Genomic DNA, 249,830 nt, shown 5'->3' on the forward strand with positions numbered 1-249,830 from the left:
TCTACCTAATTTTGACCATGCTTATAGCACTATATACCTCATCAGTTAATTAATCAAGTACAATTCTTGTTTTTATTTTATGCAAAACCACTTAACTAGTACTTACTATGGCATCATGTTGCATCTGTGTATGTGTTTTCTAAGTGTTGGTATTAGTAGTGTAAATGAAATGAAGTGCTTGTACAATGTAAAGATGATATACAGATGCAAATTCATGAAAAAGAAGAAGATGAAATGTGAGGTAGTACAAAATAAGAATAAAAATGTTAACTGAGGTAACCACAATTCACATTAGAAGTTATTAGGAGCCAAAATCCATAGTCAATTCCATTGACTCTCAAAACTTTTTTTAATAATATTTATATTATTTTTACTGTATACAAAGATATGAAAATTGAAAAAAACATCTTAATACAGAGATAAAGATTGAGAAAAATATCTTATAAAAAATTAAAAATTTTAAGTATTTTGAGTGCAACATCCAGGATAATAGAAAGATTGAATATTATGTAAATTATTGGATACAAGTAGATTAGTCAAAATAGCAGAGTTCGTCTAGTTTTATATATGACAAAAAAAAATGCCTTTAAAACTTAAAGGTAAATTCTATCGCACTGCTATCGGCTATACTTTATGGTATAGAGGGTTGGACAGCCAAAATCGAGTACGAACATAAGTTAAGTGTGACAGAAATGAAGATGTTGAGATGAATGAGTAATCATATGGGATTGGATAGAATAAGGAATGAAAATATAAAAAAGAGAGTTGGAGTAGTAGAATCGCGTTTTAAGTGGTTTGGACATGTGAAAAGAACATCGACAGAGCACCCAATCATGAGGATGGATGAGATGGAAGATGGACTAACATCAGTATTAAATGAATGACAGCACCTTAAAATTTTTTCTGTGGTTACGTGGATAAACACGTAAACGCATTTAAAAGTCCAACCGTTCTTTCCTTTTCATTTGAATTATATTGGGATTAGATGTGAATGTAGAGTGTGTACATAGAGAATGAAAGCTTAGTTTTCTTATATCAAATTTCTCAATAGAATTTACAGCAATTATTAAGTATGTGTTTGGATTATAATTTATAAATGGGAGTTTGTACAAAATTAATTTTGTAAATTTGATTTTGATGAAAAGTAAATTTGTGTTAAAGATGATTTATGTTTGGTAATTTTTATATCAAAATAGATTATAGTAAAATAAATATTATTTGGATTATACTACTTAAAATCAATTTTAGATACAAAATTACTAAAATAGACATCAACTTAAATAATTTTTGTATATTATCTTATCATTTTAATTTAGATATTTAAATAGATCTTATTAATTAATTTTATAATAAAATTAATATTTATTTACTAAAATAAAAATAACATAAAATTGGAAAAATATATTTTTAATTAAAACTAAAAAAATATAAATTTTAGAGAGTACTAAAAATAATACAAAAATTAAATATTTATATTGGTAGTGATTGAAATAAATCAAAAAAAAATTATGATATTTTTTATATAGTATATTTTTAGTACTTTTAGTACTCTATTTTAGTATACTATAATTTTTTACTGTTATTATTATATACGATTAGTTTTTTTTAATTTATTTTACCTAATGAGATCAATAAATCATATTATAAAAAAATAATACACAAAAATAATAATTATAAAAGTGTATAATATCAAAAAAATAGTTAACAAAAAATAAAAATAATAAATAATAGAAAAAGAAAATTCATATAAACAGAAATAATAAGAATTTCATAAATAATACAATAACATGCATAAAGAATAAAGTTGATAAAAGATAAATAAAAGTTTAGTGTTAATGGCAAAAAACTCATTAGTACGTAAAAACTAAAAATATGCTTCTTTTCTTCTAACACGTTTGCCAAACACATTCTAAATCTTTAACTAATTTATACACACACAACTAACTATCTATTACATCTTGCATATTACCAACTACTGTAATTCCATTTCTGTCGTATTTTAAAAAATTAAAATTTAATTTTAGTCAAAGAATAAAAATAGAATAAAATAAAAAAATTGTAACAAAAATAACTTAGAACATTTTAAATATTAGAAATCAAACTATAATTTAACATAAATATTAAGAAATACAATAGTACTATTTTACTTAGTTAGTAATAAATCTAAAAAATTTTAATAATTGAGACAAAATATATATAATATGATAATAATTTATTTGTTATCATAAAATATGATTAATTTTTAAATCATCTCACTAATAAATTAAAAGACTAAAATAATTATTTAAAAAATAGTATATAATTTAGAATTTTGTTCTTCTAAATCTTATATTTTTTTTTAAAAAATTGAATAATTTTTTCATTATCAATATAATCACACTACAAGGAAACTAAAAAATAATGGCAGTTTTTTTGGAGAATTGCAAAAGTTTTAAACTACCGCAAAACGATATACTAGCGATTTTGATAGCATATAGATTCAATATTTTTTCAGAGTAAATGGTCAAATTTGTTTTCGAAAGATCATTTATTCTTTAAATTAGTTTTCAAATTTTTTTTAATCAAAGTCATCCTTCAAAGATTTTAAATTAGTTATTTTAGTCTTTCTATCACTTCCGTTGCTAACGACGTCAAAATTTATTGATGTGACACGTTAAGTGACACTACAACACACATATAGTAGTCCTAATTGGCGGTTAACATGATAAATTTATGAAATTAGATCAAATAAATTTCAAATTGAAGAATTTCAATGGCTCAAGTTCTCCTCTCAATTAGATTTTGATTTAATATAATTTCATAAACTTATCATACTAATAGTCAATTAAAATTATATGTGTGTGTTGTTGTAGTATCACTTAACGTGTCACATTAATAAATTTTGGCACCGTCAATAAAGAAAATGACAAAAGGACTAACGCGATTAATTTAAAATCTTTGATTGATGAAGTTGATTTAAAAAATCTTTCGAAAACTAATTTAGAGAACGAATAAACTGGGACGAATTTGATCATTTATCCATTTTTTTCAAGCCAAGTTTTACTAACATGGTAGAAAGTGACTTAGCGTATGACAAATGTTTCATAATCCCTCGTTGAACAAAATTGCACACATCCTTTCTTACCAAAAAGTTTGAAAAATGAAAAAGACTAGTAGACTTTTTAGTAAAACTTGTTACAATAGAAGACGTATCAGGTAAAGCACTTTAATGAGATTTACGGGTTGCACCGATTTAGTCCCTGCCTTATCAATTGCATTGTTTATGTTTTTAAATTTGTAAAAAATATACCAAATTAGTCCCACACCACATCTCCCGGCAATTTAACTGCTGCCGGGAGTGACATGGCACTGAGATGACAAATTTTGTCCAAAAGCTTCTTAGTTTTTTCCATATTTGCTACTAACTAGAAAATCGCTGAGCTCCAAATTTCAATAGAAAGAAATGAGAAGCGGTAGAGAAAATAGATGGCCTACCTTGATATAAGGGAGGTAAAGTGGCGTAGGAAAAAACAGTTACGTCGAAGTTTGGAAAGTCGATATTCACAGCCTTACCTGCTTGAATTTGGAGAGGTGCTGGTTCTTTGAGCTTGCCTTTCTCTTTCTAAAGAAGGAGGGTTTTGGTGACGAGGTTGCAGAACAAGTATACAAATTGGACAGAAGGATTGGCGGGATCGGGATATGCAACACGAGAAAATGAATGGAGGGGGATGAAGGAGTCAACAATGGCGATGACGGAGATGAGAAGATTGTGAGCTTCGCTGATGACGAAGGACTTGGAGTCGGTGTCGAGGATGAAGATGCAGTTGGGGCGCTGAGTGGGGCTGAAGACGAGCTTCTTGTTGCGAGAGTAGAACTTCTTGGGGCTGTAGCTATTGGTGAGGAAGCCGCTGGTGCGCCAGAGGGAGTTGGTGGTGGGGGAGTAGGAGCCGACACGGGTGGTCATAAGGTGGAAAATGTCGTCGAAGAGAGAGTTGGTGAAACGACGTCGTTTCAGGGAGGATTCATTTTAGCGCCAAAAGTGAAACGTCAGCGTGGGACTCATTTGCCATCTATGTCACTGCCGGTAGTAGGTAAATTAGCTAAAAATATAGTGAGGGACCAATTTGGTACATTTTTTACAAATTCGGGAATATAAACAGTGCAATTGGTAAGTCAATGACTAAATCAATGCAATCCGTGAATTTCAGAAACCACTTTGGGATTTAACACTACAAGATTTATATTTAATTGAGGGAGTTTTTTAGTAAAGGTTTTTAAAAACCTCCAAAATACACTTTATTTATGGCAATTTATAAAACTCCCCCTAATAGTTAATTTATAGAATTTAAACTTTAACCCCCCAAAAAAACCCCTTCTACAACGTCCTATTGAGTATTGACTATTGAGTTTTCAAAACTCATCGAGTATGAGAAAAGAGAAGAGAATGACGATCAACAAAACCCTAGGTTCTCTACCGTAGATGTAGCTGTCGTTTAAGTTGCCGGTCCACTGCCGTTGCAGTCGCCGGTTCTGCTACCGTTGTCGCCATAATTGTTGCAGGAACCTCATAAATCGAGCCACCTCCTCTATCAATATTGTGGTTTGAGATCTGGTTGCTCTGTAGTTACGGTTGCCATTGCAGTTTTCGCCGCCGTTGCCACCGCAATTTTTGCCATTGTTGTCGCTGTAGTTTCTGCGGTGGAAAGCTTCTGAATCGAGCCATTGTTTCAAATCTATTTTCTCCTTGGAGTTCCACTGGTATTGTTCTTCTTCTTCTCCATATTTTACTTGTCTCTATTTCTCTACTTTTTTGAAGTTCCAATTGAGTAACCAGCTTAAGGTAATCATTCAAATGTGTTAACTCGGTGGCTAATACCGTATTTGTTTCAACAATGAAGCAATTGCCATTTGGTTATTACGTTAACTGGAGTCATGATTATGGAATTTTACCATTGTGCGGCGTCCTGCAAATGAAATGGAATTGGAAATAGAAATGGATTGTCTGAATATGCTTGCATGCTTTTACTTGTTCATTCTTGTCACAATTTCATGTTTCATTGGGATATTCTGCATTTTTACATTTCTGCAAATTGTTTGAGATATTATGATTATAAGATATTATAATATATGCAGCATATGGTGAAGCACAAGGTTTACTTGCTGGATATTGTGGTATATTAGCAACTAATGCACGTATCTTTCCAATTTGCTTTGAAAAGTGGTTAGGACAAGAAAATGGTGGCATGCCTAAGTCTTTCAAGGATGAGTGTTTTGATATAATAATAAAGGTAAAATCCATTTTATTTAAAACTTCTATTAGTTCAAGTAATTATTTATTTATTTATTTATTTTTTCTTGTTTGAAGTCCCACTTCCATTTTATAAGCACAGAAAAGATTGCCTATAGGTATTGCATTCAAAGTATTGCAAAGAAGTGGGCAACATATAGGCAAAGATTATGGAATGAGTTTTATGATCCAACCATAAAAAGAAAAGCATTGGTGAACAATGTGCCTGATGATGTTCCAAGAGATCAATGGACTTGCTTTGTCAATTATCGACTAAAATCGTCTACAATTGTAAGACACTAAACAGTTCATTTAGTTATTGTTGTACTTTAATTTAAATAAAAACTATTAATTGAAGTTATTATATTTATTTTTAGGAGCTTTGCATGAAAAATAAGAAAAATCGAAGCAAGCAAACCATTCTTCACACTTGTGAATTTAAATCCAACTCTCGGAGGCAACATGAGATGGTATATATATACACACTTGGTACATGTGTGATTTTACTTGCATTATATATGTTAATTGTTTAACCCCTTATTCCTTCTTTGTTAGTACTTGGAAACGGGAAAGAAGCCTAATAGAAGAATGATGTACATTGAAACACATAAGAGAAAGGAGGGGTCTTTTGTAAATAACGAGACATTAACTATAGTGATAACTGTTTTGTAAACCTTTGCTATTTTATCTTATTTTATTTGTATGTGATCATGTGAAAATGGGATTTGAGTGTGATTGCTTGTGGATTGAGATATATTATGATTATAGGAAAGTGGTTTGTCGGTTCGCGTCTTAGTATTCTAATCTCCACCGAATTAAATTACAAATTGAAACCTTTTAAGGTTTATTATTAGACAATTTGGAGCTAACTGAGAAGAGCATACATGCGAAATAATTTGGAGAAAGAAAAGGTTAAGTGGTAATACACCAATATCAATTAAGGAGATTAAGTGGTACCTTTTATTATAACTCATCATGTATGTCATAGATCTTTGTCAATATGGCCAAGTTAGAGAAGGTATATTCACTGTCATGCTAGAAATTAATTAGTATTAAAAATGGAATGAAATATATGCAGAAGAAGAACACACTTAATGTATCATAATAATAAAGCTAGAGCTAGCCATTTCTAAAGCTAAGTGTTTGGAGACAATATGCATAACACAATTTAGTTCCATGTGAAATTATTTCTCTCTTTTCTATTAACCTATTGATGACTCTTTCTATTTCTTTAGATTCATCAGTACTTGTTATAGAAAGAGAGTGGTTCTGACTCTCTGCTAAACTTTAATTTTCTGCATGATAAATGGTTGTATACTTTTCTCTTTCTTTGCTTGTAGTGACCTTCAGTATTCCCAAGTTTCTGTTATTTATTTCTTTTAAATTGAATAGTTCGGTTTACTACTTTTAAATAGGAACAGATTGAGAAAAATATGACATAGTCAAATGCACAATTTGAGGTGTCCCTTAATGATGCTGTTGGTAAAGTTTTGGGGCCTGAACACTCTGGGAGAGTACGTTGCATGGGCATGGGAGCAGCACCTACAAATACCTTTAGGAATGTGAGAAGTCGGCTTAATGGGATGACCATCTCCACTAATTCAGCTGGATCTTCTTCGCCTACTACTGCCACAATTTTACAGAAAAAGATCAATAATTTGGAGTCCGACATACATATTTCATAGCAAAAGGTCACTAGTTTAGAGTCTAAGTTGCAGCAATCATTTGATATGATGAAAGCATACCTAATGATGAAGGAAGGAGGAATTTCCGAAGCGCTTGTTGGCTTCTTTTATGTCCGAGAGGTAACTTTATAGTAAATTCATTCGTTAAGAATATAAGTTTAGATGGAGTAATACTCATTAATATTGAACATAGGTTTAGATGCTTTTTAAAATTTTGTTGTTAGGTTTATATCGAATCATCTTGATGCTTAACTTTACTAAAATTACTAATAACATCTTATACTTACATATAGGCTAATGATGCTGAAAGCGAGCCTACTACCCCCTTTGATGCTAGGAGATCAGTTGGTGATAGCAATGGACATCCAATGACAAATATTTGAGACTTTTATGTAATTAGATGATGTTGACATATTAAAGTTGTTGTTTTATTTTACTTTTTAAAGAAAAACAGTAATGGTTTTGTAGAACAATATCATATGCAATTATGTTTGGAACTATTGACATTGAGAATTTTTTATATAGAGTTATGACTTATATTGAGAAATTGTGTTATAAAAGATTTAGTTTTTAAATTTTGATATTAAAAAATAAATTTTTAATTTGAGAGTATGTGATGAGATGAGATTAATGAATGATTTGAAATTAAAAATAAATAAATAATTATAGAATTTATGGAGGTTTGAAAATCTCACAAAATAGTTAATTTTTGTTAAATTAAAAAATCAATTTGTGGGGGTTTTAAACTGCCACAAAAGTGATTTAAAACTGTCACAAAAATCTAATATAAAACCTCCACTAAACACATACAAAACCCCCTACTGAATAGGTTGTGGAGGTTTTTAAAAAGTCCCACAAAAGACCTCGTGGCACCTCAAATTTTGGGGGTTTTAGAAACCCCCCCCCCCACAAACCATTTAGTGGGGGTTATAAACCTCCACAAATAGGAAAAAAAACTGCCACAAATAAACAAAAACCTTGTAGTGTAACTCGCCGAAGACACAATGGATTTAACCCTTTATCTACTATCTATCACATAGCCTAGCTATAACATGGTCAGACCAAACATGGGAACCGACCCTATTGAAGGTGTCACCATCACCCTTAACCTACAACCTAGCCCAAGTTTCAAAATAGATAGGTTCAATTTGGTTGGAAAAATTATCACAGATAAAGAGCTCAAATTCAAAACCATTAAGAATTCCATTCTGGGCATGTGGAGAAGCCCCAAAGAGGTCTCAATTTCGGAAGTGGGGAGAAACAAAATCCTAATAAGCTTCAAGGATAGTTGAGTGGGAAATAGGTTTCTCAATAATGGTCCCTGGAATGTTAGAGAAAATCTGCTAAACCTCCAAAGATAACTATAGGGAGAGACAATATTAGATGTTAGCCACGACTATATGGAGTTCTGGATTCAAGTACATAGACTTCCGATTGAGCACTTAAATGCTAAAACAACAAAAACCATTAGGAATCTCATCGGAATACCGGGAGAGGTAGAAAACCTAATAAAGGGTGGAATATTAGAGTGGAATTTTCTGCGCTTTCAGACTGCCATCAACATAACACAACCTCTTCAGACAGGGTTTTGGCTTAACTAAAACAATAAAGCCAAAACATGGATTAGTTTCAAATACGCAAGGATTCAGGATTGCTTCTGCCTTAATTGTGGTGTTATTGGGCATGAAAAGAAAAATTACAACAAGCCAATAGCCATGGCATGCTGGGATCCAACAAAACCAAGGTTCACCAAAGACCTAGCAACAGAGAGGGTCAGACCTTTGAATGCAAAAAAGGAGAAAGAGAAATGGGAACAACAATTCATGGAACGGGAAGAAGCGCGTGAACATCACGTGAGGGAGGATGAAGGTAGTCAAAGCTCAGAGAACAAAGCTAAGGACTAGCAGATACCAGATGTTTTGGAGATAGAAGTGTCATCGGAAAAAACAAGAGATCAAGATGTGATGGAGAGTGGCGGCAAAAAGAAAAAAGAAAGTAGAGAAGGTAAACCACTGCCACAAGAAAAGCAACCGGATGATCGAGAAGAGCGCCTTCTCAATCTCGTAGAAATAGCATTGGAAAACTTGAGGGCAGCAAAAGAAAAGGGCGTGGAAAATACAAAAGAAAGCAAGCAAAAGGAGAAAATGTTACAAGGTAAAGAAAAAGGATGCAGAGGCGAAAGGTATAGTTGGGTCATCCAATTGGGCCAATCCCAAAGGCTTGCACACAAATGAAGCCATGAAGATAGGGGAGCAAGCCCAACAAGAAATAAACAGCTTTCATGATTTGAATAATTTGGGCCAAATCAATTACCATCAAGTGGACTTCAAGCCTCTTCAGTAAACCACAAAGTAGGCCTCTATCAACAAAAGGATTCTCAAGGCCATTTACCTCAGGCTCTAGACCTCGAGTAATATCAACCAGGCCTATGGAGGCAATGATCAGAGACTGAAAAAAAGGAAAAATAACAAAAAGTAAAGTGGACTACAAGAGAGGAAGTAGAGAAGTGGATGAATGTCAGCAGGCACAAGGAGAGACAACCTTTTAGAAATGAAAAGGGAGAAATCTACTACTATGTGAAAATGGCATCAGATGAGGAGGATGAGGAATCAAAGGCAAGTAACCAATTTAATAGCAACATGAAGATTTGGGAAGAGGTCCTAAGCATAGGAATGCAACACAATCTGAAAATCAAAAGAAAAATAGATGGAACAGAAGCTATGAGATTGACTGAATCCAACTGAAAGGAGGATCAATAATCAAGGAACAGCAAAAGGAGCAAGAATGTAAACCAACAACAAGGACACAACACAACTAAGGCTGAGGAGGCGGGCCTAACCATGCCCTCCCCAGCCATGATCGTCTTAAGATGGAACTGCCGCGGAGTGGTGGCGGCCGCAACAGCTTCTGAGTTAAAAATCTGTGCTTGAAGCACAAGCCGACCATAGTATATCTAATGGAAACTAGGGCTAAGGAGGATAAAATTAGAAAAATTTCTAGAAAGCTCCAATTTAGAAATATTTTTTGTGTAGAACCTCGAGGCCTGTCCGGTGGTTTATGCCTTTTATGGAATGAAAAAGTTAATATTTCAGTTTATTCATGATGCTAAAATTTTATCATTGCTGATATTAAGAGTAACAATAATTCAGATTGGAAATGCTGCTTTACCTATGGAAACCCCGTATGCAAGCAAAGAAAAAGAACATGGCAAGCATTAGCCGAGTCAAAGGACTTGGTGGATGAGCCAAGTTGTTTCATTGGGGACTTCAACGACATCTTCAACCAAGATGAAAAGATTGGCAAACAACCAAAACCACCTATCCAAATAGAAGTGTTCAAAGCATTAGTGAACAAGAAGAATCTCATTAACATGGAGCTTAAATGAAGTAAATTCACATGGCTCAGCAATCCAAGAGATGGCTTTGTGACCAGAGAAAGAATCGATAGAGCCATGGTCAATTGGAAATGGAGGCAAATTTTCAATTCATGCCATGCTCATTGCCTTACCAGCTATTTCATCATACCACTGCCCCATTCTCCTTAATCTTAAACCAAGTCAGAAAGCCCCAAGGCTATTCAGATATGAAGCATATTGGGATGACAAAGAGGAATGCAAGCGGGTAATCAAGGAAGGATGGTCCGAGAAAGATAGCAACGGAGGCAGCTGGAACAGATTGATAAACAAAACAAAAAAATTGCATCAAAAAGCTGAAGGAATGGAACAGATCAAGTTTCAAAAGAGCTGACAAGGAGATAGCGAGATGACAACACAAGATTCAACAACTCCAAAATTCTCCCTCACTGTTACTCAACAAAACCAAATCAACGAGGCAAAGAAAAAAAATCAAAGAGCTTTGGAGTTAGGAAGAAAAGTTATGGGCGCAAAGGGCAAGAATCAAATGGCTTAAATGGGGGGAGATCGCAATACGAGCTTTTTTCATGCATCAACTAGACAGAGGAGGGATAGAAATCGCATTGACAAATTGAAAAATAACGAAGGCAATTGGGTTCAAAACCATGAAGACATCTTGAGATTGATTGAAGAGTACTATTCGAGATTATATACGTCAAAGAGTACCACAAACATAAATGAGTGCATCAAAGCTATCCCTTGTAAAGTGACCGAAGCAATGAATAATGATATTTTGAAAGAAGTCACTGAAGAGAAAATTAAACAGGCTGCCTTTAGCATAGATTGTACTAGAGCTCTTGGGCCCAACGGTCTTAGTGGTCAATTTTATCAAAAGCATTGGGGTACCATCAAAGAAGATATATGTGCGGTTGTTAAAATTTTTTTTGAAGAAGGCCACATTCCCAAAGAGATTAATGAGACTCAAGTTGTTCTTATTCTAAAAATTAGGCAGGCAAAAACCCTCAATCACCTGAGGCCCAAAAGCTGCTCCAATTACGTGTATAAAATTATATCAAAGGTGATGGTGGCTAGGCTTCGAGACATCATAAAAAAGATTGTACCTCCTATCCAGAGTGCGTTCATGAGTGGAAGATTGATCCAAGACAATATTGTCATTGTTCAAGAGGCTTTCCACAAGATTACCAGAACAGGAAAGCAAGCATCACAAGACCTAGCTATCAAGTTGAACATGAATAAAGCTTATGACAGGATGGAATAGAATTTTATGGAGGAAGTGCTCAGGGCTTTTGGATTCCATCAGAAGTGGGTAAAACTTATCATGGAGTGCATCAGGAGCGTGACATATAAGTTCAAAATAAATGGAACTCTTACCAAAGAGATTATGCCTCAGAGAGGGTTAAGACAGGGAGATCCTCTTTCACCATATCTCTTTATTATTGCATCAGAAGTGTTTTCAATTCTAATGGATAATGCACAAAACGAAAATCTTATTGCTGAGGTTAAATTAGCGCCTTCAGCACCAGTGATTACCCATTTGTTATTTATTGATGACTGTATTATTTTTTCAGGGGCAAAGGAAGAAGAAATATACCAACTTGTTCAAATTCTAAACTAGTACACCTCAGCATCTGGCCAAGTTATCAATTTAGAGAAATCCAGGATAATTTATGGTAATCATATTCCAATTCAAGTCAGAGTCAACATAGAGAAAATCCTTAACATTCCAGCTTGGGACAACCCGGGAAAATACTTAGGCTTACCAGCACAATGGGGTAGATCAAAGAGCAGATCACTAGACTGGATATTGAAAAAGGTGGGGGTGGAAGAAAATTCTGTTAAATCAAGCAGAAAAAGTGGTCCTCATTAAATCAGTCATTCAAGCAATTCCAGCATATGGCTTGAGTATCTTAAACTTTCCTAAGTCCTTTTGCAACAAGTTAAGCGTAAAAGTGGCAAATTTTGGTGGAAGAATTAAGGAAAAGAACGGGATATCCATTGGAAGGCTTGGACAAAGCTCTGCGCAAGCAAAAAAGAAGGAGGACTAGGATTTAAGGAGTTTCACCACCAAAACATTTCCTATCTAGCAAAGCAAGCTTGGAGAATCATCAAACATCCAAACGTTGTATGGGTACAGATACTTAAAGCTATATATTTTTCAGATTGCAACTTTTGGGATGTCAAAAAAATCGAGAAGGATCTTGGATTTGGAACAGTATATTACATGGGGAGGAAGCTTTTAAAGAACAAAGCAAAATGGATCATAGGTCAAGGAAGGACCATCAGAGTATGGCAGGACAACTAGATATATGGCATCAACCACCCACTAAATAAGGATAGGAATGAAGACTAAAGAGTGGAGAAGCTGATCCTACCATCAAGGGAGTGGGACAAACCTAAGATCGAAAAAATTTTTCCCCCGGTCATCGCTGAAAAGATCATCCGAACACTAATCATCAGAATAGTGGAGTAGGGCGAACTGATTTGGCCGTATAGACAAGATGGAAACTACATAGTCAAAATCGGGTATCACATCGCAAAGAAAGAAGAAGAGGAAAAAGGTGTAACGAACAACCCCTCAACAAGCTCCTCACTAGAAGATATTTGGATAGGATCGGAATATGGAACATGAAAACTCCCCAAAAGATCAAGATGTTTATATGGAAAGCTACTCACAATATTTTGCCGGTTAAAGCCAATTTAATAAAAAGAAGATAACTAATTGTAATTTATGTCCTATTTGTTTGTAGGAGGAAGAGACAAATGAGCATGCATTACTACTATGCGACTGGACAAAAACTGTATGGTTTGGCTCACAAATACAGTGCACACCAAACAAATAGAATGTCAAATCAATAAGAGTTTCGTTACAAGAGATGCTTAGAAAATGCAATCAAGGAAACAAATCAGAAGCAATCCAAAATTGGAGTAAAATCGACATCATATTGTGGCAATTTGGAAAGCGAAGAACGAGAAAGTCTATCAAAACTCAGAACCAAATCCAGAGTCAACCATCAACTATGCTAGAGTACTTGAACTTAACTATCTCAATTCAGCAAAAGAGAGCAACAATGAAATCAAAGAATAAATCAGGAAAAGTTCAGTACCTGTCAGAGAGCACCTCCTTCCAAATGGCTCAAATTAAACATGGATGCAACCTTCCTCAACAAATCAAATTCTGGAGCAATAACAATCGTCATAAGGGATTGTAATGGATCACTTAGGGAATGACCATAGCTGAGATCCATACAAACTGTAGTCTCATTGCAGAAGCAATTGCAATTAGAGAAGCGGTCATTCTAGCAGAAAATCTCAATATTGAAAATGCAATAATTGAATCAAACTGCCTCCAGTTAGTTCAAATTCTCAAATCAGGAAAAATTTGTGGGAAGTGGATCCAATTATTCAATACATAAAAACAATCCAGAAGAGACTCTCGAACTGTGGATTTACCTGAATTCCTTGAGAGGAGAATGAGCTGGCTCGCAATCTCGTCATCCTAAAGTCAAAGAACCAACTTGTCAGCAATTGGCCAACATACCCACCCAGCTAGATTGCACAAATCATCAGAAAGAAAAAATTGGGCATACCTCTTCATCTCCACAAGTAGCGACTGTGGTTCTAACGATAGCCATAACTGCAACCTTCGCCGGCGGTAGCTCTATATGCATCTCTCTCTTCATTCGGTCTGCCATCACCAACAAAGGAAGTTTTCGGCTTCAAACTCGCAATGTCACTTAGTCCGGTGTAGCAGCGCTTCCTTTCATAATCGGGTCTGGCCACTATGTAGAACGCCTTCCAAGATCTCTCTCTCAATTTCAAATCTCCATCAAATCTTCATCACCCATGTGTAATATTGTTAATGGGATTTAATTCAAATGGCGTTACAGAGGAGGGAACACGCTTTGGGGGAGTCAAACTAGGTAGTGATAGGAATTGTATTAGTGTCGGGGTTCGGTCTCGGTTCGGGTAGTTTTTTTTGGCCCGAACCACGTCAAAAAAAAAAGATGTTGAAAAAGTATAAAGAATAACATTTTTTTCAACAACTTAAATAATATGTTAAAAAAGAAAAGTTAATTTTAATTTTAAAATTTAAATTTTGAATTAATTATATATAATCCTTGTTTCGAATTTATCTTTCAACAACTACAAACCCTTTCCCACATCCACACCGAGCCCCATCCCTACTCCCTACAACCTCCCGCCGTCTCTCGTGAACCACCGGAAGCATTCCGGTTTCCTCGTGCATCCACAACCACCACACACATCTGTGTTTCGTCACGCCTCCTCAACCGCTGCACACTGCCCAATCTCGTTGCGCCTCCATCCCACCCGTCGTAGTAGGCAGCCCAACCTCGTCGTGCCTCCATCGCGCCGCTACAAACAGCCCAGCTTCGTCCTCCATCACGCCGCGGTGACCACCACACGCAGTCCAACCTCGTCACACGTGATGCATTTCCTGGTGTTGTCACAACTGTGATGGTAACGTTTTTGTGCTGCAACAATAGCTTTGCAATGTCCATCATAGGGATCATGGGGCCTTGCGCCATTAATGGAAACATGACAAAGTGAAGCTGAAGGGGTTCTTCCAAAGCCATGATTGTTGATTTGCTTATTGGTGCCAATGAATAAAAGTCGTTGCAAGCAGCCCATCTTCGTCCTCCATCGCGCATGCAAATGTTTATCTTTCATGCTAATGAGATGTTTGTTTTTAATGCGAATGAGATGTTTGTTCTTAATACGGAACGACTCACCTGCACATGGGATTGGTGACAATGGGGGACCGCGGTGCTTAGGAGCTTTCTCGCCCGGTGAGGCAGACTACGTGCTGGGGTAGGTCCGTAGGTGACAGTAGGCTAGCTGCGGTGGAAAGGGAGTTTGGGTTAGAAGGGGGTGTAATTAGGTCAAAGCTAAATTAGGTAAAATTTGTCCTGTAAAAATAGAGTAAATGGTCAAATTAGTCATTGAAAAATCACTTGTTCTTCAAATTGGTCTTTAAAAGATTATTTTAATCAAATTCGCCATTTAAAAAATTTAAAATTAGTCATGTTAGTCTTTCTGTCACTTTGTTTGTTGATAGTGTCAAAATTTGCTAATGTCACATATTAAGTGGCACTCCAACACATACATATGAGTCTTGATTGACTATTAACATAATAATTTTATGAAATTAATTTAAATTAAAACCTAATTGGAGACGAACTTGAGGCATTAGAGTCCCTTAATTTGGGATTGATTTTATCTAATTTTATAAACTAATCATGTTAATAGTTAATTAAGACTTCTAGGTGTGTGTTGGGGTGTCACTTAACGTGTCACATTAACAAATTTTGACACCATCAATAAACAAAGTGACGAAATGACTAACATGACTAATTTAAAATCTTTAAAGGATGAATTTGATTAAAAAAATTTTAGGGACCAATTTAAAAAACGAGTGATTTTTCAGAGACTAATTTAACTATTTACTCTATAAAAATAGGTTCATATCAACAAAATTGGCTAAATATTAAAATATTACTAACACTACAAAAAAATTAGTTAAAATAACAATCTTTTTAATAATTATGATGGTTTGAACTGCGATTAGTACTAAAAACAATACCTCCAAAAAAACGCCATTATCCCGCCGTTTTGATTATTACGCCAATTTTTAAAAAACTGCCCTAATTACGTAAAAATCACAAAACAAGTGACATATAGAACTTCATTTAACACAAAAAAAGCAAGATACAGAAAGAATTAAGAAAAATTAAAGAAGTAGGTAGAAAGAATGTTCCAGGAGAAATCACGGTAAACCTCATAGGATCTATAGAAAGCTATAAAGCCTCAAAGCAAAAGTAGAACAAGGCCCTATATTGTAAATAGTAGAAAATGCAGAGAAAAGACTTAACGCATAGAATAAGAAATCAAAAGAATATTAACACAGAGAAATTAACAAATCATAAATCAAAAGAAGATGAGGATGAAAATTTCGTATAAAACCCCAGAAGTGCGAATGAAGATGGAGAAGATGAGGAGACTAGTAGTAGCGAGGTGATGAGCGGCGGCAATGAACCCTTAAATGTACAGCAGCAAGGAGAACCTAATCGAAGAAGAGCGCTCTACGGAAGGGAGCGACAACGACATTGTGTATGGTGGTGGGAGATGAACGACAACAACAAAAAATTAGGGTTCTCCTTCACGTCTCTCTCTCTTAGCTTGCTCTTTCTAACTCGCAACACACTCACTCATATTTAAGTTTTTTTAAAATAAAGATAATGATAGTGGTGGTTTTAACCCGCTACAATAAAAAAAAAATCCCATAATATCCATGTTATTTTAACTAATTTTTTTATATCGTAAAGTCTATTGTGTCTTTTTTTTTAAAAAATATCTAACAAATTTTGAGTAAATTTTATTCATGTTTGAATAATTTTATCAATTAAAATTAATTTTTTATTGATATAATATTAAATTTTTTTTATAAATTTATTAATATTTTAAATATTTGTAGATATAAATAATAGTTATTCAATGTTATTAAAAGAATTCGGTAGTCTATAGTTTGATTGGGACAATATCTATTACTAAAGTCAGAATTCAGAAACACAAATTTAGATCTCATGAGGTGATAAAAGTTGCAATGAAATTATTTATATAGTAAATCATATTCTTTCTTTTTTTGTTGTTATTTTATAAACTTTTTCGCTTAATTAGTTAAATTTTATGAAAAATAAAATAAAATTAGCCATCGAAGCTTGCGTATAAATTTCAATCAGCTGAATTAAACTGGTGATTAAATGAAGATGAAAATTTAGGTGCAGTTAATTTTACGTGAAGTTGATAGCTGATGAGAGCCGTTGGATAAAAATTTAGTCAAATCAATTAAATCATCTGACAATTCTCAGGTATCAACTTTACGTGAAATCGACTGCACCTGAGTTTCCACCTTAAATGAATGATCAGATGTCATGGGACAATATGTTTATATAATTAAAGAAAATGATGGGATTGATAAATTTCATTCTATTGATATATGGTTTTTAGTTGGGTTAAGTACAATTTTGGTTTTTGAAGTAGGGACTGCAAATTTTTATTGTTCCCAATTTTGTTTCGCTTATAAAATCGTTCTTAAGGTTAGGTTTAACTTAATTTTAAAATCATTATTTTTACCAAAATTTTAATTTTTATTACCAAATTATTCCTAATTAAAAGAATATATATATAAAACAGAAAATCGATTAAAGGAAAAGGGGAAAGGAAATCAAACTGGAGGGGTTTTAGGAAACAAGAGGGGGAAAAGAAGGAAAAGAGAATTCTTCGCCGCTGCTTTTCGCCGCTTGTCGTTCTTCCTAGTCATTATATCCACCTAGCAACTCAGTGACTCAGTAAGTGAGACCGGCGATTCAATCACCATCCCTTACATATAGCCGATTAGAACCAGAAACCTGAGATCTTCAAGCTCAACAATGGCACCATGGACGTCAAAGTTACCAAAACCTCGAACGCAACATATCTCCCTCTTCGTTCCCGGAAAAGATGGTTTTTCCTCTCTCCCTTTGTCCTTCTTAATTCCTCTAATCTTCATGAATTAAACTAATTTGATGTTGCATGCATTTTTTCTCATAAATTATCAAAGATAGAAATTGAGTTGTGTTATTTTTTGTGTGAAAAGGGGAGTTGTCTGACGTTGTTCTTGGCCTCGATTTCGTGGAATCATATCAGGTGAAAATTAAGCAAATCCTCATTTTTGTTTTTCAGTAGATCATGATTTGAATCGCAATTGCTAGTTTAGTTATGCATTTGATTGGATTGGTTTTTTATCTAGCTAATTGATGTGCATTGTGTTTTACTTTTTCAAGTTTCTATCTATGAAGTTTGTGAAGAATATTTACAAATTTGATTAATTAATATTATTAATATTAATAAACGGTTACTAACCGTTTAGTACTATTTGGTTAAAGGGATTCAACTTTTTAAGGATTGTGTATGTTCAAAACATTGTGTCTATTGGCTAAAGGGACACAACTCTTTAATAATTGTGTATGTTTAAAATATTATATCTATTGGCAATAGAAAAGACACAACCATTTGTATACATAACTAATCATAATTGCTACATGCAATATATATAAATAAGTCCTTGTCCACTATTTCAAATATACAAGTACTAAGCGTACATTTTAATCAACTATTAAGAAATTTTCTTCGTCCAAGAAAGTTGAGAATTTCTTACTATTGATAATTAAGAAATTCTTAGGTTTCATTGTATCATGGGAGAATATTGTCATCAACCCTATAGCAACCAAGTGTGGGGACAAATATCTCTCTAAAGAAAGCGATCTAATCGTGCCTTGAAACCACTACATAAATATAAGATTTTGTCACATTCTCATACTAATATACACAACAATTTTAGAGAGATATTTCTTGAAGATGGCACAAGATCAAAACACTACGTTCAAGGTCATGAATCAAGAGTTTGTTAAATTAGATCGTTTTGATGGAACAAACTTCAACCGTTGGAAAGACAATATGATGTTTCTTCTTTCAGTTCTCAATCTTGCATATGTGATTGACCCAAAGACTACAACAATTGCCGATACCGCTGAAAATTCCACACCAGAAGAGAAAGAAAAGATTGTTCAATTGAAAAAGAAACATGATGAAGATACTTTTGCATGTCGAGGTCATATTCTCAATACTTTATCCGACCGACTCTATGATCTCTACATGTCATTTCAATCACCACTAGAGATTTGGAAATCTTTGGAAGAAAAGTACAATACCGAACGACAAGGAACATATAAGCTTATTATGATGAAATATTTTGAATTTATTATGAGTGATACTATGCATGTCATGGATCAAATTCATGAATTACAAATCCTTGTAAATAGACTTCGTGATCTACAAGTGGTGATCCCTGAATCATTACAAGTTGGAGCAATTATTTCAAATTGCCTTCATCTTGGAATGGTTATAGGAAGAAACTTTTACATCTTGGTGAGCACTTCACAATTGAGAAATTACTAAGGCATATACGTATAGAGGAGGAAACTAAAAAACGTGATGCTGTGTATCTTTCTCAAAGTTCTAAAGTGAATCATATTGGTGAAAACAACACCAATAAAAATAAAAGAAAGTTCTCTAAAGATTCAAAGCAAGGTAAGAAGAGACAAAGAGAGTGTTATCATTGTCACAAGAAAGGACACTATATCAAAGAATGTAGACTTCTGAAAAAGGAAGCACCAAAAACTAACTTAGTGGAAGAGAAGGATCTAATTGCTATGGTTGTAGAAAAAGTACAAAAACATGCATATTAGCATGGTTACAGAAGTTAACATAGTAACACAAGGAAAATCACTTGAATGGTGGTTAGATTCATGGGCTACTGTTCATGTTTGCAATGATTGCAACCAATTCAAAACATATGAAGAAGTGAACAATAGAGAAGTCTTAATGGGCAATGACAACTCAGCCAAAGTTTGTGGTCAAGGAACTGTGGAATTGAATTTTACATTTGGAAAGAAATTAAGTTTAATAAATGTACTTCATGTTCCATATTTGAGAAAAAATTTAGTTTCTGTTAGTCTCTTGTGTAAGAAAGAATTCTAAGTTGTAATGGAATCTGATAAAGTGATCTTGCTTAAAAATGATGTATTCGTAGGAAAAGGATATTGTACTAAAGGCATGTTTAAACTTAGTATTAATAAAGTGAATATTTCATTGTATGTTGTTGATTCTTGTGATTTATGGCATAGTAGATTAGCACACTTAAATTACAAATCAATTGAATATATGCAAAAGAATAACTATATTGATCTTAGTAACAAGGATTTTAATAAGAAATGTGATATTTGCATACAATCCAAAATTACTAAGAAACCTTTTCCTAAAGTTGAAAGAAATACACATTTATTGGAGTTGATTCATAGTGATATTTGTGAATTAAATGGCAATATTACTAGAGGAGGAAAAAGATATTTTATAATTTTTATTGATGATTATTCTAGATTTACTTATGTGTATTTGCTTAGAAATAAAGATGAAGCTTTTAAAATGTTTAAGAAATATAAAATGGAAGCAGAAAATATGCATAATAAGAAAATAAAAGTTCTTCATAGTGATTGAGGTGGAGAATATTTTTCTAATGAATTTGATCACTTTTGTGAATTACATGGTATTGTGCATGAATCTTCTGCTCCATATACTCCGCAACAAAATGGTTTGGCGAAAAGGAAAAACCGTACCTTAGTGGATATGGTTAATTCAATATTACTAAATACAAAATTGCCTTACAATTTGTGGGGTGAAGCATTATTGACATCATGTCATTTCTATAATAGCTAGGATACCATCAAGATATAGAAAGGTTTCTCTTTATGAAATTTGGAAAGAAAAGAAACCTAATTTAAATTATCATAAAGTGTGGGGGTGTTTAGCCTTTTATCGAGTTCATGATCAAAAGAGAACCAAATTGGGGCCAAGAGCCATAAAAGGCACTTTTATAGGATATGCTCAAAATTCTAAACCATATAAAATATTAGACTTAGTGTCTAATGTAGTTGTTGAATCAAGAGAAGTAGAATTTATTGAAAATAAATTTATCAATGATTCAACTTCTAATTCAGAGTATCCCCAAAATGATGCTAATATTTCACAAGAAATAAATAATCAAAATAATAAACATCTAAGCGACAAAAAAAGTTGATTGAACCAAGGAAGAGAAAAGAAAAGGACTTGGGTCCAGATTTTATTTCTTCTCAGGCTATCACCTTTTTGGTAGAAGGAACTAGGAATTCTGTAACAAAAAAAATTCCTATTGTTATGAACATAGAGGGTGATCCTCAAACATTCAAATAGGCTATGGCTTCAAGGGATTCTGCTTTTTGGAAAAAAGCAATAAATAATGAAATGGACTCAATATTATCTAACAATACTTGGGTCTTGGTTGATTTGCCTCCAGGATCAAAGCCTATAGGATGTAAGTGGGTATTTAGAAGAAAGTATAATACTGATGGTTCATTACAAACCTTTAAAGAAAGGTTAGTGGCCAAGGGGTTTAGACAACAAGAAGGTCTAGACTATTTTGATACCTACTGATGAGCGGATAATTTATACGCTTTTTGGCATTGTTTTTAGTATGTTTTTAATAGTTTTAGTTGAGTTTTTATTATATTTTTATTAGTTTTTAGTTAAAATTCACTTTTCTGGACTTTACTATGAGTTTGTGTGTTTTTCTGTGATTTCAGGTATTTTCTGGCTGAAATTGAGGGATCTGAGCAAAAATCTGATTCAGAGACTGAAAAGGACTGCAGATGCTGTTGGATTCTGACCTCCCTGCACTCGAAGTGGATTTTCTGGAGCTAAAGAAGCCCAATTGGCGCGCTCTCAATGGCGTTGGAAAGTAGACATCCTGGGCTTTCCAGCAATATATGATAGTCCATACTTTGCCCAAGATTTGATGGCCCAAACCGTCGTTCAAAGTCACCTCAAGAAATTCCAGCGTTAAACGCCGGAACTGGCACCTAATTGGGAGTTAAACGCCCAAACTGGCATAAAAGCTGGCGTTTAACTCCAAGAAGAGTCTCTACACGAAAATGCTTCATTACTCAGCCCAAGCACACACCAAGTGGGCCCGGAAGTGGATTTTTTATGTCATTTACTCATCTCTGTACACCCTAGGCTACTAGTTTCCTATAAATAGGACCTTTTACTATTGTATTTTCATCTTTTGATCATGTTTTGATGATTGAACCCTCATTGGGAGGCTGGCCTCACGGCCATGCCTAGACCTTGTTCTTATGTATTTTCAACGGTGGAGTTTCTACACACCATAGATTAAGGTGTGGAGCTCTGCTGTACCTCGAGTATTAATGCAATTACTATTGTTCTTCTATTCAATTCCGCTTGCTCTTTGTCCAAGATATCACTTGTTCTTCAACTTGATGAAGGTGATGATTGACACTCATCATCATTCTCACTCATGAACAAAGTGACTGACAACCACTCTTGTTCTACAAGCATACGAGGCTCTAGTGTTTATCTCTTGGATTCTTTAATCGAAATCTTTGTGGTATAGGCGAGAACTGATGGCGGCATTCAAGAGAATCCGGAAGGTCTAACCTTATCTGTGGTATTCTGAGTAGGATTCAATGATTGAATGACTGTGACGTGCTTCAAACTCCTGAGGGCGGGGCGTTAGTGACAGACGCAAAAGAATCACTGGATTCTATTCCGGCCTGATTGAGAACCGACAGATGGATAGCCGTGCCGTGACAGGGTGCGTTGAACATTTCCAATGAGAGGATGGGAGGTAGCCACTGACAACGGTGAAACCCTTGCATAAGCTTGCCATGGAAAGGAGTAAGAAGGATTGGATGAAGACAGTAGGAAAGCAGAGAGACGGAAGGGAAGGCATCTTCATACGCTTATCTGAAGTTCCTACCAATGAATTACATAAGTACCTCTATCTTTATCTTTATGCTTTATTCGTATATCACTATACCCATTTGAGTCTGCCTGACTAAGATTTACAAGGTGACCATAGCTTGCTTCATACCAACAATCTCCGTGGGATCGACCCTTACTCGCGTAAGGTTTATTACTTGGACGACCCAGTGCACTTGCTGGTTAGTTGTGCAAAGTTGTGTAGTGAATCACAATTTCGCGCACCAAGTTTTTGGCGCCGTTGCCGGGGATTGTTTTGTGTATGGACAACTGACGGTTCATCTTGTTGCTTAGATTAGGTATTATTTTTCTTCAGAGTTCTTAAGAATGAATTCTAGTGTTTCAAGGTGATGTTCTTATCATCACCAAAGCTGATTGATCATCATCAATTTAGCTCTTGAATGCAATGTCTTGCTGAAGCTTAGCTAGCTATGTCTAATTCCTTTAGACTAAAGCTTTAGACTAACATTGCATGATTCCTGGAATTCTCATTAAGAATTTTGATACCTTTATTTTCCTTTTCACTTAATTTTTGAAAAAGCACAAAAAAATTTATAAAATCATAAAATCCAAAAATATTTCTTGTTTAAGTCTAGTGTCTCATTTTAAGTTTGGTGTCAATTGCATGTTTCTGTTCTTCTTGCATTTTTCGAATTTATGCATGTGTCTTAATTAATCTTCAAGTTGTTCTTGATGATTTTCTTGTTTTGATCTTTGAATTCTATTGACTTGAGTGTTTTGTTGTTTCTCATATGCATTCTCATTTTGTTAGTGTCAGTAGTATACAAACTGCTAAGTTTGGTGTCTTGCATGCATTGTTATTTGATTTTATTTGCATTTTGATTATTCCTCATTATTAAAAATCCAAAAATATTTTTAATTTGTGTTTTTTCAAGTCAATAACACAGAGAATTGAAGATTCAGAACATACTGCAGAGAAATTATACAGAAAAAGCTGGGCATTCAAAAATGCCCAGTGAAGAAGACAAACTGCGTTTAAACGCCAGCCAGGGTGCCTGGCTGGGCGTTTAACGCCCAAAAGGGTAGTAGTTTGGGCGTTAAACGCCAGAATGTGCACCATTCTGGGCGTTTAACGCCAGGATGGCACAAGGGGGAAGATTTTGTTTTTCAAATCAAATTTTTTTCAAATTTTCAAAGTTTTTCAAAATCAAATCTTTTTCAAATCAAATCTTTTCAATCAAATGTTTTCAAAATCAATTTCTTTCCTTTTTCAAAGATACTTGCTAACAATTAATGATTTGATTGAACATTTTAAGTAGGTTGCCTTTTCTGTTGAGAGAGGTTTTAATGTTTGAATCATATCTTTTCTTGTTAGGCAAGTCATTAATCTTTAAAATCATATCTTTTAAAATTGTTTTCAAATCAAATCTTTTTTTTAAAATATTTTTCAAATCATATCTTCTCAATCACATCTTTTTAAAAGCATAACTTTTCAATCATATCTTTTTAATCACATCTTTTTCAAAATAGTTTTCAATCATATCTTTTTAACTTCTAATTTCAAAATCTTTTTCAAAAATCACTTGATTTCTTTTCCACTCTTATTTTCGAAAATCAATTAAGTGTTTTTCAAAATGTTTTCAAAATCTTTTACTTAATTTTCGAAAATTACTTCCCTTCTTCTCACATCCTTCTATTTATGGACTAACACTATTCCTTCATGTAAAAATTCGAACTCCCTCTTCTTGGACAAGTTCGAATTTTCTACTTCTGTCTTCTACCTTTCTTTTCCTCTGACACCTCAAGGAATCTCTATACTGTGACATAGAGGATTCCACATTTTCTTGTTCTCTTCTCTTTCATATGAGCAGGAACAAAGACAAAGGCATTCTTGTTGAAGCTGACCCTGAACCTGAAAGGACCTTGAAGCGAAAGCTAAGAGAAGCTAAGGCACAACTCTCTGTAGAGGACCTGACTGAATTCTTCAAAGAAGAAGAAGACATGGCAGCCGAAAACAACAACAATGCCAACAATGCAAGGAAGGTGCTGGGTGACTTTACTGCACCTACTCCCGACTTCTATGGGAGAAGCATCTCTATCCCTGTCATTGGAGCAAACAACTTTGAGCTTAAGCCTCAATTAGTTTCTCTAATGCAACAGAATTGCAAGTTCCATGGACTTCCAATGGAAGATCCTCATCAGTTTTTAGCTGAATTCTTGCAAATCTGTGACACAGTCAAGACTAATGGGGTTGACCCTGAGGTCTATAGACTGATGCTATTCCCTTTTGCTGTAAGAGACAGAGCTAGAATATGGTTGGACTCACAACCTAAAGAAAGCCTGGATTCTTGGGAAAAGCTAGTCAATGCCTTCTTGGCAAAGTTCTTTCCACCTCAAAAATGGAGTAAGCTTAGAGTGGAAGTCCAAACCTTCAGACAGAAGGATGGAGAATCCCTCTATGAAGATTGGGAAAGATACAAACAATTAATCAGAAAGTGTCCCTCAGACATGCTTTCTGAATGGAGCATCATAGGTATTTTCTATGATGGTCTCTCTGAACTATCCAAGATGTCTTTGGATAGCTCGGCTGGAGGATCTCTTCATCTGAAGAAGACGCCTGCAGAGGCTCAAGAGCTCATTGAAATGGTTGCAAATAACCAATTCATGTACACTTCTGAAAGGAATCCTGTGAACAATGGGACTAGTCAGAAGAAAGGAGTTCTTGAGATTGATACTCTGAATGCCATACTGGCTCAGAATAAGATATTGACTCAACAAGTCAATTTGATTACTCAAAGTCTGTCTGGAAAGCAAAATGCACCAAGCAGTACTAAGGATGCTTCCTCTGAAGAAGAAGCTTATGATCCTGAGAACCCTTCAATGGAAGAGGTGAATTACCTAGGAGACTCCTATGGAAACACCTATAATTCTTCATGGAGAAATCACCCAAATTTCTCATGGAAGAATCAAGAGAAACCTCAACAAGGTTTCAACAACAATAATGGTGGAAGAAACAGGTTTAGCAATGGCAAGCCTTTTCCATCATCTTCTCAGCAACAGACAGAGAATTCTAAGCAGAATACCTCTGACTTAGCAACCATGGTCTCTGATCTAATCAAAACCACTCAAAGTTTCATGACTGAAACAAGGTCCTCCATTAGGAATTTGGAGGCACAAGTGGGACAGCTGAGCAAGAAAGTTACTGAACTCCCTTCTAGTACTCTCCCAAGCAACACAGAAGAAAATCCAAAAGGAGAGTGCAAAGCCATCAACATGGCCGAATTCTGGGAGGAAGAAGAGGCAGTGAACGCCACTGAGGAAGACCTCACTGGACGTCCACTGGCCTCCATTGAGTTCCCCAATGAGGAATCATGGGAATCTGAGGCTCAAAATGAGACCATAGAGATTCCACTGGACTTACTTTTGCCTTTCATGAGCTCTGATGAGTATTCCTCCTCTGAAGAGGATGAGTATGTCACTGAAGAGCAAGTTGCTAAATACCTTGGAGCAATCATGAAGCTAAATGACAAGTTATCTGGAAATGAGACTTGGGAGGATGAACCTCCTTTGCTCACCAAAGAACTGGATGACTTGTCTAGGCAGAAATTACCTCAAAAGAGACAAGATCCTGGGAAGTTTTCAATACCTTGCACCATAGGCACCATGACCTTCAAGAAGGCCCTGTGTGACTTAGGGTCAAGTGTAAACCTCATGCCTCTCTCTGTAATGGAGAAGCTAGGGATCTTTGAGATGCAAGCTGCAAGAATCTCACTAGAGATGGCAGACAACTCAAGAAAACAAGCTCATGGACTTGTAGAGAATGTTTTGGTAAAAGTTGAAGACCATTACATCCCTACTGATCTCATAGTCCTAGAGACTGGGAAGTGCATGGATGAATCCATCATCCTTGGCAGACCCTTCCTAGCCACAGCAAAGGCTGTGATTGATGTTGATGGAGGTGAACTGATCATTCAAGTGAATGAAAAATCCTATGTGTTTAAGACTCAAGGATATCTCTCTGTCACCATGGAGAAGAAGCATGAAGAGCTTCTCTCAAATCAGAGACAAACAGAGCCCCTACAGTCAAACTCTAAGTTTGGTGTTGGGAGGCCACAACCAAACTCTAAGTTTGGTGTTGAACCCCCACATTCAAACTCTAAGTTTGGTGTTGGGAGGTTCCAACATTGCTCTGAGTATCTGTGAGGCTCCATGAGAGCTCTCTGTCAAGCTACTGACATTAAAGAAGCGCTTGTTGGGAGGCAACCCAATGATTATATTTTATATATTTTCCTTTGTTATTTTATGTTTTTTTTGTAGGATGATGATCATAAGAAGTCACAAAATCAATTGAAAAAGCAAAAACAGAATGAAAAACAGGAAGAAAAACAACACACCCTGGAGGAAGAACTCACTGGCGTTTAAACGCCAGTGAGGGTAGCAGTTGGGCGTTTAACGCCCAGTCTGGCACCATTCTGGGCGTTTAACGCCAGAAAGGGGCACCAGACTGGCGTTAAACGCCAGGAAGGGGCAAGAACCTGGCGTTAAACGCCAGAAATGGGCACCAGCCCGGCGTTTAACGCCAGAAATGGCTCAAAACGTGATTTTTGATGCCATTTGGTGCAGGGATGACTTTTCCTTGACACCTCAGGATCTGTGAACCCCACAGGATCCCCACCAACCCACCACACTCTCTCTTCTTCTTCACCCATTCACCAATCACCTCAATACCTCTTCCCCATAAACCCTTCTTCACTCCTTCATTTTCACACCACCTAAACACCACTTCTTCCCCTAATGGCCGAAACACAAAGCCATTCCCTTCTTCCTCATTTCTTCTTCTTCTACTCTCTTCTTTCTTCTTTTGCTCGAGGACGAGCAAACCTTTTAAAGTTTGGTGTGGTAAAAGCATTGCTTTTTGTTCTTCCATAACCATTTATGGCATCCAAAGCCGGTTCAACTGAGAAGGCATGACCTCAAGCCCATCACTAAGAAAAGGATGGAGCAAACAAGAGACCCCTCTCATCAAGAGATCCCTGAGATACCTCAAGGGATGCACTTTCCTCCACAAGACTATTGGGAGCAAATTAACACCTCCCTAGGAGAGTTGAGTTCCAACATGGGACAACTAAAGGTGGAGCATCAAGAACACTCCATCATCATTAGAGAAGATCAAAGAATCATGAGAGAGGAGCAACAAAGACAAGGAAGAGACATTGAGGAGCTCAAGCACTCCATAGGATCTTCAACAGGAAGAACAAGCCGCCATCACTAAGGTGGACCCGTTCTTTAATCTCCTTGTTCTTTATTTTTCTGTTTTTCGAAAATTATGCTTTATGCTTATCCATGTTTGTATCTTATGATCATTAGTGTCTTAGTGTCTATGCCTTAAAGTTATGAATGTCCTATGAAATCCATCACCTTTCTTAAAAGAAAACTGTTTTTATTACAAAAGAACAAGAAGTACAGGATTTCGAATTCATCTTTAAAACTAGCTTAATTAGTTTGATGTGGTGACAATACTTTTTGTTTTCTGAATGTATGCTTGAACAGTGCATATGTCTTTTGAATTTGTGGTTCATGAATGTTAAAATTGTTGGCTCTTGAAAGAATGATGGAAAAGGAGACATGTTACTGAGGATCTGAAAAATCATAAAAATGGTTCTTGAAGCAAGAAAAAGCAGTGAATACAAAAAAAAAGGAAGAAGAAGGAGAAAAACGAAAAAAAAAGGGAGAAAGAGAAAAAGAAAGAAAAAAGAAAGAAATAAAGTTGTGATCCAAGGCAAAAAGAGTGTGCTTAAGAACCCTGGACACCTCTAATTGGGGACTTTAGCAAAGCTGAGTCACAATCTGAAAAGGTTCACCCAATTATGTGTCTGTGGCATGTATGTATCCGGTGGTAATACTGGAAGACAGAGTGCTTTGGGCCACGGCCAAGACTCAATAAGTAGCTGTGTTCAAGAATCATCATACTTAACTAGGTGAATCAATAACATTATCTGGATTCTGAGTTCCTAAAGAAGCCAATCATTCTGAATTTCAAAGGATAAAGTGAGATGCCAAAACTGTTTGGAGGCAAAAAGCTACTAGTCCCGCTCATCTAATTTGGAGCTAAGTTTCATTGATAATTTGGAGTCTATAGTATATTCTCTTCTTTTTATCTTATTTGATTTTCAGTTGCTTGGGGACAAGCAACAATTTAAGTTTGGTGTTGTGATGAGCGGATAATTTATACGCTTTTTGGCATTGTTTTTAGTATGTTTTTAATAGTTTTAGTTGAGTTTTTATTATATTTTTATTAGTTTTTAGTTAAAATTCACTTTTCTGGACTTTACTATGAGTTTGTGTGTTTTTCTGTGATTTCAGATATTTTCTGGCTGAAATTGAGGGATCTGAGCAAAAATCTGATTCAGAGACTGAAAAGGACTGCAGATGCTGTTGGATTCTGACCTCCCTGCACTCGAAGTGGATTTTCTGGAGCTACAGAAGCCCAATTGGTGCGCTCTCAACGGCGTTGGAAAGTAGACATCCTGGGCTTTCCAGCAATATATGATAGTCCATACTTTGCCCAAGATTTGATGGCCCAAACCGGCGTTCAAAGTCACCTCAAGAAATTCCAGCGTTAAACGCCGGAACTGGCACCTAATTGGGAGTTAAACGCCCAAACTGGCATAAAAGCTGGCGTTTAACTCCAAGAAGAGTCTCTACACGAAAATTCTTCATTACTCAGCCCAAGCACACACCAAGTGGGCCCGGAAGTGGATTTTTTATGTCATTTACTCATCTCTGTACACCCTAGGCTACTAGTTTCCTATAAATAGGACCTTTTACTATTGTATTTTCATCTTTTGATCATGTTTTGATGATTGAACCCTCATTGGGAGGCTGGCCTCACGGCCATGCCTAGACCTTGTTCTTATGTATTTTCAACGGTGGAGTTTCTACACACCATAGATTAAGGTGTGGAGCTCTGCTGTACCTCGAGTATTAATGCAATTACTATTGTTCTTCTATTCAATTCCGCTTGCTCTTTGTCCAAGATATCACTTGTTCTTCAACTTGATGAAGGTGATGATTGACACTCATCATCATTCTCACTCATGAACAAAGTGACTGACAACCACTCTTGTTCTACAAGCATACGAGGCTCTAGTGTTTATCTCTTGGATTCTTTAATCGGAATCTTCGTGGTATAGGCGAGAACTGATGGCAGCATTCAAGAGAATCCGGAAGGTCTAACCTTGTCTGTGGTATTCTGAGTAGGATTCAATGATTGAATGACTGTGACGTGCTTCAAACTCCTGAGGGCGGGGCGTTAGTGACAGACGCAAAAGAATCACTGGATTCTATTCCGGCCTGATTGAGAACCGACAGATGGATAGCCGTGCCGTGACAGGGTGCGTTGAACATTTCCAATGAGAGGATGGGAGGTAGCCACTGACAACGGTGAAACCCTTGCATAAGCTTGCCATGGAAAGGAGTAAGAAGGATTGGATGAAGACAGTAGGAAAGCAGAGAGACGGAAGGGAAGGCATCTTCATACGCTTATCTGAAGTTCCTACCAATGAATTACATAAGTACCTCTATCTTTATCTTTATGCTTTATTCGTATATCACTATACCCATTTGAGTCTGCCTGACTAAGATTTACAAGGTGACCATAGCTTGCTTCATACCAACAATCTCCGTGGGATCGACCCTTACTCGCGTAAGGTTTATTACTTGGACGACCCAGTGCACTTGCTGGTTAGTTGTGCAAAGTTGTGTAGTGAATCACAATTTCGCGCACCACCTACGCACCTGTGGCAAGAATGACTTCTATTAGGGCTCTTATAGCATTAGCATCCATACATAAGTTTTGTATACATCAAATGGATGTTAAAACGGCTTTTCTAAATGGAGATCTTAATGAAAAAATTTATATGGAGCAACCGGAAGGCTATGTGCTACCCAGAAATGAAAAGAAAATTTTCAAATTAATTAAGTCTTTGTATGGGATAAAACAAGCGCCTAAACAATGGCATGAGAAGTTTGATTCAGTGATGTTATCAAATGCCTTTTCATATAATAGTGCGGATAAATGTATTTACTCAAAATTTACTAAAGATTATGGAGTAATCATTTGTTTATATGTTGATGATATGTTAATCATCGGAACAAATTTAGAAGGAATTCGTATAATGAAGGAGTATCTAACTTCTAAATTCAAGATAAAGGATTTGAATGAAGTTGATACAATATTAGGCATAAAGGTGCATAAGAATGAAGTTGGCTTTACTTTAAGTCAATCTCATTATATCAAAAAGGTATTGGAAAAGTTTGATTATCTCACAATTAAAGAATCAAATACGCTATATGATCCTAATCTTAAATTAGAAGGAAACATGGGAAGACCTATAGCACAATTAGAATATGCTAGTGCTATAGGAAGTTTAATGTATGCAGTGCATTGTACTAGACCTGATATAGCATTTGCTGTGTGCAAATTATCAAGGTTTACAGGAAAGCCTAGCAATCAACATTGAAAAACTATAACAAGTGTTCTTGGTTATCTCAAGAAAATCATAAACTTAGGATTACATTATAGTGATTATCCCGCAGTTTTAGAAGGTTATTCTGAGGCAAGTTGGATTACAAATCTTAGTGACAATAAACCCACTTTAAGATGGATTTTCACCATAGGTGGTGGAGTAATAAGTTGGGCCTCAAAGAAACAAACATGTATTACACATTCTACTATGGAGGCTGAGTTTTTAGCTTTATCAGCCGCAGATAAAGAAGCGAAATGGTTAAAAAATTTGTTATATAATATAAGATCTAAAGAAAATTTAGCAGACCCTTTGACTAAAGGTTTGTCAAAGGATAAAATTAAAGAAATTACTGCTAAAATAGGATTAAAACCTATTATTGCTAAATGATGGGAACCCGACCTTATTCTAGTAGACCACTAGTTTCAAGGTTTAATGGGTAATAACAAGTTATTTAGCAATTGGAGTACTAAGGTATAGAATTTAGTGCTATTTACAATAAATTAGGAGGGTGATGAGTTTAAACTCTTAATGGAATGATAATATTATCTATCAAAAGATTCCACCTATATGAATATAAGAGTGGTGCCGCTCTAATCGAGAATTTTAAAGGTTTTATTCTCGTAAATATTCATGAAACCAGGATGAGCACAAGGCCATACAAGTGCTTAAAATTATAAACTCTTGAACTTGGAGGGTATAAGTAATGTGTGTGATTTTTGGTACTAGCATATAGAGTATAGGTTTAATCGATTAGACACCTATTACTTCGTTAGAACTTTAAAATTTACACTAAAAGAATGTTTAATCTTAGTGACACATTCTTTATGCATATACTTGTATGACATTTAAATTTTATAAATAGTGGGGGATTAAAGGGTATTTAAAAATTTGATTAATTAATATTATTAATATTATTGATATTATTATTAATATTATTATTAATATTAATAAACGGTTACTAACCGTTTAGTACCATTTGGTTGAAAAGACACAACCTTTTAAGGATTGTGTATGTTCAAAACATTGTGTCTATTGGCTAAAGGAACACAACTCTTTAAGAATTGTGTATATTCAAAACATTGTATCTATTGACAATAGAAAAGACACAACCATTTGTATATGTAACTAATCATAATTGCTACGTGCAATATGTATAAATAAGTCATTGTCCACTATTTCAGAAATACAAGTACTAAGTGTACATTTTAATCCACTATTAAGAAATTTTCTTTGTTCAAGACAGTTGAGAATTTCTTACTATTGCTAATTAAGAAAATTCTTAGGTTTCATTGTATCATGGGAGAATATTGTCATCAACCTTATAGCAACTAAGTGTAGGGACAAATATCTCTCTAAAGAAAGCGATCTAATCGTGCCTTGAAACCACTACACAAATATAAGATTTTGTCATCTTCTCATACTAATATACCCAACCATTTGAAACAACAATATCATGTGTATCTAAAAAGAAGAAGAAATGATGCTTTTGCTTTTGTTTCTGTGGTCCTTTTATTGTTTTTGTTTTGGTTGATGCTTCTGTTTCTGATTCTGTTTCTTTTATTTATTTTGCTTTTGATTTTTTTTATGTTTATTACATTGTTTTATTATTGTTGTTGCCCATGCTTTGACAAAAAAGAAGAAAAAAAGAAGAGATGATGTTCTTATGGAGAAGAGAAAGGGAAAAGAGAAGAAGAAGAGGAAGGGTATTTTAATCCGAAAGATAATTTTAAAATCAAGCTAAATTTTAAGAATGAATTCGAATGTAAAAAAAGTTAAAAACGAAAAAAAATTTCAGCCTCTATTTTACGAACAAAAATTGTACTTAATCCTTTTTAGTTACACCAAATTGAGTAGAAATATTAAATGATTATTAAAATTTATTATTTTTTATTATTATTTAGTTATTAATATTTAAAAATATAAATTAAAATATATTATTAAATTATTATATTAAAAATTAAATTAATAATTAAAAATAATAATAAATAATAATTCTGATAATTTTATAATATTTTACATATAGCATACGACATGTGATACAATGAACATAGATCAGGTTACTTTAAATATGGGCAGCATTATTGTAATGAATTTATATGGTCTGAGCCTCACTAGCATATACACCCCCATCATCGTATTTTTCTTCCACGTAGAAGAAGACATATTTGTGCTAAATAGGGTATATTAGGATGGGTATTAGGGGGGCGAAAACAGGCTAGGTAGATCAGGTTTTGTTTTTAGTAATTTGGTATAGATTTTTTTTAAAGTATTAAACCTGATCTGTTATTTAGTTTAATTTGGTCTGAAATCTTTTAAAAAGTTTGCTATTATTTTTATAAAAATAAAAATATTATTTAAAAGATATTTTTAGAAAACATATTTATATGTAAAATGTCATATTTAATATTTATAAAAAATTTTAAACTTTAAAATATTTAAAATATACAAAACTATTTATAATTAAATATAATAAATTTAAAATATCTCATAATTTTGTTAATAATAAAAAAATTATTTATATATGTAATTATGTATTAAAAGGTCCTGACAGGCCAATAAGATTAATTAATGTGCTTGGACCTGGCTTATTAACATAATAAGACTTTTATAAGAGCTTGAATCTGTGTCTATTTTATAACAGGCTAATCCAGGTCAGGCCAAACATAGGCCAGGCTGCAGGTCCCTGGCAGGCCGCCTAGCCTTTTTTCACCCCTAATGACTACTCGCCTACTCCTATATATAAAAATAATTATGATATACATATATATTTTTGTTGTAAAATAAATAAATAAATATAAAATAAAAAATATAAATAAAAATTTTTAGTGTTAATATTTATTAATATACATAACAGTGCATATATAAAGAGAGAAAGAGAGAAGTATTTTATATTAGTATTGTTGTTGTGTAAAATGTCAGAGGTCTTATTCCTATTTATATACGTACTAAACTCATATTTTTAAACTTCATTAATTTGATCTATTTAAAAATTTGAACCTTTCTTCTTCTTGAGAAATTGAGCTGTCCAAATTATTAATGGACATTCATATCACAACACTCTCCTTTAAATGTCTATTTAAGATTATGTATTATTAAAATTTTATTAAAGAAAAACCTAATAAAAAATATTTTAGTGAATAAAAAATATTACAATATTCTTTGTAATAAGGACTGCCTCATTAAAATTTTGTCAAGAAAAATTCAATAGGGAGAAAAATCTGACCAAGAAAAAAGAGTATAGCATCCCCCTTTTATCGATATTATTTAATATCTTAAAATCGGGACATTCCAATCTGATGTACCAATCTTTCAAAGAAAAATTTTGAAAGTTACTTTGGAAATAAATCTGTCAAATTGTCGCTTGAGCGGATTTGTTGGATATCAACTGTTCCTTGATTTTGAAGGTCATGAGTGAAGAAGAATTTGGAAGAAATATGTTTTGTTCTATCACCTTTGATGTATCCACCCTTAAGTTGAGCAATGCATGCTGTATTATTTTCAGACAGAACAATTGGAGCTATTTTTCTATTAGTCCGTCCACATAATGTTAGAATATATTGGATTAAACTCTTGAGCTAAAAATACTCGCGACTTGCTTCATGTATCGCTAGTATTTTAGCATATGATTAGAGGATGTTGCTGCTATCATCTTTTTCGTAGACCTCTATGATATAGCTGTATCACCATATGTGAATAGATATCCTATTTGAGATTTTTCTTTGTGTGGATCAGACAAGTATTCTGTATTTGCATAGCCAACTAATTATGACTTGGCTTCATACGGATAAAACAGTTTCATATTAACTGTTCCATGAAAATATAAAAAAATTTGTTTGATTCCATTCCAATGTCTTCTGTTTGGAGAAGAACTATACCTTACTAGTAAATTCACAGTAAATGATATATCAAGTTATTTATTATTAGCAAGATACATTAGTGCTCCAATAGCACTGAGATATGGTATTTCAGTACCAAGGATATCTTCATTTTCTTCTTTAGGACGAAATTGATCCATTTTCACATCTAAAGACCTTACGATTATTGGGGTACTTAATGGATGTGACTCATCCATATAAACTTTCAAGATTTTTTCTGTATATGTTGTTTGATGAATAAATATTCCATTTTTTGTATGCTCAATCTGCAGGACGAGACAAAATTTAATCTTTCAAGATCTTTCATCTCAAACTCTTCTTTTAGAGCTTTTATAATTATTGGAATCTTTTCAAGAGTTTCAATGATATTTAAATCATCAACGTGCACAATAATTATAATGAATTCAGATATAGATTTCTTTATGAAAATACATGGGCAGATATCATCATTCTTGAATCCCTTTTTGGCCAGATACTCAATAAGACGATTATACCACATTCGTCTAGATTGCTTTAGACTATATAAAGATCTTTGCAATTTAACTGAGTATAACCCCTGCGAATATTCATTGGATGGTTTAGATATCTTTAGTCCTTCAAGAATTTTCATATAGATATCATGAATGATCTGTATAAATAGGTTGTCACCATATCCATTAGATGCATATGTAGTTTATGGTATGCGAATAAATTGACCAAATAATGCAATGTTATTGCATCTACTACAAAGGAATATGTTTCTTCATAATCGTAACCGGGTCTTTATGAAAAACCCCGTGCCACAAGTCGAGCTTTGTAGCGTACAACTTGATTTTTCTCATTCGTTTTCTCAAAAATACCCATCTATATCCAACAGGTTTTACATCTTCTGGTGTACGGATTACAAGTCCAAACACTTCACTCTTTGCAAGTGAGTCTGACACAGCCTTGATAGCTTCTTCCTATTTTGGCCAATCATTTCTTTGTTGACATTCTTCGACTGTTCTTGGCTCAAGATCCTTACATTCATGCATGATGTGTAATACCAAATTATATTCAAATATTTCATTGACAGTTGTTTTATTTCGGTTCTATTGTTCTCTTATAAAGGCATAATTTATCGAGATCTCATCATTTTCATAATTTTCAGAATTTTCAGATACCTGGACGTCTTCTAACATCAAAACTATATTAGAATTTTGGACACTTGCTGGTATCTTTTCTGTGTCTTCATTTTTTTTCAATAGGATTTGTATTTACCTCTTTTCTTTTTTTGAGACATTTTTGCTTTAGAATTGATATGCCTACCACGCTTCTGACGTGAATTTATTTCGGTGGCCATTTGTCCAACTGGAACATCAATTCAAATAGGAGCATTTTCAGTTGGTTTATAGGATTTAGTTATCCTTTTGTAATAAAAAATGTATCAGGCAATTCATTTGCTATTTTTTGCAAATGTATAATGTAACACCTTCACTATCAAAATGTCACACTTTCAGCTGCGCCACTCTGATAGCTTGGGTATTACGACGACTCTGAACATATTTAATACTAAAATAGGAGACAGTTTAAAAACTTAAAAACCACATAACTTTACAGAAACACTTTATCATGGGAAACATATACATACATACATATATATATATATACACACGATACAATACTTTAATATTTTATATATACATAACAATTACTTACAAACGTACATATCACAAATTCTTATCCCTCTTACAAAATTGATAAAGATAAAGGCGAGGAAAAAATAATAACTAAGATAATACAAAAATATTGAATAAAGCAGAGAATGAAATAACTCTTCTGAAACTTCATCGTTCATATCCTGAAAAGGAAAAACCTGTAGGGGAGTGAAAACATTGTCCTCGCTGGTTCTCACTATAGAGTTACAGAATTGCTATAATAAGATACGTAAATAAAACTATTTTTAAAGTACCGTGATCATTGCTCGTCTCATGAGTCTTTCCAAAAACTATGGGTTCACATTCGAAATCCAGAAATCCTTTTTAAAGAGAACTTGGTAAATTTCTCAAAATTAAAAACCTTTTTCCTTTCTTGTAAAATCTTAAAAGTTTTTCTAGACAGTATGAATGACCAACATGTCCTAAACATAGGTTCAATTAAGTCTATACTGTAAGAATTTGATTTTTCATACTTTTCTAGACCACAAACATGAAAGCAGTTACCTACGTGGTATAAATGATCATCCTGTTTCAAGCATAGGTTCATTAAGTCTGTGCTGAACAAGTCAAAGACTTTATACAGAACTAGACCTCAAACATACCAACAACGGCCTCAAGCCCATCCAATCCAACATGACCTCGGCCCAAACAACTCAATCATCAACCAATTCATCACAAACCAACCAATCAAACACAATCACATTTAATATAATTCAAGCACAATCAAGAGCAATTACAATAAGTATAACAGTTAGCAATTAACATAAGTATTCACATAGGCAAACTAATTACAATATGCACACCCAAACAATGTTACATAGGTGCAAATGATGAATTTCCGTCCTACAGACTGTGATATCATATTGTTGGTTCAATTGCCAACCCGACACATTCCTATGGGAATGTCGCCTTTCGATCACGTATATAGATATAGAAACCCCCATGGATATAATGTCGGGCACACTCCTGTGATCCGAAAGGATGTGAGCGGGATACTCTGCCTCCGGCCTCACATCTAGACGTAAGCAAGATTAACCAACCGACCTTATGCGGGCGCCGCAACCTCGACAAGCGGGATTAACCAACCGTCCTTGTCAGGCACAAGCGGCTTATCAACAATCTCATCAATATCAAATCTCTCAGTATAAGCGCGACGAACTTGGCCCTTATACCTATAACTCAGCGCAAGCAGGACGAACCCGACCCTTACGCCTACCAAACAATAACTCATCAATCTCGATAATATCCACAATCAATCAGGCTCAATATCTTATTTCAAAATCATTCTTGGCCCATTTGCTTTCAAATAACAAACGTATTCAATTCACATCTTGCCAAGAATCACTTTTCAAACCATATCTTTGCAAAACTTCCAAATATTTCAAAACCATGCCAAATTCAAAATCTCTTTTGAAAGACTCAAAATCATTCTTTTCTAAATCAGGATTTGGCCATAAAATTCCTCAACAAAGTCTCAAGACTTTAGGAGAGAATAACCTAAACCGTTTTCTTAAATTCATTGAAAATCTCTGAAACCTTAGCTTCTTGATTTAAATAAATAAAATAAAATTTAAACCCAAACCAAGTCATGTATCCAAATATTTCGAACCAATTTTAAAACCAACTCACTTAAACCAAAACTAAATCATTTAAACCGAAAACTGATTTCAATTTTATTCTTAAATCTATTTCTAAAGGCTTGAAATTATTTCAATTTTGCTAAATAATCAAAGTTTTAGAGAATACTTCAAAATTTTCCTAAAATGTCGTCAAGTGAAATTTGTTAATCAAAATTCAAGTTTCTTTTAAATCCACTAATACTTTTCCAAATATGTTTACTTAAATCAATTTCCAAAACATAAGAATTTTCATCTTTAAATCAAACTCAAAACAAAATTCTTTTCATAATACATTCAAAATATAATGATTTTCTAAACAAAATAAGTTCAAACATAATTCATTTATCAATAATTCAATTCAAAGAAAAATTTATTATTTTCAAATTAATGTTTTCAAACAAAGTCTTGAATTTTATAGAAATTTTAGCAGCATCTCCGCTAAAATTTGGACTTTGCCATCCTTTTTGGGTCCTAACCAAACCAATCTTCAGCCCTTTCCAACGGGTTCAAGACCAAATCAGTTTCCAATAAATAAAATTTAAACTTTCAAATATTAAAAATTATTTCAATTCAAAATAATCAGAAACCTCCATTTTAACAAAATCAGACGTTATTTCAATCTAACAGACAACCATATTCATCCAAGACAAATCAGACAATTTATAAGACTTACATAATCACCAAAAATACATTTCGCACATCATATCTATTTATAACAATTCCAATTTAATTAAATTAATTTTGGATAAAAAAACTCCTACCTCGACAAGTCGAAACAATAACCTAAAACGCGTCAACAAAACCTTTTCTCTCAACTCGAAACCAACAACAACCGCAAATTCAGTCCCTGGTCACTTTCGCAACACCCACAGTAACTTAAAAGTGATATGCAACGCTCAGAACACGACCCTATGTTATCAGAACCTCAAAGTTTATAACCAAATATAACAGAATACTAACGTAGGAGTTTCTGAAACATAAACACTTACCAAATAAGAAAAATGAAACACCAACGGTCTCTGAACTGATCTAGCGGCAGCCCCGGCAGCCATCCCAAGCAGCAACGGCAACCTGAACAACATCCAGCGGTAATGAAGTTCCAGGAAACTCAATGGAACAGAAAACCAACTTAAAACCCTTATCGGTAGTGGATCTCAGTGGCAGCAACGGCGTTTCTTGGCGGCAGAAGCTCGGTCAGGCGGCCATAGCAGCAGTAGTAGCGGCGATGGCGAGGCACTGACCGTGGTGACAAAAACGATGAGGAACACGGATCTGACGGCAGATCTGAAGGCAACGTGAGCTACCTCTCTTCTTCACGAACGGCGACAGCATCTGGCAGCAGGGAGGATGAACGACAACGGCGAACATGGACGACGGCAACCCAGGCTTCATAGATGGCGACTGGACAGCACGGTTCCCTCCTCATTCGTGGCCTTCTCTCTTGCCTCAGTTTTGATTCGCGACAGCGTCGACTTCACGGGCAACAACGGCAGCGACAGGCTTCCTCCATGCCTGCGAATATGACGGTAGCGAGGCGGTGACGCAATGGTGGCGACGATTGGGTGGTGGTGCGGACATCTCCCCCTCTCTTCCTCTCCTTCTCCTCGGCAGTCCCCTTCCTCATTTCCCTTTTCTTCTTTCTTTCCTTTACTGGGTGTGTGTGTTGGTTTGTGTTTTGTTTTTTGTTTGCTGATAGAGGGGGTGGCAGCTAGGGTTTCATCAGGGAAAAAGGGAAAAATTGTAGTTTCATTGGGGTTAGGGTTTGTGTATAAAATTAAGATTTTGAGTTTAATTAAAGTACGGTAATTTTAATAAAATTGGAGCATAGAGTATTAATTTGAAAAACTAATTTAATCTCTAAAATTACTTTAAAATATTATTTGTGGTATAAAAATACTAATTGATTTTCAATCAATTTCTCTAATTGAAAATATATAGTAATATAATTATTTTTCTTTATTCCTAAAACTTAAAGTATTAAATTATGAAATATAAAGTATTTAAATTAAGTTATATAAAATTCTTATATTTAACAACTACTAATTTTATAATTTCAATATAGAGAATAACTCAATAATTATAAAATTTGATAAAAATTATAATTTAAATGGCTCAAACCTCATTATTTTTAAATTTCTAAAACTTAAAGTCATAAATAGAAAAATAATCCATAATTATAGAGTTTAGATAAAAACCTTAATTTCTTTAAATTCCAATTAATCAAAGCTGCCTTTGATTATCTTCAATGAAATAATTTCGGAAATTAAAACTATAAATAAATATATAATTTAAAATTAGTTCATAATCAAATTTTTAAAAAATTTGGGTCTTACATATAATCTTTTGAACTTTTAGTTCACATTGTCCTAATCAAGATCTAAATGTATCAAGGATGATGCATTCCAATTAAGTTCCTTTTCAAGAAGTTTATTCTCTCTTCCCTAATGTTAAAAATTTTGATTCATTAAACTGACAATCTGCAAATTGAACTTTAAACACATCTCCTATTTGTATCTCAAGATACCTCACTATAAAAGAAGAATCATATCCCACATAATTTCCAATTTTTTTGGATCCCATTTTAGTGCGAAAAATTGGGACAATTAGAATATATATCGTACATCCAAATATCTCCAAATAAAAAATATTTGGTTGTTGGCCAAAAGCTAATTGTAGAGGAGAGAATTGATAGTAACTTGTTGGCCTTAAGCGAATAAGTACTGTAGCATATAAAATGGCATGCCCCAAGCAGAGGTTGGGAGATTTGTTCTCATAAGTAAGGGTCTAGCAATCAATTGGAGCTGTTTAATAAGTGACTCTACTAGTTCATTTTGTGTATGAACATGAGCTACTAGATGTTTAACCCTTACACCATTGACCATTCAATAAGCATCGAAAGCTTGAGAGGTGCATTCACCAACATTATCAAGACGAATTGTTTTGATTGAATTTTTTGAAAATTGTGCTTTTAATAGAATAATTTGTACAAGTAATAATCTTGCAAACGTCAGATTGCAAGAAGACAATAAGCACACATGTGACAATCTCGAAGATGCGTCTAATATGACCATAAAATATCTAAAGGATCCACATGGCGGATGAATAGGTCCACATATATATTGCCTTAAATCCTTTCTAGGAATTCGAAAGACTCAAATCTAATCTTTATTGGTGATAGCCTTAAAATTAGTTTTTCCTGAAAATATGCAGTACAACAAAATTTACTAGATTTAAGAATCTTTTGATTCTTTAGTGAATATCTATAGGAATTTTCAGTAATTCTCTTCATCATATCATGGTTGTTCTAGGATGTCAAGTTATGAATTCATATGGTCTAGTAAACTTCTGGTTTACAATGACATGTGATTTAATTGCACTAATTTTAGTATAATATAACTCAGATGAAAGTGAGTGTAACTTTTCTAAGATAACCTTTTTATTTAAATCATGAGTTGTGATACATACGTACTCATGAATCATGATGTTCCTCATTCATTATTTCAATATGATATCTATTTCGACGAATATCTTTGAAACTTAATAACTTTCTTAGAGACTTAGTAGAGAATAGTACATTATTTATTATAAATTTTGTTCCTCTGAAAAACAAAATTATAGCTCTTTCGAAGCCTTCTATCATATTGTCTGAGTCAATAATATTATTAATATATTCTTCTTTTGGTACAAAAAGAGTATAATATATATTACTTTTGAAAATAGTATGCGAAATTGCACTATTCGCAAGACAAATATTTTCATCGTATGTCCTTACTATTTTTTTCAAAGACAAATAATAATAATAATAAAATAAATAAAAATATATGCACAGCAAATTTACATAGTATTTTTTATTGGAATTATTTTTTAAGAGGCACTGTACATAGTATCATATACTAAAAATTTTATTATTATTACTATTATTATTATTTTAGAACTTGATACTTTAGGAATTTTGAAATTCAACATAAATATTTTATTAAATATTATTTTTATATATTATACTTAAAATTTAAATGCATAGAAAATAAAATCTAACAAAAAAATTTTATATTATTTATTTACATAAATATTTAACGAACTCAAATATTAAAATTTTTTATCATTGATTAAATGATTATTTTTTTAAAATTTTTAAAAAAATCAAATACTTCATAAGACGACAACGACAACGACGATAATAGAAATAAGAGATTGCTATTTTTATTTTTTAGGATAGAGGTAGATTATTAAAGATAAATAAGCTTAAAAGATACAAATGTTAAATAAGTTTTTGAAAAATTTAAAATTGTGACAAAAATAATTAGATGAATATATATTTTTTAAAAAATTAAAGGTAAGACTTTTTATAATACTTTTTGTGAAGTTTATTAAAAAAATAAAATTTGTTCATCTTTAAAATTTAACAATTTTATGTCGCGTGACTTTTTAAAAAAAAAATTATAAATGACCTATTTTTAAAAAAAAAACAAAAATATAATTTAAAAATAAAGTTTTACTCTAATTTTTTGTATGCACTTTCGAAATAATTATTTAAATATCTCAAAAAAAATCAAATCAAATAGACAAGTTATTTATATTTTGTCACTTATAAAAAATATAATATTTTTTATTATATTTATCATATTTTTAAATTATTTAAAAGTTTATTTATTTTTTGTATTATTTGGAATTATTTTTATCATCGTTATAATCTTTCAGTGATATCCTGTTAAGAGCTTATTCTATTTTTTATAATATTATTATGTATAATTTTTTGCAATATATAATTACACGAATTTATAAAATAAAAGTGGCACACTGAAATTATTAAAAAATAAAAGTAATAATATTTATTTTGAATTAATATCATATTGCATCTTTAACTAATTTCTTGCTGATTGGTCTTGCTTTGCACATAGCCTCTAACGGAATCAGTTTTGCAAAGGTGAAACCGTTGTCCTCCCTCATATCAATTTAATTTTTTCATCATTGAGTCGTTCCCATTCAAAACATTGAACCAATAATCCCAATGTCAAACCCATTATACGATTTGCCAATCCAGATCCAGGGCAAGCTCTTCTTCCCAATCCAAATGCCATTAACTTGTTTGCTTCCCCTTCTTTCTCAAATCTTTCAAGCTTAAAACACTCAACATCATCACCCCAAATTTTAGGATCTCATCTCATAGATCATGAATTAATTAACACTATAGTGTCACGTGGAACAGTGAATCCTCCAATATTCACCTCATCTGAAGAAAAATGAGGCAGTAACAATGGACTTGGAGAGTACAATCTAAGTGTCTCATGGATAATATTTTGAAGATAAGGAAGATTTGGAATGTCTGATTCATCTACTAAACGATCTTTGCCTATGTGATTGTCAATTTCCTCCTTTGCTTTCCTCAATATCTCTGGGTGATTCAACAAAGCGGATAACGTCCACTCCATAGTTAGAACCGCTGTGTTTGTTCCAGCAAGCAACATATCCTAAGTTTAATTTATTTAATTAGTAATGTCCAACATATTGGTTCAAATGAACAAACGTCCATAAAAAATAGTAAAAACTCATATGCAGTTCCTGTTTTTACGTGAAGCTAATAGTTGAGAATAATTAAATAAAAATTTAGTTAAATTATCTAACAATTTTTATTTATTAACTTCAAATCAAAATAAGATGAGTTTTTACTGTAAAAAATAGTTGGAAATATTAGCCATGAAAATTTAATTTACTAAAGTTATACATATGTACACCTGAATAAGGCCTTTGATAATATGATCCGTGTAGTAGTTAGGTTGCAATTTTTGAAGAAGCAAGAGATGTTGTATCATGGTATCGTTATTACCATGCTCCCCGTTGCGATGCTCTTCAAGGAGTCCTTGCCAAAACACGTCAGCTTCTTCACCAACTCTCTTCAATCTCTTCACAAATCCATCAAAATCAAACCACCTAAGCAAAGGCAAGAAGTTGCTCTTGTTGTTCGCATCCACCAACGACAGGATCTCTCTGATGATCTCTCTGAACCGTCCTGCTCTGTTGTCATCCCTGTCGCTGCAGTCGTCTTCGCCATATTCATTCCTCTTTCCGGAGACCATGCATCCTCATCATATTGTTGAGTGACATCTCCGTTATCCTGGGCCTCAGACCTCAGTTGCACCCTAGCGAACCCCATGGACGTGTCTGCCACCAGGTTTCTTATGAACCTGGTGACCTCGTCCCTTCGAGTTTCGAAGAAGGAGTTGAGACGGGGTGTCGAGAGGACGTCCATGGTGGCTATACGACGAAGGTTGCGCCAGTGGTCGTTGTTGGAAGAGAACACCAAGCTGGTATGGTTATAGAAGAGGTACTTTCCGGTGAGAAAACGAGGGCGGTTTGCCAAAACGTTGTCGTATTTGGTGAGGCATTGTTGGGCTAGGGTTGGACAGGACACAACGACGACGAGGCGAGAGCCGAACCAGAGAGAGAAAATGTGGCCGTAGGTTTGGGAAAGAGCGTGAGAAGTTCGGTGGACACGGGGCTTCAAGTGGTGTAGGTTGCCTATTATGGGAAGTGTTGGTGGACATGGTGGAAGGTTCTTCTTATTACTGAGGCTTGTGTTTGTCTTGGTGAGAGTGATGATAATGACGAAGGCAACAATAGTTGTGAAAATGGAGTAATACAAAAAAGGTTCCATTAGAGAGGCTAGGTAGAGTTATACTTATATATGAGTGCTTCAATGCTTTGCTCAAAGGCATATGCAAATAACAATATTTTGAGGTGCTTTTATAGTTGAAATTATTACTGTTTCTTTCTCAATTATATTGTCATAAAATTATTCTAGCTTGTTTCCCAGCCTGCTGACGTGAGGAAGAAATTACAAAAAAAAAAATGTGAGAAAATATGTGGTGGATAGACGATGTTGTATTTAATAATGGTAAAAGACCTAAACAAAAAACAATAATTAAAATTTATTTTATTTAATATTTATTAATTATAAAATTTTAATTATTTTTTACTAATTTATTTTATTACTAAATATTATCGTTTTTGTATATATCTCTTTACTTTACCAAACACGTATAATCTTTTTTGTAATTACGTTTGACAAGTGTTATCCTAAAAATTTGACAAGTGTTTATTTTTAATGAATGAGAAATATTGTATTCAACAATTCTTTCCTTGGTTCTTTATTCAGACAAGACAGGATACTTTCTTGAGCGGGAATTTTTCTTCCAAAAAATTTTTGAATTTCAAAATTATTCTTTAAATATCTTTTTTGCCCACATTTTGTTTGTTTCTCCATTCAATTCTCAGCTCATAGGTCACATTCGAAACAGAGAATCGGTCTGTCTCACTCACACTCGCTCGCGATTTTTGGAACACCGATTTTTTGCATACATTTCAGTCAGTGCTGGGCGTGTTGCTCGGCAACACCGTGTCGGGTTCGGTGGTCCTGATCGTGACGACCTTACTGGCACTGATAACTGGGATGCTGATCTCTTCTTCTGGAAGAAATCGTCGGATCCGAGCAGGAAGGTGAAACCGGTAATACTCAAAGGATGTTACAGGTAAGCACAATGGAAGCTGCCTTTTTTTTTTTTTCGTTGTACCCTTAACTTATGTGCTACAGCTCTGATTTGAGGGTTTCTCCTCTAAACAATACTTTGATCTGTTTGTATATACATAATGCTTTGCTGTAAACATAGCCTTTCAATTTTTTCAGCTCTTTTCTTCTAACAAGTCATAACCAACAATGGCTTCAATGGCAGCATTTTCTTCTAGCACCTTCTACACCAACCTCAAGTTTTGCACCAAATCCAACAACAGCAACAGCAACTTGAACTGAAGGTACACTTTATTATTTTCTCTTTACAAAGATATGAAACTATTGAATTTAATTACCTATTTTCTGAAATTGCTGAAGTTGAAATATTTTTACCATTTTGAAGGGAACTCATATTGAGAAGCAATGAAATAGCAACAGTTGGTGCTATCTTCAATTTCAATTTCAGGTAACCCCTTTTCTATGTTCTTTTTTTCCCCTGTTTATCATTATCACCAACGAAAGTTGTACAATTTTTTTATATTATAATTATTTTCATGCAAATTTGGAATAAATTTAAGATTTTATATTTTTCCTTATTGCATTGGCCTTTGTTTCTTCTTGGTTTTTTAAAATTTAAACATGATTTTTCATTTGTTTAAATTTCTGAATTTATATCTGTTGATAATTTGTGTTTCGTTATTTTTGAATTAAGGTAAGGTCGTGTGTCGTTTATTTTGATTTGAGGAAAAAGATTTGATTTTGGAAATTTTCTGTGGTAATTTATTGGGCTTCTTTGCTTTGATTTATGCCTTTGTTTGTTCTAATTTTGTATTATGGTTTGTTTCTTTCTTACATATGCAGTGTGCCTTCTCATACAACTTCTCATACAAATTTGATGAACCATTTTGCTCTTTCTTTTAAAAAATTTAGAAACAATTTCATTCTTCATTTAAAATATTGAGAAAAGGACAATCCCATTTCCATTTCCAGAATTGTTGTCATTACTTGATCAAATCAAAATGCCCTTGATTTTTTCTTATTATGAACTACGAAGCTTATGAGCGACGTCAAAAAAATTTCCATAACTGCGTAATTTTCTATATCTATTGGAGATTTTATAAGAATGAAAAATATCTAACACTTTTGATGGTATATGGGCAAAACATCTAGAGAGGAGTAAAAATTTATTTCCTTTCAATAGATCTCCAAAGTTGAATTATTTTTTAAAAATTATGTCTTTTTGTTTTTTTTGGTGACTAATTATGTCTTTTTGTTTAATCTGCTTCTCTTTTTTCTTTTTTTTTTTCCCTCATAGTTGATCAGATAATTAATTTTGGCAGGGAGTGTAAGTGGAGGTTGGAGTGTTCCAGCACCAAAAGCATCTCTTGAGGCTTGGCAATGATTGTTATGATGTTCTTAAAGGAAAATAAGAATGTTGCTGCTTTGACAACTAAAGCTAAGGTTAGAAAGTAGTCAGTTTTGAAAAGGGCTGAAAAATCCTTGAGGAAAGAGGATTTATGATGTTAGTTATTTCCTTACTTCTTTTATTATTGTATTTAAGTTTTAAGTAAATTTCAAAACTAAATTATTCCAACAATATTTATTTGTTTATGTATATGATGGAAAAGCATTGATTTAGTGTGTGTATGAACTTTTAATAATAAGTACTCAAAGTGCTAAGGAGATAGGTTCGTTCATATACACTGGTGCAGTTTGCGTTTGTTTCTGTGAAGAAGAATCAGTATATAAGTTCATAATAACACTATTGCTTAAAAAAAGGTGAATTTTATGGTTTTTTTCATTGTGGTGCCTAAATTGTCTAACTTACTTTATAAGTAAAAAATAAAATGTATAAAGTAAAAGTAAAATATTTAAAGTTTATTAAATATTTTAGTAAGTTAAGCACCATGTCTTAGATACTATAGCATTCACAAAAAAAAAATCATCATTTCTAAACTAGATATTTCATTTGGCTTTTTTACTAAAAACAGAGGAGAAACAGGTTTTGGGAAATGAAGCTTTTATGATCCTAATTGCTTTTACTTGACCCTGTAAGCTTAAAAATAATACTTGAATCCCATTGAATATACCAGTTAATTCAACATGGTGTTTTAACTATATCATATATCCTTCCTTCTATCTATATTTTTAGAATTTGAATGAATTGATTATTTTATCTAATTTTTATGTCTTTCCTAGATATATGTCTTTAGATTATTGTTGTATATTTTTTTAAAACTTTTCTCATTTTGACCAGTATCAAAATGTTACAACTTTGCTTAGCCATGATTGCATTGTTCAAAGGAGGCACCAAAAGGTACGTAAGTTTCCTGTTATTACATATAATTGTTGGGTAAAAGTATCATTTTTAAGGAAATGCTTTCATAGTAGTGTGTTATAATTCTTGGTGGGAATCTTTGAGTAGGATATAATATATAGCTTTAGTGCATATTATATAGGATGCAGTTACTTTTGTTTTGACATTAGCTTATGACTGTTGTCTGCTTCATAAAATAGATCAAAGTATTAATTATTGTCTTCTGATAAATTGATGGCCTCTGCTTTTGAAGGAAGTAATTTTTGTTCTAATTCTACTGACATAATGTATAGACTGCTTTTGAAGAGAAATCTGCTCTAGCTAAGCATGAGGCTGAACTTTCAATGTTAAAAAAAAAAAAAAAAGAAGAAAGCTCACTTGAAGATGTTGAATAGCTAAAAGGTATCACTTTTATGACTTATTATTTCCTATGCATTGGGTATAGCTAGGGGAAGCATTTAGTTGCTTTGCATCTTCAGTCGGTTGGAGGATTCATAGGTATAAAAGGAAAGTGTGGCTGTCACTGCTTTATAAGTAATTTGGTGTGCATAGCAGGAGTGAAAAATCGAATTTATAGTCAAATCGAATTTATTTTTATCTACTGTAGTTTTGGTGTTTGTTGTTGCCTTGGTCTGATCTTCATGTTTTTGTTTTGGCAAAAAAAAAAAAAATACTCTTTGGCTACTACAATATGAGGAAGTTCCAATAAGTATAGATAATTTATATGTGAACTGCTTTGGTAAGAATAATGTCTTCAGATAGAGATTGATCCTGTGTTTTTATGTGTTTGATTTCGGAAATAAACAGGTCAAAAGCAATTTTTTTCCAGTTGGGATTGTACATGGTTCCTTTGAAAGAATATGTTAGCTTGAAAATTTCATCTGTTAATAACAATTTATTGCAATATAAGATAAGATTATAAAAAAATTGAGCTATTCTCAATGTTCATAATTTTCAATTGCTTGGATTAAAGGTGTGAAAATTGAATACTAAATCACTTTGTAAACGTGAAAATTGTGTGGATTAAAGGTATGTTCCTTGCATTGTGTTATTTAATCTTTTCTTATTATTATTAGTAATTAGTAACAAATCAATTTCTAGCTGTTTAGTTTTAATTTGTTGTTGGGTCATAGGCTGTGTGATTTGATTTTTGAGTCATCTTAATTTACATTGGCGAAAATTTATGATATTTATTTGATTTTTTTTTTCTTTTTTTAGTGTCTCAAATTAATCAGGGCTTAATATTTTCTCTCTGGCAGGTAGTAACATATACATATTACGAAATCACGATCTATGCCCCAAAACTTTGAAGTTGGCCATGATTTTACACACATACAAATACGAATAATATTTTCCTTATAATGACTTGGATGACTTGATAGCAAGCACCATCTCCTTAGACTTCTATTTTAGTTTCTTATTCAGGGATAAGCATTCGGTACGTATTCATGTGTATTTCAATTTGTCAATTGTTTATTATGCAGTATTGGATACGTGTCTTAGTTGTTGAGAGTTTGAAGAGTGTTTAAGCCTATGGTGTAAATTAATTGCTTGCTATATATGTGTATATAATAATGTTATGGGTGCTATGTTGAACATATTAGTAAAATAAGAATATTATAAAGTATAGTTGGAGTCTTTTGATATATGTAATAAGTTGGTGCTTTCTTTTTGGATGAACTCTTCTGTTCTTATTTGTTGAGCACCTGACGTGATTAACCAGTAATTAAAATTTATCCCTAACATTATGTTATTGGATAATCTATTATGTTTGTCTTCTATTAACTATATTATTGCTTTTTTTCTATTAATTTTATGTCCTATCTTTTTTTTTTTAAATATTGAATATATGATGTTTTGATTTATCTGCAACTAAATTTTAAGTATTTCTAATTCTTTGTAAGAAAAAGAGCAGGTAAAAGTGAAGGAGAGGATTGACAAATGTACAAAAAAGAAAAAAAAATACAAAAATATATTTCGTTATGTTTTTTTATAAGAGTCTAATTGAAATTATGTTAGTTTAATAAAATTTATTTAGTGTGGTTCTATGTTTCAACATTAATGTTTTAACATCAATGAACTTTGTGTATTTTTATACTAGAATAATATATTTTGTGATAAATTAAACTATCTTCTATTGAATATGTATAGGAAATGAAAAAATTTTTGAAACAAAAATTAAAATTGATGAGGCAGAAACTTTAATAAATTAGCCAATTATATATGCTTAAGTAGAACAAAAATATTAATTATGTTGTATCAACTATTGTGTTAAATAACTGTATATCTCAATTGTTGTTTTATTTTATTGGAGTAATTATGCTGATGAAATTATATGACAAATGTGTCTAATTTTTTGAGAATACATCATTATTAGTTTATGTAATTAATAGTTGGAATTTGTTGATGCGATATTTGAGTAATTTTTATTGGAATTTATTTATTAAAGAATAAGAATTTAATATAACAAAAGATATTAATCACTTAATTTATCTATGTACTAAGTAAATTAATTCGTTTAATAAATATATATTAATTTTTGTATAAATAAATTATACATAAATATAATAAAATAAATTAAGTACACTGACTCACGAGTTTTGGTACATCAATTATAAGGTAAGAAAACAAGTCTCATTTAGAGATCATAGGAAAAGAAAAATTACACACTACATAAAAACATAGGAGTTTAGATTTAGAATTGCATATATTCGAATTGCAGGACAATATAACTAATATATGTATATCAGCTGGAAACTTGGTTCTTCTTTGTAGTCACATATTAGATAAGAGAAGAAGGAAGGATTGCTGAAATACTATTGTATATAGTGATTTTGTATTTAAAGTATCGAAAGTAGCATTCTGATAGGAAGATGGTGATGTAATTATAAATATTATTTTTTCTATTACGAGAATGGTGAATGTTATTATTCAGTTAATATAATTCATTATGTGTCAACGACAAGATCTAAAGACCTTATAATAAGCTTATTAGGATTTTATTATTGTACATTTTAGCTCGGTTTATGAATATTAAATAACACACATCAATGCAATTTGTAGAATTTATTATTTAATTACTTAATAATACACTTATCATAAACTGAATTAGTTAGATTCGAGTCTAAATATATAATTGAATATCACACAATTAATAATCGTTGTCTATGTAATTACAATAAAAATATTTGTATAATCAATTTAATGTTTTTTTATGTATAATAATAACGTAGTATTATAATTTTTTTTAAGTACGGATACATAATAGTTTTTCACATATAAATAAAATTCATTAATATAAAATAAAAAAAAGTTTATTTCATCTATCAAAAATAGAGAATAAAATAATATTTTATTTTGCCTAACAAATTTTATGCATAAAAAAATTTAAAATAAAAATAATAAATTTTAATATCAATAAATATATATTCATTACAAGATAATATAATTGATATATATATATATATATATATTAGATCATAAATATATATTAATTTTTTTATTAAATAAACTATATATAAATACAATAAAATAAATTATATATACGATCCGGGCGTAGTCCGGGCTCTACACTAGTATTTATTAACCAAAACTACTTGTATTTCCAAAGGTAAACTATATTTTCTCTCACTCTAACATCCGCACTGTGACTAATCACTGTCATTAATTATCCTTCTTTCCATTCTTCTTTTTCTCGATTGTTCTTATTTCTTCTTCTTTTTAATGACATATATTTTTCTTTTTGTTCTTATTTGTCTTTTTAATTAAAAAGGAGAAACTGAAAAAAAAAAACATAACGAGGAAAAAATGACAAGGAGAAACTGAAAAAAAAAATAGAACAAGGAAAAAAATACAAGGAAAACAGAAAAATGTGAAAGTAAATATAGAGATTTGTAGAGTTGAAAACAAAAATATGTGAAATTGAATACATAATAGTTACCTGTACAAAATAAAAAACACAGATTTTTAGCTAAATTCACATAATGTTTTGCAATACAAACACAAAAGAATAGATGCAATGATGTATATGAAGTTATGAACATGCTCTTGCTTATAGCACTATATACCTCATCATCCGTTAATTAATCAAGTACCTAGCGCAATTCTTGTTTTTATTTTATGCAAAAGGATATGCATTTTTATTTTATGCAAAAGGATATGCATCGTGTTGAAGACGTGTATTATTTTGTGATTTGCATGTGTGTATGTGTTTTCTAAGTGTTGGTATTAGTAGGGTGAATGAAATGAAGTGCTTGTACAGTGTAAATAAAGGAGATGATATACAGTGCAAATTCATGAAGAAGAAGATGAAGTGTGAGGTAGTATAAAATAAGAATAAAAATGTTAAGTGAGGAACCAACAATTCACATTAGAAGTTATTAAGAGTCAAAACCCATAGTCAATTCCATTGACTCTCAAAACTATTTTTAATAATATTTATATTATTTTTACTATATAAATTTTTTTTATTTTTATGATATAAAAAATAAGTTTGGCTTGTACTAACATCAGTATTGGATGAATGACAGCATCTTAAAGTTTATTTGTGGTTACGTGGATAAATACATGAAGCGCATTTAAAAGTCGAACCGTTCTTTCCTTTTCATTATCATCTTTTTATAGATATGGATTATAGTATTAATTGTGATTACAGTGATTTGGTTATAAAAGTGGTAAAAGTAAAAGGGGGAAAATAACATAACAATACATAAAATAAAGTGTCAAAAACTCAATAGTTCAGAATCTTGAAGTGCAAGGAAACAAAATATGGGAGAGAAGAAGCAGAGAAGAATGAAGAGTGAATTACATTGTGATTAGATGTGAATGTAGAGTATGTACATAGAGAATGAGAACTTACTACAAGAAATTACCAAAATAGCAACTGATTTAATTACTAATTCTGGTGGTCGCTAATTAGAAAATAGCGACCAACTTCAGTCACTAACTGTTAGCAACCGATTTTAGCGACCGATTTTTGAACAAGGCCACCAGACCCCTCACTAAAGAGTATCGGTCACTAACATAATCGGTTGTTAAATAGTAACCAAATTTTTCGTCGCTAAATCGGTGGCTAAGTAAATCGATCGCTAAATGGCAACCAAATTTTCGGTTGCTAAATCCGTCGCCGATGAAATTGGTCAATGATGCCTGATTTGAAAATTTAAAATGGGTCGCTAAATTGGCCACTAAAGCAGTCACTATTCCTAATCTTGTAATTATATATTTTTACTAATTTTACATTTACCACTATTAAATTAAAACTTAATTTCATAAATAATTATATTTCCACAAAATATAAAAAAAATTAAACATAAATCAATTTTTCTAATAAATACCAAAAACATTCACCATGTCTACATAAAAATATAAAATTTAAAATATTGAAAATTCCTAAATACATCAAAATTATTATCCACAATCTAGACTAAAGAGAAAAATAATTCATGAATAACATAACTTTGCTCTATTCATGAACAATCAATATGGTTCAACAATTTCTGATTTTCTGCACTAATTTTTTCTCTTTCATTTTTCCACTGCTTTTGGAGCTGCAACCAATACAAACCACAACAGAATCTTTAAGCAATCTTAACCTTGAATCTTGGATCAGGCACAACTTTGTTCTTCACCAAGGTTGCCAAAACACTATCACAAGAAAGAAAATGGAAAATGAATAAAACTTACTTAAACCAATTCATGTCCAAAATAATTGTGTTTTTATTTTTACTTTTTTTACTGCTGATTGAAAAGTAAACCTGTTTTGTAACACCCAACTTGTGAGTTTTGGTGCATCAAGATTTAAGAAAAGGATAATTTTGCTCCCATATTTTATGATGTCACTTTACACATAATTTTTTTGTATTATATGTATACATAAATTTGTAAAAAAAAAAAGTGACATTATCAAAATAAAAGTGACAATATCCATTCTTCAAGATTTATTGTATAGACAAAAGTCTAATATCTTATCTTTAGACACACTTACATAAAAGTCGGTAGGATCCATGAATAATATAATTAATATATTGTGTCTAAACTTATGCCTATATAAGAATATCCGAATATCTTAACAAGATATTGCTAAAGGCTTAGGAAGTAGAAAGTTTGAAATATAAACGTGTTAAGAACTTCGGCTCCAATAATAAAATTAAGATTGTGCACATAGAAGAGTCAAAATTTTCCCGAGAAAGTAGAATGACGCATAGAGAAACTACTAGTTCCTATTTATAATGGCTTAAGGAAAACTTGCACCCTATAATCTACATCAAAATTTTTCAGGAACCAAGATTAAAGATTTTCAAAGATAAAAGACCAGAAGAAAACTAAACCCATATAAAGAACCATAGAACTATAGAATAGAAGGAAAGCATGAATTTACCTGTAGAGTGCAGATGCAGAATAAGGATTAATAGCCTTAGCCTTAGATCAATGTCACCAGACTCCACACTACAAGGGGAAAAAAAGTAAAAATAATAAAAAAATGCAGTTAGCACAAAAAACAAGCTCATAAAATAAAAATTAGAAAAAGGGTATTTGTCCTACCTTATTTTTAAACATGGCACTATGCAATGCTGCCATCAATCAAGTGTGACTGAGTTGAATTGATGGGTGTATTTATTAGTAGGGTTTGCTATATGCCTAAAACTAGTGATCATTTCGTATGTGATGGGTGTATTTATATTTTATAATCACTTCAGACATTAACACTACATATATAAACTAATTCAAGCCAGTTTATTATCACTAAGGACTTCAATCCCTTCCTTTCCGTATTGGAGTTAATATTTTTAATTCAATGCGAGATAGTTTTTCATCCCTTAATTAATCTTTTAGTAGTGAGTAACCCTTCTTTTTTTTTCAGTCATTTCCTATTAGCTTAATTTAATTTGTCGGAATCGGGTAACTGAAACTCAAAAAAATCCAATTCTATTTCCAAGTGTAAATTGAAGAAAGCAAAGGCAGCTCATACTTTAGGATCTTTATACGAGAGGAGAAGCAAATTAAAACATGTTTAAAATTAGCAAAACAAATTAAAACATGCCACTCAAACACAAATTACAACAAATAGTACAGGTTTCAAATAGTTGTGAACTTAAAAATATCTCCCGGAGAAGCCCTGTTGACCTCATTTGACACCATAATTACTTTCTAAACCCAGAAGCATAAAATAGTAGTTATGTCATTTACCTCAATACAAAACTCTCCAGTTTCTGGTTCCTTAGCAACTGTTGCAGTCAATCCAGCAGCAGATGATGGTTTCCCAGATGTATAAAAACAGATCTTTAGCGACCATAAACTCATCATGCAAAAGCTAAAAACCTTAAGTCTGGGAGTAATAACTCAAGTGTTAGTAACAGGGAACAAGAAAAACAAATTTTAGTACCTTCCCTCGTTTACAATGAATTAGCACGGGTGGTTTCTAACATCTGATGCAAGCAAACAACGTTAGATTAATATATCGCTCAACAGGTTGTGCTAAGGGCTAACATTGTAGTAAAGAAGTTAAAGAGTGTGTAATACCTAGGACTACTTTCAAAGCTTCTCAAATAGTACCCTTTGGGATGTTGACAAAGGGTTCCTACCCACAAGTGTAATCAACGCTGAGAATATATAATAGTACATAATTTAAGACATAAGTTGAAAACTTAATATTGTGAATCTTTTTCCAGTTAAGAGAAATAACCCAAGGGCCAAGGCATCCCCATAGCGTAGCCTTAACTCCCAGATAAAAATGTCATTATCCAGTGGAAAGCAAACATGAATGATTGAGTTCACTATATCAGGCAGCTTCAAAACTTTAATTAATAAGATACTATAATCTGTATTGGACAAGGGAGAAGCTACAAGAACAAAAATTACCATGGACTCGTGCAGTGTTTTTTTTTTAAACCTTCTCTAATGTAACAACAAGAAGCAGAATTATTAAACTTATAGGAACTTTCTGCGGACTACTCATATCTTCATCACCACACTAATTCTAAAGGCTTCCTTGGAGCAGCACATAAAATAGCCACTATTCACTTGACAACTCTTTGGATATGAATCCAGTAGTAGGATCAGTTGTGCTGTGCAAGCCAAGGAGGGAAACTACTTTTAAATAACATTCATCTACATAATATTATTTGAAACAAGCAGCAGCACATCACATAAAGACCAAATTCGTATGAGCAGGCACAACTACCAGCCATAGGTTCGGCAAGCATTAGAGTCTCTTCTGAAGCTCCTATTAATATATTACACATTTGGTGTTTGTATATTGGATTATACAGTGAATATGAAATGGAGCTTGTGGAGGTGAACTTATAATTCAACTGAAATGTTAAAGGGAACCAGATATATGGCATTCAAATGCTAGATTCTTGGAAATAATATTCATGTGATGTGATCATGTCTAATTGTCTGATAAATTCATAACCAATCCCTGCTGAAATCATCTTCCTAGTTCAGCACATAATGCAGTGTGCATGCTTGTGTTTATATCACAATCAGTGTTTGTGATATGATTCTACACCAGAAGCTTCAACTACATATAAAAAGTCTAATTACTTGTTGAAAGCTATACTTAAATTACTTGTTGTGATCAAGACCAGAATGAAAGGAGAAATTACGAAACCTTACAGCCATCGATCCCGAATTGGAAAAGCCTAATTCCATGAAACTTCAGAAATTCTGAATTGGGTTCCGGATAGGGCTCGGGGCACAAACATCTTCACGAAAATACACTCTCAGATCAAAATCCATTCATCAAACAGGTAAAGGTCAAAGAACAGAACAGGGAAACTCACATAACGGAACGGAGGTGGAGCGATTTCAGGAACCCGAAGTTGGCGGGTTCGGGAAAACCAGAGCGGAAAATGCCGTTGTCCACCACGGCGAAGTTCAGCGGAGGCACCAGCACGGTGATTGATTCTCAGAAGTAGAAGCTTCCTCTTGCTTCTGTTTTTGCTTATCCTCACATGATTTACCACCATTCAGGACAGCAAGAAGACTAGAATGCCTTTAAGAACCCTGAGAATGGAACGATCTACGGCAGATCTGGACAGGACGATCTACGAGCAACAATGTGACGATCTGCGACAATGGCGGAACGAGCAGAGGAAGCACGCGGCGAGGGGCAGACGGCGATAAAGACTCGAGGAGGAGAGATGGCACCGACAAGAATGTCTCTGACGAGAACGGCGCCGACCAGGACTCGACGGAAAATGACTTCTCTCTCCACTCCGCCGGAGAGTGAGGGAGCCGCGAGAAGTACGCTGGGTGAGGAGAGAGCTTCGGGTTAGGGTTGAAAAGTGAGTTATTTTTTTAATTTATTTTAGAGTAAAGGACAAATCCGTCCCTGACCTTTTTTTTTGCGGACATTTTCGTTCTCGAGGATTAGAAAATACTTTAATGTCCCTGACCCCTCGAAAAAGTGGACATATTTATCCCTCCGTTAGAGTTGCTCTGTTTGCCCTAACGGAAAACGATGACGTGACTCCCGTGGCGCTGACCTGGCCGTTACGGACTGCCACGTTGGATGGGCTTTTGAAAATAGGACGTATTAGTCCCCAGGGACCAAAACGTCTTCGTTTCTCCCCCACCTCCAATCTATGAAATCCTGTAACCTCAAAAAATACTGGTCTTTCACCCACACTATAGTGACTTCAGAAAACAACATCATGATGAACAAGAACATATCATTAACAAGAACAATACATGTGAAAGTGAAAGAAATAGAGAGATTAAGAGAGAGGATAGCATTGACTACTCACCACACCACTCACCATCCATCAAGCTGTGCCAAAACCCATATGATTAACAAGAACAACACATGAATTCTTTCACAGGAATTGGAATGTAGTGTGGTGTGTTGTGTTGAGTTGTGTACTCCAATAAATTGGGAACAAAGTTGAGTTGAGCTTGACCACCATTAACACTAAATCTACTAGTTGCACTTGAGTTGGCTGCAACAACAACCAAACTTGTACACTCCATTAGGATTTAGGACATGATGGACGAGAGTAAGTGAAAAACTCAAAAATCAAGCAACCAATAATGCAATCCCATTATCATTACAAAGCTTATTAGTCTCTCCAACTTGGAGAACTTTACTTTCTTTTAATCACAACCAACATTATGAATTTTCAAGCTACATTTGTACTTGCACACAGCAAACACTGATGATCAAGGTTCTGAAAACTGCTTCCAGCCTCAATCTGCAGCAATTCATCATCATCATAATAAATAACTTAAAACAAATCCTAATTGAATTCATGGACTTCTCCACTAAAAAAACTAAAAACAAAAGAGTCCTAAACCTAAAATTTTCCAGGCCCTCCCGACTTAGAAGCCAGCAAATTCAGATGTCCAGAAAGGTAATTTCCTAGCCTCGCCGCCGAAGCTTCTCCCATGGCTTGTTGCTGCTGCTGATGCCGATGATGAACGAACAAAGAAGCTTGTTGCTATTGAGACACCGACACCGCCGCCGACTGCACAACCATCTCCAGCGGAGGAGCAGCCACTACGAAACTCCAAATTTGACCAAAATCGGGCTTAGCCGGGAGGGCCCAGAGCCCCGCGGGAGCTCCGGGGCCTACTAAGGACCCTATGGCGGGCCCCACGAAGACGCCGTCGGCCTTGGCGGAAGTGTCGTCGTCGGTGCGTATGCGCTTGCCGAGTATGAAGGGATTGGGAGCCAGCAAGGGCTTGTAGTCGAGCGAAGACGCTGCGGAGGTTGAGGAAGGAGAAGAGAGAGAGCCAGCACCGCCGCGTACGGAGACGGAAACGGAGGAGAAGCTGGCGGGAGTGGTTCTGGTTCTGGTAGTGGCGATGATTGAGGGCTCGGCCTGGCTGAGGAACCACTCGATGGTCTGGCCGTCGGACTTGGGGCCGAGCTTCGTCGGATGCCATGAGTTGGAATGCTCCCTTTCTTCCTTCATCCGCTTCACCTTCACACTGCATTTGAAGGATTAGGGCTCATAGGATTTCATAGATTGGGGGTGGGGGAGAAACGAAGACGTTTTGGTCCCTGGGGACTAATACGTCCTATTTTCAAAAGCCCATCCAACGTGGCAGCCCATAACAGCCACGTCAGCGCCACGGGGGCCACGTCAGCGCCACGGGAGCCACGTCACCATTTTCCGTCAGGGCAAACGGAGCGACTCTAACGGAGGGATAAATATGTCCACTTTTTCAAGGGGTCAGGGACATTAAAGTATTTTCCAATCCTCATGGACGAAAATGTCCGCAAAAAAAAAAGGTCAGGGACGGATTTGTCCTTTACTCTTTATTTAAAATCTAGTTTGTTCCTATTATTTAAATCAATAACTGATTTAGCAATTAATTAATTTGTAAACTTTATTTTTTAGTTGGTTGCAAATTCGATTGCTAATAGCGACTGATTTAATGACCAACTGTTTTAATATTAAAATTTTATAGTTGGTCGCTGTTCATGCCCTGAATCGAGATGTACGACTCGGGCTGAGTCGACCCGGGCTGAGTCGACTCGGGCTGAGTCGACCGACTTCCTCAAGACAGGACTACCCGATCTCTTCTACAGGAGAGCCTAAAGATTGCCCAAACAGAGGAACACGATCCAAGTCCAAAATCAGCCCAAGCTTAAAAGGATAAGGGCAGTTCCCTTCAAGATAAGATAACTCCCCTCAAAGATAAGATAAAGATAACTATCTTATCTTAAAAAAAGTCACTCCACACTATTATAAATACACTGGAGCACCCAGGTATAACTCATACTCTGATTCTACTAAAAACCTGCTTAATACCCTTACTAACTTAAGCATTGGAGTCCCTTGCAGGTACCACCACTCTCTGGTGACAAAGGATCAGCACCACCTCCAAATCCAACAAGTCGGATACAACTGCTCCGACCAGTACAGAAGATCTTGTCCGAGATCGACCTACAGTTTCAGGTAACCCTCGGAACAGTCGCTAAAATTGGTCGTTATATTAACCCTTAGCAACTGATTTAGTGACTACTATTTTAGCAACCGAATTAGCGACCAACTATTTTATCAACAAATTTTTAAGTCGGTTGCTAATTCGGTCACTAAAATATAAAATAGCAACCAATTCAGCAAATGAATGCTATAAAACCAACATTTTACAATTGGTCGCTAAATCGATCGATATCTTAAACATTTAGCAACCAATTTAGCGACCAACTTCTTAGCGACCAATTTAGTGACCAACCACTATTAAGCTTGTTTTTATATTGGTCGGCAAATCGGTCGCTAAATTAAAAATAGCGACCGATTTAGCCACCAACATACCCTAAAAGCTTGTTTTTTGTTTTGGTTGATAATTCATCGCTAAATTTAAAAAATAGTGATCGATTTTATCGACCAACTAGATTGATTTTGTTATCGGTAGCTAAATCGGTCATTAATTTTTATTTTAATGACTAATTTAGCAACCAAAAATGGATCGTTAATTAAAATTTAGTGACCAATTTAACAACTAATTTTTTTTAATTCTAAAAAAATTTAATTAATCGCAAAATCAATCCTAATAGTAACTGATTTTGTTGACCGCTAAAATTGGTGACTATTTTAAAACTTTCTTAGCTTTTGAGGTGATTTATAGTTGAAATTATTACTATTTCTTCTCAATTGCCATAAAATTATTCTGGCAGTTGTTTCCCAGCCTGCTGACATGACGAAGAAATAATTACAAACAAAAAATGTGAGAAAATATGTGGTGGATAGAGGATGTTGTATTTAGTAATGGTAAAAAACAAAAAAAATAATAATTAAAATTTATTTTATTTAATATTTATTAATTATAAAATTTTAATGATTTTTTATTAATTTATTTTATTACATCGTTTATTTTATATATCTCTTTACTTTACTAAACAAGTATAGTTTTTTTTGTAATTAAATTAGACTACTAGTTGATTGGTCTAAAAATATTTAGAGTATATACCCATTTTAGTTCTCAAAGAATTTTGGACTAGACATTTTAGTTTTTAATTAAAATTAATTACTCAATTAGTCCATAACAATTAATTCCGTTAGTCACTTAAGTCCTTGCTTCCGTCAATTTTAACGGAAGACAAAATGGCCCGTAACAACTCTAACAGGGGACAAAATGATTCCTGACAACTCTAACAAGAGACAAAATGATTCCTTACCCTTTTATTCGAAAACGACGCTGTTCTTTCCTAGTTTTTATCATATCGCATAACTCTAACATTCATGTTCTTCTTCTTCACCTTCACATTTTTCTTTTTCATCTTTTCCTTCCTTCTCTTTAACTCCAAGATTAAGCCATGGTATAATTGTCACACGTGTCGCACCTACCTCAACATGTTATGAACCACACACTTTCTAAATCTCTATGACTGGTACATCCACCTCCTCTGCATTTCACCCACCAGAAGCATCCACTTCCACGTCCTCGATAACATCACCTCCAACCCCGACAACGTCTATGACATCTTTGAGACCAAGTTCTACAACTATCTCAAAGGCACGCCTTTCTCCACTCTCCGGCAAGCAATATAGATTGTTGGACATTAGGACATCATGAGAAGATTATCCTTCGACATCATATGCAAATTCTCATTTGAAATAGACACTGAGTGCTTCATTCCTTCTTTCCTGGCAACTTCGACCTCCCATCCAAGCTATCAGTACAACGAGCAATGTCGTCGTTGCTGCTCATATGAAAACTGAAGCGATTACTGAACATTGATTTGGAGAAGAAGCTAAATGGAGCGATCAGAGTGGTGGACAATGTGGTCATGGAGATGATAGGGTAGAGGAGGAGGGAGATGGCAACGACGACCATGGGTTTTGACAAATCAGACTTGTTGTCTAAATTCATGGGATTCATCGAAGATGACAAGTTGTTGAGAGACATAGACATTAGTTTCCTGAGTATGAATTGGTTGAGAACAAGTTGAGAATTTTTTTCTTGTGAACATTGAAGTTGTAGAGTGTGCATTGTGTAGCTTGAAATTACAGTGTTAGACTATTAGTGTTATGCGAGATATGATAAAAATTGGGAGAGAACATTGTCGTTTTCGAATAGATGAGATCAGGGGCTATTTTGTCTTCCGTTAGAGTTGACGGAGTAAAGGACCTAAGTGACTAACAGAGTTAATTGTTAGGTACTAATCGACTAATTAATTTTAGTTGGGGACTAAAATGTGTGGTCTAAAATTTTTTGAGGATCAAAATGGGTATATACTCAAATATTTATTAACCAAAACTACTTGTATTTTCAAAGAATTATACTACGTGTACATCAAAATCAGTCACCAATATAAAATATATCCTGAAATATAAATACACATTAAAAATAAATTAAATCACACATATATTTATACAAAAAATGTATTGGTGACTGATTTTAATAGCTGATTTTGATATACAAATAACATTTTTTATTTCGAAAACTATATTTTCTCTCACTCTAACTTCCGCACCGTGACTAATCACGGTCATTATCCTTCTTTTTCTCGATTGTTCTTATTTCTTCTTCTTTTTAATGACATATATTTTTTCTTTTTGTTCTTATTTGTCTTTTTAATTAAAAAGGAGAAACTGAAAAAAAAAAATCACAAGGAAAAAATGACAAGGAGAAACTGAAAAAAAAATAGAACAAGGAAAACTGGAAAACAGAAAAAAATGTGAAAGTAAATATAGAGATTTGTAGAGTTAAAAACAAAAATATGTGAAATTATTGAATACATAATAGTTACCTGTACAAAATAAAAAACACAGATTTTTAGCTAAATTCACATAATTTTTTGCAATACAAACACAAAAGAATAGATGCAATGATGTATATGAAGTTATGAACATGCTCTTGCTTATAGTAGTATATACCTCATCATCCGTTAATGAATCAAGTACCTAGCGCAATTCTTGTTTTTATTTTATGCAAAGGGATATGCATCGTGTTGAAGACGTGTATTATTTTGTGATTTGCATGTGTGTATGTGTTTTCTAAGTGTTGGTATTAGTAGGGTGAATGAAATGAAGTGCTTGTACAGTGTAAATAAACGAGATGATATACAGTGCAAATTCATGAAGAAAAAGATGAAGTGTGAGGTAGTATAAAATAAGAATAAAAATGTTAAGTGAGGAACCAACAATTCACATTAGAAGTTATTAGAGTCAAAACCCATAGTCAATTTCATTGACTCTCAAAACTATTTTTAATAATATTTATATTATTTTTACTATATATTTTTTTATTTTTATGATATAAAAAATAAGTTTGGTTTATACTAACATCAGTACTGGATGAATGACAGTATCTTAAAATTTATTTGTGGTTACGTGGATAAACACATAAAACGCATTCAAAAATCGAACCGTTCTTTTTTTTTTTATTGTCATCTTCTTATAAATGTGGATTATAGTATTAATTGTGATTATAGTAATTTAGTTATAAAAATGATAAAAGTAAAAGGGAAAAAAATAACATAACAACACATAAAAAAAGTGTCAAGAACTCAATAGTTCAGAATCTTGAAGTGCAAAGAAACAAAATATGGAAGAGAAGAAGCAGAGAAGAATGAAGAGTGAATTATATATTCTGATTAGATGTGAATATAGAGCATGTACATAGAGAATGAGAGCTTAGCTTCTTATATCAAACTTCTCAAATCAAACTTCTCAATAGAACTTACTGCAATAGAGTTTAACTATCTGTTACATCTTGCATATTGCCAACTACTGTAATTCCATTTATATCGTATTTTAAAAAAATAAAATTTAATTTTAGTCAAAGAATAAAAATAGAATAAAATAAAATATTTGTAACAAAAATAACTTAGAACATTTTAAATATTAGAAATGAAACTATAATTTAACACAAATGTTAAGAAATACAATAGTATTTTACTTAGAAAATGATAAATCTAAAAAATTTTAATAGTAAAGATAAATTAAAATATATATAATATGACAATAATTTATTTATTATTATAAAATATGATTCAATTTTAAATAATTTAACTAATAAATTAAAATATTAAAATAATTATTTAGAAAATAGCATATAATTTAGAATTTTGTTTTCTAAATTTTATATTTAAAAGAAATAATTTTTTTATTATCAATATAATTAAATATTTTTTTTTATATATGTCACTAAACAAAAAATTCATCTTCTATATATAATTATAAAATTGACTCTATAATATTTATAATCAAATATTATATACCAACTTTTACACATTGTTTAGATATATGATGGAAAATAAAAGAAAAGAAAACGGAAGAAAAGAAAATGAGAAAAAAGAAAATAAAAAAATAAATAAATTTATTTGTGTGTTGTTTAGATTAAGAGAAAATGAATAGAAAAAAAAAATTTATTTGGATGGAAGAAAAAGTAAGAGAAGAAAAAATTATAATAAAATAAAATTACATTAATATCCTTATGACTTTATCTGTATTATATATAAATTATAATTTATTAATATATTTAAATTATTTTTTTCAAAAAAAATAATCATCCAAATTAATTTTCAAAATTTTAATATATTATCTTTATTAACAAAAAATATTTTTTTAAAACTAAAGAATAAGAGAGATGTATTTTGAGATTTCAAAAAGAATAAATTTAAAAATTTTATTATCTCTATTAAATAAAGGATAAAATTAATTTTGGCATGTTGACATCTTTTTTATCCCTTTTCATTTCATATATGAAGAAAAAAATAATTAGATGGACTTCACATCACTTTTTCTTTTCATTTTTTTCTTAAATAAAAAAAATTAATTTTTTATTTATTTATTTTTTCTACATTTTTTTTCCACTCATATTCTTTCAAACTACTAAACAATGTGTTAGCCTGGGCTGACGTTATAGTCGGCCTAAAAATACCCCTCTAAAAGACACGTTAGACCATAAAAAAAAAAAAAACAATTTTGTTTGGATCGTTGCAAGTAAACCCGTCCGTGACCGTAGAAAAAAGCGTGGAGAGTTCGGTAGAGACTGGGCTTCAAGTGGTGCAGGTTGCCTATTATGGGATGTGTCGGTGGACATTGTGGGAGGTTCTTATTATTGAGGCTTGTGCTTCTCTTCATGAGACTGATAAGAATTAATCTCTACATATAAATAAATTTACTATACAAATTTTACAAGTTCTTTAATTGATATTACGCTCAAATACGTTTATTATACATGTATATTTCACGCACCTCTAACAAATTTTTAACTCAATCAATGCGCGAATATATAATTTCCTTTTTTTTAAAAGATTTCATTTTCTTTTTCGAATTTTTTATCTTCTCTCTTCGATCTCTTTCGTGAGTTTCTCTCTACCTTCTCCTTCGTCGTTTATGTGCATTTCTTTCTACTTTCTCCTTCTTCATTTACGTGTTTTCCTCTCTCTGTTCTCTTTTCTTGTTATTCTCTATTTCTATTGTTTTTTGACATCAAGCTCTAAAATCGTTTTTGAAGATAATGGATGATTCAACTTCAAATTGTCAGATGAACCAAAGCGGAGTGGATTTTGAAACTGAATCCAATGAAGTTCCAGAGGTGTGATTTAGTTTTAGTTAGTAATTGAATCTGAATGTAAATCCAGTTAGTAGGTTTTTATTGTGTAGCTAAATAATATGTGAATTTTGCCTTGTGAAATTTGCTGTTAATTCTTCCTTGTTTGAATTGAATCTAATGTACTAGTTCTGATTATAATTAATATAAATTTGTCCATTTTACATAAGATGTTCGAGTGTAAATCAGGAATATTTGGGTGTATTTACAGTTTATGACTTTTTATCTATAATTCTATATTGTTAAAATTAGTTTCAAAATAACATATATTATTTATTAAAACAACAATTTACTTTAAATATTTTATACAATTGAAAAAGACATTAAAAATATTTAGTAACATTAGTTTGTACTTTAATATTAATAAAATATAAAAATATGATTATAATTTTTTACAAAAAACTTTATATTTAATATATATATCATGTATGTCTTCTTGTCTTAAAAAAAATTGAAATTAGATTGTTTGTGTGCCTTATTTTATATTTCTTATTCGTCAATATCCATGCTTCGTAAATTTTACTTAATTAGTATGGGAATAATTGATTAATATTAAAAATAATAAATATGTAACTATAAATATTATATTAATTATATATATATAATTATTAATATTAATATTAAATTAAATTAAATAATTTTATTTTATTGTCATTTTGATATTATATTTAAATTAAATAACATTTTGTATTTATAACATACCAAAAGCTAATCCTTAAACAATAATACATTAACTAAAATTTGTTTGGTAACACCAAATAGAATCAAACTAGCAATGCAAAAGGAAAATAATTAACTAAAACCGGATGAGACTATTTGTGTGCAAGAAAATTGTATGGCGAGCAACATCATCTATCTTTAACACTATGCACTCTCCTTTATTCACATTGTAAGCCACAACCACATTCCTAACACCAACATACACACTTAGCACCAAAACTTCTAAATCCAACCAAGTTAGAGGAACACAAAAATTTCCTCTTAATAATGAAATTTCACTAGAGAATCTTATACTCTTGATCAAAATCCATTCATTTATATGCAAATCATTGAGCTTCCAAACCTTCATTTCCACATCCTTACCACAATTCATACAACAAATTTCCTTCCCCATCTGCACAAGTGTCCAGTACTGGCCATGACATTCTCCAGGAACCTTTAAATGATAAGCAGTTTCATGACAGAGATCCATGGCGAAAACGGAGGGGTCCGTAATCCAAGACGAGTTAGTCCAGTAAACAACACCATTAACAGATAAAGATTGAACAAATGATAAATATGATGCAGGGTCACATTCTTTGGGTGCATTGTTACTGATTTTCCTCCAATGCATTTCCTTGCCTAATGTTAGAACATACCATTTATACATTCCAATTAATGAGTCTCTTCCAAGTCTAATAACTTTGATCTCACCAGTGGATGAAACTCTTGCAATGTTGCTGCAATGGCTACTAATCATGCATGTTGATTTGAGACTTGGGAGTTTCAATATCTGCATTGTCACAGGGTTTGCAACATAAAAATCCATAACAGAACCTGATGATTTGTTGAACAATAACACACCATCTGAACTGCCACTTATCCTTCCATGAAATTTGGCACCTAAATCTGTTTCTTCAAGTTTCAAGTCCCTTGCATTAATGGATTGCACCTTGTTAGCGTCTTGGATGAGGAATTCACACTCAGAGAGATGAGTGAGTAGGTGTGAGTTGATGAAACATTGTGATTCTGATATTTCACCCCATTTTCTGCTAACATGGCTTGCAGAATTGTGCAGAAACTGCGCCGGCAGCCGCAGAAGAATGCCGGCCACTACGTCGTTGGGAAGAGAATCAAGAGATGATGAATCCTCTCCACTTTCAGAACAAGAAGAAGCTATTGCTGAGATTCTACTTTGAGCCATGTCCTCTCAAACAAATGTGCTTGAAGCCTTTAAAAGTATTAACAATTAATAATGAATACACTTAATTATTAATTCTCACCCTGAAAATAAACTCAAGAATTAAGATATAGCATCAACTAGTTCAAGTTTTCTTGATTTTCTGGCAAGAGTTCTAACTATATATATATATATATATGTGTGTGTGTGTGTGTGTGTGTGTGTGTGTGATTTGCTACAATGCACAGAACATACAACAAAAACCATGGCTACAAGTAACTCGGAGAATCCTTTTGACTTTCCTACTTTTGTTCCTTTACCTTCTTTACTCACTCTTAAAGCAGTGAGAATCTGACACAAGCTAAGAATGAGGGTACATGTTCAAAGTATGCTTCTAAATATAATCAAACGTTGAACATGTTAATGTATTTTCCTCCAAGTCAAGTAATAATAATTTCTTTGCCCTTCTAGCACGTTCCTAGTTGCATTGGAATATATATTGAGTATGAAATCAAGCGTATTACTATTGATGAATACAGAATATATTCTGCAGCCACCTAAAGTCAAATCATCAATTGAATCTAAAACATACTTTTATTTAACGATAAGCGAGATAATCAATATTACTGTTGTAATAATTATCTATTGAGAGTTCTTACACTTCTACTTACCAAATGCATATACAAATAGATGATGTATTACATATAAATAGTTACATTCTGCTATTGAGGCTGTTCGGTTGTCAGGTACCGGATAATTCGGGTGGATGTTTGAGGGAGGTGAGAACTCTTCAATCGTGGCCGAGCTGGGTTCGGATCTGCCGGGTAGCCGAGCTCTTGCTACGGGAGGAAAGAGGGGGGGCCACCTGCAAAGACACTCCGACGCCCTAGTCAATTAGTGTGCAGGTGGAGAAATGGTTAGGTGGAAAAGTGTGTCGTACCTTGGGGGAAGGGCAGGTCCTTCCCCATTTATACCGTGTCAGAGGTGGGCCCTTCAAGGACAGGCCCACCTTCCTCGAAGCCTCCTCACAGCTGCAGTGGAGAGCTGCCAGGGACGCGTGTCCGGGTCGTGTAGTGAGCCGTATGTGCCCGACCGTTCGGGTCGGGTCATCACTGGGTCGGGTTGACCCGCAAATGGCATGGGCCAGGCCGTAACAGTGCCCCCACGCGCCAGTGGTAGTCGTGGGAGCTATCAATGGCGTGTTAATTCACGTTTCGTTCATCCTCGTCAGGTCGGCCGCTCGTGGGAGGGACGTGCCCCCTATGCGCGCGTCTCTTGGTTGCCCAAACAACCGTTTCGTCGCCTCGTTTTTCGCGCTGGGCATTGAATGCTCATAATGGGGCGAAAAATCCTGTTTGCAAAGACTATTTTGTCCCCAGGTTTTTTGCGCTTTCTGGGAAGTAGTTTTAAACAGTCAGTTTCATTTCTTTATCTTTTACACTTCTGCATACTTCCGTTTCTTCTATTTTCCTGCTCTCTTCTTCAAAAAGTTTCAAAGCGTTGTTGCAGTGCCCTCGTGCATCCTCTCTTCATCCTTTTTAGCTCTTACAACCAATTCAGGTAGTTCTTGAATCCTTCTCTTTTTTGCTTCGTTCTTACATGCTTGTTGTTTGTACTTGTTTATCATTTTTGATGTCCTGCTTGGTTTTTGTTGTGATGTGGCCTTTCGATGCTGGTTAGATGTGTTAGGGGAGGGGTACCATTCCAGGATAGGTTTTGTTTGGGGCTTTTACGTTTTTAACTGTGTTTAGTCTTAGTTGGGGAGTAGTGGGGGTAGTATCTATAATCGTCCCGAGCACCCGACCTCTTAGACTGACTGGATGGTCCCCCCATGTAGGTATGGCTCGCACGACCTCCCGGGCTTCCCCTTCTCCCGCGGCGTACGATCCCTACGCCTGGGTCGTTTCTGACGTAAAGGACTCTCCTAACCAAATGGGCGAGGAGGAGCTCACCGAGTTCCGTCAAGCCGAGTACTTGTGCGGAGGGACCGATGAGGAAGCCAATTATGACGTCTTCGTCCCAGCTCCTCATGAGCGCTTGTACGAGCTCAATTTCAACGCTCCCCGAGTTGTCGATTGGATTTGGTTCTATAAATCCATGTTTACTCAAGTTGGGGTTCGTATTCCATTTTCCACCTTCCAAATGGCGCTTCTAGATTGGGTTTCCGTGGCACCGTCGCAGTTGCATCCGAACAGCTGGGCTTCAATCCGCTGTTTTGAGATGGTTTGTGAATACCTTGAGCTGCCGATGTTTGTAGATGTTTTTCTTTTCTTTTTCAATCTTACAAATCCTTCGAAGGAGGGGAAACATAAGAAGGGGTTCATGTCCTTCCGGTCAGCCCAAGGTCGGAGGATTTTTGGTTTGTTTGAGGACTCCTATCACGGTTTTAAGGATAAATACTTCAAGGTCCACCCTGTTAAAGGTCGTCATCCCTTTTGGTTGTCGTTGGAAGGGGTACGCCTTATCTCGACTTATTGGAGCTTCGGAGCAGGGTCCAATGCCTTTGTTAAAGTATCCTATAAGGGCATGTCTGCGGTGGACAGGAGGATCGCCGATGTGTTGCTGGCAGTCTTTGGGAGGAATCACGTGAATCCTTACCTCCACATAGGTGACCGGGAGGCCGGTCGTAACTATATTTGTGAGAAGTCTTTGCTTGTTTGTCTTTTAGATTCTTGCTTTTCCTAATAACTCATTGTGACTAACCGACTTCTTTTTCTTTTTACAGTGGGAATGTCTGCCGAGATAACGGGTCTCCCTAACTTGTTCCAAACTTTCCTGTGTGCAAGTGACGACGAGGGAGGTAATGAAAAATCTGCTGCTGAGAAATCTACTGCTGAGAAATCTGCTGCTCCCCCAGAGGACAAGGCCGCTTCCGAGCAAGGCGCTGTGGTCGGCGAGACCGGCACCCCGGCTCAGGGTGCCTCGATTGAAGGTGACAAGGTGGTTCACCCTTCCCCCTTCCACGAGGTGGTCGGCACTGGGGGTTCGACATCTAACCCTGATGCGGATGACGAGGTTGAGGAGGTTCCTAGCCTCAAAAGGAAGAGGAAGACGTCCTCCAGTCCCGAGGGGGCTCTTACTGTTATGGAGAGGAATTTCGACGCCGGGAACTTTATAGATTCTCAGCTGATTCCTGGTACCGAGGAGCATTTTCATAAGTCATCCCTTGCCGGGCAAGCGAGGTGGATGTACCGCACCCTCTTGCGCGGCGCAGTGATAGCTCGGAAAGCCGAGTTCGAACTGTCCGAGATGGAGTCCCTTCGTAGGAGGTTGGAATCTGCTGGGAAGGCTAATAATGAGCTTAAAAGTGAAGTTGAAACTCTCCGGGAGCAGCTGACTCAATCTAATGAGAAGCTTGACGCCGCCGAGAAGAAAGCTACTGCTGCCGAGAAGAAGGCCACCACCGCTGAGAAGAGGTTGGAAGAGTCAGACGCCACGGTTTCACGTCTTGTCGAGCGCGAAATGACTTTAGAGAGTCAGGTCGGCGCGGCACAGAAACGGGTGGCCGAGATGGAGAAGGAGAAGCAAGCTGCGGAGGCTGAACTGGCAGTGTTAAAAACAAAGTATAAAGACGTTGTCAAGCAGGGGAAGGGGGCGATCCTGGCGACCGAGGAGGCCCTTAAAGCTCAGGTCAAAATTGTTGTTCCTGATTTCGATACGTCGGCGATTGGCGTCTTCAAGGTGATCAAAGATGGCAAAATTGTTGACGTTCCTAGGAAATGAATCCTCTTCTTCTGTGTAAAACTTTTGGTTTAGCCGTTTCGTTTTGGCTTTTGTGAACAATTGACTTTTTGGGTCGTTTGCCCGCTTTACCGTAGTTAATACTTTCTTATTTGCTTGGTTGTGTTATCGTTTTGATTAACCGTTATTGGTTTGTAGTCTTCGTTCGTTCTGACGTATTGACGATATTCCGACTGAGCCGGGTTGTGGCTTTTTAGTGTAGCCGTTTGCTATTGCGGTAGTTGACGGGCTCCCGGGGTGATCAGTCCCGGGGCCGCGCCTCATTGTCGGGTTGCGATGAATTCGCCTGCGTAGTGGGTTGTCCAAAAAAGGCGAACAAAACAAAAGAGAGAAAATTTGCACAAGTATATCTTATTCGGTAATTGCATAAAAGGTCCATTGGACATAACGAAAAGTACAAATCCGCGAATTAACTACTTAGCTCGATTGGTCGGTATGTCGCCTCATGCACTAGGAGTAGAATCTTCTCAAGTTGTTCGCGTTCCATGTTCTTGGAACTTCCTTGCCATTGAGTCTTTCTAACTTGAAAGCGCCTTTGCCCATCACTTTTTTGATTCTGTAGGGAACCTTCCCAGTTTGCCGCCAGCTTGCCTACTCCAGGGGTCGGTAAGCCGATGTCGTTGCGCCTTAGGACGAGATCGTTCGGTTCAAACTCCCTTTTAAGCACTTTGGTGTTGTAGCGCATGGCCATTCTTTGTTTCAGCGCTGTTTTCGTCAAATGGGCCATTTCTCTGGCTTCATCTATTAGGTCCTTCTCCACGACTTCCTCCACTCCTTTCAAAAGTAGCCAGGGGCTCGGTTCCCCGATCTCCACGGGTATTACCGCATCTAACCCGTATGTCAGTCGGAAAGGAGTCTCCTTAGTGGAGGATTGTTCGGTTGTTCGGTAAGACCAAAGGACCGAGGCTAGCTCGTCGGCCCAAGCACCTTTTTTATTATCCAATCGCTTCTTGAGCCCTAGAAGGATAATCTTGTTCACGGACTCCACCTGTCCGTTTGTCTGGGGGTGCTCTACCGAGGAGAACTTCTGTCTTATGCCCAGGCCGGTGAGGAATTCCGTGAACTTCTTGTCGGTAAACTGTGTGCCGTTGTCCGAGATAACCACTTCTGGAATCCCGAATCGCGTTATCACCTGCCTCCACATGAATTTCTTGCAATTGGATGAGGATATGCTGGCTAGCGGCTCGGCCTCTATCCATTTGGTGTAGTAATCGATGGCGACTATGAGATACTTGACTTGCCCGGGACCGACTGGGAAGGGCCCCAAGAGGTCGACTCCCCATTGCGAGAATGGTCGGGAGGACGTTAACAGGCTTAACTCAGAGGCTGGTGCCCTGTGGAAATTGGCGTTCTCTTGACACTTGACACATTTTCTGACGAATTCTTTAGAGTCTGCCATCATTGACGGCCAGTAGTATCCAGCTCGGATTAACTTTCTTCCTAAGGCTTTGCCTCCTATGTGGTGTCCGCAGTAGCCTTCATGGACTTCCCTGAGGACGTAGTCCGTCTGGTCGGGGTGTAAGCACTTCAGTAGGGGCTGGTTGAGCCCTTTCTTGAATAGCTGTCCTTGAATGACCGCGTATTTGGCTGCTTCCTTTCTCAGTTTCGCGGCATCCTTTTCATCGTCGGGGAGTTTGCCATTTTCTAGAAAGTTGGTGATGGGGTCTAGCCATGAAGAGCCCAGCCTTGACAGATGCAGGGTGACCGCTGGCTCCCTCGTCATGCCTTGGATGAGAGACCGGTTGCCTTCTCCCGGTTTGGTGCTGGCCAATTTTGATAGGAGATCCGCCCGTGTGTTCCTCTCTCTGGGCACGTGGTGGATCGTGACCTCCTCAAACCTTTGGCTTAAGTTCTTGACTTTTTCCAAGTACTTTTGTAATAATGAGTCTCTGGCCTGATAACTCCCGTTTACCTGGGAGGTAACGACCTGCGAATCGCTGCATATTTCCAGCCTTGTTGCTCCGACTTCCGCTGCTAGGGTTAAGCCCCCTATGAGGGCTTCGTATTCTGCCTGGTTGTTCGAAACGGGGAATTCGAACCTGATCGACTGCTCGTATACGACTCCGACCAGGCTTTCCAGAAAGATCCCGGCGCCCCCGGACGTCTGGTTGGAGGCTCCGTCCATGTGGAGCTTCCACCGTGTGCTCGTTTCTTCGGTTGGATCTCCCGTTACTTCTACTAGAAAATCTGTCATCGCCTGCGCCTTGATGGCCTGCTGGGGTTCGTATCGTATGTCGTATTGGGAAAGCTCAATGGACCAGGTCATCATCCTTCCCGCCAAATCAAGTTTTTGGAGTACTTGTCGGATTCCTTGGTCCGTTCTTACGACAACCTGGTGACCTTGGAAGTATTGTTTTAACCTCCGTGAGGAGGTCAAGAGTGCTAGAGCTAGCTTTTCTAGTTTGCTGTACCTTAATTCTGCCCCTTGCAGGGCTCTGCTCACGAAATAGACTGGTTGTTGAGCCCTCCCTTCTTCTCGCACTAGAACTGCGGCCAGGGCTTCTCCTGTTATGGCGAGGTATAGATATAATGGCTCCCCGTCCTTTGGCTTCCCGAGCACAGGGGGTGCCGCCAGGATTTCCTTGAAGTGCCGAAAGGCTTCCTCGCATGCGGGTGTCCATTCGAACGCTATCCCTTTCTTCATGAGGTTAAAGAAGGGTAGGGCCTTTGTTGCCGACGCTCCGAGAAACCGGGATAACGAGGTCAGTCGCCCTGCCAACCTTTGGACGTCCTTGATACAACCTGGGCTCTTCATTTGGAGTATCGCTTGGCATTTCTCCGGGTTGGCTTCTACCCCTCTCTGAGTTATCATGAACCCTAGGAACTTTCCAGCTTCCATGGCGAAGGCACATTTGAGGGGATTCAGCCTCATGCCGTGTTGTTGGAGCGAGGCGAATACATTTGCCAGGTCATTCAGGAGGTCGTCGGGTCGCGTTGTTTTCGTGAGGATGTCGTCCACATAAACTTCCACTGTCTTGCCTATGAGGTCGCGGAATATCTTGTTCATCAGCCTTTGGTATGTTGCCCCTGCGTTTTTTAGGCCGAATGGCATCACCTTATAACAGAAGGTTCCCCCCGGCGTTATGAACGCCGTCTTGTCTTCGTCTGGACGGTGCATCGGTATCTGGTTGTAGCCGGAGTAGGCGTCCATGAAGCTCAGATAACGGTAGCCCGCCGCAGCATCGACGAGCGCGGCTATGTTAGGGAGGGGGAAACAATCCTTAGGGCATGCCTTGTTGAGGTCAGAGTAGTCTACGCACATTCTCCATTTGCCGTTGTGCTTTTTTACTAGAATTACATTCGAGAGCCATGTCGAGTAGTCTACTTCTCGTATGAAGCCTGCTTCTAGGAGGCTGGCCGTTTGCCTGGCCACCTCCTCCGCCCTCTCCCGCGACATCTTTCTCCTCCGTTGGGCTACCAGACGTGCTTCCGACTTTACGGCCAGGTGGTGTGACATAATTTTGGGGTCTATGCCCGGCATGTCGGCCGGTGTCCAGGCAAACAAATCCCTATTGGCCCTTATCATTTCGACCAAGGGCTCCTTCAGCTCATGCGGGAGATTCTTGTTGATGAACGTGAATTTCTCCTTCGTGTCACCGATCATGAATTTTTCCAGGTCCCCTTCTGGTTCCGGTCTGGGTTTGTCGTCTACTCTGGCGTCGAGGTTAGCTAGAAACACGCCGGACGCCTCTTTGGATTTATTCCTTAGGGAGAGGCTGGCATTGTCGCAAGCGACTGCCGTCTCAAGGTCTCCTCTTATGGACCCTATAGATCCGTCATCGGTAACGAACTTCATGACCAGAAGCTTCGTGTTGATTATCGCTTCAACATCGTTAATCGTTTTCCTCCCCAAGATGATATTGTAGGCGGTGGAATCTCGGAGGATCACGAACTCAGCCATCGCCGATCTCCGGCTTTGAGTCTATCCCATTGAGATCGGCAGGGATATTACTCCATCAGGTTTGATGAAGTGGTCGCCCAATCCAATGACCCCGTGCTGGTGAGTCGTCAGGTCAGCGTCCTTTAATCCCAGTGCGTCAAATACGTTGCGGAACATGATGTTCGAGTCAGCCCCCGTGTCGACAAGGATTCGTTTGACGAGGCCGGTTCCCACTCTGGCCGTGATGACCATGGGTGGGTTTTCTGGGGCGTCGTCGAACCACTGGTCTTCCGGGCCGAAAGAAATGGAGGGGGGCTTTTTAGAATTTCGCACCACTGAGGAGGAGACCGCCAAGACCTTAGCATCTTTTTTGTGTGCCGATCGCGACCTTGGCGCGGCGTTTTTGGCCGTCACCACGTTTATCACGGTGAGGCCGTGATCTCTGTCTTCTGGCTCTTGTCGCCTCTTTGCCGAACGGGTTTTGCCTTCTTCGTCTTGGTCGCGATAACGCCTCCGCGGCTCCCTAATAAGATGGGAGAATTCTGCTAGCTTACCTTCCCTTATCGCTTGTTCTAGTGCATCCTTCAGGTCGAAGCAATCCTGTGTTTGGTGACCATAGCCTTTGTGATAGTCACAATAGAAGTTCTTATTTCTTCCTGTACGGTCCTTGAGTGGTCGGGGCTTCGGCAGGATTCCTTTCTCGGCTATTTGCTGATAAACTTCCACGATGGGAAGAGTGAGCGGAGTGTAGTTGGTGAATTTCCCGACCCGGGGGAATGGCCTGGGTGCCTTGCTTGGCGCTCCTTCCCTGGCTTGTTCCTTTATTCTTTCTCCGTTACCTTGTTGCCGAGGTTGGCTGTAGCTGGACTGCCGTTTATTGGCAGCCACGACTTGGCTGACTTCCTCTTCGTTTATATACTCCTTGGCTACCGTTTGGATCTCGTGCATCGTCCAAACTGGTTTCGTGGTAAGGTGTTTTCGAAAGTTCTCGTTGAGGAGGCCGTTCGTCAAGCAAAGGCTGGCCACCAAATCGGTTAGGCCGTCGATTTCCAAGCACTCGTCGTTGAACCGGTCCAGGTATTTTCTGGTCGGCTCTCCTTGTCTCTGGGTTATCCCCAGAAGGTTGATCGGGTGCTTTGCCTTTGCTATTCGTGTTGTAAACTGGGCCAGGAAGGCACGGCTGATGTCCGAGAACCCGTAGATTGACCCTTGCGGGAGGCTGTTAAACCATCTGATCGCGGGTCCTGCCAGGGTTACCGGGAAGGCTCGGCACCTCACCTCGTCCCCTACTCCCTCCAGATTCATCCTTACTTCGAAGGCCGTGAGGTGTTCCAGAGGGTCTTGAGTTCCATCGTACCTCATGTCTGTTGGTTTGTCGAAGTGCTTCGGCAGCCGGACTTCAAGGATGGATCGGTGGAATGGGGTGGCACCCATTATCACGGGTTGTCGTGTCCTCTCGGACCTCTCTCCCCCATCATCGCGATCTCGTCTCGTGCGGCGCGTTTTCTTGCCTCGGGAGTAAATGATTGTATCATTTCGTCTTCTCGGGATGGGTGATTCTTCACGGGTACTCTCCGCTTCCGTTCGGGATGCGGAGGCGCGTCGCACATGGCTTCGGTGGGAGTCTCTCTCTTGGCTTTCAGGAGATGGGGTGTAGCTGGGGTCAGTGGTTTGTCGGTCGCGCTCCTGGTCGGCCAGCTGCCGTTCCAGGTTTTGGACCCTGTGGCGCAGCTCCTGCATTATTATGGCGCTGTCGCCGCCCGTTCCCCCGAAGGGTCGCGTCCTTGTGTGTGGTTCAGCGCGTTGTCGGGGGGACCTTCGCCGTCCTCTTAGTGAGGCGACAGAGGCCGCCCCCTCTACTCCGGCTCCTCGGCCTTCTTCTCCGGGGCCCAGCACAACATCCATTTAGGGAGTTCCCCACAGACGGCGCCAATGTTCGGTTGTCGGGTACTAGACAATTCGGGTGGATGTTTGAGGGAGGTGAGAACTCTTCAATCGTGGCCGAGCTGGGTTCGGATCTGCCGGGTAGCCGAGCTCTTGCTGCGGGAGGAAAGAGGGGGGCCACCTGCAAAGACACTCCGACGCCCTAGTCAATCAGTGTGCAGGTGGAGAAATGTTTAGGTGGAAAAGTGTGTCGTACCTTGGGGAAAAGGCAGGTCCTTCCCCATTTATACCGTGTCAGAGGTGGGCCCTTCAAGGACAGACCCACCTTCCTCGAAGCTTCCTCACAGTTGCAGTGGAGAGCTGCCAGAGACGCGTGTCCGGATCGTATAGTGAGCCGTATGTGCCCGACCGTTCGGGTCGGGTCATCACTGGGTCGGGTTGACCCGCAAATGGCCTGGGTCAGGCCGTAACAGAGGCATAAATTTTTGGACAGTAACTAAAGCTCAGAATTAGTACCTGCTTAAGAATGTTAATTTTTGTTTTGGAAGCAATTCAAGATTTATAAAGAAAACAAATGCAATTAGAATGTTGCTTTGCTTCACATGTTGGTGCTTTAAGATGTACTTTAAGGAAAAAAGGAGGTTAGTGAGATTCTGATGAGAGCAAAATTTGGCAGCTATATATATTAAAAGGTAAAGAATTAGCATAATCATATAATATTAGAGCATCAAGCCTTCAATAACGTAGAACCTTCATCATCAAGTAATAATAGTGGGGGTGTAAAAGGCAACGTCTAAAAATTCACATTTCAGCAAAATATATATTAAAGAAATGCAGTTGCATGCACTTAAATGACTTGGAAAGTGAAATTAAACGACTACAAAGATTTGTGTGCTCCACTTCTACAGTTCTACCAATAGTCTATCAAATAAAATATGTTATTTCTTGTTAGTTATTAATTAGCACTGCTTTTTACGAAGTAACACGGAAATTTCTGAAAAATTAGGAAAAAATAAAAAATAAAAAACTAAGATTCTATACGTACGAAACATAAAACAATACATGAAGAAAGAAAATGTTCCTAATTTATATAACAAAAGATTAGAGATGAAGGGTAAAGAGAAATACTTTAATTTTTAGAGTGTTGTTAAAAAAGAAAAAGAAGAGCCAAGTTGTATATATGAGCAGAGGCATGTGATAGCCGAAAGTGATCACATGCATAAGTGGAATTATAAATTATTCTAATTGCACTTCACACACACATATATTTAAAATTTTTATCCACATGCATAAGTATTATTCGACATGGTAAAGAGAAATACTCTAGTTTACCGGTTATTATTAGGTGTTTTGAAAATAAAATAAAAGAATTTATTTTTTTAATTAATTTATATCACATATGTTAAAGTAATTTTGTTATAAAAATTTATCAACAATTTATTATTTAATTAATACATCAGTATAAAAATTATAATCTGCACCTAACGCTCTTAATAATTTTTTTCCCCTGAGAATAAAACGTATTGGTTAACAATCTAGTAACTAACTGTCATAACAAGCTAAGCTGCTAACAATTGACTAATACTTTTAAAGGTGTTGCTAATATATACCGTAAAAATACGTAATATATAAGACTATTATTAATAAAAAATAAATACATTAAAAATAATTTAATTTATAATCTTAATACTTGCTTTAGAGAACAAATTAAATTATCTAAATTAAACCCTACTTTTAATTAGTTACGTTGATAATATACGTATTTATTTTGAGTTATACATAGAGATGTAAAAGTAAAATTGCCATATGGGTGATTGGCTCTGCTCTTAATTTAAAAATTATAGGCATTTTCATATATCTCTTATTTTTTTAGACTAAAATATTATTTTGATCTCGATATTTAGATTAAATTTTTAATTTGATCTTTAATATTTTAAATGTCTCATTATTTCTGTCACAAAAAAATTTAAGTAGATTTAATATTGTGCTACCGTAAATTTGACACGAATAGTTAATAAAATGACGTGTGATGTGGGTGTTAACAACTTTATCAGTTAAGACATATCTTTTTCTATGTATTAAGAAAATATAACCAAAACCTTTTTGTAACACTTATTCTTTTCGACCTCTTTTTTATACAAAATTTCAAATCTTACCAATCAATATTTATCAATGCTCCAGAATTAAAGGAAAAAACTTATATTGGTGATCGTTAATAAGTCAATTTTACTTACATATAGAAATTAAATGTTATTGGTTCTTCAAAATACTAAATATTCGTTTAAATTTAACATATGGAACAATATGCATTAAACTCTTTTGAATTTTTTGGAACTAAAACAAGATGTTTAAAATTTTTTAAGAATAAAATAAGATGTTTGAAATACTAAAATTTAAATTAAGAGTTAATTCAAATATTATGGACCAAAATAATAGTTTATCTTTTTATTTTATTAATCTTCAATTTGCTAAATGAGTAAAATAAACAAGTTTAATAACTGGTCATATATAATAAGTTACAAATATTCATTTAGACATAATACTGTTGGCTTTATTATTTTTCTAGGAGACAAGAAGCCCACAGGGATAGAACAAACACAGCCCAGAGCCCAAAATCCTGCAAAACTAAAGACAGGCCAAGTTTCAGTACATCGGGTCTTCTTGCAAGTTAGAGAAACAAGAAATCTATACCTGAAAAAAAAATGCGAAAGAAATAACTCTTTGTCTCTTTCCATCTTGTTGATTCACAACTCACAAGGTACAGACTATAGACTTTGATTGAATGGACATGATAAGGTTTAATATGCTGCACCTCCGTTTGAATTTTTGTAATAGTCAAGTAATGTTGATAAAATTTTTAAATATATGTGTGAGTGTGAAATGTGTGTAAGTTTGTGATGTTTAAAATTAAGGACTCCAATTCATCTGAAAAAAGAAAAAAAATACTATAAAGTGTGTTTAGAAAATTTAGAATAAAAATAATTTAGAATTATATTTTTTTATTTTAGAACATAAAAAATATTATAAATTTTAATTATTATTTTTTTTAGAAATTTAATTCTCATTTTCAAGCAAAAAATAAATCAAATTAAAATATATTTGATTTATAAATCCAATCTCATAAAATTTATATTTAAAATTAAAATATTCAAATTATTCCGGTCATAATTTGATATTTTAAATATACTCATTTTTCTACCTCCTTTCTCCATTTTGGTTATTGTTATATAGCTTTCTTTTTTTATATGGTTATTCGTTTGAGGAATTGAATTATATACTGCCTCTGGCAGGTAATTATACATATTTTAATCTGAGTCTAATGTTTTTCTTTGTTGGTGGTTTATTTTCTTGTTGATGTTCTGAAATTACAAATGTGTAATTTATGATTATGATGTATGGGAATCACCTAGAGGAGTCAAGAGAAGATGTAATACTTGTGAAACTGTGGTTAATGTTCAGTCCAAGGCATTGATTTTTAATGTTTCAATGTTCAGTTTTTTGTTATTCACATCATTTGTTGTGTATAATTGCATCTGATTTGTGTAGTCATGTGTTTGTGCTTGGCTTTCTTTTTATATTATATTTCTTCTGAATATATATATCCATTTCGATGCTTGTCAGCTATGTTCATAACCATAGAGGGAGAGAAGCATAAGAAAAACGAATATTTAAAAATTTACTCTCAACACTCACTTTTAGTTCAATTTTTTTTATTTCAAATTTAAAAATTAGTGTAAGAATTAAATTACAAATCATTTTTTTAAATTAATTTAATTCCATCCAAACACAAAAGAGATTTTATAATTGGAATTTTGATTAAGATGACATTTTTTATTTTAAATTCTTATTATTTTTTTATATTAAAAAATAATAAAAGAGGTAGGTCTTAAGTAGAAAGAGTTGGCAAAACATACCCTATCCGTATGTACCTAACTCGTTAAGATAAAGTAGCCTATCCGATCCGTTGCGGTAGGATTGAGAGCGGTGCAGATTTATGTATATAAACAAGGAAGTGAGTGTTGAACACACAACTTCGATCTCCTTTATAAAATTTTGTAATAATTATTAAGCTAGCGGTTTAATTTACTAATTTATTACATTTATGAAGTTAGCATAAAATAAAAAGAGTAAAGTATTGTTTTTGTCCCCAACGTTTGGGGTAAATCTCAAAATTGTCCCTAACGTTTCAATCGTCCTATTTACATCCCTAACGTTTTAAAATTGACTCAATGTTGTCCTACCGTTAGGGATCCGTTAATAAAATTAACGGCGGGACAAAATTGAGACGATTTTAAAACGTTAGAGACATAAATAGGACTAAAACGTTGGGGACAAAAACGATACATAGAAATAAATTTTAATTTTATTCTTCAATAATATCAATTTTTATTGTACATAGTATTCAATTATTTTTAATCATATTTACGCTTAATCACCTTATTTTATTCTAAATAAATTTATTTTTTAATTTTACACTTAAAGTAATGTATTTTTTTATAAATAAATAAATTTTACACTTTTATTCTAAATAATGTAATGTGATTAGAATGAAAGTGTAAAACTATAAAAAAAATATAAGTAATGTGATTAAGTAATGAAAGTAAAATTACATTATTTATTTAGAATGAAAGTATAAAATTTATTTATTTATAAAAAAATTATATTACTTTAAGCGTAAAATTATAAAAAAATTAATTTATTTAGAATGAAAATAAGGTGATTAAGTGTAAATATGATTAAAAATAATTAATACTATGTACAGTAAAAAATTGATATTATTGAAAAATAAAATTAAAATTTATTTCTATGTATCGTTTTTGTCCTCAACGTTTTAGTCCTATTTACGTCCCTAACGTTTAAAAATCGTCTCAATTTTGTCCCGCCGTTAATTTTATTAACGGATCCCTAACGGCAGGACAACATTGAGTCTATTTAAAAACGTTAGGGACGTAAATAGGACGATTGAAACGTTAGGGACAATTTTGAGATTTACCCCAAACGTTGGGGACAAAAACAATACTTTACTCAAATAAAAAAAATTCAGATTGAGATATCACATATTACACCAAGTGAATTCAGAAATTCTAACACCGTTCTTAAATTACATTCACTCAATTTTTTATTAATATATATGTAATTTGAAATGATTAAATTTTATATTTATTTAAAAAATTTGATTTTTTGTGGATAGAGTTTAAAATTTTAGGATGTGATGGGACAGGGTAGAATTTTAAAAAAAATTTTAACTTGTGGGTAGAGTTAGGATAAAGTCCAAATCTTACCTTACCCTACCCATTACCAACATAGGTAGGAATGACAAAAAAATCTGAATCTACAATAGAGACCTATTAAATTTTAACGAGAACGAAAATAATAAAATTACTTAAATATTTTTTATATATGATGTAAGTATATATTTATTTTTTTTTAATTTTATTTAAAGACAAAATAATAATGTGCATAATATCTAAATTTGCATCAATTAATTATTTAAATTTGTATCATTGCAAAAGTAAATACCATTACCGAGTTATAATCGTGACTAAGATTTATTATGTTGTTATGTTAAAAACTTTTTTATTATATTTTATTTTGGTTTGTACCTTGGAGATTTAGTTGAATAATATTAAATCGAGTTTAGTAATGTTAATTGGATTTGAATTGGGTTTGATTTGATACATTTAAATTGGATCGTATAAAATTTTATCATGGCTAATATTATGAATTGAATTGAGTATCTGCCTCCTCTGCAAAAAAAATAAATGAAAACCTATAACAAAAATGGGACAAAGACGGGAGACAATTTTCTAAACGGAAACGAGAAAAAAAAAAAAAGAACTCGCCTCCATAAATATTGCCATCTCTAATCTTAAGCTTTTTATCATCTTTAAGCCGAACTATTCTTTCTAGGACTTCTATAATATCGTCGTCATAATAGAATTTACCCACTAAATTCGAGATGAATTGGTGTAGTTTCTCTACGCCTAAGATAACAGAAAATCGAACCATCGAAAAAAAAGAGCTTCATAATTTGTCTTTTTGTGTTCATTTCATGTGGGTGACACAAACATAAGCTATGGGCTGCTAAGTGCTAACAAGCATGTCAAGAGTCAAGACGACTTTATTGCTGGTGAATGGTGATATGCAAATAATACTTGTGTCTCCTTCATTTATCTTAGTATATATTTCTTTCACCGTTTCTTATACATATATATTGGCTTCTTTAATCAACTAATCTTAAACAATTATAAAAATGTGTGTTTGTATGACTATATATCACCACTATATGTTCAACTTATTGCGTATGAAGGAGGAGTTTGTTTTGTTTTAGGGGGGAGTTAAAAGGAAAAAGCTTGCTTAGCTTGACTATTGACTAAACTAACAACAAACAAATAATCGTCAACATAATAAGGATGAAAACGGGAAGAGAAATTTAAATGAACAATTGAAAATTTGTTTTCTTAAATGAACAGTTAGGATTTCTTTTCTGCTTATTTAGTTTTGATTTTTTTTTGAGATTATATTAAGATTATTATTTTTTTTTTTTGTACCAGGGTATTCATCAGGCCGAAAACTCAATGACTAAGAGACAAAGACCCTCATCCATTTGTGCCAACTTGCGTTGATTGATTATTTTATTTTAATTTTTTTATTATATAAGAATATTTTTGTTATAATAGTAAAAAAGAATTATGTAGTCTTTCAATAAAAACAATCAAAAGGATATATTTATTTTTTTGTAAATATTTATAAGAATATTTTAGCATATCTAATGATATAATTTAAAAAAATAAAAATAAATGTTATCGAGATTATATAATTTATGTGAAATTTTTTTATCCGTCTAATTTTTTTTATCATATCAGTACGTATTAATTTTTTAATAATTTATTATCGTATCAAAGCAAGAACTTATATATTTTAGTTCCTAATATCAATTATAATTATTTTATTCAAAATAAATAAACCTTAATTGACCAATGCAAGGATAAAATATAGTGCCCCTGAAGACATCTTCAAAAGACATCTTATTTAATCTAAGAATGATGAATATAATTTTACGATAATATTAAAAAAATAAAAAAATAGTTTAAATTTTTCTTATTTGATATTTGTTAATTATAATGATAATTAATAAATATTAAATAAGATAAATTTAAATTATTTTAACTGATTTTTTATTAATAAATGATAATTTTTTATTAGCTAATTAGATTATTATAATAACTTACGTTAAATTAAGAGTTAATATTAACGGTAATAATTCAATCTATTTTATCTAATAATTATTAGACATATCAAAAAAGATTTTTTATTTTTTATTTTAAAAAATATTGGATAGAATTTCCCATATTATTATTTCAAATGATCACAAATGCATACCTTTTTTTTTTTTCAGTTTCTTCATCGATCTTTGCAGTAGAGAAAAGAACAGCGTGGGTAGCTGGGAATCAATTCCCCTAACTCCTCTTTGTTAGCTGAAGAGAAGAAGCAACTATCAATACAGTTTTCCTGTATTTATATTATTGTTATGACTCCATGATTTTAACAATAAAAGACTTATATTGTAAGGGAATTATTTAAAGGTGTTTGTTATGTTGTCTAAAAGATATTATCTAATTGCTAAAATAAGTAAAATAATTAATTTTAAATTTAAAAATATAAAAATTAAAAAAATTTAAATATTTTTAATTATTATAAAAAATAATTTAAAAAAAATTACACACTAAATAAAAGATACTATATAATTAGCCATATTTAAAATAAGAGCCAGTCAATAATCTGGACTATTATTCATTTTTTTCAACCTTTTTACCACTACATTTATTAATTCAAAGACTTATCTTTATTCTTTATTTTACTCGTGCGGGATCGTGAAGAGTCCAAGAGTCCATGCATGTGTGTTGTACTAATTTGATAAGTATACATGCATGACAGGACGAGAATGACGACGTTTCAGCAAACATATTTTATTAGTGAGGAGTGCTAGCCCAAGTAAGTTTTATAATTTATAATTATTAATTAATTATTATTAGTATTTTTAATGGTATGAGATTATATTTAATAGTATAAAATTATTTATTTTTTTTATTGATTAAGTGCTGGCTATGTTTTACTAAAACTGTTAGCCTCACACTTTTTCTTTTATTAGCCAAATTATTACGGAAATTTTTTAATAAATAAATTAAATATTTTATTTACGGATATAAATAATTTGTAACCTATATTTACGAATTTGTATTTATTTATTTATCTCATTTAAGTATAAACGAAATAAAGTTGTGTATATTTTGTCTACACTGTAAATAAAATAAGATATAATTTATGTTAGGTATATTACATTTGCAAATGAATATATGGAATTTGAAAAACACAAATATCTCTTTTACACTGTAAACAAGATATATGTATTATTTTAAAAAATTACAATTAAAATAATCTAATATTTTAGCGTACGATTAAAATTATAATTAAAATAATCTAATAAAAATACATGTATGTAAACACTGTAAACAAAATATACATAATTTTATTTTGTTTACATAATAAACGAGATAAATAAAAAAAACACAAATTTGTAAATAGGCTACAAATTATTTCTATATATAAATAAAACATTTAATTTATTTATTTAAAAAAGTTCCAATTATTACGTTGTATCAGAAATTTCAACAAGTAGCACATTATATATACACCATGTATATATTGTGACTGTTGTATTTTCTATAACAACTTGTTTTTATTTATAATATTAAAAAGAAAGCAAAGCATAGAGAAGAGAGATTCTTTAAAATGAAATCGCTGGAAATCAGAAAAACTACTCTTAATTACTGTAAAAACTATACCCCATCAAATCCAACTTTATTACAGGGGCATTATGTGTGTGTTGGTAGCTGATGGCTGATTATTATGGGATTTGCATCATGACAACGTAGAAAATTGGAATCCAACAAAAAATAGAATGTTACAAACAACAACGATATCATTATAATAAAAAGATAGCCATGAATGAAATTCTTTAATTTCATTACGACTGTTAACTACCAGATCCACGATAATTCTTTCATTTAATTTACCATTTCAAGGGCCCTCCTGGAATGGTAATTGTTTGATAGTGAATGAACTTGAAAATTTAGAAATACCAGTTGTCTACATTTGTCAGTAATATGATCAACTCGATCTAATTTAGACAGGATACGAGCATCCTAACAAGTTTTGCATTATCAAATTAGAATTGAAATATGAGCAATCTTATATGGTTACCAAATATTATTATTTTAAAAAAATAAAAATTAAAATAATTCAGTTATAATTAGTCAAAAATTTTTAAATTTGACTTATTTATATAATTTTTTTATATTTTGATTTTTTATCTCACTTTCTTATCACTCATTTATCACATTATATCCGTAACTATTAAGATCTAATATATCATATATTAATAAAAATTTTTATAAAATAATTTTCATATATACTATTGCATTAAAGACTAATCATAATAATATACTTTAAATGTCATTGATGTTAATTAATTTTTCTTTGTAACCACTAATTTATTTTTTTTATTATTTCACATCTATATAATATTGTAGAGGTTGGAGTAACTAAATTTTAATTGTCATTAATTTTAATTATTTTTTTGTAATAACTAATTTATTGTTTCACTTACGTAATATTTGTTTTATGTTTTTCAAAGTGAAATAATAATTTATTCTGATTTTTTAACAAAAATGTTTTAAAATTTTATCATAATTAATTTTAAAAAATATCAAATACTTAAATTAATTTATTCAATTAACAAATTTATTCAGAACATCTATAAATTTATACACATAACATCCATAATTTCATATTAATAACATTCATAATTTTATACTGATGAATGTTGAGTTAAGAAATTAACTAAATTAATTAATGATGAAAAACATTATTTTTGGGCAAAATAAATAATTAGTGTTAAATGTTAATAAGTATATGTTGCTAATTATTTATTTCATGTTGCAGGCCAAATTCATTTTAAGCAGCCCAAATGGTATAATAATAATTTAGCAAGGCTGATGGGTAAATAAACAAACTCAGCCCAAAAGAAACAAAGCCAAAGGATCTGATGGGCCAACCGGGTTGCTTAATGGAAATTCAATCCAAACCCGGATCCATCTCACAAAGCTTCTTTTGTAAGATTGAAGTCTTCTCCCTCTTGAAGTGCAACGTTCCTCTACTTTCTGACCAAGTCAAATCAAATTCAGAAAAAGTAAGAAAGAGAGAGAGCTTCTTCACTAAGCTAGAAACCAAAGAAGCAAGAAAGAGAGAGTTGAAGCTTGAAGCACAGAAGCTAAAACAGAAATTTCAAACCAAATCAAGTTTAAGAAAGGTAATCCATCTCATCTTGCATGCATCAGATCTTCATCCCTTCTTCCCAACTCTCTGCTCTATCCGAAAATGGCATTCAAAAGAAAAGTTGATCTCTGTTCTTCACTGCTACAAATCCACGGTCACAAGAGATTCTTGGGGACCAAGTTGCATCTCTATGGTTCAGATTTGGTTGACCATTGGAAGATAATTTCGGTTACTCCTTCATGACTTTCGGTCAAGTTGAAAAAGTCAGAAGCAAAGGTCCTACTTTGATGTTTGAGAAGAAAAAGTGAGCTTGTGGGTTGGTAAAGCTCAGTGCTCAAGGAGTTGACCTAGGAAGATGAACCCATCAACATGCAAGGAGATAAAAGAGGTTTGCTGTTCATTCAAAAATCAAGGAGAGAAAACTAGTGAATTGAGGTTTTGTTTTGAGAAGAGCTCTTTGAAGAAGTTCAACTAACTGGAGAGTGTAACATAATCAAAGGTGCATTCCGCCAGTATGAAGAACTGAATCAGAGGCTTGCTAATCTGGTTTTTCGCATAGCACAGAGGCTGTTGATGAAGTCAATCTCCTTCATGTTTTACTGATTGTAATGTACTTTCTTACGTTTATCTTTTTATAATTTCTTGTGAGAAAATGCATTGTGAGAAAGCTCAAGAAAAAGCCATGAGTGAAAAAAGGTTGAGTGAAACACTTGAGAAAAAAGTCGAGTTATTTTCAGATTTCTTTAGGTTGGTTAAGTGTCTTGTATCTTGTACCTGTAAGGTATCCCTTTCTTAGTTAGGTTAGCACTAAGAGGTATAGTTAGGTATTAGCATAGCCAATGTCAAGTTAGGTTAGAACTTGAGTGTGAAAGGATTGGGTCAATCCTGTGTTATTGGTGTATGTAATACTGTTAACTATAGTGAAATTCTTCCATAGTTGTGGAGGAGACTGGATGTAGGTTGCATAGCACAAGGCAACCGAACCAGGATACATGTTGGTGTTAGCTTATCTCTTCTCTGCTGTGTTCTATTTTCTGATATTCATGAGACAAAAATAAATTGTCTCATAAATTTCCACTGCTGAGTTCAAACAGAATCAAAACTGCAAATTTGTTTTAAAAGGGTAATAACAGCAACCAAAAAGGAAGACATAAATTCAACCCCCCTTCTCTAAGCCTACCACAACCTTCGATGACATTCATAATTTCATACATATGATATTTTAATAAAATTTTACAATTAATATTACCAAATTTCAAACTATATATCTTATTGTATTTTTCAAATTATTATCTCATATGTGCATTAATGGGACATAATTTTAATTATTTTAATATTTTTATTTAATATTTATATGTATGTTTATTTATTGATTTTAATATAATGAATTAATAATTATTTTAAAAAATTTATTTTTTAATTTTTGTTTATATTTTATTTTTTATTTTTTATTTTTTTAATAGTCTATATATAAAATATGAGTTGTATAGTAGAAGTTGTTAAAAAATTTTTTAATTTAATATCTATAATTTTATATGTATAATAGCTATAATTTTAAATACATAATATTTATAATTAATAAATTGGTGTTAATTTATTATTTATTATTTTTATTTGTAGGTTAAAACTAATAATTTTGGATATTTTTAATAAATAAAGACTAATCAAATATAAGATATTTTTTTAAATATATTGAGGTGATTTGAGATTTTTTTAAGATTAAAAATATTAAAATTTTAAATTTTTATTTGAGAAAAATTTATGAAATTATAAATATAATAATAATAAAAAATTATTTTTTAAAATTTAATTCACATTAAATTTAGAACTAACTTTTAGTGTAATTAAACTAGAAAAAATAATTATAAAAAAAATTAATTATGTTAATTAAATTTAGATATAGATTTACACTCTTTTATAAATACAAATATTATTGATAATGTATTTTTATTTATTATTTATAATATTTTAACTATCTAATATTATTTTATTATTTTTGACAAATATCTCACATATAATAATTTATATTTATATTTATAAAAATGTTATACATAATAAATACATAATTTATATTTTTTAAAATTTATACACATAAATTAATAAAATTTATTTGTTAAAAATAATATATCCTGACATCCTTAAGATTAGGATCACAACTTTTATCGACCAAACAAATCTTGGGAATTCACAAAAAAGGATAGATTCTCTAACAAGAGTAGCTGGTAATTGGTATGCTCTCCTTGCTAATCAACGATGATCACAATATATCAAATAAGCTGGTTGTCATAAATACCATTATAATAGTATAGTTTCCTAGGAAGATATAATAAAATATTGGCAAAATTTAAAAAGCTTAGAGTGGGATAGATCACAGATCTGAACATAGATAGATACATGCAAACACAAATGCACGCAGATGTATACGTAAGATTTTTGGACCAGTCACATAGTGGTATAACTCGTGCGTTGATTTTTCTAAGCTGATGCATGTGGCACTTGAAAAACAGCCTCAGACTACAGTCTCCACTAGTCCACTCACTCTATAAATACACCACACTCAAATGCATAGCAAACTAAGCTCTCATATCATTCATTCATAAGAATCAAGAAGAACGAACCATGGAGATTATTGCCATGCTTGGTTACTCAGTTCTGTCCGTAGCCATATTCTTCATATTCAACCTTCTCATTCAATCTAGAAGCTTCAAGAACCTCCCACCGGGTCCACCCTCTCTTCCCATAATAGGAAACCTCCACCACCTCAAGAAACCCCTCCACCGCCACTTCCAAGGCCTCTCTGAGAAATACGGTGACGTCTTCTCCCTCTGGTTTGGATCCCGTCTCGTTGTCGTCGTTTCCTCCCCAACCGTCGTCCAAGAGTGCTTCACCAAAAACGACGTCGTTTTAGCAAACCGCCCTCGCTTCCTCTCCGGAAAATACATCTTCTACAATTACACCACCGTTGGATCCAGCGAATACGGAGAGCACTGGCGCAACCTCCGCCGCATCACCTCCCTCGACGTCCTCTCCAACCACCGCCTCAACTCGTTCTCCCCGATCCGAAGGGACGAAACCACCAGACTCATCCGGAAACTCTCTGAGGACTCTACCGAGAACTTCGCCAAAGTGGAACTGTCGTCCAAGTTCTACGACATGACGTTTAACAACATCATGAGGATGATCTCTGGGAAGAGGTACTACGGCGAGGACTGTGATATGGCGGACGTGGAGGAGGCGAAGCAGTTCAGGCAGATGATTTCGGAGGTTCTGCAACTGTCCGGGGCTAACAACAAAACCGATTTCATTCCGTTGCTTGGGATGCTTGACGTTGACAACTTGAAGAAGAGGCTGGTGACCATTAGTGGTAGGACTGATAAGTTCTTGAACGGTCTTCTTCAGGAGCATCGCACCAAGAATCAGCACCAAAACACCATGATTGACCATCTTCTTAGCCTCCAAGACTCCCAGCCTGACTACTATACCGATCAAATCATCAAGGGACTTGGCTTGGTACGTACGTAATAATAATTAGCTGATACGAAAATTTAATTATAGTAAAACGGTTAAATAATTTAATATATTTGACTGAACTAATCAGGCCATGCTTCTGGCTGGAACGGACTCCTCTGCTGTGACTCTGGAATGGAGTATGTGCAACTTGTTAAACCATCCGGAGGCGTTGAACAGAGTAAGAGAAGAACTGGACACTCACGTTGGTCAAGATCGCATAGTAGACGAATCCGACATTCCAAAATTCACTTACCTTAGAAATGTTATCAATGAGACGCTTCGTTTATACACACCAGCACCCTTGCTGCTACCCCACTCCTCTGCCGAAAAGTGTACTATAGGAGGCTACAACATCCCAAAAGACACCATAGTCCTTATCAACGGTTGGGCCATTCACCGGGACCCCAAGAACTGGGATGAAGCAACGAGCTTCAAGCCGGAAAGGTTCGAAAGAAAAGGGGAGTTGGAAAAGTTGATTGCGTTTGGGTTGGGGAGAAGGGCGTGCCCTGGTGAAGGGTTGGCTCTTAGGGCAATAAGCTTGACCATTGCTCTTTTGGTTCAGTGTTTTGATTGGAAGTGCGTTGGTGATGAAAAAATTGATATGACTGAGACCGATGGCTTCACTTTAACTAAGAAGGTTCCATTGGTGGCTTTGTGTAAAACACGACCAGTTATCAACCAGCTTATTAAGCCCTAAATTTTATGCATAGAAAGTTTTCTTTTTCCATGCCCCTGTATACGACCTCGTACTCAAATAAGTGAATGTATAAAGGGTCGTGGTCTTTACAACCATATTATTAGATATACATTCAAATTAACAATTAAAATATAAAATATATATTAAAAATAAATTAAATTATATAAATATATTATTATTAATTTTATTATATAAATAATATTTTTTTAATTTAATTATATTATATATATTAATAATTAATATAAAATATATATTAAAATAAATTAAATAATATATATTTATATACAAATATATATGAATTATTTTAAGTAATTAATTTTAGTATATAAATAATATTTTTATTTATAAATTTTTGGACAAAAAGAATATTAAAGTTATCTTATTATTAGAATAATTAAATAATATTAAATATAATAAATATATAATTATAAATATTATATATATAAAATTATAAATATTAAATTAAATAAAATAATTTTAAATTATTATTTTTCTAACATAAATGGATTGACTATGAATACTGTAATTATATGACTTATTTTTAAAGATAAAAATAATTTTATTGACGAATATTTTTGTGAATAATTTTATTATAATTAAAAATTTATAAAATAGTAAAAAAATCGTATTATAATTTTATTATTTATTATCTGTATATAATTTAATTTTAATTATATTTTTTAATTGATTTTAATACATTTTATTAATATAAAAAAATTAAGAAAACTAATCCACTGACCCACCAACCGATTATATAAAGCGGGACTGAACAAGTTACATACTGTCACTTTTAATATTGGCTAAAAAAAATTAATTTTCTCATATTACTCAAAAAATTACAGAATAAATAATTGCTGTCCGGTTAATAAGTCACATTTTTCAATAATCAGATAATATGCATGATTATCTATTAATTGATGAATGCAATTCAATGAAAAAAAAATGTTAGTGGGTCAATAAATTTTATTATTTTTAATTAATAAATAATTATTAATATTTAAAAATATTAAATAAAAATATATCATTAAATTATTAAATTAAAAAATTAAATTAATAACTAAAAATAATAATAATAAATAATAAATTCTGCTAGTTTTTTTTTAAATAGTTCTCAAAGAGAATCATATCCAATACGTTTTTAAATAGCCAATTCCCTTCATTGACTAATTACAAATATAATATTATTATTCAGTATTCACTTATTTGTTACGTTGTCTTGCTCTTATAATATTTATCAGTAACGTATTCTGACCCACTAGCTAGTTTCCCACAAAACTGGTCCGGATGGATTATGTCAAAGGCAACATGCACTGCACTACCGAATAAAACAAAGTAAATTATTATTTTCTAAGATAATAAAAAATAGTTATTCTCTAAGTTTTCATTATAAATTCTCACTTCGTTATCGTCATTGCCATTTTATTTTCCATCAAATTCAGCTTAATTTTGCTATTCCTGTTTTTCAAAAGGTCTGAAAAAGGGTACGAATTGAATATCTACAGTTGAGAAATGTGTCCCATTCATGATTGTAAGTACCTAAAAAAAATAACAAGAAAGATAAACGAAGGAGAATAATCAATAATCTAACAAAAAGTCTAAGTCTGCCACTTTATTTATAATATATTTGGGATATTAATTAATATATAATAATATCTATTTATTTTACATTTATTAGTTGGTAGAGTCTATAATACTTATGATTATGTTATAATTAATAATTATATAATTAGTATTGTTAAAATTAAAATTTTATTTTTTTATATTATATTAACACTCTTTTATTTTAAAATATTGTTAAATAATAAAAAAATATTATTTTAATTTCAATAACACTTTAAGATCCCATAATTACTATAACAGTTATAACATAAGCACCATTTGTTAGTTTGATATTAAGTTGATTTTGTTGATATGATTAATTGATTATAAATTGTATTATTGACATATGAAAATAGACACTCTTGATTGTAGATTCACGATAATAACATTCAAATATCAAATTTACTCTTGGTTTTTACTTATTACGTTAATTCTAACTAGTCATGGTATTCTTCTTAGGCATTTTAAGATTGTAGTCCCAGCTCATATCTTTTTTTTTTTTTGGTTGAATAACTGAAAAATAGCAACAAAACAAAGAAAAAAGAGAAAACAAAAAATAAAGAACTACTTAAAAAATAAGATAATTTTGTTAATGTTACTCTCAAATTTCTTTTAAAATAGCAAAAATTTCACCTAATAAATATAAATCTTCGTTGTTGTCTTTGTCATGATATATACTATTTTGTTTGCATATTTGAAAATCAACCAGAGATCAACACGCAATTTTTAAAACATAATGTTCTAAATTTTTAACACAAAAAAATCAACAAAATCAGAGTTATTCTAAAAATTATTGATAAGAGTAAAACAAGATATCCACACAATCTATTTCACAAATAACTTCTCTTTTTCCCAAATTTCAGATTAAAAGATATGCTCTCTAAATAGTAAATAACTCTTCTTCTTACAAAATATTATGACCAAGGTAGAAAAAATTGAGATTTTACGTAAAATCAAAAAATAAATAATTAAAAATCGTAGAGCGTAAAACCGTAAAACAAAATATAAGATTCTACCAATTATATAAATTTATCAATATCAATTATAAAAATAATATAATATGTTAAAATTAAATAATTTAAATAAAAATAAAAATTTAAATTTGACAAAAGTATCATAAATAATAACATAATGATAAAATAAAGCTAAAGTAGCATAAAGATATAATAAAATGTAACATTTGTAAAGTTCAAAGATAAAAATATAAACTAACCACAAGTCTAAAATTCAAAATAACAATATGTAACGTCACAAATATAAAATAGATAACATAACATCATACTAAAAAATATAAAGACTAAAGCAATTTATTAACGTCATGATCATCATGTTCTTCAATATTTTGATTTTCATTAGGAGAAAAGTTAAGAAGCTCATTGAAAGCATCATCATCAAGAAGAGGAATCTCCAAATCAATCAAAGGACCCATCTTTACTTTTATATTTTTGAGGGGTTAAGTTTACATAATTTTGTGTGTCAAATTCTTCCAAACTTTTTATCATATTTTTATCTTCCACAATTCATTCTTCATCTGAATCCAAGTCTTCAAGACTATAGTGAGCAGTATTTCTTGATGGCTTCTTCCTTGCCAATCTTAAATTGGTCATCACAAAAACAACGTCATTTTATTGTACTTGTCTTCAAACGATTTCTCCTTTAATTTTCGTGTAAACCTAATAATAATTTACAAGTATTTATTTAATATATTAACATATGCTAATTAAAAAATAATAGAATTGAATAATTAACTAATTCTATAATTTAGAAAATAAATTTTTAAGCTAATATCAAATTAAAAGTTTACCATCTCAAAAGCACTCTAATTGCGCTCACATCCTGATGAACTATAAGTCAAACTCAAGACATGGATAGTAAACTTTTGAAGTTTTGGATGTTCATCCCCATAAGAATCTCACCATTGTGAGGATATTTTGATTTTGAGAGCATTTTTAACTACATCTCTACCAAAAACTTTAGTCTTACTCTTGAAATTCTCAAATTGACTATCAATAATTGTAATGAGTGTAGAATCTCTTACAAGTATATCCAAACAATCATAAAGTCCTTTCTTAACATCATACTCAACCTTAAAATTAGGACTGTAATAAATTTGTGGATTCAAATAATGGCCTAGAGCATGCAAAAGCCTAAAGAGTTGCTTATCCCATCTTGCATCAATAATATCCCACGAAGGTTTATAACTAAAGAAAAACATAAAAACAGTGAATTAGACAATTAGCTAATTAGTAAATAATTAAATGATAAAACTGAGAGAAAATGTTTACTTATCACTAGTTTTATTACCTTACTTCAACACTTTGAAAAGCATTTTTAATTTTTTTTAGCACGATCAATTTTAGAATACATATATCCCATAACTGTTTTTTCCTCTAAATTCACTATACGGAGCACATGAAGAAAAGGATAAGCACCTCTCAAGTAATGGATAATATTTTTTCAAAATGTTTTATCCAAAACAATATTTTCAATATTTTTTTCATCCATTGTCTTTGAACACTTGTTTTTTTTCCATTCATTCGAGATGAACATTCTAATTATTGGATTCTTCTTCTCATTAAAACTACCCAAAATAAGGTAGGACGTAGCAAATCGCATCATACCTGATCTCACCAAATCTCTTTTTTTGGTGTGTTGTTATAAAAGGAAAATTAGAAAAGTCCTACAATATATGTAAGTAGTTAGCTTTCTTCCTTTGGTAATGGTGTTTTTGTGAAGATCTAGCTTCTTCTCAAAATCTTCAAGCATCAAATCAATGCAATGAGATGCACAAGGATTCCAATAAAGATTCTTTCTCTTTTCCATCAACATTTGTCCTGCCTTTTTGTAGTTAGCTGCATTATCAGTTACAACTTGAACCACATTCTCTTCTTCCACTTCCTTTACAACTTTATCAATCATTTTGAATATCCTTTCAATTGTTTTGCATATATTAGAACTATTAATGAATTTTAAGAAAACAGTTTCCTTATGACAAGAAAGTTGAGAATAGTCCTCATTCTTTTATCCATCCAACCATCTGTCATAATAGTGCATCCAGTTTTCATCCATTCAGCTCTATACTCTTCTAATGTTAGTTTGGTTGACTCTACTTTCTTCTTTAATAATTTTTCTCTTAACTCATCATAAGAGGGTGGTTTGAATCCTAATCCATGGCAGACAACCTTCTCAAACATGCTATGGTATTCTTCAGACCTTGTAACATTAAAGGGAATAACATTATTGTAGATGAACGAAACAATTTCATCACACACCTCTTCCTTTAAGTCCTTCTTAAAAATTGAGTTGATTGTTGTTTGAGTGCTCACACCCCTTCTTTTAAAGAGACTTGCTGGTGTCTTAATTTTTTTTTCTTTCTCTTCTCACCAATTAAAGCATCCCTTTATTCTTATTCTACTCCTTCATCTTTTCTTTGTATCTTTTCCTCAAATTCTCTTGTCTTCTTAACTAAATTTTTTTGCAAACCAACAACATTATCAAACATATCATTTTTAACCTCATCAGAAACACCCATAAAAAGTTTAACATCTTTTTTTATTCTCGCCAAATGATGTTTCAATCTATACACTCCTCCTGTCACCATCTTATCGCAATACTTGCATTTTATTTTTTTAGCATCTCCATCAACCGAAATTTTATGCTTCCAAGCTTTGTCACTCCTATTTCTTTCAGTATTTTTAGCGATCTTCTTGGATGCACAACCACAATCAATTTTAACTACAGTATTACTTTCACCATTATCCACATTTAAAACCATATCAAATCTAAACAAATAGAAGTACATAACTAATTTTTAAACTATGGAATTTAAAATGAGAACACAGTAGCAACAAATTCATATTATTTTTAAAAGAAAATTGTACAATCTATATCAAATTCACTACACTAAGATAAATAAACTAATAAGCAAATATATAATTAACTATGTAAGCATTTAGGTTGTAGGTAGCTATTAAAAATTTAACTAACAAAGCTTTAATAAGAACAAAAAATTAAATGAAAAACCAAGTTCCTAAATCTCAATCCAATTATGTTTTGTTGACATTTTCTACTTTTCTTATATCTGAGCACAATATTATGTATGTATTATATTCTTATTTATATTGGAATTTTTAAGATACAAAAATAAGAATGAGAGATTTTGGTAAGATGTAGCACTACTCACATTCGTTAATCACCGTCATGTCTTTCTTGATCCTTAAACTATTAACAAAACAGAGGTATAACAAAACTAAAGAGCAAGCTGAAGTTGATGCATGCCAAAAAGAAATTTTTCTAAACTTTCTTAATAACAATCATTTGAATCACTATCAAGGACAACATTATGTATATCATCAAGATATTTTTGAGTAATTTCCATGCACTTCTCAAACAAATCTTTATATAGATAAACGAAAATCAATAAACAAGTCTTTAATTTCCATGCATTAATACCTTTATATAGATATTTTAGCTCTCGAAAGTTATAAACTGATATAGTTAGGTGACTGTAGTAACTAACTACCACTTTTCAACAAAAAATAAGCAACTTAAACTAATTACTTTCCACTGAGATTACTAGGAACGTAGAACTATATATAGTAAGGAAACATTATATCAAATTAATTAAGATTAACAAGAGAACTAGATGAAGTTAGTGTTGTTGGTTGGGTTAGCTGCAGCCTGATTTTTATATTAGAATTTAACCATGATGAATTGGATAGTTTCAAAATAAAAAGGTTTTGGTGAAATGCACAATAAGATCATGATAAATTGGATTCTATTAACTGCAAAATAAGAAAGTTTTGGTGAAATGCACAAATAGGATAGTACTATTCATTCATATTTATTAGTCAATATCATGTCTTATTCCTTAAATTATTAACTAAAATATAAGATAGAGCCTCTTTAATCCTTTTTACTATTAAGGAGGCAACACAAATAGAAGCATAACAAAATGAAAAGAACAAGCTGAAATTGGTGCATGCAAAGCAAAATTTTCCTAAATTATCTTAATAATAATAATTCAAATCATAAGTTTCTTCATCACTCTATCCATAGACTTCGTTGATCACTATTGGTTGTTAATGATGGTAAAGAAACTAAAACTAACTATATTTTTTTTAATTGTAAATTTGTAACGATGGTAAATAACTAAATATATTATTAATTTATTATGTACTTACTGGATGAGATTGCACAAGGTACCGCAACGCACAAGCACAGAACAAAGATGCAATCATGGAGAGGCTAATGCATTTACGGACTCAGTCTCATAAAACTGTGTTGACAAGAACCAAGAAGACAACAAGCTAACAATGGTGGAAGAAAAAGTGTAGAATCGTTGAATAAAAACCTCAAAAAAATGTAGAATACAATGGGTCAATGAGAGATTTAAAGTAGTGGAAGAGTGGGAGAGAGTCAGAATTCAAAAAGAGGGGCAGAGATAAGTAACCGCTTAGGAAGTGCGACAGAAATTGAAGAGTTTTTAGTAGGATTCAGGTTGGGCCAGCTGGGTTATCTCAAACCCACAAATCTTCTTCTTCTGGATTGCCTTTTCTTTGACGCGGTGGAGACGACACGATTGTACGATTTCATGATCTTCCACGGCAATTCCATGAATTTCAGCTTCACCAGGCACGAAAGTAGAAATGGGAACGGGGATGACCTGCAAACCTGTAAAATCGTCCGTTTATAAGAGTAAAGACGCGATTTTCGCTACCTTGATTACGACTCTCAATCGTTCTCAAACAGTCTCGTTGCCAACTTCCATTCCAATCTCTGCTAACACAGGTAAAACCAACACGATCACCAATACCATGATAACTTGTATCACAATTAATCTTAAAAGTACCCAATGAGGTGGAATCCATGAGCCACTAATAGTAGAGGGGGATAGAAACTCGTTGCAACTCAAAAATATTCAAATCTCATTTTCCAAGGACAAAGCCATACTAGTAATCTTATTTAGGGGCCAAGACTCCTGTGGATGAAAGATATCATTATTCCTGGAACGGAAATCCACCATAGACCAGAAAAGAATCTAAAAGGACATTTTTTGCTATGAAGCAAGAACTAGTTCATCAAATTCAGAGGTTGATCAGAAATCTCTAAAGCCTACCAAACTAGTTGAGTTTTCGGACAATTCCGAATACAATGAACAACTGATTCCTGATAAGAAAAATATCGTGGACAGCTGTCCGTCGGTGAGATGCCCCTCTTGAAACGAAAAGCAATAGTGGGCAGAGTCTCCCTAAGACTAAGTCAGGCCAAGAATTTATATTTTTTCAGAATAAGCTGACGCCAAAGTCAAAACCAATTCCCCTGATCTTCCCAACCAAACTTCTTTTTATTGAGCCACAAGTAACCACTAAGAAAGTCATAAACCTTTGACGTCGCACTAAACCAAAACTATCCTACCACTGAACCTACTTGCACATCCGAATTATAGGAAAGAATGTTGTCTTGCAAAAACTGGTTTAGAAGAGACTAGATATTCTGAAGGTGCCACCGTCCAGATGACCAAAGATCCAAGATCCGGAGATCCGAATCAGAAATGTGAACACAATCCATCTCCTGGCAAAGTTGCCCCCTATTTTCTCCAATTAGAAAATCAAAAGTTCTGGTTTAGATCCCCAATGCACCAAACAAAGCCATCCTTCAAGAGATCCCAAGTTTTAAATATACTCTTCTAAACATAGGAGCCCGTGTCTCAAGACCGACTGAAATAGTTTCCAAGAGAGGAACGGTATTTTTCTGCCAATAATTGAACCCAAAACTTGTTTGGATGATGAAAAAAATTGTCAGACTAGCTTCCCAAGAAGAGCAACATTAGCACAAAACGGATCTCAAATTTCCAAACCACCAAACTTCTTAGGGGTGACCAACACCTTCTAACTAACCAAATTCATGCCTCTACCATCAGCTTGACCTTTTCAGAGAAAGCTCTGCATCATGGATTCTATCTTATTGGATATCCTTTTAGGAAAAAAAGATACTTGCATGCGATAAGAAAGAATCGCAGCCACTACTGAATTGATCAAGCATAGTCTTCCTGCCTTGTTAAGCAATCTCCCTTTCCAACTGGCCTGCCTCCCCCGAATGTTATCCAAAACATCATTGTACGCTGCTCACATCACCCGAGAGTGACTAAGGGTAACCCTTATATACTTGCCCAAGTTCTGGATGAATTTGATGGATGAAACCCTGGTAAAAATATCTTTTCTTGTCGCTGAGACATTCTTGGAGCATAGCGCTTTAGATTACTCCACATTAACCTTCATCCTAGAGGATCTGCAAAAGTTATCCATACACAACACAAACAGATATAGTGACATCGGGTCTCCTTGCCTGAGTCATCGGCTAGGAGTGAAGCTATATAATCTCTTCCCATTCCACAGGATAGACAACAAAGTGGAAGTAACACAACGCATAATCAGATTGATTATAATGGTAGGAAAGCCAAAAATCCCAAGGGTATGTTTTAGAAACCTCCAATCAACTCTGTCATAGGCTTTCTCCATATCAATCTTAAAGACCAAAGTGCCTTTCTTGGACTTCGTTTTCTTCATGAAGTGGAGAACCTATTGCGCAATAATTATGTTGTCAGAGGTTCCCCTTTTTGGAATAAAACCTCCTTGAAGGGGCCCAACAATGTCCATGAGATGAGGACGAAGTCTATTGACCAGGACCTTCGTTATAACTTTGTAAACCACATTATAGAGACTGATAGGTCTGAAATCCTTCATGAAAATCGGGCTTTCTACCTTTGGAATAAGAATCAGGAGAGTTTCCATCATTCTAAGATCAATATCAATACCAGAGAACGCTTGACTAACCATAGTCTAAACATCAAAACCAATAATCTCCTAATATTCTTTGAAGAAGAAAGCCTAAAACCATTAGGACCCAACGCCTTAGAAGAATGCATACTAAAAATAGTCGACTTAACTTCCTCCAATGTAACTGGCGCTGTAAGATTACAGTAAGCGTCCTCATTCAGGGAAGGAAGCGATACTTCACCAAGACATTCCAAATCCACATCCTCTTTCTTTCAAAGGACATCCAGATTCGTATCCCACACCCCATTCTAGAGAAAGAGACCATGGATTTGTTATGCTTCCTCCGCACCAGAGTCTGAACATGAAAGAAATTGGCATTTCTATCTCCGAATTTCACCCACTGCTCTCTGAATTTTTGAAACCACCGAAATTCCTCTTGCACAAGAGTGTTATTGTAATCCTCAATCAACTGTCACTCTTTTTGCTGCATAGAAGAATCTTCCATCACTTCCAGCCGCTTCTGTAGGAAATTAATTTGGTGCTCCAACTCGCTTTTCTTAACGAAAATGTTGTCGAACACTTTAGAATTAAACTCTACAGAGTTCTTATGCACTTTTGAAAGCTTGCCATGCACTTGTCTATAGCCAGACCACCACGATTGTCACAATATCTGTATACCCCGAATGGGTAGCCCAAGTCGCAATAAACTGAAAAGGCCTATTCTTTTTTTGCTAGGGCCACCCTTTACAGTGAACTAGGATGGGACAATCATCAGATTGAAGTCTATTTAGTATTTCCACATAAGCCTCAAGAAATAGAGATAAGCATCCACTATTGATACAAGCCCAGTTAAGCTTTTTTTGGCACCTTAACATAATTTTTCACCTTTTTGTACGAAGAAAATCGTCTTCCGATAGTCTTTAAGTCAAATAGATCGCTATCCCCCTAATGAGGCAGCAAAGCAATCTGCGCGTCGACTCGAAAAAAGACAACCCTTAGATTCACGAGAGAAGAGAATTTCATTAAAATCACCAATAATAATCTATGGCCCCGAAAAGACGAGGACTGAGTCACAAGATAATCCCACAGAAAAATTTTGGTATTAAAATGAGGACTACCAAAAATATCGCTACACTTCCGAATCACATTATCTAACTGAACTTCCACCGTAACACACTGATTAAAAGCATTTACCCACTTGTAGCAAGCATCTGACACTATAGAAAGGAACCATATACCCCCCTTATACCATGTTGCCTTCACTGTACCAATAGAATGATAACCAAACCTTTCCCATAACAGTTTCAAATGTTAAAAAGGACAATGAATTTCAACCACAATAAAAAGATAAGCTTAAATTTCCTAACAAGCTCTTTGCAATTCACTCAGGCTAACTTATTAGACGCACCCCTAATGTTCCAAACTATTATATTTAAACTATCCATGATATAAAGATAGAATAATAGAATAGCAGTGAATATAAAATTGGTTCACCAACCTTAAGATGAGGCTTGAATCACAAGACAGACTCCCTCATCCTTGCCTTCCCTCATTGCATCATTCGACGGCGAGACTTCCATCCCCGGTGGTACTACCGCTGCAACAACTTTTGCGGAAGCGTCCACTACCGTGCTTCCATTCTTCTCCGTCGACGAGCTTTGCAAGGACGACGGTCTTAGCCGTTTCCGGAGGAAGGAGCCGCGGGGAGCTGGGGTCTAGTGAGAAGACGGCATCGCAGACACATCTCCATTCCTCACACGCGACCTATGCTTCTGGAGCATGGTTTGAGATCCGATCCTAGCTCGTGAAGAAGCGGATCCATCAGCAAGAGGAGCATGCAACATGGCCTTGCTTTCCTATCCGAACCTTTGCTTGAGTATTCCCGTCCTTGGGCCTAAATTTGCTTTTGGCCCAGCTTATATTTCCCCTTCCTTAATACTTGCTCCCAACCCACTTCTTCATTTTTGCATGCCTCTTCAACGTGAGTCTCATGCAAGTTATTAGCCAATGAATCATCATTCATATTAGGTCTGTGGTTCTCGCCAACAACCACGCCTATCACAACATCATCAGTTGTATTTGATTATTGAATTTTTTTATCATTAATTGACGTTGACTTTTCACCAACCTGAATCTTGGTGGCGCTAGGATCAACACTCTTTCCCTTCTGTGGTGATCTACCCCAGCATTGTGCCTTATCATTACCATAACATGCACAAGAAGCACATATCATATTTAGACTTTCATATTCCAAGGTATGAGTTATTCCTTCCACAATAATATTCTTGATTATTGGCAATTTCAGATTTATTTGAACACATGTTCGGCATCTCTCTCTCTCTCTACCAATTTAGTGGCCATGTCCACTTTGATCGGGACACCTATTGTAGAAGCAATACGCATCATAGCCTACTCTTGGTAGCACCAAATTAGAAGCCCCAAATCCGAATCCATGCAAGCATTGACCCGAAGGACTTTTCACAGGGCAAAAAATCTACATCCCATGATTTTACAGCGACACAATGCCCCTCTATCAACCTAAAACCACTAAGCATGACTTTATCCCAATCCTCAGCACCATCAAATTTCACTAGGAAATACCCAAATCACACATCTAGAGTATCAAAGCCACTTTTGATGCCCAGACTGTCCGAAGCTTATGTGAAAAAGCTATATAATTGTAGTTCTTGTCCAAGACCTTGATCACTGAAGCATCTCTATAAGGTTCTACCAAGCAGAGCTTTGCCTATTTTGTGAAGCTAACACACGAAAGTTAGGATTCACCTTGTTTACCTACCATCATTGCTATCCCATCCCTAGAAAGAGATTCAAGTGCAAAAGCCTTAGATTTTTCTTCACCAATAACTTTATGTCTAAAAAAGACCTTTAAAAAATCCTTCTGAAAAGAACCTCCTTACCACCGGGTGCACACCCATCATCACTCTCCCTCTTATCTCTTTCAATAACATGGCTTCATCCTCGCTCCTGCTCTCTCCTTCGCCCATTTTTTCCCCGAGTACAGGAGCACATACTCCCGTTTCTCTCATGTTAAAACGACGCTGCAACTGTTGTGAATTTTCATTTCATTTTTGGGTTGACGCGTTGCTGTTTTGATTGCTTTTCGGGTCTTATTAGACATTTAGGTTATATTTGATTCCGAAAACATGACAAAACATTGAGAATAAAACTACAAGAATGATAAAATTCAACAATAGTAAAAGTAAACATCAAGTTCAACTTCCAAGAGCTTGGTAGGTCGGTTGGTACACAAATTGAATATCTACTTTCATGTTCACAACGAGTCTTAACACTGACTACTACTACACACTAAACCGTATTGTTCCTCACTATTTGAGTGTATAGTTAATAAAAATGTCTAGAGCTCCCAAAGACGAGAGAAGTGAATTGTCTTCGTGCTTGTTCGATCAAAATTTCAGCAGTCTTTCTGAATAGAAAGCCACAGTAATTCTGACTAGACCACTGCAACCTACAAAATCGCATACCACAAGCATGGTAAGAAAACATTAAATCAAAAACAGAAAGAGTATCCGGATATTATGGTTTTAAGCAACTAACAAAAGACCACAAAAGGATTATAGATTCAGGAACTGGTTTAACAAAAGGGGTAGAGGATATGGTCAAAAGACCAGCCAGTGCCCACCCAGTTACAGATCAATCTGTGCTGCTTTATCTGTGAATAACCTCAGGCAGCTGGTAACCTCTCGGCTCCCAGCTTCTTCATCGGGTAGAATTACCTATCAGGCACCAATAGAAGAAAAAGTATTTGGAAGGGCTCATCCTCCTTTTTGAGTTTTGATGCATTTAGGCCTCAGGTCAGTCAGGGGTGACCTGACATGAGACCAGGTCTTTTTGGAGATATAGGCATCACACAGGGCAGGATTGACTGACCCTGGACAAACTGGCGGGTGGACAAAGACTTGAAGTAGTTAGTACCTGGACATAAACACCGCAAAATTCATTTATGTTTCGATAATTCACTTCTTATTAGACTCCCCTCTTGCAACATATTATCATCTTCGACGTGCGAATTATCTTTTAATACCTATGGTTTAAGGCAATAAGGAGGCCCTTGAGGTGATAATTTGGGATTATTTAGCAATTAGCAGTAGCCTACTAGATATTTTCTGTGTTGGGTTTTGGTTACAGGATTAATCTATAGTGAATCTTTTAAATTAAGGAATTGGGAGAATATCTACCCTTATACATTGCTCCCTCACTTCTCACATCTCACATAACTATCAATGCGGACAAATTGGAACATTGAAAAACAGTGTATCTAACAAACAAATTGGTTTATTCAAATGGGCAGTTATTGTAGTAAACTATTCAGGTCTGAAGGCTCATAGAATTTTAGAAGCTTGGCAACTAGGTTTCAGATTTTACATAAAGCCATTGAAGGTATAAGAATGAAATCCTAAGCTACTAAGCTATATCAATTTCTGGAAACTATAATGGTCATAATTATTTTGCTACTCAATGGATAAAGATGTTTATCACAGTACAATATTTGATTTTCTGAAATCAAAATAAAGATGTTTAAACAGGTGCATAACATGCAGTAGCAAGATACAATATACAAATTTGAGTTGGACTAAAAATAAGATATTATTACCATTCAGTATTCACATTATATGTGACGCTTTTTCTTTCCCTTGCCACGGCGCTTGCTCTTGGCAATCTTCAATTTCTTCTTGAATTTTTTACCTACTCCACCAACAGGCTTTAAGGAAGCTGTTCTTTGAGCGCCGTCAGCCATTTCCACATCTGACAAATGTAACATTTTATACAACACATTAGATCGTGCCATAGCAATTTTATTGTGCAACATTAACATAGTCTTCACTCTTCACATAAATTTTCAGTTAAAAACTTGGTGCTCTAAGTGAAATGGCAAACGATAAGCAGGGTAAAAACTAATGGAGACGCCATCTTTTAAACTTAGTTCCAAACAGCTTGCGGGGAGTGCAGTTAGCAAACTAAGTTATCTCCTTCAGAGTTTGGAAGGACTACTGACTTGAATTTGACTCTTCTGAAGTGAAAGCTAGTCTCCCATCGTCTCACCATTCAGGAAAACCACACTCACAAATAGTATTGAGATTAATTAACTCCCAGTGTTATTGAAGCAGCATTAATGACAACAAACCCTAATCTACAGTCTAATCTGTTAGAAATCATGAACCAAACCCTAACTAAGATATATAGTGAGAGAAAAGATATGATAGATACCCATATTGGTGATGGTAGCTGAGGCGGTGGAGGCATCCATGGCGGAGTTCGAGGGTTGGCGAACCTCAAGCTTCGGAGCGGCAAGGGCAGCTTCTAGGGCTGCTTGCTTAGCAGCTTCTTTCTTTTCGTAGAGAGGCTCAACAATCTCCCTCCGAATAGCCCTAAGCCTCTTTTCCCTCTTTGACCTCAACGACTTCGCCATTCTCTTCTCTTCTATTGAGGCGCCGAAAGAGGTTGTGGTTTCGCTAGCCTGCTAGGTTATTTAGAACCAGAAACAGGAGTGCATTGTAAAATATTCTTGAAAGCGAGGGTAGAATAGTATTTTCGTTCTTGAACAAATTCTTCAGGCCCTTTTCTGTTCGATATTTGGGTTTGGGCGTTTGGGCTTTTAGAGTCAGAAAGAGGATGATTGACGGCCCAACCAAAAGAGGATAGCATCATCACATTTGATTGCTTGTGAAGAGAGAGAGAGATAGGCATATCGACGTTAGATTTGTGATTTGTGGACGATGAGTTGTTCAGTAGCAGCAGCATACTCATCAGTTGGAACATGTACATGGATGCGGCTTTACCCCCAAAAGAGAACCCCAACCACTCTTGCACTCTCCTCCACTCATCACAAATGTTCACACAAGCAACAACAACTAGAACTAGTACTCACTCCTCCCCCCTTGAAGAGAAGAGATGCAATAGGCCTTGGGCTTGGGCTTCTCCATTCCTTCTTGCAGCCACAGTCCTCATCAGCAGCTGAATCAGCACCATGTGAATTAACAGTAGCTCCTTCTGGCCTTGCCTTCTGTGACAAACTTGTTGGAACTGGCCCTCAGGCCGTTAAAGGCCAGCTTATTAAGGTCAAACATGCATACCGTATATCTATTTTCCATGAACTCGTAGATTTGAACTATGCCAGTGGGTGCAGGCACACTATGTTGGGAGATTGGAGAATGGCAAAGTTTTCGACAGCAGCTATAATCGCGGCAAGCCACTTACATTCCGCGTCGGCGTTGGAGAGGTAACATTAATCGATTAATTAAATTAAATGGTTTGAGTATGGATGACATGAGAATTGATAAATCTCATAGGTCATCAAAGGATGGGATGAAGGCATTTTAGGAGGTGATGGAATTCCTCCAATGCTTCAAGGTGCCTGCTTCCTCTTCTTTAATTAACATTCTAATTAACAATATTATTCGAAGGTAAGGGATTTTTTGAATTTTCCTTTTTCCTAACATTATTAGGAGGGAAACGTACGTTGAAGCTTCCACCAGAACTCGGATATGGTTCAAGAGGAGCGGGTTGTAGAGGAGGCAAGTGCTCCTTCTTTCTCTTGTTAAGTGTTTTATGTTTAAGTTAACTGCTATAAATAGTAACACTCATCACTCTAGGCACAAGTACTGCTTGCTGTATTTCTGAATCTGCTTCACTTTCAATGCATCAAACTTGGGTCTATTGGCTGTGCCACTAGTTGAATTCATCCAAGGCAAATCAAAGAAGACTTCTTTTTGCATTATGCCTTGGATTTTGTAATATCCCATCCATCTTGTAATGGTTTTTTGCATTACGTCTTTGACTCTGTGATATACCCCCTTCATTTTACAATATTTGTCACTCTGGAATTTGCTATATTCATATCTCAATATATTTGGATAATGGCTTTTTTGCATTGTAAAAACATCTTCTGTTTCACAATATTTGTCATTTAAAAAATGTAGGGTAATTCACGTTAATAAATTGAATTTAGCCATTTACATGTAAATCGAATTCGCTTGCTTCGATTTACTTACTAGTGTTACAGCATATACATAGTAAATCAAATTAGGCTGATTCAATTTACTACTTGTACAGATTATTGACATTTCAATTTACTATGTATATGCTGGTACCACTAGTAAGTAAATCGAAGCAAGCGAAAGTAGTAAATCGTATCAACCTGATTCGATTTACTATGTATATACTGTACCACTAGTAAATCGAAGCAAGCTAATTCGATTTACTTGTAAATGGCTAAAATCGACTTAACTTGATTTGATTTATATAGATTTGTGCAGGACAGGGTGTGTAACCAGTTCTGATTTAGGACATCTGCATAATTTTCAACTCCATTCATTTTATTTACGGGAATTACCCAAAAATTTACCTTAAACTCTTTCATATTTTACCTAATATGACCCACATCTTCTTCTTAGATTCTTATATATTTCCTTTAATGTTATTAGTAAGTAATGTTTTTTGATAATTAGTATCTTGATTATTGGATCTAACATAAATAAACAAGATTGAAACATAAAGTTATCTAATGTTTATAATATTCTATTCTGTCACATTGAAAATTTAGTACATTCATGACTCAACACATCTAAATAATAGCATTTGTATTATCCCTTGGATTATGTAATGCTTTCTCCGTTTCACAATATTTGTCATTTTAAAAATTTGCCTAAAATTCATTTATATATCACTTAACATGTCCAGATCTTCGATCTTCTTGGCTTCTTAATTTCTCATAAATGTCCTTTTAAGTTATGCTTTTTAATGAGTAATATGTTTCATGATTAGTATATCTTGATTATTGAAACTAATTTGAATAATCAAGATAAAACATAAAGTTATCTAACTTTTTTAAGTGACCATGATTCATGTAATGCTTAAAAAAATTCTTATTCTTTTTATCCATTTATGGTTCTACAGTCAACATTTGCTCCTCCCACCTCTCATATTAAAACACTCCATTTTCGTTGATACACTCCCCACATGGCTGCTAGCTAGTTCTTAATTTTATACAGAGAATGGTGAAGGGACATTTGTACAAGAATCATGCCAAGGCATACTCATCTTTTGACACTAAATAACGTTGACCCATGAACACTATAGAAAGATGAACATACAGCGAATACTGTGGAGAAGCTTGGACTAAGGACATTATATTAAGCTGTCTTAGATTCTGTTTTATTAATGAATACAAATTAGTACGATAGTCAGCACATGGTTATCTGTTATCACATAATATTAGTAGTGTAAATAATTATGTATCTGCTAATTTCCTTACATCATTGCGGTACCTTTTTTTTACTTGGGATGACTTTTTCTGTTACCATTTTGACTAATCAAGGAGAACCTTATTTTCATTTCATGCAGGTTCATGTGTCATTCCACCTGATTCAATACTCTTTTTTGATGTGGAATTTGTTAGCAAAGCATGATTTACAAAGCCATTAGCAGTAAAATTACATTCATTTTGGTGGAGCTTGATATATGCTTACATGTATATTGTTTATTGATAGATCATAAATCATTTCATTACTAATTGATAATATTTCATCAGTCTAATCTATATATCTATCATGGATGAGCAAATCTAAATTTAATCATTGAAGTAAGTAACACTTGCCTCATAAGTTCGTGACTGAGTAATACTAATTAGTATGTTGTGTATATGTATTCAGTTTTTAATTTGATAAACACTGTAACTCCAAAGTTCAAATGTAATAACCACATAAAGTAAACAGTCGGTAAAAAAAAAGCTGTCAAAGCACTTTGATTGCTTTTGAAAAGCAGGCAACCAGATATTATTGTTGTTCTTTTCCTTTTCCTTTTTTTCCTTCTTTAAATTTTGTTAAACAAGAGCCATAATCTTGTAATAAGGCAGTGAAATTGAATCTTAATAATAAGCTTAAGCTGTGTTACTTGTATCCACTATCAATTAACTCATCTCTGCAGTAAAGAATAAATACAAGTAACATACAGCTTAAAGTAACATATTAAAGCAACAAAGACCCCTTGAACACAAAAGTGAAGCCCAAATCATGTGTTCCATGCCTTACAAAATAACATCCATTATATTCGATATTGTATTTACCTAGTGGAACTGGGACCGTGCTACAAACACATCAAAATATGCAAAAAGACAAATTGTGATGATTAGTACTTTATAAATCTAGGTAGCATTGTCCCAAAATTTTGAAAGTCTGAACTAAACAAAACAACCAACAATCCTATACATACATCTACTATCTACTAGACAAAGTGGTGAAAAATTACCCCCCATAATTATTCCAATTAAGTTTGTCAGTTTCTAATGTACTAGCACTATCTGACATAAAAGATAAACTGCATGGAGACGTGTATTAGAATTAAGTCAATGGTTTTGCTTCATTTTTAAAGGAAAGGGACAAAGGGTACTATTGGGATATCCAGAGAGAAATGATGAATGTGGTTTGGGATGTTAAGGGAAAATTGGTTACTATTATGATTATTGACACTACTAATGCCTTGGATACCAAATCCTTATGAACCTTTTTCACGCAAAACAATGGTGTTTGTGGGAGGTTTCTTGCTCCTTTTTCTTCAACTCCAATAACAAAAGCAACAAAAAACGTTCATGTTGCAAATTTGAATAATCATGTTCCTTCATTTCCTTATTACTTTTTATCCAATAACATAGCACAACATAATTATGACAAATAGTATTGAACCTCATATATGCTCTCATGTTTAAATGATTGGTACATGATCATGATCATGCTCATGCTATAATCAGCAATTTGTGAACTACAATGTGAAGATAACACAGTCTTCACTGATATCAAACTTCTCTGAAGCTTTAAAAGTCCAAATTACTCGTTATGCATAGTTTAGAAACTGTTTTATGATAGAAATACAGAGATATAAAGAGATCTAAATCTATTTGAAAAATAACTAAAAGAGAAAAATAAATAAAAACAAAGACATAGCTTCAGTGTTGTATCTCTGTTTCAATCTCTTTATACTTTTATCTCAAGACACTTGTTAAACTCACCCCAAACCATATAAACAAAAACAAAAAAAAAAAAGGAAGGAGAAAAAATAAATATAAAACCTGAAGCCAATAAGCCATAAACCACTCTAGAAGCTAATATTATAATTTTCTGTTTCTTCATTCTTCTGTCACTGAATTTACTTATTTGAAATGGGGTTTGGACCACTGGGAACTTCATGTTCACTGACATTGAAGAACCTGTTTCGCCGTCGCAATGGCGGCCGTGGAGCTCGCCAGCGCCCTTCCCTTGGACCCTGCACTTGAAGGCCTCTGCCACTTTCTCTTAGAGCCATGACCTTACTAGAACTCTGTGTACTACTTCTACCACCTTCTCTTGCTGAAGCAGCTACCATGGTGTTCTCCTTAGCACCCTCTTGGTTAGAACTCAAAGGAGTAGGGAAGCTGTGTTCTAACATGGCCATAGTGAAGTGAGAAACCAAGAGCAAAGAGAAGAAGAAGAAGATCATGCAAGTGGACAAGGAAGAAGAAGGATATGTTGCATCACAAGCCATGCAAAAAAGAAGAGAACTGTCTTATAATTATAAAAAATCATCAAAGATTGGTGAATCTTTTTGGAGCTCAAGGTGACAAATAAAAAGAGAAAGTGGATTAAGTGTTGTGTGGAAGATGTTGTGGTTTATATAAATGAAGAAAAAGGTTCAGTTATGTATTTAAGTGTATGAAAAAGGAAAGGAGGGATTGATGACAAGATCAGCATGGACATATTTAGCTTCTTTCTGATAATTGGAAAATGGTATCTACATTAAGCAGTACCAAGAAGGCACATCCTAGAAACAATGCACCACCAATTTAGGATGTTGGGACCATATTTTCACAGCTTTTTTACCATGGAAATGTGTTATTTTGACTTTATATTTAAAATAAAAAGAGAGATATTCCTTAATTCACACTCTACTTTTTAACTTGTTTTTGTGCCATTGTATAAAATGAACTCTATTCCACTTTACTTCTTAATTCACACTTCACTTGCATAACGTTTTTTTTTTTTAATTTCTCAACCTGTCACTCATTCACAGAGTTTGTATTTTCTAAAGTCATAACTGCTACAGCAAGAGGAGGAGATGCATAACATTTTCATGCAACAATTTCAATCACTAATTTATATGAAAGAATAATAAGGATGATTAACAAGACCACAAGTACAAAGTAAAGAGTTTGTTTAAAGCATAACAGAGAATCATCAATCAGTAACCATTGATCCCTTCATCCTGGCCATTGAGAACTCCAACTGGTGCTTGAAGATGTAGGGTACAGAAGCTAGTGCAGAAACAATGGGAGAAGTCCTAGGATCAGAATATTTATACTAACTTCTCTTATTATTATATTTTATATTTTACAAATTACATAAGTATTGAGTATAATTTTGTCTAAATCACAAAGAGAGTTGATATGTAGTTTCAAATAGATATATAATTGTAAGTAACAAAGTTTTGATTTAGTTAATAATAAGTCAAGGACATTGATGCCTTTGGATTGGAGAAACTCAAGCAAGGAAGTAATGTTTTCATGGGCCACGGGAACCAAACATGCATGGATTCTTCTTCATAGGGAACTGACCAATTGAACAGTGGCATTTCCATTGATGCATCTGTCAAGAAGTCTGCACATGACACTGTCTTGGGAAAATGCATCTCCAACTCTTCCTTTATATCATCAATCACTTCAAACCCTCTCATTCCTCTCACTTCCATCATGTCCCAAATAATGATTACCTTATTTAGTTATGATGTACTCTCCCAGTTGTATTAAGATGCTATATTGTTTTAGTATTTACCTGACAGAACAATCATGAAAATGCAGCCTCTTGAGAGCTGCATGCAGCTAATTGCTTGAGCTTGTTGTGGAGGATGGACTCAAATTGTGGACAGGTTTTGGTAGCACCAAAGGAAAGGAGATTATCCAAGTTGGTGTCATCCAATGAGGTGGAAATTGAATGGTTCATTATCATCATCATCATGATCATGTGCTGATGAGGCTGAAATGGTTTATAGGAGCAAAAGAATGAGCAATGAGAAGCGGGAATGGTTGGACACGTTCTCTCTTGTGGTAACTTAGATATGCATGGAGATTTATATCACAGAAACAAGACGACTATAACAAATTAAACAAGTGACTAATGAGAATTTTTTTTGTTTAAGTAGATACCATCAAGGCTTATTTGTTTGGACATTTTGGTGTAACACTTTACTGTTTTTTCTAAATCAAAAATGCTATTTAGACACTCAAATCAGTTACTAAAATAAGTATTTGTGTATAAATATATGTGTGATTTAATTTATTTTCAATGTGTATTTATAATTCAGCATGTATTTTATACTGGTGGCTAATTTTAGTAGTTGATTTTGGTGTACACATAATATAACTCTTTTTAAATTTTGGTGGTGAGACAATATGTTTCGCGTATTGATAATACGTCACCCGCATATCATATATTGGAGTATATATTCAAATAAGTTCCTAAGAAATTTTACAATGATATTTTTGTTTTTTTATTTGTTAAATTATTACATTGAAGTTTCTAAACTTTACAAAAGTAAGAAATATAAATTTTTATTTTAATTAGACTTATTATTTTTATTTAGACAAATAAATTTTTAAAAATGTTATGAAAAAATTTATATATCTTATTTTTTGTAAAGTTTAAAAATAAAAATATTCTATGAAAAATTTTTTAATTCTTAGAAACTTAATTAAATATATTCCCTATATATTTTAATCCAATAACTGAGTGATACACCAAACTACCAAAGTGTTATCAGGATCTAAAAAAGTAAACACAGGACCAAAAGGCCCATTAATTAATAAAACCTTATTTCACGTAAATATAATCATAAAATACAAAAAATAAAAAAACATAATCATAAAAGGCTAAAAAGAGAAACAAAATGAACATCATAACCAAGATCGCTAATTAGAGCCCAATTCAATAACCCTATTGTGACCAAACAGCATACGAAGGCGAAACAAAAATCCTCTCTCTGTTGGACCAAAATGACTCCTTTTCTCTGTGAAATATTTTTAACAAAAACGTATTCATGACCAAAATAACAAAACGTTTTTAATTAATTTACACAATGCAAGTTAAAACTAATATTGTATTTTTAAAATAATGTTACTGTATTATCACAATTAAGCTATGCGAATGAGGTTCTCTTTTGGTAGGTGAGATGATAATACCCAGCTTTATTTTGGATAAAATATTGAAATGTTTTTTTAATTATATATTTAATAAGAAGGGTCAAATTATTTCCAATAAATTAGTTTGTATATTATTATGTGAACAAACTTTCAATAGTGTATCATATTCTGATTGCTTATTTTAAGAAAGGATTTGTCATATTCTCTTGGATAAGCATCTAAAACGTACGGCTGGTTTATATTGAATCGATCATAAGTCATGTAATAATATGCAAAATTGCAATAATATTTTATTTATGTTCTCATGCATTATTAGTCAAATTGCGTGTAAAATTTTTTTAACATTACCTTGTATAATATTTTTCTCCTTAGTATGTGACACCAATAATGTTTAAATTCATAAAACTATCCACCCATGACCCATAAATATAATCCATTAAATGATGCAACAAAAATCAATTTCTAGTCACGGGAGAATATTTTGATTTGGGGCGAAATAATCATATGTGTTCTATGACCAACCAAAATGTATATTCCACTGCCATGATTATACGAAAACAAGCCAAACCACCCATCCAATTTCTTGTGAAATGCTGAAAGGACGTTAAGAAGCTTTTGATTATTACACTGGTGTTGAACCATACCACAGAAAAAGACAAAATATACTACTTTACATTTTTACAATTAAGATATTTAATTGAACGCAATAATAATAAGCATACGCTCAAACACAGGATATAAAAACTGGGAAAAATTTTAAGTGTATTAAAAATACCTTGTGTTTCAGTTATTTTTATCGTTGATTTTAATTTATACTATATATATTTTATAATTCAGATTAATGGTTGAAACAAGTGAAATATCGGTGTTTTAGTACACTTGAAACTCTTCCTAAAAATTGATATGAAACAATGTTCCATACTTCGACTCTCTTTGCTGCGGATTCGTAATTAGCAGTTAATGTGTGTCATCACAATACTGATCATGTTAGCTATACCACCCATAGAAAGATCAATTATGTTCCATTTCAAGTAAAACACGGTTTCACTATACACGTATATAGTAACAATACCACCATTCGAAATTCCAATCCAATTTGGTTAGAAAAGATGGTTGATTATGTATTATATTAAAGATGACTGTATGTTGATATTTTCGTACGGGAATAATTTTTAAAAATTATTAAATAACTTGACATATTTAATTAATTTATTTGTCATAATATATATTTATATTATATATTTTAGTTATAATTTTTATATAAAGATATTGAAAAATATTCAGGACTATTAGAATTTATTATTTTAATAATTTAATAATATATTTTTAATTTATATTTTTAAATATTAATAAATAAATATTAGTTAAAAATAATGAATTTTACTAATTTTTTAATATTTTTAAAGATATTTTTATGTGAATAATCAACTTATATTAATATTATAAAGTTTAATTCATCTGAAAAAAATATTAAAAAATCATTCGACTTTATTATTTTTAGGTATCATTTTTAATAATCAATTTAATTTCTTTAATATAATAATTTAATAATATATTTTATTTTATATTTTTAAACATTGGTAATTAATTGAAGGGTAAAGTATACTTTTTGTTCCTGAAATTTGGTAAAAGTTTTAAAAATACTCCTAAGTTTTATTTTATTTCAATTTTGTCTCAAAAGTTTTCGATTTGTATCAAATATACTTTTAACGGCTAAATTTTCAAAAAATTTAAGATCAATCTAACAATAATGCATAAAAATTATGCTTGATTTGCTTGAGTTGATGGTTGTTCTTTTGAAATTATTGTTGAATTGGTCTTAAACTTTTTGAAAAATTAGCCGTCAAGAGTATATTTGATGTAAATAAAAAACTTTTAGAACAAAATTGAAACAAAATAAAAGTTAAGAATATTTTTAAAATTTTTATTGAATTTCAGAGATAAAAAAATATATTTTACCAAAAATATTAAATCCTGAGAATCTTCTTGTATTCTTGGTATTCTGAACCATCATTTAAACCAAAAAATTAAACCGGAATAATGAAAGTTCACACTCTAGCTATCCTGATTGATTAAAGAAACAAATGTCGTTTGACTTATGAAACCAAACCAAATTTAAAAATTCCTCGTAAGCTTTTGGATTGGCATGGAGTGACAGACATGAACAAAGCAAAAGAGTATAAGAAACATTAATGAACAATATCTTTATGATTAATTTGGACAAGAGTAACATTATTGAGTCGCAAAAACAGAAAAAAAGCAGAGGTTTTGGAGTAGGCAAAATGGGTTACGTATTACGTGCAACCAATTAAAAAGACGAACCCCTGCATAAGGACACACCGATTTGGTAACTCACCAAAAATGATTGACAAGAAAACAGTACTACGTATAGTAGTATCCCATTATACATTATTTGATTTTGTCTGAATAAGGAAAAGTGAGCGTTGGTTGAGAGAACTTGACAAGGCTGTTTGACTTTGTAAGAGATTATTAAAAGCTACAAATTTGAAACAAGTTTTGGAATTTGGAATTGGAAAGAAAGGGAAATTGAACTGCTCACTTTCTTTTTGAGCTACGACACTTATGGCAATGCAATTGCAAGCAAACCCACTTCACCTGTTCCTCCTTGCCTCACCCAGCCACTGTATATCCTCTTCTTCTAACCCCATATCTTCCTGACTTCATTATTACTGTTTTTGTGTTCTCAAAATTAGTTGATAATTTAAAGGTTTATTAAAAATTAATGCAGCAGTCAACTACTGTTCCATTGCATTGTTTCCGATATTTATTGGACTCTTTTTTTGGTACATTATATTTCCCATGCTGCTGTATGTTTGACTTTGTGGTCTTCATTAAAAGCTTCCTCTTGATTCCAGTGCTTTCTAGTTTCCGCAAATGCATGCCATGCATTCATCAACCTCCTCTGATCATAAACCTTGAGAACACATACAACCCTTTTTCTTTTACGTTGCAAGCTTGATTCAGGATGAGGAGGGTTTCAAGTGCTGTGATGATCCTCTTGTGGTTGTTTTCTTCCACCATGATCATAGGAAACTCATCATCATTGGACAGTGAAACCACTCTCAGAGTGCTTTTGGAAGTGAAGAAATCTTTCGAGCAAGACCCAGAAAACGTTCTGAGTGATTGGTCAGAGGAAAACAAAGATTATTGCAGTTGGAGAGGAGTAACGTGCGGATCACCCATTAACTCTAACTCGGAATTGCAAGTGCTGAGTCTCAACCTTTCTGACTCGTCGCTCACCGGGTCAATATCACACTCACTCGCTCTCTTACAAAACCTGCACCACCTTGATCTCTCTTCCAACAACCTCAACGGTCCCATTCCACCTAATCTCTCTAACCTCACTTCATTGGAATCTTTGCTTCTCTTCTCTAACCAACTCACAGGTCATGTCCCCACTGAGTTGGGCTTGCTCACCAATCTCCGAGTCATGCGACTCGGTGACAACGAACTAACGGGCATCATTCCCGCCTCTCTTGGAAACCTCGTCAACTTGGTCATCCTTGGTTTGGCCACCTGCAGACTCACCGGGTCGATTCCACCGCAACTCGGCCAACTCAGCAATATGGAGAATCTGATACTTAAGGACAACGAGTTAATGGGACCGATTCCGGCCGAGTTGGGAAACTGCACGAGCCTCACTGTCTTCACCGCAGCTAACAACAAGCTCAACGGGTCAATCCCGAGTGAACTGAGTCAACTCAAGACCCTTCAGATTCTCAACCTCGCCAACAACACCTTGTCAGGGGAGATACCGAGTCAACTCGGTGAGATGAGTGAACTCGTTTACCTCAATTTCTTGGGGAACCAACTCGAGGGTGCTATTCCACCATCGTTATCTCAACTGGGGAACCTTCAAACTCTCGACTTGTCAATGAACAAGCTCAGTGGCGGAATCCCAGAAGATTTGGGGAACATGCGTGAGCTATCTTTTTTGGTTCTTTCTGGCAACAACAATCTTAGTGGTGTCATTCCAACAAACATATGTTCCAACGCAACAAAGTTGGAGCATATGTTTCTGTCAGATATTGGAATTCATGGTGAGATTCCATCTTCATTGGGCCAATGCCAGTCACTGAAACAACTTGATTTGTCCAACAACTCACTCAATGGGTCCATTCCCATTGAAATTTATGGATTGCTGTGGTTAACTGATCTCTTGCTCCACAACAACACATTGGTTGGTTCAGTTTCTCCCTCAATTGGAAACCTCAGTAGCTTGCAGATGCTTGCATTGTACCACAACAATTTGCAGGGTCCTCTGCCTGAAGAGATTGGGATGCTTCGGGAGTTGGAAATCTTGTATCTTTATGATAATCAATTGTCAGGGGATATACCCATGGAGATTGGGAACTGTTCCAGCTTGCAAATGATTGATCTCTTTGGGAATAATTTCAGTGGTGAAATTCCAAAATCCATTGGAAGGCTGAAAGAATTGAATTTCCTTCACCTAAGGCAGAATGGACTTGTTGGTGAAATTCCTGCCACACTTGGTAACTGTCATAAGCTGAATATTCTGGATTTAGCAGATAATCAACTCTCAGGTGGAATCCCTGCAACACTTGGATACCTCAAGTCATTGGAACAGTTGATGCTCTACAACAATTCTCTTGAAGGTAACCTCCCTCACCAACTCACAAATGTAGCAAACTTGACCAGAGTGAATCTTTCTAAGAACAGACTGAATGGTAGTATGACTGCATTGTGTAGCTCTAGATCGTTTCTTTCCTTTGATGTCACGAACAATGCCTTTGATGGTGAAATTCCTCCCCAATTAGGAAATTCACCCTCACTTGAGAGGCTAGCATTAGGTAACAATAGATTTTCTGGTGAAGTTCCAAGGACACTGGGAAAGATCCATGAGTTGACACTGTTAGACCTCTCAGGGAATGCACTCAGTGGACCAATACCAGATGAGCTCTCTTTATGCAACAGACTGTCTCACATTCATTTACACAATAATTCTATGTCTGGCCAAATACCAACTTGGGTTGGAAGTTTGCCTCAGCTTGGGGAGCTTACCCTTTCCTTCAATAATTTTTCTGGACCAATTCCATTAGGCTTATTCAGATGTTCCGAATTGCTGGTTCTTGACCTGAATGACAATTCTCTCAATGCTAGTCTCCCAGCTGAAGTTGGTGATCTTGCATCCCTTAACGTTCTCAGACTTGGCCGTAATAAGTTATCTGGACTGATCCCTGCAGCAATAGGCAAGTTGAGCAAGCTTTATGAGCTGCAGCTATCTAATAATAGCTTCAATGGTGAGATTCCAACAGAAATTGGAAAACTCCAAAATCTCCAGACCAGTTTAGACCTCAGTTACAACAATCTCTCAGGTGAAATCCCAGCTTCTCTTGGGAATCTGTTGAAATTGGAAGCACTTGATCTTTCCCACAATCAACTCACTGGAGAAGTCCCTCCACAAGTTGGTGACATGAGCAGTTTGGGAGTGCTTGATCTCTCCTACAACAACCTTCAGGGAAAATTGGACAGGAAATTCTCTCATTGGCCGGACGAGGCATTTGAAGGGAACCAACAGCTTTGTGGAACCCCTCTTGATCACTGCAACAGTGATGTTGCTTCCAGCAGAGATCAATCAGGCCTAACTGCACCATCAGTAGTGGTAATATCTGCCATTTCAACTCTAGCCGCAGTTGCGCTATTTATACTTGCATTCAGAGCCTTCTTCAGAAACAAACCAGAACATTTTAAGAGAGACAGTGAAGCGAATTATGTGTACTCCTCCTCTTCATCACAAGCACAGCGAAGGCCGCTGTTCCAACTCAACCCTGCTGGAAATCGAGATTTCAGGTGGGAAGATATCATGGATGCAACAAACAATCTAAGCGATGAATTCAAGATTGGTTCAGGGGGGTCAGGGACAATCTACAAAGCTGAATTGGCCAATGGAGATACAGTGGCTGTCAAGAAGATTTCAGCGAAAGATGATTTTCTGCTGAACAAAAGCTTCATAAGAGAAGTTAAGACACTTGGGAGGACAAGGCACAGGCATCTTGTGAAGCTTATAGGTTACTGTGGCAATAATGCAAACAAAGGAGCAGCTTGGAATCTGTTGATATATGAGTATATGGAGAATGGGAGTGTATGGGATTGGCTTCATGGGAAACCAGCTATGGCCAGCAAAGTGAAGAGGAGCCTTGATTGGGAGACAAGGTTCAGAATTGCAGTGGGACTAGCTCAAGGAGTGGAGTACCTCCACCATGATTGTGTGCCAAAGATCATTCACAGGGATATCAAATCCAGCAACATATTGCTAGATTCCAAAATGGAAGCACACTTGGGAGATTTTGGACTTGCAAAAGCAATCTTTGAGAATTATGACTCCAGAACCGAGTCTAATTCTCTGTTTGCAGGATCTTACGGCTACATGGCTCCAGGTACTGAACCAAAAACTTATTTAAGCGTTGCTTCAATTATGTTTAACTTCCATCACTTATTTTGTTAGCATTGAATTGCTTCAGAGTACGCATACTCCCTACGTGCAACAGAAAAGAGTGATGTTTACAGCATGGGAATTGTGCTTATGGAGCTTGTTAGTGGTAAAACGCCAACAGATGAAACTTTTGGAGCAGAGATGGATATGGTGAGATGGGTGGAGATGCACATGGATATGCATGGCGCTGCACGCGAGGAGGTGATAGATCCTGAGCTGAAACCTCTGTTGCCTGCTGAAGAGTTTGCGGCATTCCAACTGCTTGAGGTAGCATTGCAGTGCACCAAAACTATACCACAGGAGAGGCCATCCTCCCGGAAAGTATGTGATCTTCTCCTCCATGTATTCAACAACAGAATGGCCCAGTTTGATAAGATGAATTTGGATCAGTACAAATTCAAGTGAAACTTGATTCCAAATATAATGCAGAGTATATGCCTCTGGATTTGGATCATTGCTTTTAGTGCTTCGGGTTTTTTCCCTTTGTTTTCCTGTTTTTTTTTTTTTCCCTTCCTTATTGTTTAGAGGCTCTAGATTTAACAGCCAGCAAAAACCGGTCACATACCGTTAAATTCTACTAATTATTTAGTTTTGCTCAACTTTAGTACTTAAACCAGAATGTTGCATTTAAAAAGCTAATTCCAAATTGGAAATTGGACATTTTGCATTATGTCATAACATAATACTATTCTATTACGCAGCCTAATATCAATTTTGAAAGCAAAATACCCTTGGCATGATTGAAGTAAATGGAATTAATTTTGCTAGAAAAACATCATCGGTTATATCAATTGCTTCAAAAAAGAAGAGAAGTGCAAATTAATCAATATCTACGTGGTCCAATTTTTCTTCTTAAAAGTTAAAACAACATCAAGGCAAGTGTTTACAACAGCAAAGACATTAACCAACTCCTACCTAACGGAATTTTTTAAACCAAGCCAACCAAACTTCAAAAAATTACGAATTTAACGGTTGCTATGGCTTAAACAAAAGGGTTAGCCACGTGAGTTAGGAATAGCATATTATTGTAGAACATCTAATGCAGCTTAAAACATTATTTCAGTTAATCTTTTCCTTTTTAAATCCATATCAAGTGCCCTAAACTTGTTAGCAAGACGATCATCAAGAGTCAAATCACAGTAGCATATGGTATGAAAACATCAATGAAAGATACTGAAGTCACAGTACTATGATCCTTAAAAAGTTATTCCGATTGAATTTATTATTCATGAAACCTTCTTACAGGTTTGACTGCTTCCCAAACCTTCTACTCAAAACAGGTATACCAGCATGAAAAAGCTATAACAGCCTTAGAAATAAAGCAACACGAAATCATAAAACAAGGGGAACAGGTCCAACACATTTCTTCATTTTCTTCACAAAAAACTCAGCAAACCTTAATGTTGCACTAATCATCATCTGCATCTGCAATGTAATACCACACATAAATAAATGCAGTGAGGAAATGACAATCCAGAAACACGGAACACATCATAAGAAGCACAAGAATATTGATTACACAATACAAATGAATGGAATTTCTTGCTGAATTAATCAGTTCTCTAAAACTTCAGACGAACTAGATAAACCAGTGAGAGTATTCTCCACTCTCCAGATTTTCTCCATGATTGAAACAACCACATGTTCAAAGTATCTTGCTTTCCTGTTGTGTCCTAATGTTGCATCCAGGATCTATTACAAAAGAAAAACTCCACAATATTCAAGCTACTATATCCCTAGGGCAATCAGATTCTTTTGCAAAGATGACTAATGTTCCATATGAACAACATCATGCAGCATTAGCCATGCAAGTTATAGATTTGCATTTGATTTGCATAATCTCATTTTGGTTTAACTATCTTTATAAATTGCCACACTGCACTGAGATAATCTTTATCAGAGAGTATCTAAAACAAAAATTTCTTCCCCGGGAGAAGTTAGTGTAGTAGTGTACAAAACATAATTCCTACATTAGTTAACTAAAGGATTTAACATCTTCAAGAGTAACAGAATCCAAAAACCATTTCATACTTTCTTCATTCGGTACCAAGAGGATCAGGAGGCTGATTCATTAGGATGATTTCAAAATTTTATCCAGATTCCAATAAGACTTTACTCAACATTCCATACCCGCTAAGACACCCCCAAAGTGGTTAGTTGCAGTACTCAAGAGATCAAATCCTTGAAGTCTTTACCTAATCACTAACCCAAGCTCAAAACTGTGGAAATTTACTCAAACCAAAAGAGAAAATAATAAATTAAAAAGAGACTAAAAATTATGGTGTGGAAGGGGGGTTTAGGGTTCCTATCTGTGACCCTCTCCACCCCATTGCCTTGAAATAGTTGGAGTTCCCTTTTCCAGTCACACAGCATCAATCCAAACAGCAATCATTATCACTTTTCAATTTACAAATCCCCTAGGAACAGCGCCACTAGTTCCCACAAATTCAACCCAAACAACAAACACAAATATAATTTAAAATTAAAAAAAAAATAGAAGAGAGAATACAATCAAGAGAAAGAAACAACGCAACGAAATTGAAAACACAAATGGTGTATAAATTCAGGTTAGCGGAATGAAGAAAAAGAGGGGAAAACCCTAAATTGAATTGAATGATAATTGGAAGAGATTAAAATACCAATATAACGTCTTTCGTTAGCGGCCTTGGCCTTCTCGAGCATCTTATCGAGGTCTTGTTCGACCTTGGCCTCCCACTTGAAGAGCTGGTCTACAAACAAAACGCCCAGCCCCATTCCCAACACGTGCTCCCATGGATCTACAACAACAACAACAACAGAGTCAGTGAAAAAGGGAATTTTCTAGAGAGAGAAGGTTTTAGAGGAAAAGAGAGAGGAGAATGTTAATACGGCGCATGTAAGGGAGTTTGCGGAGGGCATTGGAGTACATCTGAGTGCCCAAACCCAATAGGGCTCCGATCGCCGTCGAGCTTAGCGGCATTCTTCTTCTCTTTCTCTGTCACTACTCTCTTCTCTACTTCCCTTTTCTTTGCATTTCTTATTCTTGGCCACTCTATATTATTACCACCTTTTTTTTAATTAGAAAAAAAATCAATTTTAATGCACTGTTAACTTATGTTAAATCACATACTTTAGATTGTCACCACAAAAAAAAAAAAAAAAAATCACATACTTTAGATAGAAGAAAGCTTTGGTCCTTGGTTTCACATAAAATTAATAATTAAAAATTATTATATAATAATATAATAATTTAGTTAAATTTATTAAATTATTTAATAATTTTTAAATAATAATTTTACGTAAAGATTAATATATATAAATTTTTATCTTCTATATAATTATTATTTGTTAGTTATAAAAAAAAAACTATTTTTGCTGTTGTCTTGAGAGCAATTTGTATGCTCTCCTTTGTTTGATGATTGAGAGAAGTATTTTTTTTAAGAGTAGAAAAATGATTTATACTTGAATATACTTATTAAAAATAATTTTTAATATAATAAATACATAAGTATTTCTTTTATAGAACTATAATTATGATTCTGAATAAAAAATTTATTTTGCATATCATGACTATTTTTCAAATAGAAAAAGTATAGTTATTTTATTATACATGACTTATTAGTATAGAATGACATAATTACATAATTTTTAGTAAAAAACTAACTATATTATCATTTTAATGATATTTTAATTAAAAATATTTTATTTTGTATGTATAAGTATAACACATTTTGTAATATAACATTTTATTTTGTATGTATAAGTATAACACATTTTGTAATATACTTGTGTATACACGAGTCAATCCAATAGTTCTGCACAATTTCACATCAGGGAGGTAAGAGATAAATAAAAATTTGTATAGTGGTTTTATATTTTTTATAAAAATATATGGAGATAAATTTATAACATCAATGCTATTATTTCTTTCTTTAACTATTTTTTCTTTTAATAGAGGCAAGTTCCTATCAATTTCTCAAAAAATTGTAAAAATTGATTATTTTCTGCTTTTCTTTTTTTGTAATACAAAAGAATAAATCAAAAAATAAAATAAATATTATTTTGAGAAGAAAATACTTTTTATTTTAGAAACAGAGACGCATGTTGAGATTATTATTATTAATAATATTTGAAAAATAATAAAAAATTAACTAAAACAGAATAAAATTATCTTATTTAATATTTGTTAATTGTTGTTATAATTAATAAATATTAAATAAGACAAAGTTTAACTATTTTTTATCTTTTTAGACCGAATTGTTATTTGGACATTAAAAACAAACAACTTATAAATATATAGTAGAAGAAAGAAAAATAAAAAATATAAAAAAAAAGGAGGGGAAAAAAAGGCTAGCTAATTGATAATAAAAGTTTAAGAGAGAAAACTCAAAATTTTGCATTATTGACAATTTACTATATATATATCATAAGATGTCTATTGATTTCTTAAACTTTTTTAAATAATAGTTTTCTTTTTTATTTTTAGATTTTGATCATATCACATTGTTAGCATTTTTTTCCAATATACTAAGAAATATCAATGTATTTTTCATGTCATTATATGAAATTAACTTTTCTGTAACTACTAAAAATAAAAGGTGATACAGAGACAAAATACGTTTATTTTATTATTGTCAATGTAAAATATCTTTCAAACTTTCACTAATCATATGATTCATATCCCTTAAAATTATTTCTCTTTATCTCACCCAAAAAAAAAGCAAATAATAGACCTACCTACAAACCATCCCAAAATCTCAAAAACACAAAGTCTGACAAACTAATAATAGGGTGTTCGTTCAAAGTTCAAACCAACATATATGCAAATAACTGTCCGCCAGCATTTCCTCTAATTTTAGGCAAAAGATGCACAAGTTACAACAATAATCAAAGTAAAAAACAAACAAATTAGAAACGAAGCTTGTTTTTTTTCCTCTCCAATTTCTCTCTCTTAGCTCATACCCCGTGATGCATACTAAATATAACCATAGTAAACAAGAATGAGTTACACCCAGCTCTAAATTTAACCCTTAACCCCTATATGATGTTGTGGAAGAAACATCAATTCTCCATTACTCTATATACTCTAATACCTTCGTTCTCTCTGATTCAAGCCATTCAGAGTTTTAAGAAATCTTTTATACTGAAGAGATTGAAATAAATACATCTATACTTTCAATATTATTATTACAATGGATTACCTCTCTTTCTTATAGAGACAACTTAATATAGCCTTTTGATCCTTGCTTCATCTTTGTTTGAAGGTTTAAATAAGGATCAAAGGGGTAAGGCTAAGACAAAAAGATGGCATCATCGCAAGTTCAATTTGCTGCTCCTTTTCAATTTGGTTGTGTTTCTCCTGGTGCTGCATGCCATGAGCACATCAAGAACTTTGAACAGGACAATCTTGATGATTCTTGGGTCTCAAGAGTTTCTAGGAACAACCTTGGAACTCTTGGTTTCTTAAAAAAGAATCATGTTTCAGTCAATGAAAAAGAAGACTCTTCGCTGTCTGCGCTGATGAGCCCAAGGCACTCAGCAACAGTTAAGGACCATCATCATAATAATCATCATCATGATAATCATAAGGAGAATCCTCTAAGGTGTTCAAGTTTTGTTTTGAGGTCCTCCAAATCTTGTGCTCCTGCTGATGACTCTTCATCTGTAGCTGATATCTCGCACCTCGCGGCTTCTTCTCTTGTTCGGATATGGGAGAAAAGGCTCCACCATTACAACAATGAGGCTCAGGCACAGGTTCAGGTTCAGGCTCAGGCTCAGGCTCAGGCTCCAGTATCTCCGGTCCCAGGTAGCCCGCGCATTAGGGGACGCCGCGCATTCAGTGATTTGTTGTTGCAGTTTGAGAATGATCGCTATAGAGAGCTTAAGGACCTTGCATTGAGGGCTCCAGTTTCCAAGTTCACACAAAGAGGTCGCATTCAGGTATATCTAAAAAACCAAAAAAAGAGTATCGTTCCATTGTTTATTGTTCGCTTGGTACTTGATTTTATTGCAAAAGAAGCAGGACAGTGTTATGATTTTTCCATTGCAATTTGTTTTCTTGAACTACTATGAATGCAGTCAGTGCTGAAACTAAGATTGTTACAACGCGGAGTAGCAGAAGCTTTTGATCAATCAGCAATATCTAAGATGAACAAGAACAACCAACCACAAGGATATGGAATTAAGGAGATAAGGTATGACAATCCCTTATCAAATGTTTTGATATTTTGTTGAACATCGTGAGATCTAATTGAACTCTATAATTGTAATTGTTTCAAATGAAAATGCAGGGAAAGATTTGGCACAGGAATTAAGCATAAATCTCCAGCCCCAACAATAGTTTCAGATCCAGGAATGACTGAGAGAAATGTATCAAATAACATGACAGAACCTAAACAGAACGCAATCATGCAGACTAGTTCCAATAACAAGGAATTAGATCATTCAAGTTCATATCTCACATTCCAAGGACAATGCTTTGATTCTCAAAATGATGATCATGAAGTTACAAAAGAAATCACTATCACACCTTCACCAATGGTTGATTCAAATGCAAATAAATCTGATCATAACGTAGAGACAAGTGAACAGAAATATTCCACTACTGCTAATACTACTGAAGCTTGTCACAATCATACATCAGAAAATGAGAATGGAATTAAACAGCAGCAGTGTACCGAAAACTGTTACGATGAAATCGAAGAGGAAGAGGAAGAGATCGATGACCAAACCTATGATGAAGATAGTAGTTATGATTGGATCAGTCCTATTTCTCGACCTAGAAGCTACTGGGAAGAACGTCGTCAGGAATGGTATAGGGAGATGCTTGGCTATGGTTCGGACAATGACGAAATCCGCAATCTCCTTCAAAGGTACACATAATTAAACTATGAAATTCATCACTATTTTCAATTCAATGATATTAATGCATTCAAGTACCTTGTGTATGTTTGCAGAAAAACAGTTTCCACATTCCTTTCAACCGCCGAGTTCCGCGAGAAGATAGATAGATTAATGATGTCTCGAACTGGATCGATATCACGAACACTTCAGGGTGACGACGGTGACGACGATGACTATGAAGAGAGAAGGCACCGTCGATTAATGGAGTTTTTCAAACAGCGCCTGAATTCGAGTGGCAGTCCTCAAGAAAGTGGCAGAGACGAGGAAGCGAGAGGTAATGAAGAAGAGAAGAGGATAAATAATCATCAAGAAGGAAAGGGAACAGGTATCATTAACCATGATTTGGATCATGAATCGAGTGATTGTTCAAGTAACTCTTCGCCAACGCTTCATACACCTTCCCCTGTGAGTTCATGGAGTTACAAAGACGGTGAATTAACCGGCGATGAGTATGATAGGGTTACATATATATCATCACAACCTCAACCACCGCCTCCTCAATCGGAGTGTTCTTGTCAGCATAGGCGCCAATTCTCTTCATCCTCCTCAACTCCATCTTCAATTGTGAGTCTTCAATCTTGCATCGTTAGTTAGTTATTATTAATTAATTGAATTAGGGTTAGTAGTTAAATCTCTTCTTTATGATGGATGACATGTTAATTGTTGTCACTTGTAGGAAATGGATTTCTTGTATGATATGAGAGGGCAAATGGGTCAACTCTTTCGCGAAATATCTGAGCTGAGGAACTCCATTAACAGTTGCATCAGTATGCAGATGCAGATGCAGATGCAAATGCAACAATTCAAGAACCAGGATGTTTACTCCGGTTTGTGATTAACTTTTTCCCTGTGTTTGTAACAATGTCAATAAAAGTATCTATGATATTGTAACTCATTTGTGTTTAATAAATATTATATGTATAATGTATCCACCTCTCTCAATAATAATTAATTAAGGAACTGATGCAATGCTTTATATGTAACATGATTTTACAGCTAAGAAAGAAGAAGAGCAGAAACTCAACGATAATACCTCAAAAGAAAGGCAAATGTCGCATTTGCAATGAGAGGAAAGTTGAGGCAGTTTTTTACAGGTATTTATTTATTTGGCGAAACTTGTCTTTGTTTTTTCAAAGACAATATAGATATAGTATAATAATTTTGGCTATAATTTATTTTTGCAGATGTGGACACATGTGTGCTTGTCTCAAGTGTGCAAATGAGTTGCAATGGAAAGGAGAAAATTGTCCTATTTGTATGAGTCCAGTCATTGATGTTGTGCGAGTATATGATGAGTGATGTGACAAATTCAGGAATTAGAAGTCTACATTAATATATACGATGGGTAGAGTCTAGCACACACTAGATGACGACTAAGAATAACTAACTATATACTAGATGTTATAGGAGTAAATCTTCAACTACAAGTTGTGATTTCTCCATTACACATATACGTAATGTATATGATTTTTTCCAGGGAGAAACGCATTTGACACCACATTGGTGTAACTTGAAAGTTTGAAGTCTAGCATTTTTGGTTTCTTGGTTTCTTCTGTGTCTATGTGTTCTCTACCTACCTTAACAAAGGGTTATTAAACATGAATTTCATTAATCTTAGAAATGTCCATTTTGGATGATTATTCAAATTCGAATAGAAAACTGAAACTGCAAGACAAAAATAGTAACGTTATATAATTGACATAACGTATTATTAAAATCTAATAAATATACTTATGTACGTGTTTCGTGATTTCTTTTTCCATATAACAATAATAATAGTCACTTCACAAGAATTATTTTTAAAAAATTTAATTATTTTGTTGGTCCTGTAATTTTACCAAATTTTCAATTAGGTTCATATATATTTTTTTCAATTGGATCTTTACATTACTTCTAATTTTGTAATTAGGTTATTTTCATATCAAAAACATTAAAATTAACATCATATTTCTCTCAAAATATATGTGGTCAAAGATCTAATTAAGTTTTTAATTATGAATACCTTCAATTTGCGAAAAAATATTCAGTTAATTCTAACATTTTTTACACTAGAAAAGACCTAATTATAAAATTAAAAGTAGTGTAGGAACTCAATTAAAAAAAAGTATAAAGACCTAATTACAAATTTAATAAAATTATAAAAACTAATAAAATACTTAAACCTTTTTAAAAAATCCTTATTAATAGTTCATTTTTAGAAAACTCCAAACGAAAAATACACTAGTTAGCGTTTTATAATCCTTTTATTAAAATAACTATTTTTTAACAACTTTTTTTTTATTTATTTTTAAATTGTTCATTCTTTTGAATTTAAATGGACATATTTCTAGTATAAGTAACATACTGAGATAAATTCATATTTACTAAAAAAAGCCATATATCAGTTGAATTATAAAAGGAAACCCTTGACCAAGTTCATGTTCATTTGAATTTTTATTATATTACGAATAAAATTGTTTTTCTTTTTTTTTTTTACAAAAAGGCAGTTAAGCTAAGAAAAAACAAAAATTAAGAGTTTGTGAAATTATGTAGATAACTGATCATATATATAAAGACGATTTCTAGTGTTATGCTAAGGTGAAGTTGGTGCTCTAATTTTGTGAAATTTAATCTTCTCAAAGGATCGAACTCTTAACCTTTTGAATTTAGCGCTCTAATACCATGATATAATACCACTCATCCCAAAAACTTTAGCTGATGGAAAAAGATAACACTAATGATTATATTTTTAATACTCCATAAACCTCCATTGTATATATTGTATAAATATTTCATTGGCTCCTCATACTTTCCCATCTTCTAATTGAATTTGATTCAATAGCTATATTAGTGGTGTATTGGTTGTGCTTCAAAGAGGAAAATATGCTTTTTACAGAGTTAAATCCCACTTTAATATATGATGAATTACATTAATTTAATTCTTGAGATTCTAATTGTACTAATTTAGTTTTTTAAATTGAAAAAATGTATTACATTAGTCTTTTTTCCTTTTTCGTCATTGAAGCACTGATATGGCCAATTCTTGTCACACTGAACACAGTAATAGTTAGATAATATGACATAAAATTTGATTAGCTCTAATTTGATCCTTATTTTTTTTTATAACCTAAATTATTTCTCTTACTTCTTCCTCTTCTTCTTCCCATTTTTTTTCTGGTTCTTCGTCTCCTTACTCGTTATTATGCACTCTTCTTATTTTAGAATCATGATTGCAAGTGGGAGCTAGAGTTCCATGCAGTCCAACACAAGAAATTTTAGTCGAAGTAGAGCATCGAGTGTTCCACAGTAGTGTGGGTGTGACTGTCGTCCTGTTCTTCAGTGGTCCATAACAGAGGTTAACTCTAACAAGCTATTTTTTAGGTGTCCTAACTAAAATATCAATGGAAAGAGGTGGTGTGGTTTATTTGTTTGGACTGACATTGGAGAAGAAAATACCGGTAGAAGAGTAATTTCTACCGAGGATGTTGACCAAGTGGGGGTGAATTTGGTTTGAAGAATTGAAAAGTTAGAAGTTGAAGTTAGAACCCAAAAATTATACATGTTATTGTTGGCTCTGTTTATAATGTTTGTTGCTAGTTTCATGTTGGTATTTAAAGTTTGAGGATGATTTTATTTTAATGTGTTTAGGGTTAATGTGTAGTAGAAGGAAGAAAAAGTGTCATTGCCAAATGTTCAAGTTGTTAGTCCTGTTATAAACCTAAAACAAGTTTTTTTTTGTCATCCAACAAAATTATTGAAAAATATTACAAAAAGAATCTACAATAGCATAATTAAAGGTAGAACAATTTGTAATAATAATAATAATAATAATAATAATAATAATAATAATAATAATATATTACCATATCAATGAGTTTCAAAAAAAGTAACAATGAGTTTTAACAAGTCAAACTTCTGCTATATTAGTGACAACTCTCCCACAAAAGTAAAGGCTAATTCTAAATTCAAAATACACCAATAGCAAGTATAGAGAGTGCCATTAGATCATATAATGTATCCAAATAGATAGATGGTCTGCTGCCATGAACTTAAGCCACAAAATAAAAGTATCATTTACAAAAAGATTCATAATATCATTCAAAATGGTCTACTACCATCAACTACATCTTCATTTCTTCTTTCTCGGTAGCTTAAAGTTGGGCGTTGGGACAAATTTCAAGAAGCTTGCCAATCTAAAAGCTGTGGCTGAGCTTATTCCTTGCAGTAGATCCATAGTGACCAATCCTAATGGTGGTGAGGACCTCCTTCTATTCTGCAACTTGGATGGCTTCGTAGGTGGAGCCTATTTTATTTAAATAGTACATAAATTTAGGTTGACTGTGCACAATAATTTTATATGTAGTTTGTTAAACAAAATGCAACTACCTCTTGAGACTGTTGTGCATCTGAGTAGTTTGGTTGAGAAAGCTCGATCTCAACTTCCTGGACATCAACCGGTGCAGCATCTGGAGGAGCTTGAGCGAGAACATCAACAGCTTCTGGTGCAACATAAATTAGGAAGAGAAAATAAGACACATATTGTGCAACAGAATCATTTCGGTGATGTTTGGGAGGCCCTTTTCTGGAAGAATAAGTTGGGAAGAGAAAATAAGACACCTAATGAAATGGTGATGCTTGGGAGACAAAATGACAACGAAAAAGAAGTGGGGAGGAGTAAACGCAATTAGAGAGAGTTGGATTACCTTTTCTAGAAGAATGATTTGAGAAGAGAAAACGAAACACCAATTGAGACGGTGATGCTTGGGAGGCGCAACGACGACGAAAGAATGGAGAAGGTAAACTCAGGTTAAAATAAACACTCAATTAGAATGTGATACATCAGAGAGGATAACTTACATGTTGTTTTAGAAAGGGTAAGATAGCATTTACCTTAATATTTTATCATAAAGTTAAGACACATATTTTATTATAATTTTGCCTCTTTTAAATTTTTTAAATTTCATTTACTATATTCATTATCATCGTTATTATCAGCAATAATTGGAATAAAATAGATTTTTAAAGACAAATATATTTATGTCTTTTTTTTTGTCAAAGGTAGATTGTTCATTGGTGAAAAAATGGTCATAAAGGACTACAAACAAATTGGATAATTTTAAAATTTTTTTAAAATGACAGAATTACAATTAAAGAGAATAAATGAAATAGAAAGAAAAAGTGGAGTTCAATTGGGCGGGTTGGTTATCCTCGCCGCATCCACTATTTTGCTGGGATGAAGATGCCGACGACCTTCGAAGATGAAGCAACAATCAGCATTTTAAATTTGTCAGGTAACTATTGCTACCAACTCTCTCTCTCTTTTTGACAGCTTCTGTATTTCTGCACAGTTCTTTCTTTAACCTCAACCACCATTTCTAAAGTTTTTTTCTTTGTGTTGGATATGATAGAGTTGCTACGATCCAGATTTCAATAGGATCTAGACGTTTCCAAAGACAATGATAAGTTGTCTCTTTTATTTGATTGCATTATGGGCAAAGCGGATTAATGGAAGGGATGCAAGAATTCAACCACTCCGTGAAAGTGACTTCTTCGTACAAAATTTTCAAAAACAATTCATAATTTTCGGTTGGTAGTTTATCTTCCATATTTTACTCCATAATGCTCTTTCTTTGCATTATTCTGGCAGGACTCTACTATAAAGTGATAGAATTGAAAAGCCACTTTGTATCAAGAGACTACAGAGTAAGCTCCTCCTTTTTCCAACATCCAAGTAATTTTATTATTTGCTTCATGTAATCAAGTATTGAGAATTGCTGCTGCTATGTTTGGCTGAAAATAGTTTGATTTATTGCTTAATTTCATGTTTTGTTAAGAAAAATTAACTCATAAACCCATTTTGGAGTGTGGTTTGTATCAGGCTAGGATTAGAAATAATTAAATAGAAATCTTTAAGCCAATAATCTTCTTTTATTCAGATGGTCAAACTGTAATGGCCTAATTTTCGACAAAATAAAAATGAACTTACAATAAGATAAAACATAAACTACAAATGTAGAACAACTCTTTCACAAAAAAAAAAAAAAATAGGAATGTAGGATAACTAATAAAATCTCAATTGCTTATATATAAATCTTTTTTAACTCACTTATACTTTAACAATACATTTTAAGAGTGTAATAATATTCTTTTAAATTTTTAATATATTTAATGTATTTTAATCATTTATAGTAAAACATTTTTTTGTGAAGTTCTTAAATTTTGTGTAATTTGTATTTTGTTATCCCTATATGGATTAATATCATAGGCATAAACACGGTAAATCGGTTATATATATTAACTATTTATTTAGACATAAATTTTGAAAAAATATGTGACTTATAATGACATATAAAATATATATATTTAATATTTTATCAGAAAGTTAAGACACATTTTATTATAAATTTTTTTTTCTTTTAAATTTTTTAAATTTCATTTACTATATTCATTATCATTGTTATCATCAGCAACAATAGGAATAAAATTGATTTTTAATGACAAATATATTTATGTCTCTTTAATATATTTTTTTATTAAAGGTAGATTTTTTATTAATAAAAAAAAGGTCTTAAAGGACTATAAACAAAATGGACAATTTTAAAATTTTTTAAAAAAGGCAGAATTGTAATTAAAGAGAATAAATGAAATAGAGAGGAAAAGTAGAGTTCAATTGGATGGGTTGGTTCTCCTCGCTGCATCCGTAATTCTACTGGGATAAAAACGTTGATGACCTTCGAAGATGAAGCAACAATCAACCTTTTAAATTTGTCATGTAACTATTGTTACCAACTCTTTATCTCTCTCTCTTTTTGACAAATTCAGCATTTCTACTCAGTTCTTTCTCTAACCTCAACCACCATTTTCTAAGCTTTTCTCTTTGTGTTGGAGATAGTAGGGTTGCTACGATCCAAAATTCAATAGAATCTAAACGTTCTCAAAGGCAATGGTAAATTGTCTCTTCTATTTGGTTACATTGTGGGCAAAGCGGATTTATGGAAGGGATTTGAGAATTCAACCACTCCGTGACAGGGACTTCTTCGTACAAAATTTTTCATAAACAGTTCATGCTTTTCGGTTGATAGTTTATCTTCCATAGTTTACTCCATAATGCTCTTTCTTTGCATTGTTCTGGTAGGTACTCTACTAGGGAGTGATAGAATTGTAAAGTCACTTTGTATCAAGAGGCTACAGAGTAAGCTCTATCTTTTTCAATATTCATGTAATTTTATCATCTGCTTCATTTAATCAAGTATCAAGAATTGTTGCCGCCATGTTTAGGCTGAAAATAGTTTAAATTATTGCTTGATTTCATGTTCTGTTAGGAAGAATTAACTCATCATAAACCCATTATGGAGTGTGGTTTCTATCAGGGTAGAATTAGAAATAATTGAATAGAAATCTTTAAGCCAACAATCTTCTTTTATTCTGATGTTCAAACTGTAACAACCTAATTTTTGACAAAATAAAAATGAACTTACAATAAGATAAAAACATAGACTATAAATGTAGGATAACTCTTTGACAAAAAAAAAAGGAATGTAGGATAACTAATAAAATCTTAATTGCTTATATATAAATCTTTTTTAACTCACTTATACTTTAATAATACATTTTAGGAGTGTAATAATATTCTTTTAAATTTTTATATATTTAATGTATTTTAATCATTTTTAGTAAAACATTTTTTGTGATGTTCTTAAAATTTGTGTAATTTGTATTTGGTTATCCCTATGTGGATTAGCATCACAGGCATAAACACGGTAAATCGATCATATATATTAACTATTTATTTAGACATGAATTTTGAAAAGATATGCGACATATAATGACATATAAAATATATATTTAATATTTTATCATAAAATTAAGACACATATTTTATTATAATTTTGCCTCCTTTAAATTTTTTAAATTTTATTTACTATTTTTATTATCATCGTTATCATTAGCAACAATAGAAATAAAATTAATTTTTAAGGACAAATATATTTATGTCTTTTTATTATATTTTTTATCAATGGTAGATTTTTCATTGATTAAAAAATGTCTTAAAGGACTACAGAAAAAATGGACAATTTTAAAATTTTTCAAAAAAGACAAAATTACAATTAAAGAGAATTAAAAAATAGAAAGAGAAAGTGGAGTTCAATTGGATGGGTTGGTTCTCCTTATTGCATTCACTATTTCGCTCGGATAAAGACGTCGATCACCTTCGAAGATAAAGCAACAATCAGCCTTTTAAATTTGTTAGGTAACTATTGTTACCAACTCTCTCTCTTTTTGATAGATTAAGCATTTCTACTCAGTTCTTCCTCTAACCTCAACCACCATTTTCAGAACTTTTTTCTTTATGTTGGACATGGTAGAGTTGCTACGATCCAGACTTCAATAGAATCTAGACGTTTCCAAAGACAATGGTAAGTTGTCTCTTCTATTTGATTGCATTGTGGGCAAAATGAATTTATGAAAGGGATTTGGAAATTCAACCACTTCGTGACAGGGACTCCTTCGTACAAAATTTTTCATAAATAATTCATGATTTTTAGTTGATAGTTTATCTTCCGTAGTTTACTCCATAAGGCTCTTTCTTTACATTGTTCTGGCTGGTACTTTACTAGAAAGTGATAGAATCGAAAAGCCACTTTGTATCAAGAGGCTACAAAGTAAGCTCCTCTTTTTTTCCAACATTCATGTAATTTTATCATCTGCTTTATTTAATCAAGTATTGAGAATTGCTGCCGCTATATGTGGGATGAAAATAATTTGAATTATTGCTTGATTTTATGTTCTGTTAGGAAGAATTAACTTATAAACCCAATCTGGAGTAGTATGGTTTGTATCAGGGTAGGATAAGAAATAATTGAATAGATATCTTTAAATCAAGAATCATCTTTTATTCTTGTGTTCAAATGTAACAGCCTAATTTTTGTCAAAATAGAAATAAACATACAATAAGATAAAAACATAGACTACAAATGTAGGATAATTCTTTCATTAAAAAAAAGTAATGTAGGATAACTAATAAAATCTCAATTGCTTATATATAAATATGTTTTAACTCACTTATACTTCAATAATACATTTTAAGAGTGTAAAAATATTCTTTTAAATTTTTTAATATATTTAATGTATTTTAATCATTTATAGTAAGACAATTTTTTGTGATATTCTTAAAATGTGTCAATTTTATATTTGGTTATCCCTATGTGGATTAGTATCAAAGGCATAAACACGATACATCCGTCATACATATTAACCATTTATTTAGACATGAATTTTAAAAACATATGTGACCTATAATGACATATAATATATTATATATATATATATATATATATATATATATATATATATATATATATATATATATATATATATTTAATATTTTATCAGAAAGTTAAGACATATTTTATTATAATTTTGCTTTCTTTAAATTTTTTAAATTTTATTTACTATATTTATTATCATTGTTATCATAAGCAACTATAAGAATAAAATTATTTTTTAATGATAAATATATCTATGTCTCTTTATTATATTTTTTTATCAATGGTAGATTTTTCATTGATTAAAAAAAGTCTTAAAGGACTACACACTAATGGGACAATTTTAAAATTTTTCAAAAAAGATAGAATTGCAATTAAAGAGAATAAATGAAATAGAAAGGAAAAGTGAAATTCAATTGGGTGGTTGGTTCTCCTTACTGCATCCACTATTTCGTTGGGATGAAGACGCCGACGACCTTCGAAGATGAAGCAACAATCAACCTTTTAAATTTGCTAAGTAACTATTGCTACCAACTCTCTCTCTTTTTTTGACAGATTCTGCATTTCTGCTTAGTTCTTCCTCTAACCTCAACCACCATTTCAAAAACTTTTCTCTTTGGGTTGGACATGGTGGAGTTGCTACTTGCTACGATCCAGACTTCAATAGAATTTAGATGTTCCCAAAGACAATGGTAAGTTGTCTCTTCTATTTGATTGCATTGTGGGCAAAGCGGATTAATGGAAGGGATTCGAGAATTCAACCTCTCCGTGACAGGGAGTTATTTGTACAAAATTTTTCATAAACAATTCGTGATTTTCGGTTGATAGTTTATTTTCTATAGTTTACTCCATAATGCTCTTTCTTTGCATTGTTCTGGCAGATACTCTACTAGGAATTGATAGAGTTAGAAAGTCCTTTTGTATCTAGAGGCTACTGAGTAAGTTTCTTCTTTTTCCAACATTCAAGTAATTTTATCATCTACTTCCTGTAATCTAGTATTGAAAATTGCTGCAGCTACGTCTTGCCTTAAAATAGTTTGAATTATTGCTTGATTTCATGTTCTGTTAGGAAGAATTAACTCATAAACCCATTATGGAGTATGGTTTGTATCAGGGTAGGATTAGAAAATAATTGAATAGAAATCATTATGCCAAGAATCTTTTTTTTTTTTTTTTTGATGTTCAAACTGTAACGGCCTAATTTTCGCCAAAATAGAAATGAACTTACAATAAGATAAAAACATAGACTACAAATGTAGGATAACTCTTTCACAAAAAAAGTAATGTAGGAAAACTAATAAAATCTCAATTGCTTATATATAAATCTTTTTTAACTCACTTATAATTTAATAATACATTTTAAGAGTGTAATAATATTCTTTTAAAGTTTTTAATATATTTAATGTATTTTAATCATTTATATTAAAATATTTTTTTGTGATGTTCTTAAAATGTGTGTAATTTGTATTTGGTTATCCCTATGTGAATTAGCATAAAAGGCATAAATACGATAAATCGGTTATACATATTAACTATTTATTTTGACACGAATTTTGAAAAGCTATGTTACGTATAATGACATATAAAATATATGTAGTTAATATTTTATTAGAAAGTTAAGATATATTTTATTATGATTTTTTCTCCTTTAAATTTTTTAAATTTCATTTATTATAGTCATTATCATCGTTATCATCAACAATAATAAGAATAAAATTGAATTTAAGGATAAATATATTTATGTTTCTTTATTATATTTTTTGGTCCAAGGTAGATTTTTCATTGATGAAAAAACGGATTTAAAGGACTACAGACAAAAAGGATAATTTTAAAATTTTTCATAAAAGACAGAATTGCAATTAAAGAGAATAAATGAGATAGAAAGAAAAAGTGGAGTCCAATTAGGCCGGTTGGTTCTCCTGGCTGCATCCACAATTTTGCAATGATGAAAATGCCGACCTTCGAAGATGAAGCAACATTGAGCCTTTTAAATTTATTAGGTACTTAGGTAACTATTTCTACTAACAATAAAATTTTTTCGTGAAGAAATCAAATTTTTTCGAAAGTTCAGTAAAACAAGCACTTCTACTGCACAGGCACTGCATCATCAAGCACCTTTACTGTGTCAGAAAGAATTCCCCGTCATCAGTTACTAAACTAGCGAAAAACTATATTTTGGGCCGCTTTGGGTTGAGAATTTTGAAAATTCGAGAGCCACATGTTATTGTCTAATTAGATATGTTAGATGTCATGTATGATATGAAATAATTTTTTATATTATCAATTGTTTACAAAAATACTAATTGAGTGAACTTATACTATTTAAAAGACTGATTTAAAAAATAAGTTATCTTTTAGAAATTAATTTGACTATTAATCTAAATTTTTTATTATAAAAAAAGAAAATATTTAAAACAGAAAATTTGACACTTTGATAAAGTAAAAAGAACGACGGCATAAAAATAATGCGGAATAATACCTATAAATATACCTACATAACTTTGTTCGAAATGATGATAAAGCACAAGAAAAGAGCAACAATGTCTTCCATTTTCTGGATACAACGCAAGAAACAAAGAAAGAGAAAAGGAAAAGAATATATCAACTCCAACAAATTCTGGTGAGTTGCTTGCTTGATCATAATCAACATTAGAAGAATTAAATTGGGTAAGTTTAGTAGTTAGTTCATTAGATCATTTAAATAAGTGTAAAAGGTTTGAATTTCGTCTTATAAATATAATAATTCATTGGTCAATAATAAATTTTTAAATGAAACTCAGTAACACAATAAATTAATCTTTTGACTGATCCGGTGAAAAACCATACTCAGCATCAGAAGACAGATTGATAAGGAAATTCCACATTCAAAATCTTTTTTTTTTTGTTCATGAGACATGGTTTTTATCTATATTTTCTGGGTAAAGACTATGTAGGGCTATTTTTGGGCTCGGGCCCATTAATGCTCGAAAAAGTATGGAAGAGAAGAGAAAGAGATGACGATGACATTGGTCAAAGTAAGTCAAGAGTCCATCACCAAAAAAAAAAAAAGAAAGTCAAGAGTCACTCCATGAGCGTGCTGAGTAAGGAACCACCCCCGAACTGACCAGTTATTAAAAACAACAGAACACAATCAACATTACACTTTCAATCAATTTTCTCCCTCTTTCAAAAAATTTCTTGTTTCTTTTTGGAATGGGTAAAAGACTCAAATAGGAAAATACTTTATATTTGTGTTGCTGATGATAAGTTTTAAATAATTATTAATAATTTATTACTACTTTCTAATTCTATTCTCACTGTTTTTCTGTAGAAAAAAAAATTACTTTTAATGTTGTGAAGAAACTAACTTTTGGATAATCTTTTATTGTTCTTTACTCCTTTTTCTCTTTGAGCTTAAAGGCACTCATGCTCATCAAAACATGATAATGGGGTGTCCTTAGTGCATGTACGAGAGAAAATAATTGTACGAGGATTTTTTTTTCTTGCCTTTCCTTTCTAGCTAAGAAAACCATTTTCTTTTGCTTATTTTTACTCACTCTAATGGCTTTGCATTTTGAAGGGTCTTTGTGTTTTTGATCAAGCATTCAGCACTCTATGCGCTACTGAAATACCTCGTTGCATGGGAGACATGTTGAATTGGAGTTCAAGAAGAAAGAAGGCCATTGATTATAGTGATCATGGCTTTATGGACACTGTGTTTTCATGGTCCCTTGAAAACATTTTCAATGAAGATCTTTACAGGGACAAGGTTAAGATTTCAATATTACAAAATTACTATTTTTATTTTTTTTAATTATTATTATTATTATTCATAAGTGATACAAGGTTTGATTTATCTTTTTTGTATCCACTATCATTACTTGTGTTGCAGTGTTGGTAATATGTTATTGGCATCAGAATGTCAAAATTTGTATTTTAATTCAAGAGTTTGCATTCTTGTCATGCTAAACATGTTACGTGCGGATCCATTTTGAGTTATTCTCTTTGCTGTTTACACGTTACAGGTGAAACAAATTGATATGAGATTTAGCTCCATTGAACATTATTTTGGGTCATATGTGTACCCCTTGTTAGAAGAAACCAGAACACAGCTATGCTCAAGTATGGAAATCTTGTCCAGTGCACCTTTTGCAGAAGTAATCTCTCTTAAGGAGTTATATTCAACTGATAAGAAACTCTATGGTGTTAAGACTGGCATTTGGAAAAACAGGTTCTCCGGTCATGGAAAAGAGCTATACAAAACGTTGTCTGGAGATGTTTTTCTTCTGGCTGATTTTAAACCGGAGACTGCAAATGATTTACAAAGGGTTGGAAGGATGTGGACCTTCGTATTGTCTGCTGGTATACCGGAGCAGGAACTTGAGGAAGACACTGATATTGTATCTTCTTTTAAGTTTACTGCATCTAAAGACATTGACGTTGATGAGTTAAGGGAAAAATCTTTGTTTATGGTGTTTCTGACGAATATAATCCCCAACAGAAGAATATGGAAAGCATTGCACATGTCCCGGAATTCAAATCTGATCAAGAAAATTTTATGTGCTAGTGATGTGGTAAGACATTTAGTTTCATGTAATGGCTTTGTTCGCATTGTTTTCTATTTATAGGAATATATAATGTAGGAAAAAGATAAGTTGTTAATGTCAAAACACTCATAACATTTTTAAAGATCTATTGCTGATTGTGTATGAGTCAAATAGTGTAATGTTGTTTTGCTATTGATATATGAGAAGATTCATGCCAATTAACTTAATTGTTTGTGAAAATGTAATTCTTTTTTATAATTACAAAAATGTAAATAACATTTTCTTATTAATTGTTATGTAACTATATTTCATCTCTAAATAAAGTTTATTTTACTATCTGATTATTGCAACAACTTATGGATGTGTGATGCAATACAGGTTGAGGAAATTTGTGACTACTGCTCTTCAGAGATTGATGATCTAAGAAATGACACAACATATGAAAGTTTATTATCTGAGCTGAATGAGTCCCAATATAAGGCAATTTGTGCATGCCTTTCTTCCTCTCACTGCAATCATAATGCTACTGTGGATCTCATTTGGGGTCCCCCAGGAACTGGGAAAACCAAGACTTTGGGAACACTTCTTTTTGCTCTATGGAAAATGAACTTTAGGATTCTTGTCTGTGCCCCAACAAATATTGCCATTAAAGAAGTGGCATCACGTTTCTTAAGTATCGTGAGAGAATCCTTTGATGGAAAATCTGATGATGTGTTCTGGTCATTAGGAGATATGCTCTTGTTTGGGAATCATGAGCGGCTCAAAGTTGGTGCAGACATTGAAGATATATATTTGGATTATCGGGTCAAGCAGCTCCTTACATGTGCTGATTGGAAATATTGTTTCGCTTCAATGATTGACTTTCTTGAAAATTGTGTTTCAAGTTATCATATATTTCTTGAGAATGAGTTGTTCAAGGAGCAAGGGCACGTTGATGATAAGTCTACTGATGAAACAAAAGATGGAAACTCATCAGATTGTAGTGAGGGGATACAGAAATCGTTTCTTGAGTTTATGAGAGAAAGGTTTCTTTCTTTGGCAACAGCACTCAGAAACCGTATTTCCATCTTATGTACTCATGTTGCCAGAAGTTACATTTTGGAGTATAACTTGGAAAACTTGGGCTGCCTTATTGAGTTACTTGATTCGTTTGAAGATTTGCTGTTTCAAAATAATATCAACAGTGAAGTGTTGGAAGAGATTTTGTCACCTTCAGACATGTGCCACAGTTCTTCTGGGCCATTTATGCGTGACGAAAGCTTATTGTACAAGAACAGAACTGAATGCTTGTCTTCTTTAAGAACCCTTAAAAGTGCTCTTGATGTACTCAACTTGCCAAATTTTTCAATCGAAACATCAATTAGAGAGTTCTGTTTCCGGACTTCCTCAATAATATTTTCCACTGCTTCTAGTTCTTCTAAGCTACATTCTGTTGCCATGGAGCCACTAAACATTTTGGTCATTGATGAGGCTGCACAGCTAAAGGAATGTGAATCAACAATTCCTTTGCTACTTCAAAGCATAAATCATGCCATTCTTGTTGGAGATGAATGCCAGCTTCCAGCAATGGTTGAAAGTAAGGTACATGAATGCTTCTTTGCTTTCATGCACATTATATAAATGTTTAATACTTTAATTTGGTCAATTTTATATCTCTGGCCCCTGCAATCCACCATCTATATCCTAGAATTTCCATCACAAATTAATATTTATGATTGTCACTGTTCTCTTGAAGATTTCTTATGAAGCTGGTTTTGGAAGAAGCTTATTTGGGAGGCTGAGCTCATTGGGTCATCAAAATCACTTTCTCAATATACAGTATAGGATGCATCCAGCTATAAGTTACTTTCCAAATACACACTTCTATTTAAACCAAATTCTCGATGCTCTGAATGTGGGGAGAAAGAACTATAGAAAGAAGTATCTACCAGGGTCAATGTTTAGTCCTTACTCTTTCATAAACATAGTTGGTGGCAGAGAAGAATTTGATGATGCTGGACGCAGCAGAAAAAATATGGTTGAGGTGGCAATTGTGATGAAGATACTTAAAAATTGTTTCCAAGGTTTGTGGTTGTCTCTCCTCCTGTCTCTGTCCTCTTTTTCCTTTTTTGAATTCTCAGTAGTAATTTATAATATTATTGCATTTTATTATTTAATAGTCAGTAACAAAAAAATTATTTTTGGAGTTTAAGACTTTGTTATGTCATTGTGTGTCCCATTTCAGTGTTTAAATTATACAATTACAAATAGCCTAAAGAAAACAGTATGGTAATTTGGGAAACATACAAGATACATAAATCTGTTTAAAAAGTAACTACTTTGTTAGCGTTTCTTTCCTTCAAAATAAACAATAAAAAATCTTCCCTTTATTTGAATATGTACTGCTACCTTTTCTTGGTATGCAGGTTGGCTCGACTCGAAGGAGAATGTTAGTATAGGTATAGTGTCTCCATATGCTGCTCAAGTTGTTGCAATTCAGGATATGCTTGGACAGAAGTATAACAAGCATGATGGGTTTTATGTGAATGTGAAAACAATTGATGGCTTCCAAGGTGGAGAGCAAGACATTATTATATTATCAACAGTTAGAACCAATGGAGGCACTCTCCAGTTTATTTCTTCTCCTCAGAGGACTAATGTTGCTCTTACAAGGGCTAGGTAGAACTTAATATCTATTATTATTTTAAATTTGCATTGCCCTTTTGTCTGAAATTGTAATGTTGCTTTGATATCCAACAGACACTGTCTATGGATATTGGGGAATGAAAGAGCCTTAACAAGTCAAGATAATGTTTGGAAAGCTTTGGTGCTTGATGCTAAAAAGCGTCAATGTTTCTTTGATGCTGATGAAAATGAAGAATTGGCAAAAACTATTTGGGATGTCAGGAAAGAACTTGATCAATTTGATGATTTGCTGAATGCTGATAGTCTCCTTTTCAGAAATTCCATATGGAAGGTATTTGTGATTCTCAATCTTGTGGTTTTGACTTATTATTTCTGGCTTTGATATCCTCAGCATCTACTTAACCTTTGATTAACCACGGCCATTCTTCCATTGTTTTGCAGGTTCTTTTCAGTGATAACTTCCTCAAATCATTTAAAAAACTGCGATCAAAGCGAACCAAAAAGTCTGTTATAAGCCTCTTACTTAAACTTTCCAGTGGGTGGAGACCCAAAAGGATGAAAGTGGATGTGCTTTGTGGGAATTCATCGCAGATGTTGAAGCAATTCAAGGTTGAAGGTCTCTATGTCGTTTGTTCAACGGACATAGAAAAGGAATCAAGGTATATGCAAGTTTTAAAGATATGGGATGTACTGCCTCCAGAGGATATCCCTAAACTAGTGAGACGCCTTGATAACATATTTGGAAGCTATAGTGATGATTTTGTTAGTCGTTGCAATGAGAAATATTTTGAGGGGTAAGTATGTCAAGTTTGCATTTTATTGTACCTATGCTATTATGGCTAGCTGATGTCATGTGTTTTGCTTTTGCAGGAAAATTGAGATTCCAATGAGCTGGGAAAAGTCAATTGAGATCATCAGATTTAAGAATCTTGATACTAGTGTAAATGATGCAGAATTAGGTCCTCAAGGTGATCAAAGACTTTATATTGAGAATTCAAACGTTGAAGAGAGTCTTTTGTTGATGAAATTCTACTCTCTATCCTTGGTTGTGGTCAACCACTTGCTTTCTGACTGTGACAACAATGAATTGGATCTTCCGTTTGAAGTAACAGACGAGGAACGAGAGATAATCCTCTTTCCTAAAAGCACATTTGTGCTTGGTCGCTCTGGTACTGGAAAAACCACTGTTCTGACCATGAAGTTATTTCAAAAGGAGGACTTGCACCACAAGTCTGTTGAAGCAGCATATTCAACTACTAGTTCAGCAGTTCCTTGTTTGAATCAGGATTACAAAGAGAGTTCTTCTGTCAATGACAGGCCTGTATTACGTCAGTTATTTGTAACAGTGAGCCCCAAGTTATGTCAAGCAGTAAAATATCACGTTGTTCGTCTAAAAAGGTGTGTAACTTCTTTGATTCATCATCTCAGATGAATGGCAGGCTAAACATTTTTTTTATTTGAAATATGCGTACTATGTTTGTTGTTATCTGTTTTGAAGTCCATCATATTGTTATCCATCCATGTTTATCTTCGTAACATTTTATGCATTGAAACTTTGGAAATGTGATAGTTTTAAAAAAAATGTTATCTTGTTGATTCCAGACACAGCTTCCATTTGTTGTATTAATGGAGGAAATATAGTCCCTAGTGGTTAAATCTGGAGTTTCAAATGGATTTAAGTTTATAATTTAAGTATAGCTACATTTTTTTTCATGCATATTTGTTTAGAAACTGTTTAGAAGCAAATATTTTTCAACTTGACAGATGTATTCAAAGAAAAATAGTTCGCTTTCTGCTCCAGTCAAAATAGGAAATATGCCAACTGTCAACCCTTTCAGTTTGGATATGATAAAATATATTGCCAGTGTGTTCCAACTTCTGTTTTCATGAACCATAGAAGAAACATATTTGCTGCTTTGTAGTGAATTGCATGTAAAGTTTCTTAGTTTTGCCTTTCTAAGAAACTTTGTCATAAGTTCACACTCTCTTAGCTCCTTAATTCGTTGTCCTCATTATGAGTCTAGCATGTCAAAGTCATTTAAGTTAATTTGGTCTTCATGTGTTTTGTAAGTTTCTTAAATTTCATCTGTGTCACATATTTTGTGCATGATTTGGTTTATAACTAATATTATCAGACATTGTGCTAACAGATCTATATGTGGTGGCAATGTTTCTGTTGAGAGGAATCCTATGGATGAAGATATTGATGTTAATGCATTGCAATTCAAGAATATTGCAGATTCTTTTATTGATTTGCCTGCAGATGCTTACCCACTTGTCATAACATTTCAGAAGTTTTTACTGATGCTTGATGGAACTTTGGGGAATTCCTTTTTTGGAAGATTCAGTAACCTTGATTCTAATAGTCAAAATCTTGGTGTCAGTTCTGTTGCTTTAGAGACCTTCATAAGAAATAAGGAGGTGACGTATGATAGGTTTGCTGCATTATATTGGCCTCATTTCAATCTCCAACACACTAAGAAGCTTGATTGCTCTAGAGTATTCATTGAAATCATATCACATATAAAAGGTGGTATCCAAGCTATGGAGCCTGGTGAGGGTAAGCTAAGCCGAAACGATTATCTCCTGCTGTCTGAAAATCGTGCTTCAAGCTTAACTAAACAGAAAAGAGAGATGATATATGATGTTTATCTGAGTTATGAAAAACTGAAGCTAGATAAAGGAGAGTTTGATATGGCTGATATTGTAGTAGACCTGCATCGTCGACTCAGAAGTAAAAGATATGAGGGTGATGAAATGCATTTTGTATATATTGATGAGGTGCAAGATCTAACAATGAGTCAAATTGCTTTGTTTAGATATGTGTGCCAAAATGTAGAAGAGGGGTTTGTTTTTTCTGGAGATACAGCACAAACTATAGCAAGGGGAATTGATTTTAGGTTCCAGGATATAAAATCTCTCTTCTACAAAAAGTTTGTGTTAGAGTCAAGGAGAAACACATACAATTATGGAAAAGAGAGAGAGAAAATTTCAGATATTTTCTTATTGAACCAGAATTTTCGCACCCATGCTGGAGTGCTGAAGTTATCCCAAAGTACCATTGAGCTTCTTTTTCGCTTTTTCCCTTATTCTATTGATGTCTTGAAGCCGGAAACCAGTTTGATATTTGGTGAAGCTCCTGTTGTTCTTGAATGTGGAAATAAAGAAAATGCAATTGTAACTATATTTGGAAATAGTGGACATATGACAGGAAAAATTGTTGGTTTTGGAGCTGAACAAGTAATTTTGGTACGAGATGATTTTGTTCGAAGGGAAGTTCTGGATTATGTGGGGAAACAGGCACTTGTATTAACCATTTTGGAGTGCAAAGGCCTAGAATTTCAGGTTATCTCATAACTATCCCATTTAGTTTATTTATGCTATGTTATATCTTTTTAATGGTCTTTTGTGCTATTTTCCAGGATGTATTGCTCTACAACTTTTTTGGCACTTCGCCCTTGAAAAATCAATGGAGGGTGGTATATGAATATATGAAGGAACAAGATATGTTGGAGCCTAAAGAACTTAAGGCTTATCCAAGTTTTAATGAATCAAAACACAATATTCTGTGTTCTGAACTCAAGCAGCTGTATGTGGCCATAACCCGTACAAGGCAGAGATTGTGGATTTGTGAGAATACAGAAGAATTCTCGAGACCCATGTTTGACTATTGGAAAAAGAAATGTCTTGTCCAGTTCAAAGAATTGGATGATTCACTTGCTCAAGCAATGAAAGTTGCAAGCAGTCCAGAAGAATGGAAGTCGCGTGGCATAAAGGTTCTTTTTGTTCTCAAGCATTATTTTCAGTGTGTTTCCTTAAAAAAGAATTAACATATCCGTTATGCAGTATACTACTTTTGAATTTAGATTGACTCATTATTTATTGGTGTCATGTCATGGTAGTTCATTATAATTTGTTTAGCCATATAGAAGTAATATCTGTATAGCTATTAAATGCTCTCATGGTATATCACAGTTCTCACATATAGGTCTATAATATGTGAACCATAGAGAAAATCTTTGCGAACCATTTTGTTTGACAATTCTGTTTCCAAACCAAGATTATATCATTATGATTCTTCCTTTGCAGCTCTATAATCAAAATAACTATGAGATGGCAACAATGTGTTTTGAAAGAGCAGGGGACTCCTACTGGGAGAAAAAGTCTAAGGCTGCTGGTCTTAGGGCAACTGCAAACCGTTTGCGTGATTTGAATCCTGAGGATGCGCACGAAATTCTTAGGCAAGCTGCTGAAATTTTTGAAGGAATAGGAATGATTGATATTGCAGCTCAATGTTTTTCAGATTTGGGGGATCATGAAAAAGCTGGTATAAATTTGAAGTTTAGCTTCTATATCTATGCTTATCATCTGTTATTAGTTACTTCTCCACATTTTTTCTCTCTTTTCTTGTTTTGAAGATTTTCTGATTTGACATAAGAAATTAATGACTAGGCCTGTTGGGCTAAGTTACCCAGGTTGCTGAATTAAACACATTTAAAAACAGAACAAGTTGAAACCCATAAATATAAGCTCTTCTACGGTAGCACTAACAGTTAATATCTAACAGCAGTATCATATTTGACATTTCTATGTCCCCTATTAAACATGCATTGTTGTGTGATTCATCATAAACCAAGCTCTTCCATTCATATCAAGATAGTAACAATATTTTGGATCATAAAATATCTTAATCCTTCCATTATTTTACTTTCTGTTTCATTTTTAATATATTAGAATATTTATATATCTTGAAAATGTATATGATCACTTTAAGATTTGTAAACTTCTCTACTTAGAAGATTTATTTTCTTTTGCTATTAGGGAAGCTTTATTTGGAGAAGTGTGAGGAGCCTGATTTTAAAAGAGCAGGAGATTGTTTTTATCTAGCTGGATGTTGTGAAATGGCAGCTCAAGTGTATGCTAAAGGCAAGTTTTTCTCAGATTGTTTGACTGTTTGTGCAAAAGGAGGGCTTTTTGACCTTGGCTTATACTACATTCAGCATTGGAAGCATAATGAGTCTGCTGGCCCCATTATGGCTAGAAGTCATGAACTATACACAATGGAGCAAAAGTTTCTTGAAAGTTGTGCTCGTCATTATTATGATCGTAAAGATACTAGATCCATGATGAAATTTGTTCGAGCTTTCGATTCCATTGAATCGAAACGTGAGTTCTTACGTTCGTTAAGTTTACTTAATGAGCTCCTCTTGTTGGAAGAGGAATTAGGAAACTTTGTGGAGGCAGCAGACATTGCTAAGATGATGGGTGACATTTTGTGTGAGGCTGATTTGCTAGCCAAAGCTTGTAAGTTTGTTGAAGCTTATGAACGTATTCTTTTCTACGTTGTTGCAAATTCTCTTTGGTCTTCGGGGAGCAAAGGATGGCCCTTGAAACAGTTTGCAGAGAAGGTCGAGCTTTTGAATAGAGCCTTGTCATTTGCTAAGGAAACATCTAGCAGCTTTCATGAGCGTGCTTCTACTGAGGCTGAAATATTATCATGTGAGGATAGTAATATCTTCAAGATAATGATTCATTTAAAATCTTCTCGAATGCATGGAAGTATCAGAGGTGAAATATTGTGTTTGTGGAAACTTTTGGATGTACATTTTCAGATGAACACCTCAAAGTATTTCTGGAAAAATAATGTGTTTGATGATTCTGTGGAAGGACTGATTGTGAAGAATCAGCTTTCTGTGGAGACTTTGTTTTACTGTTGGACAAGTTGGAAGGATAACATTCTCCGTGTATTGGACTATCTTCCAAGTTTCAAATGCCAAGAAATTCAGCAGCATAACAGCTATGGATTGTTTGCATTGGATTATTTGGGTGTTCAAAAACAGAATGACATGTACCTTCTACTTGTCCCTGATGCTAATTGGGTGATAAAAATGGGTGACAAATTTCTGAAGAAGAATGGGAGGCTAGTATCTGTTGATGTTCATGCTTTAGTCTCTGCAGCAGAGAGTTATTGGTGTTCAGAGCTATTTTCTGTTGGCATGGTTGTCTTGCACAACCTTGATGCACTTTACAAATATTCAGTTAACAAGGTTATTTCAGAATTTTGTCAACTCAGGTGTTTGATGCTTATCTATGATGTTGCGAATTTTCTGTGCAAATCCAAGTGTTTTAGCTGCAGCCATGGTAGCATGAAAACATTGGAGAAATTTTCCAGATATCCAATTGATGATTTTCCGCGTTATATAGCTCTTCTAAATGGGAAGTTACTAACAAAAGACATGTTTTCTCTTAAGGAAACTGGGACTTATCGGGATTTGGTCGAAAAGGTGGTCTTTGAGAACCTTAAACAATATAGGTTGACTTATGGTCAAATTGGAAGAGTGGTAGTTATGATTCTTGGTACACCTAAATTTAATAGGGAACTATTTGTGGAAATTGGGACAAAATGGGAAGGTAATCTACCTTGGCAAGAATTCATTAAGAGCTTGTATAAGAATTCAACAAAGGAATCTTCGAAGTTCAATGAAGCAAGTGAAGAGCTGCTTCACATGCGTAAGTTTTATGAAGCTGTGCGGTATACTTACCATGTCGATTGGGAGATTGAAATTGACTATATTTCTCCCGGTTGTTTTATATATCTCACTGAACACCTTTTTCTCTTGGCATCCCGTTGGAGGGGTTTGGTTGTTGCCACAAAGTCATCTTTGGTTGAATGGCTCATTTACCAGGAAGGAAACTCCCCTAAAGATTTGAGTTCAAAGGATGGTGTACCACAAATTGTTGAAGATGTCCATAGGTTCATTTACAAAGTCATCCGTGTGCTTCTTAGTGAACCAATTACAGTCAAAAAGTGGATTAGAAAATCAAACATGAATGTGGAACATTATTATCCATTGTTTGTTCTAAGATTGGTTGTCTTACTATGTTTGCTTCATCTCAGCTCTGGGCTCTATCTAGATTTACTTCATGATTTGTTCCGGAAGAACAGCAGCGTGTCTGCTCAATGTGCACACCTGCCTCGGGAATTTCTTGATGTTCTTCGCAAAGGAAAGAATAGCCTGGGCTTGAAAGTATATGCTGAGGCATTTAAAGTGATTGACGATCCCTTGGTAATTGTCAATTTACGAAAGAATGCTTCAAAATTTGTGTCCCCAGATGCTACCATTATTGATTTAATGACATGCCAGAAACAAGAGCTCATGTTAAAAGTATTGCTTCCAAAACAAGTAGATGATACTGCAGCAGTTATAACAGAAGCTTCTGACGCAAAATCTAATGTGTTTCCTTCAACAAATTGTTCAGATCTCCCAAATAGAAGTTCTGTTGTTTCGGATCAGCCATCGAACAGTGGGGGAATTAGACCTAATGAGTCTATGAATGTTCTCAGCTTCTGGGATGTGTTGGAGAAGTTACAGTTGGCTGTAGATGAATCATGTATGGTTAAGGTTTCGCATTATTCCATCCTGATACAGGTATGCTTCTTCCTTCATTGTTTTCGTGTGTTTGTGTTTAGAATCTAAGATGGGCCTTATATCTTTGAAAAATAATTATGTGCTTCCCACCTTTCACACTCTTCAGGAGAATTTCCTTGACCCTTGCATTGAGCTGCTAATTTCTTCAATATGGGGAAGCTTACCGAAAAACCCTGTAAACCTTGAAAACAAAAATGAAATGGGAGAAGTGTTGAGCTTGCTTGATGAACTGAAGCAGCTTTCTTCATCATTGATTGCAACGTAAGTTACAGAAATATTCTCTCTTATTGAATTTTATTTTGGACTTGTACTATCAAATCAGTAAGTTATAGAAGTATTTTTAACTTTCTGCCGGAACTTTGTGATCATCTTCTCCTTCAGTGATTTGAAGAACCAACTTCCGGTTATTGGTGAACTTTCTAAGAAAATTCTTTCAAGACAACCGAAAGTATCACATATCCTGGATCAGCTGTTTCTGCTGTGCGAGAGGAAAGTTGTTGTTGACTATGGTGTGGCTTCAGAAGCGAGCACAGCAGCATTGGACAATCATGACCACGGGCAAAGTGCTCTGGAGGAATCAAAAGACAAAATGTCCAAGAATTCTCCAGTCAACATCAATTCAGGATCCGGAAATACCAAGGGGAATGGAAAAGGGAAGAAAAACAATTCTAAGAAAAAGAAGGGAGGCAGAAAAGGGAAGTGAAAGTGCACTTACTTCCCTTGATGAGAACTGTTGTCAGCTTTTGTGTAGACATAGATGTAGTAATTAATTATGCTTCTCAGCTTTTGTGTAGACATAGATGTAGTAATTAAATATGCTTGAACTGTCTGGTTTTGTTTGTTCTGATTGTGTATATCCTTTGCTGTAAATAAACCTTTAACCAGTAATTTCCCCAAATCCAAGATTCGGCTCCTGCATTTCTTGGCCATCACACATCTGCTGATTGCAGCTGTGATAGATTGCTTAATGAAAGCCGTTTGTTCCCTCATTTTAAACACACCTACACTGCTCACACGACAACCAAATGCACAACAAACGCTAATTCAGATTTTAAATGTGAAATTTGCAGAAACCTTATCCCGTATGCTTAACCATTGTGTTCTTTGTATTTTGGAATTTGTTAATCAAGATTCAATCTTTGTCCGAAAAATAAACAAAATATCCTTCGTAGCTTCTCTAACGCTTGAATTCAGTTGTGAGAATCTTCGATCAGAAAAACACAGCTCTTCTAACAATTTCTTTAGATAAACCTAAAGTTAGTCTTCATTATAAACTCTTATAATACAACATCGACTAATACATCTTCATGTAGTTATTTCATTTGAACAGAAGTTTACTAATACTAATATAATAGTTCATGTAAAATGGCTGTTGTAAAATATACCAAATCACATATCGACTTAACAGTTACCAAATCGCATTTAATTTCCACATATTGATGAACACACGAAACAATCGCAAATTGTTGACATATTTTTGTCGCATGTAAAATGGAACCAATGCAGAAATAGCGTGTTTAAAATTTGTGCAGTGTAATTGTGATTAACTTGGTGATCACCAAGCATAAAGTGAACAAAATAAGAGACAAAAGGAATTATGCCATGTGCCATAGAAATAGAATCATGGGCGTAGTTAAAGAAACAAGCAACTTTAAGCCACTTTTCTATTTTCTGGTCGCCTTAAAGCATGTATCCACACTCCATACCAAATACTTTGGCAAACCCACAAGCTTAAAACATATAGAAAGGCAAGATTCGATAATAACAAATCAGTAACATGATCGACTTGAAAATGAGGGGAATCAACAGAAAACTATATTTAGGAAACATTATGGATTAAAGTGGAAAATAAAACACTGTAAAGTGGAAACATAAACACTATTTGTTACAGGTGCCGAGCTTCTAAAAAAGTGTATCAGAGTTCAATGGAACTCAATTGTTTGTCACATTATTAGTACAGTCTCTATAGTTCTTAAAACGTGAAAGAATTTAACTTGGAATCATGCAGATGAGACTAACACTCACCTCACACAGGAGAAAATCAGACTCCAAATTCTTGTGTCTGGGTGTATCCAGCCACCCATCTTTATTATTATTATTATTCTAATTATCCAAAAGAAACTCAACTTCTTTCCAAAAAAAATTGTTACTTTCTTTTAGCTTTCGTCGGAACCAAACAATTTCATCCTTGACAAAGGAGTCCTCAAGTACCCATCAACCTCAAACTTCTTTGGCGACAATTCTCGATACTTGGCGAATTGTTCCTTCGCCTCGTCATTCCGATCAAGCAAACTATAAATCATTCCTCTGCAAAAGTAAGGCCGGAAATCAGAAGGGTCCTCTTTGGTCAATTGCTGATAAATCCCCAAAGCTTCATCAACATTCTTCTGAAGGAACTGGATCTGCGCCATGATTAGTCTCACGTCCCTCGCTTCCTTCGCCTTGTTCTTCTCCTTTGCTACCGCAAGAGCCTCCTCCAGCCTCTTCATCACCGCTTCTCCTTCTCCGCTCCGATCCATTAACAACGCATTCTCGAATAGAGCCTCGAACGAGAGCGGATTCGAAGCGAGAATTTCTTCATACACCTTGCGTGCGTTCTCAATTTCGCCTATTTCGCTCATTAGCCTTGCCGTGAGGAACTTCCAGTCTGTTACCTCGGGCTGCGCGGTGCATAACCGTTTGAGAATGGAGAGCGCCTCCTCGTCCTCGCCTACTTCGAGCTTCTGCTGCAGCAGCGACTTGAGCGCACTGACAGCTTCGTCGTTGGTTCCGAGGAACTCAGACAGAGGGGAAGAAGACGAAGAAGAGGAAGATGCTGCTGCTGTTGTTGCAGCTGCTTCGGCGGCGGCGTTTTCGGTAGTGGATTCTTCGAGGATCTGAGGGGACGGCTCCGCGGAGGTGACGGTGGTGGGAGGTAGTTCGGCGCGGGCGGGGAGAGCGGAGAATTTGACGGCGATTGCGGCGGCGAATACGGCGGCACCGGCTAGGGTTTTGAGGTTGCGAAGAATGGGATTGGTGACGGCAGTGGAATTGGAAGTGGAGGACTGGGCGGAGACGGTGAATCGAGGGAAGGAACGGCGAATGGGGATGTGGAAAGGGAGGTTAGGGGGAGGGAAGGATTGAGAGCGAGCAAAGGAGAAGAAGGAGGGCGGGACGGTAGTGAAAGTGGAAGAAGACATGGTTGAATTAGGGTTTGTGACAGAGAGTCAACAACGGTAGTGGATGTTGTTGGTGGAAGACTCAAGGCACAAGCGGGTGTGCCTGTGAATAGTGTACTAGTGTAGTGTGTGTTTTGGTGTTTGGCTTGGTTTTAGTTTTAAACTTGGGAGTCTTTGACTTGTAACGTTGAGTCTTTGTCAAACTGTGGGCTAGAGTGGGTGGGTAATGGGTAGGTGTGGCTTCTCCGCTACCTCATGCGATCATGTCTCTATTTGTTTCTTCAATTTTTCTTTTATATTATTTAGGATAAATCACGCAAATAAATAAAATAGCATTTAAATTTACATGATTGTCCTAAAAATGGAAACGTTAACATATGTTCGGTTTTGTCGATAAAATTATATAAATCGAAGTTAACGAACTTGGTTTATCCTTTCTCTATATAAATCAAATCAAATGAATTTGATTTAGTTATATTAGTGATAAATCAAAATAGATGGATTCAATTTACTAAGATAGTATGTTGTAATATATACATTAAAATAAATGAATTCAATTTACTATATATAACACAACATGATATAAATTGAATTTAATAAATTTAATTTATACATATATACTTACAATGGTACTAAATCAAAACTAATATATATATATGTATGGTATTTTTTTTACGGTATTCCACAATTCGACAAATTAAGAACTAATCCATTGTGGTAATGAGTTTTATTTAAGAATTTGTTGCTGGCCAATAGGTTGCTGTATACATAAGGCGAAATTCGAAAATACTTACGTATATAAATATATAAATAGGAGTAGAATGTTAAATCCTTATTAAAGTAGACTCACAATGGCTAGTGATGAGAGATTTTTAGTTCTTATGCATTATAGAGAGTCGATTAAGAAAAAAAATATGAGAGGGAATAAAATTTACTGATAAGAATTCGTTGAGTATTTTTATCAAACCTTATATGAGTTTCGTTGAGTGTCAGAATACTATAATCCAAAAACTGGGACTGCATGGTATAAAATGAGTGGAGAAGTTATTCTATAAAATTTCGATTTCTATTGTATGTGATGGTGTGAAGTACGATTTCTTCATGATAGACAATGACGAAGATTTTCAAGTTTTGTTCCCCTGTCGTCGTCAGTTTTTCAAGGTGATGATCCATGAGCTATTGGCCAAGTTTGGAGATGTGGTATGTAGTTCAGGAGGATCAAACTAGAATCTTCAATCTTTAGCAATGTCAGGAGCCTCTAGTTTAATGTCTATTAGTGCCTTATCATATGTGCTAGCATTACACCTGAGACAGTTTTAGTTGCATCTTCGTCGTAATCTAAACTACGATTGTGACGGACAAATAGGTGATAACCAACCCTTCGCTCAGCTTGCTATTGCAATGACCGGTACTCCTATTATGCTCTAGATTTTAGGAGAGGGTGGAGCACTAGATGGTGTTGAAGATATACTGCGAGATGATGATGATGTGGAGCACACCATAATTGATGATGATATAGGGAGGAATATTCCAGTTGAGGGTAGTGAAGTATCTAGTTCGGGAACTTAGCAATACCCACCCCAGTTTTCGACTTTAGACTTATAGGCCGTGACACAGAAGAGGTTACCGAATGTAGCATCTAGATTTGGGACTAGAAATACACAAGATACAGGAGGTCTAATTGAGTTTCAAGTTGGTCAGCAATTTCAGGATAAAGAGGAGGTCCTCTTAAGCATGAAGACTTATAGCATTTGCCGTACGGTTGAATACAGGGTGCTGGAATCTGTTCATATCAAGCACCATGAAAAGTGTAAGGAGTTTGGCAATGGTTGCACATGGTTGATTCGGATCACTCTTCGCTAACGAAAGGGTATTGGGAGGTAAGATGATATAATAGACCTCGTACATGTCTGGCCACGTCGATATCTAGTGATCACAGTATGCTTGATTATCATGTTATATCTGCTTTCATACTGCCTATGATTAGAGCTAATGTTATCATGTCGATCAAGGTACTGCAGAATACGACAGAGACACATTTCGAATGCGACAGAGACACATTACAGGAGAATTTGGTTGGCTAAGCAGAAGGTCACAGATTTACGAAGATTGGGAGGAGTCATATAATGAGTTGCCGAGATGGGTACATGATGTGCAGATAACGATGCCAAGTAATGTTGCAGTGTTGAAGACGAGCCTTATGCGAGTTGGTGGGAAAGTCAATGAGTCATCAGCTTATTTCCATATATTTTTTTGTCATTCCCACCGTGTATTGAAACCTTTTAGCATTGTAAGCCATTGATTAGCATTGATGGAACCCACTTGTACGGTAAATACGGGGGCACACTGATGGTTGCAATTGCTCAAGACAAAAATTCCAACATCATTCTCATTGCTTTCGCACATGTAAAGGGTGAGAATTAGGGGTGGCAGGAGTACCCGAACCCGCGGGTACCTGACCCGTTCCAACCCGGTCGGGGCAGGTTTAAACCCGACCCGGAGCGGGGTGGGTTTTGACCGGGGCGGGGCGGGGTCGGGGTCAGGCTAAACCCACCCCTACCCGCCCCGTAGTACATATATATATATATATACCATTTTAAGTTTTTAGGGTTTCTATTCCTTACAGCCACCATCCCACCACTATACTCATTTTATTTTTTCATTTACGCGTTTCTCTTCAGCCCCAAAGAACCCTAGCGGAGAAGACTGAAGAGGGAAGGAAATTCACTTCCTCTTCTCCCTAGTGAACCTCAGATCTAGTGACCTTCACTGCTCCATCGAGCCTTCCGCCGAGCTTGTCACCGTCGTTGCGCTGCCGTCCTGCCGAGCCTGTCACCGAGTCGCTGCCGTTGCGTTGTCGTCTTATTGGCGCCGTGTCGTCGCCCTGTTGAACCCTCAAATTTACTCATCGTTGGCTCTTTGCTGAACTACCGAAGCTACTGAGTGAACCCTTCTTTCTCACCATCTTCCTCCAAGTGGTAAGTTTTCTTGTCTCTGCGCTGCCCTCTTTGATTATATTAAATCAATATCCAAGTCCAAGAAGCTTAATATGTATGAATCATGAAAATTAATTTTTTAACTAGTTAAGTATAATCAATTTTTTATTGTAATAGCCATTTTAGTCGTACCCAATTTTTTTCATCACAGGTTGCATACCATTGCTTAGATGAAGAATTTTTCCTTCATAGTATGTGTATTAGGGATTTAGGGTATTGCTTGCCAAATTAATGCTAGAGTTTGCCTTGACAATATTTTCATACAATTGCTTGCCAAATTAATGCTAGAGATTGTCTTCACATTATCTGTAGCTTTAATTAATTTTAATTTCATAGTTTTGGTTAGAGTTTGACTAGTTAGAGTTTTTACTGTTTTCTCTTGTGATTGAGGTATTGCTTGCCAAATTAATGCTAGAGTTTGCCTTTACAATATATTCATACAATTGCTTGTTAATTTTAATTTGAGCCTTTTTTATGTGCCCAGTGATAAATACTTATTGTAACCAAAAAACTTCAGATATTTCTAATTTAAATATTGAAAAAGTTTGATCTATTTAATTTGTGGTTGGTTAATCACTAACCATAGCTTTATAAAACTTCATGCCTCTAATTTCCACCTTGTACTACTATTTCAAAGTTTGTATACAAACAGATGCAGTTTATTCACTTTTGTGATCTTGAAAATTCTTCTTTAGTTTGTGTATCTCAATGACTATCTGAATATTGTACTTGTAATTAAACCACTTTTTGTCATGATTCTTGGGACTGCAACATCTTTTAATTTATGAGGAGTTTTTGCTCTGAAATTTTAATTTATTTATTATTTTATTTAAATCCTACTCAATTTCAATTCTTGCATATCACTCACTTAATTATAGTGCTAAGCTTCCAGTTTTGTTTCTCTGTCCCTCAAGATACATGTTATGGCTCTTCTCTTTCATTCTTTGCATGAAGAATCTTGTATGCTTAATTGAAATGAGCTTATCTTATGATAACATGGATGGATTTCTATGTTATTTATTAAAGAATGAAATTAATATAACAAACAAAATTGAGATTATGTTGCTTTTTTCATTTACTGGCTTTGCTAACTGATTAGACGCAATTAATATAACTAACATTCATGTCATGCATTTTGGTTGCTTTCAAAAGCATATGTTACCCTTTCACCTCAGCTATAGGTTACTATGTTTCAAAGAATTTTGTGCTCCTTATTGAAATAAAAACATGTTCTGGTTGGAGTTCATTCAATTGTAGTAGGCAAACTTGTTTTAATAGACAAGCATGTTTATTAGAGAAAAAGAAGCACACGTTATATATGCTAACCTAATTTTGAAAATTGATGCATGCTGCATGGTCAAATTGCCTTTAGTTTGTTTGCATCTCATGTAGAAATTTTATAAAGCTATATCTTCTTCATTCAATTAATTTGCTTTAAGGAAAAAAAAATATTTTACTTTGGTTCTGTTTGTGGTTGCCTGCTGCATAGTTCAATGACTATGTCAAGTGGTTTATGTGGCTTATTATGATTTTTAGTGTACTTCAATTTGTGTTTACTTATCTTAGTGGCTTAAACTTCCAATTCTCTACTCTTTCATTTATGCATTCTGATCTTTATGCATTTATGATATGATTTATGTTAATTTTATACCTCAGTAATTTTAATTTTATTGATATAGGTATTTTCAATGTAGGTTTGTTAAGATAATTTCATGGCTAGTAATGCTAGAGAAGACACACAAAGTAATAATGTTCCTACCGATAATGAAGTTGAAGTTCAGAGTAATGCTAATCCAACTTCAGAAACTCCACAACCAACGGATAATAATGCCTCAAATCCAGAAGGATCGATAGTTCGTGGAAGTTGCAAATGCGCCTATTGAGGTACTTCATAAACTTCATAAACTTCTATATATTGTGTTGTCTTTGTATGTTGACATCTAAAATGCATGCATGTTTGTTTTATTTTTCAGCTTTTGTTATGTTCCTTGTCCCCATACAAGTGAAGTTCTTACTCAAACATTGATGAAAATACTCTTAGAATGGAATGTTGATAGAAAACTGTCTACTGTTACATTGGATAATTATTCTACTAATGATGCTATGATAGATGAATTGTTGGGGCAGCTAGATTCTTCATTCTTAATGTTGGGGGGTAAATTGTTGCATATGCGTTGTTGTGCTCATATACTGAATTTGATTGTGAAGGATGGTTTGAGTATAGTTAAGAAAAGTATTGAAAAGATTCATAGTAGTGTATTGTATTGGACTGCAACGCCAAAAAGGAACGAAACTTTTGTGAGTTGGTGTCTAAAACAGCGATTCCATTTACTAAGAAATTGGTTCTTGATTGTCCGACTAGGTGGAACTCAACTTATTTGATGTTAGACACTGCATTGTTGTATAGAGCTGTCTTTCCTAGGTTAAGACAAAAGAAACCCCAATATAAAACTGTGCCAAGTAATGAGGAGTGGAAACTTGCCAAGAAAATATGTGATAGATTGAAGTTGTTTTATGATGTTACTCAACTGTTTTCTAGTTCTAAATTTCTGACTGCCAATCTTTATTTTACTCTGGTTTGTAAAATAAAAGTCTCATTGGATGAATGGCAACTTTCTAGTAATTCTTTAATTGCTAATATGGCATCTAGTATGAAGAAGAAATTTGAGAAGTATCGGGATGAGATTCATGGCACTATGGGTGTTGCTGCTGTTTTAGATCCTAGGTACAATATGGTTGGGGTTGAATTTCGATTTGGAAAAATGTATCCAGATTAAATAGAATATTCTAAGCAAGTTGACAGAATTCATCAGTTGTGTAATGAGTTGGTTAATGAATACAATCAAAAAATGAGTTCTGATGTATCACATGTTGGTACAAAAGAAGTTGATGAAAGTAGAAATACAAGCATATTTGGGGGTGATAATTATATGGTGTATCTTAAAAGAAGAAAGATGACAAGGGGTTCATGTGTGAATGTTGAGTTTGATCATTATCTTGAGGAGGAAATTCATCCTCCAAATGATCCTAACTTTAATGTTTTGAAATGGTGGAAGAACAATCAAATGAAATTTAAAGTTTTGGCAAAAATAGCCAAGGATATATATGTCATTCCGGTATCCACTGTTGCTTCTGAATCTATTTTTAGTACAAGTGGTCGTGTGATTTCTCCTCCATAATTGAAGCTTTAATGTGTGGCCAAAGTTGGTTGTGGGCAGCTTTAGGGAATAAAGGTGACATATTACTTAATATTCATCTATGTTAATTTTTTATATAATAGTAATTATTTTATTAATTTCTATCTCTTTTGATTTTTAGGTTTAAATCTTGATCTTCAAACCTTTAATGATGATGAAGATGTGGAAAGTGATCAAGAATAAGGATTGAAGACTTTTTAATATTTTAACGATGTAATTTCTTTATGTTTGTATTTTAATTTAGTTATTTGACATTGTATGGACCTTTTTAAATTTTAAGTTATTTGATATTGTATGAATCTTATGTTTGTATTTTAATTTAATTATAAATTTTAAGTTTGTATCTTAATTTATAAATAAATGTATAAAAAATAAAATGTCATTTAATTTTTATAGGGGCGGGTATGGGCGGGACGGGTACCCATGGGGACGGGTTAGGGTACAGGCGCCTACTACTCGCGGGTAGGGGTGGGGCGGGTAGTAGTGGAATGCAAGGAGGGCGGGGCGGGGTCGGGTAAGGCAAAAATCCGTCCCTACCCGCCCCACTGCCACCCCTAGTGAGAATGTAAAGTTGTGGTCATTTTTTCTATCTCACCTTCAGTAGCACGTAACGCCTCAACCGGATATTCTAGTCATATCCGATAAGCACAACGGCATCAAGGCTATATTGGAGGCTTCGGATGGTGGTCGACTTCCGCCTAGTATATACCGGACATTTTGTATCCGACACGTGCCAGCAAATTTTATCCTGAGTTTTAAGGGCAAGGATGCAAAGAGGTCTTTAGTGAATACTGCTTACGCTAAGATTGAGGTTGAGTTTGACTACTGATTTGACATTCTCCAATCCGAAGACCTCGCAATTTATTACTGGGCTAATAGAATTGAGTATGATAATCGGACTCATCATCAGGACGAAGGTTGGAGATTCGGGCATATGACAACTAACATCTCCAAGTATGTGTAAAACTCCATACTAAAAGGTGTGAGGAACCTTCCAGTTTGTTTGTTGGTGAAGTCCACTTATGAAAAATTGACTAAGCTCTTTGTCCATAAAAAGAGAAGCAGAGGCACAATTAGGGACTTGGCAGCAATTTAGTCAGCATCTGATGAAGGTAATAGAGGCTAAGATGAAAGCATTAAGGTGTTTCACCGTGACTTTGTATGATAGAAATAATTTTTAGTTTACCGTGACCGATACTACTTCGATTGGTAACTTCTCACTTGGCTCTTACAGAGTATCCCTAAGGGATCAGACATGTGATTGCGGATATTTTCAGGCACTTCATTATCCATTTCGCCATGTCTTGGCGCTGTACATATTCACGTCTAAGTTGGGCAACTTAATACCTATGTTACCTCGGTCTTCAATGTCTATCAGATGGGATTCACTCCTCCGATCCTAAAAGGTTTTTTTACCACCATATGACAATCCCACAGTTATACCCGATCCCACCAAGAGATGTGCGTCTGAAGGGCGTCCCAGGATTACTAGGATTCAGACTACCATGGATAAAGTTGATTCAAGCAGACCCAAGCAATGTGGACTTTGCAAACAGCCTGGCCACACACGGAGGAGGTGTCCACAGAGAGGAGTCAATATGGGTTCTGGTTTTGCTAGTAATGTGTAGGATTGTTTTCATTGTGGAATAATCGTATAAGTTTGATCATATTGAGTTGCCTTAGTTTTCATTGTATTACTTTATCTTCGTGTTAGTTTTATCGTGTTGGTTTATGTTAAATTTTGTTGAACTACTTTATTATCGTGTTAGTTTTTTATTGTGTTTTGTATTCACCGTTTCACTTCATTAATGAATTTTCACATATAGATTACCAGTTTTATCGTGTTTTATTGGCCCGTGTTAGAAAACATCCAGCCGAATAAATATGACAGTCTATACAAGACATTTAAGTATTCATATTACACAATGTCATATCCTAACAACATAATACAAACATCTAGATAATAATGCGAACATCAAATACTAGCAATATCTAACAACAATTCGGCTAATTAAATAGATGTGACCTTGTAAAGCAGCAACAACGGTGCCTGATTTTTTGTGCTCTCTGGGCGAGAGGTCCCTCATCCTCTTCGTTGTCACCATTTACCTTCATCTCGTTTAAAGCGCGTCCGGGTGACCTAGATGGACCAGCATGTGCGGGGAGAGCTGCTGCAATTGCCAAGGGGGAGTCCCACCTAGTACAAATGTGTCATCCAAGGTCTTGATGGAGGCTCGTTCAGGTCCACATCAAGGTGTGTGGGGTTTGGCGAGCTGAGATCTATGGAAGGCATGCATTTCCAAACATCTTCGCTCGCCAAATGTACTAACTAGCAGCTCATCCAACCTAAACCAGTGGTCGTTGAGCCTCGCAAAATAGGCTAAACCTGCCATCTGCGTGTATAGTATAATCCTATCGTCTAGAACAATATTGTGCTACCTTCTCATGTTAGTGATACATCGGTGGGCTGCATAACGATAAAATTTTTTTTCTAAGAACCATAACAATCAATAAACACAATTCACCAAATGACTATTAAGTAATGCATGCCTTTTTGGACAAAATACATTAAACCCAAATAAATAATCTTACAATGCCCATATCCCCAACAAATTCAAAAGAATCATATCCAAGCTAAATCTAAAATCACCTAAAATAAAAAATCTAATAAAAATAAATTTTAATATAGAAAATATTGTAAACCTAAAATTAAATTCTAACAGAACTTATAGTTAATCTAACATTTAAGACTTAAATTAAATTAAATTTTAACTAAACTTCTAGTACTTAATTAATCTAATATTTAAGACTTAAATTAAATTAAATTAAATTAAATTAAATTAAATTCTTACTATACTTTTAGTGCCTAGTTAATCTAACATTTAAAACTTAAATTAAATTAAATTAAATTTTAGCAAAATTTCTAATCTTCAAAATTTATAAATTCTAACAGAATCTCTAATCACTCTCTTACTAACAGTTATTTAACATTTCTCTAACTTGTTTTGTAGTTTTAAAATTTTAACAAACTACTAAATCAATACTCTAACTATCATTTGTAGTTTAAAAATTTTAATAATGCTTATAATCAAATTCTAAGCAACTTAATATTACTAATAATTTTGGTCTATCTTAAAGAAAATAAATTTCATTCACTAACCTCTTCATATATGCTACCAGCAATATGGACAACTCCATCCAACCAATATATATGATTCTAGTCGTCTTCCATTTTCACAATTTTAAATCTTGTGGTTTTGTTGCTTAACTTTTCTCTAGATGATGTGTTTGGAGGGTTGGAAGATAGCGAAATGTAATTCAAAACAAATGAATTCAAATTGTATATATAAGTATATATATATATTCGATTTACCAATAGTGTACGTTTCTTATAAATTGAATTCAATTTTGGGGTTGTAACTCAAATTTAGCTATTTCGATTTACTATATGTAGCTCATTCGTCCGAATTGTAAACCATATTAAATTCAAACTTGTTATTTCGATTTATATATATACATACTAATTCGAATTTTATTATTTCGATTTACCACTAATATGTTAGTGGTAAATCGAGTGTAATAAATTTAATTTATATATAAATATCAAACAAGACAACATATAATATTATTACATATAATATTATTACATTTAGGATATTCGTGTAATATTTACTCCTATTTATTTTGTTTATGTATTTTATCCTATTATTTATTTTTGGAAAATTAAATTAATTTGCATATTCATCATTTGCGCACTCATTGAAATATGAATCACTCTTATGCAACAAAAACACTGTGAGAAGAGTTGCCCTTTTATTAAAGAGGTAAATTTTCAATTTTTTATAGTCTATTTTATTATGAGAAAGCTTAAAAGTCAATTTTTTTTGAAAACTTAGTTCATATTACTTGAAATACAAAATAAATATAAAAAAATTATTATTTACTTAACACTTGTATATTTTATCTAATTATATATGTTGTAATGCATATGAAGGTCACATTATAAGATAAACATAAAAAATTACAAATCTAATAATACTCAATAACTGAAAACCAAATGGATTTTCAAAGTTAATCATGTACAAAAATTAATATGGATTAGGAAAAAGAAAGTAGTTCTAAGAGAATTACTATTCAACTTCATTGCAATACACTTTGCCTTTCCTCTCCTGAGACAAAATAAATTTAAGTATAAATTAGTTAATTAAACATATTTTTATATATAAAAGATCACACAAGGTGGAAAAAATCATCACCTCTGCAAACATGCGCCTTTTATTCATAAGTTTTGTCTTTGATCTATCAATAATTGACTTTATCTAAAAGATAAATCATGAAATGATAAAGTAACATAAATATACACATAAATAAAAAGATACAAAACAAAAAAAAAAAAGCTTAGCTATACTTGTTCTCGCTCTTTCTTTATTTCACTTTTTGTTAACAGCTCAGGATCTTTCTCTCGAGTAGTAGGAAAATATACCCTTGCTTCAACCTGCTAGAAATGAAGTAAATTATTAGTAAACTAAGAAATTGAATTTATCCAACAAAAACAAAATTCTCATTTTGTTAACCTTTTCTAAAATAGGTTCATAGAGGCACGGAGTATCTTCCTCTTCATGGTACGGTATAAATGTAAATAACTGCTGGATGACTTTATTTCCCTGATATAACAATGATAGAAAAATTTAAATATTTGATAATAAATAATTTATCTTTATTAATAATTTATTATTTTTTTAAAAAACTAACCAGCAGATAATTTGAAAAATTTTCTTCTCCCAGAAAATTCTTGAGAAACTTGAGCTATTCATAAAGGGAAAAAAAAGTGTTAGAAATAAATCAAAATTAAGAACAAATTAGATTGATTAGAGCAATAATGGAAAACAAACAACAATATACCTGTATAATTGAAGACCATGATGATATAATTAATTTTTGTCCATCAAATCTTTCATAATATTTGGGACATTTATCTTCCTTAAAGTACATTAAGACGTCCCAATCGGCTCTAGCAGCATTGTTGAACATTTGTTTCAGAGGAAGTGCAGTTTTAGCTTCCATTGAAGTGCTCTCTAATTGCTTCAAAATAATGTCTTTAACGTATTTTCTTAATCCATCGTAAGACTCTAATAATAAATCTTCAGTTTTAACAAAAAACTTATCAATTTTATCGCAGTCAAATATCAAAGCTAATGCTTCACCGGCAACAACGCAAGTTGCATCTTCTTTGAGTAAAGATAAGAATTGACAAATTGCCCTGCATCAAGAATCGTAAATTAAAGCAAAGTTAAACATTAACCAATTTCTTTTAGTTTCGAAATAAATAGCAATTTTATGAATTTTAATATTGGGTACTTAGTCGCAAAATTCTACCATGTATATTTTCCTGTCATTTATAAATGATTTAATTATTTTGTTAGTTTTTTTAGTTTTACCAATTTTCAATTAGGTCTATATATATATATATATATATATATATATATATATATATATATATATTTATATTTAATGAAGTCTTTATACTGTTTTTAATTTTATAATTAGGTCCTTTCTAGTGTAAAAAATATTAGAGTTAACAAAATATTTCTTCGCAAATTGAACGTATTCATAATTAAAAACCTAACTAGATTTTTGATCGCATGTATTTTGGAAAAAATATTCTATTAATTTTAATGTTTTTAATATGAAAATGACCTAATTACAAAATTAAAAGTAGTGTAAGAACCCAATTAAAAAAAATTATAGAGACTTAATTAAAAATTGGGTAAAACTATAGAAATTAAAAGAGTAACTAAACTTTTATAAATTGTAACAATTAAGATCACATTGAGAATTTAACTTTCATGCACCAAAGAATTTTACACAAACATTTAATCAAGTATTATCACATTATTAAAAATATAATTTTTAAAGTATTATCACATTATATCAACAAAATATAATTTTTTATGCATCAAAATTAAACTTTTATATAAGATAAAAAGTTAATGTACTCACCCTTGCCAATGACCGTAGATGATTTCCCAGCTATCTACTTTTGTAAGTAAGAACAACCAAGCATAAATCAATTTTGATAGATTAGCAGCATAGGCTTGGTTTTTAAGTGCCTGAAAAAACAAAAAGAAAAAAAAGAAAAGTTTCGTAAGTAAGTAATAATAAATATATACAAAACAGATCATACTTAAATTAATAAAACATTAACTAAGGATTAATTAAGTGAAGTACTTACACCAAGCTTGGATTTATTAGGACAGATATATTCCCAAATCACTTGCATGACTTCTTGAATTTGCGTTGAATTGCTTGCGCAGAAAGATGTGACTATGGCCAAACACTCTATAAGAGCAATAAAGCCGCATGGTTCCAAACTCTGCATGGAGATTAGGATTTTGTTAAATTTTGAACATATTTTCATATATTTATATTTAGAGAAAAAGATAAATAGTTTATTGACCTTTTGATCGGTAGATATTTAAATCTTTTAAAATTTGAAAATACATTTAAATTTTTAATATTTTTAAAATTTGGCCATATCGATCTCTCATGTTCACTTTGATTTGTCAAACTCAATGAAAAAATCAAGCGTGACTCCCGTTATACTGACCGATCGATACGGATGCGTACGTGGAAAAGTTTTTTAAATGGGACAAATTAGACTCAGGAATCAATGTGTACAGATTTAAATAAATTAAGAACTTAAATGTATTTTTGAATCTTTAGGAACTTAAATATCCGCAAACTAAAAAGTCACGGTCGATTTATCATTTTCTGTTATATTTATTTATTAATAACTTAAAAATTTATGAGATTGTATCCTAAAGTACCTTGTTAGGAATTTGCAGTAGTTCAGTAACTAAAGAAATTGTGTATGTGTATATTTCTTCTACATTATCAGTTTCAAAAGCTGTTATTGCCATTAGCCCTGAAATTAAAAATATCATGTTAGGTTATAGTTATTGCCTAAAAAAAAAAATGTCAATTAGCATTAGCCTATTAAATTTGATGACTGAAAAAAAAGAGTTTAAGACGAACCAAGAGCTTGAGAAGCCAATTGTTTCTCTTTAGTCAAACCTTTTTTAAGGCAATTCAAAACTTGGTACAGGTAAGTAACGAAGCTGGAAAAAAAAAATACACTCATCAATAAATTCAAATCTATTTAAGAAAATTGAACAAGAATTAATAGTATATAGCGTTACCGTTTTTCTAAAATACTGTCTTGATTTCCTTCGTTAAAGATTTTAATAAAAGCCGCTAATCCTTCCTCTCTAACGGAAGCCCTTCAATAATGAAAGAAATAAAAAAGTTACAATTAACCATATAAAAAATACAAACGTACCATATAAAATAATTTTTGTTTTAAAAAAGGAAAAAAAAAAGCCACATACTTTTTATGTTCCAATTGTTGCATGAAACATGAGAAAGTTGCCATTGGAGCACGAAACGAGGCAAACGCACGCTGTGGCAACACATGATCTTCATCGTTATCAACTTCATCAAATCTTCCTTTACCTGTAAATTAAAATAATATTCCAATAAAAAATTAAGAGTGAATATCTCATTCCACTCCTGATAATTATTTCAAAAGGATAACGAGGTTAAAAAAAAAAAATCCAATCCGATCCCTGATTTTTTTTAGGACTTATTAGCTTCTGTGCAAAAAAATAACATTGACTTTTTTTGATATAGGGGCTAATCCGTCCCATAAAAATAAAGCTCAAGAACCGAATTAGTATTTTTTTTTTGTCATGGACCTCGTTGTTTTTTGAGGTAATTGTCGATGACTGTTTTGGGTTTTTCTCAAAAAATTATACTAAAGTAATAACTCAAAAATTAATAAACATAAAATAACGTTTTAATTTTAGCTCACCTTTGAGTATAAAACTTCTTGAAAGAGTAAAAAAAAGTCAAGACTAGGATACGAAATTAAGTAATAAAAGGATAAATTTCTTAAGAATTAGATCACAATTCATGTGATATAGTTTACCTTTCTTTCTGTTTCCCGTCTTGGCATCTTTCCTCGTGTGCACATTAACTTTCTTCATCCCCACCATCTCGTTTTGAATAAGAGAACACAAATTGTTTGATGTTGAAAATTTTTAATTAGACTTGTGCTTTATTATAGGATGGAATATATAAAGAATCACGAACTAAATCTACTTTATTATCTATGCATTTTCTAATTTTAAATATCTACTTGTTTGCGAAGATTTTGTTATCTATTTATTTTTAGATAGCTACTCTGAGTTTTTTTCTAAACTAAAATAAAAAAATCTTTAATTTAAAAAATATATATTCTATTGAAGACAGACTCATTTTTTTCTTGGAATTAAATATTTTTTTATTTTAGTTTAAAAAAAATTTCTGTGTTTTTATCCTTTTTATTTTTGACGGGAGCAATGCTTGCTCTTGTGACTCACTGACAACTGACAAGTGACATGGCACGCCTTTCTTTCTTTTCTTTTTATTTATTTAATTTTTGATTATCCAAGAATTAAATTATTCACAAATTCTAATACAATTTGTCGATCTGATTCGGCAGAAATTTCATAAGAGATATATGAGTGCAAAATATTTCTTAGCGAGAAGTGTACATAGGAGATCAATTTTTTTAAAATAAAATATTCTATTCATTTCAAAATATGTAAAAAAATTGAACCATTAAAAACAATATATTTAGGCAAAACTATTATTAAGACTATTTATATTCATCGTTCAAGAATCATGACTAATCATTTTTAGAGAAATAATCTTTTTAAAAAGAATTGTTCAATCTTCAATCAACAATAATGACGATTTGATAATTCTTCTCTCTAAATAATTAAATATCATTTAAGTAGATTCTTTTTAATAATTTTAATTTAAATTATCCTTTTTATTAATTGACCAATCTTAACGGTTCTTAGAAGTGATTTTTCCTAAATTATTTTGTTATTCTTGATGCGTTCTTGAATTTAATATTGTTATTCCCATATGGTTCATGATGAATTTTTTTTCCAGTATCATTAATTAATAATAAGTATTATTACCTCGATGAACTATAGGATCCTTCGCGGAGAAGAGAATTTAGGGCTTGTTTAGATGTTATTTTGGAAAAAAAGTGATTTGATGTTTATGTAAAAAGATTTTTTTGTTTATTTATTAGGTGAAAAATATCTTTTTTTTAGATCTTTTAGAAAAAGATGTAAATTATAATTTTTCAAAAAAGATATATTTTTATTTTTTTAATATTTTTACTTTTACTATTAAAAATTTACAAATCACACTAAAAAATAAAAAAAATCTTTTTTATTTAAAATTTTTTTTATCGATTTAATGACGCTCAAACAAGCACTAAATATTTGTTTAGATGTCATTAGATGATAATAAAAAAATTTTTAATAATTTTTTTATTTTTAACATATTTATTAAATTTTTAATAATAAAATTAATAATACTAGAAAAATAAAAATTATGTTTTTGAAAAGTTATAATTTATATTTTAAAAAAAAATTTTTTTAAAAATTTGTATATAATAAATAAATTTTTTTATATTATTACATTTAAACATAATTGATAAATAAAATTATTTTTTTTATAAAATATTTAAATATAAAATTATTCTTATTTTTCTATAACATCTTTTAAAAAAATTAACTCGAAAAAAAAACTATTAAAAACTCATCCTTAAAATCCTAAGTGCTGAATGACTTTGCTTATGTCACGTGTTCTGTAGTTTTCAACTATATATGAATAATTTGCATAGTCTATTATCTTACATAATATATTAATATACCGAAATGAAAATATCAAATTCACTTCAACGATTTGAAATCTTTCCAAGTGTATTGTTATACTGATAGTTTATCTTAATTATAAAAAAATATATATAATATATATAATTAATACTAATAATTAAAATTTATTAAAATATTAGTGTACCGATATATTTTAAAAATGAAACAAAAATAAGACAATTGTTAATGAAATATTTGCATATAATATGGCATTAAATATCATGTATGAAAGTAAGGATTTTGAGCCAAGATCAGTCGAAGAATGTTGACAAAGAAATGATTGGCTAAAATGGGAAGAAGCTATGAAAGCTGAGTTAGACTCACTTACAAAACGTGAAGTCTTTGGACTGGTCCGTACACCAGAAGATGTAAAATCTGTTGGATACCGATGAATATTTGTGAAAAAACGAAATGAGAAAAATGAAGTTACGCTATAAAGCTCGACTTGTGGCACAAGGATTTTCACAAAAGCCTGGTATAGATTATGAGAAACATATTCCCTTGTAGCGGATGCAATAACATTGCATTATTTGCTGAGTTTATCCGCATATCATAAATTACATATGCATTTAATGGATATGGTAACAACTTACTTATATGGTTCATTAGATCGTGATATCTATATGAAAGTCCTTGAAGGACTAAAGATATCTAAACCATCCAATAAATATTCGCAAGGGTCATACTTAGTCAAATTGCAAAGATCTTTATATGATCTAAAGCAATTTGGATGAATGTGGTATAATCGTCTTACTGAGTATCTGACCAAAAATAGATTTAAGAATGATATCTGCCCATGTGTTTTCATAAAGAAATCTGCATTTGGATTCATTATGATTTAAATATCACTGGAACTCCTGAAAAAATTTCAACGATTATAAAAACTCTAAAAGAAGATTCTGAGATGAAAGATCTTGAAAATACTAAATTTTGTCTTGACCTGCAGAGCGAGCATACAAAAGATGGGATTTTTATTCATCAAACAACATATATAGAAAATATTTTGAAGAGATTTTATATGGATAAGTCACATCCATTGAGTATACCAATGATTGTAAGATCTTTGGATGTGGAAAATGATCAATTCCGTCCTAAAGAAGAAAATGAAGATATCCTTGGTCTTGAAGTACCATATCTTAGTGCAATTGGAGCGCTAATGTATCTTGCTAATAATACACGACCCAATATATCATTTGTTGTGAATTTACTAGCAAGATATAGTTCCTCTCCAACCAGAAGACATTGGAATGAAATCAAACAAATCTTTCGATATCTTCATGAAACGGTTGATATGGGATTATTTTATCCATATGGATCCAAGCCATAACTAGTTGACTATGCAGATGCAAGATACTTGTCTGATCCACATAAAGGGAGATCTCAAACAGGATACCTGTTCATATATGGTGGTACAACTATATCATGGAGGTCCACAAAATAAACGATAGTGGCAACATCCTCTAATCATGCTGAAATACTAGCAATATATGAAGCAAGTCGCGAGTGTTTTTGGCTCAAGAGTTTGATTCAATATATTCTGTCATCATGTGGACTAATTGACTATAAGATAGCTCCAATGGTCTTGTTTGAAGATAATACAGCATGCATTGCTCAACTTAAAGGTGGATACATTAAAGGTGATAGAACAAAACATATTTCTCCCAAATTCTTCTTCACTCATGATATTGAAAATCAAGGGACAATTGATGTCCAATAGATCAATTCAAGTGACAATCTGGCAGACTTATTCACAAAGCCACTCCCAAAATCCTCCTTTGAAAGATTGGTACATGAGATTGAGATACGCCGATTTTGAGACATTAAATGATATCGACAAGAGGGGAAAACTGTACTCTTTTTTTCTTTGTCAGGTTTTTTCCCATTGGATTTTTCTTGACAAGATTTTTAATGAGACGGTCCCCATCACAAAGAATTTTGTACTCTTTTTCCTTCACTAAAATTTTTTCTCCATTGGATTTTTCTTTAGTAAAATTTTAACGAGGCATAATTCTGAATGGTCATCCAAAAAGGAGTATTATGATAAAGATTATGATGTGGATGCCCATTCATTATCGACGGCTCACACATTTTCAAAAATGAATTACATTAAAGAAGTTTGAAAATGTAAACATTTCCCGTCTATAAATAGTGAGGCATAATTGTACATACATACACTACAATAACAAATAAAAATTCCTTTTCTTTCTATATCTTCTCTGAGTTTTAAGTTGAAATATATATATATATATATATATATATATATATATATATATATATATATATTAAATATATTAAGGAGAAGTATAGGGTACCAACATATTATCTATCAATTTATTGGTAATAATAATTAATTATTATATTTTAAACACATATATAAAAAGACACATCTAGAAAATATATCTATAAAGACACTTCTATTAAATATAGCAATAAAAAAATATTTTTATTAGACACATCCACAAAAACACTTCCATTAAACACAGTTATAAGTAAGAGTTGGCAAAAATTGGTAGAAATGCTGTTGGTAATATAGCGGGATTGATATATTAATTAGGGCAATTTACATATTTAAATAAAATCAGATAAACCTTTACCTAAATACACAAATCAAAAAATTGTTACGTATTTGTGTAAAATGCATTATTATGTAAACCGTGGGAGCCAACCACGGTTTCTGATTTGTACATAAACCGTGACTGGCAGAAACGGATTACGTGTTGAAACAAAATGATCATAAACCGTGGTAGGCTACCACGGTTTATGAATGTAAGAAAATCTTCATAAAACCTTGCTGGCAGCAACGGTTTATGAAGGAAAGGTAATTGGCATAAACCCTTGTAGCCTCCAACGGTTTATGAGGAGGGAATATCTATATATATGTGGGTGAGATTCAACCTGTATGAGAGATACATTTTTACATATATTTTTAAAATATAATATAGATACATTTTTAATTATATTAATAAGACGATTAATTTACGTCTGAATTCACAATATAAGAGTAACTTTTGTGAAATACGTTGAAGATGATAAAAGTGTGTTTCAGTACTTTGAACGATGTTCTTTGATATTTGACAGCTTTTTTTTTTAACGCCAACTTGATTCTCCATCCCAAAAACTCGTTCATTAGAAAGCAAAAAATTATAACTTCTGCATTTACTCAACCCATGTGTACGTTGTTGCTTGTTATTATTGGTTTTTCCATAATTTTTTCTAAATAAATGCTAAGAATATTAAAATAATTATTCTAATTTTTATGCACTGTTTACTATTTTAATTTTTTATAATATATATTATTGCTCCTATTAGAAATGATAAATTAAATAAAAAATTAATTATAAATAATAATAAAAATCTAACTTGTAAAAAATTAGAACCTAAAATAATAATAAAAATAAAATTATTAAAAGTACTTGAAAAGAGTACTAAAATATGTTATTTTATATATTATTTTTAATTTAATAAATAAATATTACTTTTTACTTAAAAAAATACTTAAAAAGTTGTCCATTTTTATATGTTATTTTTAATTTTATCAATAAATATTAATTTTTATTATAATAATAAAAAATTATAATATACTAAAATAGAGTACTATAAAAAAATACTATAAATATTAATTATTTATCAAGAAGTGATTTTAACTAATATTATCCAAACAATATTTATTTTATCAAAATCAATTTTAGTAAAATTTGCCAAACATAAATCATGCATGTTGGCACAAACTCACTTCTACCCAAAATCAATTCTACAAAATCACTTCCATTCGAACTCCAGTTCCCCCAACGTGAATCAAAACACACACTTAAAATTTTACTAAAATTGATTTTGATAAAATAAATATTGTTTGGATAATATTAGTTAAAATCACTTCTAGATAAATAATTAATTAATTACTAAAAAATATAATATTAAATTAAAATATTATTTTTTTAAATATATTTAACTTTTTTATATTTTTTAGTATCTTTTATATAGTATTTTTTTATAGTATTCTATTTTAGTATATTATAATTTTTTATTATTATAATAAAAATTAATATTTATTGATAAAATAAAAAATAACATATAAAAATGGACAACTTTTTAAATATTTTTTTAAGTAAAAAGTAATATTTATTTATTAAATTAAAAATAATATATAAAATAACATATTTTAGTACTCTTTTCAAGTATTTTTAATAATTTTATTTTTATTATTATTTTAGGTTCTAATTTTTACAAGTTAAATTTTTATTATTATTTATAATTAATTTTTTATTTAATTTATCATTTTTAATAGGAGCAATAATACATATTATAAAAAATTAAAATAGTAAACAGTGCATAAAAATTAGAATAATTATTTTAATATTCTTAGCATTTATTTAAAAAAAATTATGGAAAAATCAATAATAACAAGCAACGTGGGTTGAGTAAATGCAGAAGCTATAATTTTTTGCTTCTAATGAACGAGCTTTTGGGATGTAAAATCAAGTTGACGTTCAAAAAAAAGTTGTCAAACATCAAAGAACATCGTTCAAAATACTGAAACATACTTTTATCCTTTTCAACGTGTTTCACAAAAGTTACTCTTATATTGTAAATTCAGACGTAAATTAATCGTCTTATTAATATAATTAAAAATGTATCTATATTATATTTTAAAAATATATGTAAAATCCTCCATGACTCCATCACTCAAACCTGAGCAAATCCTCCCACCCTGTTGAGCATCAACGGATTATGTATATATATATACATATAAACTTAAACCGTGGGAGCCTAGGAGGTTTTACATTTAACGCAAAATTCCTCATAAACCGTGGTAGCCACCCACGGTTTATGCCTAACACTTTTCTTTCCTAATCCGTGGTTGGTGGCCACGGTTTACAGCCAAACTTTTCCTTCCATAAAACCTCCCTGCCAGCTACGGTTTATGTACAAATAAAAAACCGTGGTTGGCTCCCACGGCTTACATAATAATGCATTTTGCACAAGCACGTAACAACTTTCTGATTTGTGTATTTGGGTAAAGGTTTCTCTGGTTTTATTTAAATATGTAAATTGCCCTATTAATTACTTCTATTATTATAGTAAAATAATTATAGTAATAAATATTAATACTAGAATCTTTTATTTACATTTTTTATATTTATTATATCTTCTTTATTTATTTATTTTATAACAATTTTAATAATTATTACATTTATTTTATTTATGAAAATAAAAAATCCATCATATATGTCTCAATAATAATGGAAATTGGAAAGCTCTCGCTAAACTGGCATACATCAACATTAAACCCCAAAAAATAATAGAAGTTAAAAATTTCAAAAACCAAATTGACATGCATAATTTTGGACTGATCATCTTGGAGAAAGAGAGGTCATTATAGGAATAGCGCATTAATCGTTGCTCCAAAGTCCAAACCACCCGCGCACCTTCCTACCTCCGTCGCCAACCGTTGCTGTTGGCCTTGCGCCGCCGTACGCCTCTCAACTTTTCTGTCGCATCAACCGTCCAATTACCGGCCTTCCGATCTGGTTCGTTCTAATTTTCCTTTATTCTGAGCTGAAGTTTTTTTTGCGGTGTAGTTATTCTGATGTTGATGCTGGATTGCTGGTTGTGCTTCGATCTTCCACAATATTTCGTTTAGGGTTCTCCACTTCGCATTCTGTTTCTCAGTTTATTATAGATCATATTTATTTTGGCTTCCCTGTTTGTTATTGAGAGAAAAATGACCTAGTTAAGGATCAAAATGTCTCACGTGTAAGATCTGTTGTTGTTGTTCAAAAGCACTGATTGACTGAGAATTACAAAATACATTGAGGATTTTTAATCTATATGAAAAAACTATTGTTGAAGATTCCATCCAAGTTTTAAAGGCATGCCAAATTGGCTCACAGTGATGATCGTATAATATGATATTGTTATGCATAACATGTTTTATGAATGAATTGCATGTTATTGTTCAATACTAAGTACTCTGTGTCTAATAAACTATTGCTATTTGAGAGTATCTCCATCTTTTCTTGTTTGTCATCTTCAGGCCCCAATGGCTAACAGAGCTCAAATTCCTACAAAAAACTCAGCTCTTATTGCCATGATTGCAGATGAGGTAAAACTGTAGCAATGCCTCGCATTCTTCCTTATAACAACTGCTATGTTCTTGTTCAAGTTGCATGCCTTTTAGATTTCTCCTAAACATTATTAAATTTTCTGTTGTGAAGGTTGAAATAGCTATCGAGCCTATTGGCTGACACGTAGAATTCACTTCCTCTAACTTATTATTTCAGTTTGCAAGTTGTAACTGAGAAAATGGTATGCCTGTGTGTGAACTTCAACGTTCTCATCTCTAAATAACATGAATGCTGACTAATTTATGTCATATACATGTTTTCTTGTGAATTCTGGTCATATTGCCTAAAAGTTAGCAATTGAAGTAAATGTGTATATTAGGGCCCATTCACGCTGATTGATACAACAAAGATGGGTTTTTCTAGTTGTCTTTCTCTAAGTGTCATCACTCATCACCCTGATTATATGTTTATAGGTCTGCGACAAGAGTTTCCACGATATTTTGAGATCTTTTTTACCATTTGTATAAAATGATTTTGCACCGCTGCAAATTAAATAACAAAATATGTTGTTCCTAGTATATAACAACAAAAGGTATAAGAATGGTTGAATGGTTAGGCATATGACTTGGTTGAATGGTTCAGACTTCAGACTGATTAAAAAATCAGTGGATTGAAGGTGCTAGTGTATATGAGGAAACAAGCCATAAGATGTGTGAAGGGGTCAAATTGTATTTTAATATTTAAGCTTATTTTCTCCCCTTCTATGAAACCTGCATGTTTATGATGGCTAATACATTTTACACAGGATACTGTTGTTGGATTTCTGTTGGCTGGAGTGGGAAACGTTGACATCCGTAGGAAGACAAATTACCTCATTGTGGATTCAAGTATGTGATGGAACTATATTTTACATTGTTCTTTGTGCATGGTGAAGTGACTTCCTACCTGTTTAACTTAACTCTAGATTCTAGTATATAGATACCTTATAAAATATAGCTTGTGTAAAGTTCATGATCTTTGTAAAGGACTTTCCCACTGAGACACTTTGAGAAGTTGGAAAGCTATGCTTTGTATAACACTTTTAATTATTTTGCCCTTGTGTTCAGCTAGATGAATTTCTTCCTTAAATCCTTAAAAAAAAAAAAAGCAAAGCCTATCTTCTTATGAACCCTTATTTATAATAATTTTATTGATAGAAAATCACTTCACTATGTACAATTTAACTAGTAGGAGATATCCTGTAACTAGATTAGGAAGAAAATACAGAAGAAAGCATCAAACCTTTTTTTCTTTTTTCAGGTTTTGTTGTGTGCGTCTTTTTTTTTTTTTTTTTTTTTTTGTGTTGGGGTTTCCTACTTTCTTTATGATCAATTTTAAATCAGGTTGATTTTACCCAAGTTTATGTTTCACCACTTTGGTTCGTTTCCAGAAACAACTGTCAAACAAATTGAGGATGCATTCAAAGAATTCACAACAAGGGAGGATATTGCAATTGTGCTGATTAGCCAATATGTAAGTCATATCTTCTTTTATGAGAAATCCTATATTTTATGCATTGCAGCAGGTTTTCAAAACTTACACACGAGCTTTTGGTTGAACAATTTTCCCAATGAATAATGCTATACATCATGGTGCATGCTTTTTGCCGATGATATCGTCTTTATGGGAGAGTCAAGGGAAGACTTAAATAAGAAATTGGAGTTATGGAGAGAAGCTTTAGAAATGTATGGTCTGCGCATAAGTCGTAGCAAGACGAAATATATGGAATGTAAGTTCAGTCTGAGAAGGAAAAACCCCAATATAGAGGTGAAGATTGGAGAAAACATCCTAAGAAAAGTTAAAAGTTTTAAGTATCTTGGGTGCATCATACATGATAATGGAGAGATTGAACAGGATGTAAATCATAGGATCCAAGCAGGTTGGTCAAAATGGCGGAGTGCATCTAGTTTTATATGCGACAAAAAAGTGCCTTTAAAACTTAAAGGTAAATTCTATCGCACCGCTATAAGACCGGCTATGTTGTATGGTACGGAGTGTTGGGCGGCTAAAGGGGAGCACGAACATAAGCTGAGTGTGGCAGAGATGAAGATGTTGAGATGGATGAGTGGTCATACGCGATTGGATAAAATAAGGAATGAATATATAAGGGAGAGAGTTGGAGTAGCACCCATTGTGGCAAAGATGGTTGAATCGCGTCTCAGGTGGTTTGGACATGTGAGAAGAAGACCGATAGAACATCCAGTCAGGAGGGTGGATGAGATGGAAGATGGACAAAGGGCGAAAGGCAGAGGAAGACCTAAGAAGACCATCCATGAGGTGGTCAAACGAGATCTACATGTAAACGGTCTCTCTGTAGACATGATACATGACAGAGCACAATGACGTCGTTTGATTCATATAGCCGACCCCACTTAGTGGAACAAGGCTCTGTTGTTGTTGTTGTTGTTGTTGTTGACCAAAGTGACACTATCTATGCCGTTTTCCTGCTTTTCATAAGTCTTTCCCATGGGTTTAAATACCTAATTAACCTGGTTTCGCACAGTTACTGTTATTGTTAGTTCCATCCATTTTTTTAATTTCATTCAACCATAGATTCAAAATGTATTCAATGGCATTTGCTCATTGTTTGGCCACCTTAATCACTTGAATTTTGCTTATGAGCTTGGGTTATGAGTTATGACTTATGACTAGCCTTTTTTTTTTTTTTCGCCCCTTTTATTTCTCCATTTTGATCACACTGGGAAGATCTAACACATTTTCACTGTGCAGGTTGCAAATATGATAAGGTTTCTGGTTGACAGTTATAATAAGCCTGTTCCTGCAATTCTGGAAATCCCTTCCAAAGACCATCCTTATGATCCTTCACATGATTCAGTTCTTTCCCGAGTAAAGTATCTCTTTTCTGCCGAGTCAGTGGCATCTGGGAGACGCTAAATTCTCCCTTTTGGTTGCAGCAGCAGCTTATATTTTTTGTTTTTCATGTACCATATGGTTAATAATCAATTGGTAAGATTCATGTGTTACTATAGCTTAATTTTAATTTGTTTTTCATTTTACTTTCTGGTGATAAGTCAAGCCCTGTCATGGAATATAAGGATGGGCAAATATTTTGTGGTGTCATGAACAGGCTCAGATGAAAGATGTGCTTATGAGAAGTTTGAAGATGGTCTAAGTTTGATTAAATGTTAAGATATAGAGTTCTGATTTAAGATATGACGGTAAAATTTTGTGGATGATCTCCCAAACAAAATATAGACCTAACTATTTTTCCTGTACATCTATGTAAGAAATATTTAGATGGACTGCCAAGGAGGTTTTAATTGGCACTGGAGTGCTATTACTAAAAAACAGGGTCAATTTATTAAAATTAACTCTTTGCCCACTAAACTCTCATAAGATTTCAATAATTCTAGAATAGAAACAATTATTTTCTAAGGTTTTACCGAATAGAATAGAATCACACCAAATAGCAAATAATTGATAGTTGGACATTTTTTGTTTATCTAAATTTTTTAAATGAAATTGTAATAAGAAAGAAAGTTTATCTGCACATAACAAAAAAAGAAAAGGGAATAAATGGTCACTTTGACGGAGGCCTCTATTTGATTTTAAAAAAAAAATCATAGGGTTCACTTTCCACAATAATAAAGTAAGAAACGGTTGTCATCAATTCACGAACCTAGTTAAAGAATTTTGATTCAAAATCCAATTTCTCTACAATAAACTACAGAAAATGCCACTCTACTCTATCAAAGGTTTTACTCATATCAAGTTTGAGTATCATTTCGTATTTCTAGTCTCGCTTCTTTTATTTAAGGTAGTGCTTACATTCGTGTGCTATATATAAAAATGTTATCAGAAATAAGTCTACCTTTCAAGAATGTACTCTGTGTAGGGTTAATTACCTTGTTCATACACCTTGGGAATCTGTGGACCAGCAACTTTGAAATGATTTTGTAGACAACAGAAGACAAACTGATAGGTCTTATCTGAGTCATATTGCTCGCAGCTGGGACCTTTGGCATAAGACAGATATTGGTGTGGTTAAAACTTTTTAAAATTTTACATTCAGCAAAGAAATTTCTTATAGTTCGGAACATGTCTTCTCCCACTATATCCTAGTAGAATTGGAAGAATTTAGCCATTATACCATCCTCTCCCGGTGTACTTTGAGGGTGGATAGTATAAGTAGTTCTTTTTACTTTTTCCAAAAAAACAAGTCTTTTGAGCGTACGGTTCATGTTAGTTATAACTTTAGGCTCGAAATCTGTGAAAAAAGGTCCAGGATTCGTCTGATTGGAAGATATGAAATACTCTTAAAGTAGTCCTCAGCAACCTTAACAATATTAGCATTGGTTGTTGCTATATCCTCATTATCCCTCCATAGATACCATATTTTATTTCTTTTGATTCTAAATTTAAATTTTTGATGGAAGAAGTTTATATTTTAGTCTCCTTCCTTCAACCATTTAATTCTAAATTTGTTTTTTTAATAAAATTTCTCGTACAAATATATTTTTTTAAGTTTAAGTAATTTAGTCTCTTCTATAATGTCTATGTTTTTATTTTATGAATACAATAATTTTTACAATCTTCTTTTTATAATTAATAGAGCTGCTGTTCTTTTGACCAATTAGTATCTAACTAATTTAAGTTTTTGAAATAATCCGAACATCACTAAATCTTCTATATTTGAATTTTAGACCTCATTAATGAAGTTAAGAATTTGTTTTTCATTACACAGGCAGAATTAAAACTTAAATCTCCTTTTTAATCTCTCTTATTAGTAATTAGTATAAAAAAAAAAAGAGAGAGACGTTTTCTGTAATAATCTAAATTGTTGCACTATACTTCATACAAATATATACTTTGCGATTTGCACCTGCCACAAATATTTAATTATAATTATTTTTTATTTTAAAATTTTGCACACACATCTTAAAAAAGGTCGATAATCAGATTACTCTATTATAATTATATTATATATATAAAAAAAAATCAATCACATATAAAATATATATTAAAATATAAAATATAAATTAAAATTAATTATATGACACATATTTTTATATTCAAATACATTAACAAAAACCAATAAGCCTTAACTTTGAAAATAATTACAGAAAAGACCAAAATCGAATGCATACCTTGGTCATTGGAGTAATAGCGCATTAATCGGTTGTCCCAACCACCCCAGGCACCATCCTACCTCCGTCGCCATCCGCCAACCGTTGCCATTGGCCTTGCGCCGCCTTACGCCTCTCAACTTTTCCGTCGCATCAGCCGTCGAGTTACCGGCCTTCCAGTGAGTTCTAATTCTCATTTACTCTGAGCTGCAATATTTTTTTTCTCGGTTTTGTTCTTCTGATGTTGATGCTGGTTGTGCTTTGAAGCTCTTCCACAATTTTTCGTTTAGCGTTCTCCAATTGGCATTCTGTTTCTCAGTTTATTAAGATAATAATTATTTTGGCGTCATTTTTTTGTTAATCGGAACAATCTATGTTGCTCACTTCGCCCGTTTCGCCACTCTAACTGTCGTTGCTCCGTACAGCTCCATATCATTCCTCCGCCATACACTCTCGCCGGTATCCTAATTCTTGCTCTTCCTTTTCTTCCATCTTCTACTCCTTTCAACTACGTTGTTCCTTTTCCTCTGGTTTCCATTTGCGTTTAGATATAGAGTTTGAGTTCTCGTGAATCTCTTGCATTTTAAGTTTCGTGTATCATAGAAAGGGAATGGTAGGGCACTTTACTTGTTTGCCAGCAATTTCTGATTTGTCTTTTGTAAGATTTTCCACCAGTGGTAAGTTTGAGCTAATAATTATTATAATCTTCGATTTGGTTTTTGAGATTTTTGGAGATAATAAACCTACGATTTGAGAAAGTTTATTATGTGATAAATTGATGTGTTGGTCTATGAAATGATTTTGTTTCCTTTTTTAATCTGTCTTTGAATGAATAGCTATGTTCTAATATGGTTGACTTTTGCATCATGTTCATGTATATACAGGTGTATATCTGATTTTGCCAATCCTATACTCTTTATTCAACTTTACAATACAAAGAAGCTTCAATGGCCAAGAAACCTGGACCAAAACCTGGATCAAAACCTAATAAATTGTCTGTGTACCTTTATATTCCTAATATCATAGGTGGGTATTTGATTATTCTATACTATGTTTTGTTCTCTCATGCATAATTACATATTGAAGAAAAATATGTTTCAATGCTTGTTAAGTTGATTAAAATTATGGGAGTCATTCAACTTCGATAAAGGACTCACCAGCAGAATATTGCGGAAAATCTACACTTACAACCTTTGCCTCATTTGGTTTTTGGAAAACATAAATCCTCGACAACCTTTCCTTGGGGCTTAATTGGATTGTACCATGTGTTTGCAACTGAATTTTCAAGCAAAAGGATGTTACTCAAGGGCAATAGAGTTAAACAAATTTATCTCATGTCTAGAGTCTGCTGTTTGTAATTCATAATGGGTACACTATATTTACCAAGTGTGTGATGATGCAGGATATACCCGGGTTCTTTTAAACTGCTTTGCTTTCCACGTATGTTTTACAAACAAAATATTGTTCTCTATTCTCTATTTTTTCAGGTGGGGTACAATTTTATGCACTTTTTCTAGTTTTGAACCTTCTCTTCTTTAATGCTATGGGATCTGAAGCGTAATCTAGCTATTTTCTGTTGTCAGCTTTGTATGTGATGCTGTGGATGGCTGGGCTGCTCGCAAATTCAATCAGGGTATAATTTCCTGTAGTGGTCATACCAATTTTTTTCTGTTATATAATTCTTTGAGGAGTGTTATGTACACATTATCTCTTTCTTGTTCTAGTTAATTGAGAAGGTCATTACAATTTGTTTTGCTCATATGATGGTATTAGTGTTGACTGTTTGTCCTGTACATTGTTTAGCCTTTAGGCAAGAAAGAAAAAGGAGGGGTGATATATGCCATAAGTATAAAGTTTGGCTGAACTGGTATGATTAGACATTGTTTTAGAAGATATTAGGTTCAAAAAGACTTGGGGGCTTCGTGGCATGCCTTAACCATGGAATGGGACAGCATTTCCTCTTTAGTAACTTGTTTAAAAAGGTAATTATTCTATATAATAAATAAATAATTAAATAGCAATCTTGTTTTCTTGATTCAGTGTCAACCTTCGGAGCTGTTCTGGACATGGTTACGGACAGGTTTCTCTCTCTCTCTCTCTCTCTCTCTCTCAAGCCAAAGAATGTGTTGTTATAGTTCTTTACATTGTTTGATTTTTGTGTTATTTGAATTAATGCGGCTTTCTTAATATCAGAATTAGCACTGCTTGTCTACTTGTTGTTCTTTCCCAAGTTTACAAGTAAGAGTTTTCTCCTTTTTAACTGTTCATCATTTGCTGTCATTTAAGCATGGGCTTGTAAACCTGACTTTTATGGTGAATTTGTGTAAAGGCCTGGCTTAGTCTTCTTGTCCTTGCTAGCTTTAGATATTGCTAGCCACTGGCTTCAAATGTACAGGTAATGCATGTAAACTTTGTGCTTTTCCCCCCCTCTATGCAAATTTTATGATTCTGCATTTGCAGGTTTGATTTGATGGAGTTCTTTAGCTGTGTTTTATTTTAAATGCAGCACTTTCTTGATGGGCAAGGCTAGTCATAAAGATGTAAAAGACAGTAGTAACTGGCTTTTCAGGTTATACTATGGCAATAGGATGTTTATGGCTTACTGTTGTGTCTCATGTGAGGTAACTGTAATACTGTCTCCTTGAAATTTATTTATTTTATTTAACTTCTGTGAAAAATGTTTTTAATTATATTTTTTGTTCTTATCCTTTATATTCTGCAGGTTCTTTACTTAATCCTGTTTTATCTTTCGGAGAATCATACAGAGAAATTGATGGATGTAAGTGCTCTCAGTGACTCATAAATGTTGTTAGACTATCTTAGGATGACTAGAAGGTTCTCTTAGATCATCTGTTCTCAATTGTCTTTTATTTTATTTCAGGTTTTAGCAACAAATCTGCAAAAGATATCAATACTCTCTTTTCTAATCGCAACAAGTTTAGTTGGATGCACAATCAAGCAGCTTACCAATGTCATTCAGGTTTGTATATGATTCATTTATGCAAGATATTCATATGGTGGTTGAAATTTTTTTATGTTGTTTGGTTTGGAATATTCTTTTAAGCATCGCAATTATGGAAGATTTGGAGGTTTCAAAAGTTTTCAAAAAAATTCTTTCTACCACCACATGTAAACAGGTTTTGTGGTTTGCCCGTACAAAATTTTCGAAGTGGAGTCCAATCAAGTCTTAGTTATGTATCATGTAGCAAATGTTGACATCGGTTCAGTTTGCACTTTGCAGTAGGCTTGAAGTTAATATCTAGGATTGACAATAATCTGAATGTAATTTGGATGCAGCATATATTTAGTTATTAGCAAGTTTAGTTTATCCTCAGAACACACATGCTTAACTTTAGATGTATGAACATGAGTGAGTAACTTTACCTGATAATGTTTTAAATTAATAGTTACTAGTTGACCTAGATAGTTTAGATGTTATCAGTCTAGTCATAAACAGAAAGTTCTGGAATTGATTTATTTCTCTAACTTGCACTTATTTCCAATTCCAACGAGCATGCATGTGAATATGTGAAGCTTCTCTTCTGATGTTTTAGTTGTCAATTAGTTTAAATCCTGAAATCTGCCACAAAACCCTTGTTTCAGCTGAAGACAGCAGCAGATGCATGTGTGCTTTATGACATCGACAAAAAACACAAGCAGTGATGTTCAATCCATAGCTTTGAATCTCTTGCCTTTGCATTTATCGAGTTTGAGCTCAGTGTAACTAGACTACTAATACAGAAATAGTATCGTAAATGTAGTTGAGTTTAGATTGCCTTTAATTTTAATTATTTGTAATTAAAGAAATAGAGAAGTGGTGAGGTGAATTAGAGAAGCTGTCAGGTTGTAAGCAATTCTTATAACACGGTGTTCATTGCATTTTTGATACTTTTTTGAGTACTCATTTCTCCAATCACCTTTCACAGTTTCCCATTTTAACTTGATGCAAGGTTCTCAGGTTTTAGAAAAAATAAACAAAATAAAATTAGAATCCTTAATATCGAGTTAATATTAAATTTAGTCCTAAAAAAATCAACTTCACATTGGTTTGATTTTTGTAGTAATTTTTTGCTGATATATTATAGTTAAGAATATGATCCATGACAAACATGAACTGGATGGACACAATGGAACAAAAGTTTTTGAAAAGTTGATTGTAAGCTTTAATAATAATTTTTCTTAGGATTTGTTGGTGTATAAACTTAGAAAGTTCAGAGATAATTTGGGGATTTGGCAAAATTATGGAGTGGAAAGATAATTTATATATATAATTTAATAAAAATATTATTTATACACTAAAATTAATCATTAGATTTACTTACTATGTATTTTTATTCAAATATATGTATAATTTAATATATTTTAAGAATAAAGTATACTTTTTATTCTAACGTTTCTGAAATTTTTTAAAATTATTTCTGACGTTAATTTGATTTAATTTTATCTTTAACGTATGAAATAGTTTTAATTTTATCCCGTCATATTTTGAATAATTAACTATTAATCAAAATTTTTTTTTCGAAATTTTAACCCCAATAAAAAATCCTAATTTCAAATACCCACCATTTCAGCATTTCTATCACTCTAATCGTCACTTTCAATCCCTCAGAGTCACTCTCATCAATATTTCAAAATTGATGAATTATTGATGATAGTGACAGTGAGGAAGTTATTTTGAGTATTAACTCTAATAAATATATTATAGAATAATGTATCATTTTTGTCTCTAATATTTGTAGTAAGTTTTAAAGTTGTTCCTAATATTTAAATCGTTTTATTTAAATCCCTAATATTTCAAAATCGTCTCAATGTTGTTCTGCTATTAGTGATCTATTAACAGAATTGACGGCAAGACAAAATTGAAACAATTTTAAAACGTTAAAGACTTAAATAGGGCGAAACGTTGGAGACTTAATTATTTACAGTAAAAAAATTGATATTATTGAAGAATAAAATTAAAAATAAAATTTAACTAAATTAAACATTAAAAAATTTTGGTACATCAGAGACAAAATGTATAATTTATATTTTATTGTATATGTACTACATTCTTTTTTTTTTCCACAAGTTTATGTACTAATTATTCTATATACATGTCATGATGAGTAAAAATTTTTAAGAGTAAAATTTTAAAAGATAAATTTATTTAGAATGAAAGTAATGCGATTAAATGTAATTTATTTAGATATTATTAAAAAATAATTGAATAACTACCTACCGTAAAAAATTGATATTATTGAAGGATAAAATTAAAATTTATTTTTAAGTTAAAAATAAAATTTATTTAAATTAAATATTAAAAAAGTTCAATGCATTATAAATAAAAATGTATAATTTATACTTTATTATATATGTATCATATTTATTTTTTTCAAAAATTTATCTACTAATAAATCTAAAAATATTTTATGATGAATAAAAATCTTAAATTCATAATGCAATTTATTCAATTAAAATTTACTTTTATTTTTATATGATTTGATCATTTTTTTAAGAATAAAATATTATTTTTGTTTTTAATATTTTTGTTCTATTTAAATTTTTAATATTTTAAAATTATGTTAATTTTGTCTTACGATTAATTATGTGAATGAATCTCTAACCATAGAACAATATTAAAAAAATTTAAAATATTAAAAATTTAAATAAAATAATATAAGTATTAAAAACAACTTTATTACTTACTCCAAATAAAATTAAGATAAAAACAATAATTTAATCTACATTATACATAGCAAGGAAAAAACCGAAACAGAAAGAGGGGAGGAGCTAAGGAGGTGGGTCAACAGGGGGTGTGTGTAAAACTCTCACTAAAACCACAAGTAAAGGTTGGGTGGACTGTGGAGCGGAGAATCGGAGTTAGGCTTGGGTACTGCTTCGAGCTTCAGAAACCTCAGGTATGGTCTCAACCTCAGCTTTGGACTCCTCCCTTCTTTTTTGTTTTTTCCTTCTCCCTCCGTATAGCCGTTAAATCTCTCTCTCCTCTCTCTCTCTCTCTCTCTCTCTCTCTCTCTCTCTCCATGGCTTCTCTCCAACCCATTTTCAGTGATCACCATCACCTTCATCTGCACACGCATGAGCAACTGCTTCATTCACAACAACAACCACCACCACAATCTCTTCCACCTCCTCCATTTCACTTCAAACTGATTCTTAATTATTATTATTGAAAAAGAAAATACAGAATGGGGACTAGGGTTCCGGTGCAGCACTACAACCTCAATTCACCCTCTTCCTTCATCGAGAGTCCCCTCCACGTTCTCAACGCTGTTGACGCCAGAACCGCCGCACCCTCCCCCATTGACCACATCGCCGCCCCCACCGCGGACCCCGCCACACACGATTCTGCTGCTGCCGTCGTGAGTGCTGCTCCACTTTTCTTCACTTTCTCTGCATTGCATTCAAGAATAAAAAATAAGAAAGCTTTTCATTCGGTTTCTTCTCACTATTCTTGTAGGACTGCATGAACGAGTCCCATAGGAGTTGTTTTGACGAGGATCGCTCAAGTTTGGAGACTAATGAGTCTTCCAGGGGCACTTATGATATCTTAACCATTGAGGGTAAAATCATGTAGCTTTTGGTTTGTTAAATTAGATTCTGTGTGGAAATCTTGAGTTTGAGGTGAACTGATTTTAGCTCAACTTTGAGGTTAGATGTTTCGCCTATAGAGACAGCAAGGGCGAGGTTTCTGCAAATAGTTGTGGATCATTTTATCGATGATCATGTGATTGAAGTGGCTGATTCAGAGGCTGATTATTCCGGCCAAGACAAGCTGGATAAGAGAAGGAACAGGGAGATACAGTATGAAGGGGACCCGAATTTTGCTCTGCCTTTGATGTATGTGGCCAATATGTATGAGACTTTAGTGAATGATGTTAATATGAGGCTTGCTTCCTTGAATGGTATTCGCGAGAAGACGATTGGGGTAGCCCTTGAAGCAGCTGGTGGTTTGTATAGAAGACTGGCTAAGAAGTTTCCTAAAAAAGGTTAAATGATAATAATTATTATAATAACTTTTACCCTTTGCATTCGGAAGAAATTTGGTTGATAGCTCCCTCTTTTGTGCAATTAACAAGGGTTGCTCCTTCACAGGACCGCGTACATATAAGAGAAGAGAATTGGCAACTTCTATGGAAACAAGGACAAGGTTCCCAGAACTAGTTATACAAGAAGAGAAGCGAGTTCGTTTTGTGGTAGTTAATGGTTTGAAAGTTGTTGAGAAACCAAATACCATGTCAATTGATGATGCTGAATGGTAAGCTGAGTGTTGTAGTGTTCATTTTGTCTTTCCTTCTATATTCTTTTAACTGCGCCGGGGCCTTCCTGGATGTGAAGTTTTATATAGGTAAAAGTGCATAATAATATTTGTTTTTCCCTTAGCAGAATATCTGTTTTTGGTTCATTCAAGCATTAATGTGCTTCCCTCACTCTAATTCCTTTAAAAATTGGATGTATAGAACAATTGCAATAGAATAAATTGATAAATTCACGTGGTGGCATTATCTTGTAGGAAATGTAGGTTTTCTTTGCAATTTTAAGAAAGTATATTTATGATGATGTTGGGTCTGCTGATAATTTGCTTCTACTGTTTTGAATGTTGATTATTGCTTTATTCTGAAGCTGCTGACAAGTCTAATATGAAAAATGATCAACTTAAGAATGAGCATTTGTTTGAGCCTTCAGGGAGTGCACACTTGGTTTGATTTGTTTTGATCGTTTTTAGGTTTAAGAGATTGACAGGTCGGAATGAAGTAGCTATCTCAGCTGATGACTACAAATTTTATTCTCCAAGACACAAGTTTCGGCGTGCTGCATCAATTTCACTTTCCAATATCCCTGATATCCCTGTAAGTATGATGTGCCTCATTTTGGTGAATAAAGTGATCCTTGTAAGATATCCAAAAATATAAGCAACTTCCGACTTTGTTTTTGTTTGCAATGTCTAACTAGCATGCTCTGGCTCTGAACATGATGTGTTTTATCATCTGCTTCCACTATGGTACTGATTGCTGTGTAATGAAACTAATTCTGTTGAGTGTGATAATTCAGAGATTGAATAAATTGTAATTGCTGCAGTTATTTACATTCAAACATTAACTAGTGTTTCATGGTTATGACTTGTTAACAGAGTTTCCCTGGAGCTGACAATTCTTCTACATTGACTATTAATCAAGGATTTCGCTCAGTAAGTAAATATATATATATATGTATGTAGGTATTTGGTTCTTTTGTCTTCAGATGAGATGGTTGGTGATTGCTGTATCTTTTCTTTGGATGGTTATTACATTAAATTTAAGTATCTTCTCTTGTATCATATATAAACTATAGTTTGATTGTGCTACATGTTGCTTTGGTTGTGCTTGGATGGATCTTGATTCTCAGGGCTTTTTTTTTTTTTTTTCCCTTGCCACTTCTTTTTTATATATTTTATGGGAGCATCAACATAACATCGGAACTTTTTTTTCCCGACCACAAAATCAACAGCAAACCCCGACCAAACATCACTTGCAATCATTGCCACATCAACCTCAGTTTCACGCAGTTCTCCAGAACAATCAAGCTATGCACCAAAGTCCGCATGCAGGGCCCTATTCCCATAACCATCAAAGTGGTCCGCCGTCCCACCTGTCGGAAATATCTCATGCTCACCAACCAACATCAATATCCCAACACATGAATTGCTTACAACCACTCACAGGTGGCCATGTTGGAGGACGCTTGCACATGCTGGTAAGCTTATTTGATGGTGAAACTTCTTTTTATCAGATGAGAATTCCGACTTCTTTTTTCCACCTCCAAGACCTAGTAGACAAACTAATGCATGTCATTCTGTGTAATTTATCTTATTGCTGGAGTCTGGGCTAGTACTCACTACTCAGCTTCTAAATTATCTTTGAGATACTTGAGCATGATAAGTGCTTCATCATCATTTTGCTCATTTATATCATGTTGCTTATGGTGCAGCCACCAACCCCTGCAAAATATTGTGATGAATGTGGGGCTCCATATCTGAGGGAAACATCCAAGTTTTGTTCTGAGTGTGGTTCAAAGAGGTTAGGAATCTGAACAAGTTTTGCTAGTTCATTGACAAACTTGGGCTGATCACTGGTAGCATCTTTACATTTCAAGTGTAGTTAGCTTAATAGGTAGAAAAGAGTGCAGATTTCACTTGATAGCTCATAGGTGTAATCCGAGTAAATCTTTGTAGATATCTGTATTGGGTTTGGCTTTTTGATGTAAGTTGTAACAGAATGTTCAGAAATGACAAAATGGCAAGTTATCATACAAAGAATCCAAGTGTACTCTAGCAATTATTGCTGATTTAGCAGTTCAAGTTCTATCTTCTATGAAGTTCTATTTTGGTTGTTTTCGTCAATCAAAAAGTGAAAAAACTACTATGGATATTAGATGGTACAGTGATAAACAATGTTGACTGGTTTGGAAATCTAAAAATTTGGTTTGTTGAAATGGTTTCAAAGATCGCTTAACAGAAGCAAGCGTGGCGGCTCGAACAGAAATATAAGAGATGATGACCCAAAAAATTCGTTTTAGATAATTTTCTTTAACTAAACAATAACTTTTCATAACCATATAAAGTAAACTACAACCCAAGGTGATACATACATTTTTACATTTTCCTTTCACGAGGATAACTGTTCCTTCCAAATTATATCCCAGATTATTCTCATAATGTTCTTTCAATTTCTTAATTAATAGAAGATATATCATTATTTCAATATACTAATATTATTTGATATCATCCATGGTTTTCATAATTAATACTGCTCCACATGTATTAATTTAAGGGTATGCTATAGCACATCATTAACCGACCACCATGAGCTCAACTATAATTATTGTCCCACATAGCTTTTAGGTTTGCACTTATCTCTCCACTTGTCTATTACTCGCAGGCCACCATCATTTCCATCCTATTTAATGCCATCTATTATTTCCGTGTCGATTATTCGCATTATTGTTAGAATAAAATTATTGTCAGTTGTAGTCCATATAAATCACCATTCCCTGCAGGGTCACTGTATCCATATGTTGAATGAGGCAAGAAATTCTATGAAATTATTATTTATCATTATATGATGATGCAATATACAAAGAAACAAATAGCTGTTACAATAGTGTTGCTGTTGCACCTTGTAAAACTTTGTTACAACTCTTTTCCCAAGTTTCTATCTATTTATGTATCTATCATGAATCCATTTAAATGAAACAACCTATCCTCCTCTTCAATGCTACTCTCAAACAAAAATGTAAAAATGTATGTATCTACCTATAATGGCCAATCAGCAATTTTATGAACCTGAAATCTGTTGTGACTGTGTGTGATTGCTAGGTTACAAGATTGGGAAGAGAACCTGAGAAGCCTGATCAGTCAATCCATTAGGAAGGTCCACCACAAATTTATTGAAAGAGACCCTTTTGACTCACTTCAGTATAACCAAGCCTATCCATGGCATTAAGATGAAATGTTCACTGGGAGGAATAACACACAAGATCATGAAAACTGAAAAAAGCTCCTCAGCTTCAACCTGATGATAAAGTACAACCTCTTATTAGCCTGTTGTCATAAACAAAGAGGTGGTTTTACAAATTGCATCAAAAGGACCGCACATAACACAGAATATTATTTATGCAGTATGACATACATTTTCACAAGTAAATATGTTTTTCCTTCACAATATCTATATTCATAATTATGATGGAGAAAATGCCAATTCAAACAGATTACAGAAGTAAAGAACTGTACAGCAAACCAGCACTCATCAAAAAGGTAGTTGCACTTTTGGAAACAATAGCTTTTTGAAGGCCATAGCCATAAAAGGAAAAACAATTAACAATTTCAGTAAAATAAGCACCAACAACTGCTTATAAACTCTTTGCATGTATACTCCATTACTAGCATATAAACTCGTGAATTTCAATACCATAATGTTACACTATTTCAATAGGTTTGGTCCTTGTGCTATCTGTTGTCAATTCCTAGTCAGTCCACGGATTTTGACTTCATAATAGAAGACAAGAAATGGTAAAACAATACTCCAGTCATAATTGCAAAACTACCAATGAAATTTTTATTTAATGAGGGTGCCCTTTTTAGGAGACTTACTTCCCCAGGTCCCTTTTCAGGATTAAATTCTGATTCTGAAATATGGGCGCCAATTCTTGTAAATACAGCATATATGCTATATTACTCACCTATTTATTCCAGGTTCCAGCTATTATTGTAGCTTTAGAGCTATTTAACCTATTTATTCCAGCTCTTACCATAGCTTTGTATTTCTGTCTTATTCTTCACCTATTTATTCCAGCTCGTATTATAACTTTGAAATCTAAACCATCACCAATATCTGATGAAGAAATTAAATGTAAATTACCAGACTTGATGTGTTCACATTAATATATTAACTAAAATGCTAATAGAAGTATCAAGCACCTTCTGCATGTATGCAGTGAAGAAAAGCATCCAATATGACTGAACTCCTCTACATCTTTTGTGCAAGTGATCTGTTGTTCTGACAATTCTTGCAGGATCACTTCTTGAGAGTCAATGAGACTAGAAGCCTAGTTCAATTTCATAACAGGCCTAAAAGTGTTTGCGCTGCAACAGAATGAATGAGCCTATAAGATGAATGAAGTCCATCAAATATATAAATTGGCAAGAAAATAGCAAATCTAAGTATATATAAGAACAAAGTCTAATACCTACGATTAAAATCTTTATCAAGCACCAAAGGAAATAAAATATCTTCAAATTAGGAAAGCATCATGTCATGGTAAGCTTGATAATCTCATTCATATATGAACACTGAAATGCAAGATTCAGAAACTGTAGGATTTACGTCATCATGAGAAAATGAGTGCCTCGAAAATGCATCAATTGGAATTGGCCATTGTCATTATAAAATGAAGAACCAAATTCATTCCAATCAAACCATTGAACTTTGGCCCCTCACATAGGGAACTGGAAACCAGTTATGTAAAATACATTTGCCTTCTCAAGTGCACACAGAGGGAACACTTATATCAAGAGTCGAAGCAATTAGTCCCCTACACATCATATCATTATGAAGTGCCTTAGCTTCATTAATGTCTCCTATCTGATAATATCTCCTCAGCAGACAAATAAGAAGAACCTCATCAGGAGTGATGCCCTTTTCAAGCATCTCATAAAGAAATGACTTAGCTTGCTGTAATTGACCACAACGAGAAAAACCCGAGACAAGTGAAGTATAAGCATGCAGGTCTAACTCCATACCCATTTCCACCATTCTATTTTGCACTCTCAAAGCTTCTTGAGGATTTCCCTGCTTCAGGTTCCCATCAATCAAAGCAGTGTAAACTAATTTATCTGGACTGATTCCCTTATCCAGCATTTCATTGAACAGCTTATTGGCTGCTTCAACAAAACCATTTTTATAAAGTCCATCAATTAGAGCAGTATAAATCATTATATTCGGTTGCAGACCAATGCTAGTCATGCATCCAAAGTAATTAACAGCCTGCTCAACTAATCCCTTCTTGCACAAACCATCTATTAGAGCACCAAATGTTACAACTGTTGCTTTGATACCCGATTCCTGCATTTCATGTAAAATATTTACCGCTTCTGTGGTTTTCCCAGCTTTAAGATATCCATCCATAATGGTTGTTTGTGTATAACTATTTGCAGTCAGACCAGACTCCATCATCTCACGTATTACGGCTTCAGATTCTTGTATCTTATTCTGGCTGCAAAGGCTCCATATTCTGGTTCCATACAGCAAAAGATCTGGTTTGAAGTCTTTCTTGTTCATTTCCTCTAAAATATCCTTGGCATTTTCTATCATCTTAGCCTTAATATATCCATGAAAAAGGGCAGTATAGGTTTGCTGATTAGGAGCCACTCCAGCTTTCAACAATGCCTTAAATAATTCCTCGGCTTCTTTCATTCTGCCATCTTCACAGAGGCCATCCAGCAATGCAGTGTGTGTGACGACATTTAGATCAAGTCCAGCCTGCAACATCTCATTTGCCAGTTTGAATGCTTCATCCAAATCACCTATTTTACAATTTGCATCAATCAGAGATGTATAAGTAAATTCATTGGGTTGAAGACCAACACGTATCATGTCAACAAAAAATTTCATTGCTTCTAGCATCATGCCAGCCTTGCAAAATGCATCAATTAGAGTACTGTACGTTACAACATTTGGTCTTAGCCCTCTTTCCTTCATCTCATGCAAATACTCAAAAGCTTGAGGAATTCTTTCATATTTACAGCAACAATTTATTAAAGAGTTGTAAGTTATGACATCCGGCTCACATCCTGCATCTTTCATTTCCTCAAGTAAACTTATTGCCTCAGCTAAGCAACCTACCTTTCCATACCCATCGATGAGAGAATTATACGTGACTGTGTCTGGTGTAAGACCTGTCTGTTTCATCAGTTCGAAAAAATTCCTAGCAGTTTGTAACTCCCCTTCTTTTGCTAAATAACCTATCACTATATTATATGTATAAACTGAGGGCGAAAGGCCGGCCCCAAGCATGTCCTCGAAAAAATTCATTGACGATTTCCCTTTGCCTGACTTTGCAAGTCTATGCAGAAGCTCATTACAAGAACGCACCTTAGGCAAAACCTTGAAGTTTGCCATCTTCAAAAAGCATTGGCTAGCTTCCTCAAGCATTCCCAACTCAACAAAAACACTAAACAAAGTATCAAAAACTCCAAAGCCTGACCTACAAACATTCCTAGTCAACCACAACATATCAAAAAAATCACAACCCGGAAACTCCCCCCTAAGCAAAATCCACTCCCTGATGATTCTCTTTGCATCAAAATAAAATTTTTCACGAAACAAAATGTGAGCCAGGATGCAATAAGACTCTGTAGTGTGGCGAAACCCGGTTCGAGTCCCTGCCAACTGGAAAAACCTCAATGCTGATACGGGGTCCCCTTGTAACTTCTCCAAAATTTTAGGCACCAAAACCGGTGCCAATGCAGAATCAAAGATTCTATCAATTAGAGGACTATCCTGTTGTTGCAAGAAACTACGCACTGATTCAGAAGCAATGTCATCAAAAGAAGGTTTTGAGGAAAAAGGGTATCTGATAACACACATAAAACCGGTGAACCAGATGACGGGGCAAGCAAAGTTTGGATTTTGAGATGATGGGGTTGAAGCAGTGAAGATAACAGGAAATGAGCGCGTAGGGTTTTGGTTAAAGAAGAAAGAGAAGGAGCTTACTGAAGGGGAGGCCCTGCGACCGGTGTAGAAGAAGTTGCGGAGGAAAAGCAGCATCTTCGGCTGGGTTTCTCATTTTGGGGTTCTCACTTTAATGAAGTTCATTGCTTTGATTGTAATGGAGATGGTGATGAGAATTCGGTGAGGAGGGAAACGTTTTTAGGGTTTATGATTGGAGATGCTGATTGGCGAGGTTTATGTTATGATGCAGAAGAACAATGACGGAAAAAAAAAGTGGTGAATTGAAAATATACAACTAAACTGAAAATTTAATAAACCAATTTAAATCAGATGTGTTTAGAGCATCTTTATGGTAGTTTTAATTTTAATTTTTTCTTAAGTTTGGGGTGAGATTTAAATTTGTAATTTTTAAATAAATATAAAAAAATTATATTATTTGAGTTATATTTTGTTGGTAATTTTAATTTTATTTTTTATTTTATAAAATAACACATAAATAATTATATTATAAATAATAATTTAAAATTAAAAATAAAATAGTTATAAAAAATTAAAAATAAAATTCGTCTTTATAATGTTTAGTCTTAATTTAATTAAAATTTTATATTATTTTTAATTATTTTATTAATATAATTATATAAGTATTAAAATTTTATTAATTTTTTATTAAAATAATATCATATTTTTAAGATGATATCAATTTTGCTTTATCAATTAATTTTAATTAATTTACTTTTTAAAAGTATAAAAAATGATATTCTAAAAGCACTCAATATGTTTTTAAGATTATTATTAATGAAAAATTTTAAATTTTTATTTTACTAAATGTATAATAATTATATTAAATTTAAATTTTATATATTTTTATAAAATTATTTTAATTGATAATTTTAACCTACATTCTTAGCAAAATTTGTTATATATATATATGTATATATATATATTGACTATTTAAATTTGATATTTATATAATTTATAAATTCTTTTCGAACATATATATAAATTGTAAAATATAGATATGACAGAAATATATTATATAAAAAAATGTAAACACCATATCTTCGATAGATTTCTTAAAATGTAAATTTGATATGATCTCTTATGTAAAAAGATGTAAATATAACAAATCCTTAAAATTTTACCCTATATATAAAAATTTGATGTGAGAATGAATATTGTTTAGTGATTTTTAGGTGATATTTATTTAGTAACTCATATAACCTGTTATATATATTATACAAATATTTTATTAATTTTTTAGTAGAATTTAATAAATAAATATTAAAAAATTAAAACAACCAGGAACGGCTGATATTAAAATCTCCAGTGAGAAGTGCTGTATGGGCTCATCATGCAGCCACATGATTAGGGTCATCAAATTAGAGTCTGACCGTTTTTTCTACATCAACTACTCGAATCTTATGAACTTTGCATTAGAAAACGAATAATAATTGCACATAAAGTAACAAAGGTTGTCTCATTAGTCATTACATTATACATGTAGGAGATGGTAATGGAGATTGGAGATGCCTATAAAATAACACAGAGATATATATTCACATCCATAATAAAAAGGGGGGAGCAAAAACCAAAAGAAACTTTTAGAAACAGAAAATTTTGTTAAGAAGTATCTTAGAAGCATGGACTAAACAAATTATAAAATCTGACACTTGTTTAAGCAGACGAGTGATGACCACTCAACCTACTTAAAAAGTAAGAATTACGAGAAAAAATTTAAAGTTTTAAGCGAAAATGTTTAGGACTAGGAGTAAATGTCCAGATGACATAATAATAATTTATAAAATGAATAGGGATGGGAAAGGAAGTGGACCACAAAAGCATATGATAAGAGGGAGATGAAGCAGTAAACAAAACAGCTGACACTGAGAGAGTACTGTGTATCAGACAACAACTCAACAAGCCTTGTGTTCTCGCTTCCATCTCTCTCTTTCTCTCTCTCTCTTCATTGCAAGTTGAGACACAAGACAAGCTTGTCACCTTTGCAACTCAAGCAAGCTTCAATCAAAGACCAAAAAGAAAGACACACTGCATTATGCCAAGATTTCATTTTTGATACAACAACGCCAACCCAATATGGATTATGAAAGGATCCAAAAGCCTCAGGTGATATAATCTATTAATCTCCCTCGCTTCTTCTTTTTTTTTTTTTGGGCTTCGTTTATCAGTTTCTAATAGTTCACATCTCCCATTGCTAAATGCTCCTTGGAAACTAATTATAATTTCAAAGTTGTTTACTTTCCTCGTGTTTGGTGCAAAGTGCATACACTTCTTTTGATCTATTCATTTGGGGTTCTTTGACTTGCCCCTTTTACTGCAGAGTGTTGGAGGGTTTTCCCCAGGAAAATTGAGGAACATTCTACTTGGTGTGGAGAAGAGAAGGAAAGAAGAGGAAGAGCTTGATTCCACTTTCACCGCGAGATCTCTCAACTCCGACATGGATGAATCTGGTACATTCTCTTTCATGTCCTTGAAACTTGAAAGTACAATGCAGCCATGAAGGTTGGGGAAATGGTAAATCTAAAAAAAATGTGGGGATTTCTGCATCACTGTTTTGCAGGTGGTAGCAGTTCTGATCACTGTAAAGATGTAGACGTGGTGAGTGTCCTTCCTGAATGTTCAACCTCTAATGTAAAGGATAATGCCATAATAACTTCAAGGCATAGAATACTAGATGATCCTTCCTTGGATTATGATAGTGGGCATGATACTATGATCATGTCCTCCCCAATGTTCGAATTTCAAAGGGCTGAGCGAGCTTCACAGAGAGTGCCCTTGGGACCTTTCTCAAAACCAGCACCATCTAAATGGCATGATGCAGAGAAATGGATAGTAAGTCCAACATCTAATAGGCCGAAAACTGGACAGACTCAGGGGCAAGGTGGGCAAGTAGGATCTCGAAAGGTACCTGGTCTTACCCATGCAAGCCGCCAGTCTTCTATGAAGGTTATTGTTGAAGTTCCAGACCAAAAAGAAATTGGTTTAGATGAACCAGATACCAAGCAAATGGATACAGATCAAACTAAGATGGAAAGTGGAGGACACAAGTTTGTGAATTGGGAAGCTGATCCCTATGCCATTGCAAATTCTTTCGGTAGGTTTTTATGCACATTGTATACTATTTCAAAACTCTGTAGGAATGCTTGAGAAGTTTGTTATGGTTTTCAAACTCTTCTAGTGATGGTTTCTTATAACTTGAAGGTGCTAATACTAAAGAACACATTCACTTTTAAAGCATTTAAATCAGCCATGACAGTTTAGTTTTGTTGTTAACTTTATGCTAGTTGATATTGGCAGTTAGTCACAGCCAGCATAGTTCATCCATTGCCATTCAAAGCGCAACAACATTCGTTCCTCCCCCTTCAACGGCTCGGTCTGTATCAATGAGAGATATGGGTACAGAGATGACCCCTATTGCTAGCCAGGAGCCATCAAGGACAAGCACACCCTTGAGGGCGACAACCCCGACTCGAAGCCCAAATTCTTCCCATCCTTCTACTCCTGCCAGAGCTGCTCCTACATCACCTTTAGCTGATCCTTGCAATGATCATCTAAGTCCCAGCAAGAATGAATTATCCGAAAAGGAGCTACAAATGAAAACCAGGAGAGAAATAATGGCCCTCGGGACACAACTAGGCAAAACAAACATTGCTGCTTGGGCTAGCAAAGAAGAGGAGGATAAGGATGCATCGACTTCACTGAAAAATAAAACAGCTGAACCTAGTAGGAATGTCATTGAAGCACGAGCAGCAGCATGGGAGGAGGCTGAGAAGGCCAAGTATATGGCCAGGTCTTTATTTATTCAGTTTTTGGTTTCGGTTATATAAACTCTATTGCTGTTGGATATAAAATCATTAATATTTCTTTATTAGCTTATGGTTTGAAGATAACTGGTATGACATGACAATCAGCTGGTTAGGAGTTTAATCCTAGTTGGTTCTGTGGATTTGTTTCTTATATGTCAGAAGTGTATTTTGTTTTTTATTTTTCACCCAAAATCTTCTCTGAAAGAAGTGTGTGATGTTATACACACAGGTTTAGGCGTGAGGAGATGAAAATTCAAGCATGGGAAAATCATCAGAAAGCAAAAACAGAAGCCAAGATGAGGAAAATTGAGGTATTTACGGTCTGTTATTACTGCAACTTTTTTTTTCTACATGAATCTTTTACTTAGCTTTTTGGGGTAACCTTATGGATGTTATCCTTTAATCTTCACTAGTTCCGAATGGAACTACAAAACCTTTTCCTAGGGCCTGCTACATAGATGATACGACGATATTAGGTCCTATTGTAAACCATGTCTACAGATAAGTTATTTAAATCTAAGTCCTTTATGCTTTTAATAGTTTGTCTTGATTCTTCTCTACCTTTATGTATGAATAAGCTTTAGTAAAATTTCAATGAGTGGTTGGAGTCTTGGAGATGCCATGTGCTGTTGTTCTCTGTTTGGTTAAGGGAGCCTTTGAATTTTGATTGTCCAAACATCAAATCTCAAGGGCTCTTGCATGCGAGGGCATGTTAAAAATAAAGGACATAACATGTACATTAGAACCGGAAAATAAAGATTTTAGTGTTTTAGAGCAATGGCTACACATCATGTAATAAAAACAATACTCTGGTTGCAGGTAGAGGTTGAAAGAATAAGGAGCAAAGCACATGATAAGCTCATGAATAAACTAGCAACTGTAAGGCACAAGGCTGAGGAAAAGCGAGCTTCGGCGGAAGCCAATAGAAATCGTGAAGCTGCGAAAACTGAAGAACAAGCATCATATATACGAAGAACCGGCCATGTTCCTTCCTCATATTTACCCTTTTCTTGCTGCAGATGGTGCTCTTAAAAGAAAGCAAGCACAGAGTTTCATTTTGTTCTGTTGGTATGCAATGTGTTTTTGCTGCTTACTTCTAAGCATGTTAATTATGCCTCTTGTATTACCCTCATGGTGTAAGATGACACACTGGTTTTCTTGTTGATATACCTACTTTTTATTTTCCATATTTCTTCTAAAACTAGCTCATAGTAAAGATATAGCTTCCAAAAAATGTTCTGATCATAATCCTGAATATTTAATAAAGTAAAAGTTAAATGTGATCAACTATAGTCTAGTAGTTAAGAATTGTTCATAAACAACCTTCATAAAAATACCAGATTTGATTCTCTACTATATAGAGGTATAGACTAGCAATGAAGAGAGTCTTTAGGAGTGTATCTATTCGAGGAAGGTTAAATCATTCTTCAAATAAGGCACCCACTCTCATTATAGACCTTCCAAAAAAGGAGTCATATATCGTGTTTATGTAAATATTCGTTAGTGGTTTATTAATAGGATGTGGGGTTTATAACTATATGATTAGCCTTGCTACACATATAAATTTTTTTGGCATATAAATTTATATAAGTTGGTCTAAATCCAACAAAAATAATCATCAGTTTAGATTGCGTGGAAATACATATTTCTCCAACTTTTGAATAGCACAAAAACCATTATGACAAATGGTTCTTCTCTCTCAATCAAAATCGCAACACTCAAAATTCAAATAAGCATCAAAATCTCTCAAAATCGTCGCGAAAAGTGAATGAAGTTTCGAAACTAAATTAAAAAATAATTACGAGAAAGTGAAATAAGAAGATGAAGAAGAAAAAGCAGCAGAATATGCGGAGGAGGAAGAGGAAGAGTTTTGAATTATGCGGAACTTATCAATACAAAAATACCAAAAAAGCAGCAGAAGATGCGGAGGAGGAAGAGGAAGAGTTTTGAATTATGCGGAACTTATCAGTACAAAAATACCGAAAATTCTTAAACAATACACATAAATATCTTAGTTTTACACCGAAATTTGCTGCAAATGCACAAAAATGTTTCATTTAATGCTGTATTTTTTCTTTTTATTTTTATTTCTTTGTTTCTTTTAATTGAATGAATGTAAGTTCATCCTCTTTTAAGTAATTTTGCAGTATTATGTGTTTCTTCTTTTCTGTCTGATCTTTTTGTTTTTATTCTTATTAAGAGAGTAAAACAAGAAGAAACTTGAGAATGTAAAATAAGAAGGAAAAGATGAATAAGAAAAAAAAGATGGTGATGATGATGAAAAAAAAGAACAAGAAGCAGCAGAAAATGAGAAAGAAGAATATGAAGAGTTTTGAATGATACAGAACTTATCAGTACAAAAACACAAAAAATTCTTAAATAATACACATAAATATCTTAGTTTACATCGAAATTTGCTGCAAATACACAAAAATATTTTCTTTAATGTTGTATTTTTTTTCTTATTTCTTTCTTTTTTTTTTTTGGTTGAATGAATGTAGTTTTATCCTCTTCCAAGTAATTTTGTAGCATTATGTGTTTCTTCTTTTTTTTTTGTTAGGAGAGTAAAACAAGAAGAAACTTAAAAATGTAAAATAAGAAAGAAAAGATGAATAAGAAAAAAAAGATTGTGATGATGATGATGAAAAAAAAAAGAAGAAATAGCAGAAGATGAGGAGGAGGGAGAAGAAAAGTTTTGAATTATGCAGAACTTATCAGTACGTATATATCGAAAATTCTTAACAATACACATAAATATCTTAGTTTTATACCGAAATTTGCTACAAATACACAAAAATATGTTCTTTAATGCAGAACTCCTACATTACATTCAATTTAAACCATCAACGATGAACAACAATTTTCACAAACAAAAACAACATTATTCACCTACAGAATCATAAACTACTAACAAAAATATTAACTAGAATCGAACCACACATCAATCACTTGATTGGATACAAAACAATGATCTACTTCACTCTGGTTCAATTGACTATCTAAACTTGAATCATTTATTATCTTCAACAACAAGAGAATTGTTCAAAATTGATTTTATAGCTTAATTTCAAAAATGTAGAGAACGAAGGAGATTGCAAAAAATGAAGAAAAATAACGTAGAGAACGAACGAAAAGAAACGCAGAAAAGACAGAAATGGAAGAGAATGTAGATCGAAAATACTGAGAAAATTCGAAAATAGAAACGAAATCCTTTCAAACAAGACAATTATATATTCGCACGTTGATTAAAAAGTTTGCTAGATAGTGGCACGTAAGGTAAATTAGGTTAAAAAAACTTGTATAGATTTGTATAAAAAATTTACTTGTACGTAGAGAATATTTGTTATATGATACATTGTTAATCTAATTAGCAATATTATGCAACCACGTAATAAACACCCAAATCATGCAAATATTTTTAACATAGAAGTACGGGCAATTTACTTATTTAAATAAAATGACAGAATCCTTTACCCAAATGTGCAAAACGGATTGTTGTTACATGCATGTGCAAAAATCCTATTCTATGTAATCCGTGACAACCCACCACGGTTTCTGAATTGTGTATAAACCGTGGCAGCCTGGGACGGTTTATGGGAAAACTTAGTTGCTTGTAAACCGTGGGAGAGGTTCCAGCGGTTTATGAAGATGGCGTGGAAGGCATAAACCGCGGTAGGTTACCACGGTTTATGAAGAAGGTCAACTGGTCATAAACCCTTGTGGGTTACAACGGTTTATATAGGTTCAATTATGGCCAGAAAACACACCGTTTATAGATCTACAAATAGTATATAGGAGTACATAAAAAATACACAGACAACAAGCATGGCTTCTTCAAAGATTTTTTTAATTATGAATTAAAAAAAAATCATATTTAATAATGGCAACCATTATTATCGTCTCCAAAAATACATAGGTACATCGGAATAAGTCATATTTAACAAGAATTTTTTAATTATAAATTAAAAAAATAACTATTTTCTAAAAATAATCCACTTCAAATATGTCAGATTGAAAAGTTAACAATAGTAACTGTTACGGTGGGTAACCGGAGATAAATGCAATGGATGGTGTTGAATGGCCCAAGTGCGTGAAGGAGGAGAACTCCGGATGGATCAGCAACTCGGGAGGCTCCGTCCGACTTGCGCGCGTGAATGAATGGGGAGTGGTACCTGCAAAGACACTCCGATGCTTAAGTTAGCAAGAGTGTGAGCAGGTCTAGAGAGTATTGGGCTTAGAGATACCTGAGGGGTGTCAGTGTATTTGTAGTGGTGAGCCAATAACCACCGTTGGAGTAGTGCCGTATCTTTAGGATATTAACCGTCTCATTATCTTAGGGAGGTTAAGATATGGCTTCATGAAGTGGTTAGAGAGATTTTAGGGGCGGTTACTCGTTTGAATGAGTGTTTGCCTGCCAGCTAATCTCCTATCCGACTTCTTTATACTAAGTCATGGTTGACACCGACTTCTTAGGTGGAGGTCGGTGTTTTGCTAGGCTTAATCTATTGGATCAGGCCTTTTGGTTGGACCTGGGCCCTTAGCATTGGGCCAGGGTATGAACAGTGCCCCTACTTGAGCCCAAGATCCTTTTAAGGCTTGGGTTCAAGTATTCAACTCGGGTTCGTAGCCGACTTTCACGGGTTTTGAAACCGACGTGATTTTCGCGACCTTTTGTTTCTGACAGTTACGTCAATTCAAGCGTCGTGTCCGTTGAGGAAGCGTTTAGGGATTGAGGGCTTTGGTAACGGTGCAATCTCATTAATGACTGCCTCGTTTTTACCATTATGCCCCTTAGCCTATTTATAAATACTTTCCCTCTCTTTCGTTTTTCCGTTTCTGCAATCTTTCAAACTTTTTCTTGCCTTGCTCGTGCTGTATTCTTGTGTTCGAAGCTTTCCGTTTTCTTCAGCCTTCATTTCTTCGGATAAAGGTTAGTTTTGTTTCTTCCATGTCATGCCTTATGTTTGCATGTTTTGTATTGTGAGTGGGTAGGTTGGCCTGTAGATTCTAGCTTCGTATCTTTCCTCTTTAGGGGCCGTGTTTTTTTATTTTTCTTTTTCTTTTCTTCCTTTTGTAGGTTTCTGCCACTTTTCTTTATATAAAAAATGGCTTCCGTAGATGTTCTTTCTCTGTGGGTTGATGACACCGTCCTTGGGGAGGAACCCCTGGTCGATGCTGAGTTTATTACTCATCTTCGTACTCATCACCGGCTCTGTACTTCGGAGGAGGACGAGCCAAAATATGAATTGATAATCCCGGGTCCTGAAGACCGGGTCTGTTTTGGGAGAGTTAATGAGGCGGCCCCTCATTTTTTCTTCATGTATGAATGTATGATCACCCGTTTGGGTGTTTTTCTTCCTTTCTCGGATTTCGAGATATCCGTTTTGCATCACTGTAAAGTTGCCTGGTGCGCGAAATTGTGAACAATACTTTTCACAACTCTCATAATCCCTGGACATGAACTCCAAAAACTTGGTAGTTCAATCCCATGGCATTACACAACTTCGCACAACTAACCAGCAAGTGCACTGGGTCGTCCAAGTAATACCTTACGTGAGTAAGGGTCGATCCCACGGAGATTGTTAGTATGAAGCAAGCTATGGTCATCTTGTAAATCTTAGTCAGGCAGACTCAAATGGATATGGTGATGAACGAAAATAACATAAAAGATAAAGATAGAGATACTTATGTAATTCATTGGTTGGAGCTTCAGATAAGCGCATGAAGATGCCTTTCCCTTCCGTCTCTCTGCTTTCCTACTGTCTTCATCCAATCCTTATTACTCCTTTCCATGGCAAGCTTATGCAAGGGTTTCACCGTTGTCAGTGGCTACCTCCCATCCTCTCATTGGAAATGTTCAACGCACCCTGTCACGGCACGGCTATCCATCTGTCGGTTCTCAATCAGGCCGGAATAGAATCCAGTGATTCTTTTGCGTCTGTCACTAACGCCCCGCCCTCAGGAGTTTGAAGCACGTCACAGTCATTCAATCATTGAATCCTACTCAGAATACCACAGACAAGGTTAGACCTTCCGGATTCTCTTGAATGCCGCCATCAGTTCTCGCCTATACCACGAAGATTCCGTTTAAAGAATCCAAGAGATATTCACTAAGCCTCAGATGCTTGTAGAACAAGAATGGTTGTCAGTCACCTTGTTCATAGGTGAGAATGGTGATGAGTGTCAATCACCACCTTCATCAAGTTGAAGAACAAGTGATATCTTGGACAAAGAACAAGCGGAATTGAATGGAAGAACAATAATAATTGCATTAATACTCGAGGTACAGCAGAGCTCCACACCTTAATCTATGGTGTGTAGAAACTCCACCGTTGAAAATACATAAGCATAAGGTCTAGGCATGGCCGAATGGCCAGCCTCCCAATGATCTAAGATAGCATACAACGAAGATAGCTACCAAAAGTCTTCTAATACAATAGTAAAAGGTCCTACTTATAGATAACTAGTAGCCTAGGGTATACAAAGATGAGTAAATGACATAAAAATCCACTTCCGGGCCCACTTGGTGTGTGCTTGGGCTGAGCAATGAAGCAATTTCGTGTAGAGACCCTTCTTGGAGTTAAACGCCAGCTTTTATACCAGTTTGGGCGTTTAACTCCCATTTAGGTGCCAGTTCCGGCGTTTAACGCTGGAATTTCTTGAGGTGACTTTGAACGCCGGTTTGGGCCATCAAATCTTGGGCAAAGTATGGACTATCATATATTGCTGGAAAGCCCAGGATGTCTACTTTCCAACGCCGTTGAGAGCGCGCCAATTGGGCTTCTGTAGCTCCATAAAATCCACTTCGAGTGCAGGGAGGTCAGAATCCAACAGCATCTGCAGTCCTTTTCAGTCTCTGAATCAGATTTTTGCTCAGGTCCCTCAATTTCAGCCAGAAAATACCTGAAATCACAGAAAAACACACAAACTCATAGTAAAGTCCAGAAAAGTGAATTTTAACTAAAAACTAATAAAAATATACTAAGAACTCAACTAAAACTACCAAAAACATACTAAAAACAATGCCAAAAAGTGTATAAATTATCCGCTCATCACAACACCAAACTTAAATTGTTGCTTGTCCTCAAGCAACTGAAAATCAAATAAGATAAAAAGAAGAGAATATGCAATGAATTCCAAAAACATCTATGAAGATCAGTATTAATTAGATGAGCGGGGCTTTTAGCTTTTTGCCTCTGAACAGTTTTGGCATCTCACTCTATCCTTTGAAATTCAGAATGGTTGGCTTCTTTAGGAACTCAGAATCCAGATAGTGTTATTGATTCTCCTAGTTAAGTATGATGATTCTTGAACACAGCTACTTATTGAGTCTTGGCCGTGGCCCAAAGCACTCTGTCTTCCAGTATTACCACCGGATACATACATGCCACAGACACATAATTGGGTGAACCTTTTCAGATTGTGACTCAGCTTTGCTAAAGTCCCCAATTAGAGGTGTCCAGGGTTCTTAAGCACACTCTTTTTGCCTTGGATCACAACTTTATTCTTTCTTTTTCTCTTTCTTTTTTCTTTTTTTTCTTCTGCCCTTTTTTTTTGTATTCACTGCTTTTTCTTGCTTCAAGAATCATTTTTAATGATTTTTCAGATCCTCAGTAACATGTCTCCTTTTTCATCATTCTTTCAAGAGCCAACATTCATGAACCACAAATTCAAAAGACATATGCACTGTTTAAGCATACATTCAGAAGACAAAAGTAATGCCACCACATCAAAATAGCTAAACTATTATAAAATTCAGAATTCATGCAATTCTTATCTTTTTCAATTAAGCACTTTTTTATTCAAGAAAGGTGATGGATTCATAGGACATTCATAACTTTAAGGCATAGACACTAAGACACTAATGATCACAAGACACAAACATGGATAAACATAAGCACTAAATTTTCGAAAAACAGAAAATAAAGAACAAGGAGATTAAAGAACGGGTCCACCTTAGTGATGGCGGCTCTTTCTTCCTCTTGAAAATCCTATGGAGTGCTTGAGCTCCTCAATGTCTCTTCCTTGTCTTTGTTGCTCCTCTCTCATGATTCTTTGATCTTTTCTAATTTCATGGAGGATGATGGAGTGTTCTTGGTGCTCCACCCTTAGTTGTCCCATGTTGGAACTCAATTCTCCTAGGGAGGTGTTTAGTTGCTCCCAATAGTTTTGTGGAGGAAAGTGCATCTCTTGAGGTATCTCAGGGATCTCATGATGAGAGGGGTCTCTTGTGTGCTCCATCCTTTTCTTGGTGATGGGCTTGTCCTCATCAATGGGGATGTCTCCTTCTATGTCAACTCCAACTGAATAACAGAGGTGACAAATGAGATGAGGAAAGGCTAGCCTTGCCAAGGTGGAAGACTTATCCGCCACTTTATAGAGTTCTTGGGCTATAACCTCATGAACTTCCACTTCTTCTCCAATCATAATGCTATGAATCATGATGGCCCGGTCTAGAGTAACTTCGGACCGGTTGCTAGTGGGAATGATTGAGCGTTGGATGAACTCCAACCATCCTCTAGCCACGGGTTTGAGGTCATGCCTTCTCACTTGAACCGGCTTGCCTCTTGAATCTCTCTTCCATTGTGCGCCCTCTTCACATATAACTGTGAGGACTTGGTCCAACCTTTGATCAAAGTTGACCCTTCTAGCGTAAGGATGTTCATCTCCTTGCATCATGGGCAAATTGAATGCCAACCTTACACTTTCCGGACTAAAATCCAAGTAATTCCCCCGAACCATAGTAAGATAATTCTTTGGATTCGGGTTAACACTTTGATCATGGTTCTTGGTGATCCATGCATTGGCATAGAACTCTTGAACCATCAAGATTCCGACTTGTTGAATGGGGTTGGTAAGCACTTCCCAACCTCTTCTTCGGATCTCATGGCGGATCTCCGGATATTCACCCTTTTTGAGTGAAAAGGGGACCTCGGGGATCACCTTCTTCAAGGCCACAACTTCATAGAAGTGGTCTTGATGCACCCTTGAGATGAATCTATCCATCTCCCATGACTCGGAGGTGGAAGCTTTTGCCTTCCCTTTCCTCTTTCTAGAGGTTTCTCCGGCCTTGGATGCCATAAATGGTTATGGAAAACGAAAAAGCAACGCTTTTACCACACCAAACTTAAAAGGTTTGCTCGTCCTCGAGCAAAAGAAGAAAGAAGAGAGTAGAAGAAGAAGAAATGAGGGAGAAGGGAATGGCTTTGTATTCGGCTAAAGAAGGGGAGAAGTGTTGTTTAGGTTGTGTGAAAATGAAGGAATGAAGAAGGGTATTTATAGGAGAGAGGGGAGATGGAGTTCGGCCATTATGGGTGGGTTTGGGAGGGAAAGTGGTTTGAATTTGAAGGGTGAGGTTGGTGGGGTTTATGAAGGATGGATGTGAGTGGTGAAGAGAAAGATGGGATTTGATAGGTGAAGGGTTTTTGGGGAAGAGGTATTGAGGTGATTGGTGAATGGGGGAAGAAGAGAGAGAGTGGTGGTGGGGTAGGTGGGGGTCCTGTGGGGTCCACAGATCCTGTGGTGTCAAGGAAAAGTCATCCCTGCACCAAATGTTGCTCAAAATCACGTTTTGAGCCATCTCTGGCGTTAAACACCGGGCTGGTGCCCATTCCTGGCGTTTAACGCCAGGTTCTTGCCCTTTTCTGGCGTTTAACACCAGTCTGGTGCCCCTTTCTGGCGTTAAACGCCCAGAACGGTGCCAGACTGGGCATTAAACGCCCAACTACTAGGCTTACTGGCGTTTGAACGCCAGCAACATCTTCCTCCAGGGTGTGCTGTTTTTCTTCCTGTTTTTCATTTTGTTTTTGCTTTTTTCATTGATTTTGTAACTTCTCATGATCATCAACCTACAAAAAAGATAAAATAACAAAAGGAAATAGTTAATTATAAAACATTGGGTTGCCTCCCAACAAGCGCTTCTTTAATGTCATTAGCTTGACAAAGGACTCTCATGGAGCCTCACAGATACTTAGAGCCATGTTGGGACCTCCCAACACCAAACTTAGAGTTTGAATGTGGGGGTTCAACACCAAACTTAGAGTTTGGTTGTGGCCTCCCAACACCAAACTTAAAGTTTGACTGTGGGGGCTCTGTTTGGCTCTGTTTTGAGAGAAGCTCTTCATGCTTCTTCTCCATGGTGACAGAGGGATATCCTTGAACTTTAAACACCAAGGATTTTTCATTCACTTGAATGATCAGTTCACCTCCATCAACATCAATCACAGCCTTTGCTGTGGCTAGGAAGGGTCTGCCAAGGATGATGGATTCATCCATGCACTTCCCAGTCTCTAGGACTATGAAATCAGTAGGGATGTAATGGTCTTCAACTTTTACCAAAACATTCTCTACAAGTTCATGAGCTTGTTTTCTTGAGTTGTCTGCCATCTCTAGTGAGATTTTTGCAGCTTGCACCTCAAAGATCCCTAGCTTCTCCATTACAGAGAGAGGCATGAGGTTTACACTTGACCCTAAGTCACACAGGGCCTTCTTGAAGGTCATGGTGCCTATGGTACATGGTATGAAAAACTTCCCAGGATCTTGTCTCTTTTGAGGTAATTTCTGCCTAGACAAGTCATCCAGTTCTTTGGTGAGCAAAGGAGGTTCATCTTCCCAAGTCTCATTTCCGAATAACTTGTCATTTAGCTTCATGATTGCTCCAAGGTATTTAGCAACTTGCTCTTCAGTGACATACTCATCCTCTTCAGAGGAAGAATACTCATCAGAGCTCATGAATGGCAGAAGTAATTCCAATGGAATCTCTATGGTCTCATTTTGAGCCTCAGATTCCCATGGTTCCTCATTGGGGAACTCAGAGGAGGTTGGTGCACGCCCATTGAGGTCTTCCTCAGTGGCGTCCACCTTCTCTCTTTCCTCTCCATATTCGGCCATGGTTATGGCTTTGCACTCTCCTTTTGGATTTTCTTCTGTGTTGCTTGGGAGAGTACTAGGAGGGAGTTCAGTAATTTTCTTGCTCAGCTGACCCACTTGTCCTTCCAAATTCCTAATGGAGGACCTTGTTTCAGTCATGAAACTTTGAGTGGTTTTGATTAGATCAGAGACCATTGTTGCTAAGTCAGAGGTATTCTGCTTAGAACTCTCTGTCTGTTGCTGAGAAGATGATGGAAAAGGCTTGCCATTGCTAAACCTGTTTCTTCCACCATTATTGTTATTGAAACCTTGTTGGGGTCTTTCTTGATTCTTCCATGAGAAATTTGGATGATTTCTCCATGAAGAATTATAGGTGTTTCCATAGGGTTCTCCTAGGTAATTCACCTCTTCCATTGAAGGGTTCTCAGGATCATAGGCTTCTTCCTCAGATGAAGCATCCTTAGTACTGCCAGGTGCATTTTGCATTCCAGACAGACTTTGAGAAATCAAATTGACTTGTTGAGTCAATATCTTATTCTGAGCCAGAATGGCATTCAGAGCATCAATCTCAAGAACTCCTTTCTTCTGACTAGTCCCATTGTTCACAGGATTCCTTTCAGAAGTGTACATGAATTGGTTATTTGCAACCATTTCAATGAGCTCTTGAGCTTCTGTAGGCGTCTTCTTCAGATGAAGAGATCCTCCAGCAGAGCTATCCAGAGACATCTTGGATAGTTCAGATAGACCATCATAGAAAATACCTATGATGCTCCATTCAGAAAGCATGTCTGAGGGACATCTTCTGATTAATTGTTTGTATCTTTCCCAAGCTTCATAGAGGGATTCTCCATCCTTCTGTCTGAAGGTTTGGACTTCCACTCTAAGCTTACTCCATTTTTGAGGTGGAAAGAACCTTGCCAATAAGGCATTGACTAGCTTTTCCCAAGAGTCCAGGCTATCTTTAGGTTGTGAGTCCAACCATATTCTAGCTCTGTCTCTTACAGCAAAAGGGAATAGCATCAGTCTGTAGACCTCAGGGTCAACCCCATTAGTCTTGACTGTGTCACAGATTTGCAAGAATTCAGCTAAAAACTGATGAGGATCTTCCATTGGAAGTCCATGGAACTTGCAATTCTGTTGCATTAGAGAAACTAATTGAGGCTTAAGCTCAAAGTTGTTTGCTCCAATGGCAGGGATAGAGATGCTTCTCCCATAGAAGTTGGGAGTAGGTGCAGTAAAGTCACCCAGCACCTTCCTTGCATTGTTGGCATTGTTGTTGTTTTCGGCTGCCATGTGTTCTTCTTCTTTGAAGAATTCGGTCAGGTCCTCTAAAGAGAGTTGTGCTTTGGCTTTTCTTAGCTTTCTCTTCAAGGTCCTTTCAGGTTCAGGGTCAGCTTCAACAAGAATGCCTTTGTCTCTGCTCCTGCTCATATGAAAGAGAAGAGAACAAGACGATGTGGAATCCTCTATGTCACAGTATAGAGATTCCTTGAGGTGTCAGAGGAAAAGAAAAATAGAAGAAAGAAGGTAGAAGAATTCGAACTTGATGAGGTAAAGTTCGAATTGTGCATTAAGAAGGAGTAGTACTCCATAAATAGAAGGATGTGAGAAGGAGGGAAGAGAATTTTCGAAAATTAATTAGAAAGATGTCAAAAACATTTTAAAAATTGATTGATAATTTTCGAAAATTGAAAGTGGAAAAGAAATCAAGTGATTTTTTGAAAAAGATTTTGAATTTAGAAGTTAAAAAGATATGATTGAAAACTATTTTGAAAAAGATGTGATTAAAGAGGTATGATTGAAAAGATTTGATTTAAAAACAATTTTAAAAGATATGTTTTGAAAACAATTTTTAAAAAGATTTGATTTTAAAAATTAATGACTTGCCTGACAAGAAAAGATATGATTCAAAAATTAAACCTTCCTCAACAGAAAAGGCAACATACTTGAAATTTTGAATCAAATCATTAATTGTTAGCAAGTATCTTTGAAAAAAAGAAATTGATTTTGAAAACATTTGATTGAAAAGATATGATTTGAAAAAGATTTGATTTTGAAAAACTTTGAAAACTTGAAAAAAAATGATTTGAAAAACAAAATCTTCCCCCTTTGCCATCCTGGCGTTAAACGCCCAGAATGGCCTCCATTCTGGCGTTTAACGCCCAAAATGCTACCTCTTTGGGCGTTAAACGCCCAACCAGGTGCCCTGGCTGGCGTTTAAACTCCAGTCTGTCTTCTTCACTGGGCATTTTTGAATGCTCAGCTTTTTCTGTACAATTCCTCTGCAGTATGTTCTGAATCTTCAATTCTCTGTATTATTTACTTGAAAAGACACAAATTAAAAATATTTTTGGATTTTAATAATGAGGAATAATCAACATGCAAATAAAATCAAATAACAATGCATGCAAGACACCAAACTTAGCAGTTTGTATACTACTGACACTAACAAAATGAGAATGCATATGAGAAACAACAAAACACTCAAGTCAATAGAATTCAAAGATCAAAACAAGAAAATCATCAAGAACAACTTGAAGATTAATTAAGACACATGCATAAATTCGAAAAATGCAAGAAGAACAGAAACATACAATTGACACCAAACTTAAAATGAGACTAGTGTCTCAACAAGGAACATAACATATTTTTGGTTTTTATGAAAATTTTTTTGATTTTTTTATTTTTTGTGTTTTTCGAAAATTAAGTGGAAAAAGGTATCAAAATTCTTAATGAGAATTCCAGGAATCAGTGCAATGCTAGTCTAAGGCTTCGGTCCAGGAATTAGACATGGCTTCACAGCCAGCCAAGCTTTCAAAGAAAGCTTCGGTCCAAAACACTAGACATGGCCAGAGGCCAGCCAAGCCTTAGCAGATCACTGCTCCAAAAGCAAGATTGATAGAAATCAACAAGCTCTTGTGATGATAAGTTGAAACCTCGGTCCAATGAGATTAGATATGGCTTCTCAGCCAGCCAGACTTCAACAAATCATCATGAAACTCTAGAATTCATCTTCAAGAATTTCGAAAAAAAAAATACATAATCTAAGCAACAAGATGAACCGTCAGTTGTCCAAACTGAACAATCCCCGGCAACGGCGCCAAAAACTTGGTGCTTGTTGCCGGATCAGAAATTTGGCACTGATGTTACCAAAAGCTTGCTCAGAACTTGAACAATCCCCGGCAACGGCGCCAAAAACTTGGTGCGCGAAATTGTGAACAATACTTTTCACAACTCTCATAATCCCCGGTCATGAACCCCAAAAACTTGGTAGTTCAATCCCATGGCATTACACAACTTCGCACAACTAACCAGCAAGTGCACTGGGTCGTCCAAGTAATACCTTACGTGAGTAAGGGTCGATCCCACGGAGATTGTTAGTATGAAGCAAGCTATGGTCATCTTGTAAATCTTAGTCAGGCAGACTCAAATGGATATGGTGATGAACGAAAATAACATAAAAGATAAAGATAGAGATACTTATGTAATTCATTGGTTGGAGCTTCAGATAAGCGCATGAAGATTCCTTTCCCTTCCGTCTCTCTGCTTTCCTACTGTCTTCATCCAATCCTTCTTACTCCTTTCCATGGCAAGCTTATGCAAGGGTTTCACCGTTGTCAGTGGCTACCTCCCATCCTCTCATTGGAAATGTTCAACGCACCCTGTCACGGCACGGCTATCCATCTGTCGGTTCTCAATCAGGCCGGAATAGAATCCAGTGATTCTTTTGCGTCTGTCACTAACGCCCCGCCCTCAGGAGTTTGAAGCACGTCACAGTCATTCAATCATTGAATCCTACTCAGAATACCACAGACAAGGTTAGACCTTCCGGATTCTCTTGAATGCCGCCATCAGTTCTCGCCTATACCACGAAGATTCCGTTTAAAGAATCCAAGAGATATTCACTAAGCCTCAGATGCTTGTAGAACAAGAATGGTTGTCAGTCACCTTGTTCATAGGTGAGAATGGTGATGAGTGTCAATCACCACCTTCATCAAGTTGAAGAACAAGTGATATCTTGGACAAAGAACAAGCAGAATTGAATGGAAGAACAATAATAATTGCATTAATACTCGAGGTACAGCAGAGCTCCACACCTTAATCTATGGTGTGTAGAAACTCCACCGTTGAAAATACATAAGCATAAGGTCTAGGCATGGCCGAATGGCCAGCCTCCCAATGATCTAAGATAGCATACAACGAAGATAGCTACCAAAAGTCTTCTAATACAATAGTAAAAGGTCCTACTTATAGATAACTAGTAGCCTAGGGTGTACAAAGATGAGTAAATGACATAAAAATCCACTTCCGGGCCCACTTGGTGTGTGCTTGGGCTGAGCAATGAAGCAATTTCGTGTAGAGACCCTTCTTGGAGTTAAACGCCAGCTTTTATGCCAGTTTGGGCATTTAACTCCCATTTAGGTGCCAGTTCCGGCGTTTAACGCTGGAATTTCTTGAGGTGACTTTGAATGCCGGTTTGGGCCATCAAATCTTGGGCAAAGTATGGACTATCATATATTGCTGGAAAGCCCAGGATGTCTAATTTCCAACGCCGTTGAGAGCGCGCCAATTGGGCTTCTGTAGCTCCATAAAATCCACTTCGAGTGCAGGGAGGTCAGAATCCAACAGCATCTGCAGTCCTTTTCAGTCTCTGAATCAGATTTTTGCTCAGGTCCCTCAATTTCAGCCAGAAAATACCTGAAATCACAGAAAAATACACAAACTCATAGTAAAGTCCAGAAAAGTGAATTTTAACTAAAAACTAATAAAAATATACTAAGAACTCAACTAAAACTACCAAAAACATACTAAAAACAATGCCAAAAAGTGTATAAATTATCCGCTCATCATTGCCCCTACTCAGCTTCACCCCAATTCTTGGGGTTTTTTGAAGGTCTATCAGTTTATTAGCCACGCTCTGGACTTTCCGACCTCTTTGAGGATTTTCTTCTTTCTTTTTCATATGACTAAGCCCTTTAGTGGGCTAAACAACAAACAGCAGTAGGTATCATTCCGAGCCATACAAGGTCGGAGGATTTTCACCCTTTTCGACGAATCTTTTCATGACTTCAAAAACTACTTTTTCAAAGTTCAAGCCGTAGAGGGTCACCACCCCTTTTTCCTTGATGAGCACTCCTCCCCTCGCTTTCCCCTTTATTGGTTGGCGGCCTCCCCTTGTGAGAAGTATGGTCTAGATGACCTTGACGAGGTGGAGGCGGCCATTGTGGGGTTTTTCCGAGAAGCGTGGGGGAGGGCCCCTTACTTGGATACCAGAAAAATCCTCCAGGGAACGCCGACTTTTGTTCAATCTCAATTAGGTAGTGCATGCATTCCTGATTTCCGAGTTGTTTCTACCGACTTGAATGTTGCCGACTTATAACTGTTGGTTGTTTTTTCTTGTAGATATGGCAAGGAAGAATGCTCAGGAGGCTTACCAAAGGGTCCAGGAGGCTAAAGCGAAGTCCCGAGCTAGGTCTGGTGGTGCCAGGGCGATTACCTCTCCTCCTCCTCCTCCTCCTCCTCCTAAAAATACTGGCACTCCCTCTCAACCCATTGTCATTTCTTCCTCAAGTTTGTCTCGACCACCCCCTTCTGCCCAAATTCTCTCTGAGCCAGAGAAGAAAAAGCGTAAGACTTCAGAGTCTGGCTCTTCTTCTTTTGATGGTGGGGTTAAGGCGGATGCTCTGGCATTCGTCCGAAAGAACATCTATCCTTTTATAAGTATGGATGATGTTTCTGTTCGAAACCACCTCACTACCATGGCCGAGGAGAGTTTTAGGGCAGCGGGTGTTTGTGGCAAACTTTTGGACATTTTCGAGAAGACTCCCCTCAGCTCTTTGGGGGCATCCTCGAGGGTTGAGGAGTTGGAGGGGAGACTTCTTATTTTTGAAAAACATGAGAAGGAGTTGAAGGAGGAGAGAGATAAATTGAGGAAGGAGAGGGATCACCTTAAGGAGGAGGAGGGTAAGCTGCGGGCTCAATGTACTTTGGAGGCGAATTTGAGGAAAACGGCACAAGACAGCTATCACAGTTTATTTCAGGATATTGTGGCCGTGAGGAAGGACTTGCTGAATTCTCGGAACGCATACGCCGAGTTGGAGGACTCTATTGCCGATGGTGCCAAGGAGTCTTGGAGAATTTTCTTGGAACAAGTCAGAGTTATCGCTCCCGACTTGGACATTTCTCCTTTACATCCTGATAAGGTCGTCATCAATGGTGCTATCGTGGATCCTCCTGCCCCCGAGGTTGTTTCCGAGTCAGATTTGAAGACTCGGGGGCAGAGGATTATTGAGTCTCCTCCTCATTCAAAAAATGCTCCGAGTTCTTCCTCCATTCCTCCGACCGGTCCTGGCGGCGCCCCTCCTGAGTCTGGCGGTGATGATTCCTCTACTCCTTTGAAAAGATAACTTTATTTTTTATGGCTATATGGGGCTCGGCCTGTGAGTCCCCCCTTTTTTAAACTCGTTTATGTGTGGTTGTGTGAACAATTTTGCTTTGGCCTTTTAAGGCCGTAAACAAAAGTATTTCTGACGAATGCCCCTTTTAAATAAGGGTATGAAAATAAATGCCCTTTTTTGGATAAGGGTTTTGAGTTACCTTGTACGTGTATGCTTTTTGATATTTTGAAAATCCTTTTGATCTCTTTCTGAAAACCTTTTTGTTTGTTTGTCTTTTCAGACTTTCTCGTTTAAGGACTTTTTTTGGGATGCCCTTTAAACTTCTTCTTAGGTTTTCATATCTCTTTTGTTATTCCTCATACTCGACTTTCGTTTTAGTGAGTTCTTATGACTTAGGTTATTTTTGCGATGCGTTTTTCTTCTACTCGGTTCTACGCTCCGATTTAAGGATCGGTGTGTTTCCGAGCTTTTCCTACTCGAAATGTTGTACCGACTTATGAGTCGGACTTGTTTTCCGAGTTTTTACGATCGACTCATATAACCTCTTTACGCCGACTTGTACCTCGTCGTTTTATCCTGACGACCATCTAGGTCGGTTCATGGGATTTTCACGTTTTGTCGAGCTTAAGTCGACGCGTTTCGTAGAAGGACTTAGAAAAATAAAGAAGGATATTTATAAGAGATATTATGAATGAAAAAGATCTTTATTAATTGGGGAGGTACCTTCTTTTGCTACTAAGGGTCTTGATAGCCTATTTTTTCCTTAGTCTCTACTATGATGCCTTGTTAAAAACCCTTCTCCAGAAAAAACCATTTTTTGGGAAAAAAATCATGAAGTTGGGAAAAGAGTACATCAGGGAGTAGAGTTCGCTTTTAACTGTAGTACCTTTTCATATTACAAGCATGCCACGACCTTGGTAGCTCAGTGCCGTTCAGGTCGGTTACTTTATAATAACCTTTTCCTAAAACTTCTTTGATTTTGTATGGCCCCTTCCAATTTGCGGCGAGCTTTCCTTCTCCCGATTTGTTGACTCCAATGTCGTTTCTGATTAGGACCAAGTCATCTGTAGCAAATGTTCTTCGAATGACTTTCTTGTTGTACCTTGTAGTCATCCTTTGCTTCAACGCAGCCTCTCTTATCTGGGCATCTTCTTGGATCTCGGGAAGCAAGTCGAGCTCCTCCTTGTGTCCTCGTATATTTCCGACTTCGTCGTGAAGAATTACCCTTGGGCTTTTCTCATTGATTTCTATTGGAATCATGGCTTCTACGCCATAGACTAGTCGAAAGGGTGTTTCTCCCGTGGCGGATTGAGGAGTTGTCCTATAAGCCCATAACACTTGGGGGAGCTCTTCAGCCTAAGCTCCCTTTGCTTCCTGTAGCCTTTTCTTTAATCCTGCCAGTATGACCTTGTTAGCTGCCTCGGCTTGCCCATTGGCTTGTGGGTGTTCCACCGAGGTGAACTGGTGCTTGATTTTCAGACTGGCTACTAGATTTCTGAAGGTGGCATCGGTAAATTGGGTTCCATTGTCTGTAGTGATGGAATGAGGTATTCCATACCTTGTGATGATGTTTTTGTAGAGGAACCTGCGACTTCTTTGAGCGGTGATGGTGGCTAGCGGTTCTGCTTCTATCCACTTTGTGAAGTAATCTATTCCCACGATCAAGTATTTGACTTGTCCTGGTGCTTGGGGAAAAGGACCTAACAAATCCATTCCCCATTTTGCAAAGGGCCAGGGAGAAGTGATACTGATGAGCTCTTCTGGTGGAGCTACGTGGAAATTTGCATGCATCTGACATGGTTGGCATTTTTTCACAAATTCTGTGGCATCTTTCTGCAAGGTTGGCCAGTAGAATCCAGCTCGGATTACTTTTCCGGCTAATGACCTTGCTCCGAGATGATTTCCGCAGATCCCGCTATGTACTTCCTCCAACACCTCGGCGGTTTTTGAGGTCGGTACGCACTTTAGTAATGGCGTTGATATCCCTCTTCTGTAAAGGACATTTCTTACCAAAGTATAATGCTGTGCTTCCTGATGAGCGGATAATTTGTATGCTTTTTGGCATTGTTTTTAGTATGTTTTTAGTATGATCTAGTTAGTTTTTAGTATATTTTTATTAGTCTTTAGTTAAAATTCACTTTTCTGGACTTTACTATGAGTTTGTGTGTTTTTCTGTGATTTCAGGTATTTTCTGGCTGAAATTGAGGGACCTGAGCAAAAATCTGATCCAGAGACTCAAAAGGACTGCAGATGCTGTTGGATTCTGACCTCCCTGCACTCGAAGTGGATTTTCTGGAGCTACAGAAGCCCAATTGGCGCGCTCTCAACGGCGTTGGAAAGTAGACATCCTGGGCTTTCCAGCAATATATAATAGTCCATACTTTGCCCAAGATTTGATGGCCCAAACCGGCGTTCAAAGTCACCTCAAGAAATTCCAGCGTTAAACGCCGGAACTGGCACCTAATTGGGAGTTAAACGCCCAAACTGGCACTAAAGCTGGCGTTTAACTCCAAGGAGAGTCTCTACACGAAAAAAGCTTCATTGCTCAGCCCAAGCACACACCAAGTGGGCCCGGAAGTGGATTTTTATGTCATTTACTCACCTATGTACTAGTTTTCTATAAGTAGGACCTTTTACTATTGTAATAGAGGGAGACTTTTGGGTAGCTATCTTCGTTTGATGCTATCTTAGACCTCTGGGAGGCTGGCCATTCGGCCATGCCTAGACTCTGTTCTTATGTATTTTCAACGGTGGAGTTTCTACACACCATAGATTAAGGTGTGGAGCTCTGCTGTACCTCGAGTATTAATGCAATTACTATTGTTCTTCCATTCAATTCCACTTGTTCTTTGTCCAAGATATCACTTGTTCTTCAACTTGATGAAGGTGATGATTGACGCCCATCACCATTCTCACTCATGAACAAGGTGACTGACAACCATTCTTGTTCTACAAGCATCTGAGGCTTAGTGAATATCTCTTGGATTCCTGATTGCACGATGCATGGTTGATCGCCTGACAACCGAGTGCTCGCCTGACAAACGAGCCAACCATTCCGTGAGATCAGAGTCCTCGTGGTATAGGCAAGAACTGATGGCAGCATTCAAGAGAATCCGGAAGGTCTAACCTTGTCTGTGGTATTCTGAGTAGGATTCAATGACTGAATGACTGTGACGTGCTTCAAACTCCTAGCAGGCTAGGGCGTTAGTGACAGACGCAAAAGTATCAATGGATATTATTCCGGCCTGACCGAGAACCGACAGCTGAATTCCGCTATGCCGTGACAGGACATATGCAATCGCTTTCACTGAGAGGATGGGAGGTAGCCACTGACAATGGTGAAACCCTACACGAGCTTGCCATGGAAAGGAGTAAGAAGGATTGGATGAAGACAGTAGGAAAGCAGAGAGACGGAAGGGAAGGCATCTTCATATACTTGTCTGAAGCTCTTACACCAATGATATACATAAGTATCACTATCTTTATCTTTTATATTATTTTCGTTCATCATCATATACATTTGAGTTTGCCTGACTAAGATTTACAAGATGACCATAGCTTGCTTCAATGCTAACAATCTCCGTGGGATCGACCCTTACTCACGTAAGGTATTACTTGGACGACCCAGTGCACTTGCTGGTTAGTTGTGCGAAGTTGTGTAATGCCATGGTATTGAGCTACCACGTTTTTGGAGCCATTACCGGGGATTATGAGAGTTGTGAAAAAGTATTGTTCACAATTTCGCGCACCAAGTTTTTGGCGCCGTTGCCGGGGATTGTTCAAGTTTTGAGCAAGCTTTTGGTAACAATGCCTGGGATTGTTCTAGTTTGGACAACTGACGGTTCATCTTGTTGCTTAGATTAGGTATTTATTTTTTTCGAAATTCTTGAAGATGAATTCTAGAGTTTCATGATGATTTGTTGAAATCTGGCTGGCTGAAAAGCCATGTCTAATCTGATTGGACCGAGGTTTCAACTTATCACCACAAGAGCTTGTTGATTTTCATCAATTTTGCTTTTGGAGCAGTGATCTGCTAAGGCTTGGCTGACCTTTGGTCATGTCTAGTGTTTTGGACCGAAGCTTTCTTTGAAAGCTTGGCTGGCTATGAAGCCATGTCTAATTCCTGGACCGGAGTCTTAGACTAGCATTGCACTGATTCCTGGAATTCTCATTAAGAATTTTGATATCTTTTTCCACTTAATTTTCGAAAAATACAAAAAAATTACAAAATCATAAAAACCAAAAAAAATATTTGCTGTTTCTTGCTTAAGTCTAGTGTCTCATCTTAAGTTTGGTGTCAATTGCATGCATTCATTCATGTGTCTTAAGGATCTTCAAGTAATTCTTGATGATTTCTTACTCTGATCTTTGAATTCTTTTGGCTTGAGTGTTTATGTGTCTCATATAGTGTCAGTAGTACACAAACTGCTAAGTTTGGTGTCTTGCATGCATTGTTATTTGATTCTTGTTGCATTTTGATTATTAAAAATCCAAAAATATTTTTAATTTGTGTCTTTTCAAGTCAATGATACAAAGAATTGAAGATTCAGAACATACTGCAGAGGAATTATACAGAAAAAGCTGAGCATTCAAAAATGCCCAGTGAAGAAGGCAGACTGGCGTTTAAACGCCAGCCAGGGTACCTGGTTGGGCGTTTAACGCCCAAAGAGGTAGCATTTTGGGCGTTAAACGCCAGAATGTATACCATTCTGGGCGTTTAACGCCAGGATGGTGCTAGGAGGAAGATTTTGTTTTCAAATCAATTTTTTTTCAAATTTTCAAAGTTTTTCAAAATCAAATCTTTTTCAAATCATATCTTTTCAATCAAATGTTTTCAAAATCAATTTCTTTCCTTTTTAAAAGATACTTACTAACAATTAATGATTTGATTGAACATTTTTTGCCTTTTCTGTTAAGGAAGGTTTTATGTTTGAATCATATCTTTTCTTGTTAGGCAAGTCATTATTTTTTTTAAAATCATATCTTTTCAAATTGTTTTCAAATCATATCTTTTAAAATTGTTTTCAAATCATATCTTCTCAATCACATCTTTTTAAAACCATAACTTTTCAATCAAATCTTTTTAACCTCATCTTTTTCAAAATAGTTTTCAATCAAATCTTTTTGACTTCTAATTTCAAAATCTTTTTCAAAAATCACTTGATTTCTTTTCCACTTTCAATTTTCGAAAATCAATTAAGTGTTTTTCAAAATGTTTTCAAAATTTTTTTAATTGAATTTTCGAAAATCCTCTTCCCTCCTTCCCACATCCTTCTATTTATGGAGTACCACTCCTTCTAAATGCACAATTCGAACCTTATCTAATTAAAGTTCGAATTCTTCTTCTCCTTCTTCTTTCTATTTCTCTTTTCCTCTGACACTTCAAGGAATCTCTATACTGTGACATAGAGGATTCCACATTTTCTTTTTCTCTTCTCTTTCATATGAGCAGGAGCAGAGACAAAGGCATTCTTGTTGAAGCTGACCCTGAACCCGAGAGAACCTTGAAGAGAAAGCTAAGAGAAGCCAAGGCACAACTCTCTTTAGAGGACCTGACCGAATTCTTCAAGGAAGAAGAACACATGGCAGCCGAAAACAACAACAATGCCAACAATGCAAGGAAGGTGCTGGGTGACTTCACTGCACCTACTCCTAATTTCTATGGGAGAAGCATCTCTATCCCTGCCATTGGAGCAAACAACTTTGAGCTTAAGCCTCAATTAGTTTCTCTAATGCAACAGAATTGCAAGTTCCATGGACTTCCAATGGAAGATCCTCATCAGTTCTTAGCTGAATTCTTGCAAATCTATGACACAGTCAAGACTAATGGGGTTAACCCTGAGGTCTACAGACTGATGCTATTCCCTTTTGCTGTAAGAGACAGAGCTAGAATATGGTTGGATTCTCAACCTAAAGAAAGCCTGGACTCTTGGGAAAAGCTAGTCAATGCCGTCTTGGCAAAGTTCTTTCCACCACAAAGATGGAGTAAGCTTAGAGTGGAAGTCCAAACCTTCAGACAGAAGGATGGAGAATCCCTCTATGAAGCTTGGGAAAGATACAAACAATTAATCAGAAGATGTCCTTCAGACATGCTTTCTGAATGGAGCATCATAGGTATTTTCTATGATGGTCTCTCTGAACTATCCAAGATGTCTTTGGATAGCTCTGCTGGAGGATCTCTTCATCTGAAGAAGACGCCTGCAGAAGCTCAAGAACTAATTGAAATGGTTGCAAATAACCAATTCATGTACACTTCTGAAAGAAATCCTGTGAACAATGGGACTAGTCAGAAGAAAGGAGTTCTTGAGATTGACACTCTGAATGCCATATTGGCTCAGAACAAGATATTGACTCAACAAGTCAATTTGATTTTTCAAAGTCTATCTGGAATGCAAAATGCACCTGGCAGTACTAAGGATGCTTCATCTGAGGAAGAAGCTTATGATCCTGAGAACCCTTCCATGGAAGAGGTGAATTACCTAGGAGAACCCTATGGAAACACCTATAATTCTTCATGGAGAAATCACCCAAATTTCTCATGGAAGAATCAAGAGAGGCCTCAACAAGGTTTCAATAACAGTAATGGTGGAAGAAACAGGTTTAGCAATGGCAAGCCTTTTCCATCATCTTCTCAGCAACAGACAGAGAGCTCTAAGCAGAATACTTCTGACTTAGCAACAATGGTCTCTGATCTAATAAAGACCACTCAAAGTTTCATGAATGAAACAAGGTCCTCCATCAAAAATTTGGAAGGACAAGTGGGTCAGCTGAGCAAGAAAATTACTGAACTCCCTCCTAGCACTCTCCCAAGTAATACAGAAGAAAATCCAAAAGGAGAGTGCAAAGCCATAGACATGGCCGAATATGGAGAGGAAAGAGAGGAAGAGGACGCCACTGAGGAAGACCTCAGAGGGCGTGTACCAATCTCCTCTGAGTTCCTCAATGAGGAACAATGGGAATCTGAGGCTCAAAATGAGACCATAGAGATTCCATTGGACTTACTTCTGCCATTCATGAGCTCTGATGAGTATTCTTCCTCTGAAGATGATGAGTATGTCACTGAAGAGCAAGTTGCTAAATACCTTGGAGCAATCATGAAGCTAAATGACAAGTTATTTGGAAATGAGACTTGGGAGGATGAACCACCTTTGCTCACCAAAGAACTGGATGACTTGTCTAGGCAGAAACTGCCTCAAAAGAGGCAAGATCCTGGGAAGTTTTCTATACCTTGTACCATAGGCACCATGACCTTCAAGAAGGCCTTGTGTGACTTAGGGTCAAGTGTAAACCTCATGCCCCTCTCTGTAATGGAGAAATTAGGGATCTTTGAGGTGCAAGCTGTAAGAATCTCATTAGAGATGGCAGACCCTTCCTAGCCACAGCAAAGGCTGTGATTGATGTTGATAGAGGAGAGTGATCATTCAAGTGAATGGAGAATCCTTGGTGTTTAAGGCCCAAGGACATCCCTCTATCATCATGGAGAGGAAGCATGAAGAGCTTCTCTCAAAACAGAGCCAAGCAGAGCCCCCACAGTCAAACTCTAAGTTTGGTGTTGGGAGGCCACAACCAAACTCTAAGTTTGGTGTTGAACCCCCACATTCAAACTCTAAGTTTGGTGTTGGGAGGTTCCAACACGGTTCTGAGTATTTCTGAGGCTCCATGAGAGTCCTCTGTCAAGCTAATGACATTAAAGAAGCGCTTGTTGGGAGGCAACCCAATGTTTTATAGTTAACTATTTTCTTTTGTTATTTTATCTTTTTTGTAGGTTGATGATCATAAGAAGTCACAAAAACAATGAAAAAAGCAAAAACAGAATGAAAAACAGGAAGAAAAACAGCACACCCTGGAGGAGAAGAAGCTGGCGTTCAAACGCCAGTAATGCTAGCTGTTGGGCGTTTAACGCCCAGTCTGGCACCATTCTGGGCGTTTAACGCCAGAAAGGGGCACCAGACTGGCGTTAAACGCCAGTAAAGGGCAACAACCTGGCGTTAAACGCCAGGAATGGGCACCAGCCCGGCGTTTAACGCCAGAAATGGCTCAAAACGTGATTTTGAGCAACTTTTGGTGCAGGGATGACTTTTCCTTGACACCACAGGATCTGTGGACCCCACAGGACCCCACCATCACTCTCTCTCTTCTTCCCCCATTCACCAATCACCTCAATACCTCTTCCCCAAAAAACCCTTCACCTATCAAATCCCATCTTTCTCTTCACCACTCACATCCATCCTTCATAAATCCCCACCAACCTCACCCTTCAAATTCAAACCACTTTCCCTCCCAAACCCACCCATCATGGCCGAACCATTACCCCCCTCTCTCCTATATATACCCTTCTTCAACCCTTCATTTTCACACAACCTAAACACCCCTTCTTTCCCTTCTTGGCCGAACACACCACCTTCCCCCTCTTCCTCATTTCTTCTTCTTCTACTCTCTTCTTTCTTCTTTTGCTCGAGGACGAGCAAACATTTTAAGTTTGGTGTGGTAAAAGCGTTGCTTTTTCGTTTTTCCATAACCATTTATGGCATCCAAGGCCGGAGAAACCTCTAGAAAGAGGAAAGGGAAGGCAAAGGCTTCCACCTCCGAGTCATGGGAGATGGATAGATTCCTCTCAAGGGTGCATCAAGTCCACTTCTATGAAGTTGTGGCCTTGAAGAAGGTGATCCCCGAAGTTCCCTTTTCACTCAAAAAGGGTGAATATCCGGAGATCCGCCATGAGATCCGAAGAAGAGGTTGGGAAGTACTTACCAACCCCATTTAACAAGTCGGAATCTTGATGGTTCAAGAGTTCTATGCCAATGCATGGATCACCAAGAACCATGACCAAAGTGTGAACCCGAATCCAAAGAATTATCTCACTATGGTTCGGGGGAAATACTTGGATTTTAGTCCGGAGAGTGTGAGGGTGGCGTTCAACTTGCCTATGATGCAAGGAGATGAGCATCCTTACACTAGAAGGGTCAACTTTGATCAAAGGTTGGACCAAGTCCTCACAACCATATGTGAAGAGGGCGCACAATGGAAGCAAGATTCAAGAGGAAAGCCGGTTCAATTAAGAAGGCATGACCTCAAGCCCGTGGCTAGAGGATGGTTAGAGTTCATACAACGCTCAATCATTCCCACTAGCAACCGGTCCGAAGTTACCATAGACCGGGCCATCATGATCCATAGCATCATGATTGGAGAAGAAATAGAAGTTCATGAGGTTATAGCCCAAGAACTCTACAAGGTGGCGGACAAGACCTCCACTTTGGCAAGGTTAGCCTTTCCTCATCTCATCTGTCACCTCTGTTATTCAGTTGGAGTTGACATAGAGGGAGATACCCCCATTGATGAGGACAAGCCCATCACCAAGAAAAGGATGGAGTACACAAGAGACCCCTCTCACCATGAGATCCCTGAGATTCCTCAAGGGATGCACTTTCCTCCACAAAATTATTGGGAGCAACTAAACACCTCCCTAGGAGAGTTGAGTTCCAACATGGGACAACTAAGGGTGGAGCATCAAGAACACTCCATTCTCCTCCATGAAATTAGAGAAGACCAAAGAATCATGAGGGAGGAGCAACAAAGACAAGGAAGAGACATTGAGGAGCTCAAGCACTCCATAGGATCTTCAAGAGCAAGAAAGAGCCGCCATCACTAAGGTGGACCCGTTCCTTGATTTCCTTGTTCTTTATTCTTCTGTTTTTTTCGATTTTTATGCTTATGTTTATCCATGTTTGTGTCTTGTGATCATTAGTGTCTTAGTGTCTATGCCTTAAAGTTATGAATGTCCTATGAATCCATCACCTCTCTTAATAAAAACGTGCTTAATTGAAAAAGAGAAGAATTGCATGAATTCTGAATTTTATAGTAGTTTAATTATTTTGATGTGGTGGCAACACTTTTGTTCCCTGAATGTATGCTTGAACAGTGCATATGTCTTTTGAATTTGTGGTTCATGAATGTTGGCTCTTGAAAGAATGATGAAAAAGGAGACATGTTACTGAGGATCTGAAAAATCATAAAAATGATTCTTGAAGCAAGAAAAAGCAGTGAATACAAAAAGAGAAAGAAAGCAAGCGAAAAAAAAAACCGAAAAAAAAAGAGAAAAAGAAAGAAAAAGAAAGAAATAAAGTTGTGATCCAAGGCAAATAAGAGTGTGCTTAAGAACCGTGGACACCTCTAATTGGGGACTTTAGCAAAGCTGAGTCACAATCTGAAAAGGTTCACCCAATTATGTGTCTGTGGCATGTATGTATCCGGTGGTAATACTGGAAGACAGAGTGCTTTGGGCCACGGCCAAGACTCAATAAGTAGCTGTGTTCAAGAATCATCATACTTAACTAGGAGAATCAATAACACTATCTGGATTCTGAGTTCCTAAAGAAGCCAATCATTCTGAATTCCAAAGGAAAAAGTGAGATGCCAAAACTATTCAGAGGCAAAAAGATAAAAGCCCCGCTCATCTAATTAATACTGATCTTCATAGATGTTTTTGGAGTTCATTGCATATTCTCTTCTTTTTATCTTATTTGATCTTCAGTTGCTTGGGGACAAGCAACAATTTAAGTTTGGTGTTGTGATGAGCGGATAATTTGTATGCTTTTTGGCATTGTTTTTAGTATGTTTTTAGTATGATCTAGTTAGTTTTTAGTATATTTTTATTAGTCTTTAGTTAAAATTCACTTTTCTGGACTTTACTATGAGTTTGTGTGTTTTTCTGTGATTTCAGGTATTTTCTGGCTGAAATTGAGGGACCTGAGCAAAAATCTGATCCAGAGACTCAAAAGGACTGCAGATGCTGTTGGATTCTGACCTCCCTGCACTCGAAGTGGATTTTCTGGAGCTACAGAAGCCCAATTGGCGCGCTCTCAACGGCGTTGGAAAGTAGACATCCTGGGCTTTCCAGCAATATATAATAGTCCATACTTTGCCCAAGATTTGATGGCCCAAACCGGCGTTCAAAGTCACCTCAAGAAATTCCAGCGTTAAACGCCGGAACTGGCACCTAATTGGGAGTTAAACGCCCAAACTGGCACTAAAGCTGGCGTTTAACTCCAAGGAGAGTCTCTACACGAAAAAAGCTTCATTGCTCAGCCCAAGCACACACCAAGTGTGCCCGGAAGTGGATTTTTATGTCATTTACTCACCTATGTACTAGTTTTCTATAAGTAGGACCTTTTACTATTGTAATAGAGGGAGACTTTTGGGTAGCTATCTTCGTTTGATGCTATCTTAGACCTCTGGGAGGCTGGCCATTCGGCCATGCCTAGACCCTGTTCTTATGTATTTTCAACGGTGGAGTTTCTACACACCATAGATTAAGGTGTGGAGCTCTGCTGTACCTCGAGTATTAATGCAATTACTATTGTTCTTCCATTCAATTCCACTTGTTCTTTGTCCAAGATATCACTTGTTCTTCAACTTGATGAAGGTGATGATTGACGCCCATCACCATTCTCACTCATGAACAAGGTGACTGACAACCATTCTTGTTCTACAAGCATCTGAGGCTTAGTGAATATCTCTTGGATTCCTGATTGCACGATGCATGGTTGATCGCCTGACAACCGAGTGCTCGCCTGACAAACGAGCCAACCATTCCGTGAGATCAGAGTCCTCGTGGTATAGGCAAGAACTGATGGCAGCATTCAAGAGAATCCGGAAGGTCTAACCTTGTCTGTGGTATTCTGAGTAGGATTCAATGACTGAATGACTGTGACGTGCTTCAAACTCCTAGCAGGCTAGGGCGTTAGTGACAGACGCAAAAGTATCAATGGATATTATTCCGGCCTGACCGAGAACCGACAGCTGAATTCCGCTATGCCGTGACAGGACATATGCAATCGCTTTCACTGAGAGGATGGGAGGTAGCCACTGACAATGGTGAAACCCTACACGAGCTTGCCATGGAAAGGAGTAAGAAGGATTGGATGAAGACAGTAGGAAAGCAGAGAGACGGAAGGGAAGGCATCTTCATATACTTGTCTGAAGCTCTTACACCAATGATATACATAAGTATCACTATCTTTATCTTTTATATTATTTTCGTTCATCATCATATACATTTGAGTTTGCCTGACTAAGATTTACAAGATGACCATAGCTTGCTTCAATGCTAACAATCTCCGTGGGATCGACCCTTACTCACGTAAGGTATTACTTGGACGACCCAGTGCACTTGCTGGTTAGTTGTGCGAAGTTGTGTAATGCCATGGTATTGAGCTACCACGTTTTTGGAGCCATTACCGGGGATTATGAGAGTTGTGAAAAAGTATTGTTCACAATTTCGCGCACCACTTCCCTTCGGATCTTTTTAGCTTCTTTTTCCTCTTTAGGGAGGATGTCGAATTTCAGGTATTCGACTAAGGGATTCATCCATCCGAGGTTTAAACCGACTACCTCAAGTACCTCCTGCTTATCTTCTGTTTTTGCAACTGAGGGCTCTTGGAGAGTTTCTTGAATCAGGCTTCTGTTGTTTCCTCCTGGTTTGGTACTTGCTAACTTGGAGAGGGCGTCCGCTCTACTATTTAGATCCCGAGTTATGTGTTTGACCTCGGTTTCCGCAAAGCGCCCAAGGTGCTCTAAGGTTTTTTCCAAGTGCCTCAATCCCCCTCTGTGTTAGCATGAACCCTAGAAATTTTCCTGCCTCGACCGTGAAGGCGCACTTTGCAGGATTTAGCCTCATCCCATGCAACCTTATAGTGTCAAAGACTTGTGAGAGGTCGGTTAAGAGGTCGACTTCTTCCTTGGTCTTTACTAGCATGTCGTCGACGTATACTTCCATCAAGCTCCCTAGGTGGGGGGAAAACACTTTATTCATCAATCTTTGATACGTGGCTCCTGCATTCTTTAGTCCGAATGGCATGACCACGTAGCAATAATTGGCTCTCGGCGTGATGAAAGATGTTTTCTCCTGGTCGGGTTCATACATCGGGATTTGGTTATATCCCGAGTAGGCGTCCATGAATGATAAGTACCGGTACCCCAAGCTGGAATCCACCAGGGTATCAATACTTGGTAGGGGATAAGGGTCTTTAGGACATGCCTTATTCAAGTCGGTATAGTCGATGCACATTCTCCATTTACCATTCTGTTTTTTGACTAGCACTACATTGGCTAGCCATGTTGGGTACTTGATTTCTCTGATAAAGCCAGCTTCCAGGAGCGCCTGTACTTGCTCTTCTACTATTAGGGCTCGTTCCGGGCCGAGCTTGCGTCTTCTTTGCTGTACAGGTCGGGATCCCGGGTAAACCGAGAGCCTGTGAGACATGAGCTCGGGATCAATCCCGGGCATGTCGGAAGCCTTCCATGCGAAGAAGTCGGAATTGGCTCTCAGGAGTTCACCCAACCTTTGTTTTAGGGTTTCCCCTAGGTTGGCTCCTATGTAAGTGTTTTTTCCTTCTTCCTCTCCGACTTGTATCTCCTCGGTTTTTCCTCCCGGCTGGGGTCGCAGCTCTTCTCTGGCCCTTGTGCCGCCGAGCTCTATGGTGTGGACTTCTTTGCCCTTTCCTCTCAGATTTAGGCTTTCATTGTAGCATTTTCTTGCCAATTTTTGGTCTCCCCTCACCGTTGCTATTCCCGCTGGGGTCGGGAATTTCATGCAAAGGTGGGGAGTGGATACCACTGCCCCGAGGCGATTAAGGGTAGTTCTGCCGATTAAGGCATTATAGGCTGACCCTTCATCAATGACTATGAAGTCTATGCTCAGAGTCCTTGATTTTTCCCCTCTTCCAAAAGTGGTGTGAAGGGGCAAGAATCCTAGTGGCTTTATTGGCGTATCCCCTAACCCATATAGGGTGTCGGGGTAGGCTCTCAACTCTTTTTCATCTAACCCTAGCTTGTCGAAAGCGGGCTTGAAAAGGATATCCGCCAAGCTTCCTTAGTCTACTAGGGTTCTGTGGAGATGGGCATTGGCTAGGATCATAGTTATCACCACGGGATCATCATGCCCGGGAATTATCCCTTGCCCATCTTCTTTTGTGAATGAGATAGTGGGGAAGTCGGGTGTCTCTTCCTCGACTTGATAGACTCTTTTGAGATGTCTTTTGCGAGAGGATTTAGTGAGGCCCCCTCCCGCAAATCCTCCCGAGATCATATGAATATGTCTCTCTGGAGTCTGCGGTGGTGGATTTCTTCTATCCATTTCATCTCGCTTTCTCTTTCCATGAGTGTCCGACCTTTCCATGAGATATCTATCAAGCCGACCTTCCCTAGCCAGCTTTTCTATCACATTTTTTAGGTCATAACAATCGTTGGTGGAGTGACCATATATTTTATGGTACTCGCAGTAGTCGCCGCGGCTTCCCCCTTTTTTATTTTTAATAGGTCTCGGGGGTGGCAGCCTTTCGGTGTGGCAAATCTCTCTGTATACATCCACTATAGAAGTTTTTAGAGGAGTATACGAGTGATATTTTCTGGGTCTCTCGAGACCGAGCTCTTCCTTTTTCTTGGCTTCCCTTTCCCTCTCTTTGGATGAGGGAGGGGGTCCAGGTCGCCAACTCAGGTCTCTTAACTTTGCATTCTCTTCCATATTGATGTACTTTTCCGCCCTTTCTTATACATCACTTAGAGAAACGGGGTGTCTTTTAGATATGGACTGCGAGAAGGGACCTTCTCTAAGTCCATTGACTAACCCCATTATGACTGCCTCTGTGGGCAGGTCTTGGATCTCCAAACATGCCTTATTGAACCTTTCCATATAGGCTCGCAAAGACTCTCCGACCTCCTGTTTTACTCCCAGGAGGCTTGGTGCATGTTTCACCTTATCTTTCTGAATTGAGAACCTCATCAAAAACTTCCTTGAGAGGTCTTCAAAGCTGGTGATTGATCTTGGTGGGAGGCTATCGAACCACTTCATCGTCGCTTTCGATAAAGTGGTCGGGAAAGCTTTGCATCTCGTAGCGTCGGAGGCATCAGCTAGATACATCCGACTTTTGAAGTTGCTTAGATGATGCTTTGGGTCTGTGGTCCCATCATAGAGGTCCATATCAGGGCTTTTGAAGTTTCTCGGAACTTTTGCCCTCATTATGTCCTCGCTGAAGGGATCCTCTCCACCCGGGAGTTGGTCTACCTGTTCGTCGCGGGAGTTGTGACTCTTGAGGGAGGATTCCAGCTGTAAGAGTTTTCTTTCTAACTCTTTTCGCCGCTCCATCTCCTCTTTGAGATACCTTTCGGTTTCCTTCTGTTTCTCCCGCTCTTGCTCCAATTGTTCCAAGCGGCTATGGACTAACCCCATTAATTCAGCTACGTGGGATGGTCCGCCTTTTTCTGATTCACGCCCATCTGAGGAATTTACCTTCGGATTCTTCACTCCGGAGGTACCCTCTCTGTGTTGATTGTTATCTTCCTGGTGTAGGGCCAGGTCTTCATCGTTATTACCTATGCCTAGATTTTCAGAATCTGTTTCAGCATGGCCTTCTTCGTGGGATCTGTCCGCCATCAATGGATGATCTCTCGGGTCCCCGGCAACGGCGCCAATGTTACGGTGGGTAACCGGAGATAAATGCAATGGATGGTGTTGAATGGCCCAAGTGCGTGAAGGAGGAGAACTCCGGATGGATCAGCAACTCGGGAGGCTCCGTCCGACTTGCGCGCGTGAATGAATGGGGGGTGGTACCTGCAAAGACACTCCGATGCTTAAGTTAGCAAGAGTGTGAGCAGGTCTAGAGAGTATTGGGCTTAGAGATACCTGAGGGGTGTCAGTGTATTTGTAGTGGTGAGCCAATAACCACCGTTGGAGTAGTGCCGTATCTTTAGGATATTAACCGTCCCATTATCTTAGGGAGGTTAAGATATGGCTTCATGAAGTGGTTAGAGAGATTTTAGGGGCGGTTACTCGTTTGAATGAGTGTTTGCCTGCCAGCTAATCTCCTATCCGACTTCTTTATACTAAGTCGTGGTTGACACCGACTTCTTAGGTGGAGGTCGGTGTTTTGCTAGGCTTAATCTATTGGATCAGGCCTTTTGGTTGGACCTGGGCCCTTAGCATTGGGCCAGGGTATGAACAGTAACTATTATCATCGTCTCCAGAGTATATAAGAGTACACAGGAATAAGTTGTATTTTATTTTTGAGAAATAGTTATTTTTTTAATTTATAATTAAAAAAATCCTTGTTAAATATTTATTTTGGTGTACCTGTATATTTTTTGAGACTATAATAATGGTTGCCATTGTTAAATATGGCTTTTTTTTTTTAATTTATAATCAAAAAAATACTTGAAGAAACCATGCTTATTATCTGTGTATTTTTTGTGTACTCTTATATACTATTTGTAGATCTATATACTATTTTGGAGAGGATGATATGCATTTTAAAAATTTTGAGTGAAGCTTGCCGAGAATTAAAGTGAACTTGCTTATTTTTATAGAGTTCGCCGAACTTCAAATACAAAAAAAAAAAAGATAAATCTAAAAAATTAAAGTTGAAAAATCATTTTTTGGAATTAATTAAAATTATAAAAAAAAAACTGGTGAGGCGCTTGTGTGATTTTTGTCATCATTCCTAGAAGCCACCTTTAATTCTCTACTGTTATAAAATTAAAATAAGTGCATATAAAATTAAAAAGGATTATTGTCATTTTCTGGGTGGGATTTTATTAGAATCATTGTCACATAATCCATTGTTAGGAATAGTGAGGCACTTTTGGTTTTAAAATCAAAATTGTTATATTTATTTTTTTTGTATTTTTTATATACCTTTTTTATTTTAAAAACAATTGGTAGAAATATTTGTTTTTTCTTTTCTAATACTCCATTGTAACACATTTATGCCGCGACTGTTGTAACCCACAAGGGTTTATGACCAGTTCACCTTTTTCATAAACCGTGGTAACCTACCACGGTTTATGCCTTCCACGCCACCTTCATAAAACGCTGGAACCTCCAATGGTTTACAAGCAACTCAGTTTCTCCATAAACCGTCTCAGCCTGCCACGGTTTATGCACAATTCAAAAACCGTGGTAGGTTGCCACGGATTACATAAAATAGGATTTTTGCACATGCACGTAACAACAATCTATTTTGCACATTTAGGTAAAGGTTTCGACCATTTTATTTAAATAAGTAAATTGTCCTAGAAGTACCTACCTAGTGGATAAAGTATTTACTTATAAGTGATACTACTTGAATAAAATCTTAAGTATTATTATTAACTTTTTTTTAGGGTTAAAAAGGAAACTTTGGAATTAAATGTGTATTCAATTTTACTACGTATATTGACTAAAGTTTTTCTCTTTTATTTTACAAGATAGTTCAGCACAATAGAGTCAAATGACAAATAAATAGAACAAAATATAAAATAATAAAACACAAAAAAAAATATTGTTATTTTTGGTATTGTCATCAATAATAAAAGAGATAAGTATTGTTTTGGTCCCTAACATTGAGGGTCATAATCAAAATCGTCCTTAATATCATTTTTTATTTAAAATTATTCTTAACGTTTTTTTTCGTATTAAAATTGATCTTTTTAATAAAAATTTTTATATTATTCCTAAATACCCCTATTTTAATAATAAAAGTTATAAAATTAAAAAAATAAAAGAAAACGCGTGGGTGGGGGGGAAGAAAATGCGTCGGGGGGGGGGGAGGAAAAGGGTATGCGAAGGGGGATGGGAGGGGAGGGAAAGGGGAAAGGGGAAGGGAAGAAGGGGAGGGGGAAGGGGAAGTGGGGAGGGGGCCGGCGCCGGTGCCGGCAAAGCCTGGAGCTGCCGTCGCCGAAAGAAAGGAGAGAGAGGTTGCGACAGGAGAGAAGAGAAGAGGGAAAGGAGACCATGCCGCTAGGGCTCGCCGCCGCCACCGCCGTCGTGTCATCCTCGGGAGACTACACCGCTGAGCCATCGCCGCCGATTCGACCAGCCGCTACTCCGGTGATTCTGCTTCTTCTTTTGAATCTGCTTCCTTCTTCTTGGAACTGCCGGTGCCGGCGAAGCTTGGAGCTGCTGTCGCCGTCGCTATCACGAACCAGGGAGAGAGCCTCGGCTTCCGCTCCGCTGCTCCTCACCGCCGCATTCTCGCCACTGCTTCACGCTGCCTCGCCGCTCTCCTCGCCGCCTCTGCTATTTGCTTGGATCTTTGTTTCTGCTTCGTCTTCTGCTTTTTCTGCTTTTGCATCTTCTGGGTTTGCTTCTGTATCTTCTGGGTCTGTTCTGCTTCTGCATCTTCTGCTTTGTTTCTTACTTTCTTCTTCTATTTGAGTGCTTCTGCTTCTGCATCTTCTTTATTGAATCTGGATTTGATTTGTTGAATCATTGTTGGTTTTGTTCTTGTTTTGATTTCTGAATTGGTGTTGATTGGTTTTGTTCTTTTTTTTTCTGAATTGTTGTTGGTTTTGTTGAATCTGGTCTTTGTTCTTGTATTTTCAATTTATTAATGGAAAAAGAATTTGTTTTTTCTAGAAGAAGAAGAACAAGCTTCTCATGGAAGAAGAAGAACAAGTAGAAGAACAAGAAGAATAAAATGGTAAAAAAAATGTAATTTTGTCATTAATAAAAAAAGTTTATTAGAAAGGACAATTTTAAAATGAAATATAACAATTAAGACGATTTTAAAACAAAAATTACATCGGAGACGGTTTCGATTCTGACCTTCAACATTAGGGAGCAAAACAATACTTATCCCATAATAAAAAGATTCATATCACTCCATTTTTTGTAGTTTTGAATTGATTTGCTGATAATTCCTCCAAACTTACTTTTTTGTTCTAAACAATTTTTCTATTTCTTTCTATTCAAACGATTTTAGATAATTACAAAAAAGTACACCAACCATTTCTTGTGTACCTGCTTTCTATTGTGAACTCTTTTTCAACTCTTAAAGTGTTCCTTTAATATGTTTGAGAAGGACCATAACATGCGAAAAATCAAATAACTATTCGTACCACACATAAACTCGTAGCCAAAAAATAAGTAGTGAATATATTTTACATTCTTTTTACATAAAGCACAAACATTATCTTGCTTGTTAACAACTTCTAATCTACTCAATCTTTTCTTGGTATTCACTTTATCTATCAAGACAAACCAAACAAGCAACTCTATTCTTGATGGAACTAGGTCTTTCCAAATAGTTATAGTAAAACTATAATTTGTGACTTCTTTCGAGAGTGTTTCTACCTGCACAAAAGAACTAGTAGTTTAATTAATCTTAAAGTATCATGTAATTGATTCACTAATTCTAACTCCTACTGGTTTAACTCGTATCTTCATTGAAAATTCTAAATCCACTCTGACACATTCTAAAATCTATAATTTCTTATGACAGATCTTCTTTGATTTAAAACAGAAAAGAGTGTCAGAAAATAATCTTTCAAAATCTTATATTATAGCCAGACATCTTTCCAAAATTAAATTCTTTTTTCATCATTTATCTTTATAGACAATCTAATAATCATCTTATCTCTCACATATTATTTCTTAATCTAACAAATATTCTTTTAAAGATTCTCTCTAACTAATAATGTCTAATTAAATAACATCTCAATAAAATTCAAATTGTTACAAGAGTATCCCACATTTTTTCATAATGAATAATCTTTTTTTTTTATTTTAAATAAAGTCATAGTACTAGAGTCTACAAACAAAAAAAAATCTTGTCACCTAATCAATTAATATATTTATAGATTTATATAGAAAAAAACTATTTCACATAATCTTTTTATCAATATATAGATTTTCCTAGAGTAGAATGTATAGTTTGGTTTAAAGAACATTACAACGACAGTAGTTAAATTTTTTATTTAATTTAGACTAAAGTCTAAATCTGACAATTTTTTAATTTAAATTTGTTATGATTGTATTTAATTTATTTTTTTTTTATTATTTTAGGTAAAACCTCATTTTTCTCATCCTTGAATTCAGACAGTTAAGTCGCATTGATTTTTTATTAGGAAACGAGATGCCGCCATGGTTTTTACGATAAGTTGACCAAGTTAATAAAATTAACTTAGATCCCTTATATCAACCCTCTTATTATTGGATTTTTTATTTAAATTAAATAAATATAATATTTATCAAAATAAATAAATATTGAAGAATTTAGTAAAATACATCGTCAATCACATCTCGAATACAGAGGGTTTTTTGTCAAAATGGCCACATCTCGAGTACACTGACTTCATGCTGTGATATAACGTTTGCGAGTCATATTTTGGATGCAACCGTAATATGAACATAAGTATATATCGGATACACTGCATCTAAGATACGCATGTTTTCTGATTTGGGCCAGTACATCCGAGATACGCGCAATGTTACGAGCCTATTTTTTATATATAACGTTAGAATATTTTCGTAAAAAAGCATATATCAAAATGAATAAACAAGTAAAGTCATACATGAGTAATGCACTAAAAAGAGTCATACATGTCATGGAGGTCTAAAAACATAAGTAATGAGAAAAAATACATAGTAATAATGGTAACTAACGCTGTCCGACGGCAGGATCCAAATGGTGTCCAGTCTCACATCCACGAGGACAAGACACCCTGGGAGGACGGTATGGACGAGGACGAACAACTGGCTGGCTAGCAGTGGGTGGTGGCCGCTGGTGTGGTGGTGGAGGAAGAGCTGCTACAATCATGGGAGGAGGCATAGGAGGTGGTGGCTAGACAGAACTGGACAGAGGTAGCTATGGTGGCAGGGATGGAGTCTATAGTAGGGTGACAGAGCAGAGCCAGACTAGTGCGGTGGTGAAGGAGGAGTCTGATAACACCCTGGAGAAGCTGAACCAAGCTGGGTGGATACACCGCTCAATGTCCCAGGTATGTCGGTATCGTCGTTCTAGTGGCGATAATGGCTTGCCAAGTCATCCATCGCATCACCATTCGCCCCGATGATTTGGAACATATCATCGATGTTTATCTCAACATTAGATCTAATGTTGAACTAGGGCTGGTCCCAAGCGGTGTCATCAGCTGGGTGGTGACTGGGGATGGAGGTACCCGGCATAAGCCTCGTAGCCACGTCAGCCTCGTGATCAGCAAAGAATGCATTGGAAGACTGCCCTGCATGTGCATCAAGAATGTCAACCTCAGGTATATCCTCCTGTTGTGCGTACTCAGCCTCTTCGTCTAACAACTGCTGGTCTCCGTCACCATGCTGAGGATCCCAACCGTCCCCACGGGCGCGCTGACCACGTGCCTGCCGTGCCAGTCTTTAGACATCATCACGAGGTCACCTCCTCACCCATTGCCTCCGATCTGGGACATCCCGTGGTAACTGTATCTCATCTCTATGACCAGGGGCTACAGGGAGGATATCAGCCGGTAGGGCTGCTGCTCTGGGATCGGCCAGGATGTCATCACCGGAGAGATGTCACCACCTGCTTTCCTCTCTCTGGCTGTGGTGGCGGCCTAACGCTCAATAAGTCCTCAACCCACTACTATGTCGAGTGTTTGTGTCACTACTGGAAGTCTCTGGTACAACCCCTCGACGAGCTCTCCAGCAGTGCGCAGTCCAATGTGGTAAGCAACATCCTGAAGCGTAATGCTGGCCTCACCCCACGGAAGGTGGAACGTATGGGTCTCCGGCCTCCACCGCTCGACAAATGCAGAGATCAAGGAATTGTCAAACATAACATCACTCAACTCTACTGCATGCCCAAATCTAGCATCCCTTATATAGGGCAACAGGATGGACGGCGGGAGACCGAGTGTCACACGGTGTGGCAAAAGTAACCATAGTTTCTGCAATTTCCAAAACAGATAACTAGCGCATATTAATTACATCTAAACCATTAATTGTCCCTAAACATTACTAAAACTTAAAACACACCTATATAAGCATTTACATTAAATTTAACAGATATACATATTATAAGTCACTAAAGACTAAGAATCTAAACCTATTAGAAAATAATTAAAAATCTACAAAATTAACCTATTATTAACTAACAATAAAAAGGTTAAACTGTTAACCTCAAAGTCCAACGCTCCAACTACGTGCCAAGTGTTATTCAGTCTATTGATGTCTCCTTCACGGATATATTGTCGGGGGCCATATCTCGTGAAGGAGCTTGCTTTTACACGTCCAAAAACTAAAAAATCTGGAAAAACTTGCTCTAATCCACATTATTCCCGGATGTTGTGCCTTATATACGTCAATGGGCGTATCTCGAATGCTGTGCCACCGTCTTAGATCATCGCTAGTATCTCGGATGCACTGGTCCAAATCAGAAAACACACGTATCTCGAATGCAGTGTATCTAATATATGCTTATGTTCATATCACGGTTACATCCGAGATATGATTCGCAGACGCTGTATCACAGCACGGAATCAGTTCACTTGAGATGTAGCCATTTTGACCAAAGACCTTCTGTATTCGAAATGTAACTGACGATGTATTTTAATAAAATTTTCAACATTTATTTATTTTGATAAATATTATATTTATTTAATTTAAATAAAAAAATCCCTTATTATTTCATGTAATTTTTATATTTCCTGATTTCTCTTTCATTCACAAATTCTAGGCTATCCTTGCAATTCGGTCAAATTATGTTAAATTGAATGTACTATCGGGTCTCCAAAAATGCTGAAAGCGTGGAGTGAATACCAACCGTTCGTTTGGGACTTCGGGTCATCAAATTTACATTGTAATTTGTAATGAAACACTTACCTTACGAGGGGACAAATTTCCTACATGAAAAACAACCCCCTTTTTTTTGGCTTAGCTAATATCATAATAAATTTATTATTATTAAAAAATATTTATTAAAAATATAAAAAATTTAAATTTTTTATATATTTATTTTATTTTTATTAAATAAAATATTTAAAAAAATTTATTAATCATAAATTTATTATATATTTTAAAATATATATTAGCTAATTTTTTTAATAATAACTTATTTTATTTAATATGTATTAATTTTAATAATAATTAATAAATATTAAAAAAATAAATTTTGAATATTTTTTTAATTTTTCTAATATTTTATATATATACTGTGAATTTTAGTATAGTAATACTAGAAAAAAAATTAGTCAAAATTTATTTTATTTAATATTTATTTATTATATGGTGCTAAATAAAATAAAAAAAATAAGTTTGGCTGTCTTTTACTAAAAAGTTTTATTTCTTAAAAATTTTCGATGTTTGGTGTGTTTATACTATAATAATTATTGACTTATTATGATGATGCAAGTGTTATTAAAATTAAAATTATATTTTTTATATTTTGATAATCTTTTTTATAATACTTTTCAAAAAATATTGCTAAATAATAAAAAAATATTATTTTAATTTTAATAACACTTTTTAAAATATTATAATTACCATAATCACCATAATACAAACATACTAAAATGATTATATATAATAAATTACCAAATTAATTATTTTGTATTTATATATATTTATACATATTGGTCTATATATTTTTTAATTAAATAATTAATAACTAAAATGTTCAAATTTGTTAGGATAATCAAATTTATAATAGAAAATAATCAAATTTAGTTTATAATAGGATAATAAATTTTTTTATAAAATATCAAATACATATTTTTATATATAATAATTAATTTGAGGCTAATTTTTAGTATATACAAATTTGATTATATATACTCCGTACTCAGGAAGGATGAGAGAATGAGAGAACAGGAGCAAAGTCTTTGAGGATGAAGCATGGTGAGAAAGATGGTCATGCCATCAGAAGAGATAAGGGGGAGAGCGTGTGAGGGTTTGCATCAGGTGTGAAGGAGGGATCAAGTAAGGGCAGTCTTAGTTCTAGGTGACTTCCAAGACTTCTTTCTGTGACAAGGTTATTGGTTCTTTGATAGCCTTAGGAATAGATCGGGTCGAGGCTTTAGATAAGAATTCCATGGCGGTGGTCATCAAAAAACAAGAAGCTAGAAACATTCTTTCCGAACCATACAAGAAGGCAATTGTGATTAAGGTTATTGGAAAAAACCTTAGTTACCCGGCCATGGTTCACAAACTGAAAGGGTATGGAGGATCACTGGCGGATATGAGATCCTGGATGTCGGTTTTGGGTATTTTCTCGTCAAATTTGATCGCATGGATGACTGAGAGAAGGTTTTACTAGGGGGTCATGGATGATCTTCGGCCACTATATTACGGTCAAGCCATGGCCACCGAATTTTAAACCTTGTGAAGACACTTTCGGAGAGACTATGATTTGGATTTGAATAGCTGGTTTGAGCATATGGTACTACCAGAATAAAGACATGATGAGAATTGCTTCAGCTGTAGGGAGACCAGTCAGGGTGGATCTGGCTACTAAGTCGGCGGAGCAGTAAAAATTTGCTCGAGCTTGCGCGTAAATTCATCTTGGTCTTCCAGTGGTCCGGAGTGTGATTGTCAATGAGTTTGAATATAAGATGGAGTATGAATATTTACACCGTATTTGTGACAAGTGCAATTATTTTGGACATCTAACAAGCGACTGCAGAGTGACTCCGATAGAGTCAAAAGAGATGGATCGAAAGGAAACACCAGTAACCGAGACAGCGGCTCAGGTGGTGCAGCCACAGGAAGCTTCGAAGGGGAAAAAATTTGAATTTGGATGCAATTCCTAAGATTCAGTGATAGTTGCGGATATTGGGGAGGAATTGGCTGGTACATTGCATGGGAAGAAAGTGGGGTCCTAACATTTGGGAGATGAGGCTGGTTGGACCAAAATCAGCGATAAAAGGAGAGGAAAATTGGGCCAATCAAACAAAGCCCAACAAACCTCTAAAGGCAAAATGTTGTTGCACTCAAATCAGAAATTGGGCTAGAACCGTGACTTTAGGCCGCGTATGAGAGGAGCCAGATTAGGGGTGAAGACCGAGCCAGTTGGCAGATCTCTTTCTTGCTATCAAGCACGCATGGCGTCTTCCAAATAGCAAGGGGTGAAGGGCAAAGCTGTCTCCGTTGCAGTGCCGACTTTCACTGCCAATATAAAAAATAAGCACAAGAGGTTGTGCCCTTCTTCTTTACAAAATTTGCCGCCGACTTCGGACTGCCTTGGCGACGCCAGCAAGCAGCAAATCAGCGAATTAGAAGGATTGCCGATGGAGGGACATAGACAAACCGGGCAACAACCAAGTAAGGACAAGTTAGTCTCAGCGGGATATGATGGTGGAACTTCATCATCTCGTTAGGAGACTTCGGCTGAGGTTAGTCCTTTTTATAGTACAATTGTTTTATGGATTATTTAGATTTAATCTTTCTATTTTGGAATATCAGAGAGGCCTCTAATAAGTTGGCCCGGGTTCATAGTAAATAGTTAGTGAATAAATTTCATCCTACTTTTTTCATTTTATTTGAAACTCATATTCCTTTCAAGATGATGAAATCTTTTTAGAATAATTTAGGTTATCAGGGTGTTGGTGTTGTTGAGGCTAATGGTAATAGTAGGGATATCTGAGTTCTATGTTCTAATTCAAAAATTTCTGTGAGAGTGTTGGATGTAGTCAATCAATGTATCAGTTTTGAAATCACTATAGGCAATACTTCTAGTTACTGCAGTGCGGTGTATGCTAACCCACATATACCTCGGCGTAAAGAACTATGGGGTGACTTGACAAGGATTGCTAATATGATCCACGGACCTTGGATCGTATTAGGAGACTTTAATTATGTTCTATTATAGAGTGAAATTAGAGGGGGGCAGATGACCAAAATTTCAATCCAAAGAGAGGGTTGAGGCAAAGAGATCCCATGTCTCCATATCTATTTGTACTCTATATGAAAATGCTTGCCTGCTTGATCTCTCATAGCGTTTTTCAAGGTTCGTGGAACTCGATAGCAGTTTCTAGAAACGGACTTCGACTCTCTCATTTGATGTTTGCAGATGACCTCTTGCTTTTCTGTAAGGCATCGAAAGCTCAAGTAATAGAGGTTATACATTGCCTGGACTTGTTTTCTAGAGCGTCAGGTCTAAAGGTAAATCTTCATAAGTCAAAGGTCTAGTGTTCCAAGAGGGTGTCGGAGAGGAGGAAAGAGGTTATCTAAGGGGTCTCTAACATATGGTTCTACAATGATTTGGGTAAATACCTGAGAATTAACATCAGCCATGCTAGAGCTTCTAGGAGGACAGCTAAGGAGGTTATTGAAAAAATTTTGAGGAAGCTCTCCAGTTGAAAGGGATGCCTGTTGAATAAGCCAGGGAGGCTTTGCTTTGTCAAATCAGTTATGGCATTTATCCTGGTTTATGACATGCAAATTTTTCTTCTCCCGAAGTATGCATGTAATAAAATTGATTCCTTAATGAGGCAATTCTTATGAAAAGGCCAAGCGACCGAGAAAGGACTGCCTCTAGTCAGGTGGGAGGTTGACATAACTTCTAAAAGGGCACGAGAATTGGGTATTATGGATATTTTCCGTGCTAACATGGCGTTTCTTGTAAGACACCATATTTTTGGAAATTAAATAATAAATTTATGATTTATTTTATTCGAGAATTTACTTTCAAAGATTCTTATTTTAATTGAGTACTTTCTTATCATTGATTTAAAGTTTTAGTGATTTAAAAATAATGAGGATTTTATGTGCTTTAATTTGAATAATTAGATTTTGAACTTTATTTTATAATTTTAAAGGAAATTAATTTGATTATCTCTAATTATTGAATTAGAGTATTTATTTGAAAATAAGTTGTAAATTAATTAAATAGTTTTTTTATAAATATTATTATTAGATTGAATTTGATTTCAAATTATTACTCTACTCCCCCTAATTTTATTAAAATTACCAAATTACCCCAAACCCAACAACACAAAACTCTAACCTAACTCTTTTACCCATCGTCATTCACCTCACCATTAACCCCCCGAAACCCTAATTTCACTAAACATATACTCCACTCACTCTCAAACCCTAATTCAACGCCGCCACCCCCATTCCCTTACCCACACCCATGAGACCATTAGAAAAGAAAAGGAACAGATCTGCGAGGAAGAAAAAGAGGAGAAAGGAGGAAGGGGGTTGTCTCAGCATCACTGCCGCCACCCTGGATCCCGTCGTCGTCGTTGAGCAAGATGGAGATGAGGGAGTGACGCGCGAGGGAGGACGATGGAGACAAAGAAGGAAGCTCGCGACCAAGATGAGAGGGACCGTCACCATCGTTGCGCGTTGTCGTGTGCTGACACTGTTGCTAGTTGAGACCGTCGTGATTGAACAGGGATGAGGGAGAGGCGTCGAAAGAGAGACAAATGGAGGTGAAACGGAGGAGTTGTCGTCATTGCCGTCCCATCCATGGAGCCCGAGCTTGCGTCGCCGCTGCTAAGCTTCAATGCCATCGTGGAGGAATGTGGAGTATTCACCATCACTGGAGAGAGAAAGCTAAAGGAGAGATAGAGGGAGACACGACGCAGCAAAGGAGGAAGGAGCCATTCACTACCATCGCCGACGATCCGCCGCCACGCCTGCCCCGTTGCCGTCGTTGCTGCCATTGCCGGAAACTGCCGCTAGAACCCTTGACTTAGTGGTAAGCATTTTTGTTTCCGAAATCCCTTGAAATCAGTGTTCTATTATAATCCGTTAGAGATTTTAAGATGTTGGTAACGTAGGGTCGAGTTCCGACTATTGCATATTGCGATTTAAGTTGTTGCTGTTGCTGCTAGAGTAAGACGGAGCGGTGGTTGCGGCTGCCACTGCTGCGGGCCGGTAAAAAGGTGTTTTGCATGTTTTATAACTTTTGGGTTTCAATGAGTTGAGGTAGAGGCGTTTTCTTAAATTCATTTTACTTTCAAGAGTTGTTATAAGTCGATAATAATATGAAAAATATTTTTTTATAATTACGTGAGTCCTATGAATTGAATTGAACTGTTTGGATGGTTGTGATTATTTATTTAATTAATTTATTGAATTATTGAGGAAGCTGGTTATTCTGATTTGCTGTTTTGGTTTGTTAAGTTGGTCATTGTTTGGAAGAGGTTTAATGCTGGAATTTAGTTTAATTTTGGAAATATTTGATTTTAGAAAAGATTCAAAACTGGAATCTGGTTTGATTTTGGAAAAGTTTGATATTTGAAGCTAGTTGGGAACGGGTTGGAAATTGGGGTTTTGAGGGGACTCGTAAGGGTGGTATAGTCCGAATTTTAGAAGAGATGCTGTCCAAATTTTTATAAAAATTGGAGACTTCGTTTAAAATGGTTATTTAGAAAGATTTAGATTTTTAAGGATTTTATAATCTTATTTTTGCAGTTATTAAAAGAAGGTTACGTTTTGGAGTTTGATTTATTTAGAAAAGAATGAATTATGTTTTGAATATAAATTATTAAAGAAAGTAATAAGAGATATGATGAGAATAAGTGTGAGAATGAAGATTGATTTTTGAGTATAATTTTTGAATAATTGAATGATAATGAGAATGAATTTGAAAATGAAATTGAATTTGATTGAGATACCTAGGTAGCAACAAGAATTAGGGTTCGTCCCACTTGTTCCAAGTCAATGCTTGAGATTTGATAATAATGATGATTGATTAAGGCTGAATGAATGTATGTTTTAGATACCTAGGCAGTAGCAAGGATTGTGGTTCGACCCACTTGCTCCAGGTCAGTGATTGTGACGCCTGGGTAGTAGTAGCAGTAGTAGATTATTTCACTGGCTCCAGGTTGACTTTTAAACACCCACCTGGATAGTAGCAGTAATAGTGGTTCTTCCACTCGCTCTGGGTTAAGCGGGTAGTAGCAAGGGGGTTGTAGCTCAAACTCACTTGCTCCGCAATGGGTGTTTCTGTCCGTGGTTAGCTAGTAGGACGTGTCGGGTTGGCTATATAATCGACAGATAATATCATCAGCCATAGGACAGGAATACATCATATGCATTTGCATGTTTTGTTTGAGTTTGAATTTGTTTTGATTTACCTAATTGTTTATCTATTATTAACTGGTAAATGTAATACTTGCTGTAACTGCTCCTTAAATGTGTTTGTCTTGTATATTTTTGTGTCTGTATTTGGTTCTGTTTTGAGATTGAGTATTGGTAAATAAATTGATGCCTTAGATAATATTATGGTTAATTATGTTTGGGTCAGAGGCCGAGGTTGATTATGTTTGGGCCGGAGGCCGAGGTTGATTAGATTAGTGGTAAGTATTGGTTAAAATGTTATTTTATTTGAAATTTTTGTAAGAGAAATATGAATTTTAGATTTGAATAATAAATTGATAATCACTATGTTTTGAAAATAGTTTTTAATTACAGTATCTTCTTATACACCTCTTAAAAATTCTCTACTGAGAACCCTTTCGAAGATGGTGTTCTCACCCCCCTACAGACTTCTCTTTTTAGGAAACAGACGAAGAAGCTTATGAAGAATTTTTTAGTTTAGCTTATGCGATATGGATGTATTAGTTTAGGTATTATTCTTCCCTCGCCATTAATATTATAATTTTGTAAGAGGGATAGGAGTTGTATGATTTGTATGTATAATATGTATAAGTTACTTGAGTAAGAAGTTTTGTTTATGCATATGCTTGTCTGTTTTATTGAAAAAGTATTTTTCCGTATTTTCAAAATGAACAGCAATACGGTTTTGAGTTAAAGGCTCATAGCTTATTATTATATATATGGAAGTCGTCGTAATATTCTCGCTATCAGAGTGGCGCAAACGGAAGCTGGCATTCTGATAGTGAGGGTGTTACACTTCTGGAAGAGCTGGTATGTGATTGTCTAAATAATAGCGAAAAGTTGTGGGTGCAGGTTTTGAAGCATGAACATCTCAGGAATCAGTCTGGTATGAGCTAAAACAGTAGAAATTCTTCATTGGCTACCTGGAAGAACATTGTTAGTGCCTATGAGCATCTCAAGGAAGGGTTTCATTGGAATGTTGGGGATGTCCACAAATCAGTTTGGTATGATGAGTGGACTCTTTTTGGTAAGCTTTGCAACCTTGTTCCTTATGTGCATATTTCTGAATTAGATTTCATAGTACTTGACTTGTGAAAAGGGGTATCTTGCGAGGTTGATAGTCTTGCCACGCCTATTCTGCATAAGATTAAGCAATTTATTTGTGGTCTGAGATATCCTAGTTCGATTGAGTTAGAGCCACAGTGGGAGTGGTGGTATGCAGCAACAAAAAAGTATAGTGCAAGGGAGGGTTATAAATGGTTATTAGAGAAAACCTTGAATTGGAATGTCAATAGCAACTGGAACTGGTTGTGAAATATTAACATTTCGGAGAAGTTCAAATTCACTTTGTGACTTGGCTTACATGATGCTCTACCAACTGAGACCTTTCGATTCTAGTGGCATTTAGCTTCTTCAGATATGTGTAAGAGATGTAACAAGGTGCAGGAAATAATGGAACATTGTCTTAGAGACTATGAACGATCAAAGACAATTTGGCATATGTTGAATCCTAGTATCTTGGACTTGACGACAGGTACTGCTCTTGAAGAGTGGTTTCAGACAATGAGGCGTCTTTTGGTGCAGAACTTTGGTGGGTATGGAGACATAGGTGCAATGACATATTCAATGCTGACAACCTTTGGACAGACCACATGGTTGTTGCCTTGGCCAGAATTACCGTCAAGGACTTACAAGTTTACAGGAATCGAAACAATGCATTTAGGTCTCTCTAAAATCTCCTGTGGGCAGGCAACAATTTTAAAGTTAATTGTGATGCAAAATTGTATCTGGATTCAAATATAGTGGGGTTCGGGTGTATTATCAGAGATTCTAAGGGAGGTTTGATCTCGGGCTGCTCTGGAAGCATTCTCCCCTAGTTTATCAACATATGTGAATTATTTGTTGCTTGGAGGGGGTTGGTTTTAGCTTGGGATTGCGACTTGAGGGATATTATATGTGAAACAAATTGTCTTAATATTCTGCCCATCATGCATTATCTTACAAGTGGGTATTCATTTGAAGTAACAGATTTGGTTCACAAGATTTAGGAACTTTTATCTCGTCCTTGGCTTGTTCACGTTGAGTGGGTGTCTCGGGAAGCAAATAGAGCTGCGGATTGGATGGCTAGATATGGTGCTAAGAGTAACTCTAATAATGTTATTTGGTCTGAGTCTTGTGTTGATCTCCAACAAATCATCCGCTCGGATAAAGGATAGTATTTGCTTTGTTTTTTTGCATGTTTAGACACACAAAAAAATTGATTATATATATTTCGAATGTTTAATGTGTCAAACTTGTTTGATTGGCAAAGTGCAACTGCTTTGGTTTGGTCAAACAAATTGCGAATAGCAACTTAACAAAATTTGGTTTCAGACTAAAAAATGTAGTACAAACCTGAAACAGAACGTAACTGAAACTTCTTACTTCTTACTCAGAGTTTACTTTCCAATTTTCACTCTCTCTTCACGAGTAAATAGTCATTTCTGATTATGAAATATTCAAACGCTGACAAAACTGACAAATTGAAACTAAAGTTATACCCATATAAAATACATTTTGTTCGACAAAAATGACCAATCTTTAAATTTTTGTTGATAATTTCATAAATACCTCTCTTCTTTCATCTTCTTTCTTCAGTTTTCTTCCACAACCACCACCATTTCTACTACTCCACAAATCCTAATTTATCTTTTCATTAGAATGCCAATCTCAATCTTTTTTTTCCTACCAATTCCTCAATTTTTCTCAACCACTACTTCACCAATCTTTTCTTCTTCGAATTTGATTCAAAGCCTCAAGTGATCGATCTTGAATCTGACCTCAAAGTACCCAAAACCCTGCCTTAAAATAATCCCCAAATCAAGATGAACAAGGCTCATCGCCTCAATAAAAAATTGTCGCTGCAAATCTTGCTTCTGAGGTTGTGGAACCGTTCGTCTAGCAGCAACAACAACAACAACAACAACAACAACAACAACAACAACAACCACCACCACAACCGGAGCCAGAGAATAAGAGAATAAGTTCTAAAGAGGCGTTCGCCAAAGACCGTGGAAAAAATTTACCGCGAAAAATCGTGACCCGAGCTTGGCGCCAAACTCGGTTCCCAGCTCAAAAACTCTCGTCCCTTCCAGCTCCGTCGCCAATGAAGAAGACGCCGATGGAACCATGAATGAGTTCCTGTCCCGATTCATGTGGATGACTCCGGAAAAACTGACTATATAAGAAGCTACTATATCAGCTACTTCCTTTTCAAGGACAGGCCCTCTCTACAATGAGCCTCTTAAGGAGTATATGATCTGTATATGGGGTAGCGAACCCAGCTCATCACCGTTAGAGAGGCAATGCCCAGGACGACGTAGAAGTATAGGATAAGAGTATTATCTTATACCGCTATAAATCACCCACACCACAACGGACGGAAGAAGGTTCGAGAATCATATCCTAATTCCGACAAGGAAACCATCGAAACCATGCTCCTCGTGATCATCGACGGCATCGCGGAGCCAATGCTTCTTGTAGACGAAGAGCTAGGTGGTGGTGACAGAGACAGAACTGCAGCGGATAACGAAGGTGTCGTTGGAGATGATTCAGGAACATTTTGAATGAGCTCTTGAAGGTAACAAAAAAGAGAGTGAGTAAGTGAGTAGGCGGGGGAAGATATGGTTGGAAGGGAAGGGTCGAGAAGGAAATGGAGCGGTGGTGGTATTGGAGTTGGTGATGGTCGAAGGGGATAGAAGGGTAAGGGGGATGGTGGTGGTAGAAGGGAGTTGTGGTGGCGGAAAAAGGTGGAGGGTAGATGCACATGAGGAGGGAGGGTAGATGCACATGAGGAGGGAGTGACGGTTATATTGTAGGGTTAGGGATTGAGTTTGGAAATGAAGAAAGATGAAAGATGAGGATATTTATGGAATTATCAACAAAAATTTAAAAATTAGTTATTTTTGTTAAATAAAATGTATTTTATATGAGTATAATT

General features: G+C 34.7%; 16 protein-coding genes, 2 long non-coding RNA genes, 2 other non-coding genes and 3 pseudogenes across 34 annotated transcripts; 11 read left to right on the forward strand and 12 right to left on the reverse strand.

The window, feature by feature from the left end:
- Positions 1–43,260: 43,260 nt before the first annotated feature.
- On the reverse strand, positions 43,261–45,067 carry LOC130967281 (isoflavone 3'-hydroxylase-like; annotated as a pseudogene).
- A 621-nt stretch (positions 45,068–45,688) lies between these two features.
- LOC130970302 (uncharacterized) lies at positions 45,689–49,795 on the forward strand. Of its 2 annotated transcripts, none has more exons than XR_009082037.1 (7): positions 45,689–45,941; positions 46,097–46,221; positions 46,323–46,385; positions 47,260–47,380; positions 48,177–48,236; positions 48,530–48,638; positions 49,496–49,795. It is a non-coding gene; the product is annotated as an uncharacterized LOC130970302 (long non-coding RNA). The 2 variants fall into 2 exon arrangements; XR_009082038.1 differs by having other exon boundaries at positions 46,143–46,221.
- A 3,746-nt stretch (positions 49,796–53,541) lies between these two features.
- Positions 53,542–57,507, reverse strand: LOC130970348 (uncharacterized). Of its 4 annotated transcripts, none has more exons than XR_009082044.1 (5): positions 57,023–57,507; positions 56,856–56,944; positions 55,425–55,837; positions 54,616–54,683; positions 53,542–53,882 (listed from the first exon to the last, which is right to left on the reverse strand). It is a non-coding gene; the product is annotated as an uncharacterized LOC130970348 (long non-coding RNA). The 4 variants fall into 4 exon arrangements; XR_009082045.1 differs by having other exon boundaries at positions 56,851–56,944; XR_009082043.1 differs by having other exon boundaries at positions 55,425–55,663; positions 55,758–56,944.
- Positions 57,508–58,534: 1,027 nt separating this feature from the next.
- Positions 58,535–61,753, reverse strand: LOC130967282 (transcription factor TCP7-like; annotated as a pseudogene).
- A 4,796-nt stretch (positions 61,754–66,549) lies between these two features.
- On the reverse strand, positions 66,550–68,022 carry LOC130967283 (putative F-box/kelch-repeat protein At1g12870). Its single transcript, XM_057892100.1, has 2 exons — positions 67,953–68,022; positions 66,550–67,683 (listed from the first exon to the last, which is right to left on the reverse strand). The coding sequence occupies exon 2, from the start codon at positions 67,654–67,656 to the stop codon at positions 66,550–66,552; it is 1,107 nt and encodes a 368-aa protein (XP_057748083.1). The 5' UTR covers positions 67,657–67,683; positions 67,953–68,022.
- Positions 68,023–75,295: 7,273 nt separating this feature from the next.
- LOC130967285 (uncharacterized) lies at positions 75,296–77,158 on the reverse strand. The gene has a single exon (XM_057892101.1). It carries the CDS (start codon positions 77,156–77,158, stop codon positions 75,296–75,298), a length of 1,863 nt encoding a protein of 620 aa, XP_057748084.1.
- Positions 77,159–90,064: 12,906 nt separating this feature from the next.
- LOC130967641 (isoflavone 2'-hydroxylase-like) lies at positions 90,065–91,784 on the forward strand. The gene is made up of 2 exons (XM_057892591.1): positions 90,065–90,985; positions 91,074–91,784. The coding sequence occupies exons 1-2, from the start codon at positions 90,095–90,097 to the stop codon at positions 91,680–91,682; spliced, it is 1,500 nt and encodes a 499-aa protein (XP_057748574.1). The 5' UTR covers positions 90,065–90,094; the 3' UTR covers positions 91,683–91,784.
- Positions 91,785–104,234: 12,450 nt separating this feature from the next.
- Positions 104,235–106,565, reverse strand: LOC130969044 (uncharacterized). The gene is made up of 3 exons (XM_057894604.1): positions 106,307–106,565; positions 105,693–105,844; positions 104,235–104,546 (listed from the first exon to the last, which is right to left on the reverse strand). Exons 1-2 carry the CDS (start codon positions 106,506–106,508, stop codon positions 105,708–105,710), a joined length of 339 nt encoding a protein of 112 aa, XP_057750587.1. The 5' UTR covers positions 106,509–106,565; the 3' UTR covers positions 104,235–104,546; positions 105,693–105,707.
- A 193-nt stretch (positions 106,566–106,758) lies between these two features.
- On the forward strand, positions 106,759–109,627 carry LOC130969043 (peptidyl-prolyl cis-trans isomerase FKBP13, chloroplastic). Of its 3 annotated transcripts, none has more exons than XM_057894601.1 (5): positions 106,759–107,157; positions 107,226–107,318; positions 107,389–107,449; positions 107,545–107,635; positions 108,995–109,405. In XM_057894601.1, exons 1-5 carry the CDS (start codon positions 106,816–106,818, stop codon positions 109,077–109,079), a joined length of 672 nt encoding a protein of 223 aa, XP_057750584.1. In that variant the 5' UTR covers positions 106,759–106,815; the 3' UTR covers positions 109,080–109,405. The 3 variants fall into 3 exon arrangements, with proteins under 3 accessions (XP_057750584.1, XP_057750586.1, XP_057750585.1); XM_057894603.1 differs by having other exon boundaries at positions 106,760–107,157; positions 107,545–107,613; positions 108,995–109,404; XM_057894602.1 differs by lacking the exon at positions 108,995–109,405 and adding an exon at positions 109,442–109,627 and having other exon boundaries at positions 106,761–107,157; positions 107,545–107,613.
- A 2,821-nt stretch (positions 109,628–112,448) lies between these two features.
- Positions 112,449–113,292, reverse strand: LOC130967286 (peroxidase 7-like; annotated as a pseudogene).
- A 3,405-nt stretch (positions 113,293–116,697) lies between these two features.
- LOC130969669 (LRR receptor-like serine/threonine-protein kinase GSO1) lies at positions 116,698–121,376 on the forward strand. Its single transcript, XM_057895513.1, has 2 exons — positions 116,698–120,679; positions 120,764–121,376. The coding sequence occupies exons 1-2, from the start codon at positions 117,247–117,249 to the stop codon at positions 121,138–121,140; spliced, it is 3,810 nt and encodes a 1,269-aa protein (XP_057751496.1). The 5' UTR covers positions 116,698–117,246; the 3' UTR covers positions 121,141–121,376.
- A 549-nt stretch (positions 121,377–121,925) lies between these two features.
- Positions 121,926–123,786, reverse strand: LOC130969667 (uncharacterized). The gene is made up of 3 exons (XM_057895510.1): positions 123,604–123,786; positions 123,375–123,512; positions 121,926–122,160 (listed from the first exon to the last, which is right to left on the reverse strand). The coding sequence occupies exons 1-3, from the start codon at positions 123,692–123,694 to the stop codon at positions 122,144–122,146; spliced, it is 246 nt and encodes an 81-aa protein (XP_057751493.1). The 5' UTR covers positions 123,695–123,786; the 3' UTR covers positions 121,926–122,143.
- Positions 123,787–126,018: 2,232 nt separating this feature from the next.
- On the forward strand, positions 126,019–128,026 carry LOC130967287 (uncharacterized). Its single transcript, XM_057892103.1, has 5 exons — positions 126,019–126,654; positions 126,793–126,908; positions 127,005–127,586; positions 127,671–127,891; positions 127,989–128,026. The coding sequence occupies exons 1-5, from the start codon at positions 126,019–126,021 to the stop codon at positions 128,024–128,026; spliced, it is 1,593 nt and encodes a 530-aa protein (XP_057748086.1).
- Positions 128,027–139,446: 11,420 nt separating this feature from the next.
- LOC130969754 (uncharacterized) lies at positions 139,447–152,317 on the forward strand. Of its 2 annotated transcripts, none has more exons than XM_057895627.1 (15): positions 139,447–139,482; positions 140,422–140,610; positions 140,867–141,415; positions 141,767–142,969; positions 143,124–143,451; positions 143,794–144,046; positions 144,128–144,344; positions 144,455–144,807; positions 144,884–145,411; positions 146,164–147,358; positions 147,436–147,789; positions 148,103–148,340; positions 148,835–151,443; positions 151,550–151,704; positions 151,825–152,317. In XM_057895627.1, exons 2-15 carry the CDS (start codon positions 140,482–140,484, stop codon positions 152,144–152,146), a joined length of 8,433 nt encoding a protein of 2,810 aa, XP_057751610.1. In that variant the 5' UTR covers positions 139,447–139,482; positions 140,422–140,481; the 3' UTR covers positions 152,147–152,317. The 2 variants fall into 2 exon arrangements, with proteins under 2 accessions (XP_057751610.1, XP_057751609.1); XM_057895626.1 differs by lacking the exon at positions 139,447–139,482 and adding an exon at positions 140,248–140,325.
- A 944-nt stretch (positions 152,318–153,261) lies between these two features.
- Positions 153,262–154,743, reverse strand: LOC130970811 (protein SLOW GREEN 1, chloroplastic). Its single transcript, XM_057897006.1, has one exon. The coding sequence runs from the start codon at positions 154,620–154,622 to the stop codon at positions 153,600–153,602; it is 1,023 nt and encodes a 340-aa protein (XP_057752989.1). The 5' UTR covers positions 154,623–154,743; the 3' UTR covers positions 153,262–153,599.
- A 10,181-nt stretch (positions 154,744–164,924) lies between these two features.
- On the reverse strand, positions 164,925–168,848 carry LOC130967288 (uncharacterized). The gene is made up of 12 exons (XM_057892104.1): positions 168,782–168,848; positions 168,183–168,306; positions 167,994–168,074; positions 167,830–167,912; positions 167,622–167,719; positions 167,027–167,167; positions 166,795–166,904; positions 165,697–166,054; positions 165,369–165,458; positions 165,203–165,289; positions 165,051–165,113; positions 164,925–164,963 (listed from the first exon to the last, which is right to left on the reverse strand). Exons 1-12 carry the CDS (start codon positions 168,846–168,848, stop codon positions 164,925–164,927), a joined length of 1,341 nt encoding a protein of 446 aa, XP_057748087.1.
- Positions 168,849–175,852: 7,004 nt separating this feature from the next.
- Positions 175,853–179,871, forward strand: LOC130966312 (V-type proton ATPase subunit F-like). The gene is made up of 5 exons (XM_057891100.1): positions 175,853–176,098; positions 176,605–176,673; positions 177,441–177,522; positions 178,065–178,147; positions 179,405–179,871. Exons 2-5 carry the CDS (start codon positions 176,611–176,613, stop codon positions 179,567–179,569), a joined length of 393 nt encoding a protein of 130 aa, XP_057747083.1. The 5' UTR covers positions 175,853–176,098; positions 176,605–176,610; the 3' UTR covers positions 179,570–179,871.
- A 1,875-nt stretch (positions 179,872–181,746) lies between these two features.
- On the forward strand, positions 181,747–185,686 carry LOC130969341 (probable CDP-diacylglycerol--inositol 3-phosphatidyltransferase 2). Of its 2 annotated transcripts, XM_057895014.1 has the most exons (12): positions 181,758–181,940; positions 182,187–182,220; positions 182,646–182,787; positions 183,164–183,248; positions 183,345–183,394; positions 183,802–183,841; positions 183,955–183,999; positions 184,091–184,156; positions 184,268–184,382; positions 184,484–184,540; positions 184,643–184,741; positions 185,365–185,686. In XM_057895014.1, exons 3-12 carry the CDS (start codon positions 182,709–182,711, stop codon positions 185,422–185,424), a joined length of 696 nt encoding a protein of 231 aa, XP_057750997.1. In that variant the 5' UTR covers positions 181,758–181,940; positions 182,187–182,220; positions 182,646–182,708; the 3' UTR covers positions 185,425–185,686. The 2 variants fall into 2 exon arrangements, with proteins under 2 accessions (XP_057750996.1, XP_057750997.1); XM_057895013.1 differs by lacking the exon at positions 182,187–182,220 and having other exon boundaries at positions 181,747–181,940; positions 185,365–185,685.
- A 1,837-nt stretch (positions 185,687–187,523) lies between these two features.
- On the forward strand, positions 187,524–191,095 carry LOC130967497 (uncharacterized protein At2g02148). Of its 4 annotated transcripts, none has more exons than XM_057892382.1 (9): positions 187,524–187,658; positions 187,808–188,120; positions 188,219–188,321; positions 188,415–188,747; positions 188,854–189,016; positions 189,485–189,608; positions 189,890–189,946; positions 190,246–190,491; positions 190,726–191,095. In XM_057892382.1, exons 2-9 carry the CDS (start codon positions 187,947–187,949, stop codon positions 190,825–190,827), a joined length of 1,302 nt encoding a protein of 433 aa, XP_057748365.1. In that variant the 5' UTR covers positions 187,524–187,658; positions 187,808–187,946; the 3' UTR covers positions 190,828–191,095. The 4 variants fall into 4 exon arrangements, with proteins under 4 accessions (XP_057748365.1, XP_057748366.1, XP_057748363.1 ...); XM_057892383.1 differs by having other exon boundaries at positions 187,529–187,658; positions 187,946–188,120; positions 190,726–191,094; XM_057892380.1 differs by having other exon boundaries at positions 187,535–187,658; positions 187,937–188,120; positions 190,726–191,094.
- Positions 191,096–191,829: 734 nt separating this feature from the next.
- LOC130967918 (putative pentatricopeptide repeat-containing protein At2g02150) lies at positions 191,830–196,198 on the reverse strand. 4 transcript variants are annotated; one of them, XM_057892970.1, is made up of 4 exons: positions 193,483–196,198; positions 193,214–193,378; positions 193,045–193,127; positions 191,830–192,308 (listed from the first exon to the last, which is right to left on the reverse strand). In XM_057892970.1, exon 1 carries the CDS (start codon positions 196,059–196,061, stop codon positions 193,776–193,778), a length of 2,286 nt encoding a protein of 761 aa, XP_057748953.1. In that variant the 5' UTR covers positions 196,062–196,198; the 3' UTR covers positions 191,830–192,308; positions 193,045–193,127; positions 193,214–193,378; positions 193,483–193,775. The 4 variants fall into 4 exon arrangements, with proteins under 4 accessions (XP_057748953.1, XP_057748951.1, XP_057748949.1 ...); XM_057892968.1 differs by lacking the exon at positions 193,045–193,127 and having other exon boundaries at positions 193,487–196,198; XM_057892966.1 differs by lacking the exon at positions 193,045–193,127.
- Positions 196,199–197,795: 1,597 nt separating this feature from the next.
- On the forward strand, positions 197,796–201,003 carry LOC130968002 (uncharacterized). The gene is made up of 6 exons (XM_057893079.1): positions 197,796–198,089; positions 198,304–198,433; positions 198,544–199,077; positions 199,281–199,773; positions 200,019–200,100; positions 200,609–201,003. The coding sequence occupies exons 1-6, from the start codon at positions 198,060–198,062 to the stop codon at positions 200,819–200,821; spliced, it is 1,482 nt and encodes a 493-aa protein (XP_057749062.1). The 5' UTR covers positions 197,796–198,059; the 3' UTR covers positions 200,822–201,003.
- Positions 201,004–211,438: 10,435 nt separating this feature from the next.
- LOC130972035 (small nucleolar RNA R71) lies at positions 211,439–211,546 on the forward strand. The gene has a single exon (XR_009083237.1). It is a non-coding gene; the product is annotated as a small nucleolar RNA R71 (small nucleolar RNA).
- Positions 211,547–223,043: 11,497 nt separating this feature from the next.
- LOC130971884 (small nucleolar RNA R71) lies at positions 223,044–223,151 on the reverse strand. Its single transcript, XR_009083088.1, has one exon. It is a non-coding gene; the product is annotated as a small nucleolar RNA R71 (small nucleolar RNA).
- Positions 223,152–249,830: the final 26,679 nt, after the last annotated feature.

The sequence above is a fragment of the Arachis stenosperma genome, chromosome 3, assembly GCF_014773155.1.
Source record: "Arachis stenosperma cultivar V10309 chromosome 3, arast.V10309.gnm1.PFL2, whole genome shotgun sequence".
NCBI classification, from domain to species: Eukaryota; Viridiplantae; Streptophyta; class Magnoliopsida; order Fabales; family Fabaceae; genus Arachis; species Arachis stenosperma.

Coding starts and splice junctions, on each gene's coding strand:
- LOC130967287 (XM_057892103.1), top strand. CDS start 126,019: ATGGCATCATCGCAAGTTCAATTTGCTGCTCCTTTTCAATTTGGTTGT. Junction 127,587..127,670: donor ATCCGCAATCTCCTTCAAAG/GTACACATAATT, acceptor GTATGTTTGCAG/AAAAACAGTTTCCACATTCC. Junction 127,892..127,988: donor CAGAGACGAGGAAGCGAGAG/GTAATGAAGAAG, acceptor TGATTGTTCAAG/TAACTCTTCGCCAACGCTTC.
- LOC130969043 (XM_057894601.1), top strand. CDS start 106,816: ATGAGTTGTTCAGTAGCAGCAGCATACTCATCAGTTGGAACATGTACA. Junction 107,450..107,544: donor AATTCCTCCAATGCTTCAAG/GTGCCTGCTTCC, acceptor TAACATTATTAG/GAGGGAAACGTACGTTGAAG. Junction 107,636..108,994: donor AAGTGCTCCTTCTTTCTCTT/GTTAAGTGTTTT, acceptor ATGGTTCTACAG/TCAACATTTGCTCCTCCCAC.
- LOC130968002 (XM_057893079.1), top strand. CDS start 198,060: ATGGATTATGAAAGGATCCAAAAGCCTCAG. Junction 198,090..198,303: donor AAAGGATCCAAAAGCCTCAG/GTGATATAATCT, acceptor CTTTTACTGCAG/AGTGTTGGAGGGTTTTCCCC. Junction 199,774..200,018: donor AAGGCCAAGTATATGGCCAG/GTCTTTATTTAT, acceptor TTATACACACAG/GTTTAGGCGTGAGGAGATGA.
- LOC130969044 (XM_057894604.1), bottom strand. CDS start 106,508: ATGGCGAAGTCGTTGAGGTCAAAGAGGGAAAAGAGGCTTAGGGCTATT. Junction 105,845..106,306: donor AGCTACCATCACCAATATGG/GTATCTATCATA, acceptor TACATTTGTCAG/ATGTGGAAATGGCTGACGGC.
- LOC130967285 (XM_057892101.1), bottom strand. CDS start 77,158: ATGGATGTTGTGCTGGGCCCCGGAGAAGAAGGCCGAGGAGCCGGAGTA.
- LOC130966312 (XM_057891100.1), top strand. CDS start 176,611: ATGGCTAACAGAGCTCAAATTCCTACAAAAAACTCAGCTCTTATTGCC. Junction 176,674..177,440: donor TTGCCATGATTGCAGATGAG/GTAAAACTGTAG, acceptor CATTTTACACAG/GATACTGTTGTTGGATTTCT. Junction 177,523..178,064: donor TTACCTCATTGTGGATTCAA/GTATGTGATGGA, acceptor GTTCGTTTCCAG/AAACAACTGTCAAACAAATT.
- LOC130969754 (XM_057895627.1), top strand. CDS start 140,482: ATGGGAGACATGTTGAATTGGAGTTCAAGAAGAAAGAAGGCCATTGAT. Junction 140,611..140,866: donor AAGATCTTTACAGGGACAAG/GTTAAGATTTCA, acceptor TACACGTTACAG/GTGAAACAAATTGATATGAG. Junction 151,444..151,549: donor ATTATTCCATCCTGATACAG/GTATGCTTCTTC, acceptor CACACTCTTCAG/GAGAATTTCCTTGACCCTTG.
- LOC130970811 (XM_057897006.1), bottom strand. CDS start 154,622: ATGTCTTCTTCCACTTTCACTACCGTCCCGCCCTCCTTCTTCTCCTTT.
- LOC130967288 (XM_057892104.1), bottom strand. CDS start 168,848: ATGGTGGGGATGAAGAAAGTTAATGTGCACACGAGGAAAGATGCCAAG. Junction 167,168..167,621: donor TACTGCAAATTCCTAACAAG/GTACTTTAGGAT, acceptor ATCTCCATGCAG/AGTTTGGAACCATGCGGCTT. Junction 165,290..165,368: donor ATGAACCTATTTTAGAAAAG/GTTAACAAAATG, acceptor CATTTCTAGCAG/GTTGAAGCAAGGGTATATTT.
- LOC130967641 (XM_057892591.1), top strand. CDS start 90,095: ATGGAGATTATTGCCATGCTTGGTTACTCAGTTCTGTCCGTAGCCATA. Junction 90,986..91,073: donor TCATCAAGGGACTTGGCTTG/GTACGTACGTAA, acceptor TGAACTAATCAG/GCCATGCTTCTGGCTGGAAC.
- LOC130967918 (XM_057892968.1), bottom strand. CDS start 196,061: ATGCTGCTTTTCCTCCGCAACTTCTTCTACACCGGTCGCAGGGCCTCC.
- LOC130969667 (XM_057895510.1), bottom strand. CDS start 123,694: ATGCCGCTAAGCTCGACGGCGATCGGAGCCCTATTGGGTTTGGGCACT. Junction 123,513..123,603: donor CAAACTCCCTTACATGCGCC/GTATTAACATTC, acceptor TTGTTGTTGTAG/ATCCATGGGAGCACGTGTTG.
- LOC130967283 (XM_057892100.1), bottom strand. CDS start 67,656: ATGGCTCAAAGTAGAATCTCAGCAATAGCTTCTTCTTGTTCTGAAAGT.
- LOC130967497 (XM_057892382.1), top strand. CDS start 187,947: ATGGGGACTAGGGTTCCGGTGCAGCACTACAACCTCAATTCACCCTCT. Junction 188,748..188,853: donor TAAGAAGTTTCCTAAAAAAG/GTTAAATGATAA, acceptor GCTCCTTCACAG/GACCGCGTACATATAAGAGA. Junction 189,947..190,245: donor TTAATCAAGGATTTCGCTCA/GTAAGTAAATAT, acceptor CAAAATCAACAG/CAAACCCCGACCAAACATCA.
- LOC130969341 (XM_057895013.1), top strand. CDS start 182,709: ATGGCCAAGAAACCTGGACCAAAACCTGGATCAAAACCTAATAAATTG. Junction 184,000..184,090: donor GTTCTTTCCCAAGTTTACAA/GTAAGAGTTTTC, acceptor ATTTGTGTAAAG/GCCTGGCTTAGTCTTCTTGT. Junction 184,157..184,267: donor CACTGGCTTCAAATGTACAG/GTAATGCATGTA, acceptor TTTTAAATGCAG/CACTTTCTTGATGGGCAAGG.
- LOC130969669 (XM_057895513.1), top strand. CDS start 117,247: ATGAGGAGGGTTTCAAGTGCTGTGATGATCCTCTTGTGGTTGTTTTCT. Junction 120,680..120,763: donor TTACGGCTACATGGCTCCAG/GTACTGAACCAA, acceptor GAATTGCTTCAG/AGTACGCATACTCCCTACGT.